Raw genomic sequence first — 273,902 nt, forward strand, 5'->3', positions numbered from 1 at the left:
AGAGGGAATAGGAAAAAAATGTGAGCAAATGGTCGCAGTAAGCTTCACGAAAGTTAATGACGGAGTGCTGGCGAGGTTGTCCAAACACACATGGTTGATGTGTATCGGCAGTAATTTATTCTTATGAAACGTCTGTTTAGTATCGTTTTCGTCATAAAGTGCCATTTAAAGCAGCAATCCAAGCAATATTCTACGTGTGTTTAAATAAATCCGCTCTGTAGTATTAGATAATACTTACAATTATTATTATGTTGTATTCGATTTTTAATGTTTTAATATAATGAGCATCCTGTGATTCCTATAGCCGGCTTTAGCCCACCTCCCGAGTAGTGTCAGGTCTTTGTAACACTTTCCTGTTTGGGATAATTTGTTGCCAAATTTCCCAGCAGTTTGAGCTGTAAACTGAAATAATAAATAATGTTACCTTAGTAATATAAGAATACATTGTAGCTGCTGAGTTACACTGACAGAAGGATTGATTTGAAACAGAAAGGCAGCCATTTAGTGAACCTTGGGAAACAGGATTTTGCTTATCGATTACAGGAGAAACAATCGATCTGCAGCTTAGGTAATTAGTTTTCAATAAAGGTCATCAAAAACTATATATTAAAACAAAAAAAAATGTGAGCTACTTGGATTGCCTCTTTAACATTATAGTGGACAGCTATTAGTATGCAAGTACAGTATGCTTTTTTTTTTTATACGGTCATTATTGTAGGTTATCAACCCGGTGCAAAAATTAGCATCGTATTTAACAATGAAAACTACCCATCGAAAGCCCTGGAATACGTGTGAGATTAGTTTATGAATTAATCACAAATTCCTGTTATAACTGAAGCCACAAATTGGGCAGCAGAAGAGCAACACCTGGAGCAGAAACCGCTGTGTGGCAGAATATCATGAAACAACTTCCAACCACAGTGCCATAGCACGTAATGCCATTATATCCCGCCAGGGTCACCTGCGTCTCAGGAACGTGGAAAATATCAACACGAGAAACGGCACATCCCTAAATAGAAACAGCGTCTCATGCCGGGCGTCATATAGTCTGCTATAGGCTAGCAAATCCTAAACAAAACAGGAGAGCTGAAACCTTTCAGTAGCCAGAAACTAATGCACAGCATGCAGTGGTGTAGGGCAGGGGTGCTCAACTGCAGTCCCAAGACCCCCCCCAACGGGGCAGGTTTTCAGGATATCCCAGCTTCAGCACAGGTGGCTCCATCTAATACTGAGCCTCTGAGCCACCTGTGCTGAAGCAGAGACTGATTGAACCACCTGTGCTGAAGCAGGGATATCCTGAAAAACTGACCTGTTGGGGGAGGCTAGAGGACTGGAGTTGCGCACCCCTGGTGTAGGGACAGCAGGCGTGCTAGGATGACTGGGCTGTTGTAACAGTATTACGCTGTGTGAATCCAATTTGAGATGTGCAATGTCTATTTTGTTCTCATAGACATAGTACAGCTCAGATTATGGTTCCTTTTTATGTTGCATTGAGTTATTTTAATTCTAAAGTTTGAGGGCCTAATTTATTAAGCAGTGCTACACCATGAGACAGATTCTGGCATCAGAAGACATGGTATGGCCCATGCAATCCATGCACACTAATGATTTTTTACTAGATAGTTTTGGTTATTATTTGTGTAAAATGTATAAATAAAATTGTTCAATTTAGAAGTACTGTTAAAATTAAAATATTTTGCCCTTCCAGCTGGGAAGACCCTAAAACTCATTGATGAAAGAATGACAGAGTGATAGAAAATGTTTAGTTCTTCTTGCAACCCAAAGAAAACGCAAATAAAGTAACTGACGTTTTGATGTACCTAAAGAAAATATTTAACTGGGGGGACAATATGTCCTCTCCAAACAAGAAGTGCATGACCTGCCTGCTAGTCAAGAAAAGGGTACCAAGCTGCTGCCTAATGGGTTTGCTATACATGAAACAACATGACCGGTTCCTGCCAGTAAGACTGTGGGCAAGAAATGATCTGCTCAGTGTCCTTCCTGGGAGGAAGATTCCGGTGGCAGGAACACTTGCAAACCAGACACACCAGTTTGCGAGCCTTCACACGTAGGGGCGCGCGACATTCCCTGAACAAAAACAGGAGGCAGAAGAAACGAAACGCGCAAAATATAGTGTCGTATGTTCTCAAGCTTCAGGTGTGGATGGAATTAGTAGGATCTACACACTGACATTTCTCAAATGGGATTTCCGCATTCTTGGACTGTGGCAATAACGATCCCTAAGTGTGTGTGTGTGTGTGTGTGTGTCTATCACAGGCGTAAAGATACGATGGTGCGGATCGTTATTTATTTATATATCTCTCAAAAGAAGAGAAATTCAGCGCTAAAAGATGTGCAGCGATATATTGCTAAACAATAAAAATGTGTAGCAACAAAACAAAAATAGCAGTATTCCAAAAGGATGTATGGTATGGGATAGATGGCCCAGATGAATCTTTGTCTGAGCTGCTTCTGTGGAATGAACCAGTTCCAAACAAATCTAAAAAAAAAAATCACGGCAGTGCATGCCCCATAGTGTATTACCGTATTTAATACATAATGCTAGGTTGGAGTAACCTTAAAAATGCGCGCTCACAAATAATCGTGATAAAATGGCAGTAGGAATGAACTGATCTCAGGTAGGGGTCTCTCCTCAGCTGTAATCGGGAAGCCACGCCAGCTCTGATTGTATCACTGATGTCCCCTCTGATCGGGATAGCCTCCGTCCGGACCAGTTATGGTGTTAAAGAAGCTGTCCCTAGAGAGCAGCAACGGAGGGGATTCCACACCAGACGTTTCAGTGGCAGATCTTAAGCCAGCAGAATGTTTTGGGAGACAGCAGGGCTCCGGCGGGGGGGTGGGGGGGGGGGTTTGGAGGGGTCAGGCGCAGGGTGTCAGAGTGACGTGACTGCTATGAACCACCAATGCCACCGCCCCTCCTGTATTAAAGGGATTAAAGAAAACCCAATCGGAAAAAAAAGCAAAAACAGTGTTTACAGAAATCGCATTCATATTGCACAATACCAATCGCAAATAAATAACACTATGAACCTAGTGTTCTGAAAACTGTTCCCCAGGATATACACGTAAGGCCGCGTCCATACTCTGCGCCACGCGAACAAAAGGGCGAAACTCTGAGGCAGACCATAGAGCGTGCGATTCTGGAGCAGACAAACAGTTTTGTGTTTGTCGTGCGACGGCCAGGTCACGTGCGCTGTTCAGCCAATGAGGGCGAACCTCTCATGTAACCACGGCCACGCATCCTCGTCGCTGTGGATCACAGGCCACAGATCGCTTGGCCAACTTGCACGCGTGACACCATGCGCTCCGTCGCGGGCCTATTATATCCGTGGCCTAACTCCTCAATACCACAGACACAGCCAGATTAATTCAGCGGTTTGCCTTAAGGAAACTGCAGCTGAAATGCAACCTGACCAGGACCAGATTGCGGCAGAGCCCCACAGCTAAAAACTCACTAGGCTAATTGCCCCGTTAGGATTAACACAGCAGGGAATCCCACTCAGAAGCAGGGGCCCCCGCAGTGTTAATCCTGATGGGCAATTCCCCGCTGTGATCCGGCCACACTTGGGCCATGGTTCACCCGCAGCATTTGCAGGGCAGGGTGGAGATGGATCTGGCTGCAGCTGTATATCCATTCAATTTACTGCTTTAGGGTCTCACTATTTGCAATCTGTATCCGTTGTTTCGGGGAACCATTCCTGAGAGTGAGAACTCAAGCCCATTTTATACCCTGCCAAAAACACACAGGAAGCATTTAAGTAATAGTGTTCTGAGTGTTCTTCCCCAGGGAACAAAAGTGACTTCCCAAGACTATTTCAGTAGTCATTCCTAGGCGTTATAATTCACTATAATTTACCACTAAGCTGAGAACACATGAAGAACAAATGGGCGGCAGTGTTCAGAGTACCCTGCCCCAGGATATAACCGTGATTCCTCAACACTAATTCTATTCCTTTCACTCGACTAGGATCTCATGGTTTGTAATCTGTACAATGAGAATTCACTCATTTACCACTATATCGGATATAGTGAGGAGCTCAAGCAAGCGCAGGATTTAAATAGCCAACGCGAGTATCCCTCTCCCCCCCCCCCCCTGTTGGCACGCGAGAATCCTACAACCCTCCTGGTGAGGGGGAGGGGGGAAGAGAGACAGCTCGCACCCCCTGGAGGCAGCAGTCCTTATGTGGGTGACACACACACACATACTCTTACATCACTAACATTCAGGGACCATTTAACACCTTAAGTCATAAATCACATGCAGCACAGGGAGGAGGGATAGGTTTCAGTCACAGAAACATTACAAGAAACACTGTTTTTAAGTTAAATCTTTCTTGCATTATCCATTGTAACACCGCCGAGATATATATATATACACACACACACACACACAAACTACATTGAGAATGACCTCTCGTTTTCAACTGTCATGGTCACTAGTGTTCCCAGTATCCTGCCTCACTATATAAAAATGACTCTCCGAAACGTATTGTGTTCCTTTTTAACTACCTTTTAGGTTCTCATTTTCTGTAATCCGTGTCATTGCTGGAAGTGAGAAATCAAACCCGCCTTACTGAACAGACATATAAAGCACTTGGGCAATAGTGCCCCGATACTGTGGCTCGGGATATGAAAAGTGACTCCCCAAGACTATATATATTTCTGTTACTGTTGTAGTGTCCTAGCTTTTATTTTGCCTTGGTTCCCAATTTGATATGTTACCAGTAAACATGTTCTGTATAAGGTTTAGTCCTCACAAAAGGTACTGACTGAAAAGTATGAGACGTCACGTATCTTGCTGATGTCAGATGCTCCCTTGGTTGAAATCTAATTCATAGGTAGGGCTTTATATTCTAAATTCCTTTCATTGAGAAACACATATACCCATCCCTTTCATCTATCCGCTCTGGCTGACATTTTTACAACTAAGAAAAGAAAAAAACCTCTCTTGTGACGTTTAAACTTTCCCTCTATATATAGTGTCAGGAAAACCACATTTCATTCCCCCAATTATAAAACCCGATATCCTTCATCTTTAGATCAGCACATACAACTAGTCATGGACAGAAAGCCTGTCCTGTCATTAAACAATTCATGTATTTTTAAGACCATTTGTAACCAATGCTGACCTCTCATTTGCTAGGTTAATTAAAATACTTCATCATTTCTGCCATATTCACTACAGCCGGTATGAGAGAAATGATATCTTGAGTTTCAGTCAATTCTTGATGTGTTTTCGATTGTTCCTCTTATGTTTATCTCATGACACTACTTTTAAGCTGGGAGACATCTACATTTCTGTGCAACTGTTTCGACATATTGCGTTCCAAGAAGCTCCTGTACTGCTCTTAGTATTTATGTTGCATCAAAGGAAAACCGTTTACACATCAGCTGTTCTGTAAAATAATACATGTTTACATACCAGAACTGTAAACGCAACATGTTGGTATATGCACCAATCAAGTCACTGTTCCAAATTATACAGCTGTAAACTGCTGGAATTTATATTCTAAAGGATATACGTTTCTGGGTTGCAAAGCGTGGAGACTCTGATATTGCATTGTATGTAACCCACATTGTAAGACTTTTGGAGAGGTAGATTAAATAATGATTGCATTATTTGTTTCAAACAGATCTCTATGAAATTGAGCCAGTCTTCTCATACTATAAGGAATTTCATAAAGATTCAATTCTAAGCAGGAGTGTCTTCTTGATGGCCTGGGTTGTGTACTGCCCTAAAGTGGTGCTACTAAAAATATAATCTCTGATTTTTGATGTTGTATTGAAATGATTATCTGGCTGGAAGGAGATCAGAGCAGATTCTGTGATCTTATCACTCTTACATTCAGAATTTTTTCCTTTGTAAAAAAAAATAGATAAATCCTAGAGGTACATGTTTTATTGGAAACTATAACTTCACTAAAACATGCAATGGTTTTCATATGAATTTAGAAGAGGTAAACGTTACAGATGTCCTCAATCCAGAACAGATAATAGACACGGTACGGAGTGGGGAGACGCCATATATGCAAAACGGGATAGATTTTGTGATGGATGCTCAAGAAACGAAGCAATGGCAAAACTCCTCTCCCGGGTGCAGAATACACTTTCTCTGGATACTGTGCAACAATGGTTTACAATCACTAGATTAAAAAAATACACAGTGAATTTATTCCTAAAATAAGCCTGTTCATGCAACAGCTCTACTGAGTACTACCACATTCTGCTGAACAGTCTTTGGGATTAGAAAGTTCAAAGACAAAAAGACACTTGAGCCTCACCGGCTAAAAAAGAAAAAAAGAGGTAATGTACGATCTGGACAGAAAAAAACAAGAACAAAAGATAATATGGAAATTACTGCTGCCCCAGATTCTTAAGAAAGCCTTGGTATGAGCAGTCATGCAGGATGAAATGTTACCACTACAGTATCTGCATTTGATGCAACAGACGCCCGAGCATCTACACTAGCAAAATGCCAAGCCAAGGTTTGCATGAGTAATCTGAGGCTGTGTCCAGACAGGGGCAGACCGTGCGCCATAAGGCAGTGATCGGGTCTATACAGCGTGCGCGCGGGATGCGCGTGAAATCAGTAAAAAGTGATTTCTCTCGCGATAGGGAGGTCACGTGAGCGGTTCACCCAATGAGGCGGCGCGCGTACTAAGGCCAGGGAAAGCACCTGCTTTCCCTCAGCCTCCACACGGCTGTACCCTCTATGGACGCAGCCTTAGTGCCACAACTGAACCATATGAGAAACACTCATTCAGTTATCCACCCTGCCATAATGTGTGCCATTTAAAAGTGATTAGACCTTTTGCTAAATTTATGAAAAAACAGGACAGTCACAAACATGCCTTGCAGAGCTTAAAGGGACACAATTGGCTACAAGATAACATTTGAGGCTGATTTGTTTTCTGCACTGGTTATGGCATAATTGAGCATGCTTTTAATTACTCCTCAAGAACAATCTACTTTCCTAAGATCTATGACTAATTCCTACAAATATCAATGACATTTCTTGTTGCTGTTACAGTCATGGATTCTGTATGCTAGAGTGAGGTGTAGTATGTGTGCTTTCCAGCATACAGGCAGTTAAACTCTTTTTGGAGAGGCTAGCTGCATGTGCAGTTGATGAAGGCAGACTAAATCCTGACTGCCAAGGGGGTTAAAAGGCAGGCAGTAAGCTGCCAGGGAAGAGTGACTTTCCCCAACCAGGACGGACACTGGTTGGTACGGTTCCCCAGGCCTGCCAGATGCAGGGCCTGCTGGGACCACCTGGCAACCACACCCAGGAACCTTAACCACAACCCTGCTGAGGGAGCAGAACTGTCAAGTCTGAAGCTGTTATGTTCCAGAGGGATTTCCTGTAGCCTCCTGGGTTGGATCAAACCACCACACTGCACCACAGCTAAGGACAATTCATTGTTTTATACAGTATTTTTTATATGTTTTATATAGAATTTCACCTGTAGCTAGCCTCCCTATTGTGGAGTAGGCTTTTATTTTTATGGTTCATGTTTTGCCTTAAAGGGACAGTATAAATAACTTGTGATGTGGGAAAATAAACCACTAAAGAGTTTAAGGCCAAAAATACACTGTCTGGGCTCTTACAAGCCGTCCTGCCACAATGCTTACAACAGTATATATAGAGGTGTCCTTAACTTGGACCCTGCATGGCATGAATTCTTTCACCTATGTCTGCTACACAACTTCATTAGTACCATACATGAGACAGAGTGGGTACCCAATAAACTGGAACAACCAGACTCCTTATGCACCAACAGACTTACTTCTTCAAGAGAGCTTCATGTTTGTGACATCCATGTCTGCCTTTACGCTTTTTAAAAACTTGTTCAGTATTATTTCCTGAATTCTCTAAAGGTGAGAAGTCTAAAATAAGGTCATGGATCTGGCAGGAAATCTTAACCTAAGATGTTGAGATAGAAAGACCGACATTTAATATAGCTGGTACATGTGATGAGCTAAACACTAAACCACAATCACTGCAAAAGCTGAACATGTCCAGGCAACTACCTAGTGGAAGCAAGAGCTGTGTGTGTTGCCTACAGCAGATCTTTACATTTGCAGTTGGTCGCTGTGCATCATGGGAATCCGTTGCACAAGACCATGTGAGCCTGAGCTTTGTAAAGACTGATACCACGTGCTTAAAACAAGGAAGGTAGAAGTTACCTGAACACAGAAAGCCATGAACATTTTAGAAAAATAAACAAAATCGATAATTCAATCATTTGCCCCATTTTGTTTGTCATACAGCCTGTTTACGGTAAACAATCACTAATAAAGTCATTGTGTTTAAACTTTAAAAAAAATATATACATTTTGTCATAGTGTTTTTTTTCTGGTTCTCTGTTTCATTTTAGAAAACGGGTATCTTAAAGCAGAAGAGGATAACAAAATATATCAGACCTAGTAGATCTTATTTTACATTAAGAAAAATGGGTTAAACAGTGGTCGCCCCTTATGCAGAAATCAGTCCATTTATTCTCTTACATTTAAACCATATGCACAAGACACATGCCCAAATGTATGCCAGACTTGCACCACAACCATATCCACCACCAGTATAATTACACGGAGCATTACAGGTTTAGCCCTATGGGAGCAAGGACTAACATCCCACTCACCGACAGCCGATTTGCATCTTTTTGGTGCTTTGCCAAGGTATCTGGGGACTCCGATACGGTGCATTTTGTTTAAAAAATATAGAATTGACTAGCCCTCCCCCTGTCTACTATAATTCGGATGGAGGTGCTAGCATCCTGTATCTATACCGCTGGATGTATACATGTATAAAAAAAAAAACATACTGGATCAGCAATCAAAAAGTAAATGGAAGAAAATTAAGGACTTACATTTTCCTTTGGTCTCACCAAGTTTCTTTAATGTATCAAAAAAAAAAAAGTACTACAGAAACAATTGGCACACACAGGGAGAGGAAATGTTAGCAGACACGCGTTGATATATGTGCACAATAGAGCCACGTTTCAAGGCGTCCTGGCCCTTTCGTCATGGCAATGCGGTCACGTGATGTCCCGGCAGGAAGGTAAGGGAGCGAGAGCACCGCGGGAGTAGAAGCAGGGGGTGCGCAGCAACAGATGTTTGCGCACCCCTGCGGTAGAGTTTAAATGGAGGTGGAATTCTCAATTCCAGGAATTACACCGTAGATCGAAGTCGCGTGAAAAGAATAGAAATAGTTCTGGGGAGTCACTTTAATATTCTGGGGCAGGGTACGCTGGACTCTTGTGCCTGTGTGTTCTCGGTATAGTGGTAAATGAGTGAATTCTCCCTTCCAGGAATGATTCCCCAAATAAATGATATAGACGATACCCTAAATTTAGTCAATGGAATAGACATGGTTTGGGGAGTTCTATCCTGAGGAGAAGTCCTCGCACGGTCAGATTTGCAGGTGGTATTAATGTGTTTTTGGTATTGTGCAAGAAGGATGGGATTTCACACTCCCAAGTATAATATCCCAAAACAAGTACTACAAGTTAGAAATGATGCCACCCTAGTCTTGTAAAAGGAATAAAAAATTGTATTGGGGAGTCGGCGTTCTCAATACTGTATTTCTTCTGTTTTTTATTATGTATTTATTGTTGCAATATGAGTGATACGAGCACTACGCCCCAATACTTTATTCACAAACACTGTTTGCTTTGTTCCATTTGAATTTGTATTTAAAGAATATGATGTTTTTCCCATTTCTCTTCTGTTTTGCCGTTCTGAGTTTTACCCAGTAAAGTGGAAACCAGACACATGTTACCAGCCTGACGGGTACACTATAGCCCCCACCATGGAAAGGCACCGGTCTATGATGCCGTTCCAAGTGCATCATGCCAGCCTGACGGGCAGGAGACCAAAAATAAATGAAAAAATAAGCTGGTTTGTTTATAACACTTCTTTTTTTAACTTGAGAAAATCTCCACTTTATAGTTTAGATGTTCAGCTAAGCGTGACAAGGACATGGCTGAAAAGTACACATCAGCCTTTTTCTTTTACATGAGTAAGTGTTAAAACAAAATCCTAGTTTCAAAGATGGTGTCAAGAACCCAGCTTCTTCCCAAATAAATTAAACCTGAACATTTGCAGAAGGGAATAAAACACACACACCACCCTCCCAGCCCCCCTCAGCTTCTTCACGAATGCAGCACAATTTGCCACTTTTGTTCAAACTGACTACCCCGCATACCCAGTAAAGACTGACTGGCTGCCCAGCCATACCCAATACAGACCGTCTCACCGGGAAAACACAGTAGAGACTGACTGCTTGGTATATTTTATTTATTTATAAAATGTTTTACCAGGAAGTAATACAGCAAGGCCCCGCTTCTCGGCGATCTGCTGATAAGGAGGCCGCCATGTCTGCTCAGAGGTCGCGTATGCGCAGAACAGGCTGTTGCCACCGGCGCGCATGCACAGAACGTAGGTTCCGTGCGCCGAACGGAGGTCGCGCATGCGCACAGCTGAAAATCGCTGGTTCCGCTTTCCGGCGATTTTCACTATACGGCGGGCCCTTAGAATGGAACCAACTGTATGCCCGGGGCCTTGCTGTACATTGAGAGTTACCCTTGTTTTCAAGTATGTCCTGGGCATAGCGTTGCGAGGACATAATACATGGTTACAAATACATAGTTACATAAGTGAACAGGGTATATATTATACAGTATACATTGCAGACTGAAGACTTGCTGTCTAATATACCCACTGCCGACTGGAATCTGAGTTACCATTATACTGACTGAAGACTTTGTGCCTTGCATACCCACTATGCACCCCAAGCTACACTACCTACCCCCCATGGCTACCTAAGTGGCTAGTAAAGCATTGCCATGCAATGCTTTACTAACCACTAAGGCAAACATGGGGTTAAACCCTCCCACCACCCCTTACCGGGGCCTGACCCCTTTGTAAACACCGGCATTACAGGGGTTAATGTAATTTGTACCATAGGGTTATGTAATCATTTATATTCCACAGCCTTATGGTAGAAATATTACCTTGCCCATCCTCATGTAATTGCAATATGGTAATTAGCAATTGAGCTAATTATCGCGTGGCGATTAGGCTAAAAAAAATAGGAAAATATTCTCGCAATCTTGACGACTTGGGGGTTAAATTTGCGGTAATGCCCCAAGCCGTATTTTGTGTTTTTCAGGGTGTGACAATCTCGGTTGTAATGGCTTTTCACAATTCCCGGCCTGTGTATGTTGGGGTGTATTATTTGCAGGGGGTACATTTCAGAGTGATATCACAAGGTGTGTCAGGGTGTATTTCCTTGCAAGAGGGTGTATGTCTAAAGGGTGTTGTCACATGCAGTGGGAAGTTGCAGGGTGTCTGTTTGGGGGGTATTGTTGCATGGGGTGTGTGCGATCTAGGAGTGGTTTCCCAGGGTGTGTCTGTGAGACAAGCTATTGTTACACACACAAGATGTGCTATGTGTGTATTCTCACACAGCAGATTCCATTGGCAGTTCCCGTGAATGATAGAGTTTTAGCTGTCCGGGGATGGAGACTCTGCGATGTTTAGGGGAGTGGTTGAGTTCTTTTTCCTGTCACAGGAAATATTCATGCAACTCTTTTCTTTCAGCATTGCCACTGCTCCGCTTCATCTGTAACTTCTGTCATACATGAAACACCAAAGCATCAGCAGCATGTGAAGAACCCAGTGGGAAGGGGTAAGCGCAGGACTGTTTCTATTTTGTATTTCTCAATGGACTTTACATACTTTACAAGCTGCATTTCCAGTTTACACTATAAATATTGGCACGATCTTGTTAAATTAACAAAAATATATATACAATTATTTCCTTTCTGGGCATAAAAGAACCAGTAAAATATTTGTATTTTATTTTAAAATAGTGTTATGACCCTAACATGTTACTATAATAGGACCATGTTTGAGATAGCATTTTCCTATGTTCTACGACATCCACTGGAAATCACGGGGGCCACCAGTTGGAACTCTAAAGGTTAACTTCCTGTTGGAAATAATTTAGTTACAAAATTGTTGTTGATCAGGGAACTGTGTGCATCAGTTTATTGGAATTACAAATTCTAACATCGTTACGTTTCAATGAAAAGGGAGACTAAAAACAACAGACTTCTCCTTCCCGGTCTCTGCCAGTACAGTATGCTGTGCACCAATATTTCCCATGCTGAGGAAGGATTCCAGCTCCATTCCTTTATCTTACATTTGTATGTATATTTATGTTTTTATTTATATAGCGCCATTAATGTACATACCGCTTTATAGCAGTAATACACGTGACAATCATATAAATAACAAATAGTACAAAAAGCAGATCATGGGCATAAGTGATTCAGACATAAAAGTAACATTTAGGAAAAGGAGTTCCTGCTCTGAAGAGCTTACAATCTAAGTAGGTAGGAATAACATACAGAGACAGTAGGAGGGCGTTTGATCTCTGATCTCCAGCATATTGATTTTCCATGATTATGCGTTTACTTTGTTTGCTTTATTTTCTCCATGTTATTAATAGCTGCTTAAATTCCTATATTGATTTCAGCCCCATCATTTATTTAAAGCCAAGAGATGCACGGAAGAATGCAATTTAGATCAAACTAATGCTTCATTATTAATGAGGCTATGAAAGTGTGACCACACCACACTGCAATATTATGCTGTGAACACGGTCTGCATTAAAGGTACCGTCCTGCCTACTATGTATATTTATAAAGTGGATCACTCGGAATCGTTTGTCAGTGAGATGCAGCTGGTTATCTGGGATAGAAGAAGATTGCTGCCAGCTAAGGCACGTTCTATAGTGCCGCGCGCGCGCGCGAATTTTTAGTTGGCTGACGTTAGTCAGCCTTTCTATAGAAGGGTCGCGCACGGCAGGGAGAGGGGAGCCGACAGAGGGCGGCGAAGATGAGGAAATTCATCTTTTCACGCCGCTGCCTGCGCTAAAATGTGTGTGTGTGTGTGTGTGTGTGTGTGTGTGTGTGTGTGTGTGTGTGTGTGTGTGTATTTGCGCTAATCTAATACATTTTTTATTTTTAACAATGCTTTTTTTTAATAAATAATAAATTACACATAAACATATATACACATATACACACATACACACATACACACACACAAACACTGTATACTCACACAGTATACTCACGAAAAGCATGCGGCACGTGCACGCGCTTTCGCATAGGCACGCGCGGCCGCGTGCTGTATAGAACGGCCCTAATAGAATACTTTAAATGCCAAATTGGAACACTTAGACATAGAGTTCTGAATAGCATTTTGTGTTGCAATGCAACCAAGCCAGAAATAGTCCCGTGGTAAAATTAAGTACTTTTTTTAAAAAGTATTTGGGGGGTTCTCTAGAGCTGAACACTATTTACAGCTCAGGGGACGCCCTGGTTCCAACGATACTTACCGGTATTATTTCCTGTTTTTTAAGGGGGATTTAAATGACGATCAAGTAGAAAGGCGGAACTGATGATGTGTCGTCTTTCTATTGGCCGATATTTGGTTGCTATTTAGTGTCCCTTGGAGGGAGTTCTAAATCCGGTAACTTCACCAGTCCATCGCTCAGGAACTGGAGGGTCCCTGGTTCAGCTCCGGAGGACACCCCTGTTCCATCCTGTGAAAAAAAAATTAATGGGGGTTGGGGTAAAACAAACCAAAAAAGTATGGGGGATTGCTAATAAACCAGCAAATAAAACATTATTATTAATAATAAATGAAATAGAAAACTTCGGGGGGCTGAGGTTGGTCCCCTCTATCAAATTCTGGAGCAAAATAAAGGGAATGTAGAAAGAGTGCACACAAGTGACATCCAATGTCAATGTAACAATCTTGACTAACAAGTTTCTAACAGATTATGCAGTCACAAGCAGAAAATGATGGTGCCTTTATTTGCATTAACATATACTCCTCCCTCTCATTTGCTACCAGGTGCTTTAAAGCAGCAGTCCTGTGCTGGTCAGTATTGGTCACGAGCGAATGCGGAGCTATTTGTATACCACCGGAAGCGTTTGTCAGTGTACAGTTACATCAGGCGGCTGTATGTAGACCGGGCTGTGTTTACCCCCAGGTAGATCATTACACAGATCACTGGGGCTCTTCATATATCCGGACTACATTGAGCGTATGGGTGCAGGCAACAGTGCCATATGATATACACAGGCACAGTCTGATTACTTTGCTACACCTTAGGAATCAGCTAGTGTTACCTGATAGTAACACTTTTCCCCAGGTAGATCATTACACAGATCACTGGGGCTTTCTATATTCCGGAATTCACTAAGCTTATATGTGCAGGCAACAGTGCCATGTGAAATACACAGGCACATTCTGACGATATTGCTACACATTGGTAATTAAGCTAGTGTCACCTGATACTATTGTATCTTGTCGCTCCACAGGATCTATGTATATTCATGCCATAACCCTATAGGAATCTATCTCAGCAGCTGCATACAGTGTAATTATGTGAAGGCGTTATATGTCACATTTTACATCTATTGCAAGTTACATCAAGCATGAATGGCTACTTTAAGGTCTAAAACTACCTATGCCATTTGACAACAATAGAAACCCATACACAGGATTTCCTTAGCACATCCCTTTAGGTTTGAACTTTTTTCTGTGTTTACTGAATTTATACCAATAAACAATTTATTATTTTGATTTAGTAGAGTTGAGTGCATCATTTAGGGATCCTTTCTCTTCCCCTTCTATACATATGTATTATCCCTGGTAGCACCTCTCTAGAAAGTAATTTATTCTTAGCTGAGCAGGATTCCCCCCCCCCCCCCCTCTCTAACATTGTATTTCCCACTGCTGGACACAGTTAGTTTATTGCAAACTGCTACGCATTTCATGAAAGGATTGAGGTTATTGGGACTACTTGGGCCAGGGCCATAATATAATGACCCTTTGCAGCCTCTCTGGCAGCATAAGCGTTTATTTCCTAGCAGAGAAATTGGGATAATTCCCCCAAAACTCCCTGTGGCCAGAATCCCGCTGGCAGGGGGTTAAGGCAAATATTTAGTAAACACAAATATTCAGTGTCAGATTTCCCGGGCCTAAGGCGGCAACATTTAAATTCACATATAATTTTGCTGCGCTGTAGGGCCTGTCCACGGACCCAATGGGAAGCTAGTTGCCTGTGTCGGCCGCCTCCTTTCTGCCTCCCTCCTGCTCCTTTGGAATCCCGGCGTAAAATGACGCTGAGGACGCCCGTCATGACATCGCGTTGCCATACAATGTCACATTGGTGACGTCGCGGCGTCATTTGACGCTGGTATTCCAAAGAAGCAGGAGGGAGGCAGAAAGGAGGCGGCCGACAGAGGCAAGTGTCTAGGGGCGGCAAATATGGAAATCCGCCGCTGCAAATATTAATGATGCACTCAGCCATTTATAGCTGCAACTCCTAATGACACCACTGATTTGTATTTATTTATCAAAATGTTTTACCAGGAAGTAATACATTGAGCGTTACCTCTCGTTTTCAAGTATGTCCTGAGCATAGAGTTCAGACAAATAATATGTAGCCCTCTTTCCTGCTGATATAGAAAGACTACTAGTGCTGTATGTACCTGCTGGCTCAGCGAGATCTGGGCCTCCGCTAACTGGGGTCACAATATGTACTTGGCAGCGCCTCCACTTACCCAGGATCCCCAATAAGTAAGATTCCCCTAGGCAAGAATAATGATAATAAGCAACAACGTTGTAACCTTTTACTAGCAAGTGAATGCAAAACCTAAATATACACTTATCACACTTATCACACATATAATCGCAGTGCATGAATGGCTGGAACTTAGCAATCAGACACCTGTGGCCTTGCCACACTTCAACTGGAGCAATGTCCCCGTTTCCCACCACCGCGTGTACCCCACACCGTGTCCAATGTACTGGACCAGTCCCTTGGTCACTCAACCCAGTGTCCCCAAAGAACCCTCCCCCAAGGCGGGATCAGCGCCTGCAGTTACCGGTGTTGGTGCACTTATTTATAATACCTTCCGACCGCGTCCGCAGTCGGTAAATGAGCTTCACAAAGGATCCGCCGATCCAGCGTAGTCTCCTACAAGTAGTTGCTTGTCTCCAGCAGCTTGCTCCCAAACCCCTGACTGCACAGCAGCGCAGAAAGAATACTGTGTCGCTGTCTGCTAGTACAGTAAAAGGTATGCTGTCCCTATATATATGGCTGTTCCTTGCAGTACCACAAGCTGGTGGTGACTCCGGGTCTGCACGGGGGCCTAAGGGAAATCTCTGGCCTATGCAGGTGGGTCACTGACCCCCTGCAACACACACCTCCTCTCCCCTTGCTTCCCCGGGGCGCACTGCTAGCGTGGTCTCTTCCCCACGCTTCCCTTTCCTGCCTGATCACAATCCTCTCCTATTCGCTCTCCGGCATCACGTGTCCCTGCTGAGGCTCATGGGAATTGTAGTCCCAGCTCAGGGCCTCTCTTCTATTGGCCAGCCTTCGCGCGCTATTCACTGCGCATGCTCCCGTCGCGCATTGGTACTGCGCATGTGCAAGACACACCATGGCGGCGCCCTGTACTATCGGGCCGCCGCGAAATGCTCCCTGCTCAGCCCCCACCTTCCTAAAGTGCCGGCAGGTCTGCCGCTCATCCCTGACAGCGCCCGCGATCACCCTCTGCAGCGGAGGTACAGAGGGAGGGCCAGGGAATACCACTACAAATACATGGTTACATAAATGAACAGGGTATACATTATATACAAGAGATAGCATGCACAGTTAGAGATAATATATATTATAGGCGTATGTAACAGTTACAGACCAGATTAAAATGTGAGACAGCTTTAGTTTTGAAAGAACTGGTGGTGGCTGTGAGAGTCTCTGGTAGATTGTTCCAGGTGTGAGGTGCACGGTAGGAGAAGGAGGAACGGCCGGATACTTTGTTGAGCCTTGGGACCATGAACAGTCTTTTGGAGTCAGATCTCAGATAAGTGCTGTATCCATACTACACACATTCACTACATCAGGTTGATACACTTACCAAGGCAATGATTCAAACACTTTAACACACACATAAAAAGACAGATACATACTTTCAGGAGGCAATCCAAGTGGCCCTTAAAAATAAAAAATATATATACATTTATTTATTTTAAATATATGCAGTCTTTGATTACATTGAATGAAAACTCATTACTTAAGCTGCCGATCGATTTGTTCCCCTGTAATCGATCAGCAAAATCCTGCTTCCCAGAGTTCAGTAAATGTCCGCCTTTCAGTTTCACTCAATCCTTCCGTCAGTGTAACTCCGCAGCTACTGTACAATGTATCCGTATATCACTAAGGTAACATTATCTATTGTTACAGTTTGCAGCTCAAACTGCTGGGAATATTTGCAACAACTTATCACACACAGGAAGGTGTGTAAAAGATCTTGCACAGCTGGGGAGGTGGGCTAAAGCCTGCTATAGAAATCACAGGATACACATTATTTTAAAACTAATGAAAAATGGCATTAAGAGTTAAAACATTTTTAAAAATCAGTAAGTATTATCTAATACTACAGAACTAATTTATTAAGAAAAAACACATGTACGATATTGCTTGGATTGCCTCTTTAAGCACACACACGTTTATACAATGATATACTGTACACTGACTTGTACATGCATTATCACAGATGTAGAAAGAAACACACAAACACAAACACATACATACAGTGATATGCTAATGAAAATGTAAGCCTGTGTGCTTTGCTTTTGTGGGTGCTACAGCTAGAAACATGACAGGCGAGAATCAGTGGGGGGCCCCAGTTTAGGCGCCGTGCACTCGCACTTCTCCTCTCCCATTGTTTCCACAAACCAAACATTTGCAAAAAAATTAATGTTTTATATCGGATGTTCTGGACTTGTGCAGGGATAATTGGCAGGTTATCCCCCCTTACTCCACGTTGGCAGCCCCTTAGCAGTATGACGTTGATGTATCTGCAGCTACTATCACTTTGCAGACATGCCAGTTGGCTTCAAGAGCTCTGAAAAGTCATCTTCCAGAATCATGTAAAATGCCACAGCAAACCCGCCCAGGATAAAAATGCTTCCATTCATCTTGTTAATGCAGTGTATATAACATAGACTACAAGACTACCAAGAAACAGTGGTCTTTGTAGGTGTATCTTCCTTAAAAACTTTTGGGACAGAACTCCGTTGTACCCCATCGCTCTCATGGTCCCCCCACCCATATGCGGGGGATTCCGAGGGTAATTTGTTAGACTGCGAGACTTTGGAGCGGTTAAGGGAAATATCCATTGAATAGAGATCTTACCATGTTCATTAAACTGTTCTTGCATGTAGAAAGTACGCTAAGTGTTTGTTAGGCACAGATTTCATTTAGGCTTTTTAAATATGTGCAATGGGCACCTTAGGTATATAATTTGGCAAATCTTAGAAGATAGTATTCACGTGCTATTCAATAAACCGAGCAATAGGAATTGACAGAAAATCTCACACGTTTTCATCACCTATGTGAGGCATTGAGGATTGGTAATTTGCCTATATACTGTATGTAGTGGGAGGAGATTGCTCACAATATTGAAAAATACACCAATACCAATAGAGGTGCAATATCACATATAGGCACGTTGGACTGATATCAGGGATATATTTTATAAGGTAAAGCTAGCTTACTGATGACTTTGTAAAATCATTTTTGATCTTTTTAATTGTTTGTTATTTTAATTCAGACTTTGGCCTCTGTTGAAATTAACTTGAAAATTAATTTTTTTAACAATATTTACAGGGTAAACAATGAAAAAGGAATGTAACAATAATTATGCAGATTGTTTGTTTGTACTTTGAGCATCAGTCGTTTAGTTTGTACTCTTTAAACATTATCACTGCCATCGGTAAGTCTGCCCCTTTCATTTGAAGGCCGCGGATATAGTAGGAGCGCGCGCAGCACCACACACTCCTGTCAGCTGCGCAATTTGTGGCCTGTGAGCCACAGCGACGGGGGGGGGGTAGCGATGGCGTCACGTGAGCGGGTCGCCCTCATTAGCTGAACCGCATATGTAACCCTGCCGTCGCGCGACCCAATCAAATTTTTTTGTCTCCTCTAAAATCGCAAGCGCGGTCGCGCGCTCTATGTCCTTCCTCATTGAGGTATGGCCTTTTGTTCGTGCGTGCGGTCGCGGGGAGTATGGACGCAAAAAATATATATTTTTTTTATTTGTGATGTTTTCCCAAATACATTATTCATATTGAATAAAGTGGAGAGTATAGATTTTGAGTGATGCGAACAGTGCACTTTCTTTTTATCTGGCAATTTTGCACCAAACTTTTAGTAGTGTGATGAATCTGCGCCTCTGACGGAGATTTGGGGGAGCTGCACCAAGCATACCATACTGCTTTCAATGTCTCCGATCTATAGAGACCCGCGAGTTTATTCTGGCCTTAAAAACATAGCTGTTTCTTTCTCGCAAGCGCCTCTTGCGAAGCAGAATGCTGAGCCCCGACAAAGGGTTTTTATGCAAGAAAGTATCAGATTAGGTCTGATGGGTCTTTTTCATGACTCAATTTATGTTCTGACAAGTAGGATAATACGGGAGAATTGCAATTGGCCAGTTGAACAGTTTTGGTTGTCATCATACAGAATTGACCATGCAGCTATTTTATTGGTAAGCGAAAAAGCTAAACTAGCATAGTAGTATGTGATTGTGTGTCTGCACAGCCAGTTTTAAGGCAGCACGCCCGGCTGCTCGCATTTGTTTTATTCTTTCATCTTGCCTGATCCGGGCACTCCCCGGTTCCCAACCGCTGGGTGAGTTTGTCCACCATGTGAGCCTACTTCCCCAGGGGATATAAAATAGCAGTGAGGATCGGCCAACAGAAAGTCATACTGTGATTGATGTTAAAGAATCAGTTACAAGAAAACTTGACACATAGGCAGCTGATATGCATGCCTGATATTAATTTATATCTGAAACAATTGTAGCTGTATTTAATAATGGCATAAGGACTATTCACTGTGCATCTTACTGCACTTGAAATAATAAAATACCCTAGAAATACTAATTAGGAGAATAATTGTAGTAGAAACTCTGCCACATTAAAACTTGGTGCTACAGTACTTACTGTGGCTTATAAAGTGGAACAAAAGCCAAGTTATACCTTTCCTTTTTTTTTTTTTTTAAACCAGATAGAAAACAGCAAGGATCCTGAGATTCTTGTAGCATAGTTGTACATGAGAAAATTATTACACGTCATATGTACCACTGATGAAGTTCAATAGACCCTGTTATACATGTGTCTTATTCCAGCTACGGTAACTATTCTTTGGAATATGAATTCTTAACATAGTGAGAATCTAAAGACATTATTCAAAGAGGATGTGCTTTAGCCATAGATGCAAGTTCTCCAGGGGAATGTGACAGAATTGACTGGTGCAGTAGATCAGATGAGGGGCTGTTTTACTGTCCTTAGATGGGAAACATGTGGACGTAAAATATTAATAATTTAACACCGTTTTGATGGAAGAGATGTTTATGTTTATGAAGTTGGTTGCTCGTTTTTTTTTTTTTTTTAAATGGTGACACAAAAGAGTATATTAATGTTTATGATATAGGATTATCTGGAACTTTTTACAATGTGGGGATCTGGGGAACCGGTTTGCAGAAGATCAGCAGGAAGATCCAGTCTGGCTAAAGTGTTAGAGGCAAGGAGCATCTGTCAGGCCGGTGTGTATTACGGCAATGTCTACAAACTGCGATAGCTCCGATCCACCACTATCGTGATTACAGAATCAGGGCCAAGAAGTTATGATGGAAAAGTTAAGGTTTTCAAGTGGATGGAAAAATATGTTACCCAAGTTGCAGCCGTATACATACTTGGAGTGTGTGGTGTAATTTCTTCTTAATTACACAGGGGCAAAGTTCAGAGACAACACGTATTGTATTGTATGTCTTTATTTATATCTCCAAAAGTGTACACAGCGCTTCACAAATAATACAGTACAGGGAATTATAATTATACAATAAGTGCAGCAAAATCAGACAATAGGAAAGGAAATCCCTGTCCCGAAGAGCTTGCAATCTAAGAGGTTCAATGGGAAACTTACAGAGACCGTGGGTGAGGGAGTAAGTGCTGCACAGGGAGGGGCAGACTTTTACGCACTTCCTGGGTATGGTCTCTTTGTCTTGTCAGAACTCCACCACTGGGAAGATAGCCACATAACTTATTTAATGCCACTGGGGAATCAAAGAATTAAAAATATTAATACGAACAATTCTATAACTTTTCGTTTATTTTATGGGGCAGCAGGATTGCTACCTCAAGAAAATGTTTTGTTTGTTTAAAGCTGCAGTTCAGTCTTTTTTTTTTTTTTTTAATTAATTTTTTTACTTCAATAGTTTTATGTGTGCAATCTCTAATTACCTAAAGAACTGTATAGCTGCAGGTCAATTCGTTCTCCATGTATTGATAGGTCGAAATTTGGTGACATAATTAGTGAAGGGATCTGTTTATATTCTGCTTGTCTGTCAGTGGAAGCTCATGAATATTCATGAGCAATCCTGCACTCTCTCTGCTAGAGGGAGGGCAGGGCTGACAAAGGGGTGTGCCAGGGCTTGTGACAGGACATGAAGGGGCAGTGCCTTAGCAAATGGCTGTTAAAATAGAATACAAGAAAATTGGTCTTTCAAAGTTGTTTTTTTAAAAACAGAAAATGCTAAAAGTATTTTTTCTTACAACAGAACTGATTTATTAAAAAAAAACACACATGCAGGATATTTACTGAATTGCAGCTTTAAGATTAACACATTCCTAATGGACATGGCCACCTGAATACTTCTGAAATTGACCATGTTTGATGACATGGGGATATTGAATAAGCCTATACATTCTATGCCGGACTCCACAAAGAATTCAGGTGGCCATGTTGTTCTATCCCTGGGCGCCAGCAATGTTGCATTGCACTTTAAACTAAAGTAAACATGTTTGTTAATAGTCGAGCATTTCAGTCGTTGCTTTTCTTCATTTTCCATCAGGCCAGTCTGAGCCCTCTACTTCATTTCAAAGAAGTGAACAAATAATAGTGGAAGTGCCATGGGTAGCCCTACCGACCCAGAAGATGTTTATTTGGCTGTGATTCGACCAAAGAATGCTACCAGCTTCAACTCACGAGAATATCGAGCAAAACTATATGAAGTAAGGAGAAACGTGCATTTCTTTTCCTGGTGTTCAGAATTCCAGTGACGTATGCTTGCTGCCCCCACTTGGGAGGGAGAGCCAATGCATTGTGAGGATGAGAATGCACAGGATTCTGGGAGAGAGAAAAATAACCATTGAGTCTTCAAGATACATTGTACTTAAAATAATATCTTAACATCTAAAGACTTAGTTTTATCTTAAAATATGATGTGTGTAGGAATGTTCTATGCTCTAGTTAATGGCCCCTCTTTCATATAATCTGGTAAAATCCGTGCATTTTTGGTGGGATTGTGATACCTTTTTTATTTGGACTAACAATTTAGGTCATAGGACAAGCTTTCGAGAGTCCTGCTCTCTTCTTCAGGTCGGCAATACTGGTTTACAGAGGCATCAATGCTAAAACAGGTAGAAGGCAGGGGGGGGGGAAAGCAGATTTAAATAAGGATGGGTGAGAAATGCATGTCTGTAGATATTTGTAGGGTAATAAAAAGGTGATAAGTAACAGCATGGAGGGGGAAAGGGATGCTGAGGGGGGCGAGGACGGGCTGGTGGGGAAAGGTGTGGATAAGAACATTTGCAGAGAGGCAGGCAGGATAATTGCAAACCATTGTGATGGTGTGTGAGAAACCCCATATCCACATTAAGTCCTCTTGTTTTGGTGTCAAAGAGTCTTTTCATTCTGAGGTCAAATGTTTTCCGATCTTGGGTGCGTTTAAACATTCCATTGAGGATTTAGATTTTTAAATCATTTATGGAATGATCTGGTTGTGAGAAATTATGTCCCACTGGAGAGCAGTATCTTTCTTCTTTGTGGTGGAGTATAGGAGGTCTGTGCTTTCCCCCCCCCCCTGCCTTCTAGACCTGTTTTAGCATTGATTCTTCTGTAAACGAGTATTGCAGACCTGAAGAAGAGAGCAGGACTCTCGAAAGCTTATCCTATGACATACCTTTTTTATTTAGACTAACAAATGATCACCTAATACTGAAGAACTCATTTATTCTGCATTATCGCAACTGGACTAACACGGCTATTTCCGTTATATATATATATATATATATATCCCTTGCTGCAGTGGAAGTGCTGTATGCTGGGTGATAATGGGGAAAGGTGGGGTTGCACACCTGCCTAAGACATGCAGATGAGCATACAGCTATATTTGCATATATATATATATATATATATATAACGTTATAAGTGGATCGTGTTAGAAATAATGTACAATTGTATGCATTGTACAATAAAGTATTTAAGATACCAATAAATTGTGTTGTAAAGTATTCATATATACGAAAATTGGGAGCCACGCTTGCATCGCGTTTTTATATATATATATATATATATATATATATATATATATATGCTATCGGCTCTGCATTAACGGATTCCTTTACATGTATGGAGGAGACATCAGCTGCTACCTGTGAGTAGAATCAGTTGAGTTTTGGCGCGATTTTACTAATTAATGTGTTTATATAGAGTCTGTGTACTATCATGCTAACCATATGAAATATATCGCTCACTAATGAATATGTTAAACACTTGTGTGAATATGAATTTAGCCTGAGGTATCAAGATAGATACTGGGTGCTACCTATGTGCTGATTGAAATGTATTTTCAAAAAAGGGAAAGAGGCCTTATGTTATAAAGCCTTTCCCCAGCAAGAAGCACATTAATGGTGCACACCAAGGCTAGGTGTGCACCATTAATGTGCTTCTTGCTGGGGAAAGGCTTTATAACATAAGGCCTCTTTCCCTTTTTTGAAAATACTCCTATCATGCCAGCACTCCCAGTTGAAGGCCAGTTCAGGCCGAAACACGTAGGAGTGGGAGCTTGGCAGGGGGACTCATATCCCTTTCATCTGGTATTAGGGACCACCCGCAGGATATACTTCTACCTCTGCTTATTGGTGATGTATTTGGAACTTGCTAAATTTTTGGACTGTTTTTTTCCTAGTAATTGAATAAAACAAGTCATGCAGAGATATTAATGATTAGGTGGAAGATTGCTCTTGTGAATAATAATATATAGTGATCAACCTTTCAAAAACTAAGAATAAATAACCAAAGAAGGTATCTGGGATTGTCATACAATGAAACAGATCACACATAAAGTTCCAAAGATAAAGAGTCCTCCAGAGTAGAGTGCCAGATCCAATAGGATCCTGGGATGGAGTCTCAGCACCTTCATTTTGGATTAACCAAGTCCAACAAGAGAATCTAGAAAACAAAAGATGGAAGCGCATGCTCCATAGTGTAAGTCAGTGTAATAAAATGATTAAAAGTTAGGGCTGTGTAGAATAACACTCACAAACAAGATCTGATCTGAGCCCGGTGTCAGCTGCTAGCGGTAACAATCCCCAATACTTGTAGTTCACGCACAGGATGGCTGGCGGATCAGAGATGAAATCACGATGATGATGATGGTGATTTGGATAATTTTGATCAGACGAAAACATCTACAGAGTATCTGTCCCCGTCCAGATTATTTTCCTACGTAGGTAATGAGAAAAGATCACGCTGACACACGTTCAGTATGATAATGTCTGACTTTATTCCTACACAGCCTGCGTTCATATACAGGGGCTGTATGGGAGGGGGTTTGTATGCAAAAGAGCTGTCTCAGTGGTTCTTTGTTAGGTCTTGTCCTTGTATGGTCTTGTTGTTATGATTTATGGTCTTGTTATTGTAGGTTTTCTTGGACACATCAGCATTTGAGGGGAATTCCTCGGTGCCATCTTCCTTACTTGAAGGGAGGGGTAACTGCGGTAGCCATTTTGAGTAAGGAATCATAGCAAAGTATTACAGATGAAGAAATAGGCATTTTATCCAATCCATCACAATGGTGCAATTCCTAATCACAGCGTGTGTGTGTGTATATAGATTTATATCTATATATATAATTTCTATATAAATCTAAATATATATATATATTCTTTCATTTTTTTTTTAAATCTTTCCATAAATTAGCTGAATTTTTTTTGTGTTACATAATCACTGAAACACTGTAATGTAGAAAATAGAAATATATATAATCCCATTATGACTGTCGCCTGCTGTCAGACCTGTTTTATAACTTCCGTGCCCTTTCACTCCGCACTCAGACTGTTTACATAAGCACATTAGTGTCCACATTACAACTACTGTATGTGTCCATGTAAGACAAAGAGTACCGGCGAATACTTTGAAATGTTTGCTAAGGCTTAAACAATGACTCTTTGCATCACTAAAACTACGAAAATCAATAGTTGGTAGTCATATTGTTCGTTATTCCTCACAGATTTTAATGATTGAGGTTCCTGTTGAAGGCCAGAAGAAAAAACGAAGGAAAATGTTGCTGGAAACAAAACTGCAGAGTGAAAAAGATACAGCGCAGGAAATCTTGGACTATATTTTAGAATCCACCAAACTAATTTCTCCCTCTAACCATGGGGTCAAAGGTGAGCATGATGAGTAATGTCTTTGCATATCACGTCAATATTGGTCATGGGTTTAGATTTTGCATATGTTAAGGTAGCAAACAGTGTGTTAAGATGAATTAGTAATTCCATTATGTTTCTGAAATGCTGTACTCCCAGTTAAGGTTTACAACACAAGTAATTATGACATTTGCAGTAGTAATAATAGGGAGTCCGTGTGAATTTGAATAGGAAGATGTCAAGCTCATTTTCATGTTGCTACTCACAGTCCTTAGCTGCAGCTTAACCACTGGTGACTGGTATGAATAATGGTTTGGGGAAACATTGGATGATATTGTTTCTAATCTTGCGTATGAATGCATTTATGTTTTCTCTGTCTGGCGCTAATCTAATGTAATTTCAAATTAAAACAGTAATTGTAATTGAACACAGGAAACTCGGTAGTCTAAATTCAGCTCTGTTTTTTTTCTTTCCTAATATTTGGGAGTTTCTGGGTGTGCACTAAAGAATTTTGATTGATACAATGCTTCAAGTTCTTATGCCTCTAAACCCACCCTGGGCATTTATCATGATTCTCTAGCAACACAAACCAGGAAGTTATTTGTCACTAAAAATGTGATTGGTCAGTCAGTATCAAACAACCATGCCTGAAAATGTTTTGACAGGCAGTGGATGCATCAGTGGACACAAGTCTACAGCAAGGCAGTTCTGGTTGATGATATCACAATGTCTAATCTTGCTCAGGGAACCTGAACATCAAGCTAACATCCACCCCTGGTGGAGGATGAAAAAGATCCTGTCACTATAACCCTTATGCTGCCAGAGGGAACTGCAACGCTTTGCACTGAACACAACTTTCACTTAGGTCCATATTCAGGTCATAAGATGCACAATGTACCTTATAACCTATTCAACTGAATTGGCCCTTAGTCTGTAATGATTAAGTAAAAAAATCTTTAAAGCACTTTCAGACCACACAGGGTCAAAACTGAACACAGCTTCAGAGCTCGCCAACACTGAATCGAGGGGCCCTGTGACCCCCTGGATCCCCCTCACCAGGCAGAGTATGTGCCCACTGGACACAAAATGGCGACGAGATCAGGGGTCAGCCCTGTGGCCAATAGGAAAGGCTTTCTATCGATGACCCCGCGGCCATATTTATAGTCCGGTAGCCATCAATGTAGGTTTTTTTTGTGTCAAAACTGGCATAAAAAAAACGACACGTATGAGGGAATCGGGGGGTTCCATGGTTCAGGTAAGGTTAAAAATATATATAAATCCATTTGGGAGGAACTCGGGAGATCGGGTACTGGATCTGGCACACAGGGACACGGAGGACGCCTCTCTTCCATTTCAGATTAGTGATCACGTGACTATAAACATCATAGTGCACTTCAGGGTGTGTGCCATTTAATGCTTATGTATACTTTATGTGCTGGATGCTGCTACTATTTTCCTGTTACATTGGAACACACATATGCATGTTATTTCCTATTATAGAAAGAAAGTAGTCTTCTCTTTATGTGCCTCTACGTAGCTATATCGACTTTATTATGATTTTTTGACCTGTCCCCCTGATTTCGCATATAGGAAAGCGAGTTGTATTAATGAAAAAGTTTGCCCTGGATGGAGAAAAGGCTGACAGAGAAGCAACTCTATTTCTGGTACCAACAGCTGTTAAAGGTAAAGCTGAACCACTGTTCCAATGGTTGTCACTCTCACATTGCAGTTCAGAATCGTATTGGCCTCGTTGTTCCTGTAGAAAAGTAGATCTTGTTGCAGGCAGCAATGAAACGAGCAGAGTAATAGTACTTCTAACACGTTGATACAGTAGAGGTTGTCCGATAGGCATTCATGTGCGAGTATAATCTCTGAAGTATGTTCATGCAGACTCTTTATTGGATGTCACATGCAAATATTCAAAATAACAATAAAAGTTCTAACGCTCATTTACAAATGAGACCGAATAAAATGAGTATTTTTGTTTTATCACATTTCAGATAATGCAAAGAACACTTACAACCTGGGCAGTCCAGTCTTCTACTGTTTCCAAGACATCATGAGGGTTTGCAGTGAATCCAGCACTCATTTTTCCACCATCACAGCCCGGATGTTGATTGCTGTGGATAAGTAAGATTTTAAATGAAGGGGCCTCTTTATTCGGAAGCCACACATTTTGGAGGGTCAAAATTGTCGTGAAAAGGAATCATCCAAATAATTGCCAGGAAACATCATTACGAGTGGATAAGGAGAACGCTGTGTGTGTGTGTGTGTGTGTGTGTGTGTGTGTGTGTGTGTGTGTGTGTGTGTGTGTGTGTGTGTGTGTGTGTGTGTGTGTGTGTGCAAAAATGAGTGAATGTTTCTTACTATAGCTGGAGATCTGTGAAAATGTACTTTTTCCCCCCCATATATACTGTATAAAACGCTTTGATGAATTGGGAAAAGAAAATAATACATACAGAGCATATGAGTGACACAGCCGTCATTCCAATACACATCCAACTAGGCTGATGGTAAAATGGACTACTACAAAATATAGTAGTCATGTCTTCTTATTTTTCTAGTTCCTCTATGATAAAAGTTTTTCTGGGCATGTATACAGTAGATGCATCAGAGAGATCACTGGCTTCTCAATCTCCATGATGAGGAGTTTTTACATGTTGGCAAATACAAGTGCAAGTGGTTCTGAGAGCTTCACAAAGTAATTTAGTGTAGCAGCACATTGTGACTTGCAATAAATTGACAGCACTTATTTTGTTTTTCTTTCCATCATGCAGACAGTATATGCAGCATTATACCATTTTTCAGGCCCATTGAGTTGTTTGCCTACAGAGCTTACAATCTAATGTTTCCAGGCAAACTAAGTTCACCCACTTCAAAGGCAGTGACAATGCAGTGACTTTTCGACTGAGCTACTCGTTCAGCTCTTCTTATTCATCTAGCCAGACATTCTCTACGACATTTACATGCGGTTTGTACTTCAAATGCTTTATACGGCAGCTTTTTAAATGTAGCCCTGATTTGCCTATCTGTGGACAACACAAGTGTTGCAGAATATAGAATAAAGCACTGTGCTTTCATTAGTTGGCCAGTAATGGCCACATACCTATGTGAGAAAAGAATGTGATCAGGCTCCGTCCTAGAACAGTCCCAAGAACATTCCGAGTTAAAACCTTTGCAAGTTTACCAAGCCGTCTTCTGCCATTAGACTCCTTCCAGCTCGTTAAGACTCTTTACAGACCATTCAGTTGGCAGTAAGATCTCTTCCAGCCCCAGAAGGTGCCTTATGGCACAAGACTGTTGAGTAGATATGGCCCTAAATATAGGAATATAATACATGTAAATATTGATATCTGTATTTCTCCAAAACGGCCCTTGTACACGGTCTGTGTTTCCCTGTGCAGGTGGCTGGACGAGCAGCACACACAGTCCCATGCCATCTCCGCATTATTCAGGCCATCTCCCCTGGAGCGGATAAAAACCAATGTCACAAACCCTGCATACGCCACAGAAACTGGACAGTCGGAGACCTCGCTGCACATGGGTTACACTGCTCTAGAGATAAAGAGCAAAATGATGGCACTGGAAAAAGCCGACGTGTGTGTCTACAACCCGTTGTTTGGATCAGATCTTCAGTACACCAACAGGGTAACAATGCGCTACTCCAGTGTGTATAATGCCTAGGACGGGAGTCTAACATTCCTGTCAATCACTCGCAGTCAGACATGTATGTTTATATACATCTATATAGAATAGGTATGACCAGGGTTGGTGGAGTAAGACTGCAAATATGCCATTGTTCACCATGTTTGGATATGGACAAACAACTGCAGACTTTGTTCTTATTCTCTCATCTGTGCACGAGTTGGATACACACTTTACAGCTGAAAGGCAAGAAGAGCAAACGTGAAACGGATCATCTATTACTTTTGCTTGTGTGTTTATATATATATATATATATATATATATATATATATATATATATATATATACAGCCTGTTTAATATATATATTATACTGTGAGCCTAACATTTTCTTCTACCCATACATTTTGCATGCAAATGTGTACGAGGAGGCATGCCTCCAATGAATGAAGAGTTGATCATTCTTTGTTACTCAATATTTAAATTACATTGACGTAGTAGGATTTTGGTTGCAATTCTGCTCTAGATTACACTGAGAGGTGTGACTCCGCTAAAATATAGCTGCTTTTTCTCATAATAGGTTGATAAGGTGGTAATAAACCCATACTTTGGACTTGGAGCCCCAGACTATTCGAAGATACAGATCCCGAAACGAGAAAAATGGCAGAGAAGCATGAGCAGTGTCACGGAAGACAAGTACTTTCAATTTTCTTCTATGGGGGGCATTTCATGATCTACAGTAAAATGCAGAAACAAAGTATAGTGCAATATTTAATTTGAACATTGTGTGTAATGGCACGTGTCCCATCTGATCCACAGTACTAGCCTCTTATTCTCCGAGGTGGACATTGCTATTCCCGTGCATTCCATTAATAATAGATGTACTGTATGTGTAATTGGAGCAAAGGATGAGAAATGAATCTCTGTATGGTGCTTCTAATTCCCAGAATAGTGCAATGAAGGCAATATAGCCCAGGAGTCAAGGGTTGAGTCAAATCAATGAAAAAATGTATATATGTGACAGGGTATATAGCTCACCAAATAAAGCCTGATATGGACAGAAAGCATATAACCACCCTCAAAATGAAATCACAAAACAGCCCCTATATAGAAGGACTCCCAGTGCATTCACTATAGAGAGGGATGGTGTCCTGAACCAAAGGCTGGAGCCATGCAAATACCCTATAGTCACAGTCACAATGTAAGAAATACAGATAAATGACTCACATGATAGACCCCTTATGCTCCATATACGCGTGCATCCGTCCGTTGTGGAGAGAAGGTAGAGCACTGCTGAAAAAAGTAGGGCTGGAGGCTGAGTAGTGAAAATTGAAAATGCTTTAATAGAGATGCATGGTAGCAAAAGCTACATAAAAAGGGTCCTCTAATGCATTTCGCGCTAAATAGCGCTTTATCAAAGGCTTTTACTCAGCCTCCAGCCCTACTTTTTTCAGCAGTGCTCTACCTTCTCTCAAAGCATGTATGTGTAATTGAACAAACTGATTCTAACGCCACTCTTCTTATCCCGTAATGTGACGGAGCACTCAGAGTTTGTACTACAGTCCTTTACTCAATCTCTCCTGGATCAGAATTATCTGGGATTGAATATTTGCTTAATAATAAGTCTCCCAGAGTTTGACCAATCACCAACGGATAATGTAATAAGACATCCAGAGGTTTAGTAGCCATCATGTAAATATATCCTCACGTGTAGTACAACCAGTTGAATAATATAATATTATTACTCCATCCCTGCATAACTAGTGAATATGAAGATGTGAGAATCTTTAATACTATTGTTATATGTTGTTTGCCCAATGCTATAATTGATGTGACCCTGTTTTGTAATTGCTTTGCTAATTCTTTCTAGGGAACGTCAGTGGGTTGACGACTTCCCTCTGCACCGCAGTGCCTGTGAAGGGGACGCCACTCTGCTAAGCCGCCTACTGGACGAGGGCTTGTCCGTTAACCAACTAGACAATGATCAGTGGGCACCAATCCACTATGCATGCTGGTGAGTATGCATAAAATGACATTTTGATAGTTAAGAGACTATTTGTTTTAATTGCCACCTAAATAATACGTTTCATCATGTCTCTAGTTACTATGAACCAAGAATATAAATGTTGTAATTTACTATTCAGGTTAGTTTGAGTTGTTTGCGAAAAACGTATGCTCAGAATTTGCACAGGATCATCTCGGTGTTGAAGGAGAAGTGAGGTTTTGCAGTTGCCATTCTTATTATATGCATCAGCAATTGTATACTTATGTTCGCACATTATTGTTCCGGGGCTTCGAATTCTTTATGCAAAGGAAGCTTAAATAGAACATCAGGTTAATTATAATCTATTTCTATGTTGGTTTACAAATGTATATATCTTAATCTGGGGAGAAAAGCACAGGATTGCATATACCTTGATGAGAGGGCTGTGAGCCATTGCAAGTTAATGCATAGCAGGCCAATCTATCAATGAAGGGAATAATGACAGACTTATTGAAAGTTACTGTATGTATCCAATTCTCCTGACTGCAAAACTGAAGCAAAATCAGCATCCGATTTATCAAAGTAAATAACCCCATTGCTTTTAATAGAATTTCTCGATACATTCGGTGCAGTTTATTGCAGTTTTAGCTGGGAGACTTTCATAAATAGACTTCATTACCTCTATGAAGTTTTAAAATCTGTGTTGTGAATGAGCAGAGAGGGAGAGAAACATCATGGGGCAGAGGGTGTGGGATGAGAGCCTTGATTATCTATGAGCTGCAGTTATGAACATCCCGGTAGGGTGTCCCGTATGGTGTAATGTTTCTGGAAAGAGACGGTGCCATATAAGGCAACCAACACCCTATGAGGTCATTGTTAGTTTGGGTTGCCCCAAATCTTTTATTTGACGTTCTGCGTATGAACAGGTCGAGCTTTAATATGAGATACACTAATTCCACACTTCTAGACTCTTCATATGGGCTGCTAATTAAAAGGTTCCTGTTCATGGTTTGATAGTCATTACCAAAAGAACGAGGACATTGTATTTAATGTTGTTCCAAGACCTTGGGAAACCCAGTGTATGGAATATATACATCTTTTACTCCCAATTTGAATTAGAAATGGCCAGCATTGTTAGCCTGCTCTAAGAATACTCAAACCTGACTTGGAAAGGCTTTCAACAGCCGAACAATCCCACAGTCAACGATGAAAGCTCTCATTCTGTCAGATGTGAAATAATAATGGATTCTGCCAACCGAGTATGGAATTCAGGGCATTGCCATTATAAATGTCTGGGGCCTGCATATTTTTCAGATAATTCACATTTTATCAATACTGCCGGTTTCATCAGTTCAGTGCTAGTGGGACTGCCGTTCATATACTATGCTGGTCTCCTTGTCATGAAGGCCGTTATCCTAGCACAAGAAACTCACCTTGTACTAGTGCGCAGTGCCTTGGGTATCGAGTTTAATTCTACCTGTGACGTGGACTCCCAGTGACTGGCTATTGTGTTTTTATGTTGCACAAGGTACGGAAAGGTTGAAGCCACGAGCATGTTGTTGGAGAAAGGAAAGTGTAACCCTAACTTGTTAAACGGGCAGCTAAGCTCCCCTCTTCATTTTGCTGCTGGAGGAGGACATTCGGAAATTGTGCAGCTTCTTCTGAACCTTCCAGAGACAGACAGGGTAAGTTCTTGTGTGTTCCTGCTTGTTTTAGTTCTGATTATGAAAGGGTTGGGCAAGTGGAACAACTGCCTCAGACCAACATATATAGGACCCCCAGTTGGGTTTGATTATTAGTGCATTGTGTATGTTCATCAAATATATATTTGATCTGGTCAATGCTGTAGGGTTAAAAAATACCGTGTAGAGCAATGTTTCACTAGTCCATCCAGCATGCTGGCCCATAATAATAAAGCAGTGCTATTCTGTAAGACACTGGTTCCCAACGCCAGTCCTGAAGAACCCCCAGCAGGTCAGCTTTTTAGGCTATCCCAGCATCACCACAGGCGACTCGGTCAGCGGCTCAGTCACTTTGACTGAACACATGTGCTTAATAAGGGATATCCCTAAAACCTGACATGTTGGGGTTTGTTGAGAACTGGAGTTGGGAACCACTGCTTAGCACCTCTTTAGATGCATAAAGAGACGGCCCATTCACTTGAAGTGGGTCTTCTATGTCTTATGGAATAGCCCGCTCAGTAAACGGGGACCTCCATGTTTGCAACATGGCTTGGAAGAGTGGGTGAGGTTGTTTTTACACAACTAGTTTCCTAATGCCACTTAATGGGACAGTCCCACAGAGCAGGCAAATAACGAATTTTTTTAAACTCCTATCAATATTGGGGGGAAGGAGTGGCGCAGTGAGTAAAGATACTGACTGGCATAGGGAGCCTGGTTCAATTCCCGGTGTCAGCTCCTTGTGACCTTGGGCAAATCACTTTATCTCCCTTTGCCTCAGGCACCAAAAAATAGATTGTAAGCTCTACGGGGAAGGGAGTGTGCCTGCAAAATGTCTCTGTAAAGCGCTACATAAAACTAGCAGCACTATACAAGAACATACTATTATTATTATTAATATAGTTATCTCCCGCAGAAAGATGCCATCTCCTTTAATGTAACTATTTACTTATTTACTTTCAGTGCACAAATGCATATTTTTCTATTCACTTTGCGTCACTGTAATTCTAATCTTATCTGACAATTCTTATCTTTTATGTCTTTAAACTAATTATGCTGTCATCATTAGCCAAACAAAACAACTAAACAAAAACAGCCTGGATCACGTATGTACATATGCACGTATGTACATATGTGTACATACATATATACAACAGTCTACATACCGTCTCAGTACAAAGGAGATTAGGTAAAAATTGTAAAACACTCCCAAGCATTTAGTTATTATAGAGAAAGTTTTAAAATTATTTTAACATACTTATACTTCTCTGGGGTTTTTTAATGATGTCAATGTTCTATATTTAACCCAGTGTTTCTCAACCTTTTTTTCCACAGGGCACCCCTATCGAGATAATTCGAGTGTTGGGGTACCCCATAATTGTATCAATTGTCACATTTTATTTAAATTCCAATAAAACTGGGTAGAAACGGAAATGAAGTATCTAATTAAAATATAATGTCACACTTCCATTTACAGACATCGCGATAACATTGTCAATGTAATGGTGTCACACGGCAGGCATCAGTTTATAGGGGTCCATGTTAATATGGACAAGAAGCAATAAGTGACACACCGAGTGCTCATTTTCATGTCATGGTCCAGAATCCCTGGCTGCAGGGGAAGCATTGTATGCTAAGAGATGATGGCCAAAAGCCGGGTTACAGACCTGTCTGGGACATTGTCAATATGCTCTCAAATGGTATTTGCATTTACTGTAAATAATTCTAAAATGTGGGTTTTCTGTTATTTTAAATGTAATGCAAAATCTTTCATCAGCAATAAATTCAGGAAGCATTGCAGCATTTGGGTTGATAGAATAAAAGCACACATCATTTGTTTCTCCCAGGAGGCACCCTTGATGTTAGTCTGAGGCACCCCTGGGAGACATGGTACCCTGGTTGAGAAACACCGATTTAATCCCATTAACCACAAAGAAACAACCCCATCTGGCAGCCAAGAAGTTAACCATGCCACTGCCATCCGTTCACTTGGTCCTAGGAGGGACTACTGTAAAGACTACACATTTTCCATGCTCACCGTCATTATTTTCATCTGGTTATATGTTGAAAGGAGTGGGGAGTCCTACTCCACAGAATAGAAAATACATAAATGATTACAGATAAAAAGGTAGATGGAATGATATTATTTCAAACTAAGCAGAAAAATACATGGAGATGAATAAATGAAAGTCAGATGATACCGAGCTCACCCAGTCCAACATTACAATGTGCTTTACTAAAATGGAGCACACATATACACATGGCGAGGTGCCTGTATGTAGAAATTGGTGCTGTAACCCCTTTCTGTCTCCTGTGTTCTTGCAGCACATTACTGACCAGCAAGGACGGTCCCCGCTGGACATCTGTGAAGAGAACAAGCAGAACAAGTGGGAAGAAACAGACGCGCTGCTGAAGGATGCAATGAATAAGCCTGTATGTGTTTTTCTGTTCTGTATTCAAGGAGAAAAATGTAATCTGGCATGTGACGAATCCTGTTGCTGTTTTTAAACGTTGTCACGAGGATCTCTAACCCGCAGCCTGAGATCTTTCTATTCCCTTGTCAAAGCCGCAGTCCATGTGGAGGACCCTAAGCAGTAAAACTGTGCACTCCTACTGTATTTGCCGAAACCTTTTTGTACTTCAAGACCGAACAACAAACCAACCAACCAACACTGGTCCTAGCACCAGTTGCAAACTGGAACTGGAATTATATTCAACAGTTATGACATATTCCAATTTATGTTTCTGTTTTTTCTTTCTATTCCACAGTATGAAAAAGTGCGTATATACCGAATGGATGGGTCGTACCGGTCAGTTGAGTTGAAGCATGGGAATAACACCTCTGTGCAGCAGATTATGGAGGGAATGCGCCTGTCACAGGAGACTCAGCAATACTTTACTATATGGATCTGTTCAGAGAATATCAGTAAGGAAGCTTGTAGTGTGTTTGTCACTGTTCTCACTGACGTCACTTCCTCCGGCATGGAACAAGAAATATTACAGATCAGGTCTTTCCTTTATTATTTCTATTGCAGAGACATGACAGAGCACGAATCCAGAAGGCATTTTGTAATTACTTCTATTATGTGATCTTTAATTACTTGTTACGTCACAAACCAAATCAGTGGACTGACAAGTTATTTACATGTTCATATGTGGGAATCTTACAGAACGCATAGCGTGTTTATCTGTTAAAAGGTATCGCGCTCTGTACGAGCCTAGTTTTCTCTCTGGCCAGTTATGGATATGACAACTCTTTGCTACCAAATCTTATCCTACACTCCTGATCCCATTGTTAAACAGAAGAGAGCGTCATTCCAATGGTATAATTTGAAGCTGCATTAATACTTAAGGGGTTAAATGGCACCAGTGACTTAGAAAACAAAAAGGGACTTGGTGCTCGAGGTGTAAACGTGAAAAAAGTACACTAATGTGGGGGCTACGGGATGACCTATATCCCACTTACAAAGGTATACAAATATAAGATAAAGACAGCAGCACTCCAAAATAAGTGAATCAACGTCAAAATGGATTACTCCCATTTGTATAACCAACGTTGTGACCCTCGCACTTTTAGCGGTTCACAAAACGTTGTTGTGTTTTCTCAGGTCTCCAGCTGAAGCCATTTCACAAGCCCCTGCAGCATGTCCGGGACTGGGCAGAAATCATTTCCGAGCTGACCAACCTGGATCCTCAGAGGGAAACCCCGCAGCTCTTCCTCAGGAGGGACGTGAGGCTGCCACTAGATATAGAGCAAAAGGTAAGAAGGGGCCCAAAGAAATCAGCATGAATTCCTTCTCCCCTTTTTTGGTTGACTAATCTAATACAGAAGAGAGACATTGAATCATACAATTAAGATATCCGTTCTGTAATCGATTACAAAGCAATAACACAAGCAGCCTACACAATTCACCTTGTGGTTTCATTCGTGGGTGGTGTTCTTGTTATAAAAAGGTGCTTATTTCGTAGGACAGTGAAGTGGATCACAGCGTAGAAAGGATTTTAGGAAGGGAGAATAAGTTGCGTTGAAGCAGTGTTCTGTTTTGTAATTTCCACTGTGCTATACAGTGACATGTAATAATGACAACCCACCGTGGGCTTCTAGCCCAGATTGGTTAAAAGTCTCCACGTATATAGATATCGCTCGCACTGGCTGTTATTCATTAAACTGCGATAGTGCAGAATGGGACAATATCACGGAAACGCTCATTGAAGTCAATAGGCACTTCAGTGCGATAGTGTCCTGATCGGCACTATTTCCCCTGTGCGTGTGTGTGTTTACAACCTTACATGCTAGTACATAAAAGTATTATGGTTACCACAGTGATTTTCATGCTTTTTTTCTTTTGTTGTATGATGATGTATTTATTCCAATTTATTTTTCTTTAAAAGATTGAGGAACCTCTGGCCATACTTATTCTTTTCGACGAAGCCAGGTACAACCTACTAAAAGGTTTCTATCCATCACCAGATGCGAAGCTGATCACACTGGCAAGTCTGCTTCTGCACATAGTCTATGGGAGCTACGAAAGCAAGAAACACAAGCAGGGCTTCCTAAAGTGAGTGCAAATCTTACTGCTCACCTACAGTGTCTCTCTCTCTCTCTCTCTCTGTGATCTCTCCTCCCCCCTCTCTGTGCCGATCTCTCTCCTCCCCCCACTCTGTGCCGATCTCTCTCCTCCCCCCTCTCTGTGCCGATCTCTACTCCCCCTCTCTGTGCCGATCTCTTTGCTCCCCCCTCTCTGTGCCGATCTCTTTGCTCCCCCCTTTCTGTGACGATCTCTCTCCTCCCCCCTCTCTGTGACGATCTCTCTCCTCCCCCCTCTCTGTGACGATCTCTCTCCTCCCCCCTCTCTGTGACGATCTCTCTCCTTCCCCCTCTCTGTGCCAATCTCTTTCCTCCCCCTCTCTGTGACGATCTCTCTCCTCCCCCCTCTCTGTGACGATCTCTCTCCTCCCCCCTCTCTGTGACGATCTCTCTCCTCCCCCCTCTCTGTGACATCTCTTTCCTCCCCCCTCTCTGTGACGATCTTTCCTCCCCCCTCTCTGTGTCGATCTCTTCCCTCCTCTGTTTGCCGATCTCTCCTCCACCTCTCTTTGCTGATCTCTCTCCTCCCCCACTCTGTGCCGATCTCTCTCCTCCCCCCACTCTGTGCCGATCTCTCTCCTCCCCCCACTCTGTGACGATCTCTCTCCTCCCCCCACTCTGTGCCGATCTCTCTCCCCCCACTCTGTGCCGATCTCTCTCCTCCCCCCACTCTGTGCCGATCTCTCTCCTCCCCCCACTCTGTGCCGATCTCTCTCCTCCCCCCACTCTGTGCCGATCACTCTTCTCCCCCCACTCTGTGCCGATCTCTCTCCTCCCCCCACTCTGTGCCGATCTCTCTCCTCCCCCCACTCTGTGCCGATCTCTCTCCTCCTCCCACTCTGTGCCGATCTCTCTCCTCCCCCCACTCTGTGCCGATCTCTCTCCTCCCCCCACTCTGTGCCGATCTCTCTCCTCCCCCCACTCTGTGCCGATCTCTCTCCTCCCCCCACTCTGTGCCGATCTCTCTCCTCCCCCCACTCTGTGCCGATCTCTCTCCTCCCCCCACTCTGTGCCGATCTCTCTCCTCCCCCCACTCTGTGCCGATCTCTTTCCTCCCCCCTCTCTGTGCCGATCTCTCTCCTCCCCCCTTTCTGTGCCGATCTCTCTCCTCCCCCCTTTCTGTGCCGATCTCTCTCCTCCCCCCTCTCTGTGCCGATCTCTTTCCTCCCCCTCTCTGTGCCGATCTCTTTCCTCCCCCTCTCTGTGCCGATCTCTTTCCTCCCCCCTCTCTGTGACGATCTCTCTCCTCCCCCCTCTCTGTGACGATCTCTCTCCTCCCCCCACTCTGTGCCGATCTCTCTCCTCCCCCCACTCTGTGCCGATCTCTCTCCTCCCCCCACTCTGTGCCGATCTCTCTCCTCCCCCCACTCTGTGCCGATCTCTCTCCTCCCCCCACTCTGTGCCGATCTCTCTCCTCCCCCCACTCTGTGCCGATCTCTCTCCTCCCCCCACTCTGTGCCGATCTCTCTCCTCCCCCCACTCTGTGCCGATCTCTCTCCTCCCCCCACTCTGTGCCGATCTCTCTCCTCCCCCCACTCTGTGCCGATCTCTCTCCTCCCCCCACTCTGTGCCGATCTCTTTCCTCCCCCCTCTCTGTGCCGATCTCTCTCCTCCCCCCTCTCTGTGCCGATCTCTCTCCTCCCCCCACTCTGTGCCGATCTCTCTCCTCCCCCCACTCTGTGCCGATCTCTCTCCTCCCCCCACTCTGTGCCGATCTCTCTCCTCCCCCCACTCTGTGCCGATCTCTCTCCTCCCCCCACTCTGTGCCGATCTCTCTCCTCCCCCCACTCTGTGCCGATCTCTCTCCTCCCCCCACTCTGTGCCGATCTCTCTCCTCCCCCCACTCTGTGCCGATCTCTCTCCTCCCCCCACTCTGTGCCGATCTCTCTCCTCCCCCCACTCTGTGCCGATCTCTCTCCTCCCCCCACTCTGTGCCGATCTCTCTCCTCCCCCCACTCTGTGCCGATCTCTCTCCTCCCCCCACTCTGTGCCGATCTCTCTCCTCCCCCCTCTCTGTGCCGATCTCTCTCCTCCCCCCTTTCTGTGCCGATCTCTCTCCTCCCCCCTTTCTGTGCCGATCTCTTTCCTCCCCCTCTCTGTGCCGATCTCTTTCCTCCCCCTCTCTGTGACGATCTCTCTCCTCCCCCCTCTCTGTGACGATCTCTCTCCTCCCCCCACTCTGTGCCGATCTCTCTCCTCCCCCCACTCTGTGCCGATCTCTCTCCTCCCCCCACTCTGTGCCGATCTCTCTCCTCCCCCCACTCTGTGCCGATCTCTCTCCTCCCCCCACTCTGTGCCGATCTCTCTCCTCCCCCCACTCTGTGCCGATCTCTCTCCTCCCCCCACTCTGTGCCGATCTCTCTCCTCCCCCCACTCTGTGCCGATCTCTCTCCTCCCCCCACTCTGTGCCGATCTCTCTCCTCCCCCCACTCTGTGCCGATCTCTCTCCTCCCCCCACTCTGTGCCGATCTCTCTCCTCCCCCCACTCTGTGCCGATCTCTCTCCTCCCCCCACTCTGTGCCGATCTCTTTCCTCCCCCCTCTCTGTGCCGATCTCTCTCCTCCCCCCTTTCTGTGCCGATCTCTCTCCTCCCCCCACTCTGTGCCGATCTCTCTCCTCCCCCCACTCTGTGCCGATCTCTCTCCTCCCCCCACTCTGTGCCGATCTTTCTCCTCCCCCCACTCTGTGCCGATCTCTCTCCTCCCCCCACTCTGTGCCGATCTCTCTCCTCCCCCCACTCTGTGCCGATCTCTCTCCTCCCCCCACTCTGTGCCGATCTCTCTCCTCCCCCCACTCTGTGCCGATCTCTCTCCTCCCCCCACTCTGTGCCGATCTCTCTCCTCCCCCCACTCTGTGCCGATCTCTCTCCTCCCCCCACTCTGTGCCGATCTCTCTCCTCCCCCCACTCTGTGCCGATCTCTCTCCTCCCCCCACTCTGTGCCGATCTCTCTCCTCCCCCCACTCTGTGCCGATCTCTCTCCTCCCCCCACTCTGTGCCGATCTCTCTCCTCCCCCCACTCTGTGCCGATCTCTCTCCTCCCCCCTCTCTGTGCCGATCTCTCTCCTCCCCCCTTTCTGTGCCGATCTCTCTCCTCCCCCCTTTCTGTGCCGATCTCTTTCCTCCCCCTCTCTGTGCCGATCTCTTTCCTCCCCCTCTCTGTGACGATCTCTCTCCTCCCCCCTCTCTGTGACGATCTCTCTCCTCCCCCCTCTCTGTGACGATCTCTCTCCTCCCCCCACTCTGTGCCGATCTCTCTCCTCCCCCCACTCTGTGCCGATCTCTCTCCTCCCCCCACTCTGTGCCGATCTCTCTCCTCCCCCCTCTCTGTGCCGATCTCTCTCCTCCCCCCTTTCTGTGCCGATCTCTCTCCTCCCCCCTTTCTGTGCCGATCTCTTTCCTCCCCCTCTCTGTGCCGATCTCTTTCCTCCCCCTCTCTGTGACGATCTCTCTCCTCCCCCCTCTCTGTGACGATCTCTCTCCTCCCCCCTCTCTGTGACGATCTCTCTCCTCCCCCCACTCTGTGCCGATCTCTCTCCTCCCCCCACTCTGTGCCGATCTCTCTCCTCCCCCCACTCTGTGCCGATCTCTCTCCTCCCCCCACTCTGTGCCGATCTCTCTCCTCCCCCCCTCTGTGCAGCTCTCCTCCCCCCCTCTGTGCCGCTCTCCTCCCCCCCTCTGTGCCGATCTCCTCCCCCCTCTGTGCCGCTCTCCTCCCCCCCTCTGTGCCGATCTCCTCCCCCCCTCTGTGCCGATCTCTCCCCCCCCTCTGTGCCGATCTCTCCTCCCCTTTTTCTGTGCCGATCTCTCTCCTCCCCCCACCCCGTGCCGATCTCTCTCCTCCCCCCTCTCTGTGCCGATCTCTCTCCTGTCCCTGACAGTGTTCTCTCTCTCCCCTCTCTGTGACGATCTCTCTCCTCCCCCCTCTCTGTGACGATCTCTCTCCTCCCCCCTCTGTGACGATCTCTCTCCTGTCCCTGACAGTGTTCTCTCTCTCCCCTCTCTGTGCTGATCTCTCTCTCTCCCGTTCTCTCTCTCCATCTGTCTTGATTAATTGAAATCCTTTGCCTTTCTTACAGTGAAGAAAATCTAAAATCCATAGTGCCAATGACTAAAGTGAAAAGCAAAGCACCTCACTGGACGAATCGAATTCTACACGAGTACAAGGTACGCCATTTAATTATGCCCATCAATTACACCAGAAACATATAACATGCTGTTAGCTACAACGACAAATAACTGATACCGTTCTGTGGCCGCTGCGCCCTCAGCAGGTCAGTCTGTGCTATAGAGCAGCGTTTCCCAAATGGAGGGCCACGGCACCAAAATTGCCGGGTCGCAGCCAGGCTGGCCGGCGGTGTCTCCCGTCCCCCCCGCTCAAATTAAAAAACAATGGCGGCGATTCCCCCCCGCGGTCCCGCGCGCTTGCGCAGGGCAAGCAGGGCCCGCTCCTTTCCTCCCCCCCGCTCCCAACGTGGGACGGAGGAGGAAGTACCAGCTCCTCTGCGGCCCGCACGTTACGTGGGACGGAGGGGGAAGTACAAGCTCCTACTGCGGCCCGCTTCCCCCCGCGGCCAGCTTCCCGAGCTCACCTCCCGTGGCACCCCCTCCCGAGCCCACCTCCCGTGCCCCCAAGCCCACCTCCCGTCCCGGGCAGCAGGGGATATCGGGGGCAGCAGGGGATATCGGGGGCAGCAGGGGAAAGCGTCCGGCGGCAAGGTAAGTCACCCCACCCAGTCACTGCCTCCCACCCAAGTGTCCCTGGCCCCCACCCACCCACCCACCCAATTGACTTCAGTGGGAAATTTCGGCCAAAACGACCCGATCAACCACTTCGGCAGATATAGAATAAGCCCCAAAGGCTGTAGTATAGTATCAATTTAGAGTGCATATGATAAAGACATATAGAAACAATAATACATGTACTTACACAAATTGTGTGTGTGTAATATATAATATTACAATATGTGTGTGTGAAAAATATAATAATATTACATCCACCCACCATCTTATAAGTGTTATTTCACTTTGTGTGTGTAAATAATGCACTTTACTGGCCTTTGCATGTGCATTTTTTAAAAAAAAAATTTAAAAAGCACTACTACAGACAAAATGATTTGTGTATTCAGCCCGATTAAATATAAGATGCGAATATATTAGCCCAGTAATCGCTTCATGCGTTTGAGGCCTATGTACTTTGCCATCTTTAGTTTGGATCAATGGACTTTTGTGTATTCTGTTGTTTGCTCTCAGAGTTTAAGTGCGAGTGAGGGTGTGAGCAAGGAGATGCACCATCTGCAGCGCATGTTCCTTCAGACCTGCTGGGACATTCCTACCTACGGAGCAGCATTCTTCACGGGCCAGATTTTCACAAAGGCGAGCTCCAGCAACCACAAAGTCATCCGAGTGTATGTTGGAGTCAACATAAAGGGACTCCATCTCCTCAACTTGGAAACCAAGGTATACCTGAGGAAACTGGGGCTAGAGAAGCCACCACTTGGAAAGATCGCACCTTGCACATGTAGTCTTCACAGTTTCTACAGGACAGCAGGGACAGTGTGATATTACACATTTTATTTTACAGTATTATATAGTATTAGTAATGGCATAATTATACATTGATATGTATTGTACGTTATGTACCATGTACCTGGAAACTGATGTATTTTGGTAATTCTCCTGTGTATTTTGATATTTTTAACTGCGCCTGAACAGAGGGCTCTCCTGGAGCTGACCCGTCACACTAGACATTTGTAGGTGTTGAGGCTGGTATTTGCCACGAATAATTACACATACTGTACAGCCTTGTGGTCACCAATAGTAAGTTGTGACGTCATCTACCAATGATGTTGCAGCTTTCTATTGGCAGCCAGACGAAGGGTGACACTGGAAGCCATTTTGTTTGCATTAAGCAAGTATTCTTGCCCGATGGAGAAAACTGCCGTTCTCTTAGGGGGGGCCACGGAGGTCAGGGCATTGTGGATCGACTCCGAGGGACCCCTCGGTTCAGGCAATATAAATAAATATTCCCCTCTCCCCAAAAGAAAAACAGCAAAGCTACGGACCATATTTACTTAGTCACTTTGTTAATAAGGTTATATATTATAGTATATGTCTATACTGTAAAGAGCTTTAAACAAGGGAGACATTAAAAAATGTAATAATATTACATCCACTCACCATCTTATAAGTGTTAGTTCACTTTTAGTGTTATTCAGCATTATTTCACGATGGTACAATACTGCAATGGTTATACACTTCACTAATGTACAAGCCTTAGTTATAGAATATATCACTTTTTTACATCAGGAAGGCTCCAAGTGTGCAGATGTGGCAGCCGTCATTGCGCCCGCCGGGCCGCTGTAGCGCGACAAACGCACCAGCGGGAGAAACACTGTGTCTGCATGCGCCGCGCGCGATAAAGGGGTGAATGCGTTATTGCTCCCGCTGGCACGTTCGTGAGTGCAATAACGTCTGCTACATCTGTGCGTGTTTTACTCATACAGCGCTTCATGTTTGTGTTGCAGGCCTTGCTCATCAGTTTAAAGTTTGGCTGCTTCACGTGGCAGCTGGGAGACGCAGATACCTGTTTCCAAATCCATAGTTTGGAAAACAAAATGAGTTTCATCGTTCACACCAAGCAGGTAAATGTCCTGTGATTATTGACGATCGGGAGATATCGCAGCACTCATTTTAGCACAAAAAACATTTGTATAAATACTAGTGCTCCTAACCCAGGGGTGGGCAACTCCTAGTCCTCAAGGGCCACAAACAGGATAGGTTTCCAGGATATCCCTGCTTCAGCCCAGGTGGTTCAATCAGTCTCTGCTTCAGCACAGGTGGCTCAATCACAGACTCAGTCGATTGAGCCACCTGTGCTGAAGCAGGGATAGCCGGAAAACCTGACCTGTTGGTGGCCCTTGAGGATTGGAGTTGCCCACCCCTATCCTAACCAATGGTCAGACCTGCTGCTGCACAGAACATCAAGATTACATGCAAGAAAGGCGGCCGGACACTTTCGGATTTCCAAGCAAAAACCGCTTAATCTGCTATATTTGACCAACGTTTTGGCTCACACTGTCTTGCGAGAGGTTGCTGTGACAGTCGAAACGTCGGTAAAATATGGCTGATTTTTGCTTGGAGATCCAAAAGTGCCTGGCCATTTTTCTTACATGTAATGCTGTTATTATTGAAGCCTCCCATAATCCTAACCAACAGGCTCACCGTCAGTTCACAGACTTATCCATACGGCCTCTTAACACTTTTGCTGCCAGCAACACATTGCAAAAGGGTTAAATAGCATTTCTTAGTACAGCCTTCTTATGTATACACATATATACATTTTAATTGCTCAGCCTCTGATCCTGTGATGTCCCTTTGGAGAAGGGAGAGAATAGAAGTACTGTAGTTATAGACCATAGAGAAAAAGTAGGACCTCAGCCTCAAGGCCGAATCTTGGCAATCCAAGCATGAGCCCCACTCATTCCCACTCCGGGGGACCCCCGCACCGGTCTCCGCTCAGCTACCAGGGTTCACGTAATGGCACAGTTCCAAACTTTGCCGGCACCCCCTTTTGGAGGTCAGCATCTCTAGAAGCAATGAGTCCCCGGAGCGGAATGTAATGGGGGTCAGATCCGGAGACCCCCTGCTTCAAACCTATGTTAAACAAATTATAAATTAAAAAAAGCATATGAATTGCTCCTTTAAACTAAAACATTGTGACATTAAACTCATTTGTGGTCCGCGCCATTTCGGCCATCTCTCCCATCTCTCCCTATTTCTCAGTGAAACTATGACCCTTGGCTAAAAAAAAAAAAAAGACTTTTTTCTGTTTTCTCCCTTATAAAAGTTCTCTCTTCCCAAGGCATGTCCATTGTTTTTTATTTCCCGAATCCCAATGATAGGATGCTTTAGATGCTGGACATCGTAGGCCAGTGTTTTTCACCCTCTGCTCGGCACATCCCAGCCAGATCATGGCCTCGTTGATTCATTCATGTGCCCTTAGTAATGAATGAGGTATAACTGAAGCCTGGCTGGGGTTCCATGAGAAGGGGTTTGAGAAACAAAGCTATACTGTAGTTGACACACAGTGCAGCAGAATTGTGTGTTTGCGTGCACCCCTATGTGCGAGGATGTATGTGTAAAGGCTTTTTTAGCAAACATAGACACAGCCCAGCGCACAATGCTGCTGACATTTTACTATTGATAATCTCGGGATAAATGAGATGATATGAGCAGTTATAGCTCCTTTTAACTACAGTAGCTGTTTGTTTGATCCAGTTTACCCCACAGTGAAGATGCAGTTTCAGCTTCCTACAGGCTGATGCAATCAAACATTTTAACCCTGAACTGTTCAAGTATTGAGGGTGAATTTATACCTCATTTACAATACAAATGTGAGTTCTCTAAAAAGTGATATTTCTTCCTTTCCAACAAACAGGCAGGTCTCGTTATAAAGCTGCTGATGAAGTTAAGTGGCCAGTTTACACCCAGCGACAGAACTGTGACTGAGCGATATGGCTATGGATAACTTAAAGGAGACAAATTCAACCCGCCTCTACAAATACACACTGCATAAGAACTCCATGCCTGGAGACTGGATTGTATTAGTGGTTGTATTCTTTTATCAAATGTGTTTTTCTATAGACAAGATGGCAGAGTTTCTGAAAACCATTCCTGATAAATACTGCTTTGTTACTTTTCTATATTTGGTTAGTGTGAGCTGTCCATGAAAATAATCATGCTATGATTGTATAGCCCAATATAGCTATAACTATAAGTGCTGCTCAGTGTGTTGCAGTCCTGTGTAATGGCAAATGCGTTAACATTTGTTATTTTAAAAAAAAGAAAATAACCCTCATTCTGAATAATCAAGCTGGTATTTTTTAACGCTGAATGAATACAACTGTATTAGAGTTCATTGTCATTTGTAATAACCTCTCCTCTGTTGCCCACGAAGTGTGTGATTGATCATGATATTGACATTGTCTCGTAGACCTACTCGTTTCGCTTCTGCTCTAAGAGCATTTTTTGGTTCTGACTTTGCAATATTGAGAACGTTTTCTTTGGTAAGATCGTTTGTGCACAGTACACATCAAAAGTGGTGTGCAAAGTTTATTGGAAATAAGATCATTTGTGACTTTGGTCTGACCCCGAGCTTTTCGACTGGCGGCCTTTCTGCCAACTTGTGGCCTTTTGGAGGGTCCTTCATCTGGCCCTTGAACTCTGTGCTCCTGATAATTTCATACCAGTTGCTTAGGCTGCCAAGTGCAGCTTTTCACACTGAAACGCACTTGTAAATTAGAGTAATGTAAATAGATATGGTACAGATGTTTTTATGAATGCTTGCAAAATGTTAAAATATAGTAATTTTTAAGTCTTTAAATGTATCTAAAATAGCATTACAATACGCTTGCGGCCCTTCTACTCCTACTCCTAAATGTTTTTGACCTAACCCCTTTGGAGAAAGAGTTGGAAGAGCCCTGGTCTAAAGCTTTGCAAACAGCAGCGCCACCTACTGACACCTTTCTGTTTTATTATTATTATTATTATTATTGCAGGTGTGTGCGGTGCCATAAAAGGGCTCCCCAACTGCTGCACTCTGAATCCCCAGATTTAGCATTCAATAATTCAATATTTAAAGGGGGCAGTTCTAGTAGAAAGGTCTGATTAGTGCAGTTGCTAAACTCCTGCTTGATCCCCTCCTGTCATCAGACAGTGCTGGTATTCGTCATTGTTTTAGTACCGGAGAGGATTGTCTTGTAATTCTCTACTATAATCCATGTGGTGGCAGCAACGATTTTGTATTTTTACTTTGCTGACAGTAACCAGCTTTGGTCAGTACTTTCCTTCAAATGGTCAAAAGTTTGGTTGCAATAAATGGTACGGAGCATCACTATTGTTTTTTTAACAAATTTGATTTCCTTTTTTGTTTTTGTTTTTAAAGAAAATGTATTTTTGAAATGAGCCTCTCCTTCTTCTTTATTGTTATAATGTGTATATAGCACCTTTTTGTTTACAAGGATTATGCTCTATTGCAGACATATATTGCTGTATTGCATACTACATGTCCCCTTCACCACAGAAGGTGTGTGACATATATGGCTATGCAGGAAAGTAGGTCAGAGTTATGCTCCAGGGTTCACCAAAGATAAAACCATTCCATGAAGGTATTATCTGTATTATTGTTACATACTTCTATACAGTACATATCTACTCCTCTGCTTTTATTGGGCTCAGACAAACGTGTCTTTATAAAATGCATGCAGGCTGCTCTGGTAACAGAGACGCTAACGGGAGAAAAATGTGACTCACATTTCTTAGTTTATTAGACAGCTTTTTTGCCCCCAGCATGTTTGTATTTCAACCCGGGGTTCCACAAGCTCCCCTCGGGTACCGCGGGCGCCAGGGGGGGAGAGATGGGACAACTCCCACAGCTGTCCCAGGCCCGGCGGAGCGGGTGACACCGCACTCAGCAGCAACACTGCGATCCATCCTCTCCCTTCTCCTGCTGATGCCGGAAGACGCGTTCAATTTCCGGCTAAGGGCTGGGACCCGCTGCGGCCGGCGGTGCGGGCGGCCGCACGAGCGTTCCCCACCAGCAGGGGAATCCTTCTGAGCAGGTCCCAGTCCCCTCTCGCTGCACGGCTCACTACGCGCTGTGACGCGTCAGCCGCATAGGGATGCAAGAAAATTGTGATCCCGAGCGGTGACGCGTCACGTGGTGCGCTGAGCCGATCAGCGGCGGGAGCGGGAGCTGTCACACAGCTTCCTACACAAGGTAGGGGGTGGTGTGTGTGTGTGTGTCTGTGTCAGCGTGTGTGAGGGCATTTGTGTGGGAAGGGGGAGGGAGCTGCTTACCTTCCAGCAGCCCGCAGCAGCTCCCTCCTGTCCTGCAGACCGAGCCTGTGGAGGGAGGGGGGGAGTAGTGGGTCCCTCCACTCAAACCACGCCCCCGCTCCCTACAGACCGCATATTGCGGTCTGTGCCTGACTGAGGGAGCGGGGCCTTAGCCTAACAGAAGGAGGGAGCTTCGGATCGGCGCTGCACCGCAGGCTCAAAGGTGTGTGCGCGCGCTGGGGAAAGGCGGAGAGTGTAATGGGGCAAGAGAGGGGGTGAGAATAAGGGGGAAAGGAGTGTAGAGCGCGATGGGGGAACAGAGAGGAGGGAGTGTGAAACGGGGGATGAGAGACGGGCGGGGTGGGGTGAGGGCAATGGTTGGGGTTCCCTAGAATTTCACAATTTAATTCTAGGGTTCCTTAACCAAAAAAAAGGTTGAAACCCACTGTTTTAGAGTATGGCCACCATAGAAAGTAGATTTTAAAAGCCAGGTACAGTATTATTGTGGTGTTACCTCTTATACAATAGTTGTTACTTTCTTTGAGTATCAGCCTGCGCTCTGTAGTGTGACTGGGGACAACTCAGTGTTGTAAGTTAGACAGCGGCTACTAAACAGCGTTAGGCTTTGTGTGCAGTCAGCCAGGGCATGAGGAAAATTAATACTATGGTGGTATTTCTTGAGCTTCATTTAAAGAAGCAATCCAATGAATATCCTACATGTGGGGTTTTGTGTTTCATTAAATCAGTTCTGTAGTATTAGATATTTACTGAATTTTTTTATTATTCAACTCTTAATGCCATCTTTAATGAGCTGTAATATACTGAGCATCCTGTGATTTCTATAGCAGGTATTTAGCCCACCTCCCCAGCAGTGCAAGATCTTTGTAACACTTTCCTGTTTGAGATAATTTGTTGCCAATATTCCCAGCAGTTTGAGCTACAAACTGTAACAATAGATAATGTTACCATAGTAATATAAGAATACATTGTAGCTGCTGAGTTAGGCCGCGCTTGTAGAGCGCGTGACGGGTGACGTCACCCGTCTCTGTCGCCACCCGCGAAAGTTATAATTTAACTTTCGGCGACGTCGCTGGCAACCTGGCCATTGATTGGTTCAGAGACTGTCACATGTGGCGACAGCCTCTGAAAAATCAAATTTTATCGGCTCAAGAATTCGCGTCGCTCCGTCACATCGCGCTTACTATAAGCGCATGCGACAGCGGCAATGCTTTTGTTTTCAGGCGACATCGCCGTCGCCGGCACTATAAGCGCAGCCTTACATTTACTGGACACCTAACAAGCTCCAATTAAACCCCCAAAATACCCACAACATATATATAAGCATATGAGTGTCAGAAGAGTGCTACTGAGCTGGCAATTGCATTAAAACCAGAGACATAACATAAAACACAGACAGAGCTCAGTTTTTAGCACATCTAGTGAGACTCATACACGGTACAGTGCCTAAATATATATGGAATAACTAATAAGTAAATGGTCTTTTAGTTTGACATTTTTGGCCAAAATTGTTGTAAGCCCCTGAGCCAACGCCAAGGCAGACCACATATCAGGGGTCCCTAACGCTAATATAAATTCTTAATAACCTGTTTAATAACAGGAAGAATGATTTATAGTAAATCTGTCAATATTAGCTGTAAAGTTCTGTCTGACTGAAGCTTTTATTAACCTGTACATTACCAGGAAAAGCACTCTGTATTAGAGATGTCTCAGCCAAACTGCAAGCCAAAGTTCTGTCTGACTGAAGCTTTTATTAACCTGTACATTACCAGGAAAAGCACTCTGTATTAGAGATGTCACAGCCAAACTGCAAGCAGGCAAGTTCCCCTGAGTGGAAGATGCTATGGAGTGAGCCCATAACCATTTAAATGTGGGAGGGGGTGAGCTTAAATTAAGTAGGAGGTTGCCAACCTCCAATCAGCTATGACTAGCTGGACAAGATTTGTAAAACTTACTGGACACCTAACAAGCTCCAATTAAACCCCCAAAATACCCACAACATATATATAAGCATATGAGTGTCAGAAGAGTGCTACTGAGCTGGCAATTGCATTAAAACCAGAGACATAACATAAAACACAGACAGAGCTCAGTTTTTAGCACATCTAGTGAGACTCATACACGGTACAGTGCCTAAATATATATGGAATAACTAATAAGTAAATGGTCTTTTAGTTTGACATTTTTGGCCAAAATTGTTGTAAGCCCCTGAGCCAACGCCAAGGCAGACCACATATCAGGGGTCCCTAACGCTAATATAAATTCTTAATAACCTGTTTAATAACAGGAAGAATGATTTATAGTAAATCTGTCAATATTAGCTGTAAAGTTCTGTCTGACTGAAGCTTTTATTAACCTGTACATTACCAGGAAAAGCACTCTGTATTAGAGATGTCTCAGCCAAACTGCAAGCCAAAGTTCTGTCTGACTGAAGCTTTTATTAACCTGTACATTACCAGGAAAAGCACTCTGTATTAGAGATGTCACAGCCAAACTGCAAGCAGGCAAGTTCCCCTGAGTGGAAGATGCTATGGAGTGAGCCCATAACCATTTAAATGTGGGAGGGGGTGAGCTTAAATTAAGTAGGAGGTTGCCAACCTCCAATCAGCTATGACTAGCTGGACAAGATTTGTAAAACTTACTGGACACCTAACAAGCTCCAATTAAACCCCCAAAATACCCACAACATATATATAAGCATATGAGTGTCAGAAGAGTGCTACTGAGCTGGCAATTGCATTAAAACCAGAGACATAACATAAAACACAGACAGAGCTCAGTTTTTAGCACATCTAGTGAGACTCATACACGGTACAGTGCCTAAATATATATGGAATAACTAATAAGTAAATGGTCTTTTAGTTTGACATTTTTGGCCAAAATTGTTGTAAGCCCCTGAGCCAACGCCAAGGCAGACCACATATCAGGGGTCCCTAACGCTAATATAAATTCTTAATAACCTGTTTAATAACAGGAAGAATGATTTATAGTAAATCTGTCAATATTAGCTGTAAAGTTCTGTCTGACTGAAGCTTTTATTAACCTGTACATTACCAGGAAAAGCACTCTGTATTAGAGATGTCTCAGCCAAACTGCAAGCCAAAGTTCTGTCTGACTGAAGCTTTTATTAACCTGTACATTACCAGGAAAAGCACTCTGTAATAGAGATGTCACAGCCAAACTGCAAGCAGGCAAGTTCCCCTGAGTGGACCTATTTTGATCTGGTTTGAAACTGATTGGCCGGCGAAGCCGGCCAATTCAGTTAAACAACAATTCTACTTGTTACCAAGTAGAACAAAGAAAAAACCAGTCAAACAAAAAAAGTAAATGAATCCAACAAATACACTGCTAAAGTGCACTTAAAACAGAAGGGTTAATTCTGAAGAACCCTTGATGGGGGGTACCGAGCAAAGCACCCCGCCTAACGCCCACTGGGAGGCAAACTCTGAAACCGTCCCAGTGGACTCGGCGTACGAGTACTCTGCCCGAATACGGGAGTGCACCAGCGCCCGGAACATGGCCACGATGTTTGTTGGGACCCTCCCCTCCAAACACTGCTTCCTGGTTTTACAAATGGCTACCTTAGCCAATGCCAGGAGCAGGTTGACCAGGAGATCCCTAGGCTTATCGTTCCGGGACACTGGGCACCCAAAAATAAAAAGTTGAGGGGAAAAACCCAGCCAGAACTGCAGGAGAAGGCTCCTCAAGAAGGACACGAGGGGCTGCAGTCTAGCGCAACTCGAATAAATGTGATATACGGACTCCCGCTCGCCACAGAAGGGACAGGCGGCGGGGGAGTCCGTGAAGTGTGCCAAATACTCTCCTGTGCTCAGTGCACCGTGGAGGACCCTCCAACCCAAATCCCCGGCGGGACCGGGAACCAAAGATGAATAGAGTTCCCTCCACCGGGGTCTCTCGCCCTCGTTCGCAGGGAATACCCGCCTCCAGATGGTGTCTGGGCGGGTGACAAGGGCGAGGTAATGCACTATATGGAGCACAAGAGAATACAGGACTTTCCTCGGCATGCCGCGGAAACACGCCGGGGACATATCCCCCAACTTGCTGAGGTTGGGGGAAAGAAGAGCCCGAGGGGGCTGCCGCGGCTTTGGTTTCACGCAAAAATCCAGAGAGCTGAAGTTGATAGGCTGACAAGGCTCTCCGGTCTGCAATAACCCCTCAATGAAGGTGCGTGAGTCGGGGTGGATGGCATCCGTAATCTCCTGGATCAAGCGACGAGGGACGCGGGCAGTACGCAGACCCATACGGGGCGCGAGCACCTCTGCTCTTACCCAGTATCGCCGCCCATAGTCCAGGAGATCCCCGACTCTGGTCACCTGCGCCAGGATTAGCCGGCGGCAAATAGAGGGTGAATCCAACATCCGAGCCCCCACTGCCGGATTATACAGCAGGGGCTCGGCGAGGAAATCAACCCCCACCGCCTGTTCCTTCCTGGTCGCGGAGACCAGTTTCCAGGCCTTAAGTAAGTCCCGATAGTATGCCGGCAGCACCGAGAGGTCTCTACCTAAACCCTCGGGCCTGATGATAAACAGTTGCCGATCATACCTCATATTGCGCAGCTGGCGAAAGAAACTGGTTGCCAGCTGGCACCACTGCGGAGACGGATCTGCGAATAGGTATCTCTGCAGGTATTGGAGGCGGAAAGTGTGTAACTGGGAGCGGACACACACCACTCCCTGTCCACCCTCCTCCAAAGGGAGACACGCAACTCCCGCAGAGACCCAATGCTTCCCTATCCAAAGAAAATCCATCAACTTCCTCTGGATCTTGTTGATAAATTCGGGGGTCGGACCCATGGCTATCAGCCGGTGCCAAAGCTGACTGGCCACCAGCTGATTAATCACCAGGGTTCTTCCCCTGAGGGAAAGCATTCTCGACAGATACACCCATGACCCCAGACGAGCAACGACCCGTTCTTCAAGATCACTGAAGTTTTCCGGGGCCGGGACCTCCGCAGCAGACAGGTAGACTCCCAGATACTTGAGAGTATCGCCCTCCCACGAGACATTCCGAAACGCGGGGGGCAAGGAGTCCACCTGTAAGGGACCCACCAGAATGCCAGAGCACTTGGACCAGTTGATCCGAGCAGAAGAGGCCGCGGTATAGACCTCTTGGCACGCTTGTGCCTGCTCTAGATCATCTAGGTCCTGGGCCACGAGGAGCACGTCATCGGCATAAGCCGACAGGACTACCCTCATGTCAGGTTCCCGCAGCACCAGCCCGGTGAGCCTCCTCAGTAGGCAGAGGAAGGGCTCAATGGCCAGCGCGTACAGTTGCCCAGACAGGGGGCACCCTTGACGTACTCCCCGACCAAACACAAAAGGTGCCGTTAGGGACCAGTTGATCTTCACCAGACACTCTGCAGAGGTGTACAGCATCTGGAGAAAGCCCACAAATTGTGGGCCGAAGCCAAACGCCTGCAGGGTCTGCATAAGGTAACGGTGATCCACTCTGTCAAACGCCTTCTCTTGATCTAGGGACAGGAAGGCGAGTGATAGACCAGTCTTTTGTGCGTAATGCATCAGGTCCCGGACCAGAAAGATGTTGTCATGAATACTCCGGCCCGGGACAGTATAGGACTGGTCGGGGTGAATCACCTCTGCCAGCACGGACTTGAGCCTCAGCGAAAGCGCTTTGGCTACGATCTTATAGTCCGTGCTGAGCAGTGATACCGGTCGCCAGTTGGAAATCTGGCGGAGATCCCCCTTCTTCGGCAGCAGAGACAGTATTGCCCGCCGACACGAAAGGGGCATCTCACCGGTCTCCAGGGCTTCGGCTAGGACCTCGGTGAAATCAGGTCCCAGCATCTCCCAGAAAAACCGGAAGAACTCCACAGTCAGCCCGTCTAGACCCGGCGTTTTTCCGCGGGACATGAGATTGAGGGCTTCAGAGAGCTCGGCCATGGTCAAAGGTAACTCAAGCAGCTCCCTTCCATCCTCACTGACCGTGGGAAGCCCCTCCCATAAGACCCTGCATTTATCTGGCTGGATTAACTCCGGAGAGAAAAGATCTACATAGAATCTCCGGGTTCTGTCCCGGATGCTCTCCGGGTCAGTCAAAGGAGTACCGTCCTCTGCCAACAAGCAGGTGATATGTCTACGGTTTCCCCTCTTTTTCTCCAGCGCGTAGAAGAGTCGCGACCCGCGATCCATCTCGCGAAGGAAGTGGATGCGGGATCGCACATACGCCCCCCGAGCTCTCCGATCTTCCAAGTCCCGGAGAGCGTACTTCCTCTCCACGTACATACTCTGCAGGTATTGGTCTCCTTCCACAGACAGCCTCTTCTCGAGATCGAGCACCTCCTCCCTGAGGGCCTCGATCTCAGCATCGCGCTGCCTGCTGGCACCTCTGGTATACTCCTGACACACGAGGCGCAGATGAACCTTGCCCACGTCCCACCACTGCTCTAACGTGGCAAAGTCTGACCTGCAACCTCTCCAGGCCATCCAAAAGTCTCGGACCGACGTCTCAAACCCCTTGTCCTCCAACAAAGTATTGTTGAAGTGCCAATATGCGGCTGAAGGTGCTGCAGGTAGCAGCGTCACCATCACGGACGCACAATTGTGGTCCGAAAACGGCGCCAGCCTAATGGCACTGGACTGGGCTCGCGACAGGCTGTGGCTGGAAATATACAGCCTGTCTATCCGGGACCAGGACATCCTTTCGCCCCTAAACACCCTAACATGTGTGAACTCAGTGGATGCCTCAGGATGTTGTTCTCGCCAGACGTCTACCAAGGAGTAGCGGGTGATGACCTCCCGCAAGGCCGACGCAGAACACGGGTGTGGCTCCGGACCATTACGGTCTTTCCGAGCCTCGAGGGTACAGTTAAAATCACCCCCGAGCACCACGTATTCGTTCGTGTCGACTGTCTCCAGGTATTCAGACATTCTGACGAAGAACTGCCTTCTCAGGGGTCCGGTGGCAGGAGCATACACGTTCAGGAAATTAAACGTGTAGTCCTCATGTCGGACCCTGATATGCAACAGGCGACCTGGAACAACCGTTTTGGCAAGCAGCAGCTCAGGTTGAAAGGATTCAGAGAACAGGGTCACCACCCCACAAGATGTCGAAGTGAGGTGGCTGAAAAAGACCTTGCCTCGCCACTCCAGATGCCAGCTGGCTTCAGCCTCTGGAGTGGTATGGGTTTCCTGCAGGAAACTCACAGAATACTTTCCCTTCTGTAAAAAGGAGAGTACCTGGAACCTGCGCAACCCGTCCTTACAGCTGTTTACGTTAAGCGTACCGATGCTCAAAGCCATTGGTAGTCAAAGAGTTTTTCCGTCCCACAGGCGCTCAGGGTGCTATACCCCGAGAAGCCTTTACGTGCTCTCGCATCAATTTGTAGAACTTTAGGGCACGAACATGTTCATTAGACCCTGAGATTCTGGCCTTGCGGTTGGCCCTGGTGTATACAAAAAGAGAGTGGAGAATGACCGAAGCATCCTTCCACTTCTTGAGGGCCAACTTCACCTTCTTTTTTCCTTGCTTGTGAAGGGTATCTCCTAGGAACTCATCTATCTCCTGGGCAGGGATAACGGGGCTCAAGGAGCCCACCGACTCTGCGGTGCCAGAGGATGCCTCACTGAGCCCCAACTCCCCAAGCTCCTCTTGGCTGAAAAACTCAAGACCCCCGCCCCTCTCTGTGGGAGCCTTTCTCAGCCCTAGAGTGGGTCCCCTCTTCGGTGTTTCCACGAGGGGGTCCACTATATCCTCCACATCCAACCCCTGGGTAGAATCTTCAGGGGTATCTGGAGGCGGTATGATGGAGGCAGCGGTCTCCCGAGTGTCCTCGGGGGCCACAGAGGCACCCAGTGCCCTCCTAATCTCCTCTATCGCCGTGTGGATAAATGGGATGCCACAGGTGTTCTCACCAACCGCGGGAGGGCACTCGCCAACCGCGGGAGGGCACTCGCCAACCGCGGGAGGGCACTCGCCAACCGCTGGAGGGCACTCGCCAACCGCTGGAGGGCACTCCTCAGCATGCACCCCAAGGAGAGAGTCCAGCTTGGCAGTCATCTCTGACAAAGACCAAAACTCTCTGCGAAGAGGGCTCACGTCAGACACCCTCCAAGTGTATCCTGAATTGCTCGCTAAAGCCTCCTCTCCTACACCTGCCTTCCCCGCTCCATCCTCTAAATCCTCAACCATGGGGGTCAGCCCTAGCCAATCCCCTCCTTCCGGTGACATAAAACCTGACTCGGCCTCAGGCGCTTCACCCAAAGGTGGTACAGCCGGAGGGAGATTCTGGTCGACCCCCGAGTCTCCGAAGACAGCTACTTTCGGTGTGATAGGTTCACCGAAGCACAAGTCCCCGGGGGATGTTCTCCAACTGGGAGGAGTGTTGGAAGGTTTCCCAACGTCCATTTCTAGGGGCAAAGCCTCATGTTGTTGAGCACTTTGACCTTCCACCCCAGGGACGCCGGGTACCTCCTCTTCCCCTTGTATTCCCTCCAGATCTTCGAGGGGGGGGGGGCTGCATATTTATGGATTCCGGCTCACACTGGCTAATCCTAACCAGTGGGCCGGACAGGGCCACCCTGTGCGGAATTGCTGTTACATTCCGCTTCGGAGACTTCTGAGGGTGAACGTAATACGGTTCACCCTCCTCGCCCTCCTCAATCACCCTCTTGTTTTTGTTTTTAAAAGGCTTCTTCCTGGGGGGTGCTTCCCCAGAAGAGGGTGCCACTGTCTCTCCAGCCGGAGCTTCCTCCTGCTCCCCCGCACCCTGTACGGTGCTTACATTGGGGGTAAGGTGTTCTTGGGCGGGGACAGTGACAACAGAGGGTGACTGTTCTGGGGTGACTCTTTTCTTCTCCCTCTTTTTTGGGGGGAGAGGTTCAGATGTCACTGTTTGAGATGGAGCAGTGACATCTTCTGTGGTCCCAGGGGGGACCTGGGCTCTCAAGGGCTTTTCCTTCTCCCTCTGTTCTTTGGGGAGAGGTACAGACGTCACTGTTCCAGATGGGACAGCGACATCTCTTGTGGTCCCAGGACGGACCTGGGCCCCTGAGGGCCCCGCTGTGGTGGGCACAGCGGTACGGGGTGTCTTGGCAGAGGGAGGGGTGGGTGTAGGAGTTGGGATAGGTACTCTGTTCCCTTTGAGGCAACTCCTGCGAGTATGCCCCAGCTCCTTGCACAAATAGCACCTTACCCCCTCCGTGCCATAGTACACGGTGTATGTTATGCCCTCGTAGCGCACCCCAAAAGAACCCTCCACAGATTCAGTGCTCCCCGGCAGCAGCAGTTGTACCTGCCGCCTAAATGAGAGCACATGCCTCAGCGCCCTATCTCTACAGCCCAAAGATAATTTTATTATGGGGGACTTAATGTCTCCCAGGGCTTGCAGGTATGGCTTCATGAGGCTATCTGGGATGAAGGGGGGCACATTTGACAGAATGACCTTTGTGCCTAACCCCTCCATTGGCTCTATAGGGATGTATTTCCCCCCTACACTGATGCCTTTCTGCACCAGGGTGTGAGTGGCAGCCAGCGTACGGAGGAAGAAAATGCCCCTCCCATACATTTTGCTGGCCGCCACCACAGCAGAGGGACCCACCACATCAGCCACAGCCCTCACATATATCTCCATGTTTAGGCCAGGAGACATTGGGCACCTCACCCCAAGCTTCCTGCTCAGACAGGGCGTGGCCCCAACATTGTTGTTGATGGGGCCATCGCCTGCAACTGCCACATGCGCCCATGTTGGAACTGGGACTGCAGGGGTTACGCTGCTAACAGGTGCTGGGGGAGGCGTGGCCAGGGCACTGGAAGGACCAGGCCTAGGGCTGTGACTAAGAGTGTTGCTCCTAGGGGCCACAGTTTTTGGTGTTTTATATCCGGGCGTCGCCCCCGTTGCTGCACTTGTCCTATTCCCCTTTCCAGGCATGATAACAAATAAGCCTCTAAGTCAGGGGAGGGTATTGCTTAGGGAGAGAGGTACAGAGAGGAAACTGTCTCTTTAAGAAGAGATCTCTCTGCAAGGGGAAAAAACAGCAGCTTTTAAAAAACCTGCTGCAGTTTTAAATCTTTTTCCCCTTATTGGTTACTCTCTCTCTGTTGTAATAAGCAATCACCACAATTTTACAAGTCTTTATAGAAAAGACACAGAGCTCTCAATTGCAAGTGAGAAAGGAATCAGGCTTAAGAAAACAAAAGAGTGAAATTGGAAGTTTAAACAACCAGTAAAAACCTCCAGTAGTGAGGGAGGAGAGAGGGGGTAAGACTGCAGTTTTCCAGCCAGCTAAACTGCAGCTATGCTGGGTTAAAACACTGCAGCCCCTGGGTGAAAACCAAAAACGGGTTTTAATCCTGAAAAAGCACCCAAAACCCTCTATAAAACTCCCAGTATACTCACAGTATACTCCCCCACAGATCCACAACAAAATATAACAAATAAAGAAAGAATAAAGCCGATTCCTTACCAAATGCCTGGGAGCTCTGCACATACGCTTCTGAATGGAAGGAGAAGCAGGATCCAGCCAGGAAAAAACACTCACAGCCAAACTGCAAGCAGGCAAGTTCCCCTGAGTGGACCTATTTTGATCTGGTTTGAAACTGATTGGCCGGCGAAGCCGGCCAATTCAGTTAAACAACAATTCTACTTGTTACCAAGTAGAACAAAGAAAAAACCAGTCAAACAAAAAAGTAAATGAATCCAACAAGTACACTGCTAAAGTGCACTTAAAACAGAAGGGTTAATTCTGAAGAACCCTTGATGGGGGGTACCGAGCAAAGCACCCCGCCTAACGCCCACTGGGAGGCAAACTCTGAAACCGTCCCAGTGGACTCGGCGTACGAGTACTCTGCCCGAATACGGGAGTGCACCAGCGCCCGGAACATGGCCACAATGTTTGTTGGGACCCTCCCCTCCAAACACTGCTTCCTGGTTTTACAAATGGCTACCTTAGCCAATGCCAGGAGCAGGTTGACCAGGAGATCCCTAGGCTTATCGTTCCGGGACACTGGGCACCCAAAAATAAAAAGTTGAGGGGAAAAACCCAGCCAGAACTGCAGGAGAAGGCTCCTCAAGAAGGACATGAGGGGCTGCAGTCTAGCGCAACTGGAATAAATGTGATATACGGACTCCCGCTCGCCACAGAAGGGACAGGCGGCGGGGGAGTCCGTGAAGTGTGCCAAATACTCTCCTGTGCTCAGTGCACCGTGGAGGACCCTCCAACCCAAATCCCCGGCGGGACCGGGAACCAAAGATGAATAGAGTTCCCTCCACCAGGGTCTCTCGCCCTCGTTCGCAGGGAATACCCGCCTCCAGATGGTGTCTGGGCGGGTGACAAGGGCGAGGTAATGCACTATATGGAGCACAAGAGAATACAGGACTTTCCTCGGCATGCCGCGGAAACACGCCGGGGACATATCCCCCAACTTGCTGAGGTTGGGGGAAAGAAGAGCCCGAGGGGGTTGCCGTGGCTTCGGTTCCACGCAAAAATCCGGAGAGCTGAAGTTGATAGGCTGACAAGGCTCTCCGGTCTGCAATAACCCCTCAATGAAGGTGCGTGAGTCGGGGTGGATGGCATCCGTAATCTCCTGGATCAAGCGACGAGGGACGCGGGCAGTACGCAGACCCATACGGGGCGCGAGCACCTCTGCTCTTACCCAGTATCGCCGCCCATAGTCCAGGAGATCCCCGACTCTGGTCACCTGCGCCAGGATTAGCCGGCGGCAAATAGAGGGTGAATCCAACATCCGAGCCCCCACTGCCGGATTATACAGCAGGGGCTCGGCGAGGAAATCAACCCCCACCGCCTGCCCCTTCCTGGTCGCGGAGACCAGTTTCCAGGCCTTAAGTAAGTCCCGATAGTATGCCGGCAGCACCGAGAGGTCTCTACCTAAACCCTCGGGCCTGATGATAAACAGTTGCCGATCATACCTCATATTGCGCAGCTGGCGAAAGAAACTGGTTGCCAGCTGGCACCACTGCGGAGACGGATCTGCGAATAGGTATCTCTGCAGGTATTGGAGGCGGAAAGTGTGTAACTGGGAGCGAACACACACCACTCCCTGTCCACCCTCCTCCAAAGGGAGACACGCAACTCCCGCAGAGACCCAATGCTTCCCTATCCAAAGAAAATCCATCAACTTCCTCTGGATCTTGTTGATAAATTCGGGGGTCGGACCCATGGCTATCAGCCGGTGCCAAAGCTGACTGGCCACCAGCTGATTAATCACCAGGGTTCTTCCCCTGAGGGAAAGCATTCTCGACAGATACACCCATGACCCCAGACGAGCAACGACCCGTTCTTCAAGATCACTGAAGTTTTCCGGGGCCGGGACCTCCGCAGCAGACAGGTAGACTCCCAGATACTTGAGAGTATCGCCCTCCCACGAGACATTCCGAAACGCGGGGGGCAAGGAGTCCACCTGTAAGGGACCCACCAGAATGCCAGAGCACTTGGACCAGTTGATCCGAGCAGAAGAGGCCGCGGTATAGACCTCTTGGCACGCTTGTGCCCGCTCTAGATCATCTAGGTCCTGGGCCACGAGGAGCACGTCATCGGCATAAGCCGACAGGACTACCCGCATGTCAGGTTCCCGCAGCACCAGCCCGGTGAGCCTCCTCCTCAGTAGGCAGAGGAAGGGCTCAATGGCCAGCGCGTACAGTTGCCCAGACAGGGGGCACCCTTGACGTACTCCCCGACCAAACACAAAAGGTGCCGTCAGGGACCAGTTGATCTTCACCAGACACTCTGCAGAGGCGTACAGCATCTGGAGAAAGCCCACCAATTGTGGGCCGAAGCCAAACGCCTGCAGGGTCTGCATAAGGTAACGGTGATCCACTCTGTCAAACGCCTTCTCTTGATCTAGGGACAGGAAGGCGAGTGATAGACCAGTCTTCTGTGCGTAATGCATCAGGTCCCGGACCAGAAAGATGTTGTCATGAATACTCCGGCCCGGGACAGTATAGGACTGGTCGGGGTGAATCACCTCTGCCAGCACGGACTTGAGCCTCAGCGAAAGCGCTTTGGCTACGATCTTATAGTCCGTGCTGAGCAGTGATACCGGTCGCCAGTTGGAAATCTGGCGGAGATCCCCCTTCTTCGGCAGCAGAGACAGTATTGCCCGCCGACACGAAAGGGGCATCTCACCGGTCTCCAGGGCTTCGGCTAGGACTTCGGTGAAATCAGGTCCCAGCATCTCCCAGAAAAACCGGAAGAACTCCACAGTCAGCCCGTCTAGACCCGGCGTTTTTCCGCGGGACATGAGATTGAGGGCTTTAGAGAGCTCGGCCATGGTCAAAGGTAACTCAAGCAGCTCCCTTCCATCCTCACTGACCGTGGGAAGCCCCTCCCATAAGACCCTGCATTTATCTGGCTGGATTGACTCCGGAGAGAAAAGATCTACATAGAATCTCCGGGTTCTGTCCCGGATGCTCTCCGGGTCAGTCAAAGGAGTACCGTCCTCTGCCAACAAGCAGGTGATATGTCTACGGTTTCCCCTCTTTTTCTCCAGCGCGTAGAAGAGTCGCGACCCGCGATCCATCTCGCGAAGGAAGTGGATGCGGGATCGCACATACGCCCCCCGAGCTCTCCGATCTTCCAAGTCCCGGAGAGCGTACTTCCTCTCCACGTACATACTCTGCAGGTATTGGTCTCCTTCCACAGACAGCCTCTTCTCGAGATCGAGCACCTCCTCCCTGAGGGCCTTGATCTCAGCATCGCGCTGCCTGCTGGCACCTCTGGTATACTCCTGACACACGAGGCGCAGATGAACCTTGCCCACGTCCCACCACTGCTCTAACGTGGCAAAGTCTGACCTGCAACCTCTCCAGGCCATCCAAAAGTCTCGGACCGACGTCTCAAACCCCTTGTCCTCCAACAAAGTATTGTTGAAGTGCCAATATGCGGCTGAAGGTGCTGCAGGTAGCAGCGTCACCGTCACGGACGCACAATTGTGGTCCGAAAACGGCGCCAGCCTAATGGCACTGGACTGGGCTCGCGACAGGCTGTGGCTGGAAATATACAGCCTGTCTATCCGGGACCAGGACATCCGTTCACCCCTAAACACCCTAACATGTGTGAACTCAGTGGATGCCTCAGGATGTTGTTCTCGCCAGACGTCTACCAAGGAGTAGCGGGTGATGACCTCCCGCAAGGCCGACGCAGAACACGGGTGTGGCTCCGGACCATTCCGGTCTTTCCGAGCCTCGAGGGTACAGTTAAAATCACCCCCGAGCACCACGTATTCGTTCGTGTCGACTGTCTCCAGGTATTCAGACATTCTGACGAAGAACTGCCTTCTCAGGGGTCCGGTGGCAGGAGCATACACGTTCAGGAAATTAAACGTGTAGTCCTCATGTCGGACCCTGATATGCAACAGGCGACCTGGAACAACCGTTTTGGCAAGCAGCAGCTCAGGTTGAAAGGATTCAGAGAACAGGGTCACCACCCCACAAGATGTCGAAGTGAGGTGGCTGAAAAAGACCTTGCCTCGCCACTCCAGATGCCAGCTGGCTTCAGCCTCTGGAGTGGTATGGGTTTCCTGCAGGAAACTCACAGAATACTTTCCCTTCTGTAAAAAGGAGAGTACCTGGAACCTGCGCAACCCGTCCTTACAGCTGTTTACGTTAAGCGTACCGATGCTCAAAGCCATTGGTAGTCAAAGAGTTTTTCCGTCCCACAGGCGCTCAGGGTGCTATACCCCGAGAAGCCTTTACGTGCTCTCGCATCAATTTGTAGAACTTTAGGGCACGAACATGTTCATTAGACCCTGAGATTCTGGCCTTGCGGTTGGCCCTGGTGTATACAAAAAGAGAGTGGAGAATGAACGAAGCATCCTTCCACTTCTTGAGGGCCAACTTCACCTTCTTTTTTCCTTGCTTGTGAAGGGTATCTCCTAGGAACTCATCTATCTCCTGGGCAGGGATAACGGGGCCCAAGGAGCCCACCGACTCTGCGGTGCCAGAGGATGCCTCACTGAGCCCCAACTCCCCAAGCTCCTCTTGGCTGAAAAACTCAAGACCCCCGCCCCTCTCTGTGGGAGCCTTTCTCAGCCCTAGAGTGGGTCCCCTCTTCGGTGTTTCCACGAGGGGGTCCACTATATCCTCCACATCCAACCCCTGGGTAGAATCTTCAGGGGTATCTGGAGGCGGTATGATGGAGGCAGCGGTCTCCCGAGTGTCCTCGGGGGCCACAGAGGCACCCAGTGCCCTCCTAATCTCCTCTATCGCCGTGTGGATAAATGGGATGCCACAGGTGTTCTCACCAACCGCGGGAGGGCACTCGCCAACCGCGGGAGGGCACTCGCCAACCGCGGGAGGGCACTCGCCAACCGCGGGAGGGCACTCGCCAACCGCGGGAGGGCACTCGCCAACCGCTGGAGGGCACTCCTCAGCATGCACCCCAAGGAGAGAGTCCAGCTTGGCAGTCATCTCTGACAAAGACCAAAACTCTCTGCGAAGAGGGCTCACGTCAGACACCCTCCAAGTGTATCCTGAATTGCTCGCTAAAGCCTCCTCTCCTACACCTGCCTTCCCCGCTCCATCCTCTAAATCCTCAACCATGGGGGTCAGCCCTAGCCAATCCCCTCCTTCCGGTGACATAAAACCTGACTCGGCCTCAGGCGCTTCACCCAAAGGTGGTACAGCCGGAGGGAGATTCTGGTCGACCCCCGAGTCTCCGAAGACAGCTACTTTCGGTGTGATAGGTTCACCGAAGCACAAGTCCCCGGGGGATGTTCTCCAACTGGGAGGAGTGTTGGAAGGTTTCCCAACGTCCATTTCTAGGGGCAAAGCCTCATGTTGTTGAGCACTTTGACCTTCCACCCCAGGGACGCCGGGTACCTCCTCTTCCCCTTGTATTCCCTCCAGATCTTCGAGGGGGGGGGGCTGCATATTTATGGATTCCGGCTCACACTGGCTAATCCTAACCAGTGGGCCGGACAGGGCCACCCTGTGCGGAATTGCTGTTACATTCCGCTTCGGAGACTTCTGAGGGTGAACGTAATACGGTTCACCCTCCTCGCCCTCCTCAATCACCCTCTTGTTTTTGTTTTTAAAAGGCTTCTTCCTGGGGGGTGCTTCCCCAGAAGAGGGTGCCACTGTCTCTCCAGCCGGAGCTTCCTCCTGCTCCCCCGCACCCTGTACGGTGCTTACATTGGGGGTAAGGTGTTCTTGGGGGGGGACAGTGACAACAGAGGGTGACTGTTCTGGGGTGACTCTTTTCTTCTCCCTCTTTTTTGGGGGGAGAGGTTCAGATGTCACTGTTTGAGATGGAGCAGTGACATCTTCTGTGGTCCCAGGGGGGACCTGGGCTCTCAAGGGCTTTTCCTTCTCCCTCTGTTCTTTGGGGAGAGGTACAGACGTCACTGTTCCAGATGGGACAGCGACATCTCTTGTGGTCCCAGGACGGACCTGGGCCCCTGAGGGCCCCGCTGTGGTGGGCACAGCGGTACGGGGTGTCTTGGCAGAGGGAGGGGTGGGTGTAGGAGTTGGGATAGGTACTCTGTTCCCTTTGAGGCAACTCCTGCGAGTATGCCCCAGCTCCTTGCACAAATAGCACCTTACCCCCTCCGTGCCATAGTACACGGTGTATGTTATGCCCTCGTAGCGCACCCCAAAAGAACCCTCCACAGATTCAGTGCTCCCCGGCAGCAGCAGTTGTACCTGCCGCCTAAATGAGAGCACATGCCTCAGCGCCCTATCTCTACAGCCCAAAGATAATTTTATTATGGGGGACTTAATGTCTCCCAGGGCTTGCAGGTATGGCTTCATGAGGCTATCTGGGATGAAGGGGGGCACATTTGACAGAATGACCTTTGTGCCTAACCCCTCCATTGGCTCTATAGGGACGTATTTCCCCCCTACACTGATGCCTTTCTGCACCAGGGTGTGAGTGGCAGCCAGCGTACGGAGGAAGAAAATGCCCCTCCCATACATTTTGCTGGCCGCCACCACAGCAGAGGGACCCACCACATCAGCCACAGCCCTCACATATATCTCCATGTTTAGGCCAGGAGACATTGGGCACCTCACCCCAAGCTTCCTGCTCAGACAGGGCGTGGCCCCAACATTGTTGTTGCTGGGGCCATTGCCTGCAACTGCCACATGCGCCCATGTTGGAACTGGGACTGCAGGGGTTACGCTGCTAACAGGTGCTGGGGGAGGCGTGGCCAGGGCACTGGAAGGACCAGGCCTAGGGCTGTGACTAAGAGTGTTGCTCCTAGGGGCCACAGTTTTTGGTGTTTTATATCCGGGCGTCGCCCCCGTTGCCGCACTTGTCCTATTCCCCTTTCCAGGCATGATAACAAATAAGCCTCTAAGTCAGGGGAGGGTATTGCTTAGGGAGAGAGGTACAGAGAGGAAAATTTTCTCTTTAAGAAGAGATCTCTCTGCAAGGGGAAAAAACAGCAGCTTTTAAAAACCTGCTGCAGTTTTAAATCTTTTTCCCCTTATTGGTTACTCTCTCTCTGTTGTAATAAGCAATCACCACAATTGTACAAGTCTTTAAAGAAAAGACACAGAGCTCTCAATTGCAAGTGAGAAAGGAATCAGGCTTAAGAAAACAAAAGAGTGAAATTGGAAGTTTAAACAACCAGTAAAAACCTCCAGTAGTGAGGGAGGAGAGAGGGGGTAAGACTGCAGTTTTCCAGCCAGCTAAACTGCAGCTATGCTGGGTTAAAACACTGCAGCCCCTGGGTGAAAACCAAAAACGGTTTTTAATCCTGTAAATGCACCCAAAAAACTCTCTATAAAACTCCCAGTATACTCATAGTATACTCCCCCACAGATCCACAACAAAATATAACAAATAAAGAAAGAATAAAGCCGATTCCTTACCAAATGCTTGGGAGCTCTGCACATACGCTTCTGAATGGAAGGAGAAGCAGGATCCAGCCAGGAAAAAACACTCACAGCCAAACTGCAAGCAGGCAAGTTCCCCTGAGTGGAAGATGCTATGGAGTGAGCCCATAACCATTTAAATGTGGGAGGGGGTGAGCTTAAATTAAGTAGGAGGTTGCCAACCTCCAATCAGCTATGACTAGCTGGACAAGATTTGTAAAACTTACTGGACACCTAACAAGCTCCAATTAAACCCCCAAAATACCCACAACATATATATAAGCATATGAGTGTCAGAAGAGTGCTACTGAGCTGGCAATTGCATTAAAACCAGAGACATAACATAAAACACAGACAGAGCTCAGTTTTTAGCACATCTAGTGAGACTCATACACGGTACAGTGCCTAAATATATATGGAATAACTAATAAGTAAATGGTCTTTTAGTTTGACATTTTTGGCCAAAATTGTTGTAAGCCCCTGAGCCAACGCCAAGGCAGACCACATATCAGGGGTCCCTAACGCTAATATAAATTCTTAATAACCTGTTTAATAACAGGAAGAATGATTTATAGTAAATCTGTCAATATTAGCTGTAAAGTTCTGTCTGACTGAAGCTTTTATTAACCTGTACATTACCAGGAAAAGCACTCTGTATTAGAGATGTCTCAGCCAAACTGCAAGCCAAAGTTCTGTCTGACTGAAGCTTTTATTAACCTGTACATTACCAGGAAAAGCACTCTGTATTAGAGATGTCACAGCCAAACTGCAAGCAGGCAAGTTCCCCTGAGTGGAAGATGCTATGGAGTGAGCCCATAACCATTTAAATGTGGGAGGGGGTGAGCTTAAATTAAGTAGGAGGTTGCCAACCTCCAATCAGCTATGACTAGCTGGACAAGATTTGTAAAACTTACTGGACACCTAACAAGCTCCAATTAAACCCCCAAAATACCCACAACATATATATAAGCATATGAGTGTCAGAAGAGTGCTACTGAGCTGGCAATTGCATTAAAACCAGAGACATAACATAAAACACAGACAGAGCTCAGTTTTTAGCACATCTAGTGAGACTCATACACGGTACAGTGCCTAAATATATATGGAATAACTAATAAGTAAATGGTCTTTTAGTTTGACATTTTTGGCCAAAATTGTTGTAAGCCCCTGAGCCAACGCCAAGGCAGACCACATATCAGGGGTCCCTAACGCTAATATAAATTCTTAATAACCTGTTTAATAACAGGAAGAATGATTTATAGTAAATCTGTCAATATTAGCTGTAAAGTTCTGTCTGACTGAAGCTTTTATTAACCTGTACATTACCAGGAAAAGCACTCTGTATTAGAGATGTCTCAGCCAAACTGCAAGCCAAAGTTCTGTCTGACTGAAGCTTTTATTAACCTGTACATTACCAGGAAAAGCACTCTGTATTAGAGATGTCACAGCCAAACTGCAAGCAGGCAAGTTCCCCTGAGTGGAAGATGCTATGGAGTGAGCCCATAACCATTTAAATGTGGGAGGGGGTGAGCTTAAATTAAGTAGGAGGTTGCCAACCTCCAATCAGCTATGACTAGCTGGACAAGATTTGTAAAACTTACTGGACACCTAACAAGCTCCAATTAAACCCCCAAAATACCCACAACATATATATAAGCATATGAGTGTCAGAAGAGTGCTACTGAGCTGGCAATTGCATTAAAACCAGAGACATAACATAAAACACAGACAGAGCTCAGTTTTTAGCACATCTAGTGAGACTCATACACGGTACAGTGCCTAAATATATATGGAATAACTAATAAGTAAATGGTCTTTTAGTTTGACATTTTTGGCCAAAATTGTTGTAAGCCCCTGAGCCAACGCCAAGGCAGACCACATATCAGGGGTCCCTAACGCTAATATAAATTCTTAATAACCTGTTTAATAACAGGAAGAATGATTTATAGTAAATCTGTCAATATTAGCTGTAAAGTTCTGTCTGACTGAAGCTTTTATTAACCTGTACATTACCAGGAAAAGCACTCTGTATTAGAGATGTCTCAGCCAAACTGCAAGCCAAAGTTCTGTCTGACTGAAGCTTTTATTAACCTGTACATTACCAGGAAAAGCACTCTGTATTAGAGATGTCACAGCCAAACTGCAAGCAGGCAAGTTCCCCTGAGTGGACCTATTTTGATCTGGTTTGAAACTGATTGGCCGGCGAAGCCGGCCAATTCAGTTAAACAACAATTCTACTTGTTACCAAGTAGAACAAAGAAAAAACCAGTCAAACAAAAACGTAAATGAATCCAACAAGTACACTGCTAAAGTGCACTTAAAACAGAAGGGTTAATTCTGAAGAACCCTTGATGGGGGGTACCGAGCAAAGCACCCCGCCTAACGCCCACTGGGAGGCAAACTCTGAAACCGTCCCAGTGGACTCGGCGTACGAGTACTCTGCCCGAATACGGGAGTGCACCAGCGCCCGGAACATGGCCACGATGTTTGTTGGGACCCTCCCCTCCAAACACTGCTTCCTGGTTTTACAAATGGCTACCTTAGCCAATGCCAGGAGCAGGTTGACCAGGAGATCCCTAGGCTTATCGTTCCGGGACACTGGGCACCCAAAAATAAAAAGTTGAGGGGAAAAACCCAGCCAGAACTGCAGGAGAAGGCTCCTCAAGAAGGACATGAGGGGCTGCAGTCTAGCGCAACTCGAATAAATGTGATATACGGACTCCCGCTCGCCACAGAAGGGACAGGCGGCGGGGGAGTCCGTGAAGTGTGCCAAATACTCTCCTGTGCTCAGTGCACCGTGGAGGACCCTCCAACCCAAATCCCCGGCGGGACCGGGAACCAAAGATGAATAGAGTTCCCTCCACCGGGGTCTCTCGCCCTCGTTCGCAGGGAATACCCGCCTCCAGATGGTGTCTGGGCGGGTGACAAGGGCGAGGTAATGCACTATATGGAGCACAAGAGAATACAGGACTTTCCTCGGCATGCCGCGGAAACACGCCGGGGACATATCCCCCAACTTGCTGAGGTTGGGGGAAAGAAGAGCCTGAGGGGGTTGCCGTGGCTTCGGTTCCACGCAAAAATCCGGAGAGCTGAAGTTGATAGGCTGACAAGGCTCTCCGGTCTGCAATAACCCCTCAATGAAGGTGCGTGAGTCGGGGTGGATGGCATCCGTAATCTCCTGGATCAAGCGACGAGGGACGCGGGCAGTACGCAGACCCATACGGGGCGCGAGCACCCCTGCTCTTACCCAGTATCGCCGCCCATAGTCCAAGAGATCCCCGACTCTGGTCACCTGCGCCAGGATTAGCCGGCGGCAAATAGAGGGTGAATCCAACATCCGAGCCCCCACTGCCAGATTATACAGCAGGGGCTCGGCGAGGAAATCAACCCCCACCGCCTGTTCCTTCCTGGTCGCGGAGACCAGTTTCCAGGCCTTAAGTAAGTCCCGATAGTATGCCGGCAGCACCGAGAGGTCTCTACCTAAACCCTCGGGCCTGATGATAAACAGTTGCCGATCATACCTCATATTGCGCAGCTGGCGAAAGAAACTGGTTGCCAGCTGGCACCACTGCGGAGACGGATCTGCGAATAGGTATCTCTGCAGGTATTGGAGGCGGAAAGTGTGTAACTGGGAGCGAACACACACCACTCCCTGTCCACCCTCCTCCAAAGGGAGACACGCAACTCCCGCAGAGACCCAATGCTTCCCTATCCAAAGAAAATCCATCAACTTCCTCTGGATCTTGTTGATAAATTCGGGGGTCGGACCCATGGCTATCAGCCGGTGCCAAAGCTGACTGGCCACCAGCTGATTAATCACCAGGGTTCTTCCCCTGAGGGAAAGCATTCTCGACAGATACACCCATGACCCCAGACGAGCAACGACCCGTTCTTCAAGATCACTGAAGTTTTCCGGGGCCGGGACCTCCGCAGCAGACAGGTAGACTCCCAGATACTTGAGAGTATCGCCCTCCCACGAGACATTCCGAAACGCGGGGGGCAAGGAGTCCACCTGTAAGGGACCCACCAGAATGCCAGAGCACTTGGACCAGTTGATCCGAGCAGAAGAGGCCGCGGTATAGACCTCTTGGCACGCTTGTGCCCGCTCTAGATCATCTAGGTCCTGGGCCACGAGGAGCACGTCATCGGCATAAGCCGACAGGACTACCCGCATGTCAGGTTCCCGCAGCACCAGCCCGGTGAGCCTCCTCCTCAGTAGGCAGAGGAAGGGCTCAATGGCCAGCGCGTACAGTTGCCCAGACAGGGGGCACCCTTGACGTACTCCCCGACCAAACACAAAAGGTGCCGTCAGGGACCAGTTGATCTTCACCAGACACTCTGCAGAGGCGTACAGCATCTGGAGAAAGCCCACAAATTGTGGGCCGAAGCCAAACGCCTGCAGGGTCTGCATAAGGTAACGGTGATCCACTCTGTCAAACGCCTTCTCTTGATCTAGGGACAGGAAGGCGAGTGATAGACCAGTCCTTTGTGCGTAATGCATCAGGTCCCGGACCAGAAAGATGTTGTCATGAATACTCCGGCCCGGGACAGTATAGGACTGGTCGGGGTGAATCACCTCTGCCAGCACGGACTTGAGCCTCAGCGAAAGCGCTTTGGCTACAATCTTATAGTCCGTGCTGAGCAGTGATACCGGTCGCCAGTTGGAAATCTGGCGGAGATCCCCCTTCTTCGGCAGCAGAGACAGTATTGCCCGCCGACACGAAAGGGGCATCTCACCGGTCTCCAGGGCTTCGGCTAGGACCTCGGTGAAATCAGGTCCCAGCATCTCCCAGAAAAACCTGAAGAACTCCACAGTCAGCCCGTCCAGACCCGGCGTCTTTCCGCGGGACATGAGATTGAGGGCTTCAGAGAGCTCGGCCATGGTCAAAGGTAACTCAAGCAGCTCCCTTCCATCCTCACTGACCGTGGGAAGCCCCTCCCATAAGACCCTGCATTTATCTGGCTGGATTGACTCCGGAGAGAAAAGATCTACATAGAATCTCCGGGTTCTGTCCCGGATGCTCTCCGGGTCAGTCAAAGGAGTACCGTCCTCTGCCAACAAGCAGGTGATATGTCTACGGTTTCCCCTCTTTTTCTCCAGCGCGTAGAAGAGTCGCGACCCGCGATCCATCTCGCGAAGGAAGTGGATGCGGGATCGCACATACGCCCCCCGAGCTCTCCGATCTTCCAAGTCCCGGAGAGCGTACTTCCTCTCCACGTACATACTCTGCAGGTATTGGTCTCCTTCCACAGACAGCCTCTTCTCGAGATCGAGCACCTCCTCCCTGAGGGCCTTGATCTCAGCATCGCGCTGCCTGCTGGCACCTCTGGTATACTCCTGACACACGAGGCGCAGATGAACCTTGCCCACGTCCCACCACTGCTCTAACGTGGCAAAGTCTGACCTGCAACCTCTCCAGGCCATCCAAAAGTCTCGGACCGACGTCTCAAACCCCTTGTCCTCCAACAAAGTATTGTTGAAGTGCCAATATGCGGCTGAAGGTGCTGCAGGTAGCAGCGTCACCGTCACGGACGCACAATTGTGGTCCGAAAACGGCGCCAGCCTAATGGCACTGGACTGGGCTCGCGACAGGCTGTGGCTGGAAATATACAGCCTGTCTATCCGGGACCAGGACATCCGTTCACCCCTAAACACCCTAACATGTGTGAACTCAGTGGATGCCTCAGGATGTTGTTCTCGCCAGACGTCTACCAAGGAGTAGCGGGTGATGACCTCCCGCAAGGCCGACGCAGAACACGGGTGTGGCTCCGGACCATTCCGGTCTTTCCGAGCCTCGAGGGTACAGTTAAAATCACCCCCGAGCACCACGTATTCGTTCGTGTCGACTGTCTCCAGGTATTCAGACATTCTGACGAAGAACTGCCTTCTCAGGGGTCCGGTGGCAGGAGCATACACGTTCAGGAAATTAAACGTGAAGTCCTCGTGTCGGACCCTGATATGCAACAGGCGACCTGGAACAACCGTTTTGGCAAGCAGCAGCTCAGGTTGAAAGGATTCAGAGAACAGGGTCACCACCCCACAAGATGTCGAAGTGAGGTGGCTGAAAAAGACCTTGCCTCGCCACTCCAGATGCCAGCTGGCTTCAGCCTCTGGAGTGGTATGGGTTTCCTGCAGGAAACTCACAGAATACTTTCCCTTCTGTAAAAAGGAGAGTACCTGGAACCTGCGCAACCCGTCCTTACAGCTGTTTACGTTAAGCGTACCGATGCTCAAAGCCATTGGTAGTCAAAGAGTTTTTCCGTCCCACAGGCGCTCAGGGTGCTATACCCCGAGAAGCCTTTACGTGCTCTCGCATCAATTTGTAGAACTTTAGGGCACGAACATGTTCATTAGACCCTGAGATTCTGGCCTTGCGGTTGGCCCTGGTGTATACAAAAAGAGAGTGGAGAATGAACGAAGCATCCTTCCACTTCTTGAGGGCCAACTTCACCTTCTTTTTTCCTTGCTTGTGAAGGGTATCTCCTAGGAACTCATCTATCTCCTGGGCAGGGATAACGGGGCTCAAGGAGCCCACCGACTCTGCGGTGCCAGAGGATGCCTCACTGAGCCCCAACTCCCCAAGCTCCTCTTGGCTGAAAAACTCAAGACCCCCGCCCCTCTCTGTGGGAGCCTTTCTCAGCCCTAGAGTGGGTCCCCTCTTTGGTGTTTCCACGAGGGGGTCCACTATATCCTCCACATCCAACCCCTGGGTAGAATCTTCAGGGGTATCTGGAGGCGGTATGATGGAGGCAGCGGTCTCCCGAGTGTCCTCGGGGGCCACAGAGGCACCTAGTGCCCTCCTAATCTCCTCTATCGCCGTGTGGATAAATGGGATGCCACAGGTGTTCTCACCAACCGCGGGAGGGCACTCGCCAACCGCGGGAGGGCACTCGCCAACCGCGGGAGGGCACTCGCCAACCGCGGGAGGGCACTCGCCAACCGCTGGAGGGCACTCGCCAACCGCGGGAGGGCACTCCTCAGCATGCACCTCAAGGAGAGAGTCCAGCTTGGCAGTCATCTCTGACAAAGACCAAAACTCTCTGCGAAGAGGGCTCACGTCAGACACCCTCCAAGTGTATCCTGAATTGCTCGCTAAAGCCTCCTCTCCTACACCTGCCTTCCCCGCTCCATCCTCTAAATCCTCAACCATGGGGGTCAGCCCTAGCCAATCCCCTCCTTCCGGTGACATAAAACCTGACTCGGCCTCAGGCGCTTTACCCAAAGGTGGTACAGCCGGAGGGAGATTCTGGTCGACCCCCGAGTCTCCGAAGACAGCTACTTTCGGTGTGATAGGTTCACCGAAGCACAAGTCCCCGGGGGATGTTCTCCAACTGGGAGGAGTGTTGGAAGGCTTCCCAACGTCCATTTCTAGGGGCAAAGCCTCATGTTGTTGAGCACTTTGACCTTCCACCCCAGGGACGCCGGGTACCTCCTCTTCCCCTTGTATTCCCTCCAGATCTTCGAGGGGGGGGGGCTGCATATTTATGGATTCCGGCTCACACTGGCTAATCCTAACCAGTGGGCCAGACAGGGCCACCCTGTGCGGAATTGCTGTTACATTCCGCTTCGGAGACTTCTGAGGGTGAACGTAATACGGTTCACCCTCCTCGCCCTCCTCAATCACTCTCTTGTTTTTGTTTTTAAAAGGCTTCTTCCTGGGGGGTGCTTCCCCAGAAGAGGGTGCCACTGTCTCTCCAGCCGGAGCTTCCTCCTGCTCCCCCGCACCCTGTATGGTGCTTACATTGGGGGTAAGGTGTTCTTGGGGGGGGACAGTGACAACAGAGGGTGACTGTTCTGGGGTGACTCTTTTCTTCTCCCTCTTTTTTGGGGGGAGAGGTTCAGATGCCACTGTTTGAGATGGAGCAGTGACATCTTCTGTGGTCCCAGGGGGGACCTGGGCTCTCAAGGGCTTTTCCTTCTCCCTCTGTTCTTTGGGGAGAGGTACAGACGTCACTGTTCCAGGTGGGACAGCGACATCTCTTGTGGTCCCAGGATGGACCTGGGCCCCTGAGGGCCCCGCTGTGGTGGGCACAGCGGTACGGGGTGTCTTGGCAGAGGGAGGGGTGGGTGTAGGAGTTGGGATAGGTCCTCTGTTCCCTTTGAGGCAACTCCTGCGAGTATGCCCCAGCTCCTTGCACAAATAGCACCTTACCCCCTCCGTGCCATAGTACACGGTGTATGTTATGCCCTCGTAGCGCACCCCAAAAGAACCCTCCACAGATTCAGTGCTCCCCGGCAGCAGCAGTTGTACCTGCCGCCTAAATGAGAGCACATGCCTCAGCGCCCTATCTCTACAGCCCAAAGATAATTTTATTATGGGGGACTTAATGTCTCCCAGGGCTTGCAGGTATGGCTTCATGAGGCTATCTGGGATGAAGGGGGGCACATTTGACAGAATGACCTTTGTGCCTAACCCCTCCATGGGCTCTATAGGGATGTATTTCCCCCCTACACTGATGCCTTTCTGCACCAGGGTGTGAGTGGCAGCCAGCGTACGGAGGAAGAAAATGCCCCTCCCATACATTTTGCTGGCCGCCACCACAGCAGAGGGACCCACCACATCAGCCACAGCCCTCACATATATCTCCATGTTTAGGCCAGGAGACATTGGGCACCTCACCCCAAGCTTCCTGCTCAGACAGGGCGTGGCCCCAACATTGTTGTTGCTGGGGCCATCGCCTGCAACTGCCACATGCGCCCATGTTGGAACTGGGACTGCAGGGGTTACGCTGCTAACAGGTGCTGGGGGAGGCGTGGCCAGGGCACTGGAAGGACCAGGCCTAGGGCTGTGACTAAGAGTGTTGCTCCTAGGGGCAACAGTTTTTGGTGTTTTATATCCGGGCGTCGCCCCCGTTGCCGCACTTGTCCTATTCCCCTTTCCAGGCATGATAACAAATAAGCCTCTAAGTCAGGGGAGGGTATTGCTTAGGGAGAGAGGTACAGAGAGGAAACTGTCTCTTTAAGAAGAGATCTCTCTGCAAGGGGAAAAAACAGCAGCTTTTAAAAAACCTGCTGCAGTTTTAAATCTTTTTCCCCTTATTGGTTACTCTCTCTCTGTTGTAATAAGCAATCACCACAATTTTACAAGTCTTTATAGAAAAGACACAGAGCTCTCAATTGCAAGTGAGAAAGGAATCAGGCTTAAGAAAACAAAAGAGTGAAATTGGAAGTTTAAACAACCAGTAAAAACCTCCAGTAGTGAGGGAGGAGAGAGGGGGTAAGACTGCAGTTTTCCAGCCAGCTAAAACTCCAGCTATGCTGGGTTAAAACACTGCAGCCCCTGGGTGAAAACCAAAAACGGGTTTTAATCCTGAAAAAGCACCCAAAACCCTCTATAAAACTCCCAGTATACTCACAGTATACTCCCCCACAGATCCACAACAAAATATAACAAATAAAGAAAGAATAAAGCCGATTCCTTACCAAATGCCTGGGAGCTCTGCACATACGCTTCTGAATGGAAGGAGAAGCAGGATCCAGCCAGGAAAAAACACTCACAGCCAAACTGCAAGCAGGCAAGTTCCCCTGAGTGGAAGATGCTATGGAGTGAGCCCATAACCATTTAAATGTGGGAGGGGGTGAGCTTAAATTAAGTAGGAGGTTGCCAACCTCCAATCAGCTATGACTAGCTGGACAAGATTTGTAAAACTTACTGGACACCTAACAAGCTCCAATTAAACCCCCAAAATACCCACAACATATATATAAGCATATGAGTGTCAGAAGAGTGCTACTGAGCTGGCAATTGCATTAAAACCAGAGACATAACATAAAACACAGACAGAGCTCAGTTTTTAGCACATCTAGTGAGACTCATACACGGTACAGTGCCTAAATATATATGGAATAACTAATAAGTAAATGGTCTTTTAGTTTGACATTTTTGGCCAAAATTGTTGTAAGCCCCTGAGCCAACGCCAAGGCAGACCACATATGTGATATCTGATATGTGGTCTGCCTTGGCGTTGGCTCAGGGGCTTACAACAATTTTGGCCAAAAATGTCAAACTAAAAGACCATTTACTTATTAGTTATTCCATATATATTTAGGCACTGTACCGTGTATGAGTCTCACTAGATGTGCTAAAAACTGAGCTCTGTCTGTGTTTTATGTTATGTCTCTGGTTTTAATGCAGCCTTACATTGACTGAAGGATTGATTGAAACAGAAAGGCAGCTGTTTAGTGAACCCTGGGAAGCAGGAAATTTGTTGATCGATCACGGGATAATTAACCGATCGGCAGCTTAGGTAATTAGTTTTCAATAAAGGTCATCAAAGGCTGCATATATTAAAACAGAAAAAAATGTATTTGTTTTTTAAGTGCCGCTTGGATTGTCTCTTTAACCCTTTCACGTCCCGAGTAGCCTGCTACTCATTGCTTTGCAATGGGTTTCAGACCTTTCTGGCAGTGGGGAGGATAATTAATTCCTCAATATGTGGTGACAACGGCTGTAGAATGAACGCCACCTGGGCTCCGTGTCACATTTCCAATGAGGATTATAGGTGTATATAAAACTCATACGTTTCTTCTCCAAGTGTTTCAAAGAAGAACCCTGGGAGGTTTCAAAGGTTCTATACATTATAGGGCTATTCAGCACGTGGCCTGTGGGCGGAGAGGTAAAGGACCTTGGAAATGGCCTTTGGACTATATGCTCCTGCTAATTTCATTGCCGTTGCTGAGGCAGCTAAGTGCAAATTTCTTCACACTGAAACTCACTTTAAAACTTGGTTAATATAAATATATATGGTACTTACTGATCCGGCCCCTTTGGAAAACTGGGTGAAGAGCCCTGCACTATAGTTTCATTTATGAAGACCTCTTCATGTTGCTCCCTTAAAAGGTATCACAACAAACCTACAATTCTCCATTTACTGTATGGCTACTAGAACTACAACTATATGCAAAACTGTATGTAAATAAATGATTTTCAGCAATTAACAGAGCAAGTCATACTTGGAAACGGTAAGGCAGACATGCAGGAGAAACCTGATGTTAATGTTGGTGACGGGCGTGACGCATTTAGTGGCCTTATTACTTAAACGCATTATGTAAATAAGTGTTGTTTTTGAGAATTTCAATATATTTTGTTTGACAAAACGTGTCTTCTGTTGTTTGTTTTTTTACTACTCTTTCACTTAGTTTATTGCATCATTACACAAGGCTTGACATAAGTCTGAGTGCTCACAATTCTACTTCATGGAATTCGCTTATCCAAAAGGGGTCGTGTACTGTAGGTTACATCTTTACACTCCTTTTGTCATTGTACATGGGATAAGATGCCTTTGTTAACCTTAGCTATAGAAAAAAACATGAATGAACGGGAAAAAACTAATATAGTAGAAACTGTGTATGTGTACATTTAAAACGGTAAAGGTAAAGAGTATCAGTTTCAATGATTACACATGATGAAAAGGGGGCTTTCCCCTTGTAGCCTTTGTGTACAGTAGGACACACACCCTCCCCACAGCCAATTCTCCAACAGTACATTTAATTAAAAAGAAATTCACACAGAGGTGCACCGGAGGTAAGTAAACAATGTATTACAGTAAAATGTTAAATAAAGTCAACAGCAAGTCAGAAGCTCTGAATATTAACTTACCCCAGGACGTGGCCAAGCTTCTCGCTCTCATTCACATGGCAGAAGGAGAACCTGACTTATCTGGGGGTCTAACTTACAAGGGCGTTCCACACCCTTTACCAGACCAACTTCTCTTACATGTACAACAAGACCTTGAAAAAAAGACTTGGAAAGTGGTCTAGGTATTCGATCTCCTGGTTGGGGTGACTAGCTGCAGTTGAAATTACCCTTCTACCCAAGATTCTTTATATAGGGCCCTCCCAATACCAGACAATCCTAAAGACGTAGATCTTTAACATCTGTAACATGATTCATCTGGAACAAACAGAACCCCAGAATCAGCCTTCATGTTTTAATGAGACCCAAATTCAGCAGTTCCACACATTAATAGTTATCACCAAGCGGCGCAGACGTTACAATTAACATTGTGGCATACCTCCCCCAACTTAATCAGATGGGTTGAGATTGCTTACTCCAACCACAACCGATCTGCTCCCTTCCCTGGCTCCCCAACCATCACTGAGAAACAAACAATAGACTTCTACCTACAAGCCATCAATCTCTAATAATATGGGACAAGGTGAGTCTTAAGTAATTGTCTGACAACCTCTAATTCCAACATGCTACCATTATTCCACAACCCTCTATTTAAACCGGGTTGTGAGATTGGTAACTTTAGCTGGTTGACCGCAAGGGAATTCTAGGGTCAGAGACCTCCTTATCAATTCCGAAATTAAACCTTTTACATCCACTTTAAAGAACTAAATCAGACCCCTCAACTCCAAATAGTTTCAATACATGCAGATGAGACCCTTTACCAATAAGCTATCCAGCAACAAAACTCCCTTTGAGGAGACTTGTTTGTCTACACCGCTGGGTAAAGGACTCGTCTGTACTATATCAATCCCTTTCCCCACCATGTCTTGAAAAAGATTTGAACAACATTAATAGATGTGGAAGTCATTTGGGGGACCTCTCTGAGCTGTCAGATTGGGAAGAGATTTGGAAAGCAGAGGCATCAGTTTCCATCAACTCGGCCACTGAAGAAAATAGCGATAAAGTTCTGTACTGCTGGAACTTGACCCCTGATCTGCTCAATAAGATGTTCAAACACTCTTCCTGTGACGGTGAAGGGCTTAACCAGGCGTATAATAAAGGTTAAGCCCACTTGGTTAACCCTGACCCGTGTGTTAGGGTCTTAGAGTGTCAGCTCTGGGACCCAGATGTCAAAAATGTATTGCTGCAACTATAATAATTTTGCGACATTAAAGAATTATGTGATTTTTGCCTTTGCTGGGATCGGGAGATTTTTAGGCTGTAAATTTCAGGGTGGGTTTGGCAGAGAAAGTCTTTGCAGAATGTGTCTATGTAGCGGGGTTCCGGAGTTATGGGATACCCCAACAGTTGTATCTGGAGATTGAGTGATATCTTTGGATACAGCTAAGCACATTACTCCGCCAACCTCGGACCCTGGAAACGTTCTTACGACTCACTGCCAGAGTCCCTGCTGCAGCATCTTCCAGACAAGTAAATGGGTATGAAGGTGTTAAAAGATATCTGCAGGTATACATAGAGTCCTTAGTATAGCAGAGGCTCCCCAGTATAGCAGAGGTACCCACATACAGGGGTTATGGGGCTGCTCCAGCTAGGTTATAAGGCTGAGCAGGTTTTTAAAGTGGCTAAAAGTTTTAAAGTTATTTTCTCATGTGTGCCAGAAAAAAGGCTCGTGATTGTAGGGAATATACACTCCCCCCATTCCTGACACCATAACAGGAACCCATAACTTTCAGCACACAGAAAACAAGACACAATATATTTTATTAAATGGGTATAGTTTAATATGTATATATATATATTGAGCGCTTTCTAAGTCCTGGATTCCGGAAAACCCAGCTGGCGACCAAGCTTGGTGCCTCTGTGTCTGTCCAAAGTTCGTACTTGAAAGGCTCAGGGATGCCGATGTGTTAGAACAGGAGGGGCACTGCAGTTATACTTGAGTACCCGCATCCTGGCCTGACACAAGGCAAGCAAACACCTTTTCCCAAAATCCAGACTGGAGCCTGAGCAGAGAGTGGACTCAGTATGTAAAGAGGTGGAGGGGCCATGTTAATCCATGCCCCCTTGCTACCTGAGAAAAGGTGCCCGCCCTGCTTTACAATACTGCAAATTGGTGATTGGCTGGCAGGAGAAGTCCCACACTCTGATATGCTGTCCAGGTTAGTGTATGAGGGCTTGAATGCTTAGTAGGGCCTGCAGCCAAGGGGGAGCACAGATTCCATGGAGATTCCAAGCGCCACACCAACAGCAGCGAAGTAACAGATGTCCAGGACTTTTTGTGAGTAACTACCGGTCATTGGAAAGTGCTCTAAAAAGGTGATCTGAAGGAATTTCTTTTCGGTCACGGATTTATTCGTTAGCCCCATCCCCAGTAAGTGTGTTAATCTTGAGTTGTGTGTCTTTTATAAGAAATAAATTACCATTTATTTTACCATCTTGTTTTGCTCAATCAAATGATCCCAGTTATAAAAAGGTGTTGTAGAACCTGCTCTCCCGTGACACTTCCCCAAACTGTTTTTGGGATTGTGGCCAAAGGGGACGATGCTACGCATTTGATGGAACTGCCCTCTCATTAGCACTCTGGTCGGAGGTGTTCAGTCCCATAAACAGGATTTTGGAAACAATTAGAGCTCTCCTCTGTCAGCTCTGTCCCCGCTCCTCTGCCTGCTCTGCCCCCGCTCATCTGCCGGCTCTGCCCCCACTCCCCTGCCAGCTCCGTCTCTGCTCTTCTGCCAGCTCTTATTTATTTATAAAATATTTTACCAGGAAGTAATACATTGAGAGTTACCCCTCGTTTTCAAGTATGCCCTGGGGATAGAGTTAAGATGACAAATAATACATGGTTACAAATACAGTTACATAAGTGAACAGGGTATACATTATATACAAGACATAGCATGCACAGTTAGAGATAATATATATTATAGGCGTATGTAGCAGTTACAGACCAGATTAAAATGTGAGACAGCTTTAGTTTTGAAAGAACTTAAACTGGTGGTGGCAGTGAGAGTCTCCGGTAGACTGTTCCAGTTTTGGGGTGCACAGTAAGAGGAGGAGGAGGAGGGGCCAGCTTCTTTGTTGAGCCTTGGGATCATGAACAGTCTTTTGGAGTCAGATCTCTGATGATAAGTGCTGCGTGTGGTTAGGGTGAGGAGCTTGTTCAGATAGGCGGGTAGCTTGCCCAGAAAGTATTTGAAGGCAAGACAGGAGAGATGTATGTGATGGTAGGGTTAGGGGATGGGGATGGGCTCTTAGCACGCCCTCTGGCTGTTGTGGCACCAATCTAATCCATGCTATGATTGTTCAGCAGCACCCTGCCATGTAAAGGATAGCCACAGAGGGCTATATAAGGGGTGCTGCTGATCAGAGAATGAGATCTACCTTCAGAGAGCATCTGAGAGACACTCTGGGAAGGAGTATGGAGATTCCCTCAGAGGACCGACTGAGAGACACTCTGGGAAGGAGTGTGGAGATTCCCTGAGAGGACTATCTGAGAGACAGAGTGACTGAGAGACATTCTGTAAAGGAGTTTGGATCTTTATAGTGACCAGCTGCAGATACGTCAGAGGCTCTGCTTTGTGATCAGCCCTCTGATATGCTGGATGAGAAGCGAACAGGGCAAGCCTTCTTGAAGCAGGCCCCTGCACCTAGTGAGGCTAAAGTCTACTCCCCGAGCCTCCAGTTGGTATTGTATTTTGTTTTGTCTGCTGGCGTGCCAGAGTAAATCCCATTTTATTCAACAACTTTGTCCTGTTTTGTGCTGGTGATCCCAGTGGTTTCGGTGACAATGTACTTTGCGCCTAGACTGAAGTTATGACCAATCTAGTACTTTGAGCATTTCTCAGTGATGTGTGTTGTAGTTGCATTGGAGAACAAAACGGAATATTGAATTGTAGAGGGTGTCAAGTTTGCTAAGGTGGGTTTGAGGTGCCAAGCTGTATACTATGTCCCCATAGTCGATAATTGGCATTAGCATCTGCTGTGTGATACGCTTTCTGACCAGCAGACTTAGGGAGGATTTGTTCCTGTAAAGTACCCCTAGTTTGGCATAGGTTTTGGATGTCAGGGTATCAATGTGCATCCCGAATGTTAAGTGGGAGTCAAACCATATGCCCAAGTATTTAAAACTAGTAACAGAAGTTAAGGTGGTGTTATCGTTGGTTCTGATCTGGAGCTCAGTCACTGGAAGCTTTAAAAATGTAGTCTTGGTCCCAAATACCATTGTTAGTCTTGTCAGTGTTTAAAAACAGTTTGTTTTGGGAAATCCAATTTTCGAGACTAAAAGTCAGATTGAAGTATGTTTTCAAGGTCGGAGAGGATATGGCTGTGTGCATATAAGATTGTGTCACCTGCATACATGTGTATTGAAGCTCCCTTACAAACTGTAGGAAGATCATTGATGAACACTGAGAAGAGTAGGGGCCACAGAACAGAGCCTTGCGTGACACCACAGATGATATCCAAGGGGTTGGAGTTAGAGCCTGAGATGGACACATGTTGGGATCTATCTGATAGGTAGGAATGAAACCAGTTTAAAGCATGTTTCCCTATTCCAGAGCACTGGAGTTTGTTAAGCGGGATAGCATGATCAACAGTATCCAAAGCCTTTGCAAAATATAGGAATATTGCACCAGTGAGTTGTCCCCGTTCCATTCCACACTGGATTTCATTGCAAACTTTTAGCAGGGTAGTTACAGTGGAGTGTATGGGGCGAAAGCCAGATTGGAATTGGCTAGGGAAATTTGTCTTGGTATAGTAATTGCTTAATTGGGAGTGAACACATTTTCCCATGACTTTGGATAGTATTGGGAGAAGAGAGATTGGCCTGTAGTTTGAGACAGTGTTTTTTTCCCCACTTTTGAAGATTGGGACAACTCTGGCAGTTTTCCAGGTCTTAGGGATATGGCTTGCAGACAGAATAGAGTTGACTATGGAAGCAATTGGTTTGGCAATGGCTGGGGCACCAAGTCTTAGGAACTTAGATTGCAGTAAGTCAGGTCCACATTGGCTGCTTAGTTTTAATTTGAGGAGCGCTTGTTTAATCTCCTCTTCGGATACTGGGACAAATTTAAAATTGTGGGCAATGTTGGGAGGGGGTGGGGCTATAGAGGTACTCCCAGGATGATATAAATATTGGTGATTTGTGTTGCGTTTCGCTAATAGGTTAGTAACACACCCCACAAAGTAATCATTGAATGCATTTGCAATGTCAGTGGGGTTTGTCAGAGTAATATCCCCCTTAGTGATATTACTTGGCTGTTGATGATTAGAAGGCTGGAATATGTTGTTGATAACCTTCCAGAATTTAGCTGGGTTTGATGTATTCTGGAGGAGATTGTCAGAGGAATATTGTGCTTTTGCATGTCTTGTTTGCCTTGTGCACATGTTCCGCAGGCATCTGTAGTGATTGAGATCCTTGGTAGTGCCAGTTACTTTGTAGCTTTTCCACATGGCATCCCTGAAGTGGTAGAGTGCTATAAGGTCAGTTATAACCCACGGAAGGTGGGCCCCCGTACTCTTATACTGTGTAGTGGAGCATCGGTATCACAGAGTTTTAAGAACTCTGATTGAAAATACCGGTAGTCGAGCGCAGAATCAGGGATGGGAATTAAGTTGATTCTGTGCCAAGGGTAGTTGGTAAGGTCAGCCAGAACTGTTGTGGGTTAAAGTTTCTAAATGTTCTAGTGAGGAGGACATTAGGGCTTGATTGGGGTGGTTTAATTTTCCTTTCACAGTACACTATTGCATGGTCACTGAAAATGTCAGGAAGAATGCCAGAGGATTGGATTCTGCTGGGATTTGAGGAGAGAATCCAGTCTAGCAAGGAATGGTTGCGCGATTTCAGGTTTGTCCGTGTGGGTTGGGAAATTAGTTGCTTTAGGTTAAGCGACTTGAGTTGTATCTAGATTTTGTGGTTTTTAGGGTCGAGCCAATTGAAGTTGAACTCCCTAAGAACTAGCAGCTCACTCTTCTCATTCAGAGAGGAAATGGAACCAAGAAACTGGGTGATATCAGCCAGGGATTGTAGAGGGGCTTTAGGAGGGCGGTAGATGCCAGCAACCAAGACGGGCTTAGAAAAGGGGAGGCAGATTCTGCCAACCAGGATTTCAAAAGAGGGTGGGATTGGGGGGCAATTTAACAGTGTAAATTGTAAGGTGTCTGCAATATAAAATAACCCCCCTCCTCCTCTCTTTGACTTATCTCAACTAGAAATGGAATATCCCTGAATGGCGATATTTGCATCGGGAGTTTTAGGGGTTAGCCATGTTTCTGTGAGAACTATGGCTTTGGGTTTATGCATAAGGCACCATGCTCTTAGTTCATCCAGTTTGGGCAGCAGGCTCCGGATATTTATATGGGCGACAGATAGACCTTTTTGGAATTTAAAGGGGGAATTCTCAGGGGTATGGGATAGAGTTGAAAAGGGAGGGCCTGGGTTAGGTTCAATATCACCTGCTAAAGAGAGTAATAGTATGAGTAGACATTTGAGTAGTTGTTTGCAAGTTGTAAATTTGTGATGTTTGCCATTAGAGTGAGCGGTGGTTGGTGTGCTGGTTTTTAGAGTTCTCCACCAACATTCAGTAGATAGTGCAAGGCGTTTGAGTAATCCAGGGTGTATGGTGATATTGGGTGTAGGCCAGGAGGGAGGAGTTTTTAGTGGATAGAGGGAGTAACATTCCCATGAGGCCACGAGAAAAAACAAAGTTAAGGTACTTACCAGGTTCATTATCACAGAGGCTGGTATGCTGCATGGAGCTGTTGAGAGCCAAGTGAGTGTGTGGAGACTAAACAGCAGGAGTGTGCCTTTTCCTTGACAAATGTTTTGCTGCATTACAATGCTAGGGTCTATTCAGGGTTTGCTGTGGGTTGAGTGGGTGAGGGTTGATGGGGGGGGGGCAGTTGTCTGCAGTCAGTGTTGGGAGAGGCTTCAGTAAAATAAGTTGTAAAGGGGTGGGGGTTAAGTGTGCAGGCTAATAAGCATGGGGTCATAGTGTGGTCAGAGAAGCTCACCGTTTGTTGCCTTGTGTAGAAGAGTTTGCAGTCACTCCAGTCCCCAGTCGCCTCTAGTCAAACTACAGTCTATATATTCTCACTTAAAAGACACAATTTAAAATGCCAATCCAGACCCTGCCAATGCAGGGGGTGGTGTTACTTGTATACATCTAAGCAGTCACATGACCCTCCCCCCTCCCCAACAAATCAGCCTGTTACAAATTGGTCAATTAGCAGCACACAGTTAAAAAACAAACAAAAACCTTTTGATATTCAAACATACCAAAGATCAATAATAAAGTCCTGGTATTTGTTTTAAAACAGGGGTTGCAGTTCAGAAACATACTCTAAAATGCCAGTGCAGACCTATGCCCCCGCTCCTCTGTCAGCTCTGCCCCCGCTCCTCTGCTGCTCCGCCCCCGCTCCTCTGCTGCTCCGCCCCCGCTCCTCTGCTGCTCCGCCCCAGCTACTCTGCCAGCTCCGCCCCCACTCCTCTGTGCCAGGTCCGCCCCCACTCCTCTTCCAGCTCCACCTCCACTCCTTTTCCTGCTCCACCCCCACCCCCACTCCTCTGCTGGCTCCACCCCCACTCCTCTGCTGGCTCCACCCCCACTCCTCTGTGCCAGGTCCGCCCCCACTCCTCTTCCAGCTCCACGCCCACTCCTCTGCTGGCTCCACCCCCACTCCTCTGCTGGCTCCACCCCCACTCCTTTTCCAGCTCCACCCCACTCCTCTGCTGGCTCCACCCCCACTCCTCTGCTGGCTCCACCCCCACTCCTTTTCCAGCTCCACCCCACTCCTCTGCTGGCTCCACCCCCACTCCTCTGTGCCAGGTCCGCCCCCACTCCTCTTCCAGCTCCACGCCCACTCCTCTGCTGGCTCCACCCCCACTCCTCTGCTGGCTCCACCCCCATTCCTCTGCTGGCTCCACCCCACTCCTTTTCCAGCTCCACCCCACTCCTCTGCTGGCTCCACCCCCACTCCTCTGCTGGCTCCACCCCCACTCCTCTGCTGGCTCTGCCCCCACTCTGCTAGCTCTGCCCCCACTCTGCTAGCTCTGCCCCCACTCCTCTTCCAGCTCCACCCCCACTCCTCTGCATGCTCCGTCCCACTCCTCTGATGGCTCTGCCCCCACTCTGCTAGCTCTGCCCCCACTCTGCTAGCTCCATCCCCGCTCCTCTGCAGAAGTGAACAGAATTGAGGGGGCGTGTGACTAGAAACTCTGTGACATGCTGCAGCTTCACACACCTGTGACCCCAGCACACAGTAATACCGCGGTAATAAAAAATGGGAAGTATCAAATTATCGTCCATATTTATCACTGTGGCATTACTATACCCTCTCTATATTGCCCAACCCTACACCGTTCATATCAGAGTCGGCTTGGTGCCACTTACCTGCCCAGGTATCTCCTCATTTTAGCAACGTCGCGGCATCATATGAAGTCGCGGCATCACGTTGTCATGACAACGTGACGCTGAGACGTCGCAAAGATGAGGTGATGCCAGAGAGAAGCCAGATGGAGGCCCCGCGCTCGCAATCAATGTAACTGTTGTGTGGCAGAGCGCGGGGCCTCTGTCAGAGCGGGACTGCCTTCAAGCCGGCCCAATATCACTCTTTCCATCTGTCCTCTCCTCATGCATTTCTCCCTTTTACCCCTGATGTCTTTTTCCTTCCTCCCAAAGCTTTTCTTTCCCCGTCTGTTTTCTCAACGCTCCCATGTCTCAGTATATCTTATTATTCCATTCATGCCATTCTCTTTATTTAATCCCAAATGTATCCCTCTCTCCACCTGTCTTTTTCTTATTTTCCTCTTCCTGTCTTCATTCTCTCTTTAACTATCATAATGATCTCCCCAGTATCGTTTTTTCCTTCCCCTTCACATCTTTCTCACTCTCTTGACCTGTTTTGTCTGCTTACCCCCTCATGTCCCTCTCTCGTCACCCCCTCCTATGTCTCTCTATCCACCCCCCTCATGTCTCTCTTCCCCCCTCCCCAACCCCCCCCGCATGACTCTCTTCCACCCATGTCTCTCTTTCACCTCAGGTGTGCTCCTTTTTCAGCACAACCATCTCTCCCTAACTTATTTGGAGGGAGGTTTAAGGGGATATACAGTATATGCAACTGGAGATACTACTAACAAGGAACTACTCCTCCCAAGTTTTGATTCTTAAAAATCCGACCACGGATTACAAGTGATCGCTCGGATTTTTAGTGATATAAAAAAAAAAAAAACAGCGGACTTGGCTTTTGAGACTGATCCACAGCTGCAAGGAACGGACTACCCATCTCCGATTCAAACGCGAAGAAAAAATGCGCCCATTTCTACACTGACATATCCCTTGTGTGTGTGTTTGTGTGTTGTGTCTAGTATGTGTGTGCAAATGGATCTGTGTTCATTTAAGTAACGTCATTTAAAAATAAATAAATCAATATTTGCATAAAATCTGTCAGCATTAAAAGCAGCTCCACGAAAAAACAAAGATAATGTCATACGTTTCCGTGGCAGGCACGGAAAGAGCTTCAGCATTTTCTTTTCAATAGCACGGAGTTGCTAGGCGAAGGCTTTGAATACGTTTTGGTTTATTCTCATACCAGAGGAGAGTGTTTCAGGGGAAACCAGCATGGAATACAGTACATCAGGATTAACTACACAAGATCTATATCAGGTAAAGCTGACACATTGAAACTAGCCAGAATTTTGCTTGGCAGACAATCATACCAAACATAAATTAATTAACCACTCCTAGCACATTCTTTTGACTGCCAATCTTGTTTATGTGTATTTGGATCAATAGGACTGTGTGTTCTCTGAGAAAGGAACAATAAAAGTAAATACATGCTCAGTGCTTTCGACAGACTATATACAGCATGTGACCCTGCACCTCTCCCTGCTTATTATGACCTATGTGTTTATGTACAGGTGAGTCACCATAGTGCCTGGTCAGTCACTACTTGTGCCTGAAATCATTGCTTGCAGTCACTTCGATAGTTGAGAAACAACCTTGAAAAGCTCAAGATCTCTTGCTGGGAATTTCAGTCTCCTGATCACATCATCTAATCTTCTCTAAATGGTACAGTAAGTAATCCGGGGTTCTTAACGCTGCTAGTATTACATTCCCAGACTGCCTTTGGATTCCTTTGCCTGCGCATGCACAGTAAACAGCCCAGGTAAGCCAGAGGGGTCTTAAAAAGTGATGAAAGGTCCGTACGGGACCTGAAACGTTGTCTTTCCACTGTTCTTGGCTGTCACGTTAAATGGAGAAACTTCATTATGAACTTGTGAGTAGAGCTCTGCTTTCTATCTCTGTTTTAGAGGAGACCTGTACTTCGAATAACTTGTTTGTCTATGTTGTGTTGGCTGCAGGAGAGGATTTTCCTCGCCTGAAACTGTTTCCCCCGCACTGTGGAATTATGCTATATATAATTCTAGTCATTAAACAACCCAAGCATTTTAACAAATGTACCTACCATTTACTAAAGCCTTCATTGTCATATGAACCTACAAGGATTTAATTTTGAGGGTTTAATAAAAATAAGATGACTTGTTCTTGATCCTTCAATAATTTCACATTTCAAATATGTTTGTATTTTGCAGATTGTGGAGAAATGGTAAATTTGCCAAATTAAATCCATGAACCCCTATTGTGTGTGACTACATCAATGACAATGTTATCTGATACAGATAGTATTACATCCATCAACCTGAATGCTAAAGAGCTCATTGAAATACCAGGAGATGTTTTCAAATGCAGTGATGTCAAATGTTTGCAATTAAACAACAATGCGATAAAAAAGCTTCCAAAAGATGTGGGACGTCTCTCAAAGCTAGAAATATTGTTAATGGAAGGAAATGCGCTGACATCTTTACCACCTGAAATTGGCCAACTTTCTCAACTCAGAGCAATAAACATAAGCAATAACCACATAGCATGTCTACCTGATGAAATATCACGCCTTGGAAACATCAGGCAACTCTTGGCCAATGACAATAACCTTACACAATTACCTTCCTGCCTGGGAGACCTTGTCACTTTGCAGATACTGGGATTAAGTGGGAACTCTCTCAAAACTCTGCCAGAGTCAATGAGCTCCATGAAGAACCTGCATGTGTTGGACCTGGATTGCAATCAGATTTCCACACTGCCAAAAGCCCTGTTCAAACTTCCACAGCTGGTCAAACTCTGCCTGGCTGGAAACCAGATTAGAAGTTTGCCGAAAGAAATAGGGGATCTCAAGAGCCTGCGAGAGCTTTCATTGAATAACAACCACATCACATTTTTACCAGTGCAGCTCTACAATCTGAGAAATTTGGAAGAGCTCAGGGTGGATGACAACAAGCTGGTTGTATTATCGGACAAGGTCAAGCACTTGCAACAACTTAAGGTCCTCACCATTGCCAATAATTTACTCACATGCATCACAGAAAATGTTTGCCACTGTGGCTCTATAGAAATTTTGACTGTGAGTGGCAATCAAATACATGAACTTCCTACAAAGATTCACAAGCTCGAAAACTTAAGGGAACTACACATTGGCAGAAATGCATTGGAAACATTACCAGAGCAACTGGCTCACCTGACGTATCTCTCAGTGATAGAATGTGCAGACAATGCTCTGCTATATGTTCCAATTGAATTAAAAGACTGTGTACACATAACTAAACTGGATCTCAGCGGTAACAAACTTCCAGAAGTGCCCCAAGCACTGTGCTCCATGACTGCTCTGTTGAATTTAAATCTGAGTCAGAATGATATTTCGGAAATACCTGAAAGTCTTATTTACAATAATAAACTAAAACACCTGGAATTAAGTGGAAACAAACTAGAAGTATTCTCTGTGCATATCTGCAATCTTCACAATCTTATGTACTTAAATCTCAGTAAAAATGGGATAAGCAGTGTTCCATCAGATGTGGCCAATATGGAGTCTCTTTACGAGCTCTTGCTACATTGCAATAAGTTTACATGTTTTCCACTCGAACTGTGCACTTTAAAAAGTCTTCAGAAAGTTGATCTTTCAGAAAATCACATAGAAACTGTACCTTCAAAAATCAGTGAGCTACAGGGGCTTAAAGAGCTGAATCTTTCCAACAACCATTTTAAAGCCTTCCCAAGTGAAGTATGTTATGTTACATCACTGGAAACTCTGAAGGTCAGACAGGAACATGGAATTAAGGTAAAAACACCATTTTACAAATTGCCCTAACTTTCCTACAGTCATAGCATTAATGTCAAAACATTTTTATAACACTGATATTTTAGAAGTGATGTTAAATTCGTTCCTCAGCAGGATGTTATCCCCTTCTTCCCACAAAAGCAGTATGTATGTATAATATTACATGTCATTATATTATCTAAACCCATTAAAGAATTGCTGGAGGTTAGAAAAGAAGTTACACTGTGTACTACATGTATTGTATTACAACTCCAGCCTTTGTTGTTAAGTGGGACTGTAGATATGCAGCCTTAGGCCTCGGCCAAGCTCCTTGCTGGCGTGCAGAGGCGCGCTGAGGCTCAGGGAAAGCGGGTGCTTTCCCTGGCCTTAGAGAGCGCCATCCGGGGGCATGTCGGGGGCGTGTCGTGGGCGGGCCAGTGACGTCACGGAGCTGGTTCGCCCTCATTGGGCGAACCGCTGCGCTCCGGCAAGCAGGAAAATTTTAAATTTTCCTAAGACCTACGCTTCCACGCGCTTGCGGAAGCGTAGGTGAGCCCCTACTAAAGCCGCTCTAATTGCGGCTGTAGGGGCTCAGTGCCGAGGGGAAGCGCGCCTCAGAGCGCCTCCGCCAGCAAGCAGTAACCCTGGACGAGGCCTTACTCACCATGCACACAATAATATCAGGGAGACCGGGTTGCAGAGATGGGGGAGTCATTACTGTAGCACAGAGCCACTCTTCTGCCATTAAGAGATACAAGTGGAATACTAACAAACGACCTATGTCTGGGTGTTCCATACTTACAGTAGCTCAGAAAGGATATATTTCCTACTTCTTGATACAAGCTCTCTCATTTCCATCTCATGTTTATCAGATATGACTTTCCACATTTGGCCAGTGTGGCAAGTGGTATATTACATTGAATATACAATATAACAGTTCTTTCTTGATGTCTTTACTGATTTCCAAGCTAACAATCCTTTCTGATCCCAGTAGAGAAACCCCACTTTTAATGTTAGACCGATTTGCCCAAAGTTCTGAAGATCTTGTCACATTGCAGTTGTACTCAGATAATTTATTGCTGTGTTCTTGTCATGTTTTTAATCTGCCTTTCACATTAAACTGGGTGGCTGTTTGTGTTATTTTGTCTTTCATGACATGATAGGGTTAGGTGCTACTCGGCAAAGTAGGGACTGAAGATCTGCCTCTCAAAATGTGTCCAGTACACTTTAACAGTAATTCTAAGTATAGATTGTGGTTGTATTGAAGTTATAGTCATATATTATAATAATACTAGTACTACTACTAATAATAATAATAGAGTCTGTCAGAGCCATGGCTCCAAGACCATGAAAGCTAGATATGTGAAACTTTGCATGCATACCAAGGGGATTTAAATGCATTCATTCAATGTGAGATTCAAAGGTCTCTGACAAGCAAGTCATCCAGTGGGTTTTGTACCTGGTAGGCTATGTATCTGGCACCTGACATCAAAATGCACATAGCCTGGTGGCAAATAAGGAGAGTTAGACAGCTATAAAGTTTAAACAGAAAGCAGACGAAGAAAGAAAGAGAGGAAGTCCTTTGACACACGAGGAAAAAGCAAGAATGATGGAGGAGAGAGAGGCGGAAATAAATAGGAACATCATAAGTTATTAAAGGAAAGCAATAGGCGGGAGAGAGACAAGAGGGGGAGAAAGAGACACCAATTATTATTAGTCATTTTAATTACTTATAGAACAGAAGGGTAGCTGAGCACACCAAAAGAAATGCAATAATTTATAAAAAGGAGGCATACCTGAAGAAGGTGTTTGTACGGATGGTTTGTGACTGTAATCAGTCAATAAAATTAACTTTTTTTTATAAATTATTCAATTTCTTTTGGTGTGCTCAGCTACCCTTCTGTTCTACATGCAGTTACCCTGACTAGGTTTTTCTGCTTGCAGCACCCTCTACCATTCCTGTTTGTTGCTCTTGTTCCCATAGAGTTGGGACATCCCAAGATGCATTTATCTTGACTCTTGTGTGTTTAGCTTTCATTTTAATTACTGCAACCTGTGCGAAGCTTTGACCACCTAGTATCAAATAAACATTCAGACTGATATTTAAACCTAATGGAGTTAAAGAGATTAGTAAAAAGTGACAAGTAGAATCAAAGCAGAATAAGCATCAAGAGATGTATTGCCCTTTAAGCTGATCAGCATGAAAAATCGCCCATAACTGCGGTAAGTGCAGTTTCAGTGAAAAGAGCCACGTGGAAATCTGATTGCAGAGAGTCTTCAAACAAGTGGAAATTGAGAAATAAAGCAGCAAAGCATTTAAAAAAGGGTTGAAAGCAAATGTCAGGAGGGAGACATAGCAATCGATAGTGAGACAACAAATATCATGAGTATTGTAGTATGATTTGTGCATACTTGAAATAGGTGGGGAAATGTTAGAGGAGAGAAAAGAGTTGAATATAAATATGTGAATTTATACAATCAAAGACCAGAGAGTATTGAATGGGCCTATTAATTAGGCGTGGTAGACATTGGATATAACTGCACATTTTCTTTCAGTTAACTACAATTCCAGAAGAGTTATGTAAACTGGATAATCTCAAGGACCTTGACATATCAGACAATGCTTTGAAAACCCTTCCAAACAACATCGGGGAAACCAAGAACTTGATCCAAATAACAGCATCTAACAATCGGCTTGGTCATCTCCCTGCATCCATTACATCTGCACCATGTCTGCAACAAATCAGCCTGCAAGGCAAGTCCAATTACACGCTAGGTTTGTTTCTCAAGTAATAAATAACACTTACGCTAAATTCAACCTTAATGACTGAATACAGTTATAACCCACTCCTTGATTAGACTAGTGGTAATATATAGTAACATGTATTTGGGATCTACAATTTAGGAAAGGGTACAGAAAGAATACAAAAACAAGGGGGTGGGCACAACATACAGTATTTGTTCATTGTCATGAGAATCGAAAATGTCTCTGTTAAACAATAGTTAACGTATATTTAAAGAATGCTACCCTACTTTATTCTTTAAAACCGTGTTACCTTTGTACTAACATTTATGCATGTGGTGTATTCGTGTATCAGTAATGTCTAATGAATCCAAGGAGTTTTTGGAAACTAATCGTTGCACACCAGCATGCAAACATTTTCTTTGGGTATCTGTAATATAGCTTTGGGTATCTGTAAAATATCCTTATTACATCCCGTAATAACTGCATCATTTGATTGATATTGTACGATTCAGGGGAGTTTCAGCACTAGCTATTGTGCCTCTAGCAGTCAATAATATTTGGAAAAACACATGCTATTTTTAGTTGGGCAGATGTTGGTTTGCTACCCACATGGAATTTAAGTGCTGACTTACCCCAGTCACTTGACATATCAAGGCCCAGACCTTTCTCCCTTTCTCACCGCAACATTTCCAGCATAAAACAGATGCCGGGATGCACTAAGCTCGGCTACAGATTATCTCAGCGCGATACGGCAATAACACACATGAACTTAGATAGCCAGAGGGCGCAGCAACACATTGCTTTCTAAGGCTAAGGCCCCGCTCCCAGAGTCAGCGCGCCCGCACTGCAGACAGGCGGGGCGCTGACATACACAGACCGCGATATGCACTGTAGGGAGCGGGAGCCGGAGCGGGAGGTGGGCGGGAGTGGGAGGGAGTGGGAGGTTTGACAGGGAGGGGGGGCGTGGCTTGAGCGGAGGGACCCGCTACTTTCCCCCCCCTCCCTCCACGGACTCGGGCTGGAGCTGCTGATTGAAGGTAAGCAACACACACACACGCAGGCACACACACACGCAGGCACTCATACACACACACACAGACAGACAGAGGCAGGCACTCACGCACTCAGGCACACACATACACACACACACACAGACAGGCACTCACGCACTCAGACACACACACAGACAGGCACGCTGCTTTCACTCCACACTCCTCCCCGCTCCCCGAAGCCTCTCCTCCTCCCGAAGCCTCCCCTCCCCATTGGCTCACAGCCACACCACGTGACACGTCAACGCTAGGGATCACCATTTTCTTGTGTCCCATAGCGGCTGACGCGCCACAGCGTGTAGTGCGCTGTGCCGCCAGGGAGGACCGGGACCGGCTCCGCAGGATTCCCCTGCTGGTGGGGAACTCGCGTGTGGCCGCCCGCGCCAACAAGCGCAGCGGGACCGAGGCCTAATGAGCTCCAGGCTTCTCTGGGAGTGAAGGAAATAAACATTAAAAGAACTAAGGCTCATCCCATGCGCGCTTTGCGTGTGTCACGTTGTGCTCACCACAAACAAGACGAGACCCCGGTACTGAGATGGGAGTAGTAACAAACACCAGCCACAGGCACGGGGGCCACGTCCGGAGTGTAGGTTTGTCTTGACAGCCGGGTCAGGGATATAGATATCAGAGTAGTCTTATACTTGCCGAGTTCAACGTAGGAGATATCCGGAGCGTAGAAGGTACAATGCCGAGTTCAGGATTAGAGAGGAGCGAGGAGTCAGAGATAGCCAAGATCAGGAGCCAGAGGTTGGGGTAGTCAAAGCAAGCCGGTTCGGTAGACAGATCAAACTGGAATAAAGCAATAGGACAGGAACAAGGCAGGACCAGCAAGGGAAAACACAGAGTAACAAGAATCAATGCTCAGCCAATGTTTCTGTGACATTGGTGAGCATATATAGGCAGGATCAGCCAGCCCCTAAGGGGGTGGAGCGGGGGCGCGGCCCCCACGGCGGCCGTGATAGGTCTAAGGCTTCCAAGAACAGGTGTAGCTGTAGTGCAGCTAATGAATGCTTCAATGAGCAGGTGTAGCTGTTTGGCAGCTAGTGGATCTTGACATGGAGCTTGGGAGCGTGGCGCATGTGTCACGTGCGAGCTCCGCGCGCAGTAAGTGTGCGGCACAATCCGGGGGCGGAGCCTGAGTCGGCGGCGCGGATGACGCCATTTTGATGCGCGTGCATGTTGCGCGCGTTTGGTAAGGAATGCGGTCCGTTGGCACCCTGCGCGTGCGCGGTGGTGCTCGGGAGGATGCGCGAGACGGTTGCTAGTCCATAGACCTTACAGCGTGCCAACCCGACCTTTTTTCTTTCCCCACCTCTCTCTCCTTCCTCCTCCTCTCTCCCCCCCCATTCCTATCTCTCCCCCCCATTCCTATCTCTCCATCCCTGCTCTCTCTCCACCACATCTCTTTGATTTAATACCTTGTCATGTCATCAATTCTATCTGCCGCTCACTCCTCCAGCAATTTTGCTTTCTCCTCACATGTCAACTGACACTCTCTTTCTTCGTTTGCTTTCTCCCTAAATTTTATAGCTATCTGACTCTCCAAATCTGCCACCAGGCTATGTGCATTATAATGTCACTGATGAGCTTTATCTCACAGAGGGGCAGACCAAGGAATTTTATAATATAGTAAGAACTGTGGAATTTGGAGGAAGAAGACAAACTTGGTACAAGGGAGAACATTATTTTCTTTAAATGTAGTAAACATTTTTAAAACTCACTTTTCATACAAATTTTCCAGATACTGTAGGTAATCTTCTTGTGAGCCCACATAATCACCTCCCTTACATGCATTAGCCTTAGGAAAATTAGTTTAAAAAACTGGGGTCACCGGGGAGGGGAAAGAGGAATGGTTTGCTTTTGGAGCGGTCTTGTCCCATGGTTAGGTCTAGAGTTTGGTTATTTCAAAGCTAATAGTCTTGACAGCCACATCTACTGGAAAGGTTGAATGGATGTGCTTACGAGTCCACACTACCCCTAGAAAAGGTGCAACGCTAAAAAAAACAAAAATACGGTTGGCTTGTAGGTGATCTATCAAACCTTCATCTTTTGCATGTTTTAAGTTATATTTACCAGGTCTATTTGAGAGTTCAAATTAGGCTTGGATTAGTGGGAAACATCTAACCTATCAACACCAGCAGGTTATGTTAGATTTGTGACTGTGCATATGGGATGCATGCACCCTTTATAGGCACAGAGTAAATGTGGATTATATGTTGTTCTTTTAAAAGGTAAATAAATAACCAAGGTTGGCACTGTTCTTTTTTTAATGAAGGTGCCAAACCAATGTGTCCTGTCCTTAGAACAATAAATACTGCTTGTTTCCAATGAAACTGACAGTTTCTGCATGCTGTCCTGACAAATCCATTGGATACCCAACTGCCTACCACATGCACTATTAGCCATTTACCTTTATCAGTGGGCAGCTCTGTGTATTCTATGAGATTGTTCAACTCCTGGACCTTCAGTGATATTTGGCCAAATACCAACAAACATCTTTGGAGACCCTGATATACTGTAGGCACCCAACCACTCACATATGTTTGCCCATGTACAGTACATGCTCACTCATTTGCATTCACCCATAAACACAGTCCCTCAAATGTATTAACAATGCACACAGTCCCTCAGATGTATTAACTATGCACATAGCCACTAACAGGAACAAGGCACTCATTAACCTACACACCTATGAAACTACCCCTATCCCTATATTGGCACTTACCTATGAACACACACACAAGCACTTACACACTCTTACTCACGGACCATGCTTAACCTTACCCATTGTACACATGGCACCCACTCCCAGACACCCACTCATGCACACAGTCACTTAAACAGGCAGGCATACATTAGGGAGAATTGTTTTCTTTTGTCCCTCAAATGAACGTAGCTCACTTACAGTCTATTTCCCTGTGTATAACTAATAAGCCAGTAACACTACAACGCTACTAACTAACAAATGCTATTCTTTCCTAGGAAACAAGCTGACATCTTTGCCCAGTGACTTCTATCGTCTTGTGAAGCTGAGGGAGATAAATCTTGATAGTAACCCCTTGGGTAGACCTCCTAGTCTTGTGTGTGAAGGAAAACAACTCTATCCTATTGGACGCTATCTACAGAGTGCTAACATAAGGGATGGTATGTAAGAAAAGGGCTTTCCTGCCAACTAACTCCAGGATAATAGTCCGGTACATTAAGGCCAGTCTTTCCTTATATTTTACTCTATTATACAAAAGCTGTTAACAGACCGCTAACTGGAAATACAAGATACTTACTGGACCATTACTGCACTACTACCTGGCGTTAAACTGTAAGGGGTCATTGAATAATTTTACACAAGTAAATTGTTTCAAGCAGAAATTGTTACTTGGGACTTCCTTTTCAAGAACGGTATTAAAGGTGTAGAGTAGAAATGTTTTACATTATTGGAACCCCAATGTATGTTGTTAAGTGGAACTTCATCTTTATACAGCTTAAAAACAGAACTCACTCCCTAGTATATCTTGCTTTTTGTCTAATGATTCTAATCCCATATTATTAAACCAGCTATTCACTATATTAAGTGGCGACTATTTTGATTGCTATATTATGACATTGTATCTGAAGGATGTTATGAATGCATCTCTAGTTGTAGTTTAATTGCAAGCACAGACATATTTTATGAACACTGTGTGCATATGAAAATATGATTAACAATGATAGCAGTTACTAATTGCAATGTTTATGGTCATTAGCGATAGTAGTGATTAATTGCAATGGTTATTTCTGTTTACTGAGTATTGATGATGTCAAATATCATATGCTAAAGGCTTGTTATGTATGAAAAATCAGTGTTGGGTTTGAATTCTGTGAACACACTGTACAGCGATAAATGTGTCTGACCATTTCCATCGTGCGTTCAGTTTTCGCTCTACTGTAGGGTTGCCAACTGTCCCAGAGTTGGTGGGAATGTCCTCAATGTTTAAGGCATGTCCCAGCTGGAGATGGTTGAGGAATCTTTCATTTCTAGAGTGAGACTAGTGTTTGCGATTGGAATTGGTGTGGGCTAGAGATGTGCAAAGGGGTGGCATTAGCAGGAACAGACAGAGAGGGGGAGACGGGCTACCCAGTCAGCTCTAGAGGACGTAGGGAAAACATGTGCTAGTCAACTGACACCGGTGTGTCCTGCAGTGGAGCCAGATGCTGTTTTACAGTAGATTGCATGAATAGCCACGTGTAGGTGTTCTTACTTGCTTGAAACTTGGTAGCCCCAACGTGCTGGCCGCCCATACTCTTCTTGTATATTTATGCTGCCCACTGAAGGCTCCATCACATATATCATTATGTTCCTACTCTAGAGAGAATTATGCAGAAGATTTTCAAAATAGTCTCCTGCAATATCCCAGTGACAGCTTTCATATTTTTCTGCAAGAAACTGAGACTCAAAGATGAAGACATCAACGTAATTGCAAAGACCAAGTAAGTTACAGTTGTCATATTTGGTTACCTGTTGTGTCCGTGTGCAGTTAGCCTCATGCCCGCATTTACTCAACTTTGATAAATGATATGGATAGCTGCATTCATCAAAATTACTTTTCTCACGTGATAAGCCCTGTGATCATGTTATTTTTCTTATCTCTGGAATGTGGCAGTGATATTTGTATAGCTCAGCATGTAAATAAGCTTACACATAACTTTCCATGACAACATTAGATTTTGGTTTAAACTAGGCTCTGCTCACATTATACACTTGCATACTCTTATCACAAATGTATTACACATGCTGGGCTTGAATATAAAAAGCAGCTTTTTGTGAAGAAACTTTTACAACTGAAATTCTGGTAGAGAGAAAGCCACAGAGAGCTACGTTGAAGTCAACTTTTATGGGCTTTGTGAACCACTAAAGTTTATGGGGACTACCAGTGGTGCACAGAACAAATGGAGAGAAGAAGGCGGTGCAGCTGCCTATGTCAGTGAAACAGACCAGAGTCCCGGTCTGTTTTACTGACGTAGGCAGCTGCACCGCCTTCTTCTCTCCATTTGTTCTTTGCCAGCACCTCGGTAGGAGCACGCCGACAGCGCCAGGATCCCACACACCAACAGTGAGTCATGCATTGATTTGTTCCGGTTTCTTCTTGCAAAGTGTTCCTCAGTGAAGAGGTTATATAGGGGCCGGATACCACTGTGTTATAGAGTGTGGCTACGTGGGATTTCTCTTACATTGCGTTGTATATAAGGCTCAATATTGCATTTGTGCCTGATCTAGTCTGAGTAGCGTCGCTGAGGGAAGTAAATACCAGTGGTGCACAGCCTGTAGGGAGACCTGCTGCTGGGCGTTATCCAGTGCTCAAATCCATCTCTGTTTTATCAAATTTGACTGGAGATTTTTATGGCCAAAAACATTCCGAACAGCCCTTTGGACTATATAAAATCCGCCCCTTATAGAATAACTTCCTGTCCTATATTGAAGGAGAATTCAGATGAACTTGATAACATGCTAAATCTTTTGATTATTCCAGAATTTACAGCTTCGCTCAAGTTAATGTTAGTTCTTTTGGGTGAAAATAAATTAAAACATATTTTAAATAATTATATATATATATATATATATATATATATATATATATATACATACACAATAATAATTATTTTTGTATATAGTAAGTTGCAGTACTAATGCATATGCATTAGTGGTTGGGTACTCCTATTTATTATTATTTAATATTATTCTTAATTAGAATGTTTAGAAATAAATTAGAAACCGCTAAGCTTCGTTTGGCAAAAAACACACAAATATTATTCAGTGCTGATCTGAGTTTGTCATAAATTGTAGTGGCAAACTACTGTGTATATTATTATTAGTTAGTTTGTGCAGGTTTGTTATACATACATATGTTGACATGCAAACAAAGGAAACATGAGCATAAGGCGTAAGTAACAAGGTACGAAAGAACTGAAAAACTGGTCACAGATTTTTATAGAAACCACAACAAGCCAAAAAATAATGTTCAATTAACAACAATTGTATTTGGAAAAGAATTGTTACTTTAACCTGTCACATGCATTTCATCTCGAAGCTGCCAATGAATACTTTGCTATATGTCTGTACATATTGATTGAAGCAGGCAGCACAGGTAAACTACTTATTTTATACATAGGCAAAATATTCCTTAAACATGACAGCCTTTCTGGTTTTTTTATTAGTGATGCAATACAAATGATCTAAATATCTGATAAGTTGGTATACAGAACTTTGTCTTTTAGCGGTTTCTGTTAGCTAATGTAACCCTCCCTTTCGGCTCCTAGAGACTTTACATGAAATGCCTCTTAACTTGGCTTGCACAGAGTTGATTACCTTGTCAGGGTGCTGGATCCGTGCAGGCAGGGTGTTGGTAATGCAATGATGGGCACCAGGAACTTTATTCATACGGACAGCATATTTATTATTCACCATCGATAAAGTCTCATATGCACGGTACACATCACTTTGTGTATAGCATCATCCCTGTTCTCTGTATCCTCTTCCCGCTAGGAAGGTGCTGAGGCGTGACTAACTCCTGTTACCTAAAGGATCCCTCTGCTTTGTAGCATTGATAGTGCTCCATCTCCTTTGGGCCAGTGCCAGGGCTTGTACTACTCTCTCTGTCTGTAATCAGTATCCCCATCTTGGGTACTGAATGCCATCACGTGGCCTTCTGGGTGAGAGTCAGCTATGGACCCTCTGATGGGGCTGGTCCAACTATGCCTTGTGACTGCAGATTGGGGAGCCCCCTATGGGCATAGGCTACCTCTCTGCGAACCTTTAGAATAGTGTGTAGCCATTTCTGGGAACACTATCTAATCAAAGCACTCTCCTTAACTAGAAAACAATAAAGGGAATCCTTGCCCTATCGTAGACGTATCTACAGTATAAACCTATCTACACTATTCACAGTGCGATCTCTCTTCTTCAACTCCTCCTGGAACCTGACTTTCTAGAACGCTCTCCCTCCTATATATATCCAGCAATGACATCATTATCACTGGGCAGAAGAGGGCGGGGCTATGATTCTGCCTAGTCACCCAGCACCAAGGGTATTACTCGGTGTGGGCCCACACAGATAATCCCTTAAAGCCATAGTAATCCCAAAGGGGGGTTGGTTACACTAAGGTTAAGACCAATTTGAATTGATTTCTCAACCCTCCCTACCCCCTGAGAACTTGATCAGGGAGTGCTCCAGAGCTGAACCTCACTTATTTTAGTTCAGGGGAACCCCCCTTTTCCTGAGACACTGACTAGTTTTTATAACTAGGGTTCCTTCCTGAATTTTCAAAGATGGCAGCCTCTATCATCCAATAGGGAGCCGCAACACAAAACAGGGGTCCCCGGAGCTAACGATAGTCTGGTTCAGCTCATAATGGGGAGGGGGCGGGACACAAGTAGCGAAGATTACTGCTTTAAAGCCATGCAGTTGCAATAACTAGCATCCAATCACACGCTATTTAAGGCTTGTCGTGCTTTATGATGTCATCAGAAGCTAGGAGCCAATCGTGCCATGAGTGATAATCAATACAGATATAGCAAGACTTGCTGTCCCCGGTGCTGCGGATGAACCAGCAAAGGTCCGTGGTGCTGGGGACCTTGTCTGCCGCGATATAGCCCGGGTGTTGTCCATGTTTCTGTATAATACCCTCCGCATTATTAATCCTTTGGTGGCTGCAACCACCATGGGCGCGTGACCGTGCGTGTCTGTGGCACTGAAGACACTTCGGCTGGCTACATCTGTAAGTCTTTTTACAATCCAACATGACAAAAAAGGTGACCAATACTTAAATAGAGATGAGAAGAGTAGAGCACCGTCAAGAACAGGAGTCAGGAGAGGATCCAAATACAAAAAATCTTTCATGGAGTTTAACCCAGCATAGGGAAAGGTTTTCCCTATGCTGGGTTAAACTCCATTAAATATTTTTTGTATTTGGATCCTCTCCTGACTCCTGTTCTTGATGGTGCTCTACTGTACTCTTCTCATCTTTACTTGGACTCTATTATCAGCAGCAGCAGCAGCAGCACGGCTTCCCTACAAGGAGGTGTCCAAGTTCTAGCCTCACTGCCCCCAATGAAATTGAGTGTGGTGAGTTTTCTCATTCACTCTCGGTTTTCAGGGATTTATGGCTATATCTGGTTATATGGACTGACTCACTGATATATTATACACCTACCTATGTTTGGGATTTATTATTTACTGTGTAGCTGGGTATTTGAGCATTCTGACAACGCTCTTTACCAATACTTAAATACAAATATAACTGGATGTGTTGCATGTGCTGCTGTATGTTTCCAATGTCTGTAAGCTTCCAGTTACAGTATAACCACATTAACATGTACATAGTTAATACTCAATCTACATAATAATGTATACTTCTATTTTAGATCACTTGAACTGCCAGACAAAATCCTGCAAGCCCTGAATCTCTGGAAAACAGAAAACCAAGCCAAGTGTACCCCGGCAGCCATCACTGATCAATTGATTCTAGTATTAGTTAGGTCTGATTTATACGACGCTGCACTAAAAGCTAAAATTGTAAGAATTAATGCAAGGGCAATACAGTTCTGAACAGCTACTATCCATATTGCGTTTGTGTGTGCTGGAGATGTGTGTGTGTGTATACACTGTTCAGAAAAAATAGGACTTTTTAAATTTTTCGGCATATCTTGCAGAAAAATCACAAAATTGTCATGAAAATTTGAGCAATAATAGGTCTGTCACAGTAGATAATTAAATTTAAGAATTATTTGTTAATCTAATAAATATTATTTGGCATTGGGGACGGAATAATGACCTCATCAAGTGCACAGGTACTAAATGGTGTTTTGTGAAGAAGATAGGCACGTTATAAAGTGTTTGAGACAGAGCAAGAATTATGGTCCCCAAACCCTGACATAAAATGTTTCCTGATAAAGGATGGTCGCTGGAAGGTCTGACAAAACGAATGAGTAAAACAACGTATCGTTCAGGAGTGGGAGCAGCTGGATCAATACGTTATCGATGATGCAATCAGACAGTGGTGTTCTTGTCTTTGGGCGTGCATTGCAGCAGGAGGACGACTTTTTGAACATACACTTTGAACTCACATGTTATAGTAATTTTAGTTTTTCAGATTAGATTACAACAGTTTAACACATTAACGAGCTACAGTACAAAGGAGAAACTATTTCTCGTGTAATGAACATGAACCTCCCGCAGTGTACCTAGTACTTGTTGTCATAATACAGTGACATCAATTTAGTTAACATCAGTTAATTGTCTACATTGTGCTTGTTATCTAGTGTTAATCTACATAGCTGCTCTACAATTGTACATATTTTTATGGGAATTGAGCGAGAAATATATAAAATATACTGAAAAACAAAAGGGGACCCTTTTTTCCTGAACACCATGTATATATATATATATATGATATATTACATATATTGTTTATAAATGTGTAATACATATACACATATATAAAAGAAAATACTAAATATCAGAGCAAATAAATATACTCTTAATTAATGAGTTCATTATGAGTCTAGGTGTGTAAACATAATATTAACATATATTAACATAGAAACTATGTCAGTGCATACGTCAAAACAGTGATATAATTAAACATATAAAGTTGCAATTTAGATACTATAAATCATATGCAAAAACTCAGTTTAAAGACGATAAATAGTCCCATTAAGTGAAAAAATAACACACACACACACACGATAATCAGAGGAGTCAAAACAGCTTCTAAAAGGGATCAACCAGAAAAAAATGTTTATAAAAAGAACAAAGGAGCACATTCTCCATAGATAATGCACATATTTTAATGCAGCAAAAATATATATATACCCCTTATTAATGAATAAAAACACACTCGTATATAGAGCTAGCCTAGCTCTATATATGAGTGTTTTCATTAACTAATAAGCGTTATATATATTTTTGCTGTATTAAAATATGTGCATTATCTATGGATCAGTTTTTTATACTCTTGCCAGTGGTCCCAATGTGTAAGGGAAATGTTTTCATGCATTTGATTTGAATATATGTGTAGATTAGCGGTTACATAGTACAGGTAATCTCTATGTAGCCTTGTGTATGTAACAGTGGTTCCACCCCACCCAGTCGCATATATATATATATGTATATATATTTATATATATGAATGTAAGGGGGGACCTATATGTTACCAGGTGTGGTGCGTTATACCTGTCAGGCTCACAGGAGGTCTGAGCCTCCGCCCGTGAGAGCCTGGGGTGAATCCTCTGGATCGTTCTTGGTTTCAGCGCCTCCACCTGTGTAGGGTTCTAGAGATATATAGAAGTTTGGCTACACAGGACCCACATATACAATAACCACGTACTCAGGAATATATATAACCAGTTTACTGTAACGCAGAATATATATGCAGGCAACAACACACTCTTATAACATACATTAATAACACTCCCCCGCTAGGGGTTATCTCCCCCCAGGTAACTCAGTCCTCTCAGTGTCTCTTACTCCACTAGGAGTATACCCGCCCACCACCGTGTATCCCCACACCGTGTCCACAGCCTATCCCTTGGTTCCCCGTGGTCAGGGCTGCCACTATGTGAATATATAATGTTAGGATGGTATAGGTTGGTGCACTTATGAGGTACCTGCCGAGCGCTCCTGCGCTCGGGTCAGCAAACAACTCCGCAAAGGATCAGTCGCTTGTTGATGCTTCCTGATCACGGGTCTCCTCGCACGGGGTCCGCCAGGGGCGATCCCACCCTGGATATAGTCTCTGTCTTTGTGGCGTAGGCCAGAGCCCAAGCCTCCGTTCCGGGAGCGCAGCGTCCGCTGTGTCCCTATCTACCACTAACACATAAAGGGATAGATACTAACTTAGGGCCAGTCCCTATGCACCACAAGCTGGGAGAGGTCAGGACCTATCTGGGGCCTAGGGGTTTTCTGGCCTATTGCAGCGGGTCACAGACCCCTGCACTCACCTCCTTCCCCTAGCTCTCCCGGTCCTGCACTGACTAACGTGGCTCAGCGCGTGAAAAATATCAATTCCCTGCAAGCAGGGAGCTCCTGCAGCCCTATTGGCTCCCTGGCGTCATGGGGCCGCTCCCGAGGCTCATGGGACTTGTAGTCCCTTCCAAGAGCCTTCCCTGGTAGGCTAGCGTTCGCGCGCTTGTTCTGCGCATGCGCGAACTTCACTGCCGGTCCTCTGCGCCGAAATTCCCACTGCGCATGCGTGCGCAATCTGCTATGGCGGCGCCCTGCACCGGAACTTGCCGGAGCCCTAGCAACACTACCGCACGCTTCCCTGGCAACCTGCAGTCCTTGAGAACGGCGCGCTATGCTATCTCCCGCTCCCACACCTCTCCACGAGCAGCGGCTAACCTCCTAACCACCGCGGTGAGTGCCCAGAGGGGGAGCCGGCAATGCAGAGGGGGACCTGGCTACATCCTCCCCCTGGAAAAAAAATCAACGTCCTCGCTTGGGACACAACTGAATATAACTATGTACAGAAGTTATATAATGAAAATGGCATCACATCGTTATATAATAAAAATGCAACAATCAAACGTGACCTTACACTTATCAGCTCTAAATCAGATTGCACATTTCACTGAACATCACAATGACGGACTGCACTCTGCTGCGAGCTCACTGCTGAGCCTCATAATGGGGTGCCCCAATTTGATCATAGGTTACCCGATTTGGAGGGTACCTTACTCTCTGGCTCCGGCGAAGCTGTTCTTCGGCAACTCCCTCGGGGGAGTAATAACCACAGTCCTGACGCTCAGCCTCGTCCCTTGAGGGGAAAATTGTCTCTGAACAGTCTCTGTAAGGCACAAAGCACGGGCTCTGCATATCCAAAGGCTGGCCTGTTGGTGCTACTTTAATAGGCATTGGCCCACGGGGCCCTTTACCCGTAGCTCCTCCGGGAGATGCCCCATCCGCAGGGTAGTCCCTTTGAGAGGGTCCCTCCATAGGGTCTTCATGCGTTTCAGAGTGGGTCTCATTATTGACAGTCTCTTGACCCACTTCTGATAATTCGGGTTTACCGTTGAGCGGTGTGGCCAGTATCTCTGTCTCTTCATCTCCCACTTGTGGAATGGGGAGAAGATGATTACGGTGCCATACCTTTACCCGGCCTTCAGTGTCTTTGATGCAATAGACCGGGAGGCCAGGCATCTGAGACTCTATTTCATATACCCCGTCCCTCCATCAGTCAGCTAATTTGTGTTTTCCTGGGACTCCCAGATTTCTAAGTAACACAGCGTCCCCAGGACAAAGTTCCCAATACTTGACCTTATGATCGTATCGCCTTTTATTTCCAGCGTTTAACTTAGCTGTAGCCTTCTCAGCCTGTTGATAGGCCTGCTGTAAACTGTCTTTAAGTCTTTGCACATATTTGAAATGGGTAGCATTGTGTATTCCATCCATCGAAACTCTAAGATGTACATCCACTGGTAGCCTCGCCTCTCGCCCAAACATGAGGAAGTAGGGGGAGAATCCCGTTGACTCGTGTCGGGTGCAATTGTACGCATGCACCAGGGCCTCCACTTGTCGACTCCATTCAATTTTCTGAGCACTCTGTAGCGTTCCGAGCATATCCAGAAAGGTTCGATGAAATCGCTCGGGCAGTGCATCTCCTTCAGGGTGATACGGGGTCGTGCGTGACTTGGTGATGTTCAGCATTTTGAGGAGTTCTCTGATCAAATTGCTCTCAAAGTCCCGCCCTTGGTCGGAGTGAAGGCGGTTGGGAAGACCGTAGTGCACGAAGTACTTCTCCCATAATATTTTCGCCACTGTGATGGCTTTCTGATCTTTTGTGGGGAAGGCCTGGGTATACCGGGTGTAATGGTCCGTGATGACCAACATGTTGCATATTCCCCGGCTATCAGGCTCAATGCACAGAAAGTCCATACACACAAGGTCCATGGGGCCAGAACTTTTCAGATGGCCCATGAAGGCTGCTCGGGTAGGCAGGGTCTTGCGCTGTATACACCTGGTACAGTGGCGACAGTGGCGTTCAACGGCCTCCCGCATTTTGGGCCAGAAAAAGCGATCTCGAACCAACCCAAAGGTCTTTTCTATCCCAAGATGTCCATGATCATCATGTAGGGACCTCAACACTAGGTATTGTAAGTTCTTAGGGAGGACTAGTTGCCGCCTATCCGGATGGTTGTGATATTGCACCACCCGATAGAGTAAACAATTGTCTATTTCAAATTTGTCCCATTCCCACATGAGCAAAGCCACTAAGTCATCTGGAGCACGCTTCAGAAGGGCTGGGTTCTTCCTTACAACGGCTTGTCGGATGATGCTGACAACAGGATCTCGTATTTGATAGTCTACCAAATCTTTCCACCGTAACACCTTGTCATGCGTGATGTGCATCCCTTTTGGGTCGCAGTAGGCGGCTGGGACAGCCTGCGACTGGCATCCCAATGAATCGGCCACTCGTAATTCTGAGAAGGCCACTTGGTCGTTGACGATGGCGGCAGTTCTACACATAGCCCGCACTCCGGGTCCTGGAAGTTCTTCCCATTCCTCATCATCTGGAGTAGCAAGTAGTCCTGGCCTTCGGGAGAGGGCGTCCCGGCTTATACTTCAAGGAGAAGCTGTAGTTGCTGAAGGCGGACTGCCATCTGTGGCCTGCTGCATCTAATTTGGCCGACGTATTGATGTACGTGAGAGGATTATTATCCGTCCTGACCTCAAACGTAACCCCGTAAAGGTAATCATGGAGCTTCTCAGTGATCGCCCACTTGAGAGCCAGGAACTCCAACTTGTGGACGGGGTATCGCTGCTCACTGGGTGTCAGACTGCGGCTGATGTAGGCGACAGGCCGGAGGCCCTCAGGGTGCTTCTGGTGTAGGATGGCACCCAACCCATTGAGGCTGGCATCCACATGCAGAACGTATGGTTGTTCGGGGTCAGCATACGCAAGCACCGGCGCTTCAGTCAGACATTTCTTCAATTTCATGAATGCCTGTTCACACTCGGACGTCCATTTATCACCAAATGGTTGGCGAGCCGATACAGCCTTTTTCCCGGTTTCTGCGGGGTATATCTTCAGCAGATTATTCAGGGGTTTAGCTCTACTGGAGTACCCTTCCACAAAGCGACGGTAGTACCCACAGAACCCCAGGAAGGATCGTAGTTCTGTGACATTTTCGGGATGCGGCCAATTCACGACTGCTTCTACCTTGGCTGGGTCAGTGGTGATCCCTTGAGCCGATACGATGTGCCCCACGTAGGTCACCGAGGTGTGACAAAACCGGCACTTGTCTAGGGACAACTTCAGCCCTTCCTTCCCAAGACGGTCTATTACTTTGAGCAACCTGTCTTCATGCTCCTCCAGAGTTCTCCCGAAGACAATGATGTCATCCAGGTATACCAGACACTCTCGAGGGCTCATGTCCCTGATAGTCTTCTCCATCAGTCTCTGGAAGGTAGCAGGGGCCCCGCATATACCTTGGGGCATACGTGTAAATTGGTAGAATCCCAAGGGGCAGACGAAAGCTGTTTTCTCCTGATCTTCCGCATTCATAGGCACCTGATAGTACCCGGATCGGAGGTCGAGCACGCTAAACCGTTGACTTCCATTAGCGCATTCAGGAACTCTTCAATGCGCGGAAGGTTGTACTGGTCCGATATCGTACGATTGTTCAGAGTTCGATAGTCGACACACAGTCGTACGGACCCGTTCTTTTTCCGCACCACCACTATGGGAGACGCGTAGGGTCCCTGAGACTCCGTCACAATCCCAGCGGTTGCCATGTCTTGGATGGCGTCCCTCACATCGTCCACATCCCGCGGGGCGATGCGACGAGAGCGTTCCCGGAACAGGGTGGCATCACTGAGTCGAATGATATGTTGGGCGCTGCGACTGCACCCCACATCCATCTCACTCGTGGAGAACACATTCCGCCGTTTATTCAACTGAGTTGTCAACCGTGTTTTCCATTCAGGGGACAACGTCGACTCGCCGAAGTTGAAGTCCAGGTCGGCTAACCGTCCAGCCACGGTCGCCGCCTTCACTTTGGGCGTGGTGTTCACAGGGCTGACTGGATATATGCAACCCAAGTTCTGATCGGCATCAAATTCCATCGGGAAAGGGGAGAGATTCTGCACATACACGTGGGTTCATAGAGGGATTTTAGTCGTCCACTCTCTCACTTCGGGTAGTACCCTATACCCTCGCTGAACTTCGTCCTCGGGGGTACTCTCCAGAGAGAAGAACTGATCTTTCTCCTGCCTATCGGGGTAACAATACCAGACGGCCATTCTTTGTACTCCCCCTGGTAATATGGTCGTCAATCCGCGTTGACGATTGTAGAGGTCCCCATGACGCTCCAGAACATATACCCGGTGGCACTCTTCTCGTAAGACGGGGTCTAGAAGCGAATTGGCCAACGGCAACTCGTTGGTCTCTTTCAAGTAGGCTCTGATTACAGCTTGTACTATATCAGCATTGGTTCCCAAGATTATTGGATACTTGCACTGGTCTTGGGGCTCCGGGCATACCATTGCCGCTACATGCATGGGGTGTTTCTTGCCGGTGTTCAGTTGGAGTATTTCCAGCTGAACCCTTACAATCCCATCGATGGGGTAGTCTTCATTACTTAATCCCCTAACCTTCATATGTTCGGTCGGCCTCAGGGGGCAATGTTGGAGGTGCTGGTCATAGAACTTGCGGTATATTATGGTTACTTGTGACCCTGTGTCTAGTAGGGCCGATGCGTAGATCCCTTCCAGTACAACGGGTACGATGGCCGAGGGGCCCACTTGACTGTAATCTCCACTGGGTGAGACGTCAGAAGGGGCATCCTGGGTTCCCGAATGAGGGAGTTCTGGGTCAGATTCTGCCACTGGTACACTGCAGACCATTGATTGGGCTGATTTCCCCATATCGGGAGGGTGTTCTTCTGGAGGGTCCTCTCTCTCCGGACAGTTACGAAGGACGTGGCCCTTCTTACCGCAGTTATAGCACACAACCTTGCGTCGTTCCGGACGAACCTTGGACGGGGAAGGTGGTCTATCGGTGGGTCTTGGCTTGTACCCCTTGGACGAGGCAGCAGACTCTTCCTTCTTTTCCATAGAGCCCTTTCCCTTTGAGGTGGAGGGACTCTTAGGTTTAGCGGTAGAGTGTAGCATAACATGTGCCTCCTGCATTTTCACTTGGCGCAGCAACTCTGTGAACGGAGAGGGACCCCCGTCCATTATTTTGCGGCGGAGCATGTTGGCTATGGGGTGAGTGGGGCTTGATCCCCGCAAGTACTGCTTATGTAGCGCTTCATCCATCCCAGAGGCGAGAATCAGTTTACGATTGAGTAGGATTCCCAAGACTAGCTGCAGATGGTGAATAAAGGCCGACAAGTCTTCTCCCTCCTTCTGATAAAGATTGATGTATTTCTTCCAGATCGCTCCTTCGTCTTCGGCTAGTCCGTACGCTTCCAACAGGAACGCCACCATTTCTAATGCCGTCAACTCTGGGTGTTGGTCCCTGTGGATGGTCACAATGGTAGAGGCGGGAGGCCTGAGACATTCCATGATACGCTGCAGCTTTACAGTGTCAGTGCACGACCATTCCTCTACGACTTTTACTGCATTCTCCCTCCAAAGGTCTATTCCTTCCTCCCCCTGGGGTATTGGAAGTACTCCCAAGAAGGCCTTAAGTTTCCGGTAGCCTTGAGACTGGGAGGCCATGGTGAAGGCTTCTACGAATTGGGGTAGCGTCACTCCCATTATGGAACCTTCGTTCGTTACCTTCTCTCTGATATGCCTGGAGTGTACCTCGCGGGGTACGGGGTCGGTTGGAGAGGGCGGACTGTCAGCCCAACTATTGGCTTCCGTGAGGGCGCTTGGGGTAAAGGAGACTTTGGGTTGGGGACGGTCAACCCGGTTTGGGGTACTTGACACGGGTGCAAGTGGTGTCCAAGTACTGGTGGACGGTTCGTCTGGATCTTGCGGAGGGGCTCTTAGTGAAAACATTTCCCTTATTACTGGTAAGTCCGAGTATATAAGCGGGTATCCTTCTGGCGGGCACTCGGGGGCTACTAGAGTGTTCGGGGCCACTTCAGGGCATATGTCCCGCCCCACGGTGAATAGTAGGGCGCTCCAATGACAAGTAGAGTCGAACACCCTGCCACGGTAAAATACTTTATCTGGACCTAAGAGCTTTTTCAGTGAGTCCCGGATGTCAGTTTCCGCCACTAACGCCGGGACGTTCCCTACGGCAACAACGTGTCTAGGTGGTTCACGGACGGTGGTAGCCCACGCGTGGACCTCTTGACGTGAGGGAATTACCATGATGCTGATCTTTGGTGATACTGTTTTGAATAGGGCACCCCAGGTCTGAATCTCAGCAGCGCCTCCAAATGTAACGGTGGTTCCACCCCACCCAGTCGCATATATATATATATATATATATATATATGAATGTAAGGGGGGACCTATATGTTACCAGGTGTGGTGCGTTATACCTGTCAGGCTCACAGGAGGTCTGAGCCTCCGCCAGTGAGAGCCTGGGGTGAATCCTCTGGATCGTTCTTGGTTTCAGCGCCTCCACCTGTGTAGGGTTCTAGGGATATATAGAAGTTTGGCTACACAGGACCCACATATACAATAACCACGTACTCAGGAATATATATAACCAGTTTACTGTAACGCAGAATATATATGCAGGCAACAACACACTCTTATAACATACATTAATAACACTCCCCCGCTAGGGGTTATCTCCCCCCAGGTAACTCAGTCCTCTCAGTGTCTCTTACTCCACTAGGAGTATACCCGCCCACCACCGTGTATCCCCACACTGTGTCCACAGCCTATCCCTTGGTTCCCCGTGGTCAGCGCTGCCACTATGTGAATATATAATGTTAGGATGGTATAGGTTGGTGCACTTATGAGGTACCTGCCGAGCGCTCCTGCGCTCGGGTCAGCAAACAACTCCGCAAAGGATCAGTCGCTTGTTGATGCTTCCTGATCACGGGTCTCCTCGCACGGGGTCCGCCAGGGGCGATCCCACCCTGGATATAGTCTCTGTCTTTGTGGCGTAGGCCTGAGCCCAAGCCTCCGTTCCGGGAGCGCAGCGTCCACTGTGTCCCTATCTACCACTAACACATAAAGGGATAGATACTAACTTAGGGCCAGTCCCTATGCACCAGAAGCTGGGAGAGGTCAGGACCTATCTGGGGCCTAGGGGTTTTCTGGCCTATTGCTGCGGGTCACAGACCCCTGCACTCACCTCCTTCCCCTAGCTCTCCCGGTCCTGCACTGACTAACGTGGCTCAGCGCGCAAAAAATATCAATTCCCTGCAAGCAGGGAGCTCCTGCAGCCCTATTGGCTCCCTGGCGTCATGGGGCCGCTCCCGAGGCTCATGGGACTTGTAGTCCCTTCCAAGAGCCTTCCCTGGTAGGCTAGCGTTCGCGCGCTTGTTCTGCGCATGCGCGAACTTCACTGCCGGTCCTCTGCGCCGAAATTCCCACTGCGCATGCGTGCGCAATCTGCTATGGCGGCGCCCTGCACCGGGACCCGCCGGAGCCCTAGCAACACTACCGCACGCTTCCCTGGCAACCTGCAGTCCTTGAGAACGGCGTGCTATGCTATCTCCCGCTCCCACACCTCTCCACAAGCAGCGTCTAACCTCCTAACCACCGCGGTGAGTGTCCAGAGGGGGGGCCGGCAATGCAGAGGGGGACCTGGCTACATGTAGTTTTGGGGTTACATGTCTTTCTCCTCCTGTGCAATAATCCCTGTTAAGGGCAGGTTTGCCAGGAGTAATCATGAGATTTGCCCTCACACTCCTGTGCTGTGTAGTATCTGGTGAAGGTAGTGTCATCAGCCTCTGTGTCCAATTATAGTGACACAGGGGTGGTCCCTATTGGAGCTATTTAGTGCACAGCATTTCCTGTATTTAGTTAGTGTCTCACCCACCTTAGTGAGACTGGTTTGACCCAGCAAACTGTCAAGGCTTTGGCAGCTTTTGTGGCACTCCCTTAGGGGAGAGGTGTGGGCAGGCTATTCCTCTTACTCCATCAGGGTGTAAGGGAAGAGCAAGGACAGCTTCTAGGGCCCTGACTAGGAGTGGTGTCCACGGACTTCCTTTGGGTTGGCAACCTGAGATGAGCGGCTAGAAGACCGGCCGCTATGATGGGCGGCTGTCCATGTCTGATGATAATAAAGGATGCCAAAGATAAAGAACGCTTCTGACCTGAGTGTGGAGTCATTTGGGAAGAAGGTGCACAAAGAGGTTCTCTTACAGAGACTCCTCCCTACTACGCTGGAGGTCTGGAAGAGATGGAGGCGCTGTACCATGAGTGAGTATAACTCAGCACTACCTCATAAGACAGTCCTGATGCCATCCCCCACACCATCGCGGGAGACTCAGGGATTATGTAAGCCAGCAGGTGCACCACACTACACTTCATGTAACAGGGGTTAGTGACCACAGAAGGGGGTCAATATGAGATGGGCCCGGGCAAACACCGTTACACCTATAAGATCATTATTTGCTGCTAGGGGGCCTGCAAAACATTGCACAGCAGTGTCCACACAGACCCTAAAGAATCCTCTTACTGTCCTGCATGGGTCCCAGGAAGAATCTATACATGAATCCCCTTACAGCCGCATGGTAGATGGTAGGCTAAGAGTTCTAGTTTTGCTCCTGATAGCATTAGATAAGTAAGACCATACATAGTTCTAAAATTCCCTGGTGTTGAGGTGATGATGTTCTGTGAGAGGAAAGGTTTGTGGCCTAAAAGTTTTGGCCATTGTATTTCAAACAGTTTTTTTTTTGTAACAAATCCATAACATTATGAATATAGAGACTAAAGAATCCCATATACAAGACGTCTGGGAACCACTATTGCAGAGCAATCAAATGTCAGGTTCTTTAATAAAAATTTTTACTTAACATTACTTGGTGTTGGAAGTCTAAAGATACCATCTCAATCAATAGGGACAAAGCACTTATAATACACATAAGGACAGGATCGATTGTATGTAGTTCATTATGACAAAGAATAGACAGACTCTGACTTATAACTTGTGGGGTTTTATTAATTACTCAGCTGTGTGTTGGCTGAAATTGTTCCATTAACCTTCAATTATATAACAAATCATAAGCTTGTAAAACAAATTTATTGCAGTCTGTGAAATCGTTTTGTTGGACCGACATCAACATTTGATATAAATATTTTTCTACTGCTACCCCTATTATGGAGCTCATCAAAGAATGGGACATGGTTATTACATATTTCATCATTATAGGCTTGCATTGCCATACAATTGTAATGAAATGATTTGGTGCCCTCTGAATGATATGTTTATAATGCAATACATTGAATGCTTGGTTGCTCAAGTCCAGTCCTCATGTCCCACCCACCCCAACAGGTCAGGTTTACGGATATCCCTGCTTCTGCACAGGAGGCTCAATAAGTCCCTGTTTCAGGACAGTCTTTCACTGAGACTCCGATTGAGCCACCTGTGCTGAAGCTGGATATCCTGGACACCTGACCTGTTGGTGGGGCATGAGGACTGAAGTTGAGCAGCCCTGGAATAGTATAATTAGAGTGCGATTAGTGATTCCTTTACATTACATGGTGGCTTTAAAGTAGCAATTCACCTACCTAACACCCCTTTCCCCTGCAGGATGTGACCCAGGGGTTACATAGTTACATATAATTACATAGTAGATGAGGTTGAAAAAAGACGTAGGTCCATCAAGTTCAACCTATGCTAAATTTAGACAACAGATACTTTATCCTATATCTATACTTACTTATTGATCCAGAGGAAGGCAAACAAAAAACCCCATTAAGGGGAAAAATTAATTCCTTCCTGACTCCAAGAATTGGCAATCGGATTAATCCCTGGATCAACATCCTTCCCATGTATACTTATTTGGTATATCCCTGCATACCTTTCCCATCTAAAAAGATGTCCAACCTTTTTTTGAACAAATCTATTGTATCTGCCATCACAGTCTCCATGGGTAATGAATTCCACATTTTAACTGCCCTTACTGTAAAGAACTATTTCCTTTGTTGCTGGTGAAATTTCCTTTCCTCCAAGGTTATAGAGCTGAACCACGTTATTTTCAGCTCCAGGCCCCTCCATGTTCCTCAGATACTTATGAATTCCATGGTTTTACATATCAGGACATAATAACAATCAACTGTTCCTTAGCAGGTCTAAAAATTAGGTAAATACAACCTCAGATGAACAACAACACATGACATATTCACTGTCATGATTTATTTAACAAAAATAAAGCCAAAATGGAGAAGCTATGTGTGAAAAACTAAGAACACCCTTACTGCTTCCATAAGAATTAAGATGCTAAGTAGCAGACAGGTGCTGCTAATCAAATGCCCTTGATTAATTGATCATCAGCAAGTGTGACCACCTCTATAAAAGCCGAAGTTTTAGCAGTTTGCTGGTCTGGAGCATTCAGGTGTGTGTTAACACAATGCCAAGGAGGAAAGACGTGAACAATGATCTTAGAGAAGCAATTGTTGCTGCCCATCAATCTGGGAAGGGTTATAAGGCCATTTCCAAACAATTTAAAGTCCATCATTCTATAATGAGAAAGATTATTCAAAAGTGGAAAACATTCAAGACAGTTGCCAATCTTCCCAGGAGTGTCTGTCCCAGCAAATTCACCCCAAGGTCAGACCGTGCAATGCTCAGAAAATTGCAAAAAAACAAGAATTACATCTCAGACTCTACAGGCCTCAGTTAGCATGTTAAATGTTAAAGTTCATGACAGTACAATTAGAAAAAGACTGAACAAGTATGGTTTGTTTGGAAGGGTTGCCAGGAGAAAGTCTCTTCTCTCTAAAAAGAACATGGCAGCACGGCTTAGGTTTGCAAAGTTGCATCTGAACAAACAACAAGACTTTTGGAACAATGTCCTTTGGACAGACGAGACCAAAGTGGAGATGTTTGGCCATAATGCACAAAAAACAAACAAAGCATATCAGCACAAACACCTCATACCAACTGTCAAGCACGGTGGTGGAGGGGTGATGATTTGGGCTTGTTTTGCAGCCACAGGACCTGGGAATCATGCAGTCATTGAGGCAACCATGAACTCCTCTGTATACCAAAGTATTCTAGAGTCAAATGTGAGGTCATCTGTCCGACAGCTAAAGCTTGGCCAAAATTGGGTCATACAACAGGACAATGATCCCAAGCACACCAGCAAATCTACAACAGAATGGCTGAAACAGAAAAGAATCAAGGTGTTGCAATGGCCCAGTCAAAGTCCAGACCTCAACCCGATTGAAATGCTGTGGCGGGACCTTAAGGCTAAGGCCCCGCTCCCAGAGTCAGCGCGCCCGCACTGCAGACAGGCGGGGCACTGACATACACAGACCGCGATATGCGGTCTGTAGGGAGCCGGAGCGGGAGGTGGGCGGGAGTGGGAGGCTTGAGCGGGAGGGGGGGCGTGGCTTGAGCAGAGGGACGCGCTACTCTCCCCCCCCTCCCTCCACGGCTCGGGCTGCTGATTGAAGGTAAGTAAAGCAACACACACACATACACACACACAGACAGAGGCAGGCACTCACGCACTCAGACACACACATACACACACACACACAGACAGGCACACACGCACTCAGACACACACACAGACAGGCACTCACGCTGTTTTCACTCCACACTCATCCCCGCTCCCCGAAGCCTCTCCTCCTCCCGAAGCCTCCCCTCCCCATTGGCTCACAGCCACACCACGTGACGCGTCAACGCTAGGGATCACCATTCTTTTGTATCCCATAGCGGCTGACGCGCCACAGCGTGTAGTAAGCTGTGCAGCCAGGGGGGACCGGGACCGGCTCCGCAGGATTCCCCTGCTGGTGGGGAACTCGCATGTGGCCGCCCGCGCCACCGAGCGCAGCGGGACCGAAGCCTAAGAGAGCTGTGCATAAACAAATGCCCGCAAACCTCAATGAACTGAAGCAACGTTGTAAAGAAGAGTGGGCCAAAATTCCACCACAACGATGTGAGAGACTGATGAAGTAATCATTTTCTGTATGACTTTAAGTTATTGCTGCTAAAGGTGGTTCAACAAGCTATTGAATCATAAGGTGTACTTAGTTTTTCACACATGGCTTCTCCATTTTGGCTTTATTTTTGTTAAATCATGGCACGGTGTAATATGTCATGTGTTGTTGTTCATCTGAGGTTGTATTTACCTAATTTTAAGACCGGCTAAGGAATGATTGTTATTATGTCCTGATATGTAAAACCATAGAATTCAAAGAGGGTGTACTTTCTTTTTCACACCACTGTATATTTAGATGGTAAATGACCAGTTGTAAATCATGTGACTCGTGTACTTATACTCTCTACAGATACGCAGACATCTTTACATCCTTGGAAAAAGTAAACGTACTTCGGGCCTCTGCCCCACGTGGCTGATGTCTCATGCATTCTACGCACTTGTGTCCTTATTTTTATAACAACTTTTACTGGATAAACCTTATACTTTAAAGTTATATCTTGCTGCACCTTGAACATTGAACACTTTTTGAGTGTCACAAAGGGGAAATCGCTCCTGAGCTCTCATGAATGATCAACGTCAACATGCAGCTTGTTTAATGTATCTGGGTGACTACTGGAGGCGACTCATTGGAACATGGTATGAAAAAGCCTTCCTTTTAAACTCCTGATAAAAGGCGAATCCTCAAACCTGTCTGGCTCATAGACGGAAGCAGATGGTTCCAGAGTCCCTGGTAAATAATAAGCTACATGGATTTTGTCTGACCTTATTTTATTTTGATGATTTTGAGATTAACTTTCTCCAACTCCTATACTTGAATGGGCAAAAAAAAAATGGAAGCTTCCTTGAGCCCTTAAAGCATATGAACCCATATTCACCAACGGGTGCTATGGTTTCGCACTGCAAATGGATGAATGCAGTATATGCAATGGGATGAATGCAGGGTATGCAATGGGATGAATGCAGGGTATGCAATGGGATGAATGCAGGGTATGAAATGGGATGAATGCAGGGTATGAAATGGGATGAATGCACGGTATGCAAGGGGATGAATGCACGGTATGCAAGGGGACGAATGCACGGTATGCAAGGGGATGAATGCAATATGCAAGGGGATGAATGCAATATGCAAGGGGATGAATGCAGGGGCAGGGTATGTAATGGGATGAATGCACGGTATGCAATGGGATGAATGCACGGTATGTAATGGGATGAATGCACGGTATGCAATGGGATGAATGCAGGGTATGCAATGGGATGAATGCACGGTATGTAATGGGATGAATGCACGGTATGCAATGGGATGAATGCAGGGTATGCAATGGGATGAATGCACGGTATGCAAGGGGATGAATGCAATATGCAAGGGGATGAATGCAGGGGCAGGGTATGTAATGGGATGAATGCACGGTATGCAAGGGGATGAATGCAGTATGCAAGGGGATGAATGCAATATGCAAGGGGATGAATGCAGGGGCAGGGTATGCAATGGGATGAATGCAGGGTATGCAATGGGATGAATGCAGGGTATGGAATTAATGCAGTATGCTGTGCGTGAGCATTGGGATTAATGCAGTGCGCAGCGGGTGAGCACAGAGCTATGAATTCAGCGGGTGAGCATTGAGCTATGAATTCAGCGGGTGAGCACTGAGCTATGAGCCGGGGTATGATGACAGATAATCTACCCTATCACAGCTCACGCGCCTGTGACGTCTCCACCTCAGAACCCCCGGCCTTTGCAGCGGATTCGACCGGCCGCTCCTGACGTCAGATAGGCAGACATCAGTTCAGCCGGCCCTAGCCACTCAGCGCGCGGCGCCCTGGAACAGCACACCTGACAGCTGGCGCAGGCAGGGAAGGAAAGCCGCCCATTTTCTAGCGGATCCCTCCGCCCATTCACAGAATGCCCCAATACGGATCCCTCCGCCCATTCACAGAACGCCCCCACACGGATCCCTCCGCCCATTCACAGAACGCCTCCACACGGATCCCTCCGCCCGGCCGCTGTGCACGTGAATCCTTCTGCTTCCCGGGAGCTGCACGGGTGAGACCGAGCAGGGCCGGGATAACTACCGGTTGTGACTGAGGCAGGTCCAGGGTTTGCCCGCAGGTCTCGGGGCGCTGCGGTAAGGAGGCGGGTTTGTTTTGCAGAAGACTCCGCCCCCTCCCGGACAGCAGCAAAAGCGGCCAGAGGAGGGAATAGCATCACCCCATAGTGACTGCAGGAGACCTCCGAGCACACACAGGAGCACACACAGGAGCATCACCCCATAGTGACTGCAGGAGACCTCCGAGCACACAGGACCACACACGGGCATCACCCCATAGTGACTGCAGGAGACCTCCGAGCACACACAGGAGCACACACAGGAGCATCACCCCATAGTGACTGCAGGAGACCTCCGAGCACACACAGGAGCACACACAGGAGCATCACCCCATAGTGACTGCAGGAGACCTCCGAGCACACACAGGAGCATACACAGGAGCATCACCCCATAGTGACTGCTGCAGGAGACCTCCGAGCACACACAGGAGCACACACAGGAGCATCACCCCATAGTGACTGCAGGAGACCTCCGAGCGCACACAGGACCACACACAGGGGCATCACCCCATAGTGACTGCAGGAGACCTCCGAGCACACACAGGGCCACACACAGGGGCATCACCCCATAGTGACTGCAGGAGACCTCCGAGCACACACAGGGCCACACACAGGAGCATCACCCCATAGTGACTGCAGGAGACCTCCGAGCACACACAGGAGCATCACCCCATAGTGACTGCAGGAGACCTCCGAGCACACACAGGACCATACACAGGGGCATCACCCCATAGTGACTGCAGGAGACCTCCGAGCACACACAGGAGCATCACCCCATAGTGACTGCTGCAGGAGACCTCCGAGCACACACAGGACCATACACAGGTATCTAACATTTTCTTTCTCTCTCTTTCCCCTCATGGGAGGATGCGATCATCACGTACACAATGACTAGAAATCTACATATACGGAATATAAACATAATTTACAGGCACATGTAATACACACAGACTGCAGACTCAATGTATACGCCTGTAATATATATATATAGATATATATATATATATATATAAATATATATATATATATATATATCTATATATATATATCTATATATATATCCTAGATACAATTATACTGCACCAATAATATGCACCATAAGACAAATTGTTGTATACCCTTTATATAGAGACATGGTTTATATGCAGATACATTTTAAATGCACATACTAAATGTTAGTTCTGTCTGCACATACTGCATTTCTATATAGTGTAGATATGTATATAATCACTAACCCTATTTCTGATTAGACCTGTAACATAGACGTGTTTATATGTATACACTTATAGACATGGGAGGGGGGTGTATCAAGGCAAATTTGGAGTAAAAATGACACACTTTGCGTCTGTTCGTTAGTGTATTAAGCTCTGCTCCAAGCTTTGCAGTGTGTGTATCAGTTTGTGAGTAGGAGGAGATAGGCAGGCGTTACATGACACACAGATTGTTAGAGACGTATAAATGCTGCGTCTCCGTGTGTCACTTTTTTCATCTTGTGTCTGTGGCAAAATCGCCCAGTCTGAAGTGGCGTAAACATATTTGGTTAACAATTTGCATCATACAGTATGTAGCAAATAAAAAAACCACTTATGTGCACATTCACATGTCTCAGACAGGCCACAACCCTGCGTTTCCCATTATCTCTTAGTGTACAATGCAGCCAGGGATTCTGGGTAATGACATACAAATGAACACTGTGTGTCACTTTTTGCTTCTTATCCATTTTAACATTGGAAACGCTCTTATATTTAAAACACAGAAAATAGAGCAGTGCATCAAATTAAACCTCTATTTGCACTTTCTTTACGTTAATATATCATCTCTCCCCCCCCCCCTCCCGATGTGTTGGCATCAGAGAGGACTTATATGGACATATATAGGGTCTATAGAACTAGTATTTATGACATGTAATGTATGGTTATAAAGGCACATTATTTAAAAGCATAGGATATAGACTTGTAGCTGGTACATAATATGTATCGTTATAGGCATGGCTGCACACATTGTGTATAGCTACAAATATCTTGTTTTACACAATTTCTTCACTAGGAGACCGTGAAGGCTGATCATGCTGGTGAGCCTGTGGCAAGCAGGGGGATCCCTGCTGGAGGAGGCTGTGGGTGGCAGCCTGGCATCCCGAGTGCTGCTTCCTTGCACTTTCCTTCTGAGCCTGGCATACCTGTCCAAACTGGCCTTCAAACACCTGCAAGCTGCTGACTCCAACAATGTGGTGAGTATCACACGTGTTTGAAGACATAAACAATTGTATATTTGCATTGCTGGAGGTTCATGGAAAGCAAAGAATTGAAAGCCCGAAGCAGAAACATGTATTGAAAGAATAATTGCATGAATTTGGGTTACTGTTGCAGGATGCGAACACACACTAAACACTTATTGCTATTCTGCATCTCTGATTAATATTGCTCTATGGTAATACAGGTCAAGTGTACCTTTAATACTATACCTCAGTTTGATATTATTTTATGGAGACTCGGCTCTGGCTTACTTAAAGCAAAAACCAGGGGAAGCTGTCATGAAGAGTTTGAAAAAGAAGAGAGGGTAATTGCTCCTTTGTTCCATGTTGTTATGGAACAAAGGAGGGAGTAGGTACAGATGTACAGTAGGTGATGTTATTAGTCCCGTTAAATAAAATAACACACAAAATAAGGTGCAAAATAATGTATGCATTAATGCATTGCGTTAACCGGGGTAATACCATCTGCCACATCTGTAGTATGATACCTTTTTATTGGACCAACAGATAAGAGCTGCGCTTTTGAACCTCACATGATATTACTTCAGCTTTCTGACCTGGTAAAGCTTGTAACGTGTCAACTATTTTTTGGTCCAATAAAGTATATGAGTTCCTACTTCTTTTGCCCCGTTGTTACTTTATTTGACGGTGAGGTGTAACATTTCCGAACTCTAATTTCAACCAACCTGTGCAATATTTAGTGGGTTAAATATTTGATTCCTTGTAACATGCTGAGAACTCCCCAAGGTATTCATAGAAGCAGACAAAGGGCCATTTTAGGTCAGTTTTAAATTCCCTCTGCCATATATGAAAAGGTTCATTATTCCCAGTCCCTTGAACCATTGAGATATGTTTGCATAAGTGGTCATACAGATGGCCTGGAAATCAACAGACACAGGTTGCAGTATAATTTGAGTGGAAGCTTCTGACTAATTACATATAGAGTGCAGTGGCTGAGAAATTCCACTCGTATACACAGGAATATAGGCCAATAAAGCAGTTGGATATGTAGTAAGTAGTCCTTTTTTATATGGGCCTTTCGTCATCGGATATTTGGATATTCTGTATGTAACTCCACTTTATTTCCTTAGATATGCAACTACTAGGGTGGGGGCCTGAGTCGACCTCCCCTAGATATGAATGAGACTAGTTAGCCAGGAGTGAGACTTGCTGAGGTCAGACAATACAAGGTGACACGTGTCTTTTGGGGCAACAGTACTTTGTGTGTGTTCGTACACAATAAACCTATTCAGTGGCCCTCCGATTAGGGGACCCCAAACCACACTGGTGATAACGTATATGTATTGCTGCTCTAGTGTTCCACAATGTCATTAATCCCAGTGCTGGGACAGAATTGGAGCTCGATGACTTTATTCGGACGGTTATAGATGCAGGCCTGTTATTTCGCAAAGGTGAACATGGTGTGTATTCGTGCACACACACACAATACTGCAGGGTAGCAGGGTGATTCCCCAAACACCTCTCCTAGCACTCTACTCACTGACTGACCATCACTGGCTAGGTAGGGTTGCTTCGCTGCTGGTAAAGAAGATTAGTCTTGCTTGGACTCGCCAAATGAAGATTTTCTTAATTACATGGGTGCAAATAAATGTCCCACGTTTCAATAAGTACAGTATCAAATAGTCCACGGCACGGTTCTTTTCTTCATTTAAACAGAGACATATAGAAAACATCTGTTACAGCATAAGTTCAGTCATCAGGTTTCATCATTCAGGCATATAGAATGTAGTTAGAGTGGAGAATCTGTAGCGTGGTGATGTTAAAGGATTCGGAATTCCATAAACTAAAATGCAATCTTTATACATTTCTCTCAAACAGTCTAAACATAGCACTCACTTGTTTTTCTCACTCAGCTCAAAATATTCTGTGTCAATCATCAATGTCTAAACCAATATTCCTTTATTTACTTTGATGTAGAAGAAACTCTTTGTTCTGTACTAAATAACTATATAGTTAATCCTGTTTTTAATACCTCTCTCCAATGTATTCTTACTAACCATCTATTTAATTAACCTTAGACTTCAAACTCTTACAACTTCAGCAAACCTTTCTACACCTGCTGTCTTCAGACTGATTGATTGTATCTTATCATTGCAGAGTAGCTAATCATTTTCCAATATAAATTCTAACTTTAATACTAAATGAACTAGTTACATGCTGAATATATCATAATTTATATTTAGGATGATTTCAAGCCTATGTTCACCTGGGTTACACCCTTCTGCGGTCGAGATGGGATGGTACTGCTACCACGCTACCCTTGGTCGCCTCTGCTCTTCCTGGGTAGGGACTCCTCTCGGCAGCAGCTCTGACCCCTCAACTCACATCCTGCCCCTTGTCTCCTCCTCCTGTGCATCTTTCTGATACCCAATCACATGAATTCCTTCCTTGGTTGAGTCATTGGCCGGAGGCCGCGTCCATGCAGATCACGAGAGCTGTGCGATCAATCACATTAGGGTTGTGTGTGTGTGTGTTTGTGTGTGTGTGTGTGTGTGTTTTTGGCCGGAGAGCGGCTTGAGGAGACAAACTTTTTGTCTTTGCTGCGCGATGGCCGGGTCATGTGTACGGTTCGCCCAATGAGGGTGAACCAGCTCCGTAATGTCACAGCCACACCCCCAACACGCTTCCCTGTCACGTCTACCTACAAGAAAAGAATCGCCCCAGCTACACGCGAGCGTGACGTCACGGTGCTCAGTTGCGCACGCAAGCAGCATAGACGTGGCCTTAGATATCCATTTGAAAGTGGAGAGGGCGGGGGGGGGGAGAAGGGTGTTGCATGTATTATGTTAGTATAAACTGTACAACTCTCCCAGGCTGGTCAGATATCGGTTTCTTACAAAGCCTATTTATGTACTTATTCACTTGCCCATTGCAAAAATAACTTCGTCTGGAGCAAAAGTTGTAACAGATAATACAATACTGTTATACTTAATATCTGGTAATCAGGTAGTGTAATAACATTTTGTGCTGAATCAAATTATTTTAAACTGTCAGGAGAAAAGAGAGCTCTATGATAGTGATGAGACCAATGAACGGATGTAATAGCACAGTCTATGGTGGCTAAAAAAAACAATATGCCACTTTTGCCCATAATTGACATTTCACCAAATAGTTGTTTTTTTATTGTTATATGGTGACTGTACCAGCTGAATTTTTTTTGACATACTGTTTATACCTAGTGTGTATCATGTTAAACCTCCCTAACAGAAGGTGTGTAATATTACCTTCAGGGTAGGTGTGATGGGATTAAGAGGAAGGGGGCAAACGCACAGCAAAGCGATCTCCTTGCGGTTGGGGTGGAAGAGGAGTAGCGAGAGCCCATTGAAATTGGCAGGTCTGCCTTCTTCAAAGCTTATGTCTAAACGGCCTGTCACTAGCGGTCCCAAAAATGGTAATGACATCCAAGGCTCGCTGACCATTTTCAATACTGATATATGATTTTTTTTTATATATTATCTTATATTATGCCATTACTATCATATGACCCAAACATTAGAGTTGTATTTTTGTCTCCCTTGTAATTTTATTTCTTCTGTATACATATTTCAGGACACACTTTACTGAGGATAGTGAGACGAGGGTTTTGTGAAACGCTGGTTGAGAATAATTGTTTTGTGTTCTCAGCACAGATTATGTGGAAATTGTTCTATGAATGTTGCTTTCTTGGTTAAAGGGAAATGCTAGACTTCTGTAGGTTAGGTGTACTATGTAAAACTGTAAAGCTGCTGCTTTTTTTATTTCTTATTAACCCTTTTTTCCCCAGCTTGGGAACAGTCTTCTGGAGCAGAACTGTGCTATTTTCAGCTCTGGGGGAACCACTGTTTCAATGCTGTATAAAATAAGCTCGGCAGGATTGCTGCTTTTAACCTTGTTCCCTCCCCCCCCCCCCTTTTCTCTCTACAGAAATACCCTCCGTACATTTCTTCTTCTATACCTTTTCTGGGACACGCAATAGCCTTTGGGAAAAGCCCAATCGAATTTCTGGAAAATGCATATGACAAGGTGAGTGTTTGATAACTTCTCTCAAAACTGTTAACACATACTGCCGTTCCCTGAATTGGTGGCTGGATAAAATAATGGTGGGGCTATAGTTTCCAAAGCAGACAAAATACGTAAAGAACTGAGTATTTTCATTATTAAAACTTGCTATTCTGCTCTTGCCAGAAGGAACAGAGACGGTATGCATGCTTTTATTACATTGAAACAGTGCGGCATGTTTTGTATTTGTTATGGTTTGTTGATTTGATGTATACTCAGAACTATGTGTGTATATACTCGCACTATATACAGCATGAAAAATATATAAAGGCAATCTTGACCATCTGTAGGTAAGAGTGCTGTATATTGTTTCCATCAGAAAGCAACACGTCTGACTTGATGCAGAGATATCAGATGCTTAGACATTGATTTGAAAATGTTATGGTTTGTCAGTAATGTTCTTCCTTTTTTTTCTTCTCCCCAGTATGGACCAGTCTTCAGTTTTACTATGGTGGGCAAGACCTTTACTTATTTGATAGGTTCTGATGCAGCCGCTTTGCTCTTCAATAGCAAAAATGAGGACCTGAATGCAGAGGATGTTTATTCTAGGCTGACGACTCCAGTCTTTGGCAAGGGAGTTGCTTACGATGTCCCTCACCAGGTATTAAAACCTCCACGTGACCTCACGGTTACGAGCTTACAGCTTTACTTTGTGGTCATGCTTTAGGACACAAGTTGGTGTGTTTAATAAAAAGATAAAGTTGAGCTGCAATAAAACAGTATATATATTTTTGTTGTAGTATTTTATGGATCCTCGGCTGAAAGACTTGCTGTTTGCTTCAGTGTAAAAAGGACACATACTGTAGCTAATGAAGAATAAAGCCTGGTACAGTAGCGGCAATTCTTCCCTTTTTGAAGGAACACAACTACAGTATATCTTGGCTCATCAATCGGGAAGGCACAACATGCATAAGCAGCTCTGAAAAAGATGATTTGACAGGAAAACTTTAAGTATATTTAGTATTAGAGATGTGCAAACTTTAAAAAATACAAATCGGGAGGCGCGCGTGGCGTCAGCGCATGCGCGTCTGCTGAAGATCTCCGTGCGTGACGCTGCCTGTTTGTAATTGGAGCCTCCGATCGGCACCTCGTAACGCGGCCACAATAGAGGCAGAGGACGGGGCGACATGCCTCTCCGGAAGGACAAGAAGGATGAGCGCCCCGGATTTGTTTTACTTTGGGCATACAGCCCGCGACCCCAGCGGCGAAAAAACAAGATGGCGGCGCAGAGGACGGACGGGAGCGCGCATCACTGAGCCCTGGGAAGGAGCAGGGTGAAGAAACAAGAGGTACAATTATTACAAGGCAAGATTTAAAGGAGATTCTCCAGGAGATGCAGTCTATGTTCCAGTCTGCTTTGGACAAAGCAGTGCAGGAATTTAAATCTGAAATATCTGCCCTGTGTAAAAGAACCATGGATCTGGAAGGTAAAATGGACGCCTCACTGCAAATTCATGTGAACACAGACGACGAAGTCCTGAGGCTCAACGAGTAAGCCTGGATAATTTAGAAAACGGGTAGTGAAGGCAAAATTTGTGAATCTGCCATATCCCAGAGTCGGTGACTGCGGAGACACTGCAGCCTTATCTTAAAAGTTCTGAGAACAGTTCTGAAGTTAATAAAAAATGTAACGAATGTTGAGATTCCATTAGATCTAATTTTAATTGTTTTGGCTAAGCCCATGGAAGATATGAACTACTATACTTTTAAATTGATCCTGCATATTCTAACGACGGCTAGATGCGCTGTAGCAGCAGCGTGGAAAACAACACTCCCGCCCCCCAGAAGAGAGGTTATTAGAAGGGTTAATGATGCCCAATTAATGGCGAAACTTACCTCGTTTCTTAACTATACTACTGAGAAGTATGCTAGCGTCTGGGGTGCCGGATAGGGGGGTGTCCCCGGAGGAAGAGTTGATTTGGGAGTGTCTTGTGAGAAATGTATTGTTTATAAGATACTGTATAATATGTAATGTGATTGTTGATGCTTGTAAAAAATTGATGCAAAATGGTTGTTCACCCCTCCCCCTCCCTCCCTTTTTTCTTTTCTGTATCCTTTTCCCTTCCATTTATGTTTGAAAAATGTACTAAAAATAGGTTAAAAAAAAAAAAAAAAAAAGATTCTTATTTTAAATGTCACCAGTGAAGAATCTACCCTAAAATATGGTGGTGGTTGGAGGAGACTGTGTGAGGTCCAATTTATTAGTACAACATGTGGAGAGATACCTGGGATTTTATTTATTTATTTTTTTCAAATGATTTAAATGAGCAAAGACTCCCATTTTCCCAGGTCTATTCACAGGCATCTCTCCACGTGCTGTATAGATCCGTATGGTAAGAGATCATTAATGGGTTCTCTAATACATAGGCCTGTCTCTCCCGCTGCTCTCAAACTTGTATTTCAGGCTTTGCAAGCAGTTAGCCAAGTAAAAGTCTACAAGGTTTGCACATATATCTATTCAATATGCTAAATAATAATTTACTGGGTCTTCCACACGTGTTACATTTTCAAAGCCGCAGTCTATGTACAGGAGGAATAACATTTTCTCTAGCCGCACTAACACTTGAGGCTTTAAGTGGTCTCTAGAAAACACTGATCAGTTTGATCAGCCATGGCCAAATCGCTGCCGCCTGGACCACTGACCGCAGGGCACGTCGCCACTGAATATCACGCCACCGCCATCTTTTAAAGGTCACCTGGCAGCTGATTCGATGCCATTTGTGGGCGTGCCTGCCAGTAACCAGGACACTTGGATTTCCAGTGGGGAAATGTCAAAATGTGTTCTTGCTGCTGGCACGCGCACCGTGTCCTGCGGCGCACACGCATGGGCTCACAAGTGGCGTCAGAGCGGCAGCCGACTGACTACCTTTTAAAGATGGTGGTGGTCAGCGGGTAGATGTTCAGCGGCGAGATGCCCTTTGGTCAGGAGTCCCGGTGGTGACTTGCATTGTGGCGGAGCACGGCCGGCGATTTTGGTCGCTGCCAAACGTCCTAGACTGAACACTGTCTAGCTGCTGGTTGCTGTTCTCTTGTCCCCTATATGTGATTTTACGTGTGTGTGTGTTCAAAATTAGTTTTTAATTCTGTTGCTCCTGCAGCCGATCATTGTGTTTTTCTTATTAATATTTTCCTTTTGAAAGTAAATGAGAAACTAAACTGTAATTGTTTTACGTGCGTGTGTGCGTGTGTGTGCGTGCGACCGTGCGTGCGTGTGTGCATGAATGTTATCTACTTATTTGTATTGTCATGTAAATTTGTAATTCTTGCAGATCTTTTTGGAACAGAAAAAAATGCTGAAAACCGGACTGAACATAGCTCAGTTTAAAACCCATGTGCAATTGATTGAAGAGGAGACAAAGGAATACTTAACACGCTGGGGAGATGGCGGAGTAACAAGTACGTACTATTGTAGTTGTCAGACTTGCTGAACCCCTGTCATCCCACAGGAGCAATCCAGTAGTGAACACAAAATACATTAATGCATTCTCCGCTCTCACTGCACCCAAAACCAGCTCTATTCCTCCTGTCTTCTTACGGTTTAAATTTGCAAATGTGAATTTATGGGGTTGTCATGAAAAGGAGTCCAGTGCAGGCTAAACTCATTAGTGGGATAGCAATCATATATAAAAAGAGTAGCTAGCTAATCTTGTTCAAGCATTTTGCTGAAAAACATGCTGAACTAAACCTTAAAATATACTGACTTTGGGGAAATGAGTTCCAAAAATATAATTGAATCTAACCAATTGGAGCAGCTGCTGGCAAGCCACCGCCTCTACAGGATATTTTATCTTATCCAAACATCATTCAAGAAACCAATACAGAGGCATTTTACTGTGGTTTAGAGGGCATTCAGTTGTGTGTTTTTTTTTTTTTTTTTGTTTGTTTTTAAATCTGAAAAAAGAAAAATGCGGAGTAAATATCTGCAATTTTTTTGCACAGATCCAAATTCATCGCGGATTGGCCTGTTTCATCCGCGGAATTCAGCGAATCAGTCTGAAAAAGGCAGTTTTGTTCATTTTAAATTTTTTCCCCTATTAACGTCTGACCGGCTGATTCGGAATCAGAATCCGTCAACAGAAGTATTATGGGGAAAGGAGTATATAAATAGAGGTGCAGCCTCAATTTTGAGCCAGTGCTGTGGGTTGCTTGAGCTGCTGCTGGATTCAGTACTATAGGTCCTACATTTATACGTTATTTACTATTTAGGCAGGAAGTGGGAAAGGCAGTATTTCTATCTTCTGTTTCTAATTATTTGGAATCCACAGAAAATATTAAAGTTGAATCAGTCGAAGGATTCAATGTAAAGCGTTCAGCGGATTCAGAATTAAGTTGAATGCGTCAATGGATTCCTTTAAAATCCAATGCGGCTGAGACCCAATGACGGATTTTGGCAAATCCAGGCGGCTTTAAAATTAAGCAATCCGATGGTGGATTTTATTCTGCGGCTCGGGTTTGGCAAGGAAGGCCTGGGAAAACGCGCAGAATGGATTCAGACAAGTCTGCCGATCTCTATTTAGGAGGTTGGAAGTATATTAAAATACCCAGTAATTGTCATCAGACTCATGATGCAGCAGATTCATTTTTAAAGGATGAATGAAATGTTTTCTCTTGAAGTGCTCCTACAAATGTTATATTCCTATTTATTAGACTTGTTTGAGGCTCTCTCAGAACTAATCATCCTGACTGCTAGTCGGTGTTTACATGGGAAGGAGATTCGGAGCCTGTTGGATGAAAAAGTGGCTCAACTGTACGCTGATCTGGATGGAGGTTTCACACACGAGGCGTGGCTTCTGCCTGGCTGGCTTCCATTGCCAAGTTTCAGGTATTGATTAAAAATGAAGCTGCCTAACTGGTCAGTACTATGCATTTAAGCTCAGTAGTGGTCTGTTTTACATATTTATCATTTTTCATTAATAGTGGGTGGGAACTGTTTGTTTTGAGCGATTCTCAGTATTTATGTACATATGCCTAATTATATCCTAGCAACATTTTAATTCTTTAAAAAGTGGCCATATCATTTTGTAACACTGTCTTTTCTTGTTTTGGTTTACAGACGCAGAGACAGGGCACACAGAGAGATCAAGAATATCTTCTACAAGGTGATAAAGAAGCGCAGACAATCTAATGAGCGAGAAGATGACATGCTGCAAACACTGTTGGATGCCACCTACAAGTATGTTCAGAAACAAAAATGCCGTTTTTAGCCCATCACTTAAGGGACATCTGTATGAATGCGAATTGAGATAAGCAGACACTTGTTCATGTAGAAATTTGTTTCATGATTTCCCAATTATTATTTCACACCTGTATGCTATTAGAGAAGCTGAATAGTGACTTGCTTACTGTTCCATACATTTGTTCAACCATATTAAAAAAAAAGGAAATGTACAGTACCTACCAATATTAAGGTTTCTAAATGTCCTTTATGGCCGCTCAGGTCGATGGGATAACTCCTCCTACCAGCTGGTGTAGGACAATAACTTCCATGATCAGTATAAAGGATCCCTGGTCTGTTCTTGTCCTACCCTGGCCTATCCTGGGGGATCGACTCTGGCAGCTCCGCATGCTGAAAGATTTATATATGGTTAGTTTTTGTTCTCAGGGTGCCCTAAGGAAGGATCCCGTCCCCTTCCCTCTCTGTTATGGCACTGTACTCTGACTTCATGTGTTGACTGCAGCTTCCTGAACAGCGTGATTGCACGTGCGGCCTGGAAGGGATATTCGGACTGATCAGTGTGACAACGTTTTAGCATGATGTGGCGCCGACGTCACTTTTGGTAGGAGAGGCAATGGGAACGCTTTTTTCCTTCGGAAAGGTTCCACTTTGTGTATGCCGCACCAGTTAACAAAAAACATCCAGATTAGATCATTTCGTTGTAACCTGATTTCTTCACCACATCAAGGTAGTTCTTACCTGGTCTGAGAGACTTTTTTTTTAGCTTTCAGCGATCTGCTCTCAATTTCTATGCTGTGAAGTTTAGGAATTGAGTGTTTTGGATGATTAGGACCCCAACTTAGCAACATTGGAATTGGAAATAGAATCAATAGCAGCTCTGCAGATGGGCTCATGAGATCCACAAACTAGTACTGGTCCAGTAAGGGGCTATTACTATCACTTGTGCCCTGCCCTTCCTGATCTTTTTCATTACTGCTTGCAGTACTGGAAAGGGAGGGAATATGTAACCTGGGTGAGCACTCCAGCTGATCCCAGATCCTGCCATCTCAATACATATGTCAAGGGGAGCGTCTGCGGGGCTGGAGTCTAGTAGCAGGGACAGGCTAGCTGGTAGCAGTGGTCAGGCAGCAGGCTGGTAGCGGTGGTCAAGGACAACAAAGGAGCAATTAGTAAAGGTCCAAATATGGTCTGGTACACAGAGAGCAAACTGTGGCAGAGAGCTTGATCAGAGGCACCTCAATAATCAGGCCAGGAATGGGAGCTTGCTGAAGGCAATTAGCAGTCAGGTAGGATCTTAGAGGAAAAAGCAACACAGTCAATCAACAGTCCTGGGGGAGGACAGGCAGAACTCCAGGCTTAAGATACAGAGACCAGGGCTCAAGACCCACCAGGGACATCCCTGACACTGTATCAGAACTTTCCGGTTTGCTGATGCCATCAGATCCTTCACTGGTCTGGCCCCACTTCTGTACTATATGATCAAACACCTGTTGATTTTTAGTTCCCGCTCTCCTGGCGGAAACAGATGTCTGATTCACAATTTCGCCTGAAACGTACGTCACTGAGATGCATGGAACCGCCTGTCCTGCCCAGGCCAAGATCCTTGAAGCTTCTTTGAGAATATTTTGGGTCCTTGTCCCGCTTTGGCAATTGATATGCTACTGCTGTAATTGTCAGCCAGGATTCTTAACGGGGAAAACCATGTAACTTGCCCTGCAGACTTTGAATGGCATAAAATATGGCTCAGGACCTTCAGCAGATTGATGGGGTAATGACTTCTCCGGACTTGACCAAGACCTTTTGGTCCAATGTGTCCCATCCTTTTGAGATTTGCAGGTTTGACCTTCCTTTAAACAAACTCTGCTGCTTGGTCCACCAGTGGGGACTGCACTTTGTGCCCCACAACAACGGCATTCTGCGATTCATAATTTCATGTCTCAATCTAATACAGCAAGGACACTAGCCTATTCTTGGAAGGGGCGTCTGCTGCCTCAGAGCCTTTCTCTCGGCTACAGAATATGCAGACGATCTGGCTGTAAACCAAATGATATCCACCGAGGCATGGCATTAAAAAAAAAAAATTATGCATTCATTTATTTAAAAAAAAAATATTTAATTTAAATTTTATTGAAAATTCCTGCTTTATACAATATTCCAAAACGTAGCAAACATTGTAGACACAATATTCAAATTTGGAGATCACCTGTACATTGTATATTGCAGTTCTCCCAACGTAATGAGATTGCATATAAAGGTAAAAGGAAAACCAATTAAAAAAAAGTTTGCTTTCAAGGGAGTTTGATACATTTTACAATTTACTGGGGTACTGATGGATTGATTAGCATCATACAGTTCTAGTTTAATCTTATTCAACTAACTTCAAATTTAACCTTATTCGGTATATGAAGGACCCTGGCATTATGGCCCAAAAACCTAATTCCAAAATCTGTCATTTGGACTCTCCGTGATGGGGAATCCATATTTTGTGGTATTTTGGTGTTTGATATTTTAGGGAATTGCACTCGGTCCTACCATTCTTCCATGGCTGGGGTGGAGGGTCTTTTCCACGTTCTAGCTAGTATATTTTTGGCGGCATATTTGAGGCGTTTAATTAGGGTTTTCGTATCGATGAGCCAGAGCAACGCATTCTCAGGCTGGAAGGGGACATCTACCTCTGTGATAATTCTTTTTACAAAAAGGTTTTTAGGGAAAGAGAATAACTTTAGGGCAACTCCGCCATTTGTGCAGATCTGCTCTCTGCCCACATACTGTCCAGCACACGTCTGTTTGGCCGGGTTCCATACGGGCTAATTTAACAAGAGTCTGGTACGATCTACAAGAACATTTTATACCTTGTTTCCGTTAGTGAGGCAGAAACTGGTCTTGCATAACTCTCCCCAAATGTCCTGCCGCTCATCTAAACTTCTCCATATGTTAGAGTGCCAGGCTTCAAGTGTAGGTGTTATGTCTTCTGTATAGAGATAGGACAGCTCTCTGTGAATCCTAGATAAGACATGCCTAGGCTCCCCACTATATATAATCTAAAGTGGATGGGTCTCTTAGGAAACTTGTTTTGGAGGTTTGTTAACGCATGCTGTATCTGAAAGTATAGGTAAAAGGGAATTGGTTGTTCTATTTTGTCTTGCATTGAGATCATAGCACCGTGCTGGTATAAATGTATAAATCTAGATATACCCAGTTTTTAATGCAGTGACAAGTGGTTTGAATTCTATGCCATTAAAGGGTTTAATCCTATTCATTTTAGTAAATGGTGAAAGCCTACTGGAAAGCTGCAGTTTAGAGAGACTCGCAGTGCTCCAGTTATGGAGAGCGTTTGGGATAAATGGATGTGCTTCCACCCTGATTGTGTCTATACTTGAGGGGTCAAAGTAGCATAGCTATAGGCCTTGCTTCTGTAATTTCCTCCAATTCACTGTCTGGTACTCCTATCAAAAGGGCATCAATCAATATGTTGGTGTTCTGAGCGATGCTGCAGAGTGGTACAATTTAATGTTAGTGCAGGTTAATCATTCTTCTTTGGGGAGCATAAAATCTTTCACCTAATACACGGTTTTATCCCCCATTCCAAATAAATTGCAGAATGTTTTCCTATTTAAAAAAATCCATGATGGGCAGCAAAGTGAATAAACACATTTTGGCAATATTGTCATTTTAATAGCCATCATTCTACCCCACCAGGTCGGCAATAATCCTTTCCATGAGTCTAGCAACACCCTTAGATCAGTCAGTGCTTTACTATAATTTTAACTTACACAATCGTTGTAAATTAGCTGGGATTTGTACGCCAAGGTAAGCAATCTATTCCTGACTGGAATTTCATTTCTGTTGATACATTTTGGGAAGGCGAGTTCAACCACGTTAGTTTAGATTTTGTATGATTAATCTTGGAGCATGCTTCTTCTAGATATATTCGGGACGGAAATCTTAAGCTCCCTTAAAAAATAAAGACTATGCAGATGATAGAGTATAACTTTGTGAGGGACCCAGGTCAGCGGCTCCAATTATTTTAGGATTGTTCCTAATGCCCTGTGCTAATGGTTCAATAGCCAAGGCAAATAGAAGTGGGTAGAGGGGGCATCCCTGTCTCGTTCCTCATGTTAAGGTGAAATATGGGGTCTTATGCCCCTTAAGAGTGCAGATTTGGTTATTTTGTTATAAGGGGCCTGGATCATTGAGCAGAATTTAGGGCCAAATCCGAACTCCCCCAAAGTGGTCCATAGAAGGTTTAAATACACTCTGTGATAAGTGCATCATGTTTAGTTGCCTTTCTTCGTGCCACTCGGTCACTATGCCTCAAATTAACTTGTGTACTGGGAATGCCCTACTTGATCAGTAAAAACCAGATACCCAAGACTGGACCTAGTGCAACTCCTCTATTGCCACAGTGTTGCCACGTGCTGTGGCGGAGCTAGAGTCCTTTCTCCCTTTGTGCGCCGTAATTGGACCCCTTGAATAAAATTACACGAGACGTGTATATATTTTTACTGGTGTTTTGAAACCCCTCACCCCCCCCCCTGCCATGGCAGTCTTTGCCCAGCAGCCACACATTCCACGCTATTGTCCATTTTTATTAGTTCCAGTGTCAGATGTAGAAGCCACTTAGGTCAATATTATTGCCAGCATTGTGGTGGAGCGCTTATCTCACATATTGGCATGTAGTTGCGTTGCAAACCTGTAATGGGTTAAACATTTGGACCAACTATCTGGATCGCTCTAACTGTGGACTCGGCTGCAGAAACACCTCCTAAAAGAGAAGTAAGTCTCCTCTTTCACCATCTGAGTGTCAAGCTGTCTCTTAAGCCCCTCTCACTGTCATCTGGGTTGTCTCGGTGTGCCTCTCAGACTAGCAGTTGTACTTCCTGTCTCTCTTGAACTGAACGTTTGTTTCAACATTCGGTTTTCTTCTTATCCAACCCCATATCTCCTGTCGTGTTGCCAGGCAGATCGTTCGCACGCTACACTAGTCAAATGACCGAAGAAGCAAAGTTTTCATCCACAAAATAAAGTTGTTTAAATGAGAAGGGCCTTCCTCATCTGTCATTTTCTTAAGGCAGTCTGCACAAAATCTCTTAGGATAAGTTGCTGCAAGTTTCACGTCCTATTCAGCACAATATTTTGAAATCGCCTTTTTTAGGCTTGGTGACCTGATGCGGAGGTTTTTGTTCCCTGATACAGCTGATGGTGTTGACATTTTAACAAACACCAGTATTCAAGCTCCCTCGCAACACTGCATAGGGGAACTTAAATACTGAGATTCAGACCCAGCGTTCTTACCTCTCCAACCGAAAGTGACGACACCACATCGTGCTAAAATTACGTCACATTGACCGGTCCTAATATCCCCTGCAGGCTGTATTGGAACACATGCTGAAGGCAGAGCACAGAGCTATAATGGGGCCTGCTAACCTAAACGCTGGATTCTCTTGCCAAACAGCAGCTAGATAGGAAGGAGATAGGGAATCCTTCTCCAGGGCAGCCTGAGAACAGTCCAACGATAGAAAAACCTTATGACATGAGGAACTGCCTGCATCCATCCTCCAGCTAGGGCAGGACAAGAATAACTGACAAGGAATGGACAACGCCACCTTTTATACTGGTCACGGAAGTTCTTGTCCTACCCCAGCTGGAAGGAATTATCCCATCGATCACGGCTGCCATAGAAGACGTGTAATAATAAAATGCTTCTCATTTGCCATCATGGTCACGTGCATTATTATGAAAGCATTTTCACGATTGATAAAAATAAGTCCTGGAGAAAATGTTTTTTTCTATAAGAAATTCCTGAATGTTTAATTTTCCTTTCTTCTCGTAGGGATGACACCCCCCTGACTGATGATGAGATAGCTGGAATGCTGATTGGGTTGCTGTTAGCTGGACAACATACATCTTCCACTACTAGTGCTTGGATGGGCTTCTACATAGCCAAAATAAAGTCTCTTCAAGACCAGTGCTATGCAGAACAGAAAGCTGTCTGTGGGGAGGACTTGCCACCTCTGAACTATGACCAGGTTAGTGGACAAATGTTTTTATGATTTTGTCCTCTAAACTAAGCACTATAGATCATTACAAGATTCTACATTAATGGAACCGATCAGTTTGTAAGGCATGTGGTACCACACAAGCGCTGTGCACAAACAAAATGGAGGTTGTGGTGCAATTTCTGGCTCGAAACCAGTGACCAAACAATTGCAGTTGTAATCTTGCATAAATCTGCCTCCCATTTCAGTTTTCTTAGGCAGGTGTCATAAATAAAAATTGCAGTTCATGAAAGTCGCACTGACTGAACTGAATATAGTTGGTGCAGCTTGCTTTTTAATGGAGCGGTCTCTCAGCGCTGCTGTTTTTTGTACCACTTCTAACATACCAGAGCAGAACCATTTGAAGACAGCAGGTTGTCTGCATTACAGGTGTTTTTTTTGTTTTTTTTAAAGGTTTAAATATGTGATTTGAGACTGGCATGTGTACATACTGTAGTTGCAATACATCTCCATACTTTCCCAATAATACTGCATCTGAAGCAATGTCTAACTTCACCTTCACCACAGATAATCTGTTGTTTTTTTTTGCTTTTCACTTGTCTGTATTTGAGCATAGGAAGCAGTGACGTAATGCTACAAAAGGTAAAGTGGTTTTTGTTAACATTTGCAGTTAAAAGATATGGAATTCCTGGACCGGTGCATAAAGGAGACCTTAAGGCTGAGACCTCCCATCATGACAATGATGAGACTGGCCAAATCACCACAGGTCAGTATCCGTTACTTAGAGGTTGCCCCATTTTAGAATAAGTTGCAACTACAGTACATAAGTTTGGAAATGTGGTGTTACTTATTTTTATGTTACATTTAAGAATAATTAGCTCTTTCTTTTACACCTAAACTCCACAAAGGCAAAGTTCTTTATCCTCTACAATTAATTAACACCTTTAAAGTACTGTGCTATATAAGCCTTTTTGAAAATACCAGGCCTCATATGAGGGGGAGTGAATCCTGGTAAAATAAATGTACATGTCTGTCGCTGGTGGTGATTATTATTTTTTATATGTATAGACTGCCGGAGGTTACACTATTCCTCCTGGACATCAGGTGTGTGTGTCTCCCACTGTCAATCATCGTCTCAGGGACACTTGGGTACAGAATACAGACTTCAATCCTGACAGATACCTTCAGGAAAACCCAGCAGCGGGAGAAAAATTTGCATATGTTCCTTTTGGAGCAGGTAAATTAATTAGACTTCATTTTAACACTCAGTGATAATAGATTTTATATCCTGCTCTATAAAATGTTGTTTGATGGTTACAGGCTGTTCCTAATTGTGCTTTTCATTTACTTTTTCATCCTTGTTACCATATCCTTTTTTTGACCTTATGGGTTATTGCAAAAGTCCAAACTTTCTGGACTGAAATGTTGGTGTTTTGCAATTTAAAGACAAAATATACTATATAAAATACTATAAAATTGCTGTCCATGAACCGTATACTTCAACCAGTGTTTATAACAATATATTTTGTATTTGGTTTAAAAAGTTCTAAAGACAATATTTTGTCATTGCTACGGTTTTAGATTAATTTATTTCTAAACCGCATGATGTAGAGAAAATAAAAAGGGAACGCTCATGCACAAATTCACACAATAAAAGAACATGGGGACACATACTGAAACTATAATCTGCTATACATTAAACAAATAAAAATAAATGTTTAAGTGAGCGCAGTTGGAGCTTGCTACTATTGGAGATTGTGACAGTAAATTGCTAGCAGTCTAGATATATTCCAGGAGAGCGGTCAGACAGATGAGTGCCACGGAGATGTTTGGGGGGGGGGGGGGGGGGGAGAAAGAGCAGGGAGTGAGTGATCTCAGTCAGCTTTCAATGCTAGTGAAAAACTGTGTAATGGGTTTGGAGCATTTAGTCTGCTCCTGTATAGGCAGTTCATAAAATCTCTAATTCCTTTAGGGGTTTCCATACTTTATTTTACTGGACCTGCAAAAAAATGTTTCAGACATGTAGGTTGCATGAAATGTTTATACTTCTCTTGTTTTTTCAGGTCGGCATCGTTGTATTGGTGAAAACTTTGCTTACGTTCAGATTAAGACTATTTGGTCTACTATGCTTCGCATGTATGAATTTGATCTTGTTAATGGATATTTCCCTACCATTAATTATACAACTATGATTCATACACCAAACAACCCAGTTATCAGATACAAAAGCCGAACACATTAAATTGTGAACAAAAGCTAACTTACTTGGAAAATTGTATATGTAAAGGCTTGGAAATGAATTACTACTGTACATGTTATGTATTTTATAAAATTGGTGTGAAATGATAATGTTCAAAAATCACTATGCATTTTGTTTTTCCTGTTTTTAAATGGACCAGTTGTACATAAGTAAAGTTGCATTAAACAAATGCTGTTTGCTGTGTCTTTTGTGCAAAGTCCTATTGAGTAATGATGTAAAGTCAACAATATGCATACAAACATTTTGGGGGTCAAATCATATCATTAAACAATCCCATGAACTAGTAATTTAATTACTGAAAAAAGGAGCTTTTATATTTGTTTAATGTGCTGGATCTCAGACATAGTTGAAATCATTTTTCAGTACAACCGAACAAGCCGACGTAGCTGTATTGACAATAGCTTCTAAATATTACTATAGTGGGGATGATGTATAAAGTCAACTCTAGAGCAAAATGTGCCATGTTCCTCTCTTTTCAGCAATGGGGCACATGAAATCGCACATTCAAGTTACTCTCCATCCACCCCTCTCCCCCCAAAAGCAAACAATTTGATGCAAACAGAAAATGGAGCAATGCATCAAAACAAACTTCTATCTGTAGTCTCTATGACACATCTCCCTTTTGTGTATTCAACCCTGCATTTGGGTTTGTATAATATAAACATAGTATAAATTAAATATTCTTGCCCTGCACTCCAGTTGGGGGATTATATGATGAACTTGCTTTTTGGTGGTGCAGGATAGCCTCAGAACTGTCACAATTGCAAACGTTCAGCAGAAGAAAAAACATTCCAGAGAAAGACACACAACACTTCGGGATATATAAAATGAAAACATGTTTATCCTGCCACGTGTGTCTTTTGGCCTCAAGTGCTTTATCTTTTACTCAACATCTATATTATAGCAGTTAGTGTGGAGCTGTTGTACCATCATGTATTACTTAATACAATCAATGCAAAGGTTTTATCTTAAATGTAAATAGATAGTACAACAATTGAAATTGTTAAAATGATGAAATTTATTTCAGTACCTTGACAAAATACCCATAAAATTCAAAACTACCATTACAAAAATAGGTCTCTACAAATGATATGTTCAATTCGTGATGCCGGTAGCAAATATCAGGACAAGACAGTAACTTCCGCCTCCAAACAAGGCTCCCTGTTCCGCAATACGGAAAAGTTCCTTTCACCCGTTTTATAAATATTTATGTTAAATCATTTAAATTAGAACGCCACAAAATGTACAAGTAATTTAACGGTTGATTTTTAAAACAAAACACAAAAGCTCATATACAGAAATTCCAGACTGCTCGAGATGGGTGTGTGACATTGTGTCCGATTGTTGTACTGGGTTGATGTTGGTCCCACAATATGCACAATACGGAAATACAGAAGCAGAACAGATTTACACAAGGCAATTCAAGTATTGCAAGGAGATTATCGTCTTGTACCATGGTGTGTCTGGGTATGTGTGCTTGATCCTGTATGGAGGAAGAAAAAAAGTAAAATACATGACAGGCTTGTTCTAAGATACCAGTCTATTAGATCAACAAGTTCTTTAGAGGAGACACTGCATATATGGTCTAGGTAAGACATCTGGTCGCTACCAAATGACCGCCCGTGCTTAACCCATACCATTAAAACCCAAAATACGAACGCTACCCCCATACCTTAACCGCTAAAACTTACCTTATAAAAGCGGCAGAGGGTCCCTCTGCGGCCAAACGCCAGCGTTCATTTGGGCTCGTTCTGTTGCATATAGGCTAGTTTGTTTTATGTTTCCATTATTGCTGATCAAAATATACATTTTGTTTAAGATGATATTTATACTATATTATATTATATAATATGCCATACGTTTATTTTTCAAATGCAATCAAAGGTGTAAGCATTAATGCCGTCTACCAAACAAACACTAAGGAATTATGATAATGGAGGTATTTAACATTAGTTACATAAACTACAGGCTGTCATATTTGGACCTTTGTCCATAATACCAAGAAAAAAATATATATATATATATATATCTCTCATATATATAGATTCTCAAAGAATCTACACCATCCTGCTTTCTAGAAGGAAACTTAGACTTTTGAAAGGTTTACTAAACTTCCCCACAACAAAACTCAGTTTAGTTTTAATTTAGATGTGTATCTCCACTTGTTATTTATTTTCACAAAATGTCACTTTTCTCTGTACTGACGCATTGGTTGACAAACATCTTCCCTGGTAAAATATTTTCAACATGAAAAAAAGATCAGCCCGTAGCAATGTGAGAATTGCTCAAAGACATCATCTCACAGCTGCAACGTATTCATATTAGGAATGTAAATGTTAAAATGAAACTTCCTTGAGCTTGCAAGCAGCATCCCAACCCCTTCAACGTACTGAACACAAACAGTGTCACCATAACAAAAAATGCACTACTTAAAAACAAATTCGCTGTCGCAGTGTGATGAAGCGCAAAGCTCATTCACCTGTACATTAGGAATGCAGTGCGCCTAAACCACCGTACCACCTCAGTCCCAGGAGGAAGGAATAGTCCCTGATGTCACAGCTTCATGTGCTTCCATGCTGCGAGTGAGCAACACTAATATAGAGGTTTCCAACTCCAGTCCTCAGGGACAACTAACAGTGCAGGTTTTAAGTATACAACTGCTAGACTAAATCATTCTGGTTCAGTCAGAATGATTGGGCCACCCATAGGACACATACTCTGATTGTATATTAGTTGTTTCTCTCGCTGTACTATACTGCTAGCTTCTCCTGGGGGCAAGGTGCAGATTTAAACAAAATCGAATGCCAAATACACATTGGAAGTATTACTATCTGTGCCCTTTAGGATACATATCTTTCTTTCTTTGATGTTCATTCTACACATGTTGAAGATATGCGAGCTCTCAAAGTACAACTTTTAAGAACACTCGATAAGTTATCACAATCGCACATCTGAATTACTTCAATATAGTGTCACTACAATGACAAAAAAATAATAAGTAATATTACTGTACTACTGATTCTCTTCTAAATCTTTAATTATGGTACAAAAGCATTAAAAAAGGCTAATGACTGAATTCGGGAAACGTAGGCCTTCTTTTTTTATTCTTTAATAGCTACTAATACAGAAATTAATGTCTTGTTAAGTGATTCTGTTTATACAACCGTGCATCTGAGTAACGTGGTGTTATTCACCTATGTGACGTTCTTTGTCACACCATGTTCTTTAACAACTATCTTGACCCTTTGCATAGTGAGATACTGTGGAGTAACACTGCCTTGTTGCTGCTGATTACCTGACTGGACACTTCCTAGCCTCTTCTGCAGTGCCTCCAGACGACTGATGTAATCCGTTAATGCCCTGTCAGGATCATAGTGCTGGAGATGGGAGCATGGATTTAGATCGGCGGAAACAGCAATATACCTGGGGGGAAAAGTATTAGATTAAATGTGAAAAGCAGAATGATACCATATTATTTACACAAAGGGCAAACAGAGGCTCTAGATAATATTTGCTTCTAACACGTGGAAGTTGTATTCTCCGCTTGTGAGTAGGGTTACAGGCTATGCACTTAATTAACCCAGGCTGTGCTAAATAGATCTGTGTAATATGGCAGGCATAAGTTTCAATTTCATTCAGACTGAATATAATTAACCCTTCCTTGTCTAATAGGTTATCGATATATTACATGGGGCAACTCACTAAATGGAAAACAGATATTAGCAGCCATTCAACTAAATTGGTATTACCATGTACTAATCACAAACCCTTAAAAAAATTGTTTTATTTATTAATTGATTATATTAAAACACTGAACAAGTTAAATTCATGGACTATAGCCCTATTTTTCAATAGTAATTATGTCACTGCCTCTAAAAAAGTGCACAGGGCAAAATAATCATTGTGCGCGAGATTACTTCAGATGAAAGATGGGGATAGCCAACTATCAGCTATATAGTTTAGTCGCAGTCAGATATATACCTATGTTGAGAATTCACAGTGGACCGTGGAGATTCAAAACCCGATCTGGATCGGCATGATGAATGCCTCTGTTCCCCATACAGCTCCAGACTGCCAGTGGGAAGGTACGGGGAGTCTGTCCTCATGTCATTGCCTAGAAGACATTATTAATTTTAAAAATATATAATTTACTTGCAGATTAACACATTTCTGCTTCAGTTCAATTTCCAGAAAAGAGATAAAATTGTGTTTGAGCACTTTTCTGGAGATTTATATAACCTTTAAACACATTACAACCAGGGTCCCTCTATCAGAAAATGCATCAAATTATACATAATTATAATACATTGTGTGGAGTAGCCCAGTAATTAAGACCTGACCTCTGAGGCGAGTCTGCCGCAAACATATGTAAATATATTCCTCTATATCTCAAAAAGGAACCGCACATTGTAAAGCTTGTGTGAGGATTTATTATTATTGTATTGTTCTGTACAATACACACAGTTCTGACAACACAATATCAGCAGGCACTCCTGTATTTATGTTTAGTTTCATCTTACTGACTGTACCTTGATAAAGATCAGGGCTTGGACCAAAACTTTGATAAATGTAAACATGCACTAAAGAAAAATAGGATTGCTATCTTGTTTATTTATGTATTCATATTGGTCAGCCATACGGAATGACCCACTGATTTTATCCATAATTATCATAGTAATCTGTGTACAGATCTGTAAAATATATACACCTTATATAAACCTTACACATTTAAAAGGGCACAATTAAAAGACTGGGGGGATTGTATGCAATTGGAAAGCGGAGTCTAACCGGTATCATATTTCTTTCAAGTGTGATACTCAAATTAAATGAACAGGTCATTTTCAGGAGGAACCAAAGTGCACGGTACAGTAGATCATTTCTGCTTTAAGCCATCTCTGTAAAATTAACTAGTTATAGTATCTGGACATACAGTGTATCTTTATAGAAGTTAAACTCCATGGCATGTACTCTTATTCCCCTTTGGTGCTAGAGGGGCCTGTAATAATAGTACGAAGGGGTAAAACAAAGCAAACAGGTGGCTGTGCTGCTGTCTTTTACTCACACTGACATATAACACGGCCTAAGGCAAGTGTGGCTAGCTAATTCTGTACTTCAAAGTTCTAGTAGCTGTATTGGTCCAGGAGAAATGTTATAGGTTGTGATGCCGTTTAGGGGACCAACATTCCAGTTCTTCATCAATAAAAAGGATATTGTACAGAGCTTTGGAAACCCTATAGTTTTTCGTCAAATGTAACCAGTTCTGTAACCCCTCTGCTATTAATTGGTGCAGTGCCTCCTGTCTCTGAATAAACTGCCCCAAGTCTATAATCTTACAAAAGCCTTCAAAAGTTAGGCTGCGTCTATACTTACTCAGACGGAACGGAGGGGAGGCGCACACACGCTGCAATACTCTTGCTAAAGCCTGAGCTTTTTCATGGCTTTGCAGGGTATGCAGCGGGTGCGATTTGGGGGCGTGGCAATGAAAATTTGCAGGCGTGTCAATGACGTTCCGGTGGGGACGTCACTTCCCTACCTCACATGCCGATGCCATCGCGCAAAAAATCACTTGTCTCTATCTTCTTGAATTTCGCGCCGTTGTGAGCTCTGTCTGATGTGCGCGCTGGCGCCATCTATAGGCATCCTCAAAGAGTACAATAGATGTGATCGCGCAGCGTGGGTGCGCCTCCCCTCCGTCTGAGTAAGTATAGACGCAGCCTTAGGTGGCTGATGTCAGTGCAGTAGTCATTGTTACTCCTTAGCAATGAACACTGGCCACCATAGTTTGGTAGTCTTTCGGTTTCCTAGGCAGGGATCATTAGGATTATGAACTGCTAAATAATGGTCCTCTCACCTGTGCTTTGTCCAAATCCATTCCTGTTCACACTATTTGGGCTGGATCCAGTTACCCGCTGCCACCTGCGAACTAAGAACTTCATCCTACGTAGAAACAAGCAACAATATTGCAAATATTTACTTTTTAAACCAGTTAACAAGAGAAATAACACAAACATTTGAATAAAATTTAAAAAAGAAGCTCTGAAGGATTTACAGTTAAGAACCAGTGAAAAACACGGATTGGTTTGAGGTTTTCTGATGGCACAGAATAGTGTAAGATTGGCCGTGAGGTGGTCCGTACCCTTCATAATGCTGAGCAAACATAAATATTCAGTAGAAAAACTTAACATTTCCAGGGAAATGTTACCTGTGCAATGCTGCAAACCAGAAATAAATGTAATTATTCTTATTTTGTATTATTTAATGAATAACAAGCATATTTATTATTTCGCACTGGAACATGCTGAATCCTGTGTGCATTTCCATGTGCATCATGAAGGCCTCCCTCTTCTCCTTTCGTTGCCAGTAATGCTCAGCAGGAAATGTGATACGGGCCCCTCTGTCTGCAAAGGAACAATGCATCTGGGCTAATAATGTGCATCCATACCACCTACCTTGAAATGGCTATTGACACTCGGACAGCAGAACGAAACCGCGTGAAGGCTCTTGAATGATTTGTGATGACTTCCAGATCTGTGTAGCTGGGCTGCCCACCCATTCTTGCAATCAGAGCTAAAGTGGCTTCTTCACATTCATGAAATCCCCCTAGTAACAGCAGCAGGTATTTTTTCTGGTAAACCAGGGCTTTTCTAAAGCTTTCTGACCGGAGGTATTTACCATAAATTCTCTAGAAAGGAAACAAAATGAACAGTAAGCATTCCTACATATCTCCAGTGTAAATTTCGTCTTCGGAATATAATTTCCCTTTGTGATGTGACCAAGCCTTCCCACTGTGTAATCTACAGCACTAATATTTCATTTAACCCAGAGATTTCTGTAACATTGCGTTGTCAGCACTTATGGCAGCAAAGGTAATACAACCGCAGCAGTTAATTTAGAGGGTATAGAAGAGGTGGTGGCGTATGTGTATATATTAAACTGGATTTAAAATCTATTATAAGGGACAATGTTTCTGAGGGGAATGATCACTGGTAATTTTGATCCACAAGGTCTCTACTTTTTGGAGTTAAAAGTACAAAGAAAATGTTTGCTAGAAATATATACTATAAACCACCAATCTGTGAGATTGAGATTGGCAAAATACTTTTGCAAACGGTAAAGCCTGCAAAATTAGGTCATGTTTGCATAATGGGTTATTTTAACTATATGGACAGAGACTGGGGCAATGAGATTAGCATTACAATGAAAGGAAACCGTTTTTTGGGGGTACTAAAAGACATTTGCATGACCCAAATTATTGAGGAACCAACCAGGAGAGGGGCAATACTAGATTTGGTAATATCAAACAATGTAGAAGTAATACCCAAATGTTCCCGCACTTGAATATTGGTTACAGTGATCATAACATAGTCTCTTTTGAAATAAATTATCAAAAGCCATATTACATGGGTTCAACAAAGACTTTACATTTTAGAAAGGCAGAGTTTACTAAACGGAGTAATAATCTACAAGGAATACATTGGGATGATGCTTTTGCAGGGAAAAAAGTGGAAGATAAATGGGCAGCCTTTATAACATTGTTAGAAAAGCACACTCATCAGTGTATACCCTTAGGTAATAAATATTAAAGAAACAAGTCTAAACCAATGTGGCTAAATAAACAGATAGGGGAGGAAATGGACACGAAAAGATAGGATTTTAGATTAATAAAGTCAGAAGGGACAGAGACATCGTATCAGAATTATAAGGAATGTAACAAAAGTTGCAAAATGACAATCAAATTGGCAAAAATGTAAAATTAAAAAAGCATTGTAATAGAAAGCAAGATCAACCCTAAAAGGTTCTTTAAGTGCCTTAATTACAAAAAGATTAAAAAAGAAAATATAGGACCCTTTCCGTGTGAGATGGGCAGGAAAATTCTCTGAGATAAGGAAAAAGCAGAGGTATAAATTCTTTGCCTCTGTATTTACCATGGAGGAATAAATTGCAAAAATAGTGACAAAGGAGGAAGCCATAATCTCTATATTAACTAACAATTGGTTAACTGAGGAAGTGTATAGGCGGCTTGATAACATTCACGTAAATAAGGTTCTTAAGGAGCCAAGTTCAATAGCCAAACCATTCCATTTAATATTCAAGGACTCCATTTCCACAGGCTCAGTACCACACGATTGGCGTAAAACAGATGTGATGCCTACATTTAAAAAGGGAGCTAGATCACAACCAGGGAATTACAGACTTGCAATCCTGATTTCAATAGTGGGGAAGCTACTTGAAGGTTTAGTATGGGATAATATTAAGGAATACCTACAGTAACGCATAACAAAATTATTAGTAATAGTCAGCATGGCTTTATGAAGGATAGGTTGTGCCAAACTAACCTTTATAGTTTCTTTCAGGAGGTAAGTAGGAATTTAGAACAGGGTAATGCAGTTGATGTGGTCTACTTAGATTTTGCCAAGGCTTTTGATACTTTACCACACAAGAGGTTAGCATACAAAATAAAGGAAATTGGACTTGGTAAAAATATTTGCACCTGGAGTGAAAACTGGTTGAAGGATCGACAACAGATTGTTGTAATAAATGGAACCTTTTCAGCTTGGGCTAAAGTTGTGAGTGGAGTACCACAGGGATCGGTACTGGGACCCCTGCTTTTTAACTTGTTAATTAATTACTTTGAGGTTGGCATAGAGAGCAAAGTCTCCATCTCTGCTGAAGACACAGAATTGTGTAAGGTAGTAGAATCAGATAATTTATTATTGGATAAACTGGAAACTTGGTCAGGTAAATGAGGTTTAATACAGATACATGTAAGGTTATGTATTTGAGAAACAAAAATAAACAGGCAATTTACAAATATAATGAGGCACAATTAGGTGACTCATTGAACAAGAAGGATTTAAGAGTGCTTGTAGACAGCAGACAAAGCAATAGTGCCCAATGTAATGCAGTAGCTGTAAAGGCAAATAAGATCTTATCTTGCATTAAAGGAGGAATAGATGGAAGGGAAGTAAGCCCTGCTTTACGGGATCTATGACCTAAACTATCCTGGCTGTAAATCTATGATGAAACCAATGCCTAGGTATTTACACAAGTCTTAGGAAAGTATGCTTTGTTTGGGAAACTCACTTTTAAAGCAACATTTTCAGACTCGTGTCCCAGATCCCTCTGCATGGCTTCATTCCTCAGTTCAGCTCTCACTTTAGACAGCTCAGCTTCTGTTTGCTTCAAAGATTTCTGGAGATTAAGCTTTTCTTTGTTCCACAGCTCTCTCTCTGACACAATGAGCATATCGATATTAGCTGCGTTGTCCAATGAAGATCTATAAGACTGTGAAAAGAACAAAAGCTATGGGCACAGGAGCATCATTATAAATTTGCTACACCAAGCAGCACAACACAAATGGAAGTTGGCAACAGATTTTCATTTTAAAAGAGCAGACGTGGCCCTACTCCAAATCTGCTAATTTCTGTAATAAAATCACTTGGAGAAGTCCCAACCATACAATCTCTGTAATTCAGTTCAAAAACAGGGAACATGTAAATAGTCATATACAGTAGTCCCTTGGCTAATAACTCTACTATTAATGAAGTGTTATAAATAAAACAGCAAAACAGAAATACCCTTTGTGAGCACATTCTCAGACGGGTCTGCAAATCTGCCGTTCCCCATTACCTCTTCACATACAAAGCTTGCACTGCAGCCAGGGGTTCTGGGTCGTGACATTCAAATAAACACTCACAGTGCGTCGTCACTTTTTGCTTCTGATCCATTTCAACATGGACTACTATAAACTTATGCCTGCCGTTTTACACAGCTTTTCAGCACAGCCTGGGTTAAATAAGTGCTTAAATAAAATAGAATGTGGATGGGCAACGCAGCCCGGTGTGATTGAGGCCTCTTCATTAACCCTCAACAATCAGGTACTTACATGGTCACCTGACGGTCCTCTCAATCGGTGCCGGCAGGCTTCCTCCTCCAGTTTAAGTAGCGTGTTCCGCAGATCATTCTTTTCCTCTGTTAACCTGCTGACGTAACCTGTAAGCTCAGCATTCTGCGTCAGCAATCTCTCTGTAAGAGAGCTCGTCGATATCCCAGGTGGCAACACCAGGTTCTGGAGTAAAGAAAAGGACGTCCTTTGGCACATACCAAAAACTAAACATATCATTATATATTTTACCTCCTACAGTATCAGAGGGCCTGTGATGTATTTGCAATGTCTAGGAATAGTCTGGGCATTCAATATTCCAGCTTTGCTTTTTCTCTCCAAATTGACATGGATTCAAAATCATTGCTTTTCACAAAATCCAGATTAGTAGTTAAAACTAGTACAGTATATCTTAACTTTAAATGAGTTATTAAGGCAAATAATAATAATAATAATGGAGAACTGGCAATGTTCACTGAATAAGGTTCAATTTCTGCTCAACATCAATATGTTTATCAGTGATCTGTAGTGTGACAGTGTTTACAGGACACACTATGCACAATGTTACCATGTCGATCCTTACCTCAGGGGCCACCACAAAATTGCTAAGCAGTGCATTGCTACGTTTCTCTGGCTCTCAAGTGGTTAACGGCCTACATTGGCCTTTACTTTATAGCTGTAAAGCACTGTGAAACGGAGAGGTCTGAATTCAGGTTCTTTCCAAACCCGCAACATGGCAATAAGGCCCTACCGAAATGGCTGAATTTAATTTCTACATTGTTATGTGTAATAACAATTTGGAGGGGTACTACATCACGGAATGCTGCTTACTAGTTGTGTCCATCGTACAATGTCCCCATGTCATGCCTTCTGTTGTGTGAATGGCCTTACCTCTCCTTGAAGTGACAAAACCGCTACTCGTTGAAGCTGGGAGACAACCTCTTGAATGCTGTTCTGTGACCAGGCAAAGTCTTCATCATCTGCAGCCTCAAACAGTATCCTTCAACGAAAGGAAGTAAAATATCTAAGAGACACACCTTAAACTGTAAAAAAAACATTACCCTCAAGATGTATCAGTTTAAAAACAAACAAACAAACAAACAAACAAACAAACAAACAACACACACACACACACACACACACACACACACACACACACACACACACACACACACACACACACACACACACACACACACACACACACTACTGAAAAAGGACAAGAAGGTATCGCATACACACCGTGAAAAAGTAAAAGGTACCCCAAACTAAACCGGCATATAAACGTAAATTAGGTTAGCCAGCCGGTGGTGCTCCTGGGACATGGATACATAATAATAATAATCGTTTGTTCTTGTATAGCTCTGCTAGTTTTACGTAGCGCTTTACAGAGACATTTTGCAGACACAGTTCCCTGCCCTGTAGAGCTTACAATCTATGTTTTTGGTGCTCGAGGAACAGGGAGATAAAGTGACTTGCCCAAGGGATTTATTATCTATGTTCATGGACTTGTGCTCATTTTGATTGTAATATGAACTTACCTGTTTCATTATGCACACATTTGGATTATGGGACAGTTTTTCTGTGGTGATTAAGGATCATGCACATGAGATATCTAATCTCTTACTGTCATATAGCTTACAGTTAATGGATTTCTAATGATCAACTTTGGATCCAGTGCTGTCTCTTCACGGACAATTAATGTCATATTATAACAGTGAGAGGGTTTTTCTGCGACATACAATTAGGAAGGGAGATGTTTTTCATGCCAGGACACTGCTCCATGCTTTTTTCTCTCCTGTATGCTGTAGGGAGTTTTTTTAATAGCAGTGTGGTTTCATCTGATTTAGCTGGACAATATTATCCACATATGCAGGCTTTCTCCCTTTCCATATGTAAATTATATGCCTTTCCCCTCTCACATATGTGTATTTACACTTTTTTTATCCATCTGATCCGTTGCTGTGTGCACAGAGCTACCTTATACCACAGCCATTCAGCCATCTTATCTTGGTTGTGATTGAGTTTTGTGGTGCATAGTATAGAATATTTTTCAATCCATTATTCCACAACATTGGACAATTATAGTTCTAGGAATATTCGTTAATGCACTTTATTTTGAGGATTCGTGTTGGGTGTCCAAGTGATTTGTTTTAATCCCCTTTTGCACTTGTTTTTATTATACGTGCACTTAAATAAAATTGTATGTGTGTATATATATGTGTGTGTGTGTATATATATATATTTGTGTGTGTGTGTGTTATGGTGGGTAAAAAAAGTGACAAAAGCCCTGCACAGTAAAGCATATAGCAACTGTAAATATTACTGTATATTCATCTGCATGTCTTAGGCAGGTCTGCAACCCCGCCTTTCCCCATTATCACCCAGCACACAGCACTTCCACTGCAGCAAGGGATTCTGGGAAATGACATGCAAATGAGCACACAGTGCCACTTTTTGCTTCAAAAACTATTTTTTATATATATATATATATATATATATAACACACAAAATTGGTGCCGCAGTCAAATCAGCTCAAGATAGTCAAATAATACACAAAACCAGACGTCAGGGTGAATAATACCCTCTGGCGGTGCTGCCGACCCAAAGACAATGAAAACACAGGAAGAGAAAAGAGGGTCAAAAAGGAGCACTCAAAAAATATGTGGTGAAAATAGAAAAATGGATTTTATTAGTAATGCCAAGATAAAATAACTAAAACATACCACATAATAAATATCTGTTGTAAATGATGGAACTATAATATCTAAACAAAAAAAACCCAAATTGGAAAAACCATATAATAAGGGTCCCAATGAGATAAAACAAAACCAGGGGAAAAGAAAATCCCCTAGGATTGTAGTAACGATCGGCCGATCATGAGGTAAATAGGGACTCAAATAATAAATAGAAAAACCAAATGACACAGTACTAAATAAAGAATAAGGTAATAAATCAAAAAAATATCACACTATTTGCCAAAAACCTACATGCAAAGCAACTAGAAAATAACTAAATGCTGCAAAGTATAACACATGAGATAGAAAGCAAAAAAGGTACTAACATGGGGAAAAATTGAAAGAAAAACAGCAGTAACCTAAGTAGTTGGGATAATGAGGGTTATATGTGTTTAGGTATGTTTTAGTTATTTTATCTTGGCATTACTAATAAAATCCATTTTTCTATTTTCACCACATATTTTTTGAGTGCTCCTTTTTAACCCTCTTTTCTCTTCCGGCGTATATATATGTATATGTATACACACACACACACACACACACACACACACACACACACACACACACACACACACGGTCCCCACTTTCTTGCACATAGGGGTGCCTGTCCCTTTTTTCCTTTTTCTGTATCTTTTTGGACAGTATGCACCCTCCCGTTACCCTTATTTTTTATTTTGTTTTGTGCGTGCCATTTCTGATATATATATATATATATTTGCAAGTTTTGCAAAAGATATATTTTCTGCCCCTTTTTGTCTTTTGCAAATCTTGACATTATTCTTCGACACAGACATGTTATTATCAGCTGATCAAAAAACGATTTAAATACTAATGAATGTCCTTTTCTTCTCCTGTCTGGACATATGTAACCTTTCTCTTAATGAGCGCCATAAACTCCTACCTTGTTCCCATGTAATTTAATGATGACTTTGAGAGAATGGGAATCTTACACGTGAAATTTAACAGGAAATCATCAGACTCCATATACCAGTCTCCCTTACTTATGTTCCAGACCAATTGCTATAACTCTTAATAGTCTCTAATGGCTAAAGCAGGAGCGGGCAACTCCAGTCCTCAAGGGCCATCAACAGGTCAGGTTTCAGGATATTCCTGCGTCAGCACAGGTGGCTAAATCAGTGTCTCAGTTTAAGACTGAGCCACCTGTACTAAAGCATGGATATCCTGAAAACCTGACATGTTGGTGGCCCTAGAGGACTGGAGTTGCCCACCCCTGGCCTACAGCCTTCTCATTTACTGTCACTTTATGCTTCCATTATTACTAATTAAGCACATTCCCTCCCCATCTTTAAGCACATACTGAAACGTAATAATGTGGAAAACACTAGGACTTATAACATCACCAGACTCACTCATGTTACTCATCAATACACACACACATCCCAAGTAGAGCTACTCCTAAAATCTCTGCATGTTTTCATGTATTACTCGGACTAAAAACTCTTCAGGGGCATGAGAATTCCCTATTCCCAATGATACTTTCTAAGCCTGTTGTTGACACCTGTGTATGGTCTCTGTATTACCCTGCTTCTTAAATGTTTGAAATGCTTGGAATGTGAGGTGCTGCATAAACGGTGAACACTGACATTACATTAATAATTATTACATGTTCTGTGTAGTCTTAAGACAAATATCTGATTTTAAAAGGTGCATCTTACCTTTGGCTGGCTTTAGTTCCCAGCTGCTTAAGTTTAGTAGATACCTGCTGCAACCTTATCCTAATGTTATCTAAATTGAAAGGACCCCCATCTGCAACACCATCATCATTCAATGCGCTCAAAGGGGCAGAACTGGATCCTTTCACAGCACGTTCTGCTTTTTGCTGTTGGACGCCCTTCGTTGTTGGGGCAATGGCTGCCTTCCATCCAGCCTAAAAACACAATCAATTAATAATTGTGACAGGTAGATCAAGTAAAGTTTAATGACAACCTGGCAACCTCCTTCGGATCATTGGTATAGTTTATTACATACAGATATTCTACATTTGGATAAGTTTGCAGGTTTATTAGTGCACATTGTAATAGCTACTAAGTGTATAATAGCAAGTAATAATTCAGGCCTAGGATGTCAATGGAGCAGGGTTCACTCTGTATATGTGCTATACAAGACATGAGAGAGACATACTGTACAGTATACAGAGATATCTGTTCTGGAGATTTAGTAGCCTCTGGATGGATTGCTATACTAGATCCCAGTCTGGGACCTCTATTTTGCTTATCCGAGTTCTTATCCTCCCCCTTGAAACTTTCTATCCTATTTCTCAGCTTCTGCCACCTGTATACGAATTATGGGAAAATGTTCCCCATTGCATTGTAAACCTATTACCCTCCGTAGGAAATTACTACATTATTTCACTGCTACTTTGGATAATGTATAAGGTGATGTTTGTTTTTTGTTTGGAGCTTGTTATTGCCTACCCCACCTTTCCTTATTCTCTTGCTTTCTGTCCATTTTATCTTTGGAAACATTGTTTTCACTGACAATAAATAAGGAGTTTATGTTCTGTAATTCCAGGGTACAATATGGGCTTGCTTACAGTTCTCTGAAGATGACATATACAATGAAACCCTACACATTTATGTGATTATGCTGGTATTATCATCATTAGCATGTTTTAAACAATTTGGATATGAATTTTGAAGTGCTATTCACCAAGTATATTTGGTTTATTAGGTACTGAAGACTCCCTGCAACTTACAATTTGACCCGGCTCTCTCCTTTCAGTTCCACATTCACCAACGCTCCCTTGATGAAGGTTGTGGAGCTCCTGAATGGTTTCCTTCAAACACAACTCGTCTGCCTGTAGTTTCTGGACCTCTACCATTCTCTCCTTTAGCTTCTGGTGAAGCTCAACCACCTTGGACTTCAGTTCCTCTGCCTGTTCCTGTGCGACTTTGCCAGCGTCTTGCTCTGCTTGCAGCTCCTTCCTGTGACTCTGCCTGTCCTCTTCAATATGTTGCTTCAGCTGTATACATTCTAATTTGTATCTCTCCATCTCGCTCACCAACTCTACTATACGGTTATGTTTAATATCCAACTGACTCTGTAGCTGCTTCAGCAACTGCTCAGCTGGGCTGTTTCCCCCAGTCTGCCCATTTCCTTCGCTGTCCTGCATCTGTGCATCCAATCCTCTACTGCACTCTAGGGCATTTACCAGATCAGTAGACCGAGCTTTCTCTGCTTCGAGGAAAGCCTGAAGCTCTGAGACTTTGCTTCTTTCTTGTGACAACTCTGTACCATAGATCATTGCCCCTGATGTAATTCTTTCCTGCAGTTCTTTTACAAGTTGTTTTTCTACTTCCAAAAGTTTACTTATCTCTATATTCTTCAGCCTTTGGTCCTCAACTATCATTTTCAAGTCCTGTCCAAATAAAACAGAAGGTGCTTAATTAGAAGTCTATGTAATATATATGAGCAAGTGCTTTTCTGGTTTCCTATCAAATATTTCTGAATCATTAGATACTGCATTTGTTTTCATTATTAATAACTTTAAAAAGTAGAATGATAATTTACAAATTATTCCTACATTGTAGAAAATAGAGCAGTCAAGACAATGCTTCGAACACTATTCATGGGCTTTATCTCTATAGCAAGGTTTTAAACATATACATTTGTTCTAATTGCATTTGAAAACAAACCCAGATTTGATTTATTACTCTAAGTACAGGTGTATCTACAATCTGCAAAAGGGAACGATTACTGTAAACATGTTACAGGGATCATTTAAAGTTAAAATATGTAATAACATTTATAAAATAATTTACTTGTAAATATCACATTTTAAGAAATAGCGATTCTTCCCTCCTTCTGTGCGTGCTCAGTATTTTAAAGAGGTCTTTCAACTCCGCAAACACAGTAGTAACAGGAAACTCTGAGGCATAATGGTGTTCTGCATTTGCAACGCTGAAGGCTGCTCAGAACTCGGAATTAATACGAAATTAGCCAAATCTGAAGCGACATTGTGTACTGAATGTCTTACCTCGAGCTCCTCCTTTCCCCTTTCCTCATTTCGTTCTAGTTTGGCTTTTTCTTTCTCCAAGGCCCATTGTAACTCCCTTGTCTTTCTCTGCTCATTTGCTAAAATGTCATTAACCCCATCCATTTCATCTGTTTTCTGCTTAACTTCCATCCTGTTATGAAAAACTTCAGGTGTTAATTTAGAAAAAGGAAGAGCAATCAAAGTGCACATTTCCCCCCCACAGTCCTAAATTAAGTATTTTCTTTTCCTTTTATGCACCAGGGGAACCTGAACTGAAGCACTCAAACCCCTGGAGACCCCTTGAATGCAGAGCTACAGGTATTTTTTTTAGGTTTGCCAGTACTTGTAAGAAAATACAAAGATGGCCATGGGGTCACCCAATTAGAATGTCATCTCAAGATGTCACGGCTTTTTATGGCGTGCCAAAGGGATGCCCACTTCAGTGACCATATTATTTATCCAAGACACGAATTGTAGTAGAATTTTAAAATGAAATATTTCTTAAACCAGGGGGCGGGGGAATATACACATCTCCTGGGCACCCCTTATTCAATTGAGGTAAAAAATATATGATTATAGATATAAAAAATAGTTGATAGACACACATACATATTTATATAACAGCGCATATTGCTGCTTTAAATGAGCATTGTAGATATCTTTCAAAACTGCCATTGCGCCTGAACAAAATATGACATGTACAAGCATATACATCATTCTGATGGAGAACAACTTATTCTGAACTATAGGCCTACATCTTAAAATTTGGCGCTGTAATCTACAACGTTTTTAGAGGACACATTTTGGATCTTTCCAACAAATTGTGCCTGCAACACTCCTAATAAAAGAGTTTGAAAAGTAAAACCACTCATGACAAGGGTTTGGTACAACTGAAAAGCTGCAATCTGGACTCATCGAGACAACCCGAGCCATTTAAACTAAAATGTTCTACAAATAACATTGATGATGATAATAAAAACTAGACTGTTCTGATGGCATACACCTGTAATAATAATATATTGTAAATGTACGCAGTCCCACTTTCTCTAAATCTTCTAGTTTCCTGTGAGAGGTGTAACAAAGCTAAATTATCAGTGCCTACATTGTAAATGCTGTATTCCTAGGACTTCCCTGCCATCTTTGTTAACCACAACTGTTATTTGCTGTGATGTTTAGTATCAAACCAGCAACATATTTCAAAGCAGAAAAATGCTGTGTTCTCACAGCAACGTAATTCAATGCAGAAAAAAAACTGTGTTCTCATATGATTAACAATTGGCAATGTAGCCAATTGTAGTTGTGCATTGTGTACAGTAACTGCACACCTGAGAGACTCCAGCTCTTTAAAGTGCTTGTGCTGTATTTTGAGCGTAGATTCAAGTTCCAGCTTTGCTTGTGCAAGTTCATTCTTTATTTCTGCGACCAACAGTCTCTCAGAGCTGAGCTGATCCTGCAGTTCAGTGGCTTTTGCTTGTACACTGCAGAGCTTCAGGTGAATCTCCTGAGTTTGAGGCAGCGGATCCTGATGCAGATTGTAATTTATCACATCTGGTGAGGAAAAAAGATAAAACCACTTTTCAGAGAGCTATATTCGTTTCTATCTATACAGTAGGACTACAAATATGGATACCACCGTTACATTAGAGTAAAGTAACTATTGAATTAGCTTTGTATTATAAATAATATCAATTGTATTCCACTACTCAATCGCCCATCAATTTGATTTCAGTCACAATTTGAGGTGTAATTTCTTACATAAATATATTTGAAAGATTAACAATACAATTCATTTAAAATCACTGAGATACCAAAGATTTGGGATTGTTCATGACGGTAGCAACAAAGTGTTAATCTTGTCCTCACAATCATGGACCGTTCTAGGAGGGACTCAAATGCTGTTAATAACGGATCTTTGTTAATTGCTATGTAAATCATCAAGGCTCAAGTTGGAGTGAATCATGAAGACCCGCTCTATATTCTATCCCAGGGACAAGCGCTGTAATGGGGCAGTGTCATTAAGTGCCATTAAGCACACGCGATGTGGCATTAACTCCCACGGATTTGGCATATACCTTTTAAAAAGCAAAATGACTCTATACCATTCAATAACAGCTCTTTAGACACTTTTAACTATTTGGTTAGCATGGATGTTAAATTATGCGATGTAAAAAAAATCCAAGAAATGTAACGAAAGCAGAACACCAGGCACATTTTTTTTTAATATTAATTAAAAAAGCAGACAAGGCAGGTGCAATCGTGTTAATGGACAAGGAACTATATGTGGCAGAAGCCAATTATCCAATCTAGACCACCATTGTCATCTCCTAAACAATCTAATATGGAATTTTAAAAAATAAATTGATTTAAACCTTGAAAATTCTTAGGCATAGGGGATTATCAGTACAGAAAACAAACTCTTTCTCAGTACAGAGCACCGGATCACACCAATACTGGCATTTGCTTCCTAAAATCCACAAGAATTTGACTAAACCACAAAACTATTGATGACCAATAGTCTCTGAAATGGGGTCCCTCTCATAACCCGTAGCCAAATATTTAAACCATTTCCTTAAACCTTGCTAAATTATTTTGCTGTGATTTTTCTTTTGTCTTTTTACTCTAGAGAGGGAGGTTTACCGGAGGATTTATAGGGACGTACCACAGATTTCTTTTAAATCTTGTGGGAATGGGCCAGAAGGGGCTCATCCCCCAAAACTTTGCCCCCTGTTTACCCTTTGTGTTACATTCCCTCTCCTGTTTTCGATTTATGTTCACTTTTGGGTCCCATCCCTCCCGAATTTTTCTGTTATTTATGATTTTTTAAAATTTTATTAGTGTCTGTTTTTTCACTGTGCTTGTCTCCATCCATATAGTACCACTTATTCTGTATACACACTGTGTTTATTTTTTATATATGTACTGTATGCATATTTGACCTTTTGGAATTCAGTAAAATATTTCTCTGACCTATTGTGGTGGACTTTTCTCTTTTCTTGAGTGCTGGGAACGCTGTCTGTCTTGCATATGTCTTCAGAGGGCTTTTGGGTTCTCTCTTTTTGTTCCCACGCACCTTCACTTTATCTATTGCTATTTGTTTAGGAGTGCGGTCTATACCTTCTAATTTTTGTATACAATATATCAAAGTACTTTGCTCCAAATTTGCCATGTCTGTCCCAGCTTGCGATTTGGGGAGGAGTTACATGACAGATTATAATAGATTCATTCCATTTTGCGCCTGGAAGTCATGCTTTGTCCCCTTTACATGTGGAAAAAAGTCACCAGATCTGAAGTGGAGCAAGTCTAACATTTGGCATTGGACGTAAGAAACCCCCTGTTCTTACATATAACTCAACAACTGCGAGAGAAAAACAAACTTTTTGCTGTGTTTTATCAAAATGCAGATTTACAGAAATCAGACATATACCTTGAAGCTGCAGTTCAGTCTTTTTTTTTTTTTTTTTAATTTATTTTTTTACTTCAATAGTTTTGTGTGTGCAATCTCTAATTACCTAAAGAACTGTATAGCTGCAGGTCAATTCATTCTCCATGTATTGATAGGTCGAAATTTGGTGACATACTGTATTAAAAGCTGGGATTTGTTTATAATCTGCTTGTCTGTCAGTGGAAGCTCATGAATATTCATGAGCATTCCTGCACTGACATGTGCTAGAGGGAGGGCAGGGCTGACAAAGGGATGTGCCAGGGCTTGTGACAGGACATGAAGGGGCAGTGCCTTAGCAAATGGCTGCTAAAATAGAATACAAGAAAATTGGTCTTTCAAAGTTGTTTTTTTTAAAACAGAAAATGCTAAAAGTATTTTTTCTTACTACAGAACTGATTTATTAAAAAAAAAAACACACATGCAGGATATTGACTGAACTGCAGCTTTAAGTACTAAAATATTCTTCACATCAGCAGAATGTGATTTTTGGCAAAGCCAATTACAACATCAATATTCTGTGATGTTTGTAAATATTAAAATAACAATGTTAAAATTAAAATACAGATAACCCCCCCGCACTCCCTAAAAAAAACAACTACCAAACCAAAATGTGCTCAAATATGGACAAAAGAAATTTAATTTAGAATGATTGAAAATATTTTTGTTTTTGCGATTTAAAATACAGATTACAGAACATGAATGTATAACACTTAAAAATAAATGAATAAAGTTCCTTTTGCAAAAAGATACCTTCAACTTTTGAAAGAAACGGTGGATTCACTGCTCCATCATTCTGCAAAGTAATAAGCTGAGCACGGAGCTCCTGAATCTCCAGTAACAAACTCCTCCGGTCTGCATTTTCTACACAGTCCATGGAATTTATCTGTTCCATACCCTATTAGGGGAATCAAAAAGACAACCAGCTGTCAGAATCAACTTACTTTCACCTTCTAGGGCAATACACTGTTAAGTGGCAAACTTGCAGCTGGTTTGTAGTATCCATCACCTGATGATTGAGGAATATTATATCAGTAGTTTGTCACATAAAACAATATAACTTAATATAATAACTATCTCCTATAGCGCTTTTCTCTTAATGGGACTCAAAGTGCTTCAGAATTGCAGTATAGTGCACGGTAAGCAGCATTGTACATAGGATTTGTACAGACACAGTCCCTGCCCTTTAGATCTTACAATGTCTGAGGCACAGGGTAGTAAAGTGACTTGCCCAAGGTCACAAGGAGCTGACACCAGGATCTGAACCAGTGCTTCAAACTCAGTGTCGTTGTTATCAGTCTGTGTCTTTACTCACTGAGCCACTCCTTCACAATTTCTCATGAAAGTCGATACTCCGTCACTTCCTTTTATACTTATTGTGCTTCTCTGACTATCACTCCAAAGGTCAGTTGCAATATAAGGTAATGTTAATGTAAGGTATTTCATTCAAGTAGCTAGTGTGATGTACATGTACTGTATCAGAAAACAAATGTACAGTACGGTCAACATTTATTGAGTACCCTTGTACAAATAGCCATAGGACCAAGGCTTTCTACACCATACATGTAATATTTACATGAATTATAGCACATAAGGTAATATCTCCAATAATATAATTCCATAAATTACATCTTATAAAAAGAACAAATCTGAAACACAACAATTAAGCGTTTAAACCCCGAGATTATCACATAATATATTTTGCTTAACAAACAGTCCTAGAATTACTCCATTGTTATCGCTGCGATGTAATGGTCTATATAAGGGGTTATTTTTGACTGCTGTATTTACTCTGGGTTTAACCCTTTAATAACACTGCAATAACTCATTTTTTTTCAGTGATAAGTGTGGGCTAAAGTTTACACAAGGATTGCGAATTAGCATGCACCATCTAATTACACATGCAAGAGCACTTCACTTAAGTACAGTATTGCAAAAGAGACTGCAAATGTCTACAAATGAAGAATTAATGGATAATTACCTATTCACATGCTAGTCACTGAACTCCGATACCTGGCAATATCAGGCTAACACCAAATATGGCCAATTTCCCTCACCTACCCCAGACTGGTATTAGGCCAATCATTCACGTGTATATCATTTTCACTATAGGCATAAGCAAGATAAAACTAGCCAATCTACAATGCATGATCCAAATAGATGCTCTTAATGTTGAACTTGTTAATATATCACCCGTAAGAAACATAAGTGACCGATTACTTGACCGTTATTTAACGCTGCGTTACTGATTTTTTAATGTATGCAAATGAGATTGAATATCACAAACCAGTTATGAATATACGTAATTATTAGTAAATATAGCAGAATTTCAAAAAGGTATCGCTGCAATACCAATTTTTGATAACATTATTTTTTAAAGCAGGAATATGGAATTTAAGGAAATCTAGGCCTTAGTACAACCCTTGAATAAATGTATAAATATGACTGGGCCATGGAATGGTATAGCTCATTTGTTAAAACGGAAATACAGTACAGGTAGTCCTCGTTATCCAACGTTTCACTTTACAACGAATGGCGTATCCAACGCTTTACAATGCAACCCTACGGGCAGTTTTAAGACGCTGGAGTGCGTTATTCGACGTCTGAATGCGTTATCCGACGCTCACCGTCACTGATTAACATGGGATTCACTTTACAACGGTTTAACTATCCAACGCTACTTCCAGAACGGATTCCGTTGGATAACCGAGGACTGCCTGTACTGGTAGGAGAATCTAGAAAATGTTTGTGGAATGGGTTGAATTGCTACTTTACACACAATAGATTTGTATCTGACTTCCACTACATTTAATGTGATTTTTATTTGCGCGTGAATTTCCCCACTTCATCTAACCAAGCTACTAAAAAGAATAAAAAATAAGATATCTGATTAGACATGCATAATATAGATTATAATGATTGGCTAATTATAGGAGTACAATTTGGGTTTCTTATCAAATATTTTCTTTTAAAACAAGAAATGCCAACAATGTTATTTGCAAATGAGTCAAATGAGCATGCTTTTTAGTGCGGATGTACGTAGCGTACATGTACCCCTCCCTTATCTCAACCATCCCAATATGATGACCAAACAGGAGAAAAAGGGCAGATCTCCATAGGTGACAGGGCAGCTCAAGCACAACACAAAGTGACCTTGTGCCAAAGGATGTGGCTAAGAAAAGTCAAACTCCTTATCAGTTTACCAAGTACAAAAACGGAATAACTTATTGTGCTGCAACATTGAAATACTGTAAATAGGTATATTTCAAATCACCTGTTCCTGCAGTCTGTGTTGCATTTGGGTCACTAGTGCAGATGCATCACAAGTGCTCAAGGTAGCCAGCTGAGTGTGAAAAGCAGCCAGCAAAACATCTTGCTCCCTGCAGAACACTTCCCGAATTGCCCTCAGGAGCTCACCTCGCCAGTCTGGGGCACGCTCATGAAGATCAGAGCTTTCAGAAATCTAGTGCGGGGGGGAAAAATAAATATCGCAAAGGTTCTCTCAGAACAGGTTCATGCAAATGAATCAGTCGCTTCTACGTTCTGCTCAATTTAGTAGTAGATATTTATCGGAATCACGCTTGCAATTTGTACAAAGACAAATAACCATTATAAATTGTTAATCCAAATAAAAAAAAGATATCACCAATATCTCCATGAACTTTAATGTTCATCACCCAAGTTGCCAGCTGAAGTAAATCCAGCCTAACACAACACAGGCAGATTTAAGGTAGAATATGCAAGGGGGGGGGGGGGGGGGGAGGGTCAGGGCTTTTCATTTGAGTTGCCCAATTCTAAGTTATCTGTGAAATGCTTCATTTGGGAATAATAAGAGAAGTCTCACATGGAAAAATAGTGCAGAGCCAAAACAGACATGGGAAACATTTTGACAGGTATTGTCTATTTGTGGTTTAAAGCAGCAACAAACAATGATACAACCAGACACGACTTATACTTTCTGAAAGTAGACAATCAGAGGTATCCTGAGGTGGGTCTCTTTAAATGGTTATACAAAGGACGACAATAAACATTTCCCTTTATGACAGATACAATAAAAATGATTATTTTCATCTGCTTCAGAGTAAATCCATATGTATTGTAACATGCGTTTAAGGATTGATTTTTCCCAATGCCCATCAGAAACAATTGTATGTACATATAGTATAAGTAAAAAAAAAACCTTGGCTCCTCTCACACTAAACGTCCAATCCCCCCTTGCCCCTCTGACAGGGGGGGCATGGGGTGTGAAAACAAAACAGAACTCATTGGTAGTCGGGGGGGGGGGGGGGGTAAGAAGGGCCTCTCCCCAACATAACTACCCCCGATCAACCCCCACACGGTCCTCTACTCGTACTGACTACCTGGGGGGACGGGGGGTGGAGGGGAGTGATAAATACTGCGCTCCATTAGCAGGAGGCTTCATGCTCTCCTGCGGTCCCCTTTCCTGTATATCTGAATGATCATCCAGAGACAGGGGAGCCTGGAGAATACAGCATGGAGCCCTCTGCTAAGAAACAAATGCATCTGGTGAGACTCAGAACTCTCCCTGCTGCGGGAGAGAGGCGGAAGCAGGAGGACGTTTTAAAACATCCAAAGGGCCATGCATTTGCAACATTTGTAACATCTATATATGTCCTAAGGGCAGTGATGGGGTTAAAGTAAAAAACAAAATGCAAAACCAAATGGTGATCAGCACAAACTGCTGCTTTAATCTCAGAGCTGTATAAAATGAGTAGAACGCAGAGAATTGTGGAACGTATGTGGCAGGTAACATGGTATATGGCAAGGACCGTGAGCCCCCAAAGGGGCCACACATTCTCTTTCTGTACATAGATGTGGCAGCCGTGGGCAGAAGCTTCTGCCCTCCCCCTCCGGTCAGCGGCATAATGCTGGTGTGCTGATTAATACTGTCCTGCTCCTCTACTTAAACTGGAAACTAGTGAGTAGCAGTTTACTGTCATTTAGCACTGATGCTCGAACATTAAAATAACCCCATGAAAGTATATATTTTCTGAAAGTCCATGCAGCAAGGAACTAAAAAATGGCCAGCATGTCTTTCCGCAGAGAACTTTCTGGCTGGGAATGTTTATTGATAACCATGTACATTTATGAGAAAAAATATCAAGATCACTGACATATGTGCATCAACCTTTCTCATACCAGCTCAACATAATCTTGGAAACAAATCCAAAATGGTATTGGGCTGGGTCTCCTTCAGTACATTGATACCAAATATGTACCGTAGAGGTTTACATACGGCTTGGTCAATACTGGCCCCAAAGTAGTAAGACTGCGTTAGGCTGTTTGCGTCTGGACTTGTTAGTACTGCATTTATAAGGTCCGTGCTTATGGGCTACAAAGTCATCTGGTTTCTCAATCAAAGCAGAAAATAGCGTCACATTTTATTCAGTTGGTATTTAGAAAAAGGATAAAAGTTTTTTTGTGTTTCGCAATACTTAACATTAGATACTCTTTGGGGCAGGGTCTCCCTTTGCCTTATGTTGTCAGTTACCTGTTGCACATATCGCCATCGTTAGTACTTTATATTGTCATTTTGTAAAGCACTGGGCACATTGTTGGCGCTATGTATGGTAAATAAAATTATATATACATAGAGCAGACTACGGGCTATATGCTCTGTCGCTAGAGTATGCAGGAAGTAAGGTACAAGGGCAAAAAGCTGGTGTATTTGTTCAAAGACTAAAGCTGTGAGTCTACACAAGATCAAATAAAACATGAATAAAGATGTAAATATGCAGCATTCTCCTCACAGCCTTCTCTGGCTTCAGAGCTGCAAGCAAGGTTCCTCTTAGGCTTTGTTCATAGTGAAAGCGAGCGAGAACGCTACAGTGCTACTTGCCTCGCGCGAGATTTCCTCTCCGGCGATGTGCGGTGCGGACTGTAGGTTCTTGGAAAGCGAGCGAGGGGGTGGGAGCGGTCATTACGCGGGGGTGGGGGGTGTCAAGGAAGTGTCATGCATGAGAACACGCTTTTAGCAAATAATAAAATGCATAATGCCACGCAATTTACAGAAGTATTCTGCAAATATATATATATTATGTCATGCATGAAAACATGCCTTGTAAAATTTTTTTTAATAAAATGTGATGCATTGAAATAAGTATTGTACACGACAAAAAAATAAACAAATAAATAAACAATTATATACAAGTAATGGACAATACATGAGAAATTTCTCTCCATAAATTAGCATTGATATTTCTGTCATGGAATGAATTAAAGGTTCACGTTTGTAAACCTCAGAAACCAAATTTTCAATAGTTGAGTTCTCCATATTCTCACAACAAGCACAACTCAACTGACAAAAAGTAATTTGAACAGTATCCAGGAGGAATAGCTAACTACATTTTCATTGGCTGTTAGCCGCTGATATGACCAGGCTGTCTCGCTGCAATAGCAAACTCCTCTGCTTTTGGTATCCTTGTATCTCACGTGCAAGCTCGCGCTCACTATGGCCATGCGCTTTGGAATACACACGTTTGTTTGTTGTAGCGCGAGCAATGTAGCTCGCTCCGTATCTTGCACTGTGGACGAGGCCTTACTGTCTGGCATTGCTGCCCCACAAATAACTCGTATAAAAGCAGTGCTGCTCGTGTTTCAAGGACATATCAAAACTGCTTCCTTATGTCTAAGAATTTCTCATAAACCATTGTTATTGTTGTGCAATCTTACCAAAAGCATCTATAAATTACCAACATTGGGTGGTAGCAGCAGGTACTGTGCATTACTGAGGAATTCCAGAAACATACAGATGTAGCTGATGTTATTGCACCTATAAAGGTGTCGCATTAACGCTGTTCAAGGAGATCACGTGTTATTTAACGCATTATTTTGTGCATTAACAGGGCTAATAACGTCTGCTACACCTGTGCTTTAACAGTTTTACCCTGTGCCTCTCCTCCAGTCTGTTATCTTAATCTAAACCCAGGTTATTATTGTCCATTTAGGTGTATTTGTGCACATCTTACTTCAGATCTTTCGTGAACTTGCATTTTGCCAATCAAGTCTTTAAGGGACACAATGGTTTCAAGATAAGACTTTCTTTCCTTGAGCCAAGTTTCAGCATTCACAGTGAAAGATTGTGACTGTGTGTCCTTTTCAGCGCCGGGTACCTCTGTCAGTGATAAAACCTGAATTCCTTCGTGATGAACTGCCCGTAGCAAATTCTGTACAAAAATAAGAATTCGTCAAATGATATATACATACAGATAGAGTATATGTATAATGAACAATAAATAAAATCCATGTTTAGAAAACAGTTACCCCTTACTTGATGGGTTAAGCTTACAGTATTTCCTTTCACATTTCTCCTTTTGTTTATATGGTATATCTTCTTGGCAGCTAGTTATTACCCATCACATTTTTTGCACCCATCAAATGCGGCCAATAAAAATGTGTACTGCTTAACGCTTTCACTGGCCGTACGCTTTCTGTGCACTGGCCGTATGCTTTCTGTGCACTGGCCGTACGCTTTCTGTGCACTGGCCGTACGCTTTCTGTGCACTGGCCGTACGCTTTCTGTGCACTGGCCGTACGCTTTCTGTGCACTGGCCGTACGCTTTCTGTGCACTGGCCGTACGCTTTCTGTGCACTGGCCGTACGCTTTCTGTGCACTGGCCGTATGCTTTCTGTGCACTGGCCGTACGCTTTCTGTGCACTGGCCGTACGCTTTCTGTGCACTGGCCGTATGCTTTCTGTGCACTGGCCGTACGCTTTCTGTGCACTGGCCGTACGCTTTCTGTGCACTGGCCGTACGCTTTCTGTGCACTGGCCGTACGCTTTCTGTGCACTGGCCGTACGCTTTCTGTGCACTGGCCGTACGCTTTCTGTGCACTGGCCGTACGCTTTCTGTGCACTGGCCGTACGCTTTCTGTGCACTGGCCGTACGCTTTCTGTGCACTGGCCGTACGCTTTCTGTGCACTGGCCGTACGCTTTCTGTGCACTGGCCGTACGCTTTCTGTGCACTGGCCGTACGCTTTCTGTGCACTGGCCGTACGCTTTCTGTGCACTGGCCGTACGCTTTCTGTGCACTGGCCGTACGCTTTCTGTGCACTGGCCGTACGCTTTCTGTGCACTGGCCGTACGCTTTCTGTGCACTGGCCGTATGCTTTCTGTGCACTGGCCGTACGCTTTCTGTGCACTGGCCGTATGCTTTCTGTGCACTGGCCGTACGCTTTCTGTGCACTGGCCGTACGCTTTCTGTGCACTGGCCGTACGCTTTCTGTGCACTGGCCGTACGCTTTCTGTGCACTGGCCGTACGCTTTCTGTGCACTGGCCGTACGCTTTCTGTGCACTGGCCGTATGCTTTCTGTGCACTGGCCGTACGCTTTCTGTGCACTGGCCGTATGCTTTCTGTGCACTGGCCGTACGCTTTCTGTGCACTGGCCGTATGCTTTCTGTGCACTGGCCGTATGCTTTCACCTACTGTTAATTTTTATATTTCAACCATTTCTCTGAACCATATTGTACCACTTCAAATATTTTCCCATTACCTCTTGCTGTATCCAATAAAACCATATTATACTGAGGAATAATATTGTTTTAGATTCATTTTCTAGATATATTTGCTAATCTACTATTTGGGGATTAGTTGAATTAAAAAAAAAACACCTGCAGTATACAGGTAGAAACATAAAACGCCCGTTGTCTGCAGAAATGTGTTAAAAATAAAACTGCAATTGTAAAGTGAGCGCTAAATAACCCCAGGAGTATGATCAATTGTACACATTTTTCAAAACGCCCCCTTTTCTTGCCCTGCCCAGGTCCCGTTATTGCTGTTACCTTTATCTTGTTTGGAAGTAAATCGGTTGTAACTTCATCACCACCCCTTAGTACTCCTGAGGCTGGGTCAAAACTCTGACCTTGAACAACATAGGTTCCTTGGCTCCAATCAGAGCTTGTGTCTAAGGAAGAAAGTAAAAAAAAAAAGTAAAGCTGGATCCAAAACAGGAGAGTCCTTTAAATGACGTGCTGTTTAGCTTGCAGAAGACGACAATATCACCCATATTTTCTATATTGCAAGACACCTTATAGCTCATTTACCATGTGGTGCTATGGCATAAGACTTTAATTGGCTGTAAAGTGACTTTTGGTGCAGGAAAGTGTCTTATGGCACAGCATACAGTCAATGACCCAACATTATTATTATTATTTTTTTTTTTAAACATGTTTAAATTTAACATCAATGGTAATGAAAGATTGTCCTCACCACTAGAGGTTGCATCTGTGAACTGGTATGAAGCGGAGAGTGCCGACTCTGAAATAACCGCACCCTAAAATACAACAAAATACAAAAATAAGAGAGGTGTTTTTGCATATATCGTACTAAAAATGAACTGGAAGCCATTAACATCTGTGGCAGTCAAGTATTTAGAACAATGTAGGGTGAGAAGTGTAAAGAAAGTGCGAATAAAAGTTTGTTTTGATGGATTGTTCCATTATCTGTTTGCATTAAATGTATAATAATGTTCCTTGGATTTGACATAAATTGTTAGCCTGGCGGATTTTTTTAACACAATTTTTTTTTTTTTTAACACAATCTGTGTGTCATGTAAATCCTCCCTTACCAGTACCCCTCATATTTACACACCCCAAATTTCAAGCTGTTACACAGAACATTAAACATTATTCAAAACAAAACCTCGCTTCTGCTTCAAAACACAGAATTATACTAAAAAATGAGGGGGTACATAAATACAAAAAAATTATTTGGTGGTGCTACAACTCCCACAGACATACTGAATATATAAATAGAGAAAAACAGAACAGAGACAGGAAGCACTCTTTGTACCTCACACAAAATTAGTAGTCCTAAAAGAAATTAATAAGCAATCCTTCATTCCACACATCACCACATTAAAAAACAAAACACAGACAGACACATACCAGTTACCCTCAAAAGACATCGGAAAATAGTTTAACACACATCTAATTGCAGAACATGTTGCACATAAGAAAAAAGGTCCTTAACTTCTTCTATTTCAATTCACATCCCAAAACAGATTTAGAGTGCTACATCTTTCACCAGACATAACGCATGGCTTGTCATCATTCTCTGCAACAAACATCTTGCCAGTAGTCCGTCTCTCCAATAAATAAGTAAAAACACACACAACTTTTTTTATGTAAAAAAACGTGGGGATACGGAGCGCGCACATGCGCAGACGGCTACTGTGTTAATAGCTTATACAGTAGCCATATAAAAAGGGTGGGGATACAGCGCATCCCTGCGTACCCTCAGAAAAAAGCCGTCTGTGTGTGTACAGTACGTGTGTGTATCTACACATCCCCATTAATAGGTAATGTAAGTTTTCTCCCATACAGGACTACATCTTTATGTAATACTTTATACTGACTGCTTTGTTTTGGCTCCATGTCACATCTGGGACAGGCGGTCCATTCACTATATTATATATTACTTCCCGTCGCTGTGCCTCTGCATTGTAGGACATTTGTGTTTTCTCCTATGATCGTCAATTTATTAGATGGTCTTTTTTTTAACCTTAATAATAGGGGGAATTTTTTTTCACAGACTTTTTGTTTAACCTCTGCTGGTTCCTCAGAGGCTACGTTTAAGTATAGACCACCACACGTTTCTGGCGCCATCTTGTAGTACCAATTCCCCTTTTCTGCATAAGGGTCATACATATTAACCCTGCTTTAAATAAAAAGAGCACTAACCAGAAGGGCTTTGGCGAACTCAAATTACACCAACCAAAAAACATTCTGTACATATTTTAAAAACATTAAAAAGGGCATTTCCTCATTCAGCCCTCTCAGCCCATTTGGTTTCTTTGTTTGATAATCATTTGTCTAGATCAGATTAGGAGACGAGACGGAGCGGCTCAGTGAGTAAAGCACTGAGTTTTAAGCAGGGGAATTCCCGGGCACAAAAAACATAGATTGTAAGCTCCATTGTGCAGGGACCTGTGTCTGCAAACTACGTAAAACTAGCAGCGCTATACAGCACAAGAACATGCTATTATTATTATCATTATCAGCAAACGTTTAGTCCTAAGACATCACCATTATGAACTTTATTGAAATGTTAACCAATGAACTAGTTATTTTGTTCTGTTTAAGATCTCCTGTCCTGAATGTTCAATAATTATTTTACGCAGTTCACATCTGGATTCCCTACGTAAAACATAGAGCACGTACACGAAAGAAAATTCCCCCTCTTATTGAGGTTTAAAAAAACCCCAACAACAATCTGATAAGCTGACGATCATAGGAGAAAACACAAAAGTCCTACAAAGCTGCGAGACGCACAGTGACGTGTAGTAATAAGTAATATAGTGAATGCAACACCTGTCCCAGATGTGACATGGAGCCAAAACAAAGCACAGAGTATAAAGTATTGGGACTGTACTACTGTTTGTGAGAAAACTCCTACAATAACTATTAACGGGGATCCAGATGTGAGCAGGAGGCGTCTCGAAGGAAAATTCAAACCTAAACGCAATATATCACCATTTGCTTGGAGAGACGGACTAATGGGGGAAGCATAACTATTATGTCACGTGCATTACTGTACTGCGGTGAAGTGCTAGGTACAGGCAGTCCTCGTTTTACAACGAATGGCTTATCCCAGGGGGGCGCAAACTTTTTTCCCTGCGCCACCCTGCCGGCGGTCCCCTCACTCCCGCGCCCCCCCCTAACCCCCACTTACCTGCGCTCTGGCGTCATTTTGACGCCGCGTTGCCATGGCGACGCAGGAAGGAAGCCGCCGGAGCCTAGGTAAGTAAAGGTTTACAGAGGCCCTGCAGCTCCCCCGGCACTTAATTTAAGTGCCTTCGGGAAGCGCGTGGTGCCTCTGTAAACCCCGCACACCCCTGCCGGCAGTCTCGCGCCCCCCCTAGGGGTCGCGCCCCGCAGTTTGCGCACCGCTGGCTTATCCAACGCTATGCAATGCATACCTATGTTTATTTTTACAACGCCAAAACGGCTTATCCAACGCTCTTACGACGCTTTGCAACGTTGTTTGTGTATATAATATATATATTATATAATATTATATTATACTATATAATATATTTTATATATATATATATATATATATAACAAGGTATATACACTAAATAATTTATGTGTGTGCTGCATATCTTATTGCCTGCGTAAAATATTTGGTGTATTTTAGTGTTAAAAATGCCTTCAGGAACGGAACATTTCATTTAAACAGTGTTCCTATGGGAAAACGTGTTTCGCTTTAAGACGTTTCGCTATCCAACGCCATTTTGAGTAACGCATTGTGTCGGATAACCGAGGACTGCCTGTACATGGATGGCGCTGTATAAATAAAGATATACATGCATACCCTCTATGATTAATAATATTTTTAAGGAGTTATGAAAAAAGTCTTAGGAAGTCATGGTTCATAGAAGAAAAGAACAAGAACTATTACAACTAAGAAATTGACATATAAATCACAGCCTATGCATTGACAGAATTATCTCTATATTTCGATTGTTTTGCGGACTGTTCATTTAAAAAAAAAAAAAAAAAAAAAGTGTTTTACAACTAAACATTTTGTGGGAGGTACAAAGAGTGCTCTCTAGCTCTGTTCTTTCTCTATTTATGATGAAAATTATGCAATTTGCGTCAATTTTGCTCCATATTGGACTAGATACATCACCCCCCTTAACAGTTAAACTTTGTGATTATGATTTAGGGTCACATATACTATGAAGTCTTATACCTAAGGCACCTTACAGCTCATTCAATTAAATATAATACTGTATACTGCAAAGGACTTGAAGGTATTTTATGAAGTAGGACAACTTAATATACATGGCACATAATACCCTCCAAATCTTTTTACTAAGGAACCAGGAGTATTTGAAGCTTAGATCAAAACCAAGACTATTTCCAATGTACCCCATCTATTCTAACCCGTTAGCAGTTGAAATATTTAGAAAACCTCTACTCGGAAATATCAAAGGAACAATGGTACCTGGGAGTAAAAGTTCTCAATTGCATTCCTGGCCTGTACCTTTTAATATAAATTTGGCACTGGGAGTACTAGTTAGTTTAGTGAGTCAGCTAGCTCATTCATTTTCCATTTTGTATTACAAAAATGTGAGTTAATCCTTACTGCCGGAGTTCTCAAAGCTTCTATAACTGCTTTCAATGCTTCACACTCCTCCGTTAGGGCCTGGACAGCAAGATACTGCTCTCTTCTCAACAAGTCTGCTTCAGAAATGTGCCTTGCTTCCATATCAAGGATTTCAGCAGCATGGAGATCTTGCATTTGGCCAATCTTTTCAGTGTACTGCTCCATTATTTCTGTAACTTCATAAGAAGTTCTGCTCCCTCGTGCAGGTTCCAACTCATTCTGGACACCTTTCTCTATGAGATGGACACGGGGTGTCTGATTGCCGTTATTGACACTTGTGGCTCTCTCAGTCTGTGAGGATGATGTTTTTCTGTCGAAAGGAGTCTCCCCTTGGCCATCCACACTGTCTGGGACGTCAACAGGTGATGTCTTCTTTTGTTCTGCTTGCTGTTCTTCCCTCTTCATGTAACATGCAAGCTTTTCTTCTGCTTGAGCGAGACATTTCCTCATATAGAGTAGGTCTTCCTGTAAGTGGGCTATACTCGTTTCCTTTGCCTGTGAAATGAGGAAATATTAATGACTGCATATTAATATTATTTAACATTATTTAATTTACAGGTAAAATTGCCAATGTGTTATTTTTGTATCCGATACTAGTAATTCATCTTTCCCAATTTGTCCAAGGTATTTTTTAAGAACTAAAGAAAACCCTGTATTTAACCTCTTGCTATTACCAACTATAAAAGTCTGTAAAAGTCCTCAGAATAAATTTCTTTTGCAACTGGTTTAAAACTTGTCAGAACTTGTCAAAACGTCTTGAATATTCACATTTTCTAACATCAAAAATAATGTGCACAAGCTATTTATATGTACATAGGCAACATACAGTACTTAGAACATAAGATTTTTCTCACATGAATAAATGGCTAAAAAGGCAACTACTGTACACTGATCTCAATTAAATATTTTTTTTTTTTTTAAAGAAAGAGGATTTTAACTCAAATTTACCATCTTTCCGCTGCCCCACTAAATTATAGGCTATCAAATTATTATGTGCTACTGGTAAGATACAGTAGAATATTGAATTCTCCTATAGAACACCACCTAGATGGAAATAAAGCAAGGGGAAAAAAGAAACGACTATGTGTAAAAGTCTGAACTCTTGAAGTCTAAAGCACATTCAATCGCAATATATCTGTGGATCAAAAAAACCTTTAATTTTTGTAACAGTGCAAGTCAGGGAATAGTATATACAAGGACATGATGGATCTGATCCCAATATAGAAATTATTGTCATGAAAAAAAAAAAAAACCAGTAGCAATGACTAAAAAAAACATAAATCAAATTGCAGTATACAAAGGAAGGCAAACAAATGATTTGTCCAGAATGGCAGAAAAAACAAAATCTATGTAAAGGAAGTGATTACAGCTCCGTTCCATACCATGAATTCATCTTCCAGCTTTTCTGCCAGCTCTCTGTAATGAGACAGCTCTTCTTTGGTAGCTGTTGCTTCTGCTTTAATCATTTTGAGCTCATGTTTCATGTCATCGGCAACATTGCTTTGAGATGGTTCTGAAAATGTCTGCATAAAGGTACAAAACATACAAAAAACTGCTTCAAGCACTGCCGTTTCAAATTCATCAATGCTACTAAGTGCCTTCAGCTACTCTGAATTCTCCACCCACAGATTCAAACCATTCACTTTCTTTCCCCATATCAGTAAGCGATATGCGACACTCAACATAGCCATAGCTTATGTACATATTGGGGGAGTGAAAGTTAAAAATACCAGCAATCGAGGCAGTACATGTACAGCTGAACTACACAGACTAGATCAGGGGTAGTCAACTCCAGTCCTTAAGAGCTATCCAAAAGGTCAGGTTTTCAGGATATCCCTGCTTCAGCAAAGGTGGCTCGTTCAGTGGCTCAGTAAAAGACAGCCACATGTGCTGAAGCAGGGATATCATGAAAACCTGACCTGTTGATGGCCCTTGAGGACTGGAGTTGGCTACCCCTGAGTTAGATAAAGTCATTTTACATTCAAGTTGCATGTGTACAGTATCAATGCACAGGCCTTTAAAAATTATATTTGTGATTTGTTTCTACAAAGATTCGTCATTTTATATTTGTGCTCGTTAAACGTAGAACTTTTTTTTCTGTATTGCCCTTTAGATACATTTCTGCTATGTGAGCATGCAGTGATCATTGAAGTGAACATATTAATAAAAGACAGACTTTCCGAAAATAGTATATGCACCCTAGAGACAAGCCAATTTTGAGCTATCTTTTAATTGTAACCAATATGCTTTGAATACATTCATTTCTGGAAGTAAACTCAGTAGGCAATTACCTGTAAAGTAGTAGACTCCCCGGTTTCTGATTTCTCTCCCACACAGTTTTCCTCATGGCTCTTTTTCGTGTTTTCTAGAACCCGCTGCAGCTCACACAGTTTGGTTTCTTTCTCAGCAGCCTGTTGGTTTGCAATTCTGACATGCTCCCTTTCCACCTGCTGCTGTTCGTGGAGGTCAGCCAGCTGCTTCTCCAGCTGTAAAAGCCTCAAAGATAACACTGATAACTTTGACTCTGCTTCTTCCTCTTCCCTCGGGTTTGAGATGTGTGTCTGTGTTCCTTTACATTCTACCTCCAGAATGGGCGAGCTATCAGTCTTCTGCATCAGTTTAGTGTGAACTTGAATGGCTTTCATTTGGGCTTCACTCACCAGAGCGGCAGCTACTTTCTGCCTGAGGGTCTCTTCCATGGCCAATATCATTTGATCGTGTTGATCTCTTTCAGACCTTGCCTGTTCGCCGACCAACTCTGTTTGATTTGAAAACTGCAGTAGTTCTGAATCCTTTTCTTTAATAACTTTCTGAAGTTCTTGCAGCTGAGACTCCATGTTGCTTATGGTACCCTGCATAGTGTCTTGCACAGATGTAAGCAACGCCTGATTTACTAAGAGCTGTGCTGTCTTTTCTCGTAAGGCTTCCTCCACCTTTTCAATATTTCCTTTGCGCTTTGTATTGAATATCACATCACCCCCAGCTTTACTTTCACGTGCATCTTCTATTTTAATGTTTTCCTGAGTCCTTTTAAGTTTTTCAAACTCTTCTTTCAACAGGTCTAGCGCCACTTTTGTCTCTTCGAGCTGAGTTTTTGCAAGAGTCACTTCTTCACCGTTTAATTCTAGCTGCTGCTCCAATAACGCTTTTTCTGCCACCGCGGCTTTGAGCTGGCGATCGCCACTTTCTGCATCCTCTGTCCTGCTGGCAAAATCTAGAGAGACATTTGGCTCTCTATTTGCCAAATCTTGTTGAAGTGTTTCCATCACTTCATTCAGCTGTTTTATTTCCTGGGCCTGCTTTTTCAACAACTCCGTTTGATTTGAATACTGCAGTAGCTGCAAATCTTTTTCTTTAACAACGTTCTGAAGTTCTTGCAACTGAGACTCCATGTTGTGTGCAGTACTCTGCATTGTGTCTTGCGCAGATGTAAGAAATGCTTGATTTGCCAAGAGCTGAGCGGTCTTTTCTGCTAACGCTTCCATCTCAACGTTGGCTCTGTTACCTGCATCCATAGTCTGATCACCATCATATTTACTATCACACACTTTTCCTATCGTAATATTTTCCTGGGTTCTTTTCCATTTTTCCAGCTCTCCTTTTAGCAGTTTCACCTCGGCTTTTGTTTCCTCAAGCTCGCTCTTTGCAAGAATCACTTCCTCACCATTTAATGCCACCGTCTTCTGCAATAACTCTTTTTCTGCCATCATGGCTTTGTGCTGGTGTTTGCCACTTTCTGCATCCTCTGTCTGGCTGGCAAAATCCACAGAGACCTTCAGCTCTACACTTGCCAAATTCTGTTGAAGTGTTTGGATCCTATCATTCAGCTGCTCTATTTCCTGGGTCTGCTTTTTCAGGGCCTCTGTTTGATTTGAATACTGCAGTAGCTGTGAATCTTGGTCTTTAACAACTTTCTGAAGTTCTTGTAACTGAGACTCTGTGTTGTGTATCGTACTCTGCATGGTCTCTTGCACAGATGTAAGCAATGCTTGATTTGCTAAAAGCTGTGAAGTCTTTTCTCTCAATGCTTCCTCCATCGTCTCAACGTTCGCTCTGTTATCTGTATCACCATCATATTTACTATAAAACACTTTTCCTATCGTAGTATTTTCCGGATTACTTTTCAGTTTTTCCAACTCTCCTTTTAGCAGTTTCACCTCGGCTCTCGTTTCCTCAAGCTCAGTCTTTGCAATAATCACTTCCTCACCATCTAATGCCACTGTCTTCTGCAATAACTCTTTTTCTGCCATCATGGCTTTGTGCTGGTGTTTGCCACTTTCTGCATCCTCTGTCTGGCTGGCAAAATCCACAGAGACCTTCAGCTCTACACTTGCCAAATTCTGTTGAAGTGTTTGGATCCTATCATTCAGCTGCTCTATTTCCTGGGTCTGCTTTTTCAGGGCCTCTGTTTGATTTGAATACTGCAGTAGCTGTGAATCTTTGTCTTTAACAACTTTCTGAAGTTCTTGTAATTGGGACTCCATGTGTATACTACCTTGTACTAGTAGCGCTTCCTCAACGTTCGCTCTGTTATCTGTATCCACTGTGCCATTACCATCATATTTACTTTTGCACACCTTTCCCATTGTAGTACTTTCTGGAGTACTCTTCAGTTTTTCCAACTCTTCTTTTAACAGCTTCAATTCTTCTTTTGTTGTCTCAAGTTCAGTCTTTGCAAGAATCACGTCTGCATCATTTAATTCAATCTTCTGATGCAACATTTTTTTTCCTGCCATCATGGCTTCAAGATGGTGCTTCGAACTTTCTGCATTCTCTGTTCTGCTGGCAAAATCTGCGGAAATCTTCTGATCTTTGCCTGCCAGTTCCAGTTGAAGTTTCTTTAGCACTTCATTTAGCTGTTCTATCTCCTGGGTTCGCTCTGTAAGCAACTGTGTTTGATTTGAATGCTGTAGTAGTTCTGAATCCCTTTCTTTAATAACTTTCTGAAGTTCTTGTAACTCGGACTCCATCTTGTGTATCGTACTCTGCATGGTCTCTTGCATAGATGTAAACAATTGATTTGATAATAGCTGTGCTGTCTCTTCTCTTAAGACTTCTTCTGTCTTTTCCTCATGGGCTCTGTTCCCTAAATCTACTGTTATATTACCATCATATTGACTTTCACACACCTGTTGTGTGTGATCCTGAATCTCTCTCAAGTTTTCTAATTCTTCTTTCAACAGTTTCACATCTGCTTTTGTTTCCTCGAGCTTAGTCTTTGCAAGAGTCCCCTCCGTATCATTCAGTTCAACCTTCTGCTGCAATAACTCTTTTTCTGCCATCACAAGTTCAAGATGGTGTTTGCCACTTTCTCCATCCTCCGTCCTGCTGGCAAAATCCACAGAAACCTTTTGCTCTATACTTGCCAATTCCTGTTGAAGTTTCTCAATGACTTCATTCAGCTTTTCAATCTCCTCCTCGCTATTCCTCTTCAAACATTCTTGGTCACTCTTTAAGCATTTCAACTGACTCTTGTACTCTTTCATTTGTTCATTTTTTTCTTCAATTAACTAAAAGGTGAAGTAAAAAAAAAAAAAGGTTAAAAATGGGACATTTGTTTCCTTTTATCTCGTCTGATGAAGATTCCTTAATTAACAAAATGAAAATTGTTGAATGTAAGAAATGATTAAAATAATAAAACTGCGCTATTTTACAGAACCAAATCTCCTTTCAAACAAGGATTACAAAAATAGTAAATTCTATTAAATGGTAGAAGACAAATTCATTTTACTAGCATTAATATTTACTTTGTTATCAGTTGCAACCTCAAGTTGTGTCTGCAGTTTTCCAATATGTTCATTCAGCTGATCTATTTCCTGATCTTTCCCTAGCAGTATCTCCTCAAACTTCTCAGCTTTGAAGTGATGATATTTTAAAGGAATGTCATCTTGAGTTTCAGTTTGTACATTTTCTGATTCATCCTATAGTGAATAAATAACAAAAAACCGTGCATGTCAGTTAGATTCTTATAAGAAGTTATGAATACTGTTGCTGTAGCTCCTGTGTGGGGCACCCATCACCTCTAGCATCTATTGTGTTGGTGTAGTATTTTCCTGAGAGGAAGCTTTTGCAGACCCCGAGAGGGTATAATGGTCTTCTATAGGACAATCAAATTATGGTAGCATTATTACTGGAACGAAAGATACCTGCCCAAACCTCTAGTGCATTAACTAATTAAAGGGGTGCTGTGAAGGATAAATTGATGCCAAACTATCCCTGACCGAGCTAGTCACACTTAATGTGTGTGGTTTCCTGCATTCTTATTTTATTTATACCCAATAAATGTTACGTTTTATTTAGAGGCATCTTGCGTGCTATATAGGGATCTCTGTACATAGTTTAGCATTATTACTGGCTCTTACAGGTGCTATTTGACACACGGAATTGATTAGAATGTTTTGAAACGTCAGGATATTATTTTACGGTGTCCCAATGTCATTGTCCTGTCATCCTACCGAGACATCGTACGAGGGCAGTGTTGCCCCTCAATTGAGAGGTACAGTATCTCTGCAATATAGATTTCAACCTTCATTTTAAAAAAGGGTCATATAAAACCAAAACACTATTTCAATATCAAACGTTTTCCTGCTTTGGTGTGTGATTACCATCAAGGAACTCATCAGCATCTGTTACACAGAGCATTAGCTGACATTAAGAAAACTGATTTTTTTTCCCTTTTGAATTTCTGGATTCAGAAACAAGTAAAAGCAGAAGTCTGAAAGTAACCCCTTTCAGTGCTAAAAGACAAAGAGAGCCAAAAACAATCATCCAACCCACCCAAGTCTTGTCTGTGAAAAAGCAACTTTAGAAAGCAACTGTAAAACAGGTCTCTAAAACTGTTAAAATCACCTTTAACCCTTTATTTTCCTGTTCAAGCTCTTGTAGGCGCGTAGCGGATTCCTTTCTCTGGATTTCTAGCTGCATATGAAGCTGCTGAACTTCTTCATTTTTATTTTCCAGCTCTTCTCTGAACTGTTCTAACTGTTCTTCTAGGTTTGTGATCTGTGAATCAAAAACACATTACAAGTCAATGGATGGACATACAAATGATCAAAGGTCCGTTAAGCATAGCGGTGGAACAGATTTTGGAATACCCTCAGTTTGATCATTATACTCGAAGTGATATCATCAGTCCCAATTCATTTACAACAAAAAATGATTAAGACAATGTTTTAAGGTATGTGCTGCCAATATAATTGGACCCCTTAAGCAAATGTAATCATTCTGAGACATTTTCCTTTATTTTTTAGAAAAAGTTTTTCTTTACAATGGAGTACCCCAAAAACTAACAGGCTAAGGGTCAGCTGATTGAAAACCAGTCAATCACCCCGCTAAACAGACCCATGATTTTCTAATAATCATGCAAGTCTCTCCTCTTCGTCAGTAACACTGGAGAGAGAAAAGAGGAGTACATTTGATACAATAAGCAACATATCAATCACATATTTTGCCTCTAAAAGCCATCGACCCCGTTTAGTTTTTAGAGGCGCTGCAATTTTAATAAGGGTTTGTGGTAGACTGCTGACATTTAGAATGTTGTGGACACGTTGCTGGGTAAAATCCTCTTTGCTCTTCCAACTTAAATTCATCATCTAGCATGACCTACGGTCGTGCAGTAGCTTCTCCCATGAGCGCGACCATTATCTGATTGATAGTAACCATGAGGGTGACATTTGCTGGATAAGGTCAATCAAAATATATTCATAAAACGGGAGCTAATCAAATTCTTGTACAAGTACATTTTTGTTTTTCTTCATAAATTGTTTTTGCGGTTTAAGGGGCTTTGGGTACAAATAAAAAGGGAGAGAGTTGCCATAAAGTATACAAAAGTCACCGTTATCACAGTACTACACTAGTAACACTGAACAGCACATTTAAACCAAACACAACCCTACTATTTAGTATCCCCAAGGGACACTAGCAAAAGGTTCTCAAATCTCTTATTTTATTTCCTTTGTGTTTTTTTTATTGGGGAGGGGGGGGGGGGGAATTATCCATTGATCTAGGGGTTCCCAATGTTATGAAATATTTTAACACTATGGTTCAAGAAAGCTGTAAGCCCCTCCATCCCCATTATCTCATCTACTCTCCGGACTCCCAGGAGGCGTGCCTTCAAGACGGCTGCTTAACACCAGAGGTCTCTGCCTGACCGTTCTTAATTCACAGATAACATCCTTTTACCAACTGGAATCGTTGGTTTGATCTATTGTGGATTGTAGACCAAGTTAAGGGTTCTCTTTTGAGACCCATATTACTACGAATCTTCTCATGAAAGTCAGATAATATATATATATTAAAGCTGCTTGCCTTTCTCTGTGGTGGGTTGTTTACCGAGACTGCAACGTCTGCATCAGCCTGAAGGGGGAGCTCTGTGTTCACATATCGCACAAACTGTGTTCTTCTAGATACTTCCTTATACGCTGGGATAGGGTCTCAGACCGCTTAATCTCAGCCAGTGGCGGAAGTGCCCCATGGCACTTAGTTGTGTCAGATGCCTTCTTGCTACCGCCCTCATTTGGAATCCCAGGGTCAAATGACGCCGTGGATGTCACCAACGTTTATGTTGTGTTGCCATGGAAACAACGTTGGTGACGTCGTGCAGCGTCATTTGACGGTGGAATTCCAAAGGACAAGGGGGCGGCAGCAAGGAGGCGGTCCCAAGACTCAACAAAATATCCGGACGTTCCTCCTTCTTTTACCGTGCACCCCAAAACTGGAACAACCTACCAGAGACTCTCACTTCCACCCCCAGTTTAAGTTCTTTCAAATCTAAGGCTGTCACACATTTTAATCTGGTCTGTAACTGTTTCATACTCCCATAATATATATTATCTTTGACTGTGCATGCAATGTCTTGTATATAATGTATACCCTGTTCATTTATGTAACTGTATTTGTAACCATGTATTATTTGTCCTAACTCTGTGCCCAGGACATACTTGAAAACGAGAGGTAACTCTCAATGTATTACCGGTACTTCCTGGTAAAATATTTTATAAATAAATAAATCTACTGTATTCCTGCTCTTCCACAGATCATACATTCTTGAATTGAGTCTTGTGGTGAAATTTGGGTTGGTCCAGAGAGGTACTAACTTAGAGGGGGACTCTGTTAGTCTAAATTTAGATTTGGTCAAGTACCAAATACTTAATGTGAAGTCTATTATGCTAGCTGCTAAGGTCTGGATAGATCTCTTGGCTTTTTCCGTATCCAGCCAAATTATAGCTGGAAGTGACAGAGTCATAACAGATGATTCTATGTCCACCCAACAGTTCGTCTTTGGGGGACAATGCCAGTATGTTATTTGTTTTAAGTGATAAGCCAAATAATATTCTTTATATCTGGAACTGCAATGTCCCTTCCTGTCTTTGGTGTAAGCAGGACTGATCTAGAATTTCTGTTTTTTCTCCCAGATGAAATACAGTATAGCATTTTGTATCTCCTTAAAATATTTGTGTGGAAGTGGTAAAAAAAAAGATATTCATCTCAACCAAGGTAATGTTACCAACCAGAATATTTGGTGTTTATTCCATTTCTGAAGGTCTTTCTTAATCTGAGAGAACAACCCTAGAAAATTCCATTCAAACAACTCCTTGTAGTTTTTGGTAAGGAAAATACTTGGGTATGTTATCTGCGTATCTCTTCATTTATAATTTAAATTCAACTGTACTAATTTCACCTCATGATTTGTGTGGGTCAAATTCAGGGCCTCATATTTATCAGAGTTTATCTTATGAACTGATAAATTTCCGAATTCTGAGAACCGCCTTTTCGTCAGCGAAAAGGCACACTTTGTAGGATTCAGATCCAATTTGTATACTCTGTATATTTGAGTTCCCTCGTATGGTGCAAACCAATGGTTTGATAGTTAAGACAAAAAGGAGCAGAGCGAGGGGCATCCTTGTCTGGTGCCATTAGAAATCTTAATATTGTTTAAATTAACGACCATTTTAAGGTTGCCGACGGGTGGTTATATATCACCTAAATCCCCATCAGGTAAGGGCTCGTGAACACAAAGGACATTAAGGTCTTATTTAAAAATCACCAGCTGATTCTATTAAATGCCTTTTCCACACCCAGACTCAATAGGATCACTTTGTGTTTGGAAGAATTAATATGGTCAATAATTTTGATAATCTTTCTAGTGTTTTCTGAAGCCTGTCTTTCACTCACAAATCCCACTTGATCGATATGGATGAGTTTTGGTAAAATCAGGTTTCATCTGTACACTAGAATTTTGCTATATAATTTGAGATCCGAATTTTGAGGGGTAATTGGCTGGAAGTTCCTGCAGGTTAGAGGGTCTCTGCCCTTCTTTATGAACAGCAGCAATATTTGCACTTGCCATCTGCTCAGGGATTGGCTTGCCTTTTAGAAAGGAATGAAAAAGATCAAGTAGATATGGAGATAATATTTAGATATATTTTTACAGTAGATATTGGAGAAGGGACAGCAAAAATGTCTCAAACCTCCAGGTGGAGGGTAAGACACCATGAAGTCCTCAAATTGGATGCACTCAACACACCTATATCAGTGATCTAGAATATAATGGTATAAAAATCCATAATGGTACAGTATATACTAGTATACAAAAATACTGGGGGCAGGTGCTGAGTGAATGAATGCTTTTCTGGAAGCAAATGCCCAAAACGTAGGCTTGGTCTCTAATACTAGTAAGTGCAAGAGCCGGCTGCCTATAGTGTGAAACAGGGTAATTACTCAATGTCCAATATGTCATTGGATTACAGATCTCTGCAGTGCTCAGTATAGCAACAATAGCATCAATAGTGGGTGTGTCTGATTAAGGTATGTAACAATTCTAAATAGAAGGGCAATATTATGCCATATCCCTTGATACAGCACATAACAGTGAATCGGCCCGCCAGGATGCACGCCCCCATTAAGAAGCATTCACAGCTGTGAGCAGCACTTCGCTTCTCCCGGTTCCACGGGACTCTGGCAGTGCTCAGTCTGGCACTCTATTCCACTATAGCACAGCTGCGAAAAGGGGAGTTTCCCTAAACTCCCTTCCTTTCATTTGGCTTACCTCTTCATGGTTTCTCTCTGGTTATCCATCCCCTTCACTCCTCCTCTCTCTCCCCCCCCCCCCCTCTTGGTATCCCTGGTATATCCAGCCAGGGTGGCGGAAGATTCATTTCAGCTATAGGGATCAGGTTACTACCCATTGAACATTAGTGTCTCCTTGTTATCCATCCCTCCCCTCCCCTGGTACCCCATGTTATAGGGATCTACCCAGTTTCTACAATAGTAGGTGGGATTACTTACTAGTACTGACCAGCAGACACCACCTATACTGCTGATCGCCTATGCTGCTATTTTTGCTATTTGAGCGCTGCAGGGACTCATGACTCAATCACAGATTGGACATATTGACAATTATCTTGTTACAGACTGCAGGTAACAAGGCAGCAGGCTCTTGCACTTATTATCAACATCTGAGCAATAAGACTGGTTGGTATTTCTGGCATAATATTGCCCTTATATTTAAAATTGTTACATACCCTAATCAGACACACCCACTATTGCGGCTATTTTTGCTATACTGAGCGCCACAGGGATCTGTGACCCAATTACGTATTGGACATTGAGTAATTACCCTGTTACACACTATAGGCAGCAGTCTCTTGCACTTATTATTAGTAATAGAGACCACGCCTGTCATACTGGCTCAAGTGTTTATTACACACCCATGACCCACATTTAAGCAGGCCGGCTGATATCTCTGGTACAAATATTGCCTTCATACGAAGACCTATAACATGTACTAATTAGAGACCTCCATTGTCATAATTTTAAGCAATTTTCTGTCGACCACTACCAACTGCTACGTAACCGCATTACGGATTCACTTTCAATTGCTGCTCACCAGCAGGTCCATTGTGTTTGTTCGATATACAGTAGCCCTCTTATTTTATTGTGTTGAGCATTAATAAATTTGTCTTTTTCACCCCTCACAATTATCCACCCTCTGTTACGTTTTGGGGTATTTGCTTCCAGAAAAGCATTCTTTCACTCAGCTCTTGCCCCCAGTGTTTTTCTATACTAGTGTATACTGTGCCATTATGGATTCTTAGACCATTACACACTAGATCACTGATATAGGTGTGTTGAGTGCATCCAATTTGGGGACTTGGTGTCTTACCCCCCACCTGGAGGTTTGAGACATTTTTGCTTCCCATTATACCCCCTATATCCCATATCCCCTAGTGTACCCACCCTATAATCAATCAATCACAGGAGTGTGAATATCTTCTATGGAGATATTGGAGAAGCCATCAGGGCTTGACACTTTATTGGATTTTTATTATTTTATAACAGCCATCAGTTCCAAAAGTGTTATTTTGACGAGTATATAATATTTTTTACTTTGGGTAAATTGCTGGCATCTAGGAATTTCTCTATCTTTTCCTTTAAAACTTCTGAATGCCGGGATTTATCTTTTAAATTGTACAGATAAATATAGAAGCCTGGAACTCTTTGGCAATAAGAGGGGCAATATACGAGATGTCCGCAACACATTTTGTTGAAGGAAAACAAGCACCTTCACCCACCCAGTTTACAAATGGAAAGCCCCACTCCTGATAACACCTACAGACCTCATTCCAATATGCCCCTCCAGTACCCCTCTGGATAATCCTCCCATCTGCCCCACCAGATAATCTCCCACACGACCTCCCTACTGCCCACCTGTCCCCTGTTCCTCAGGTTGATCTCTTTATTACCCTCTGTTCCAGTGGATTATCTCCCCACCCTGGATGATTTGCCCCCGCCCCCTCCCCAGGTAATATCTCCGGTAACTGCTCCTTCATTTATTTGATTCCCCTGCCCCCCCCTCTCCCTGAATGCTCTCCTTAACGCTCCTGACTCCTCCATTTAAATCTCTCAACCAGATGCCCTGTCCCCGTTCCTTCACATGATCTCCGTATAGACCCCTGCTGCTCCAGATAATCTCCCGGCTGTTCCTCCCTCGGGAGCTCCCAACCCCCCCGCCACGTACCAGTAAAGGAAGTAAAGAAATCACTGCTCTCTGACTTGGCAAGGTGCCAAAAATAATGTCTGGAATTTACATGCATTTAGCCTAGAATCAAATATACTGTTCCGAGTAATCTGCTTCTAGCAAAAACAGATCTCATGCTGTGTTAAGTACAAATAGTCTAATTATATCAGTAACTAAGCATCCTAGAACAGTATTACCTTTGGATTAGATTAGGTAAAGCCATCAAAAGAGATTATCCCATAATGTACTTTCATGATGAAAATCAAGTAATCAGTCTGATTTTCAGGAGTGCCAAGAACACTTGCTAAACTGTACATATAATAATTAAAAATAACCCCATCGAATATCAAGAAATAACCAATATTAGAGCTAGGATATGCCAGGTTTAAAATGAATCCTATATATAAAATATATAAATGTGCACTACAATATCTATACAATAAAATTAGATCATTCCTTTTTTTCCCTTCCAGTAGTGCATTATCTTTAAATTGTAATGTCACTTTGAACATTGGTAGCATAACTGAAGTACTGAAATTAATTACTAATCCTTTTCATTTGTTTCTTCACACACAGTATGGCACGATCCTTTTCCGCGCTTCTTCAAATATAAAAACAATGGAGGAAGAAGAGGAGACGAAATTAACAGGTTTGGGCCAAAATTATTAGTAATGAATCTCAATGCACTTTAACATTTATGATGTTTCCACTGTTCTAAGTGACATCATGCATTCAAGATGGACTCCTTATGCTTATGAGAAGAAAGCCCATATCTAATGTCTTCTTATCTCAGACTTTATTTTATATAGCTCCTCTGCTTTGTTTGCACACTTTAAGGGAGTTGCCAGATGCTCCCTTCTTTCCTCTCTGCAGCGAGAAGCACGTCCAAGAGAGGCGAGGAGTGAGAGGTGCGTGTCTGACAGCTCCGTGAGAGATGGCTCCACTTGCGTCAGCTTCAAAGCACCTGCGTTATTATTATTGTACCACTATATTGTTCGACCCCAAGCCTAATGAGTTTGGGCCTACAATTCAGTAACTGTGTCAGTGGTTCCCAACCTTTTTTTACATTATGCACCCCCTGCTAGATAATATTTTTTCTTAGCACCTCTAATTAATAAACCTTATTACCTACACATTAGGCTATTGCTAACAAAACTGTTTGACCGATCCCAAGCAGTATAGTGTCCCGAGCTTGTGGAGGTGAACAAACGGTTAATAAGGCACTAAACTGCACCAGTATGTGCAGACCGCATAGGTGGTATAACTGTCAATTATATTTCCAAAGACCCGCACCGCAAGGCCTTGCCACTGTGGTTGCAAAGTATTGTGGGAAACAATTTTGGAAGCCTCTGTTGTAAATGACAGCTACTGTGTACTACTCACGGTTAGGTGCAATTTAGGGTCTAAGTGTGAAGTCCCCACACTGGCTCAGGAACCCACTATACTGCCCAGGATAAGCCATTAAATATTTTTTGGGCGGTATCCCATGGAGACAACTCACAAATGTTTTGCAAACTCCCAGTTAGGGTGTTAGGCAACGCCCATTGTGGAGTAATCAAGTAAAAATGAAAAAAAGTTTTAAGTGGTAAATGTAAAAATTGTTCATATGTTTTCTCAGTCCAGTGGCTCACAAAACAAGTACACGCACCTCCTTTTCTTTTCTGTCTATTGCTTCCCGCTCAACCTGGAGTTGTGCTTCAAGAGGCATTTCTCCTGTAACTGCCATGACCGTGGGCTGCTTTCTGTCCTCCACCTTCAGGTAAGAAACACATTGTCTGTTATTGTGTTTATGGCGAACCTGCTAAAAGTCCATTTTTATGTCATTTAGGAGTGATTTTTTTTTTTACCCAATATCGTAAATACATTTTTTCTTGATGTATGATGTAGGAGGTTGACAGTTTTCCCTGATGTGCTACATGTGTAAGAATGACAAAGTTTATCCAAATACATGATGTGTGAGGATTACAAAGTTTTTCAGATGATTAATGCTGCATGAGTGATAATGTCCTAATATGGACACTGTACAGACATTACCTTTTGTAGATTATCAGCACTGATAAGCAGGGCCTGCTCTACTTCCTGGATTCTGCACTCCATCTTCTCAATCTCTTCATTTCTTTCCTGAACATCCCTATGAAGCTGCTCTTTGCAGAGTAGAAGTTCACTGCATTTATCGGTCTTTTCCTTAAGATGGTTTGCTAGTTTTTCGAGCTGCACAAAACAACAATCAAAACATTTGACAAAGGCAATTATACAGGATTTCAAATACAAAAAGTTCAACAATACTTAGGCGTTAACAGCTACGCAAATTGTCATTTATTAACAATATATTTTTTACATTTAATTTGATATAACTTTTATAAAGTTTAAAACCATTTACTAACACGAGTTTCATCTTGAATTGGGGTAAAGGAAAGTAAATATTCACTTGTATGGCCTTTATAAAATATAGATCATTTGTTTATTTTTCAGTGTTGCAAATTGCAAATTGGATAAACTAGTGAAAGCAGCATCACTGGAGATAAACTTAATGTAGGTACCTATACATTAAATAAGTGTCTAAGTGGTATTATACGCGACCATAAAACAACCCCTTTATGTACTGCATGGTATGGCTGTTCACTTTTTAACCAACCCCAAACCCTAAAGTGTAACTTATAGGTTGACATCATAAGAGAGCGTCACAAGACCGTAAGGTGAAGCCATGGTAAAAGACAGTGAGGTCAGTGTTTTGGTTACGTACTTGCCATTAAAACGTAGAAATCACTGAAGGGAAGTAAATTCATTCTGAGAGTACTGAACCACAGACGTCACAGAGCTGGTTCATCGTGATTGGCTGAACCGCTCATGTGACGCGGCCGCCGCTTGAAGAGACAATGTTTTTGTCTTCTCAAAACGCAGTCGCGCCAGCGCCCTCTGTCGTGCGCGCGTGCTCTAGGAACAGCTTCAACGGATCCTGCACTATGTGCTTGGCGCGTGTGCGTACCATCGCACACAGTATAAGCTCAGCCAGGTTGCAGCACCTGGACTGATCTGCAAAAAACTACTGTAGTTACATGAAAATGTAACATGGATGGGTCAGTGCCATTACTCTACGGCAGGGGGGCGCAAACTTTTTTCCCTGCGACCCCTTGCCAGCGGTTCCCCTCTCTCCGCCCATCCTACCCCGCTTACCTCGGCTCAGGCGGCATGACGTCACGTTTCCATAGCAACATGAAGTCACATGACCTCGCAGCGTCATTTGACGCTGCACTGCCATGGCGACGCGTCTAAGAAGCTGCTGGAGCCAAGGTAAATGAGGTTTACAGAAGCCTTCGCCGCCTCCCTGTCACTTAATTTAAGTGAAAAAACAAAAATAAACTGTGCGCTATTATCTAACTTAGAAAAACAATTATATATGGGTACAGTGCAGTGACTAAACCATATAAATAGTGGAAGAAATAAACCACAATAACCACAGTGAAAATATGTGAATAAATAATTAAATTATATCACATAACCGTGTAACTGATAAGGGCGTCTGCTGCTATAAACACTGGGGGTGGCTCAGCACCCCACACACTCTAAGAAATGGAAACAAAAAGAAAACAGCACACAACGCCAAATAGTGAAGCAAGTATTGAAATATATTAATAATTAAGAGGTAATAAATCTGCATACATCAAATTGATAAAATAGGTGCATTTAGTGTATATCACACTAGTTACCACTCAGTAGCTGTTAACAGGAAAGTCTGGTGCTTGTCTTTCTCTGTAGGAGCCTCTATGATGGTTCTGGGGCTGATTTCTTTCCTGCACTCCTCATCTGGCAGGACGTCACTCCCAAGGGGGTTCCCTTTAAGCAGCCAAGCTCCGCTGCAGATATTGGTGCTCGGTGGGACCGCTCCTCATCCGGCAGTATGCCGCCTCCGGGGGAATTTCCCTTTGAGCAACACGTCTCTACTGCAGGTATTCGCTGCTCGGTAAGGCCGCTCAGACTTTCACGCAGTCTGGAGCCGTTCTTCCCTGAAGAAGTAGTTAGATTTACGAAACGCGTTGGATGATACTTCCTGATACTTCCTGATACTTCCCTGAAGAAGTAGTTAGATCTACGAAACGCGTTGGATGATACTTGTCTATGCCATATATCTGCTAATTTCTATTTATTGGATCCGGCCTGTTATTATTATTTTCTATGCTATTTTGGTGCTATTTTGGGCCAGTGAGAGACTCTAAGGGACTTTATTACACCCGCCTGCCGATTCCATCACCGCTGCGGAGACTGTGACGTCATCACGCATTACCATGTGACGGAGCGGCATCGTGGCACGCTGAGTGTGCCCCTGCAAGTTGCGGTTTGGCGTCCGCACAGTGGAACTGCTTGCCGAGCCACTCGAACGGCTCCAGACTGCGTGAAAGTCTGAGCGGCCGGATGAGGAGCGGTCCCACCGAGCACCAATATCTGCAGCGGAGCTTGGCTGCTTAAAGGGAACCCCCTTGGGAGTGACGTCCTGCCAGATGAGGAGTGCAGGAAAGAAATCAGCCCCAGAACCATCATAGAGGCTCCTACAGAGAAAGACAAGCACCAGACTTTCCTGTTAACAGCTACTGAGTGGTAACTAGTGTGGTATACACTAAATGCACCTATTTTATCAATTTGATGTACGCAGATTTATTACCTCGTAATTATTAATATATTTCAATACTTGCTTCACTATTTGGTGTTGTGCGCTGTTTTCTTTTTGTTTCCACTTAATTTAAGTGCCTTCGGGATGCACGCGGGGCCCCTGTAAACCCCGCGCCACCCGCTGTCAGTCTTGTGCCACCCCTGGGTGGCACGCCCCCCAGTTTTGGCAACGCTGCTCTACGGCACTGTCAAACCCTGAACCAAAAGTTTGCCAAGAAAACAAGACATTAGAAAAGTTTTATTCCCCCTGCTGTTTCCACTGCAGCCAGGGATTCTGGGCAATGATATGCATATGAGCACTCAGGGAGTCATTCTTTACTTCTTATTCATTTTAACATGGACCCTATAAGCCTATGCCTGCCATAGTACACAGAATTTCAGCGCAGCCTGGCTTAAAGAAGTGCATAGCCAGTAAACCTACTCACAGACAGCTACTTTGACCTCATCAGTGCGAGGTTTGTTGCCGACTATGCAATGTGAAGCTGGTAAGTGGGTATAACCAGACACGGAAAAAAAATGATGGTAGGTATAATAATAAAAAAATTTTTTTTAAAAAAGAGACAAAAACCGTCCACCATACAGTGTACAGAAAATAAAAATACCACCTGTGGTGCATTTCCAGGTTTCAAACAGGTCTGTTTTTCCCCATTATCACTCACTGTAGCAAACAGTGTTTCCACTGCAGCCAGGGATTCTGGGTAATGACATGCAAATGCCATGCAAGAAAACAAAAAAGTAATTTACAACAGGTAACTTTGACTACATGTTGGACCTGAAATCCCTGGACTTTACCCCTTGGGTAAGAAGAAAGATTGTGTTTGTCTGAGATTTGGCCAGTGTGAACCAGCTAAGGATGGGTTAATGTTCCAGAGGCAGCAAGATAGGAGAGCAATTACCCAAAACTGCTGCACACATGCGATTGATCTCTGCAAATGACCTTGCCAGAACTGGAACAACTGCTAACACGGGACAAAGATACTCATCCCACACACACATACTAGGCCCAAGAAAAGGAGAACATTATGTTTGGGAAACAAAGAGAAAAGTTACATAAGTATTAAAGAAGATAAGAAAACAGGGCGGGGGTGGAGCACGCTAGAATGTGAGATGATACGAGCGACATAGTGTAACTGCTTTTTGCAAGATATTAGTCCTGAATAGGATTTCCTTTGTCTGGAACAGGATTGCTCGATTGTTTTGTAAGTGAATGCAACACTGTACAGTTTACACAGTTTCGTTTATTCACTTACTGTGTTTTCATGAGCCCAGACCTTTGTACTATCAGTGACAATATATGCAGCATTTCTCTATGTCTCATGTGTGTGTTTTTACACAGTCGCAGCTATCAATTTAATTTATTTTTAATATACTAGTTCTCGCCTGGATATTATTTCATACTTATCCATTAAGGGTTATATTTTAATCTATATTATTATGTGAGGGTTTAGTGCATTACTATGGGATCCTTCTGTAAATATATCTATAAAAAAATAAGTTTACTTTTAAAGCTGCAGTTCAAGAAATATCCTACGTGTTTAAAAAAATAAAATAAAAAATCAGCTCTGTATTGTGAGAAAATTCTTTTTGAATGGATGAAAAACCGCGCTCAAACTCAATGTTATATATTTGGTGCTGTGTGCTACCTGGGAGGTAGACAGAATGTACAGTAAGGTTGATGGATTGTGTCAAAGGGACACAGTCCACAGAGAATCCCTTTGGTAGGTGCACTACAGACCAGAATTTTTATATATACTTGATTCTATATGGTCAGTACGCAGCTGTAAACAAACAGTCTAAAAGAAACTTTAATAATTTACATACGGTAGGATTTGTAGTTTTAATATTTTTTTAATTTTTAGGTTTTTGCGTGGGATTTTAATCCCTAGGCAGGAAATGTGCAAACTCCTTTAACACTTCTATATTTTCCTTCTGGCACATATAGTTCTGTACACAAGTGTATATATCTATATATTTTCGCACATTTATTGCAAGCTTCGCAGAGCGCTGTATCAATTGCAACCACAACATAGCTTAATATATAAACCACTTCCTAACTAAGCATATTTAGTATACTGAGGTGTGTGAATGCGTGTGAAAGTTGCGTACCCCACCCGAGAAGAGGAGTGGAGCATGCTAGGATGCGAGATGGAATGCATGAGTGACGTAGTGGAACTGCTTTTTGCAAAATGTATAAGTATTGCGCCCTGAATGTGATTCCCTTTGTCTTGACCAGGGAGGAACGCTCTTGATTGTTTTATCCTGTGCACACTGGCTATTTTACTTGTATGGATGCAGTGCTCATAATAAACTATTTCTACTCTGGAAAACACCCTCCATATCAGAATCACCTTTTTATACAACAGCAGTACATTACAGATCAAACACGGATAAAAAGAACTAATGACTTCACACTCTAGAGAGTAGTACTTTAACAATTAAGGTTTATTTATTTTTCCAATCTTACCTCATTGCTTTGTTGGTCTTTTACAGGTTGGTACCTTTGTGGCATTTTAAGTTGCTGCTCAAGTTTGTGTATCTCCTGTTGAAATACATCTCTTTCATGCTCTCGATCAACTGCCTGCTCCTATGGCACAAGAATGAAAAATACAATGTCGATTTGCAACTACCATCACATGTTTTAGAGACCAAAAGCTGAACATTCCCAAGGCTTCTTAAAAAGACAATGAAGAAATCCATTATAGACTTGGAAATAAGATCACTTCTGGCATAACATACTTATAGCTATAGCCCCAATGTATGTGTTTGTAGGTTATACTTGATAATATGATTCAATAACTTTTCTTGCTCAAAGAAAATGCTTCAAGCTTCTGAAAACATCAAGCACAAGATCCTACTGAGAACTCCCCTGGTTCTCCTCTTATCTTTCTAGCTGTTCCTTCAGCATCTCCATTGTTAGCTCTTCCTCTGCACGTATCAGATTGGATGACCCTCCATCACCTGAAATGTAAAATGTCTAAAGCAGAGCTCCTCATCATCCCACTTAATCCAGGTCCAATTGGACCCCTTTCTTTTACAGTCAATAATACCAGCATGTATCTTATCTATCAAGTACCCTGCCTAACTGTAATATTTGACTTACCCCTCTCCATCTGCACTCACTTTCATGCTGTTGCTAAAGCTTGCCAATTTTTCATTTGCAACATGGCTAAAATCTGCCGTTTTCTATGTCACTCCACAAAAACTCATACATGCCCTATGCATTATCTCCCGACTTGACTATAGCACCCTTCTACTCTCTGGCCTTTCTGTCTCCCAACTCCATTCAATCAATCCAAAATGCTGCTGCCGACATCTCTTTTCTAGGCCTGTCCCTGCCCCTCTCCTCCTGAAACTCCTTCAATGGCTCTCCATCAAGCTCTGCATCAACTATAAAATTAAACTCCTCTCTTTCTACGTTCTATATTCTTCCACCCCTGCTCACAGCTCAGCTGTAATGTCCCGCTATACCCCTTCTTGTTTTGCTGAAGGCTGTCTCCTCTCTGCTTCACTTGTCTACAGCACGGTCATGTCTGAAACCCTTTTGGCTACCAACAATTGCCAATTCCCATCCCTCTCCATCTTCAAGCCTGAAATCTCACTTCTTAGTGAATCACTTGGTTATTTTAGGCCTGATGCTACTTCTCACACTCTTGATGCACTTACTTGTCCTCCCAAAAATGTCCTATACAGCACTTGTAGCAAAAATAAAAGACCAAACTCGAATATCAGTGGTAACTTAGGATAAACAATAAATTACTTCTTCAATATATCTAAATCCAACATGTATTTGGGATGAAAGTATGCAGAGTTCCTACTTAGATGGCTGGTTGTCAACATGTGATATAGTAGTGAGCGGTAGACCTCCACAGGTCTGGTGGGCAAGTATATGCTCAAGATGTCAAACACCAATGGTGAGCTGGGGAAGGTCGGTACGAATGCCAGTCGATTGAAACTCTGATAGCGTCCTCCCTGCCACGATGGTATAACGGAGCAAAGAAAATAGAAAAAATGGCGGTGCGCAACAGAAAGGGCTCGAGTGCCAAAAGCACTAATAAAAATCTATTTATTTAGCAGCACATGGCAGGCAATAAAAGTAGGGCTAGTAGGTAGGATACCGCCTGCATTGGCGCTTTATCAAAGAGTAATCAACGATTACTTTGATTACGCTTTGATAAAGCGCCAATGCAGGCGCGAAACAAGTTAGAGGTATCCTACCCTCTAGCTCTACTTTTATTGTGTGCCATGTGCTGCCAAATACATTGATTTTGATTAGAATTTGTTGCGCTTTAGTCCTTCATCACTTTTCTGCTGCGTACCGCCATTATCTCTATTTTCTTTGATCCACTATACTGCACTTGGCCAATTGTATTCTGTAAGTCTCCCTTTATTCCATTTACATTGCAATGTGTGTAGACACAGGGACGTCCTCATTCCTATTAATTACCATTTTAATACACTTGTGAAACTTTGTACAGGATCTCCCTTTACCGCCTGTATTATAATGCTGTAAAGCGCTGCGTACATGGATGACGCGATATAACTGTATGGATGTTTATATAGCACCACCAATGTACGCAGTGGTTTACCAGAGACACTAAATTGAACCAGGTATAAACAGATTATAAAAAAGGGAACATAACCATTTACAAGGAACGAAAAAACGGAGCACCATCCAATAGAATAAAGATCCAGAGGGGGCTACCTTATTAAAAAAAAAAAAAGACTTTATTTGGTCATACAAAAAATGAAACCCTACAGAGGTGGGGGAACAACGCGTTTCACGCCTAAAGCAATTCATCATGGTGTCATGGCGGACTCACCTTAAACATAACCATTTAGCATGTATTACCAGAATACAGCAGTGGTAGACCGCGACATGTTGCCTTATTTATAACAAAAAGCTTTAAGAGTTTCTGTATCTGGTTGCGAAAATAAACCTGAAGTCCTATGTACTAGAGCATAACATAGGAGACTTCACAAATATATCATTTATACTGGATGATGTGAAGTTCATCACTGATTTACTGTAAGTATTTAGAAAAAGTTAGACATGCACAGACAACATACAGCAGAAAGACAACCCGCACAACAAGTCGCTCTAATTTAATAGTGGGGAATGTTGCCCATAAACGTTGCATACAGAGATACAATCAGAAATGTATATATTTTTTTCTAAATGCTTGCAAATAATAAGTGATAAACCAACATGAATATAATTGATATGATTTAAACTTTGTTAGCTACAAGCCGGGTCATTGCACTAGCATAGCATTTTAGTTCCACACAGTATACTACTGAGATTGCACTGCTAACACTTGGATCTATTGTGAATGGAGGGATAATTTGTTCTCTCCATGACATAATTGTACTTTTAATTACTACTGCTAAAAGGGAAAAGGAGTCTTGAACGTGGGTATCTAACAGAGTGTTGTACCAATACGTTTTCAAATCCAATATTTTATTCATGTAGCTTGTACTTTGCCCAACTGGAGATGCCTTTATGATTCTGGACAGTACAACCAGGGCCGCCGACAGGGGGGGACAGAAGGGACAGGTGTCCCGGGCCGGTAGCTGGTGGGGCCCGGCCGGCGCTGCATGTCGGGCCCGGCTGCCGTTCCTCTCGCGGACGGGCCCCAGGCTCTCCCTCAGCTGCAGGCGTCTATCCCTCTGTCCCACGCCGAGCTTCCGATGCTGTTGTGCGACAGGCCTCTCTGACATCAGCGCACCGGAAGTAGCCCAGCTTCCGGCGCGCGCTGACGTTGGAAGCTCGGCGTGGGACAGAGGGATAGAGGGATAGAAGCCTGCAACTGAGGGAGACCCGGGTGCCCTGCCGCGAGAGGACAGGCAGCCGGCCCTGGTCAGGGGTCGGGCCTAACTTGCAGCGCCGGCCTGATCCAAAATGTTAGTCTATTTTTTATATATGTATTTGGTGGGGGGGTCTTTTTTTTATATGTATGGGGGGGTCTTCTTTTATATGCATTGGGTGGGTGGGGGTATTTTTTATATGCATTGGGGAAGTGGGGGTGCATTTTTTAATATGCATTGAGTTGGTGGGAGGTGTATTTTCTAATATGTATTTGGGGTGGGGGGTGTATTTATTATGTGTGGGTGTATTTTTAATATGTATTGGGGGGTGGGGTTATATGTATTTAGGGTGGTGGGGGTTTTGGGATCTATTTTGTGGGAGGGGGTTGAGAGAGTGGGTAATTGACAGAAGGCGAGGGCGAGTGAGAGGAGAGAGGGGGTAGGGAGTGAGGAAGAGAGGGATTAAAAGTGAGACGCAGGGGAGAGAAATTCATGCGAGGTGAGAGAGGATGAATGAGGGAGTGAGACGTAGGGGAGAGAAATACATAGTAAGAGGGTAGGAAAGCAATACTGCCGAGAGGGGGGAGGGGGGGGAGTTGGACATAACTCTAGTCTTGGGCCCTGGGAAATCTGTCAGCGGCCCGGAGTACAACTGCTGCATATGAAATTTGAAAAGCTCTTGAAAGATGTTTGGGCTATATAATGCATTATTGTGAACTACATCACTAATGGAGATCCAATTCATTCGTTTATAGTAGGAATTAGAATTCCAAGTATACCGCATATTGCTAAAGGCATAAGTCAAACAAAGAAATTTCCTAATACATACTTGTTACTCCCTTATTAGAAAGGGACTTCTTTGCTTGCACCATGCATTATTATTAATGTGTTTAAAGTATTTGCAAAAGGATGCATAAATGCATTTTTCAAAGTGCCTGCACTCTGTTTTGTGTCACTCTCACAACTGATAAAATGCTGTGATTAAAATAATTGTTTGAAGTAGATGAATACATATAAACGATGGATGAATATATATGCAAAGCATGGTATTGTAAGCAGCTGGAGACGTAAGTGCACGTATACAAGAAGGTCTGTTATTTTTTTGTCTTGCACCTAAACACTTCCGTGTTCTGTTAAGATGCTCTTCCAGGGCAAACTTTCTCTGACAGAAATGGTGTAATAATTGTTAATAATTTTCTATTGGCGGCAAAAGATTATGTGATGTGACAAGAATCTCTCTTATATAAGCTTAATTAGGGTTATTTCTTATAGTTTAAAGCCCCAGTCTGTCCTGTTCGATTCTTTTTTTAAAACATTTTTTAGACTTCCTGAACTGGTGGATCCCCACAGAGGGGATCTGCAGACCCCTGACCTCTAAGAATTCCCATACGTCTTCCCGAGATACTCGTTTTGTCCATGGACACCAACGATTGCGGGGGTTGGGCTTGCTCCGGTGGCCAATTGAAAGCCTCAGAATATGATCTTGAAGCTTTTTATTGGTGAACACGTGGCTATATTAGTTGATTTGTTTAAGTTCTTGCAAAAAAAAAAAAAAAAAAAACATATCTCAGGAACCAAGGGGGCCCTGTAGGTTGGCGGATTACAGATCAGCTCCAGCAAACCCCACCAGTTTAAGTAAGTATACATAACCAAATGGGGAATGTTGCATAAACATGATCTTGCCAAAGCCCTAGAGGGAGAAATGTGTTCATTATTTTTTCTGTTCTATCCATATTTTATATACCGTTATGTCAGTTTTCATTGTCCCATTCTATTTTTTGTATGCTATTTGTTTTTTTGGGCACATTATGTCAGCCCACGTCTGTTTAAAACCCTGTTTTTAAACGTTTATGACTTTTGATAATGCATGTGCATTTTCTTGACAAGTCCTGGAACAATGACAACTTAGTGTGGGTTTTTTTGTCGGTTACTTTTCCACCCTTTTACTTACATCTAAAAATTTGCGTGTTTTCTCAAGCTGCTTTTCCAGGGCCAGGTTTTTCTGGCGCAGATCTTCCAGATCCGTGTTCTTCTCCTGCTCCAGTTCCATGTAATGATTCAGCTGCTCCTCCAGCTCCGTTTCCAGCACCTTCACATGTTTGTGGAAGTCACCCGACTCCTTTTCAGCTTGCCGCTGCACCTCGATTCTCTCATTCAACAGCTTCTCGGTCTCCTCCAGCAGTTCTGTTCATGAGAAAGGTCGCAAGAGATTGCGTTAGTGAAATGTGTTATGGTGTCTGCTAAACTTGCTGAATAACTCTATACAAGCAGAGTGCGCACAATACTGTAGGTTGGGAAAATATTGGATCTGATTGTGACATCAGAACCACTGGCTATTTTTTGTTTTATGTAGAAACATTATTAAAATATGATTTATTTGCCATAGCTTCTTAAAGTTTGACGTGTTTTATTGGGTGTATAGTCCACTGCACGGCAGGGTCCTGCTTTATGGTCCTAAAACAGAACAACCTTTGTATTTCAAAACTTAAATGTTTTACATAAAGGCCAAAATAGTAACAATATAAGAGTACTTACTATGAGAGTGTGAATAGTTAGACCTTTTATTTAATTCAATAACGATGTAGTATATTATGATTTTATTTTAGTAGGTCTGAATTTAATTTCAACCATGAAACACACAACTGTATAATTCAACATTTAATATTAGTATGGTGCTATTTTACAATGGTTATATATTTATAATATATGACCTGCGATATGGTCATTCCAATACTGTAGAGAACCATGACAAATGTAATCATATTTAACCATAAAAATGTATATTATGAGTTGGGGAAAAAAATATTGTTAAATATCAATAATAAAAATCCAATGTTCTCCCTAACTATTTTGTGATCATAAAGGTCCACAGTGTATACAGAAATGTACATTACATTTCAAGGCTTTAACATAGCTTGTAATGAACAGCAAACTTTCACCTGGTGCAGTTATAAAAGAAAAGAACCGTCACAAAGATGATTAATATGAAATAGATACATGAAAGAAAATCACCCGGCGTTAAACGCAATTTTCTTATCACTATTTCAAAGACTCCTGCCTCATACCATCATCTTACAAGAGTCATCAACGTTGCTAACATTTATGTTAAAGGATCAATTAATCAATGTATAAAATATCTCAGTTTGTGCAACGGATTATTATTTGAAGTTCGATTTCTTCATTAATAAAGGGAAGAGAAACTATCTGTAATTATACAGTAACCTTCATTCATTCTTTTTCTGGATGGATAAGATGATGGTTATATATGAATCAGTGTGTTAGTTACAGTGCACAGAAAAGAACAAGCCGCCCCACATTAACCCCTTGGTTGCTGAAGGAGATGTTTAAGAAAAGTGTGAAAACGGATGATTGAAAGCTGGGAAGTCAGTAAATGTTAGAGCAGGAATCAGAAGCCCAAAAAGCCATTGATTAATTCATTCCCAATCTGTGCAATTAGCCACCCGATTAAGATTGGCCATGCAGGATACAAACACACCTTCTGTGGGAGCTGCATCGACTGCAGCCTCTACTACGCCTAGGAGAACAGAAAACAAAACAGAACAAGAGCAGAGTAATTCACATGCCTTCTACGGTGGTTTTGCAATGTGACAACGTGGGAGAGGAGAGAGCAGCAGAAGTAAGAATGTGGGGGGAATGATGACAAAAAAAAAGAAGCAACATAATGGATGGTGAACCAAGCAAAGAATATTTTGATAAAGTACAACCAATGCTACAGATCCAGACAAAAATCAAGAAAGTTAATTACCCCACCTTCATTAGTATCTTCATCAGGGCTTGGCACATTTGCCTGTGACCTTGTTGATATGTGCCTGAACCTTTTATATTGATTGTCTTACCTGTTGTGGATGATGTGACCAGATTATTGCTTACATTTGGCTAAAGTGCTTGCTAACACATTTTGACATACCAAGAACAAGCCAGACTTCCATGGCCTCATACTAAAATAAAAGAAGACTCGCATAGGGATTATAATCCTTAACCTTGTGTGATGATTAGCAGAAATTAGGTCAATTATTTCTAATCTAGTCAGCAGCTGGAGCCCCTTTAAACCAAGAGACACAAAACACGCTGTACCCCATTTCCAAAATGCTTACAGTAAAAGTATAACATAAGAACAGAAATGAAAGTTTTTAACACATGGGAGTCATTCTTTAAAACAAAAAAGAAGAAGATGTGGACGGTAAAGTTAGTTACAAATGAAATACTTAAGCATCTGAACTCCATATTACGAGGGAATAAATTACCTCTGCCAATGGAAATGAACATGTTTTACTGCATAATGATACAGCCGTCAGACTCATTAACAGTGTTACTGTGCATTACAGTCGATGGTATTTGTCAATTTAACAGTTTCACAGATACTCAACATATTTTCCACAAATATATATATATGGCCCAGGCCAACATCAATACCTTTGAGTAACCAGCAGTAGAGAGCCTACTTCGGGTAACCTCACACTTCACTCACTACTATAATTGATTAATCATTGATAATAGGACAGAATTCCATGTGATGGCTTCAAAAGGACGAGGGGCAGTGATCCACCAATAGGTGATACACCAAAATAACGAGGTGGCAGCGATCGAACCATAATGACAACATTAAATATATAATATCATATTGCAGTTTGCAGGAGATATTGTGCTCAAACTATCAAATGATCAAGAATATTTTTTGTTCGCTACTGTAATTGGACTTTTATTTTCTTGTGGTTAACAAATAACAGGGCTAATGGCTGGAGATAGATGCGGCGGCCATTATTCGACAATTTCTTGGGTTGAATCACGCACTTAGTGTGTGGTGGTCTGAGATAATCCGCTGCAGACTAAATGGCCCATCGGATTAACACAGCAGGGGTCCCTGCTGTGCTAATCCTACCGGGGTTTGCCTGTCTGTAAGAGACGCACAGCAAGAGAGAGGCGGAATCAGTTATTCTACCTGCGCGCCTCTAACAGGCGATCACAGGGGTTTTATTTAATTTGAACAGTACAGTATTGTAGCAGGGGGTCTCCGGAGCTGAACCACATTGATTTCAGGTCCAGGGACACCCTACTTCCTGTGTCGCAGGCCTCGTTATGGGGTGCCGGTATCTCCGCCATGTTAAAATCCTGTTGGTCACGTGACCGTGGGATTTTAACATTGCAGGAGATACCGGCACCCCGTAACGGGCCCTGTATCTCGGGAAGTAGGTGTTCCCAGAGGCTGAAATAAACCTTGTTCAGCTCAGAAGACCTTGCTCCCGCACACGAGTGTCAAACACCCTCCACCCCCCAAAGAAAAACCATTACCGTAGCGGATAGCTGCTAAGGTAATGAAGCTGCTTATATTTCATTTTTATTCATAGTGTGCGTGAGCAGGGGGTCTCCTGAGCTGAACAAAGTTGATTTCAGCCTCGGGGACCCCCTACTTCCCGGCATACGGGCCCCGTTATGCCCGCCATGTTAAAATCCCACGGTCACGTGACCCACAGGATTTTAACATGGCGGGGATACCAGCACCCCATAACGGGGCCCGTAACTCAGGAAATAAGGGATCCCCGGACCTGAAATCAATGCGGTTCAGCTTCGGAGACCCCCTGCTACATTACTGTAATGTTAAAATTAAGTAAAATCCCTGTGATCGCCTGTTTGGGGAGCGCAGTTAGAGTGACCGATTCAGCCTCTCTCTTACTGCGCGTCTCTTACAGACAGGTAGACCCTGGTAGGATTAACACAGCAGGGACCCCAGCTGTGCTAATCAGATGGGCCATTAGTCTGTCGTGGCAAATGTTGAAAGGATCTCGGGGAGATCTCGAAAACCAATTCGAGAAATGGTTGGATAACGGCCGCTGCATCTGTACAATCATCACAGCCTCTGTGCATCTGCATCTGCCACTACATGTGCATTCCCTGTCCAAGTTACTACTATCCACAGGGAGGGGACCTCTAGAAAATGCATGTAGGCTACCATACTTTATGCATTAAATCATTATTCAAAAGTCCCCAAACCATGTCTGCAACAAAAGCTATACAAGCAAATCAAATGATAGTAATATGTTGCTAAGGGTTATGTACAATGCCAACATGTCAATGTTACACTTAAATATTGAAATTGCATTGTGTGTCAAATCGTGGCCTTCTACCTAATCCCGTAACCCAAGCATATGAGGATCTCTTAAATGTTCTTTACATTTCCCATATTTCTTATAGCTGCCAAGGTTAAATTATTTGGTACGGACTGGTTTAGGATAAATGGCTTTATAATAATTCAAGAATGTCGCCATTTTGTGTTGTTACTTTTAAGGACTTAATCAGGGGTGGCTAACTCCAGTCCTCAAGTGCCACCAAGTGCATTAGGGATATGCCTGCTTCAGCACAGGTGGCTGAATCAGAATGACTGAGTCACTGATTGAGTCACCTGTGCTGAAGCACGGATATTCTTAAAACCTGACCTGTTAGCCCTTGAGGACTGGAGTTGGCCACCCCTCGTCTAAATTATCCTTATATGAATGGGCTAAAAAAGGTCTTCTGGCTCCAGAAGGTAGCTTGCAGAATAGCACCGCTAGGTAAACATGGGCCACAATCTGTGGTAATGTAGTTTTACACAAGACATACAACCATTAGATAAAGGTTAGTATAAGAATACATACGTTGCTCAGCGGGTGCTGCACCAGACTTCAATGCATTTTTCTGTCGGGAGAGCAACTCCCTTTCCTCTTGGATCTGCTGTCGCTCCTGCTCAAATTCCTGCAATCTGTTACCTGTACTTTGTAGTTCCTGCTCAAGATGCCGGATAAGCTCTATTTTTTCCTGCATTTGCTTTTCAAGAAAGACTCTCTCTTCTGCATATCCATCGAGGAGGCCTGCAGAATACAAAGGAACATAGATGTAACATTCAACATTCAACTGTAAGGCATTGTTATAATTAGTCTGTTTCAAACGCACATGCACCAGCAAATTAACGTGTTTGCATTGTTCTGCTGGACACTTTACTGAATTGCACCTGAGGAAGGGATAACACCCTGAAATGTTGTGCTCTGTTGATCTTTTGTATATTGAATAAATGCTCTAAAACAGGGATGCACAAACTTTTGTTGCCGGCTCTCCCACAATGCTGCCCCCCCCTAACCTTAGTGCGGTGTCAAATGACGCCGCAGGGTCATGTGACATTTCACACCACATTGCTATGGCGAAGGGCTTTAAATGACGCCGCGGGATGACGTCACATGATCCCCACAGCGTCATTTGACACCATGGCAACGCGTCCCGATGCCGGCTGAATCTCCGTAAGTTGAGTTGCAGAGGTCTTGCGCGGTCCCCCGGCATTTAAATGAAATGAAGAGTGCGGGCCTCAATAACCACCACGAACCCCCCCCCCCCAAAGAAAAATCACACGCCCGCCTGCTCTAAAAGATCCCCTTTTCACCTAAGCAAGTGTGTCTAAATTTAACATACGTTGAACTTGATGGACATATGTATTTTTTCAACCTCATTGTCACGAGAGCTTGCGACAGGCTGTAATTGTACACCAAAAACTATATATATAAATATATATATATACCTGGGTTTGAACTGGGACGAGACTTAGATATGATAAATAGAATTTATTCCTTGATAAAGGTGAACACAACAGATTATACAATAACAGGCAAAATATAGACACTTACGTAAAAGGAAAATGATGAAGCAGTCACAGCTGGACTGGCAGTTCATACAGCACTCTTCATAGTCATAAAGACACCCAAAGGCATGAAAAGACCTCGGGCAGGAAGACAGTGCATAGCGTTTCTCTCAGCAATCAGGTGGTATCAGGTAACCATATCAGCAAACGAAGACAAAGGATAGATGGGAAACAGCAGGTTATAAACCCTTTGTCCCTCTATCTGTAACATTAAGACCCTGGGATTGGTTTGCAATTATCTCCAGCCAATCTTTGGTGGGGGAACACATTTTAGGACAGGCCCCCCTGCTAGCTGGCACATCTGCAGTAGAACTCTGGGGGTTCTCAGACTTAACCAAAAGTTCATATTTACTGCAAATCATTGCATAACTTCCGCTCCGTAATACATACAGTCAGGTGAGATATATTACTGCATTCTGGGACACCTGACGCTCGTAGGAAGACCAAAAATTACATTGTAATATGAACATTAATAGAGATATTAATATCTGGCATTTAGCAGCAGTTACATATTCAATGTTTAGACTTCCCAAGATCGGCTTACTCTCGCCAATACACTTATGTAATTCTTAGCCGGTTCAGCCAAGGACATCTCATAGTATCCTTATATTTAATAAAGTTACTCACTTTTGATATCCTGTTGGGGAATACCTTTTGCTGGAAGGTGTGAATAACAAACCCTTCCCTTCCTTTTGCCTGCTTCCCGCATAAACAATTCCCCTGGGAAGCCAGGCTCAAATCTAGCAGGATATCCTATTTAGCATCCTACTGGCCACGTCAATAAACCTTTTGAAGTGGGCTTTTGCTTTTCGCATAACCAATTAGGTCAGTTACCTATTGATCAGGGCGATGTATCACACCTCTCTGTTGATATACACTTCCAGTGAATACTCATATGAGGCACCATTTGGCTCCTTACGCATTACAAAGACAGGCCTTCTGCCTGTACATTAGCACACCATTATTAGCATTCTGCCTGTGTATTTCAAAAACTGCAAAAAGTCACTTTATCAAAAATATATGTTTCTCTTATGACAACGTTATATTTTTAATATGTGTGTACTTGGGGGGGTGACCCGGAGGCTGTACCCCAAGGCTCAGGGTCCTGGCTTACTCAGTTACCAAATTACCAGTTTTCAGGTAACTGTTTATTCAGCACTGCATATAAGATTAACCCCTTAAGTCCCAGTGGGTGGGTTATGCAGACCCTGATCCAGCAACAACATCATTTACACAGGGGAATAAGCATTTTCATGTTATTTAACAAGGGTTAAGTCACAGTTCTGGGCCTCAGCCCAGTTAACCCCTTGTCTCCCTGGCGAGGTTAGAGGGGGGGCCCTTGGGGGGTAACCCCGTTAATCCCGGGCCAAACCCTCCCTACCGCCACACCTCCCCTGCTCAAGGGCCCCTGGTACCCCAGCGGCCTCCCCATGGCCCTGGGATACCACTGGCGCTCTTGACGCACTCAATACGTCCTGAGGGATTGGCCTGGCAAAATTGTCCTCCGGCATTGACCAGTACACAGTGGATTGTAAAGTCCAGTTCCTGCAAAGCCGGGCATTCTCCTTTGCCTCCCTCTGCCCCCCACCCAGTGCCTTGGGAACCAAGTCCGTGGTGAAGGGGCCCCGGTGCAGTCCAGGCTGCACACTGCCCAGAGACTGGCATGTCTCTGCATCTGCAGGAGACCAGCTATCCAGCACAGACCGTCGCTTTCCTGTCAACCAAGTCTGGGACAGGGTTATGTCACTATTCTGTAGGGACTCTACCTGCCCTGGCTCTGTGCCACCCTGTAGCTGCTTCGCCATACTCCTGACTCTCCTCCCTGGCTGCCTATCTACCCACAGCCCTTCCTTTGGGGACCCGGGGGAATCTGTCAGGGGGGTCACTCCTGGCCTGTCATAGCAAGGGACTTTCTGCCTACCTAGCCCATCCCTAGCTTCTGCCAGCTGCCTGACACCCCTCTGACCTCCTATCTCCTCCTGCTCCACGGTGCCTCCATGCCTAGCCTCCCCTAGGCCCAGCACCTCAGCCGGCTGCTTACCTCCCTGCAGCCCACCTGCACTCCTCTCCTCCCTGGGCAATCCTACCCCAGACCCTGGAACTACCTGAGTGCACCTACCTCCCTGACCTTGTCTCCCCCTTACCAGGGATGAGCTCAGGGGCACCTCTCCAGATGCAACCGCCTTAGCGCTTGGCTGGCAGGTATCCCTGGGGTGGCACAAGCCTGCCACTGCCCCGGATACCTCCAGCCCATAGCCAGGCTGCAACAGGGGGTTGCTGATCTGAGAAACCCCCTGGGGCTCTGCCAGGGCAACGGGAAACTCTAGCGTCACTACCTGATGCTTTCCCTCCCTGGCTACCACTAGCCCTCCTTCTCTCACTGAGATCTGCTGCGGGCTACCTACCTGCAGCCTCCCCTCACTCCGCTTCTCCCTAGCTAATCCTAGCCTGGACCCTAGGGACACCTGAGTGAGGCCCTCTCCCTGACACTGTCCCCCCATTACCGGGGATGAGCCCAGGGGCATCTCTCCAGATGCAACCGCCTCAGCTCTTGGCTGGCAGGTATCTCTGGGGTGGCGCAAACTGGCCCCTGCCCATGATACCCCCAGCCCATAGCTAGGCTGCAACAGGGGGTTGCTGATCTGAGACACCCCCTGAGGCTTTGCCAGGGTAATGGGGACAACTGGCTGGCTCACTTGCTGCCTTCCCTCCCCGGTTCCCACTGGCCCACCCAACCCTCTCCCAGGTGATTCTACCATAGAGCTGGGTGCTAACGGGGCTAGCCCCTCTCCCTGAAGCTGTGCCCCCATTACCAGAGGTGAGCTCAGGGTTGCTGGTGCAGATGCACCCACCTTAGCTCCTGGCTGGCAGGTAATCTGGGGGTGGTCTAACTGTGCCACAACCCCTGGTACCTCCAGCCCATAGCAAGGCTGCAACAGTGGGGCTCTTAACTGAGAGTCCCCTTGCTGCTCTGCCCAGGTAATGGGGAAGCCTGGCGGCCCTACAAGCTGCCCTTCCTTCCCCTCCCCTGGTAACTGATGCGGGCTACCTACCTGCAGCCTCCCCTCACTCCGTTTCTCCCTAACTAATCCTAACCTGGATCCTAGGGACACCTGAGTGAGGCCATCTCCCTGACACTGTCTCCCCATTACCGGGGATGAGCTCAGGGTTGCTGGTGCAGATGCACCCACCTTAGCTCCTGGCTGGCAGGTAATCCGGGGGTGGTCTAACTTTGCCACAACCCCTGATACCTCCAGCCCAGAGCAAGGCTGCAACAGTGGGGCTCTTAACTGAGAGTCCCCTTGCTGCCCCGCCAGGGTAATGGGGAATCCTGACTGCCCTACCAGCTGCCCTTCCTTCCCCTCCCCTGGTGCCCCTATCTCCTGCCACCCCCCAGTCACCCCTAGAGTGAAACAACAGGGTACAGTCATAGGGAAACATAAGTCAGAGTCAGTCTGCGACTTGGTCTGGCTTACCTTGCTGGTCCCCGCAGAGACCGCCGCCTTCGTTGGTCCCAATTGCAGGGGGACTGGAGCGGCGGCCGCCGGCCCCATCTGGGCTGGGCAGCGCCGGGCCGCTGCCGCAACAGCACCCGGGTTGGGTACAGGTAAAACGGTGCAGGACAAGGGTCCCAGGTCTTTGTGGAGGAACTCAGCTCCATGCAAACTTGGTAAAATAACCCCCTCCCGCAACCCCTGTCCCTCCCCCCGAATAAAACTGCCGCCGGCAGGATGCCGGAGTGGCGGCGTCTTCTCTGCCGCCGCCGCTGGTTCTCCGCCGGGATCAGGTGGATGGCCGCTGCTCTCCGCCACTGTTGCTGATGCAGCCCGTCCAGGTTCTCCAGGAGACGTCCCGAGGAGGGTTGTCGCCCCGGCTGGGCGGGAGCCATCAGAGGATGCCGCTAACTGGGTCATCTTTTCCGCAGCTCGTGAGCGTTGGCCCTGAGGGGCTTCTTCGCCTGACCGCGCACGGTCAGGGCACTGGGCATTATTGTGGCCCATTTGTTGGCAGTGCCGCAGCAGCTGCCGGTGCTTCTCCGCCACCGGTGGACTAACCCCAGCAAGGGGCAACGGAGTCCAGAGCGGAGAGGCTTGAGCGCCGGGCTCTGGGAGGGGATAAGTGGGTCGGATCATCGCCAGCTTCAGCTGCTCGAGCCGCTCAGCCGGGGACATCTCTCCCTGCGCAAACATCAGGGCCAGCAATTCTGGGTAAAATGGACTGGCCGCCGCAACGGCCAATACCTCTCCTGGTGCAAGACCACCCGCTCCCTCCACATGTCTGATGGTTACAGCAGCTGCAGCTGTGGATCTTTGCTCAGCCTGCCGGGTTTCATGCTCACCGATTGCTGTCTCTCTCTCAGCCTTGCTGGCTGCTGCTCCCCGCGCCGACTTGATGCACTCCTCTGGTCTCAGTGCCTGGCTCCAGTCAGACGGATGGCCGGCACTTTGGTTCTGGAGGAAATGCTTCTCACAAGTAGGGGAACAGTGAGGAGGTGCCATATCTTGTGTTATATGTTGTACACTGTGTGTTCAATATCTTTAGTCCCAGGAACTTGCAATTACCATCAAGTTCCCACTGGATCACAGTACCCCGCAGAATACTGTAATCCAGGTCCAGTTCAGTCCCGCCGCTGCCACCAGTTAATTACAAGCCTGTCACGAGAGCTTGCGACAGGCTGTAATTGTACACCAAAACCTATATATATATATAAATATATATATATACCTGGGTTTGAACTGGGACGAGACTTAAGATATAATAAATAGAATTTATTCCTTGATAAAGGTGAACACAACAGATTATACAATAACAGGCAAAATATAGACACTTACGTAAAAGGAAAATGATGAAGCAGTCACAGCTGGACTGGCAGTTCATACAGCACTCTTCATAGTCATAAAGACACCCAAAGGCATGAAAAGACCTCGGGCAGGAAGACAGTGCATAGCGTTTCTCTCAGCAATCAGGTGGTATCAGGTAACCATATAAGCAAACGAAGACAAAGGATAGATGGGAAACAGCAGGTTATAAACCCTTTGTCCCTCTATCTGTAACATTAAGACCCTGGGATTGGTTTGCAATTATCTCCAGCCAATCTTTGGTGGGGGAACACATTTTAGGACAGGCCCCCCTGCTAGCTGGCACATCTGCAGTAGAACTCTGGGGGGTCTCAGACTTAACCAAAAGTTCATATTTACTGCAAATCATTGCATAACTTCCGCTCCGTAATACATACAGTCAGGTGAGATATATTACTGCATTCTGGGACACCTGACGCTCGTAGGAAGACCAAAAATTACATTGTAATATGAACATTAATAGAGATATTAATATCTGGCATTTAGCAGCAGTTACATATTCAATGTTTAGACTTCCCAAGATCGGCTTACTCTCGCCAATACACTTATGTAATTCTTAGCCGGTTCAGCCAAGGACATCTCATAGTATCCTTATATTTAATAAAGTTACTCACTTTTGATATCCTGTTGGGGAATACCTTTTGCTGGAAGGTGTGAATAACAAACCCTTCCCTTCCTTTTGCCTGCTTCCCGCATAAACAATTCCCCTGGGAAGCCAGGCTCAAATCTAGCAGGATATCCTATTTAGCATCCTACTGGCCACGTCAATAAACCTTTTGAAGTGGGCTTTTGCTTTTCGCATAACCAATTAGGTCAGTTATCTATTGATCAGGGCGATGTATCACACCTCTCTGTTGATATACACTTCCAGTGAATACTCATATGAGGCACCATTTGGCTCCTTACGCATTACAAAGACAGGCCTTCTGCCTGTACATTAGCACACCATTATTAGCATTCTGCCTGTGTATTTCAAAAACTGCAAAAAGTCACTTTATCAAAAATATATGTTTCTCTTATGACAACGTTATATTTTTAATATGTGTGTACTTGGGGGGTGACCCGGAGGCTGTACCCCAAGGCTCAGGGTCCTGGCTTACTCAGTTACCAAATTACCAGTTTTCAGGTAACTGTTTATTCAGCACTGCATATAAGATTAACCCCTTAAGTCCCAGTGGGTGGGTTATGCAGACCCTGATCCAGCAACAACATCATTTACACAGGGGAATAAGCATTTTCATGTTATTTAACAAGGGTTAAGTCACAGTTCTGGGCCTCAGCCCAGTTAACCCCTTGTCTCCCTGGCGAGGTTAGAGGGGGGGCCCTTGGGGGGTAACCCCGTTAATCCCGGGCCAAACCCTCCCTACCGCCACACTCATCTACTATGTATATCTATTTCTGGATGGAAAACTTGATTCAGCGACGGTCCGTGGGAGATCCCGTCACACAGATACTCAGCACAGTGAAAAATACTTTTGAAAATCTTTCCACTTCACAAAAAATCATATGGGCATGCAGGGCAAGTACATCATTTTCTGCGCACATTACTAGCCTGGGAGTTTGCATCTTTTATATAGGTTTTAAAGTACATGAATTTAGTTAATGCATTACAAAAGGAAGTTAAATAAACATTTCAGTAGCTGTATGAACCTCAATTTGCTATGGTTATTTGATATACATTCTGTGGTTTATGATATTTAAATACACAGTATGGGTGTTATGTACCAGCCTTGAGCACACCTCGACATACAAACACTCCTTTACTGCTTGCATCTGTATTAAATACAACATACTGTATTTGTTTATCAAGTCTTTTGTATTTGAAATAGATTCGTTTAGCCAAAGAGTTTTATGCAGACGTGTCACGTCCTACCCATTTCCATATAGTCTTATTTATCTATATCATCCTTAGTTTCGTAGACTTCAATGGAGTCTCACTCATATGTCACCTGCGATTTGTTGACACTAAAAAGTGGGAGAAAAATGAAGGCAGAGAGCTTGATACTTTATACCATGCAGGGAATTCACAAAGCTCCCCTCGATCAGCATCAACTCCCACTGACTTCAATAGCAGTTAACACTGATAATGCGTCAATACCAGTCAGCTGAGCTTTGCGAGTTCCCCCTTATGTTATATTGTAGCTCCCTGACTTGACTGCTTGCTCCATATATCCTCTCCCCAAATTGTTCACTATTGTGAATGAGGCTAAAAGTTGAAATGCCTCAACAGCTTCACTGCCATAGGTCATATTAACCCATCTGGCAGTCATGGACTTAATACACTGAAACAGTTGTACATTGCACATTTGTTTTTAGGGTTATAGAAGAGACACATATGGCTAACATTGAATACAGCCATCTCCTGTATACTGTACACATTGCTCATATATATATTTCCAGGCTATTTTCCACACCTATAAAGATTGTGATAGTTACTATGGAAAAATGTGCATATATGCCAAACAAACACAATATGTTGTACTGTATATTGTCTTACATTTATCTTATATTTTTAGACACACAGAGGTGACACTGTAGCATGAACTCAACTAGTCGTTTACCCCTTTGCTGAAAGAGGAGCTGCAACCCATTGTGACAACTCTTCAGCGCGCCTCCTCCAGTCCACACATCGTTTGCAGCAGCTACCAGTCTATTGGTCTGTACAGCTTTATCCTGTTATTTAGACTCATTTATCCAGGCTGTTGTTCTCCCCACCCCCCTGCATAGCAGTAAGTAGTAGCACTTTAACATTATTTAGGTGTTTTTTCTGGATCCTCTGGAACCTTTGTACCTTGAGACTACAGGACTATTTTGGTACTCTTCTTGGGTCATTGACTTTGTGCTCGCTGGTTGGATTGGGACTGTTTGCTGCGTCCCCTGTGAGGATACAGGTTACTCTTTTGGCCCACCATTATTGTGCATTTTTTCTATAGTGAGATTAGTACAGGATATAGGGAAGTACCAAGAGATACTCTGTGCCTCCTTGGGAACGGGCCTGAAAAGGGGTCTCTCACCCCGAACCGTTGCCGCCCCCCTTTCCCTGTACTTTTACTTTATTTTTTCTTACCCCATCCCATCCTTCCCTCCCTTGTTTTTTCTCCCTTTTTCTTTATGTGTTTTAGCTTTGGTTTTTTACTTACATCCCATGTGGATTTGTGCTTTTTTTGCTCATTAAAACTTTTTTGGTTTATACCTCCCTTTTTGGTTTTTGTGTGCTGGGAACATTTGACTTGTTTGGTTTTCATTCATACCTATCAGGTAGATCCCAACATGTTGGAAGAAAAAGAATGGCGCACAAACAAATAATACTTAATGTAACTAAACTACTATACTTTCCCTGCAGCTTGGTTTGGATCTCTCACCCAGAGAGAAAACAGGCAAAACACCCAAGAGAACCAACCACTAGTGCAAGGGAAAAGGGGAGAAAAAGAACCATAGTGTAAATCCCAACATGTGTCGATCTCAGGTTCTAGCTCCAACCCCCTGGATATCACCTGCGGTGTTCTGCACGGCTCTGATCTGGGCCTCTACTCTTTTCAGTCTTGAGCACTGATCTACCTACAGCTTGTATGGGTGCTTCAATGCACATGTATGCAGATCACACAAACATATATGCACACAGACCTAGCCTCTCTGACTTTGAACACATACTTTAATCTGATTTTTTTTTTTTGAGACTTGGAAACTGGATTTCCCAAAACAAACTGTTTTTACACACTGACAAGACTGTAACAATAGAAATTTAACCTTGGTTCCGAATACCAAACTACCAATGACAGAGGTACAGATCAGAACCAACTCTAATTCCATCCTAGCACCTGTCACTGGTTTCAAATATCTGGGCATATGTTTTGACTCATTTAACATTTGGGTTGCACATTGATACCCCGACATCCAAAACCTATGCCAAACTAGGTGTACTTTATAGGAACAAATCCTCCCTAAGACTACTGGCCAGAAAGCGCATTGCACAGCAGATGCGAATACCAATTAGAGACTATGGGGACATAGTATATGGCACAGCACCCCATACACACTTAGCAAACCCTCTACAATTCAATATGCCGCTTTGTCCTTCAATGTAACTACAGCACACATCACTGCGAAATGCTCAAAGAACTAGATTGGCCATCACTTGAGTCTAGGCGCAAAGTTAATCTCTCCTGTCTTGCTTACAAATACTTCTTGGGCAATCTACCCCCGTATAAGAACAAGCTCCTCACCCCTACCACACGCAGCACTTATCTGAGATCTGACTCCAATGGACTGTTCATGGTCCCAAAATTCAACAATGTATCCGGCCGCTCCGTCTTACCGTGCACCCCATAACTGGAACAATCTGAGACTCTCAACCATCACCAATCTCAGTACTTTCAAATCTAAAGCTGTCTCACATTTTAATGTAGTCTGTAACTGTTACATTCGCCTATAACTTTTTTTTATCTTTAACTGTTCATGCAATGTCTTCATATACAATGTATAACCCTTTCACCTAATGTAATGCAATGTCTTTATATATAATGTATAACACTATCCAACTACTGTATACCTAAAGTATGTATTTCTAACCATGTATCTGTCATCATAATTCGAAAAAGAGAGGTAACTCTAAATGTATTATTTCAGCTCCACCGGTTCACAATCTAACAATTAAACTTAAATTATTACAAATATTTAAAGGTGTTGGATTTTTGCAACAAGATTTAAATCTTTAAAACATGTCACTTACATTGCTTGGTCCTATATAGGACTGCTTCTTTAATATAATTCAGGACCACACGCCTGCCGTTTTGAGAACTGACACACACTATGGGCCATATTTACTAAGTGGTGCTCTGCCATAATTCCCTTAAATGGGCCGTACAGAGTCTTCCAGTCTTTTGGTAAAGCACTGCTTACTAAAAACATGGGTCAATGGGTGTAGGTTTGAAATGAAGACGAAGAATAAACTGCCCTATGAATAGTGGATAAACAGACCAGTCTAATGAGAGGTGGTGGCAGTTTTAGAAAACTCATGACAAAAGTCTAAATCCCCCAATGTGTTACTTGTGCTTGTATACTCCAGTCAGGTATTAAAGAGGTAGTTACTTTCCTCACAACTTGATTAGACAAAAATACCTTTTAGTGTATTCTTTCCATCATACGTGAGGGTTTCTATCATGATTCCCTTCACTCTTTAATATTAGAGTCCTGCCAGAATAAAACTACATTTCTACTATTCCCACTTATAAAATCAAGATTATTTAAACCGTTATCTTGTGTTTTGAAGGCTTATCTTTTTAATTTGATTGCTATGCAACAATACAAAACAACTTGGATTGTCAATGAGTCCTGCCACATATACTTAAATTGCAAAAGAACTACAGTACACCCAGATGGCTAAAAATAAACATTTAACAATGGCATTTTTAGATGCAATGACAGCTTAAAATTATGCATGGTATCCAAGTTATTAATAACTAGTCTCGGTTAAATATTTACTGAACAAGTCTCAACAGGTTCATTGCATTATCTTTGTAAATTGCAGCTGTCAAAAATAAACGATCCACATCATAATTATCCTTTTGCAAATCTGATCAAAGTACTACAATACTAGATATGATACCAATGATTCCACAATAAGAAAACCATATAGCTTCACCACGGATTGTGTTTCCATGGGTAAAATTCGCAGTTATGGGCAAAATACATCATGCAGACTTTCCGATAAAAAACTGCTCTGACAAACTCCCTCCCCCTCTGTAGGACTAATTACTTGTGCAGACCATTCAAAATATTTTGGAAAATTCAGATAATCAACCATTTGAAATATTTTTTTTTATTATTTTCAAATTCGCATGAAAAACAATTAAATAATCTCAGATACGACTTTTGGAATTTCCATTTTAAAATGGTTAGATAGATAACTTCACAGGCAAGCATGTCTCCCCTGACTAATGTGGCATGTAAAATGAATAGGTATGATTGCAGGAAACACGCACTGACGTGCTAAATGGCTTCATAAGAATGTGAATCTTAATTCCTGGTTACACGTGGCAGCTATATATTTCAATGTTTTAATGGAGGTGATTGAGGTCACTTGCATATTAAAAAAAGATATAGTCCAGCAGAAGTACTTTAAAACTTTTGATATTTTTCTGTTCAATGTCAACAGCCCGGAAAATACTACAGACTACACTACATCACAGTCACAAAATCACAGTTAATGAACCAGATCAGAAATACATCACATCCCTTAATCCACCTATATCTGCTATTACCATGTTGTATGTTTTCCAACATAGGACCCTACTCAATATGCTGTAACAGATGTGAAGAAGCGTGTCTCCAGGCGCATTGGATCCATGGATTTTCTCCCTATAGGAACTAGTAGATCCCTGGGAGCCGCTCTACTGACGGCAGTCAGATATTGGGACGGCAGTCAGTACAGAGGCTCCCAGGGATATACTAGTTCCTATAGGCAGAAAATCCACAGATCCATGCATCAGGAGAGTCTTCTTCACATCTATTTCACCAAAAAGGGGAGAATTTATACTCTGTGGAGTTGGATGTATTTTCACATGGACTTTATTTTTGGGACATTGAACAGTGACTATATATAATAATTTTCACTACTTGGTGATCAATCTGAGTATTGTCCTCTAATCGTTTTTCTCTCTCTCTTTTTCTCAGTATGCTCTAAAGCTGCTTCCCAGTCCTGGAGAAAAGTTCAGCTCCATTCAAATGAATGAAAACCTTCTCCAGCAGAGATGTCACAGAAGTATATTGTATAAGCGCTGATGAGTCTAAGACTTTCATGTTACAAATTCCTTCCTCCTAATGGCTTACTGCAACTTTTTTTCAGCCTTCCTGTATGTTAAATTGTATGCATCATTATACTCTTAACATTATGTACCGGCCCATTCACATTTTCTGGGAAACATAACCCAATGCTGAGCTGGTAAATGTTGGCACTTTCTACTCCCTGTTACTAGGAATTTGTGGTATGACTCTTTCAAAAGTACACAAATGTTTACAATGATATCATTGGGAACATATCCAATAGACATTGTGTTTTGTGGGAATTCTCCTGGTAAGGGTTAATACATTGAAATAAAAAGCAGACGTGAAAAATGCCCAGTGCAGCTATACTTTTGTGATCTTTTTGCAGTACAGCAAGGAAATGAATAATTCAACAGGACTGCTATAATCGTGCCGGAGACCGTTGTTAGATGGCACTGAACAGTTTAGGAGTAATTTAGGGTTCGAGAGAACTGTACAGAGACTGATGAAGCGCTGTAATAAGCGTGAAACGCGTTAGAGTATTCTTACCTTGCCTGTGCCATGTTGTTACTTTCATATTAAAGCTATTATATTTAGTCTTCAAATTGCAGCCTGCACCTTTTTGCTGCTGTGCTCTGTTTTTTCTCACTGAATTCCCTATACTGACTGAATGTTTGATTAAAAGTGAATGGTGGCAATGACGTGAAACCAGGATTCTGGCTGATCGATCACGGGAGAACAAATTGATCGGCAGCTAAGGTAATTAGTTTACAATTAAGGTCATCCAATGCTAGATATATTATTTTTTTTGTGCCGCACCAAGTGCCTCTGCACAGTTCCTTGAAGGACCCTCACCAGCATGGTTTAAAGATGAATTTAACACTGTGTGGGACTTGTGAAGGTCTGTAAATAACCTTTTTTTCCTCTCCTGCCTGGTTGAGTCTGCAATTGGGTCGTTAGTTGATTGCTTACCTAACACACCTTGTTGGTCTGTGTGTCCCTCTTTAAAACAGAGGCTTGTAACGAATCCTGACATTGTAATAAATTCTGAACTTGTGTGTCCTGATCCGTGTGATTTCAAATGCTTTTTGTATCGAGTGTGGAGTTAGAACCAGAAGGAGTTGTAAATAGGAAGGTGGGAAACAAGGTATAGTATATAGAACAAAAATAAATTGTTAGTACTTGATACTCCATAGTGCAACAATGATCAGGATTGAGAATGCCACTCAATTCACATCTTGCCACATGTATGTGCACTTGGAGCAGCTGTTCCAGAGAGCATAGCGCTGTGAGAAGTGTGAGCAAGTGGTCTCTTTAGAGTCTAAGGCCTCGGCCGGGGTGGCACTGAGTGGGTGGGCGTGATGGCACCGATGAAACACATTGCGGCAAATGTGTGTGGCCAGCGTGATCAAGCGCCTGCTTGGCGCTTAGAGCAAGCAAATTTGATTTTGCTGCTCGCAAGCATATCACGTGAGCCAAGTCCGTGACATCGTGGCTGCGCCCCCAGGCGAGCGCGCGCCTAGCCCGGCTGGAAATAGTTAGGGGTCATGGAGGAAGAATGGGGGCAAGTGGAAGTTTGGCAAGCAGGGGGACACATTAAATACAGATAATAATATGAAACTTCTAAAGACTAAATACAAGTGGAGAAGATCGGCAGGAGCAGATAATAGTAGAGACTGAAAAAAAACCTTAAATGCATGCTTTCTAATGCAAGAAGCCTGACAGATAAAATGGGCGAGCTTGAATTAATGGCTACAAGGGAGCAGTATGATATCATAGGCATTACTGAAACATGCTGGGATGAAACTCATGACTGGACAGTTAATTTAGAGGGTTATTCCCTATCTTGGAAGGATCGAGCAAATAGAAGAGGAGGTGGAGTATGTTTATATGTTAAACCGGATCAAAAACCTATTATAAGGGAAGATGTTATCCTTGTGGATAGAAATTAGCAGTGGAGGTAAAAGTAAAAAGAAAATGTTTGTAGATATATGTTATAAACCACCAAATATCTGTGAGATTGGGGAAGCCAAAATACTTTTGCAAATGGAGAAGGCATCAAAACTAGGTCATATTTGCATAATGGATGATTTGAATTATCCAGAAAGACTGGGGCAATGAGATTAGCGTTACAACAAAAGGAAACAGGTTTTTGGGGGTGCTTAAGGACAATTATATGACCCAAATTATTGAGGAACCAACCAGGAGAGGGGCTATATTGGATTTGGTAATATCAAACAATGTAGAACTAATAACAAATGTTCAAGTCTGGGAACATTTAGGAAACCGTGATCATAACATGGGCTCATTTGAAATAAAATATTAAAAACCATATTACATAGTTCAACAAAGGCTTAACATTTTAGAAACGCAGATTTTAATAAATTGAGGAATAATCTAAAAGGAATAAATTGGAATGATGTTCTTGCAGGGAAGATAAATGGGCAGTCTTTAAAACATTGTTAGAAAAGCACACTCATCAGTGTATACCCTAGCGTAATAAATATCAAAGAAACAAGTCTAAACCAATGGGTTATAAACAGGTAAATACACAGGTAAATAAACAGGTAGGAAATGGAAAGGAAGATAAAGTCAAAAGGGATAGAGGCATCAATCAGAATTAAAAGGAATGTAAAAAAAAGTTGCAAAAGGGCAATCAAATTAGAAAAAATTGAAAATGAAAAAAGTAAGATGAACCCTAAAAAGTTCTTTAAGTACCTTAATAACTAAAACATTAGAAAATAAAATATAGGACCCTTTTAGTGTGAGGGCAAGTAAATTATTGGAGATAGGGGAAAAAAACAGCGGTATTACAAATTCTTTCCCTCTGTATTTACCAGGGAAGAATCAATTGTAATAATAGTGCCACAGGAGGAAGCGACAACCTCTATATTAATGAACAGTTGGTGAAAAGAGTTAGAAGTTCCGGGCGGCTTGATAAAATGAAAGTAAATAAGGCACCTGGCCCCGATGGCATACATCCAATAGTTCTTAAGAAGCCAAGTTCAGTAATTGCCAAACCATTATATTTAATATTCAAGGACTCCATTTCCACAGGCTTAGCACCACAAGATTGGTATAAAGCAGATGTGGTACCTATATTTTAAAAGGGAGCTAGATCACAACCAGTGAATTACAGACCTGTAAGCCTGACATCAATAGTGAGGTAGCTACTTGAATGTTTAGTACGTGATAATATTCAAGAATATCTAATAGATAACAAAATTATTAGTAATAGTCAGCATGGATTTATGGATAGGTTGTGTCAAACTAATCTTATTAGTTTCTTTGAGCAAGTAAGTAGGAATTTAGACAAAAGTAATGCAGTTGATGTGGTCTACTTAGATTTTGCAAAGGCTTTTGATACGGTTCCACACAAGAGGCTGGTGTACAAAATAAAGCAAATTGGACTCTGTAAAAATATTTGCACCTGGATTGAAAACTGGTTGAAGGATAGACAGAGAGTTGTCGTAAATTGAACTTTTTCAGGTTGGGCTATTGTTGCGAGTGGAGTATCTCAAGGATCCGTGCTGGGACCACTGCTTTTTAACTTGTTTATTAATGACCTTGAGGTTGGCATAGAGAGCAAAGTCTTCATCTTTGCTCATGACACTAAATTATGTAAGCTAGAGCAGAGAAGGATGTAATTTCTCTCCAGAAGGACTTGGATAGACTGGAAACTTGGGCAGGTAAATGGAAGATGAGGTTTAATAAAGATAAATGTATGGTTATGCATTTGGGAAACAAGAATACACAGGCAACACAAAATAAATGGGGATAAATTAGGAGACTCCTTGATGGAGAAGGAATGTTTGTAGACAGCCGACTTAGCAATAGTGTCCAAAGTCATGCAGTAGCTGCAAATGGATGGAAGCGGAGTAAATATAATTATGCCCCTCTATAAAGCATTAGTAAGAGCACACCTTGAATATGGAGTACAGTTTTGGGAACCACTCCATAAAAAAAATACATTATGGAACTAGAAAAATTACAGAGAAGAGCCACCAAATGAATAATGGTGATGGAAAAGCCGACTGTGAGGAGGCTAAATTAGGCACCTCTTTTCTAATGTAAACAAATCTAAGAGGGGATATGAAAACCATATATAAATATATTCGGGGACAATACAAAGAGCTTTCAAAAGAACTATTCATCCCCAGGGCAGTACAAATGACACAGGGCCATACCTTAAGGTTGGAGGAAAGGAGATTTCACAAGCAGGAAAGGGTTCTTTATAGTACGGGTAGTTAAAATGTGGAATTCATTACCAATGGAGACTGTGATGGCAGATACAATGGATATCTTCAAAAAATAGATTAGACAGCTTTAACATGGGAAGGATCCAGGGAGAAATCTGATTTCCAATATTTGAAGTCAGGAAGGAATTTATTTTCGTCTTATGAGATCATTAGATGATATTTCACTGGGGTTTTTTGTTTGCCTTCCTCTGGATCAATATACTGTAAGTACGGATATAGGATAAAGTATCTGTCGTCTAAATTTAGCATAGGTTTAAATTGAAGGACATAGCTCTTTTTTCAACCTCATCTATGTAACTATGTAACGATCACTGCTTCTGGCAGTAATGGACGTAAAGATTTCTTACTTTAATAAGCCTTGCAATCGAGTAAGCTATGCTTTCTGCTGGTCACTACATACTGGGAGGCTGATCTGGATAATCCTGAAATATCACACATATATTGGAGTGCTAAAATCTAATATTTGGTTTAAATCAGACAAAGAACGATCCACTTGATATATTAAAAATTATGTAATAGTGTAAAAAAAAAAAAAAGGATTCTCAAATGACAAATAATTGCATTCAGTATGAAACACAGTACATAGTCTTATAACCAACAGAAAATAATGGTTACCTAGGGCTGTGGGCGCACTTGCTGCGCCGTGCACGGCAGTTATAGTTGGCTGTGGTTAGTCAGCCTTTCGATAATAGGGCCGCGCACACACACGGCAGTGAGCGTGGACCCGGGCGATAGCGGGGAAGACTCGAAAAGTAAGTAAGTATGTGTGTGTGTGTGTGTGTGTGTGTGTGTGTACAATGTTAATAAATAATTTATTCTAATTACCAATGTGTCTTGTTTTTTTTTATTTGAAAAATATATAATAAATTAATAACTCACACAATACACACACACACAATACACACACACACACACACACACAATACACACACACAATACACACAATACACACACACACACAATACACACACACAATACACACACACAATACACACACACCCTTCCAAGACTGTCGCTCACTGCATACACACAAAAAGTGTGCGTCACATGCGTGCGCGTTCACACAGGGCACGCGCGTTCACACAGGGCACGCGCGTTCACACAGGGCACGCGCGTTCACACAGGGCACGCGCGTTCACACAGGGCACGCGCGTTCACACAGGGCACGCGCGTTCACACAGGGCACGCGCGTTCACACAGGGCACGCGCGTTCACACAGGGCACGCGCGTTCACACAGGGCACGCGCGTTCACACAGGGCACGCGCGTTCACACAGGGCACGCGCGTTCACACAGGGCACGCGCGTTCACACAGGGCACGCGCGTTCACACAGGGCACGCGCGTTCACACAGGGCACGCGCGTTCACACAGGGCACGCGCGTTCACACAGGGCACGCGCGTTCACACAGGGCACGCGCGTTCACACAGGGCACGCGCGTTCACACAGGGCACGCGCGTTCACACAGGGCACGCGCGTTCACACAGGGCACGCGCGCACACACTATATTACGGGCCTTACAAGTAAGATTGTAGATATCCTTCCTGCTCATGGGTACCAGAGTACAAATACTCCACATATATAATTACCTTCAAAAGAGTACAGCTAATCTCTGCTCTAATGTATATGTAGTGCTTTGGACACGATTTACCTTTAAGGCATGCTCACAATTCTAAATGATTATAAAAGATGCAAGCAATGAAGGTGAATAATGCCAATCTGGTCATAGGAAAGGAACTCTTAATAGAAAAGGAACCTAGTTAGATGGCCAAAAAGAGAACATTGTATAGCTCCAAACAAAGACATCAACATGTATTTAAAGCTCAAACATATGCATTGCACTGTGCTTCTAAATAATCTATGTAAGTGAACAGTAAAATATTTGGCTATACATGTGGAAAAACTTAAAGGGGCAAGAAACTTTGTATGTTGGAAAACTAAGTGGAACAGTAGCAAAAGGTTTATTTTTTTTTTTTTTTTTTTTTTTTTTACAAGAATGCCAAGTGTAAAGTAGTGGTCTGCAAATAGATATTTTATTGAAAAAATAAGTTCTAAATTATTCTCAAGTATTCACTTGAGATGGCAATTAGAAGTCACAGTAGTATGGCTATTTGATTTTTTTATACTAACTGTTGCACTACGGCCAAGAATGGTAACTTTTCTTGGAGATTTCTGATACACAGCACGACTTACTCTATTGTAACATGCATTATTCCCTCGCCTGCTGTCTCTGTATGTCTCCCAAGATACACTTTAGATGGTAAGCTCTCCAAAGCAGGGATTTCCTATACTATACTGTTGTTTGATTTTGTTTCTTACACTGATTATATTATTATTCCCTGTATTGTATTGTTAATTTTGTAAAGCGCAGAGTACACTGTCGGTGCTATATAAATCAAGATACAAATACACACACTTATTATTGCATTATTTTACATTAGGGTGGTGCAAGCTCAGTCCTAAGGAGCTACATGAACAGGCCAGATTTTCAAGAATACTGTCATTAACACATAAGTAACCAATTAACTTAGTTACAATTATAACAAAACAACTTACTTGGTAATATATTGAAACAAACAAAAGACGGGGGTGCCCAATGCTACATCCAATTGACAAAACATATAAAGTAATAAGTATAAAGTTTAAATACTTCAATAATAATAATATTTACTTGGTTATTTAGTTAAACCCTTTGGCCAAAGCGTCATAAGCCAGCATACCAACGTCAAGGTATAACCAAAATTAATGCAGGTCCTAACACTACACTGTGAACCCTTCCTTTTACCTTTGTATGAGGGGAAGCAACCACAGTGAGTCATGTCCATTCAGCAAAATACTAGAGCCTCCCAAGTTAAAAAGGTGGGGAGGGGTGAGCTCTGGGTTAATTTAGTAATATATTGCCCTGAAAAAAAAAAACCTGGACTGTTGGTGGCACTTGAGGACTAAGGCTGCGGCCATGGTCGGGCAGACGTCACGGAGGCGTGATCACAATGCCTTAAGACTATGATCGCAGCCATAGACCACATGTGTGCACGCGTGCAACAGCGCAAGGGGGCAAGGAATCAGTTAAATTTGATTCCACGGTGTGACGGCCAGGTCATGTGAGCGGTTCGCCCAATGAGGGCGAACCAGCTCTGTGATGTCACGGCCATGCCCCCCGACACGCCTCCCCATCGCGTCTACCCTGGCCACAGATATGCTGGAGCTAAAAAGCGAGGGACGTGACGCGTACGGACGCGAGAGCGCGGTCACCATGGACCCAGCCTAATATTGGACCACCGTGCTTTACACAAAGACTAAAAAAGCATTTGTTATTCATTTTATATTGGTTGCATGTAAAGTCATTGAAGACATACTACAGTACAAGGAAAACAATTAAGCTCAAGGTATGATGTAGTAAAGCATGTGTGCTTCAGAGATCTGTAAAAAGGGTGGCTGGGCAAAAACATGAATAAAAGTGCTTTGTAAAAAATGTCTGTGTTGACGACCTTCACTTTAAAAAAAAAAAAAAAAAGTTCCACTCTACTTTGCAGGTATATACACCATTCCCTGTCTGCAGTTGGTAAAACTGCCTTAACTGCATCGAATGCAAAATATGTCATCCAATGCAAGACAATATATACAATATATGGAAAAGCTCTTTCTTGTAGCTTGAGTATGATATTATTCTTAGTGTTGTCATATTATCAGAAGCAGCGTTCTGTTTTGTTCTGTTTTGTTTACAGTTTCCATAAACTCTCCTCCCTCTGGGCTTTACTGGATGTTCTATTGACACCACTGTGAATTAACTGTACATTTAAAAAAAATGCTCATGAAGAAAACAAATGAGGCGTTCTGTTCCTTATGAGAGGAAATCATTTAAATGAAAAATACAAAGTTAGTGCAGAGTAAATGAGTCCTTCAGTATTAGGTGATACCTTTTTTATTTGAACGAACAATTAATATTTAGGACAAGCTTTTCAGAGTGCCCTTCCTTCCTCAGGTAGTTAAGTTACTTATAGACACTCCTAAGTATTCAAAATACTGGAATTAGTCTATACAGGGGCCCCAAGTTTTAGGAATAAACAGAAGATAATAAATAAGGAATACTGCACCTAGTTAACCTGCAGATTAACCAGTCTACAGTAGTTTAAAAAATAACTGATAATATGAAATAAGGAGAATAAACAAAATAAATCATATCACGAGAGGGTCAGTTAGCAGCTTCAAGCAATGACTTCACGTCAGGACCCTCTTTGATATGTGCCAACATGAGTCTCCCCAAAGGTGGCTCCCCAAATAGGTATCCCCACCATGCTTCCCCTTCAATGCCCCATGCCACTAAAACAACATGGACAGGGTTTATTTCATCAAGGACAGAGCTTGAAAAACCTAGTATTTGACTGACACCCTCTCTGCGCCCCCTACATTTTTGCTGGGTGGGCCTGTTAACAGCTTGGAGCAATCACTTCACTCAGGGTCTCTTTGATATCCGACCACAAGTCTCCCCAAAAGTGGTAGCCAAAGGGTGTCAGCCGTTTGCTGATGTTTGAAATGCTCCGTTACAATTCCCAAAATCCTATATCATCTCTAACTGTCCATGAAACGTCTGTAAATTGAATGTGGAACTTCTGATCATTTAACCAAACCATGTATTGTCATTACAACTCTGTGGCCAGGACATACTTGAAAACAAGATGTACAGTAACTCTCAATGTATTATTTCCTGGTAAAACATTTTATAAATAAAAATAATCGAAGTGGAGATTCAAATTCTATAACTATTTGCGCCCTGCATTACAAAGTCACCTACTGAAATAATCTAGTTCACAGTTTTATGCACATGCACCTACCTTCTGCTTTACTGAGTTCCAGAGCCAAGTGTTCTCTAGCTTTGGCCTCCTCGTTGAGTCTTTCTTGTAGCTCCTCCTGGCATCTGACCAGTTCAGTAGTCTCCTGCTTCCTTTTCATGGATTCACGCACCAGCTCTGTCTGTGCAGCCTTGGCATGTTCTAGCTGAGTGGTGAAGAGGGGGGACAAACAAACATTAGAGACAGCACAGTAATACAAAGCCTGTGTCGTGAAACAGGTTGCTTTTTCAAGAAAGCAAAATGCTTAATACTGAAGAAGGTACCAAGATTTCTGAAGAGCGTGAATGAGCAGAAGAAGCCACCACTGTTATAAATCAGCCTTGCAGGAACCGGCCATGGATACAATGCTATTTCCCCCACAGGTGCAATAACGTTAGCTACATTTGTGTATTACAGGGGCCATTATGTCCCCACAGTGTACATACAGTAGGATTGCATTATTACAGGTGCGAAGAGGGCATCAATATCATTTTGGACTTCTATTTTAAGCACAGACTATGGCACATATTCATGCAAACTATCACTTATTCCTACAATTCTACTAAAAAAACAAAATGAAAAAAAGACAGGTCCCCAATAATTCGTTTTATTGTTATTTTTTCTTCTTAAAGATTGTCTCCTCAGAGAGCATACGGTATCTGACATAGTACTAATGGAGGAATCCTTGTATGCTATTATATCTACCAATTAAGGGATTCTACTGTATACAGCCACCGAACAACGATTAATATTGTGGAGTGGGTCATTTAACACCCAGGAACCCTCCTAAAAGAATCAATAAAATCATAATAATAAAAACAGGCATCGGCAATTCCAAAGATTGTCGAAGTGAAGTCACATATTTAATAACTGTGGTCCAACTTTAAGATTAAGGTGCGTGAGAGGGGGAGAGAGGGAGAGAGAGAAATCCAGCTTTTCTGATAGCTTACTGTGGCTTTTACACAATAATATATAGTGTTAATATGCTGTCTCTCCTCAGCCCAATTCTAACAGATAAGCATGCTGATGAGAAAGGCAGGACTTTGGAATCATAACACTAGTACAGCTTTCTTTTTCGAGAAACAGAATAACCACATAGGTCGATACACGTGAATACAGACTCCATTTGCCGATTTACTTGCATTGCATTTAGTTGCATTGCTCGATTACCGATAGTTATGCTTGTACCAAGGAACACCGCCAACAACAGCAGAAGATACCTAAAAACTCTGGTTTTCATCATTCTAATATATTTACTAAGCCCAGAGTGTAAACGTTTGCACATTTTTGCCACTTAATACTATATATGAATACTTTGTAATCCTTAATGCTTTCACTAATAGCAAAAACTGGAACACATTTCTCTACCCACCAGCAGCAAATAAGTGCTTTTGCTCATAAGAATGTTTAATAAGTGAGATTATATAGGTACTCCGTACCTGCTGTATAACTATAGCAACATGATGGGGGTCATTATCTTTCCAATACAGGGGGAAAGCCTGGAAGAGCTGCGGATTGTAACCTAGCCAAACAGCATTCAATGAAAGATCCATTAGGAAAAAGGTACACACGACTTAAACTACCTTTCTTTGAAAATGATGTGTCCTTCCGTTTGTGTGGTCACTGTAGAGCACAGCAATGACAGGACTCTTCCAACTAATACCATTAATTCTTATTGCATATGCTGTAAAATTATGCAAGAAAACACAAAACAATACTTTTGACAAATGTAGCCAAGATATTGACGCATACACCTTCCCAGGTCATAGTCCCCTTTACTGGACCCTGGAGCATATCAAAATGTGCATACAGCAATTTATAAAATGATCCGGATGAAAGAGAACCTGTATAAGCCACCTGTCCGACTGCTTCTGAATCCATTATATGGCTTACTGTAAATAATATGCAGTTTGAAATGATGTTTGCACATCATAAAAAGGTTGTGTGGTAGACTCCCTAGTTCTTATTAACCTCCTCTAAGCCTGAGGCAGTTCAGGTGCTGAGGAATCTTCTATCTCCACATACACCATGATTCACCAAATATCTTAAAATATGTACAATAAGAATGAAAAGATAAAAGAACCATACTTGGCAAGAGACAATTAGGAAATTTGACAATAATTGTATATATTTCTTTGCAGCTAAAATAAGTAAATATCATTGTGCCTTAATTTGTAGAATATGGGAGTTGGACACTATAATATCAGGACTGGCAATTTATATAGTGCATACCAGTGATAAAGTGACAATTACTGTGACTGGGAGAAATCAACATGCAACAGTAACTACATCATTCCCCTCAGAAGTCATGAGTTTGTCTACTGTGTGATTTGACAAATATAGCTTATCCAAAAATGTCCCCATAGTCCCTTTACAGTTACCTACTCCTATGGTAGTAAAGGGTTAAATCAAAAGACAACTTTTTAAAATTAGTAAACAAAAGCTTAAAGCACCAAATTTGTGGTGCTTGTAAGAGGCTTCCCGGAGCTGAACCGTGGCATTACAAGTAACCACGATCCCCATGCGCAAAAGAGATTTCATTTTGAAACTCCCTTACAAGGGATGAGAGCACTGGGGTCAGCATCATTCTGGCAACCAATAGAAATCAGTGACATTATCAGGAGTTAAAATAGCAAATCCAATTGGGAGACCCCTAATCCACCTTTGTTTCTCCTTGCAAGTACAGGCAAAAGTTACACAAAAATATTTTATTGGGAAGTGCCAAGAGCTTGAGTGCTGCGGTTCAACTGCTGAGGACCCATGTTGATCATGTAAGGTAAAAAAATAAAATAATAAAAATAGATATTTTTTTGGGGGGGAGGAAATGCTACTTTAAAAGTGTGAACAGCGACAGGCCAACTTGGCTTATTGCAAGTAAGATTTGCAATACAGAACAAAGCGTAACCAGAATAATATAAAACGCTCCAACACTGAGCGAGATGGACCAGCTGATTGGCTTAGCAACATTAGAAAGCACAACAAACAAAACCTAAAGATTGACAGTGACATGTATGGACTTGGCGTGACTCAACCAGTGCGTGTATGCAAAAGAATCATTCCTATCTCAAATATTTAAAACCAGAGACAGAACATGAAACACAGACAGAGCTCAGTGCTACATCCATTGACACAAATACACGGTACAGTGCCTATCTATATATATAGATATATATCTATATATATATCTTTTGAATAAAATGGTCTTTTAGTTTAACTCTTTGTCCAAAGTGTCGTAAGCCCTTGAGCCCCTCCAAGGCAGACCACGTCTCAAGGGTCCTAACACTAATATAAATTCTTAATAACCTGTATATTACCAGGAAGAATGATTTATAATAAATCTGTCAAAATTAGTTGCATAGTTCATGCTCAGTAGCACTCCTCTTTGACACTTATACGCATATATATGTTGTGGTTATTTTGGGGGTTCAATATGAGCTTATAGGGGTTCTGTATGTTTTCCATCTCAAATATGTTAAACAACTCAGAAGTTTATTTGCCTCTGTTACAATATTACCATGATACACTACATGCCATACAGAAATTAAGAGGACCATGTAATTGGATTTCTAATTGGAGAATCAACTCTGTGATAAGAATCAAATGATGTGTGGATTTCTATGTAAATTACAGCAATAGCAGAGTTTTGTGTAAGAGCTGAAAAACTGGTTAGAACAAGAAACAGACTAACCCACTACATAAACAGCGATGTTCCCACCAAGCCAGCCCTTCTCCCTCCTGTATTACCAATGCAGATACTTGCCAGGTCTTCCAGGTTACATTTTGTATGATGACATAGAACCTGAGGTACAATAATAACTAACAGGCGAGTCCTTCCACACAGAAGATAATTCTTTTTTTGTATCTGGTGCGGGTGACTGGTTGGGTCTAGAGCTGCTGAAATTGGATAAGGTCTTGCATAATGTATCCCTTTCCAGAAGAATAATCTCTGTATAATTGAAAATGTACAGTCATACTTAATGTTGCTTAATCTCCGAGTTCTAAATATAATATACTGCATTACTTTGGAAGCTCTACTGATAAGATTAGGTATTTATATAGTATGAGTCTAAACTACTCCAATGAGTGACATCCTTAACCTTTCTATTTGCATAGGTCATTAAATTAATTAGTATGTCTTGTCCTGAGAAATGGAATAAGTTGGAGCCTGATAAATAAGATCTACCCTGCCGTATTCCATTACCGTCTCACATTTTAGTCCATTGTTATGCACAAAGATAGTGAAGTACAGAAATAGCTGTACCCACCTTATTTATGTTTAAGGTATCCTTTGAGGAGGGGATTTAAACTTCCAACACAATTTGAAAAGTAGAGTAGCTTTCAAGTATAGAGCACAATATATTAAGTTTAATGCCACCATCACAACAAAACAAATTATACATATAGATAGATAGATAGATAGATAGATAGATAGGTCACTACAGCAAGCTTAAGCCTATAGGGAACCATGTTAAAAATGTTTTTGAAGCAATAAGTGGCACTGTGTGCTCATTTGCATGTCATTTCCCAGAATCCCTTGCTGCAGTGGAAGTGCTGTGTGATAATGGTGAAAGGCGGGGTTGCAGACCTATCTAAGACATGCAAATGAGCATACAGTAATTTTTCCATTTGTTATATGCCTATACCTTTGCCAAGGATTTTCCCAGCACGTTATGCATACATTCCCATTTAGGAAATTCCACAATGATAGTAGAATTCTGTGTGGTACAGTGATAATAAATACACTTTCCTAAGATCACAAGGAACTGAAACAGGAATCCGAGTCAACTTCCAAGCCTAGTGAAGACATATATAGCAACGTTTTTTGTGGGATGTGTTGCTATATCTGTAACAAGGCAAAAGTGAAGACATTCTGGGGCAAACAAAACATAACTGCATTATATATGTCAAAGGAAATAATCCTATTGAAAGCAAAAGGATTTTTTGTCCCATAATTACAACCCTTTTGCCTTGATACCTACTGTACACCTTTAGGCTTTGCCTATAGTGCCGCCGACGGTTAAGTTATGTTTCGCTGGTCGGCGGCATCGCGGGATTCCCGCAATTTGATTTGTTAAAGGGCTGTCACGTGACGCGACGGCCCTTGAAAAATCAAATTTTGCCGGCGGCGGGTTTTCGCGATGGCTCCGTCGCCGTCGCGTGCACTGTAAGCTCACGCGGCGGTGACAATGCTTTTGTTTTTGGGCGAATTCGCGTCGCCGGCACTATATGCACGGCCTTATGACATCACCACAACCAGGAACCTAACAGGCATCATAATCCCAAGTAATTAAATGATGGTGCTTTCACTATGCAAATATTACAAATGGATACTCTTAAAATAATAAATTCATTAATACAAAACTAGTTGGCTTCAATTTGTGAGATTGTTGCTTCTTTACATTTTCCGGTCTGTTTGTGGAAGACTGTACATATTACTGCACTCCTCCCTATAGAAGTTTGCTGCTGGTAAAAAGATAGGTCTTGCATATAGAAAAACAAAAAGACGTGGCTTGCAGGCTTATAACGCTTTGGCCAAATGGTTTAACTAAATAACCCTTATTAATGAGATCACTATTTTATTTTAGCCTAATTGGTAGGAACGCAGGAATCGTTCTTTATGTTTGTCCAGTCTGTTTGCACTGATCTAAATGCCAAGACTCCAAACGCTAATCTTACCAAAGTGATAAGAATTCAAAGTCTTTGAAGTTGCAGGCTGGAAATACAGCAGGGCCCCGGTTATATGGCGGGTTCTGGTTTTCGCCGTTCTGCGCATGCGCGGCCTATGGTCTGCGCGCGCAAACTATGTTATGCGCGCGCAGACAGAGGTCTGCGCATGCGCGCCGGGTGCACCCGCCCGTTCTGCGCATGCGCGACTGCAATTTAAAGATGGCGGCCCCCTTCTCGGCGCCGCTGGATAAGCGGAACGCCGGTTAACGAAGCCTTCCTGTATATGTATACAAGTTACATTCTGTGTGGCACCTACTAGTTGTTAGGCTGCGGTGACGCGATGTCGCGTCAAAACAAATGCATTGTCGCCGCGACCAAGCGACAGCGCAACCAAACATCTGGTAGTCACTGTTTGATTTTTTTCGGCAACGGTCTCTCCTTGTGGCCAATTGGAGAGCTTCTCCGTCCCTCTGCCTTCCCGTTTTATGATGTCACTGGCCTTGTAGCCAGCGACGTCGCCTAAATTTGAATTGTAACTATCGCAATGGCGACGGGTGACGTCATCGGTCGCATCGCCGACACTATAAGCACAGCCTTAAACAGTACTTCAGAGACTTACACCCCGGACTGGACTGAATATGGGGACTTTCAATGGTGTTAGGTTGACTCGTTTGTAGAAATGCCCTTTTAAAAGTTGCAGTGCCACTAAAGAAACTAAGGGCAGAGATATGTTTAATATGTTAAATCTTTGTGGGTGATGCTTAAAAAATATAAATAAATAATAAATAAAATAAAAAAACAGACCATAAGTATTTTAATTACATTATAGGACTCTGGGAAGGGGGAATTTGCTCATCTTGTTGCACTCACACAACAATAATGTAATGTAATTCTTTTCAGAGGAACAACTAGAAGAGTGTTGGGGTATTTTTCATGCGCTAAAATAAACATAAAGCAGGTGAGAAGGGACAACTCCCACATCTCTACTATTATTTGCAGTATATCACTGACCATCGCTCTTTTCAGACGTAGAAAGTACTGCACCTTTAACATGTTTAGGATGTTTATTCTCTTATTTTCAGCTGGCATCACGGTTTCATCACTCGTTTTGAAACTAAAAATCAAAGTGAAGTGATCTTAAGGCTAGAAATGGACCTTCTCCTCTTGATCCTTTGTAGTACTGTTCATTGTTAAGACAATGAGACAGGTGGTTTCTTTACTTATTGGAGAGCAAACACAGTGAAGTCACATCCGTGTTTTTATAGAACGGGTCCTGGCAGATATCTCCTAGTGTTCCTTTTTTGTGTTTACAAATGGAATGTATTATTTGATAATGGTTAAGTACTATACAAACTTGTTAACTAGACACAATTGTACACATTGGGGTACTATATCTTCAAAAGTTTTTTTTAATCCTCCTACAAAGCCTCAAAATGTGTTCACCCAAAAGAGACAAAAAGAAATATTACAAGAAATAAATATGCAAGTGTAATATTTCTAATGAAAGACTAGTAGTTATTTTTTACAATACTTGCTCTATGTTCCTACTGTTAGGGCTTCCCCAGACCCTGTGAGTCAGGGACCCTGGGCCCACGACCAGTAGACCTGCCGTCACAGGCCCACGTGTCTCTGCTTCACCCTCCAGCCCTCCATACCAAGGTCCATATACCTTTTTCCCCTCCCCGAGAGCCTGTTTTTATCCTCCCATCCTCAGGCCCATAACATGTTGGAGAGCTAGAAGTACTTAGATCTATTTCTCTCAGTATTACAGTACAAAGAACGAAACAATGAAACAGATGATGGGTATTTTAAGGAACAGTACAACATATTTACAGGCGAATAGAAGTCTCCTAAGTATGTTTTTGCAACTGAAGTTCCTACAATTAGACTTGCTAATGGACGTCAATATTTATGTAGCCAGGTCCCCAGGTTCACCCTTATCTCCGCTGTCTAGGGAGAGTAAGGGAAGGTTGCAGCGAGTGCAGGGAGCGCTCCAGTGCACCGGAGGCTCCGCGGCGGCCCGAGTGTTCAGGGTGCCGCCATTTTGGTATTCGCGCCTGCGCCGTGAGCCCTGTAGACGACGGCAACAGAGGAGAGGTTGCGCACGCGCAGCCAGTGGTTGCGGTAGCGCGAAACACGGACCAATCGGAGGAGGCTTAGAGCAGGGGACTACAAGTCCCAGAAGCCTCAGCCAGACCAGGTGATGCCAGGGAGCAAATAGGGCGACAGGATCGTGGCAGGAGGATATAGGAGGTTGCGCAGGGGAGCACGCTGGTCAGAGAAGACCGGGAAGGGGAAGACGTAAGAGCTCTGCGTGTAGAGAGGCAAGTAGCCTCTACACTAGGCCCGAATGCCCCCAGGCCCACATACGCCCTGAGTCACAGTCAGTTAGAGATAATGCAGGGACAGGCCCTAGAATAGGAACCTGTCACATTAGTGAGAGAAGTGTCAAGACCCAGAGACTGTCGCGTCACCATCCCAGAGGTTTGGGACCAGACCTCTTCAAGCACATGATCAGCCAACCGGATGGGATCGCCCCGGAAGGTACCACAGGCAGATCTGCGTCGTCAGATCCTTTGCGAAGTCTTTTTGCAGGCCCGAGCGCTGCAGGTAACATCCATTAAGTGCACCAACTATAATATCATTTATACAAGTGGCTGCGCAGTCACACACACACATACACTTACTTTGGGGGTTTGTGGTGTGGGGTATTGGACACGGTGTGGGAACACGGTGAAGGGTCGCGTCCTGCGAGACGCGTTAGCTATTGTGTCTCCTAGAAGAGTGACATTTACTGAAAGACATGCATGGTTATGGTTACCGCTAGTAACGCTACTGTTTCTTTTATATGCTGTGTGCGTAGTATTGTATTATTGTCCTGTGAGGAACAACTCCCGCTCTGCTGGGAGCCATCACAGGTGGAGGCGCTGCACTTGGTAAGAGATCATCTATACACATACATATTGCCCCAAGCTCTCCGTGGCGGAGGCTTAGGCTAAGGTCCCGTTGCACGCGTCCGCACGGCTGGCTTGCTTGCCGGCAGCGCGTGCAACTCACTGTACCGCGATCTGCGGTCTACAGGAAACTTCAGTAGTAGCGGGGGGGCGTGGCCAAACGGGTCGGAGGGGGTGCGGCCATGACGTGAGGGGGCGCGGCCATGACGTGGGGGGCCGGAGCGGGAGGTGGGAGGATTGACAGGGAGGGGGGGGCGTGGCTTGAGCGGAGGGACCCGCTACTCTTCCCCCCCCTCCCTCCACGGGCTGCAGGTAAGTAAAAAAAACACACACACGCAGGCACTCATACATACACACACACACACACACACACACACACACACACACACGCACTCAGGCACACACATACACACACACAGACAGGCACTCACGCTGCTGTCACTCCACACTCCTCCCCGCTCCCGAAGCCTCTCCTCCTCCCGAAGCCTCCCCTCCCCATTGGCTCACAGCCACACCACGTGACGCGTCGAAGCTAGGAAACACCATTCTCTTGTGTCTCCTAGCGGCTGACGCGCCACAGCGTGTAGTCAGCTGTGCAGCCAGTGGGGACCGGGACCGGCTCGCGAGGATTCCCCTGCTGGTGGGGAACTCGCTACATTGCCGCCCGCGCCAACGAGCGCAGCGGGTCCCAGGCCTTAGGCCCTGCAAGCCAACAGGTTAGACAGCATTGGTAGCATAGTGTATTCAGCAGGAAACAGGGCTACATTTAAAACAGAAAACACTCGTCCTGTAGCTTCCTCTCTGCAGCACAACGGGTTAAAGGAGAAATCCCATCCCTCAACCTCCTCTGGGCCATTCCAGCATTGAAAACCCTCTCTTGGGGGAGAGAGTATTTGCTGTAAGCCAGCAGTGCTAGGTCCCCTCCATTCGGGGTACAAAAATAATTGGGGAAGTAACACTTTAAAAAAAGAAAGGGGGTTGCAGTTTTAAAACCAATAGAAAGGAACTTTATCCCTCTGCTGTCTGCACGTACATAATCGTTCTTCCCACGCTATTTTTTTTATATAACTTTTGCATATATTGTTTTAGATGCTAATAATTGTCATGTTCCTTTTATGGAACAGTTTTTAGAGTTGTATTTTATGCATCACTACACATTGTTTCTTGAGACGTACATTTTTGTGACAATTTTCATGAGGGTTGTGACATACCAGCGTGTCAAGCATCCTAGGTGCAAAATTACTGTAATAGATGTATGCATGATTTGCCATTTGCCATAAACAAATGTGTCACTAAACTCACTTATAAGGTTTAACTGTGGCGGATCTCCTTAACTAATTATAGGGCATGCATGTGACTCCCATATACCCATGTGGACCATATTTAGCCCACTGTCAAATTCATCACTCAAAATCCTACATTTCAATTCGAAATTCATTCTATCAAAAATACATATATAATACACATTTCTGCAACGGTGGAAGAGTTAAGCTAAATGTTTTCTATAATTGGATTAAATAGTCAAGATCTGATTCTCAGATTCTCCAATGCACAGGGCTTGGGCTTGTACTGCATCATGCCACCTCAGCAGTTACGACACTTCTATATCCTGTACTTGAGCATAAACCAGCTTCAGTGCCTCTTCCAACAATGGAACAACTTAAAGGTGCAATTTGACCCAAAGTCCCATTTGAGCTAAACACATCATATGAAAGAGTAACCAATTAGAAGTACAAGCCTACATTTTTTAGGAATGTTTAAGGGTTGCCACTATATCAGGGAGACTCTATGGTTGCTATTCTCCATCCTCATGGTTTATTGGCTCTCCCTCTCAAGTGATGACAGTGACATCACCAGACTGAAATTAAAGTTTCATCAGATTCTACCATTATGTTCTATGCTTACAGCTGGTGTTTTCAAAGCTTCATTCTGAGCAACATTTGTGTACTCACGTACTGGTACTTTATCAATATCTCGTATGGGGATAGAGTTATTAATCAGTGAGTACAAATTCTCTCTTTTTTAAAAGTAAGAATCCTCAAGTGGATCTACACTTAGAAAAGTCTATGAAAGTTTAAGAGGGGTTTGCAGAATGTGCAGAGATGTAATGTCAAAATATAGGGACTTTACACACACACACACACGCACGCGCACGCACGCAGAGAGGATGCAGAATTTGCGCATGAAAATGCACATCCTGAAACATTGAACGTACTTCATTGATGTATACACATTGACATAGATCTAACCAAGGTGGTTCAATTAGAATATGTTCATTTAAGATAGAAATCTAAGAGGCTTACATTTGGATATTTTTACCTCTGGCCGTACTTGTTTAACTGGTAATGTAAATCACAGAAGATTACTTACAGTATTTTACCCTGCAGGGCTGGGACAGGTGTGTTTGCGGTCTAATTTTAGAGTTTCAGAAAAGATAGAGCAGTCTATGAACCGCAATAAAATGACGACATATTATACAAGGTTGCCTGTATTTTATCGACAGGACTTTAAATAACAGTCATGGTATATCCTGAATAGTCTTAAAAATACATTAATGGATTATATTAAAATGAAATAATGCAAGGAACAGGTCTTTCATTATCCTGAGCAGGCAAAGCAGATAAATACCAACTGACTATATGATGTATTGTGGTTAAAATATACTGAATATTTTTACTCTGCAGACCGGTCCATACTAATTTTGCAGTCACAATAAGTCTCTAACAAAAATAGCTTATAATCAAATGTTGGTACTTGAGGCAGAGGTGGGCAAGTGGCTTATTTAAGGTCACAAGGATCTACAGTGTTGGAACCATTCCAAAGACTCTGTCAGAATCACCAGGTCACAACTGTTTCCATGTGTCATTTTCCTAACTAAAATATTGAAAGTTCTGGATCTCACTCAGAGGAGCAGACGAAACATACAGATGTAGCCAGCCTTACGGTCCCCAGCGCCCTAGATTAAATGCAGAAAAAAGCCGGAGCGCTGTGGGAGATGGCTGCCACTACGGTGCTGCAGGGGTCCATTCTTTTCAATGGGACCTCCTCCAGCGTTAATCCTTCCAGGGCACGAACTATGTGGTCGAGAGAACAGTAAGTTTGGCTACATCTGTATGGGTCATAGAGCATTTAGAAATTCATTTTAGGTCATGTCACCTTGAACCCCCTTGTGTCATTTCATCCCTTCACTGCCTACCTCAATTACGATTTATGACTTTCATAATTCACCTGTTTCATGGTACTTGCTACCCATCTCTTAATAGCTATGATTCATCAAGTTCTCATGCTGGGTATCACACCCCAATGAAGTGGTAACTACTATTGACTTGAATGGCAGTTATCGCTGGATCAGTGCAAGATACCCCACATCACATATTTCCGTGTTTCAATGTGAGATAGAATGGAGGAGGCAGCAACATGAAAGCACACTCCATCTCTTTATTCCTTTCCCCTATCTGGCACCACTGTCACAGTCTGATCTCCAGGAGATAGTCAGGGATCCCAGTTCACAGAAACCATCACAGCACAGTGTCTATAGAATATATAGCACATGAGTAATAGTAAGGAGAGCTCTAGTGTCAGTCACTGCTAATATACAGTAGGTCACTGCTGCCTCACCTTATATACCTTGCATATTTCTACTAAAATGTAAGACTGCACTGGGATCTACAGGACAAAATATGTTCGTATTCCTGGGGGAGATCTTGCTGAGAGCGTGAGAGAAACATTTCTAAATAAACACAAACTTTCACGATTTATCCTCTCTTGCAAAGCTGCAATATAACAATGTGCTGTGTCATACAGCTGGAAACTAAGTAATCGGGGGTAACTTTACCATACAGATGTTTATTGGTTGAGCAACACTGCAGCAGTATTCTTTATTACTTTTTAGAATACGCTAATTAACATATCTATATTGATAAATGCAAAACAATGTGTGTATTTCAATATATATATATATTTTTTTTGCACGACCGACAAAAGCTAAAAATGCCTTTGATAAAGAACGATAATATAGTAAAAAGTCAGCAAGTAAAAATTATCTGACGTATTTAAGGTGTATTTATACTTACAGAGTATGGTGGTGTAGGCAAGGATATTGTGGAGACTACTTTTAATAAGTGCCCATTTTTTTGGTGCTTGAAATGGGAAATTGAAGTGTTCACCACTATGGCATTTTTATCATTCAAATTCCAGGTAAAAGGATAAGGGTCTGGCAAAGGAACATGAGATTCCACTTCGTATGTGTCCTCCTCTTGGCCTGTAGGCCATAACCCGCTCATTACATCAGATGCCCAAGAGGACCTGTGAGAATCCATCTCACGTGATATGGCTGCAGGGCTCCCTCCCCTACTTCTTGTGGGGTGCAGGACGAGCAAAGTCCTCTTCACTTGTGGAAACACACGGCACGATTTGATATTGAAGGTCAAGGTGGAGCATGGTGCTGCTAGGGACTGTCACTACGGGCGTGTGATGAACCGTGAGCAAACAACTTGCAATCACCAGGTGCGGAAAGGTCCCGGGTAAACATTAAACAGCAGCAGAGTAAAAGTTTACGTGAAAGCAAGATCTTTTAACAAGGTAAAATATTCCCCTGGGGCTTTCCTTGGAGCATTCACACGTGCAAAAAAGAAGAATTCCTCAAGGAGCAGAAATCGCATATTGCAAAGAAGGGGATACTAAAACAGCAATGACTTCTTCTGTGACTGAGCAGATCCACTGCATTTGTACCCAACACAGCAGTGGGGAATCAGGTAGAACAGAACCTTCTGTCAACAGGATGGCATCTCTATGACAGCAAGGCAATAAGAGAACTCCACTGGCAAGGCATAAACTCCCCATACACCGTGCCTGCACTTTGTAAAACCAGAAGGCAGGAACATTTTCTGCTGTGCCTTACAAATACATTGCCTCCCCCTAAGCAAAACTGTTTCGTTCCCTGCCTTCCGTGAGAAAGAGGCCTAGGCAGAGGGAGTGGTTTAATACCTTCAGGCAGGTACTGTACAAGTTAACTCCTTACAGGCTAGAGGTGCATGCGATGAATTGCAAAACAATGCGTTGCTGGACCCTCTAGCACAGAAGGTGTTAACGGAATACACCCACGATTACCACTATTTGGCATAGCATAAAACACATGTCACACTTTGCAGAAATAGAATGCTCAGGCAGGTTTATAAAGCTAACCACAATTCACCAAGGCCTATAGTTATTTATTTTAAGCTAAACTCATATGATGTACTGTATTTACTGTGTATATATACAGACATGCATGTGTATATATACTGAGTGTGTGTGTGTGTGTGTGTGTGTGTGTGTGTGTGTGTGTGTGTGTGTGTGTGTGTGTGTGTGTATATATATATACACCTATACATATACATACACACACACAGTATATATACACACATACACATGCACATATATGCACCTTAACCCTGGCTGTGCTCAAAGCTGTGACCATGCAGCAACCTTAAGCCTATAGGGAACCATGTAAAAATGGTTTTTGAAGCAAAAAGTGGCACTGCGTGCTCATTTGCATGTCATTTCCCAGAATCCCTTGCTGCAGTGGAAGTGCTGTATGCTGGGTGATAATGGTGAACGGTGGGGTTGCAGACCTGCCTAAGACATGCAGATGAGCATACAGTTGTATTTGCATATATATATATATATATATATATATATATATATATATATATATATATATATATATATATATGTGTGTGTGTGTGTGTAGGTGTGTGTGTGTGTTTTCTACTCAAACTTGCTATAATTACATAATTGCAAACAATGTATTTTCAGGGGAATATTAAAATAATTTGTTCTTTTTTTTTTTTTACTTTAAAAATGCAATGCATTGCTGGTACCTGAAAGTTTACTGTCCTCATCTAATTGTAAGATTAAAAAACCTGAAAATTGCTCTCAGGTGAATAAAGGCAAGTGTCTTAAATAAGGTAAAAGGCCTATTACATTTTATCCAAACAAAGAAGTAAAAAGTTAAACATGTGTTGAGTAGTTTACCTCAATGTGAAACTTGGCTACAATTAAACATGGCTACCTATATAGAATTCATGCATAACAAATGACTGCAATATGGAAAGTAGGCTAAAGCGCTCAAATGCAGGTGCAATGAATAAAATAAGCCAAACCACTAAACCAGGGTACTAATGAGAATAATATAGTACTTATTGTGCAATAGTATGGGTACTATCCTCCTGAAGACAGGTGGTAGATGGTACAAGCCCACTCACTCTCAGTCTCATCGGCAGGTTCCCCTGAAAATCAGCAATACTCACATCCTGGTAGTAGGTAGGCTGTGCAGCTACAGATATGCAATAACAGGAAAAGGGAGACCAAAAAGCGCACCAGCAAAAACGGAGCAGGAAGGACCCAAAACGAAAAAAATGATTAAAATGGCACTTTAATGTGACAAGAGACCCATCGGATGGGTCTCTTGTCACATTAAAGTGCCCTTTTAATCATTTTTTTCGTTTTGGGTCCTTCCTGCTCCGTTTTTGCTGGTGCGCTTTTTGGTCTCCCTTTTCCTGTTATAACAAATGACTGAGCAGATTTGTCACACGTAGAACTTTGCTTTTGATGTACACATTTTAATATAACGGTTTGGGAAATAACCACAGTTGGTGTCAATATTGAACTGCCATGTGTCACAAAAATAGTAGAAAAATTGTCTTTACATATTGAATACCCTATATAGGTGTATTTCTATAACGGATGCACTTGACACAATGGATACATGTCAGACCCATAGGCCGCGTCCATGCGACGGAGCGCTGTAACGTTGCGCTCGCATGTAGCTGGGGTGATTCTGGTCCTGTAGGTAGATGCGACAGGGAGGCGTTTCGGGGGGCGTGGCCGTGACATCACGGAGCTGGTTAGCCCTCATCGGACGAACTGCTCATGTGACCGGGCTGTCGCATGGCAAAGACAAAAAAGTGTGTCTCGTATCGCTCTTCCCATGCTCACGTGCGCAGTATGGACGCTACAATTCCCTTACATTGTTTTGATCGCACCGTGGGCGCGATCACGGTAAGCATGGACGCGGCCTTAATCACCTATTTATTACAAAATGCATGGAGTGAGGCACCCGTTCTGATTTTAATCCCTTTGCGGTCAGTGGGGCCATCAAATTATAGCTTTGCACGCCTCTTCCAATTAAGTAAATAAATTAGCGCGACGAGTGATCCAGTTTGGACATCCACTGGAAACGGATACATGTAGCATGATCAACCTCTAATATGCGATTACTTATGCACTACAATTGAAATGCTTGAAATGTTTTGGCCAACGGATTAAACTATATGACCCATATTTATGAAAATAAAAAACATAGGAAAAACATATAGTAATTAACTTAATAATTTGTCACATTGTATGTGCACTGGGACTTCTTTGGTTACTGTTGTATATTTCAGGTTAATCCCTCAGTAGCACTCAAATTGACAATTAAATATACAGGCATACCCCGGTTTAAGGACACTCACTTTAAGTACACTCACGAGTAAGTACATATCGCCCAATAGGCAAACGGCAGCTCGCGCATGCGCCTGTCAGCACGTCCTGAACAGCAATACCGGCTCCCTACCTGTACTGAAGCTGTGGGCAAGCGGGGAGACTATAGAGCCTGTTACAAATGCGTTATTTACATCAGTTATGCACGTATATAACGATTACAGTACAGTACATGCATCGATAAGTGGGAAAAGGGAGTGCTTCACTTTAAGTACATTTTCGCTTTACATACATGCTCCGGTCCCATTGCGTACGTTAATGCGGGGTAAGCCTGTATACAAATATAATATTGTGGGTCTGAGTTTTGAGATTGCTAAGATTGTACATGTCTAACTGAAAAATTTATTCTATATGGCACTTCAGCAGATTTAGGTTTAATATCCCAAATAAGCTCTTCGGGGTAGGGACTCCTTTTCCTATTGTTTTGTCTGAAGTGCTTATTCCCATTGTGTAATATTATGTCACGTGTATTGTAAAGCACTATGTACCTGGATGGCGCTATGTAAATAAAGATATACAGTACATACATACAAACATTCCACCAACGAGGTGAATGTTTTTATGGTTGCATAGGACAACCGTCGCAATGACATCGCATTAGCAATGACAACACAGTGCGCATTAAGGGATTTCAGTGCATTTCTTAAGGGCGTTTAGTGACACGAGGCTGAAGGCTTACTTCTTTAATCCTTCTAAAAACCTTAAATGTGCTCTCTGAAGTGTTACGGCATTTAAACAATGGCCTAAGAGCAAACGAAAATGATGGTTTTAAACAATAACTAATGATGTGTTGGCTTCTTTTTGTTGAACTGCCTTACTGTTCTCATTCAGCGCAATGCAGGGATGTCCCCCAGGCATTGCCACAGCTGCCTTGCATATCATTGGTATCTTAAGATACTGACTGAACAACCACGATGCTTTATCTTCAACAACTATACAAATAACTTCTTTTTTTTTATCCCCATCAACGCTTCCACTACATTTCAGGTCTTACCAATGCTCTATGGCAGGGGCGCGCAAACTTTATTTGCGGCGCCCCCCCTGCCTGCTCGCCTCAGTTAGAGCGCCCCCCTACCTTACCTCGCGCTGCGTCATATGGTGATGTCACGTTACCGTGGCAACCATGATGTCACATGACACCGCGGCGTTATTTGATGCCGCGTTGCCATGCCGACGCCTGACCCCAAGCTTCTAAGCCACAGTAAGTGTAGTTGCAGAGGCCTTGCGCGGTCCCCCGGCATTTAATTTAAATGCCTTGGGGAAGAGCGCAGGACCTCTACAACCACCCGCGCCCCCCCCAAAAAATCTAGCGCCCCCCACTTTATGCATCGCTGCTCTATAGAAGCATACGGGTTCACATTATGATCGCCAGAAACATGTAATCACTATAGCTCAGAGAGTACTGTAACTCAGGGGTGCGCAAACGTCCCCCTGTCTGCACTTCCCCCTCCTTACCTTGTCTCCGGCATCAAATGACGGAACAGGGTCACGTGATGTCACGTTGCATCGCAACGTGACATCACGTGACCCCGGTGTTGCCATGGCAACGCGTCGTTGAAGACAAAGTAAGGGAAGTTGCAGAGGCCCCGCGCTTTCCCGCGCACACATGGCTTGCACCTTTATAGAAATGCAGATGCGTTTGTAAAGATACTCCAACACTTCTGGGAAAGCCTGTCGCTACACATTAACATTGTCAAGAAAGACCTTATCAAGATAATTATTAGCCTGGCAGGACAAAATATTATTCTAAGACTGTGCCAACAAAAAAACAACAGAGAATTGTACACGTTATACTGTATGACAGAAGATTAAAAAAAAGTCGCCGCAACAAATCTACTTCAAAAGATGAATTTGTGCTAGTGCTAAAATGGTTTCCACTGTATTCCTGTAAAATGTGTTAAATCATGTCACTGAAAGGATTAAAGTGCAGCTGCAGAAGGTATGCAGCTCACGCTAATCAGAGCACCACATACGCCACTTATTATTTGAAACAGCATGGAAGAAAACACCTTACATTCAAACTAAATCTTCGAATGGCTTGGGGAAATGGTTTATATGCTGCTGTTATACACAGAGAATGAGCCCAAGGTAATGTTCCTCTAGCATGTCAAAGATAACACTTGGTATGCTCATCTGCGAGCCCATACTGGAAGTTATTCGAGTCCGTACTTACAAAGTGTGACGTTTCAGTGTCTAGAACCATGCAAGCATGCAAGGCTTTAGTGTGCACAGAACATTACTATACCTTCTGAAGGCTTCATGACACATATCCCTCCTAAACGTGTGTATCACATCTACATGTTGGTGCCCCCAATATATACCACCTATAACCAACTAAGCTGTTCTTACATGCAGAATTCGAAAAAGCTAATTGGTAGAACATGCAAAATGGAGCCAGATCGGCTAACAGCCAAGACTTCAAAATAACCCCCTCTAAAGCAAGTCTGCAAGTCTGCAATTGCACAATCTTTACCTGATTGCTAGTTTCATTGATGGCTTCCAGGAGTTTTTCCACTGCCGCTTGGAGTCGGGTGCTAATATTAAGTACTTGGGCTTCATCTTCAGGATTTATATTTATTCCTGCAAATCCACCGACTGTCAGCTGCAGGGGCAAATCCAATCCTTCCTCTGTTGCTCTTGACCAGATACGTGCATCCTTCTCCTCAACATATTTATCCACAGCAGTAAGACCTGCTATAGAGCAAATATAGATTAAGTTAATGATATACAGTATACACCATATTTTGCAGGATTTATGTCAGCATTACTGTCAATGTTTGAGATATCAAATTAGTTACATGTTTCAGTCTTGAGGCTCAATATACATTTTATTGGAATAATAGGATTATTGACTCCAGGAATGAGCACGTCTTCTTTTGAGGAAGTGATACCTGACAGGCCTATCCAGCTCATTAAGAAATAAATCTATCAAAAAGAGACACCGCCGCTGGGTGCTCGTCTACATGTCACTACCCGAAACCCTGGTTTGCTGCTTAAAAGCTCCTTCATATGAATGGGCTGTAAGGCACCTAATTGCCAAGTACCACTTACTAAATAGGGCCCCCTCAATGCATACGAATGACCAGCGGTAGACATGCACATACACTCATAGATATTCTATATTTACAGTGATCTATAGAATAACATGAAATAACGTGATAAAATAAATAGTATACTAATTCCGTCGCTTGTAAACAAATCAGAGATATATGGCCAAGGAGCAGAAAGATTTGATCAGACAGCATACATTTTATTTTAACATAACTTTTTTAAATACAAGGAGGTTTTTAATTTACAAACGTCTGGAACAGCAATGGGGACACAATTCGTACCCAGCTATGGGTAGAAGTAATCCCTTTTTCCAATAGATATCTGTGTGTAAAAGATTAATAGATTACAAACTGTAATATTAATTTGGAAAGGCGACATTCCCATGCTAGAACATTTTTTTTAGAGCCCCTCAATAACAATGACATGGGTCTCATCTTTACATCTACCATAAGTGGAGCAATAAAGACATCCCTATCCAGATGCAACAACAGGCACCCACTGAGACTGACTGCTACTAACCCGACTGTGCAACTCAATACGGATAGAATCCTTGTTCTTGCCCTCTCAGGACTCCCTGACATGTCTATTTCTTAATTGTGTTCTATACAGACTCTTATTCTTCATATTTTTTACATAGATTTTAATTTATTATTTCCATAATTAATAATAATAGTTTGTTCTTGTATAGCGCTGCTAGTTTTACAGAGTACTTTACAGAGACATTTTGCAGACAGTCCCTGCAGAGCTTACAATCGGTTTTGGGGGGGGGAGGAGGGGAGAGGTGGGGTTGGTGCCTGAGGCACAGGGAGATAAAGTGACTTGCCCAAAGTCACAAGGAGCCGACACAGGGAATTGAACCAGGTTCTGTTTCAAACTCAATGCCAGAGTCGGTGCCTTTACTCACTGAGCCGCTCCTTCTCCCATTTTTAGCTTTTCCTATCTAGCTTTTTGTATTTAACTTTTTATACCTGCAGCTATTATATTAATATATTGTTCATCTCCCCAGTACACCAATATGCACCATGTTCTAAATTCTGATCTCTATATAAAAGTGTGTATGTATGCGTGTAATAAAAATGGCGGGGAATATCAAGTATTTTAATCAATCTGGTACTTCAATGGTTAACGCTGGTTAGAAATTGTGTTAAAAATACAATAATTGTTTTGGACCGGTCAAAACCCTTTCTAGGTCTGTGCTGATCTACAGAGAAGGCTTAATTAGGGGGCTATCACTGATAGGCTACTAAAAGTGAAATGTGTATAGTTTAAAAGGCTGTAGACGATAGCCAGATTCTGGGCTGTCAGCCTCAAAGAAATCCCTACCTTCTTGAAATATCCGTGCCAGGTCACCACTTATTTGCAGGGCTATATTAAATATAAGAAATGATGGGCCTGACAACAATTCATAAGACTAACAAATAGATATCTGTCACCGTTGCTATTAGACAAATTAAATTATACCACACACTGAATGAGTAAGAGGTGCAAAAGACAGATAACTGTTTCTCCTGCAAAAATAGACGTTAGCCTAAGTATTAGGGAAATGAAGTTATGAGTGTTTCTACATTCAGTCAGACTTTTAAAATGTCACAAAATTAGTTTTTTCTTTTAAGTTGTAAAACTGTCACCTCAGTGGCTTTGTAACAGGGACTTATCCCTGTTTAAATAAAGCTGCCTCTAGTGGTCTGAAAATCCAGCAGAGAGCTGGTTAATTGCAACTAGTCAATTAACTAGCTCCACCTGGGTAGTTAGAGGAGGGAAAAAAACCCTACGGGAGACAGACCAGAGAGACTCCATAGCACAGTGCTTACATAGGGAGATGAAGTCTTGAGTACACAGAAGAGCTGTGCTGATAAGACACCAGACCTCTTTTCCTGGACCCACCTAGACTCAGAGACTGCCACAAAGAGCCCCTGCATACAGGTACCTTTTGAGACTTTGGGGTGATAGGCTGGTAATGGGCTTTCCCACCCAGTCTTGCAGATAGGGACTGGGGAAGTAAGTAAGCCTTACACAGAAATAGGTGTTTGTTTGTTTTGTATTATGTTTTGCTTTAAAATGCTGTTTAAATTGACAGACTAAATAAAGCCATGGTTAATTTCCCCCAATTCGGTCTCCCTGAGTATACCTCTGCACAGGTCTACTACAGGCTGATTGATGACAGGGATGGGCTTATGGTGTTCACAATGAAGAAGAGTTGGCATTACTTTTAATTATGAGTCAGAATTCAAAGAGAGGTGTGTTTTTGGATCAGACTCGAGAGTTCTCTGCTTTACTCCGCCAGTCACCTCTGTAGGAAAAACCCATGACATATGGTAACATACTGTATAGGGATCTTTTTTATGTTTTATCCTTTCATTTTAAGAAACTGGTCTGCATTTATTATAATGATACAGGCATACCCCGCATTAACATACACAATGGGACCAGAGCATGTATGTAAAGCGAAAATGTACTTAAAGTGAAGCACTTCATTTTTTCCACTTATCGATGCATGTACTGTACTGCAATCGTCATATACGTGCATAACTGATGTAAATAACGCATTTGTAACAGGCTGTATAGTCTCCCCGCTTGCACACAGCTTCGGTACAGGTATGGAGCTGTTATTGCTGTTCAGGACGTGCTGACAGGCGCATGCGTGAGCTGTCGTTTGCCTATTGGGCGATATGTACTTACTCGCGAGTGTAGTTAAAGTGAGTGTCCTTAAACCGGAGTATGCCTGTATGTTATTGTAAAAACGGTTTACACACTTTGTATAAAGTACATTTTCGGACACATTTTGCTACAGATGTGTGTGTTCGGTTCATAGTTTTTCTGCATAGAGACCGTAGACCCTGGCAGATATATATATTTTATTTGCATATTTTTTGGGTGGTGATAGTGGATATGATTGCAATCGATTAAGCGGTAAATATTAACTAATTTGAAGTATATTGAGGAGGGAGGGGGAAGGTGAATTGGCTAGTTTAGCTGTGTGTATTAAACCTGGTTGCAAATACAAGTCACATGCTTACAAGTGTGCTGTCCGTGACAGATGGTATATTGGGATGGCTTGAGGGGAGAAATTATTCATTTGAAGGACCTTTTGCGGAAGGTGAAAAGTGAGTCACCTAGATAGTTGTGTATTAACCCTAGTCATATATGCAGGTCACGAGGGGGCGGCACAATTATTGATGGTGCATAATTATGCTCCTCATGCGGGGTCATGAGGAGGATTTTCACCAGAGGGAGGATGTAGCCAAGTGCCCCTGGCTATAGCCTTCTACTGGCCTCAACTCTAAGTCCTGATAGGAACAGGCAGTGTTGGGGTTAAACTCCTGCGCAGGGTTTAGCCTGCAGTTGTAGCCTTGATGAGTACTATGTTGCTTATCCAGGGGCAGGCCTAAACCGGCAGTTGGAGTCTCATAACTAGGAATGGTACAGACTGGGTCACATGTATATGGTGTGATGCCTGTCAGTACCTAGACCTGCCCTGTTATGGGGCGGGGTTACAAGCCCTTCCCCCCGGGTATAAAAGATGACACTCCACCAAATTGAGGTTGTCTATGCGACAGTGTGATACCCTTTTCCCTACAAGTGGGTCAAGGAGATTGGGAGGGGTTCTTGGGGCCTCAAGCCCCTGGGGTCTGGTCCAGGGCTGGAGAGGTATCATGCTGTTATGCAATAAACCTGCCGTTGGACCAACTAGGGTGTGTGCCTATGGGGACCATCCTGCATTCAGCAGGATCCTTCACAGTAAGAGATGGAGAAAGCCAGCCCTGTTGCTGCTCCCAAACTACAACTGTGGAGCTACTCAGACCTCCTGAACCAGCAGGTGAGCTACAGCACCGGGGACAATAACCATGTAGTGGCCAGATCTTCCGTGGCAGGGGGGTGGGGAGGAGGGGGGGGAACAGGTGCTACAAATACATAAACAAACTCAAATTTTGAAAGAAGTTGGGCAAGTAGAACAAATCCTTGCAAAACTCTATACATGTTGCTTGAAAAACAGGAACATTTCGGAGCAATGGAGTAATGCCATACTGTAGTTATCCTCATTCTTAGGAAAAGTGACACAGAAGACCTAAAGAACTACAGATCAATCAGTCTACTTTCAATCACATAAGATTTTTACGAAGATACGCACTAATCGGTTACAAAAGACCCTGGACTTTGTCCAGCCTAGAGTGCAAGCAGAATTTTGCAGTTGATACAACACAATGGACCACATCCAATTCGTTAAGAAGTGATTTCCCAAAGTAACGCATACAATCTACCACTTAGAATTCATAGATTACAGAAAAGCATTTGGTTTCTGTCTACACCTCAGCGGTCCGAGATGCTTTACGACACCATGTTGAAGAAGCGTACATTGATATTATTCAAGAATATTTACAAGAATGCTATAACATATAAATTACATGAAGAAACAAACAAGATAATTATCAGCATGGGAGTGGGACAGGGAGACACCATGTCACCACAGCTTTTCACTGCAACACTTGAATAAAGGAATAAAGAATCAAATGGTGAATATTTGAGTCACCTACAATTTGCAGATGACATTGTTATTTTTGCCACATGTCCAGAAGACCTACAGCAACAAACTGGAGAATTCGCTGAAGCAAGTAAGAATGTGGGTCTCAGCAAGACCAAAGTGTCAAGTCTGTGAAGACTGAAATAAATGGAATAGAACTCAAAGACTATGTCTACTTTGGCCAGCAAATAATAATGGATGGGAACCTTTTGAATGAAATCAATAGGAGGATTAAGATGGGATGGAGCGCATTTGGAAGAAACAAGACAATATTTCAAGGGTGTTTTAAGAATAAAGTTTTCAAACAGTGTATTCTGCCCGTGCTCACTTTTGGATGTGAAACTTGGACCCTCAATGCAAAAATAATTCAGCCGCTTCAGACAACGCAAATAAGTATAGAGATGTATGCTGGGTATTACACGAAGAGATAGGAAAAAGAATGAATGAATTTGAAACCAAACAAAAATCTGTGATATCATCACAAGGGTGAAGAAATTAAAATGGCAGTGGGCCCAGACATATCGCAAGATTAAATAACAATCGTTGGGTAAAGACGATTATCAACTTGATTCCAAGAGATATTAAAAGATAGGGTGACCAGATGTTCCGGTTTAGCCAGTTTTTAGCAGTTTGTCAAGGGTCCCAAATTTTCTGGCCACTCTCCCGCCTTTTCTCTGAGCCGATCGCGCATGCACACGAGCGGCCAGCAAGCACAGATGACGCATACGCAGCAGGCAAGCGCTCATTGTGCAGTTAGCGCAATGGCGCACATGTGACATTTGCCCCGGTTTTTGCCGGGACAAATACGGTCACCCTATTAAAAGACCAAGACAACGACCAAAATTAAGATGGGAGGTTGAAATCAGAAAATTTGTTAGAGCAACGTGGAGGAGAGGCTTGCAACCACAGTACCTGGAAGATCATTGGGGAGGCCTTCATCAAGCAGTGGATTGACAAGGGATAGTGATGGTGTGTGGTGTGGTGCCTGATATTAAGAAATGACTTCATTAATATTCAAAAAAGCTTACACTGGCTTTCACAGTCCCACTAAACAGAATACCAGATACTGTATAGATCTGCTCCACTATAGAAAGTCGATATTTAGTACAAAGTAAAGTGTTAACGTTATAAACATAGGGGCTCATTGTAATTTCCTTTACAGTAAAAGATTAAAAAAATATATATAGACAGGATTTAATACAGTACATGTAAAGCTAGGATTAGGGGACAGAGGGGGAAAAAATATTGCAAATGATATAATATAGAGCGGTTAATATGTAAAAGCTAAAAGCAGCTTTGTACAAAAAGTAATTTCCATTACAGTATGTCCGTTTTTAACAAAAATAGATGAAGGTGTAGTACCTTACATGTATTCGCCTGTACAGTACATCAGCTAGAAGATTTGTATGTGGCCTGTTCTTTAACTTCACTTTGTAGCTTCCGAATGTTTACAATATGGGGCTTTACTGACACCTACAGATGGGTTTAACTGTGCAGTCAGTGCTTCTGTATTGCTGCAACAGCTGTTATGTTCATGATGACAAAATCTACATTATTTTACACAGGGTGATATCTTTAAAAAAATTAAATGCCCACTTACTGTAGATAGGAAGGAAGGAAGATCCTCCCACAGGAGGTATAGACGCAGCACAGCCGAAATAGAAGGACGATGGAAGGCTGATGAAGTGACCGAAAAATACTTTATTGGCACAGTGTGCTAACGGATCCTCAGACGCGTTTCAGCCCGTCAGGCCTTTGTCAATCTACTGTAGATAGGCCCAAATTCTTTTTTTACCCTCTCTACAATCTGTTTAACACAATAACCTTTACTTTGGATTTTCCACCCTGATTAGTTGTCTTCTGAAATTTCACATTAACATTTACCTTTAGTCGTGCTTGCGCTTCAATTTTTTTTTGCAATCAATCTATTAAGAGCCATTATGATAGACCATTAAAATATTTTACAATCTGTAGAAGTAATAATCTAGGACAATGAGTTTATAAAGCAACCTTCAAAACAAGTACCATATCGCCTTGATAAATACGTCGCATTCACTCAACCTTTCGTTTTCTTGTTTGCTTTTCCTGTGTGACGCAGATTGTGTTTACTTACTATACCAATGTGTCATTGTCTATTTACAATAAGATAAGCGTAGTCTTGGGAAACTGTTCGTAAACAGGTTTTTTTTTTTTTTTAGTTATTTTTTTGCAGATGCTGGAGAGATATTGCTTAAAAAATAATCTCTAGAAAAAAATATTGCAGGACTGCATTTATTGAAACACAATTTAGGGAAGCATGAATATATAAAACTCAAATTTTATGCGAATTAGTAACCTACATATATTAACAAGTAAGTTCTTATTAATAAGAATTTGTTGACACCCAAAAGAGTGAACTCCCCAAGTAGAATACACACACACACACACACACACACACACACACACACACACACACACACACACACACACACTGCGACTGGCTGCTTTGGCGTATGCAAAATCAGCCTCTGGGATGGAATTCAAAAGAAATAAAGGAACTTATTTTAAAGAACCTCATCTCCATGCTGTGATGTAAAGGCACGTATGATATATTATATATTTTCATTATCCTAGTAACCACGCATTATGATTATAATTTTTTATGATTCATGTTACTCTGCATCCAATACATACTATATATCACCTCTTGCTGTCCCCAACGTCAAAAACTCTGATACCAAAACTGCTTCCAACTTACTAACCGTCAAAAGGGAACATCACACGTCATATTTAACCCAGGTTTCCTTCCCTGATGTCATACTACTATACTTATATGGTCTCTTTTCATAGAGAGAGAGAGAGAGGAAAATGTTCCCGGCAAATTTCACTTTGCAGATACTTTCACTTACTATGCATGTGAATCATTTGGCCACATTGGTGTTACATACGGTATACAGTTTGATTGACTAACCCCAGCAGGGTTCAACACATTGCAAATCGATGAACTGGATACAGATGTCTACAGTATGTCAGCATGAAGCCATGCAAAACAAAGCATGGAACAAAGAAATACCATTTCCCATGGATTCATTTGCTTGGCATTATCCTGTAATGAGTATATAATTTTATTCCATGGTCTCCCACAGTGGTATCCACCAAGCTAGACCGGCTCGTGACTGGCAAGTAGTAATTTGACACAAATGTCTATTATGATCAGACTTGTTTTGTACAGTAGATATTAGAAGTCCTAATGGTAATTTAAAAAAGATACAGTGACCAATATACCAGACTTGTAACCTTGGGATTGTTTTGTTATCAAACGCAGTTTATTGGTAAACACCGCTTTATAACCAAGCCACATGTGTGTATTAGGCCAAGTCCCCGGTGGAGGCTGCTGCACGTGTGCCTGGCGTCGTGTGCACAGCTTAAAGCCGCGATCGGAGGCACAGGGGGCATGGCCAAACCGGAGGTTGTGTGCCCAAAACAGGAGGGGTGGGCGCGGCAATCACTTTCTGTCTCTGACCTGGATCTTGGGAGTCTGAGGTCTGCAGTGTTGCAGAGATAATTCTGAGTACAGTATTAACTCTGTATGACTCTCGCTATGATTCCACATTCCTGCCCATTAGCGACACTGTCAGCACAAAGGATATTCAACCCACTGGCGCTGGCTGCTGTGTGACCCTCTTATCTCTCCCCTGTTATAGGGAGGCTCTGGGGATATATAAGGAGCCCATACCCGCTCTCCGTCCTTTCTGCGGAGGCTGGCACCCTTCTGGGATGGCAGAGTGTAGCTGTATTATAGTGTGCAATGTTATAAATACTAGAATACCAGTTGTTCATTAGCACACTTTGTATATGTAATGTCATATGAAATATAATATGAAGTACAGGTAAGCATCATCTGCCCTACCTGTTAATGTAATCACTTTGATTAACCCCCCTAAGTAAACTAATAAGTAACCAGGAGCGTTTACTACCCATTATTTTATGGGTAATTAGTGGTGTATTGGAGATGATGCTGAAATTATCAGGTGAGCTATAAAAAAAATAAAAAAGACAGCACTGATCACCCAACACTCCTGGTTTTGAAAAAGCTGTGCTCCCATTGGTGAACAGTAGCTGCGCTCCCATTGGCCAATGCGATCTGCCCTCCTATTGGCTCCCGGCACACCACGTGACCGCGTCAGCGCACGGGAACACAATCGAGTTGTATCCCCTGATGGCTGACGCGCCACAGCACAAAGAGGACCAACAAGCAAGGAGACACCATGGCCTGCTAGTAAGGAGGTGAGGGATTGGTGTGAGGCGCGCACGCCGCCACCAGTGGGCACCTAGCTGCGGACAGGCAAGGAGCGAGCGCGCTGGTGCGCGTGCACTGCACTCTGCTGGGCGATTCGTTACCGGCTAGGTGCACACTCGTCTTGTGGCGCGGCCACGACATCACGGAGCTCGTTCGCCCTCATTGGGCGAATTGCTCACATGACGCGCTTGCGAGCGGCAAAATCAAATTTGCTTGCTCTGCAAGCATCTAAGCGCCGAGCATGCGCAGGTGCTCGCTCACGCTGGCCACACACATTGCCTCAATGTGTTTCATAGTGGCCAGCGTGAGCACGCCCGCCCACTCAGCACCACCCTGGCTAAGGCCTAAGAGTGCTGTGAGGGAAAAAAGGGGGAAAGTTTGCGCCAAAAAAGAAAGAATTAGCCTACTGTTCAATTTGTGGTTCCAGTCCTTTCCACAGAGTGATTTCGCTGCCTGAGTCTTTCAGAGGTTATTCACCAACCTCTGTATGGATTTGAATGGAAAAAAGGGGTTGAATGTCCTCGGGCGCGTCACTCTGCTTGCGGCTCCACAGCGTGTATTATATGCAAGGCAAAAGAGAGAGAGAAGGGCCACAGTGAAAAAAGACAGCTCAAAGTTTTGCACACTTTTTCATCAGGGTGGAGGGAAGGGGGGGGGGTGGTTGCGAGGGGTGAGAAATAAAGACAAGGGATGGCTATTGTTAATTCAAATTTGTTGACTGGGGACACACTCACATTAAAACTCTCAAAACTTGAATTGGTATTTCCTTCTCTTTTTGTAGTAGGTGTCTTCAACAGATGTCTTCTCTTCTATGTGCAGGTAGATGGGTTGAGGCCGAGGAGATGCCTTCTAAAATCTTCCTTACTGTCAGTCCTTATCTTTATCACGCGCGTGCGTGAAACATGCACTGCAGGCTGGATGCCTCCAGCCTGCAGTGCATGTTTCACGCACGCGCGACATCACACGGTCGTGAAGAGAGAGAGGAAGTGAAAGTTCCCCCAGCCAGGGAGACTCTGGCTGAATTGGACACTAGGACTGAAAAAAGCAGGCCTGCAGAGTCCAGCTGGGAATCATACTCAGGATAAAGATAAGGACTGACAGTAAGGAAGATTTTAGAAGGCATCTCCTCGGCCTCAACCCATCTACCTGCACATAGAAGAGAAGACATCTGTTGAAGACACCTACTACAAAAAGAGAAGGAAATACCAATTCAAGTTTTGAGAGTTTTAATGTGAGTGTGTCCCCAGTCAACAAATTTGAATTAACAATAGCCATCCCTTGTCTTTATTTCTCACCCCTCGCAACCACCCCCCCCCCTTCCCTCCACCCTGATGAAAAAGTGTGCAAAACTTTGAGCTGTCTTTTTTCACTGTGGCCCTTCTCTCTCTCTTTTGCCTTGCATATAATACACGCTGTGGAGCCACTTAAGAGTGCTGTGAAAAACATTTACATTGTCTTGTATTTTATCATTGTTAAATGTGGGTGCAGTGGGAACATCTGATCACAACACAATGCTATGAAAATGCTTCAGTGTAACTGACTTTTCCGACATGTCTTGATGAGGAGATTGTGACCTTAATGAGGAAAGAGTTCCAAAGTTAAAAGGTTGTGATGGCCAATGACAATATGCATGCTGTTATTTGAAAGCAAAAACATAAAATACTAAATAACAAAAAAAAACAAAACATTTTTCATGTATTATTAAAAAAAAATATACAGCTTTATTTTTGTAAAAGTCAAGAACAGCAACACCGTCCAAATCAAACTGTGTTCAGAGGGGGTCTCGTTAGAACTGTTATTATCAAGATTCAACCATGTTCAGGCATAAGTAGTTAATGAGTAATAATTCCCATCAATGTATGAAGAAATACACAAGCTTAATGTGTTTTACTTATACATGCCACTGCTTGATGAAAAGACGGAACATGTTGGGTCTTGTTGGATAATGAGAAAGTAACACAATGACATTCTTTAACTAGGCCTGTCCAGAAAAAGGCCAGTACCTTTTGTACCCAATGTTTTAAAGTCCCAGTATCACTAATCAATGTACTTTAGAGACCCATTATAGTGAAAGCATTCAACCCTGTACCACTTTTTCATCCCTTTTGCGGTCAAGTAGTTCCCACATGCATAGCCAAAAGAAAATGTTCACATTTGTTGCTTAAAAAATTTCAAACAGATTTCTGTCAGTTTTGTGTTTTTTTTCTAGTAACCCATACAGTGGTGTATTTTTGTTTTTTAGTAGTTTTTTTTAAAGAAAAAGTTAAACTTTTATATTGTGTTGATACATAGTGAATATGTAGTCATGTGACCTTCTAAATCTCGTTGACATGAAGAAAAAAAAAGTGATTTTTTTCTTCTTCTAAGGCTGCGGACATGGAGCCGCAGCCTGTGCGGAGGCGGAGGGAAAGCAGGTGCTTTCCCTGGCCATATTAGACGGGCCGTGGGGGGGCGTTCCTGGGGGCTTTCCTAGTGACATCATTGAGCTGGTTCGCCCTCATTGGGCGAACCGCTCACGTGACATGTCTGTCGCTTTGAGAAATCAGTTTAACTGATTTCTCACGCAACGCGCACCCCCTCCCGCACGCACGCTGCATGGAAGCGAACACTGCCTTAAGGCAGTCTGTTCGCTGGACACGTCCGCGCGGTCTGCCATACCATGTCCGAGGCCTTACCTTGAAAAACAATATGTAGTGTGGCTATCCACATTTTCTCTGGATAAGGAGTATCACACACAATATAAACCATAATTGTGTCTACTTTCAGAAAACTTCATATTTAATACATTTCCTTTATGTTGAGTTAATGTATTTGTGGTTCTTACCACTGAGCATTTGCAGTCACAAAGAAGATTTTTGTATTCGTATTGTTTTAAGTTTTGTTTGTGTGCTGTTTTGAGAAATTCTGAACTATTCATTCAGCCACCAGTCTCTCATTAAGGTCGGTAACTATCCCCTCTCCCATTAAGGTTGGTAACTATCCCCTCTCCCATTAAGGTTGGTAACTATCCCCTCTCCCATTAAGGTCGGTAACTATCCCCTCTCCCATTAAGGTCGGTAACTATCCCCTCTCCCATTAAGGTTGGTAACTATCCCCTCTCCCATTAAGGTCGGTAACTATCCCCTCTCCCATTAAGGTTGGTAACTATCCCCTCTCCCATTAAGGTTGGTAACTATCCCCTCCCATTAAGGTTGGTAACTATCCCCTCTCCCATTAAGGTTGGTAACTATCCCCTCTCCCATTAAGGTTGGTATCTATCCCCTCTCCCATTAAGGTCGGTAACTATCCCCTCTCCCATTAAGGTCGGTAACTATCCCCTCTCCCATTAAGGTCGGTAACTATCCCCTCTCCCATTAAGGTTGGTAATTATCCCCTCTCCCATTAAGGTCGGTAACTATCCCCTCTCCCATTAAGGTCGGTAACTATCCCCTCTCCCATTAAGGTCGGTAACTATCCCCTCTCCCATTAAGGTTGGTAACTATCCCCTCTCCCATTAAGGTTGGTAACTATCCCCTATCCCATTAAAGTTGGTAACTATCCCCTCTCCCACTAAAGTTGGTAACTATCCCCTCTCCCATTAAGGTTGGTAACTATCCCCTCTCCCATTAAGGTCGGTAACTATCCCCTCTCCCATTAAGGTCGGTAACTATCCCCTCTCCCATTAAGGTTGGTAACTATCTTTTCGTTCATGAAGATTGGTAACTATCCCCTCTCCCATTAAGATTGGTAACTATCCCCTCTCCCATTAAGGTTGGTAACTATCCCCTCTCCCATTAAGGTTGGTAACTATCCTGAATTTAGAGGGAATGGGGCTGAATTTGAAGGGCATATCTCAAGACAAGCTAACTAGGACAGCTAAATGTCACAAATATGTGCACAGATCTTCTATTTGTGTTAATTACTGAATTTTGAAGCCGGCCAGTATGGACCAGCAAAGCACATGGTGAGCATGGAGGTGACAGCGGTAATTAGTGTTTAGTTCTTTTTCAAGAGACAAGTTTCTTTAAAAAGTGTCCACTCGCCAGTGAATGTAATCATTAGGAGTGTCCCTACTTCCTCTCTTTTAAAGGTTTCTCATCTAATTTTCCTTTATGTTCACTAGGATCCATCTTTTTAATATTTATACCTTCAAAACGAATCCTTTCTATGGAGTCTTTTCTTCACTGGTAAATATGAATTAATGAAGTAAATGCATTTAGTGAAATTCTAGTAGATTAGCAAACCCACCTGGGAACACTTATTTTTAATATTGATGTCTGGGGATACCCGAATTCCATTTGTCAGGTTTTTTCGGCCGGTATTGCCACAGAAAGAATTACAAACATGACCACCGGTCAACAACAGAAAACAGCTAAGTTCGCTTTGGTGGCATTGTGGCTTTTCTATTGGCTGCTGGAGAGAGTCCTGACAGCCACGGGCATTTTGGGTCTACCAGTTTGCCTGGACTGCCAACTCCCTGGCACAGAAAGCGCCCCCCCCCCCCCCAGATGAGAGTATATATATATATTTTTTTTTTTTTCTTCTTAAAACATCCCTTTTCAGGGGATTCCTTTCAACAAATATTGCACTAATCTTTCTACTACTGTCGTGGCATCACATTGGCCTGCGTGACGCAGAAGACTTAGAACCCAGGAATTAATGCTGGTACCTTTACTTCCAAGAATCTCGGGAACTAGGGGTTTCCAGAGTTTAAAGTAATGCAGTTAAGCTCCGGGGATCCGCTAGTTTCCATCCTGTAAAAAAACACGACTGCTTCAACTTTGAACTCCTACTTCATTGATACAACTTTTCTCTTGTGCAGAATAGTTTTACATTTCACCGTTTTATAGAATGTAAAACAGTGGGGTGTCCCTGGGACAGGATTGTACTGGTCATTACTCCGGCAGGTCCCTAGTTCTCGATATTGAACTTCTGTGCTTGCTTCCTTAATGGAAGACAGCAATATTTGAAAGTTGTGTGCGTTATGACCTCTGGCTCTGTGCAAAGTAATGTGTGGATTAAAGGATATGAAGAATCTCTCAAAGTGAGATTGTATAATCAAATCACTACAGCATATACAGGCATTCTGTCATCTCTTTGCTTTACAACCATTAGGACGCACTACTATTTAGCTACAGTGTTCAGGGATTTTGTGTATGACCATAATTAAGTTCCAGTACCTTGAAATGCTACATGTAGCGCAATTTACAATTATAACTTAACTTACTAATATTTTGAGCTGTAAGTATGGCAAATAACTACTCAGGGTCCCAGTGATGAATGTGTGAATGTTTAGCACAGCAGTGCTCACTTATAGCAGGACATGAGCTGGTTTATTGTACACTGATGGGGCAGCAACAGACATGACAAAAATTAAACATATAAGAAAGAATGTATTCCCGAAAAGACTTTAATGTACACCAACTATTTCCAAAAAATTTTTCTTTCATTATTACCATTGACGGAATTAATTATAGGCTAAAGATGCTAGGTAGCCATTAATAGAATGTTCTGTTGCTCTAATAATCTGTTGAGTCATTTATATTGTATGCTGACGTAGGCCATGAGAACAGAGCAATGAATCATTTGTAGTTCAAGTAACAAATTCTATAAACAAGTGCTACTAAAAAGTACTTTAAATATATAAATACCATAATCTATGCAGAATAATAATAATGCAAATAAATCTCTATTCAGAAATACGTAAATGTATTTGTAATTTTTACTGTCCAACATGGAAATGACTCATGGATGTTATTATTCTGATATGACTTATCATTATGTAAAATAGCATTGTGGAAATCACAACCTGCAAATATCTAGTTTTTCGTGAGACCAATCCAGCTTGTAGACTCACATTATACAGATAGATCATATGTTGTAAATTATAGGCAGCATTTGTCAATGACAAATTAAATGGTACTGTATGTGTTCAAAAAAGGATCTGTACGTGCAAAGGCACTTTTCTGCTTTCAGCAAACACCAGCAGGAACAGGAACCCTTTTCACTTTAGTTAATAATTAAATCTCAGTCACACTCATATCTTCTCTAAAGAATACATTTTTAACATGTAATGTAATATTTTTATTTGCAATGGGTGCAACTGTTGATGGGACAAAATGTTGCTGCCCCATTTATTCCAAATCATAATGCTAAAAATATTTACCATCTACTGAAAAGTTATTCGCAGTTTGAGTTGAAGTCTGTTAATCCAACAGTTATCAGAATGTAATTTTACTGGCAAACGTTTTGCCCTCTATGCAAATCCCACACTATACTTGCCCAGTGAGTTTAGTGAATTGGAATAAGCCTCAAAAGCCCCTTGAGATTTTTTTTCTCTATTTGGTGGGAAAAGGGAAATTGTAGGCTTACGAAATTGAATATGTAAATGTAATTGTAAAACCCAGGCCAGCAGTAGGAGAGAAGTGAAGTCAAGGCTTGGAACACAAGTGATCAGAAAAGGGTTGGTCTAGGCACAATCAATCATAAATCACATTAAATAAATTTCACCCACTATAGGTTTAAATAAGGTTCTTACTTCGGTACACCATCATTAGTCAGAACTTTTCTTCCCAGTGTTCATCTTTCCAACGCCAAACAGAACATGATATCTCCTCGGAGAATGCCCCCTTTGCAGAATAAGGTTACCAACGCAAGGAATGAGAGCACTCTCTGTCCATTCTGGTACATACTTTGCTTTCAAACATACCGTTATTATGCCCATTCAACTGCCAACAAACTACTGCAATATCTTATTGCTCCAATTGTATCTACGTTTTACCTATTCTACCAATTCTCGAACTGAATTCTTTGTACTCGTTGGCTTGCACACTATCCTTTCTATTGAGATTGCACTATGACTTCTGTAGCACATTTAACGTAAGACGCACAGAATCAAATTATGAACTAATACACCATCTCAAATGTATGAATGCCGCAAACGAGTACACTGTCTGAAATACATGAATTCTGCACAAAACACAGCCAGTAATAAATAAATACTGCAGTGAAATGCATGGTCCTTTTATTGGCAGGTTATGTATTCAAATATCCTATTAACCATACTCAAGTAGCCACAACTAAATTACGTTTGACGCATTACACAGTTTTATTTATACACAAACACTGCAAAGATTAATAAGAAAAGCAACCATTCTCTCTCTTGCGAGTGAAATTGCAGAAGCAATAGAAAGGTGTGAAACGTTGGCCTTGTAAGAAACATTAGAAATCAGAAGACAACATTATTTGTCAGAATTAGGAGTTCAGAATAAAATAATCTGTGGTGGTAGATTAAAATTAGAAGCAGACGAAGATTTAATACACCTTAAATCCCTTGGCACAGTTTAACAATGTTATTATGTTGGGCCTTAGTGCACAATAACAACCACTTATTCTGAATGTTTACTTCACCACAGCTTGAATTTACTTTGCAAAAACAAAAACATTGCCGCCGCCGCGTGCGCTTATAGTGCGCGAGACGGCGACAAGCAACGCCCGCCGTCGCGAAAACCCGCCACGGCAAAATTTGATTTTTCAAGGGCCGTCGCGTCACGTGACAGCCCTTTAACAAATCAAATTGCGGGAATCCCGCGATGCGGCCGACCGCCGAAACATAACTTTCGCCGGTTGCGACGGTGATGTCAACCATCGTTTCGCCGTCACTATAGGCAAAGCCTTAGAATGGCCCTGCGATGTTAAAAGGTGTAATGAATTATGCGGAGACTTTTGTAGTCGGTGGGTGCCACTCTTTTTAAACTCGGCACTCCAAAAATATTTGCTTTGCCTGTGAGCCCCCAATTCTATATTTCGTGTACAACGATGTGCACGATGTGGGTCCCCAACAATTCTTACAGCAATAAGACTGCAATACATTTGGGAAATTGATGCAGTACAAATACTGTACCATTCTTTCTATATTTTTCTCTTTCACTGTTTGTTACTATGTTCTTGCTTTTCTTTACCACTTCCTGCATTTACCGATGTATGGGGGTGGGGGGTGTTATTCATTAAACTGCGATAGTGCCAATCTGGGCACTATCGTACAGAATCTCCCATTGCCTCCATGGACTTCATTCCCCCCCATGTCACGCTACACTCCCCTTGCATAATCCTGGGCCCAGGGTGGGAAACACTGATCTAAGAAAACAAACAAAGCCGCAGGATGCTCACCCTCTTGCTCGAGTATATCACTGTTGGATAACTGGAAAACTGGTAAACAGTTGATATTCACCGGGCTGCATATTCTGCTGCATTTAATTTGAATGTATCCACAATTCTATACAGTACATGTCCTACAGTAGCTCCTGTCTCCTCTGACACATTTCGTGGAGTTTATAATTTGATAAACTGGCCTGTGTGAAATAGTATTGAAGTCAAACAGGTGGTCTCTCTGTCTGGAATTTGGCCCAATCTTAAAAAAGTCCAGATTACTTTTGGAAAGGAATAAAATACATGTTTAACTCCAGCCTGGAGCTTGCTAGAATACATCTTTAAGAATAGCTATGAGCTAATGGTTTCTATTTTAGACAGCTACTGCAGTTATCTAAAGATAAAAGCAGTATTAGAGTTGTGATAAAAAAGTGCATTTCAAAGTACGATACTGTACCAGTATGATCAGGCACAAAATGTTTTCCTTTGAAATATACAGTAGAAGAATACAAAAGCGTACAGGGGCCCTTAAGGTAATCTATATAAAGTATGCTTTTATCCTTAAAATACTAAAATATGAACAGGTTTATAGTGATTGCTTTCGCTTGCATCAAAGTAGACTTATTGCTTAGTTAAACTAAAAGACTATGATAGCGTTGATCTGTTTTGCTCCATTTTTATCAGACGTACAATACACTTTCTGCAACATAAATGTATGTAGTCCAGGCACTCAAGTACATGGTCACCTCCTCCCTTCAATCCCGTGCTGAGCTGTGGGACAGAGCGGGTAAGGCACAGGAAGAGCTTTCAGGGACTACTCTGGGGTCCAAGCAAAGTGGAATCAATGTCTGTAAACGGTGGACTGTGATCCAGAGCTGTTTCAAAGTCTTTTTTTTTTTTTTTTTTAATAAATAGTTTGTCGTCTGACGCTTAGATAAATATACAAACTGATTATATTTCAATACAATACATCTACTGTGTTTCTTGAAGGCCTACCATACGGAGGTTTTGGGTAAAGGCAAGCAAGATTAAACGCTGATTTCATATTAGTACTAAAATGAGCAATATTTGCTTCAACACTTTTTGGTGCCTTTTTCCTACTCCTTAAAAACAAATAAACTAGATGTTTATTGTTCTTCACTCAAGTTCTGTTCACATTGATAAGAGTAGGGGGAAAAAAAGACATTACTTGGGGATTTCCAACTAAAAATGTTATTAAGTTAAATACTCCAATTACTGTACATGAAAGAATTTTGTTTCTTCTGTATCTTGATCTTACTGTGCAGCTAGAAGAAAACACCATGACACAACAGAACATCCAATCTTTCCCTAGACTGAATATTTTAACCTAGGCATCCAGTATAATGGTGATATTTCTAAACATCCCACACAAACGCATCCATATGAAACGTACCTGCTTCAGGGACCTCCATTGCAAGTGCGGTCTCTGGAGCTTCAGCTTCAGGCTTCCAAACAAGGACTTTGGAAGACGACAGATTTCTTCCTGTTTGGTCGAGCAGTCCAAGAACATGTCGTCCTATTGTTTCCTCCACTGCACCAGTTGTCTTCACTATTTCAAACAGGATCTTTAGCAGCCGAAGATTTGCCCTATTCTGGCTATACCTTCATGCAAAAGATTAAGTAGACATCTCAAGTCAGACATGTATAACTACATCAACGGAGATAAGGAAATGCCATACACAGAACAAAAATATATAGGTACTAAAAATATAGCAAATCAAAATAAAAATTAGAGTTACACCGAATGCTTCTGTCTATTTTGACTGTCAGTAAATTGTTCATTGCATTCTGCTTAAACATTGATTGGGTGCTAGTTTTAGAAGCCCTTTGACAAAGCGCTTTGACAGCGCGAAACGCGTTAGAGAACCTCCTTTTTCTGTAGCCCGGTCTACATATGCAATAGATTAAAGCATTTTTAACTTGCCACAAGCCTCCAGCCCTTCATTTTTTCTAGCAGTGCTCCACCATTCTTCTCTACTTGGATTGACCATTACCGGAAGGAGGCACGCTGTATTTCTCCAGGACATTTATGATCCGCGAGTTAACTGTTTGTTTCTAACATTATGCAGTTTATATATTGTAAGGCGATTTACCTGCTCATGCCTAGGGATTAAGGTGTTTTACTCACATTAGTGGGTGTGGGGTGTGCTCTCTTCATTGAGTGCTCATTTCACACACTCACTGTGGGGCTTTTTCACCCTTCAATTGGTTATCCCACACTATGGCTACAAAGTGAGCATCTAAGCCTGTATACTGCACATGCATTCTACTGAAGATATACTCTCTCCTTGACTATATGCTATATTGCAATCATTATCCAGATATTAGAAGCACCTATCGGGGATTCATTTCCCAAATCCACTGCATTCTGGTTAAACATTGATTGGGTGCTAGTTTTAGAAGCCCCATATTATCAATTTACAAAATTAATCTATAGCACATTGATTGTACAATGCCTCACTCACATTTATTAAGCACATTTTGGTAATTAAGCAATGGGTTTAAACAAGACATAATACACAACATGAGTATGTAAAACAAATACTAGTAGCAATAATAACATGGTACTTTTTAGAATAAAAATATATTTTGTACAGTTTGATGTGCACAACACTAAGTAGGGTAAATTCTCAATCCATAAGGCAGGTTTCTGGTGGTCTTATTAGTTTCATGATCATTAGGCAGACATATGGCCTGCCAGGATCATGTAAGTGAAATTGTCTAACAAGCTGTACACAATGTGTGACGATTTTTTTCTAAGTCACAATATAAAACACATTGTTGAAAATTTTACACCGAAACTATTTTAAGCTTTTTGCAATGCAAATATCTGCAGCTGTAAAATGTAAACTGCAAGCTATTTAGGTGAAAAGTCCGTAGCCACGTTTGTGGGAAAAAAAGGTTTGTTTTTGATTAAAAGGGCTGCTGATTGATGTGACATTTACTCATGTAAGCACAAGTAACGCTTTCAAGTTCATACAGTACTTGCTTGCCAGAAAAATTAAGTCATATCAATTGTACTTCACAAATGTTCAATGCCCCATACCTGAAAAAGAGAGGTAACTCTCAATGTATTAATTCCTTGTAAAACATGTTATAAATAAACATTAAGCTCCTACTTAACAGGCTGTAACGCCGTTGTCTCCTTGCTTGGGAAGATTTAGGGGCCATTTATTTAAATGGAAATGGAATCTTCCCAAACAAGGAGAAGACCGCTTCATAGCACATTGTATAAGGGTCTCAGTCTTTGAACAACCTTCAGCAAAATGGTTTTCAGCATTGATGGGGTTAAAATAGAATCACTAATGAAATTTAAAAAAAATGAGTCAGAATGACATTTTGTAGCCTCTGACAACATGTTATCTATATAATTGAAAACGTATGTTTGCTGTTCTTATGGGCAATCTGATTGGTCAGTCGGTCTGTCACTCAGCCTCTGACCAATCATATTCGTCCTTGGCCCGGCCACCGCGCACCTCTCATTGGCTTGCTTAGCTGGGGGGGAGGGACACACGCACAAAAACCCGGCTACTCTCCTCTTCTCCTCCTCACACCGCGGCCTGGGCTGCTGGATCCCCCCGCCATCACCCAAAGCTCACCTCCCCGCCGGCTCTCCCCTTCCCCCTCCATTACCCCCCCTCCCCTCCATCACCCCTCTCACCTGCAGGTCACCTCCCCGCTACCTTCCCTCGCGGCGCCCTTAACCCTGCTTGGCTGCGCCGGGGTGGTTTGCGCCGCCCCTGCTCCTATCACCTCACAACCCATCAGGGGCGACGCCGCAGCTGCACCACCCTCTCCCGCCTCCTTCCCTCACTTCTCACAGCCGCCTCCCCAAAGGTTCCTCTCCGTGTGAGGAGTGAGGGGGGGGATGCCGACCCGCCCGCCCGCTATCTACATAGAGCCCCGCCCGCCCGCTATCTACATGCCGTCGCAGCCTAAGGTATGGGGAGTGCAGGTGGGAGAGGCCGGGCCGCTAGATATTTGCATGCCTCCGCGTGAGGTATGGGGGGTGTGGGGGGATGCCGGCCTGCCCACTATCTTCATGCCGCCGCATGAGATATGGGGGGTACGAGGGGGAAGATGCAGGGGGGAATGCAGGCCTGCCCGCCCGCTATCTTCAGGCCTCCGTCGCTGCCTGAGGTATGGGGGCGAAGTGCGGGGGGGGGGGAGAGATGTCACCAACCCAGTCACTAACTCAGCCACCCACCCAGTCACTAACACACCCACCCACCAACTCAACCAACTCACCCACCCACCAACTCAACCACCCACCAACTCAACCACCCACCAACTCAACCAACTCACCCACCAACTCAACCAACTCACCCACCCACACCAACTCACCCACCCACCAACCAACTCAACCAACTCACCCAGTCACTAACACACCCACCCACCCACCAAATCACCCACCCACCAACTCAACCAATTCACCCACCCACCAACTCAACCAACTCACCCACCAACTCGACCAACTCACCCACCCACCCACCAACTCAACCAACTCACCCACCCACCCAGTCACTAACGCACACACCAACCCAGTCACTCACCCACCCACAGTCACTAACTCAGTTACTAACCCACCCACCAACGCACACACTCACCCACCAATGCACCCAGTAACTCTCCCACCCACCCAGTCATGTGAAGGGGGGGCTGGGACATAGGTGTGAATGGGGGGGGGGAGGGGGGGCTTATGATGTGAAGGAGGGGGATTACATTCATGTGCAGGGGGGGGGGGCAGATTGCTGTCAGCGAGGGACAAACAGACAGGGGAGGAGAAAGGAGAAGGGGAGAGAGAGAGGGCAATGGGGAGCAGAGATAGGGGGTGAGCGGAGAGAGAGGGGGAGCGGGACCATTCAATCCCAGGCAACGCCGGGTATATCAGTTAGTTTTATAATAATATTTAACTATTTAGCACTCTACAGACCGTGCCATACAGTATACTGAGAAGGAAAGACTTTAATTTCTGGCTAAAATCTATACGATTTAACCTGGATAGTGATAGAATAGTGAAAAAAAAAAGCTGTGTGTGCTGTGCACGCGCATAGTAAGTGAAACTTCTTTGACTTTTGTCACAGAAATTGACTTATAACGCGCGTGCTCGGCACACATGTCAGTCAGTGTATGTGTCAGTCAGTGTGTGCATGTGTGTCGGTCAGTGTGTGCATGTGTGTCGGTCAGTGTGTGCATGTGTGTCGGTCAGTGTGTGCATGTGTGTCGGTCAGTGTGTGCTTGTGTGTCAGTCAGTGTGTGCATGTGTGTCGGTCAGTGTGTGCATGTGTGTCGGTCAGTGTGTGCATGTGTGTCGGTCAGTGTGTGCATGTGTGTCGGTCAGTGTGTGCATGTGTGTCGGTCAGTGTGTGCATGTGTGTCGGTCAGTGTGTGCATGTGTGTCAGTCAGTGTGTGCATGTGTGTCAGTCAGTGTGTGCATGTGTGTCAGTCAGTGTGTGCATGTGTGTCAGTCAGTGTGTGCATGTGTGTCAGTCAGTGTGTGCATGTGTGTCAGTCAGTGTGTGCATGTGTGTCAGTCAGTGTGTGAGTGAATGTGTGAGTGAGTGAGTGAGTGTCAGTCAGTGTGTGTGTGTGTGTGTGTGTGTGTGTGTGTGTGTGTGTGTGTGTGTGTCAGTCAATGTGTGTGTGTGTGTCCGTCAATGTGTGTGTGTGTCAGTCAATGTGTGTGTGTGTCAGTCAATGTGTGTGTCTCTCTCTCTCTGTGTCGGTCAGTGAGTGTATGTGTGTCAGTCAGTGTGCGTGTGTATGTGTCAGTCAGTGTGCGTGTGTATGTGTGTCAGTCAGTGTGCGTGTGTGTGTCAATGTGTGTGTGTGTGTATCAGTCAGTGTGTGTGTGTCAGTCAGGGTGTGTGTGTGTGTGTGTCAGTCAGTGTGTGTGTGTCAGTCAGTGTGTGTGTCAGTCAGTGTGTGTGTGTCAGTCAGTGTGTGTGTGTCAGTCAGTGTGTATGTGTGTGTGTGTTTGTCAGTCAGTGTGTGTATGTGTGTCAGTGTATCTGTGTCTCTCTTTCTGTGTCCTGCCCCCTCCCTCCTGACTCCCCCCACCCCAGGCAGAGCTGCGGACCCGCGGCGGCTCTGTCTCAGACTCTCCTCCCCCCCCCCAAAAACGCAGGCAGAGCTGCGGACCCGCGGCGGCTCTGTCTGAGACTCTCCTCCCCCCCCCCAAAAAAAAACGCAGGCAGAGCTGCAGACCCGCGGCGGCTCTGTCTGAGTCTCTCCTCCCCCGCACCCCCACCCCCAGGGAGACGCGGCCGCACCGGGCCCGGCGTATGTGAGGGGCAGATACCCTGATTGAGAGCCCCCCCTCGGCAGTGCTGCGTTGGAAGCGGCGCACTCAGACCCCCGCTTCCCGCGTTACCGGAGCAGTGAGAGGCGAGCACCCCCCCCGTGCTGTGCTGTCCTCGTTCAATCGCGTGGATCGGGGAGGGATGGGGACAGCTGCATCTCCACTCTCGGCGCCGCTTCAGCTTCAGCCTCCGACGCTGCTACGAGGGGTGGGCGACTCTGCGCATGCGCTGCCTCGCATCAACGGATGCAGATAGCTTCCTGGCCTGCGGGACCCGGCGGTCAAATCTGCGCATGCGCCTCAACCTCCCATGTCTGTGTGGACGTGTGGGGGGAATGGCGGCTCTCCTCCGGCCCCGGCGGCGCTCAGTCAGCGGGACACATGGAAGGGGAAGCGTAGTTAGGGAGGAGAGAGGCTGAACAGCCGGAGGACTTGCGGGGCTTCCGCCATCTAACTACACCCACACCCGCAGCACCGGAAGCTCTGCGCCAGCCATATTTGAACACCCATGGCAGCGGACGTGTGGGGTTAACGGCGGCCGTTAGGAGCGGCGGCGGCCGCCGCATGTCACAGCAGGCATGTGGGGGGGAGGGATGGGGGAGCCGTGACGTCACTTCCGTTTCACATTTGTCCCCCATCTCTCCCGTTTTAACCCATCAGAATAGGTGCCACTAAAGAAGTTTCACTTCAAAAACCTGCGCCACTGATTGTAGTGTGGAATATAAAAAAAACAATAAATAAAATATTAACCTTCAACCAAGTGAATACGTATGTATTAATAGGATGGAAATATAAATGCAAATTACTAAAGTGCCTCAATTAACCGTGTAATACATAAGTGAATATATAATACAATATTATTAAATTAAGTGAAGCAATAAAAAACCTTAATAACTTAAGATAGAGTCTGCTGCTGTGTCACTTCAGATGGCTCAACATCCAATAGAACTAATAGGGAAAAAAGAACAAACAGCGCACAACTCTCAGTGTAATAAATGCAATTATACTGAAAATGAAGTGAAGGTGATAATCGTCGGATTCCATCTGCTGCTGCTGCCAGGTTAACCTCTTGATGTCCGTCGGATGAGGGGCCATGCTGACGGCGGAATGCTGTTTGGTAACATGTGCCTAAATACATGTATTGCCTGATTTTGTCAATATTGATGTACGTGCGATTATCACCTTCACTTCGTTTTCAGTATAATTGCATTTATTACACTATGAGAGTTGTGCGCTGTTTGTTCTTTTTTCCCTATTAACCTGGATTGATCTGGTCTTCCTCATTAACTAGGACAGATTTATATTGGTCCGGTAGAAGCAGATTCAAAGATTTGAGATATATATATATATATATATACACACATATATATGTACATATATACATGTACACATATATACACACACACACACACATTATAAATATATATATATATATATTCAGTACTTTTGATCACTGTTGGGTGCTCTTGCATACTACATTTTTAAAACCAGAGACATAACATAAAACACAGACAAAGATCAGTGCACATCCAGAAAAACTTATATACGGTACAATGCCTAAATATACATGTATAAATCTTAATATATAAAATCGAATTGTTAGTGAGGTTAGTGCTATCTGCGGTGAATCTGATTGGTCCTCAGCCTCTGTCCAATCAGATTGCTGTGTGTGACGTCACCCAACTGCCACTCTCTTCCCCCTCGGCTCGCCGCTCGCCAGACACACACACACACACACACACACACACACACACACACACACAGACACACACAGACACACAGACACACAGACACACACACACACACACAGACACACACACAGACACACACACAGACACACACACACACACACACACCAAATCACCCCTCCCCGCTCCAAATCACCCCTCCCCAGCGGCATCACCTCTCCCCCTCCCCCCTCCAAATCACCTCTCCCCCCTCCCTGCTCCAAATCACCTCTCCCCGCTCCAAATCACCCCTCCCCGTTCCAAATCACCTCTCCCCGCTCCAACTCACCTCTCCCTAGTGGCATCACCTCTCCCCCTCCCCGCTCCAAATCACCTCTCCCCCCTCCCCGCTCCAACTCACCTCTCCCTCTCCCCAGCGGCATCACCTTTCCCCCTCCCCGCTCCAAATCACCTCTCCCCCTCCCCGCTCCAAATCACCTCTCCCCCTCCCCAGCGGCATCACCTCTCCCCCCTCCCCAGCGCCATCATCTCTCCCCCTCCCCAGCGGCATCACCTCTCCCCTCTCACCGCTCCAAATCACCCCTCCCCAGCGGCATCACCTCTCCCCCCTCCAAATCACCTCTCCCCCTCCCCCCTCCAAATCACCTCTCCCCCCTCCCCGCTCCAAATCACCTCTCCCCGCTCCAAATCACCCCTCCCCGCTCCAAATCACCCCTCCCCGCTCCAAATCACCCCTCCCCGCTCCAAATCACCTCTCCCCCCTCCCCGCTCCAACTCACCTCTCCCTCTCCCCAGCGGCATCACCTCTCCCCCCTCCCCCCTCCAAATCACCTCTCCCCCTCCCCCCTCCAAATCACCTCTCCCCCCTCCCCGCTCCAAATCACCTCTCCCCGCTCCAAATCACCCCTCCCCGCTCCAAATCACCCCTCCCCGCTCCAAATCACCTCTCCCCCCTCCCCGCTCCAACTCACCTCTCCCTCTCCCCAGCGGCATCACCTCTCCCCCTCCCCGCTCCAAATCACCTCTCCCCCCTCCCCGCTCCAACTCACCTCTCCCTCTCCCCAGCGGCATCACCTCTCCCCCTCCCCGCTCCAAATCACCTCTCCCCCTCCCCGCTCCAAATCACCTCTCCCCCTCCCCAGCGGCATCACCTCTCCCCCCTCCCCAGCGCCATCATCTCTCCCCCTCCCCAGCGGCATCACCTCTCCCCTCTCACCGCTCCAAATCACCTCTCCCCGCTCCAAATAACCTCTCCCCCCCCCCCGGCGGGGGAACAGGCAGCTGCCACGCGGCGCGTAAGATGGCGGACCCCCTTCCTCCCTCGCGGCGCCGAGTCAGAAGATGGCGGCGGCCGGAAGTACAGGTAGGTGTCGCTCCCCCACCTCCGGCGCCAAACGGAAGTAAGAAAGGGCGCATCAACTGAGACATGTGTGTGTGTGTGTGTGTGTGTGTGTGTGTGTGTGTGTGTCCCTGTCCACTGCCCCCCCCTCCTGTCCACTGCCCCCCCCTCCTGTCCACTGCCCCCCCCTCCTGTCCACTGCCCCCCCCTCCTGTCCACTGCCCCCCCCCCTCCTGTCCACTGCCCCCCCCTCCTGTCCACTGCCCCCCCCTCCTGTCCACTGCCCCCCCCCTCCTGTCCACTGCCCCCCCCCTCCTGTCCACTGCCCCCCCCTCCTGTCCACTGCCGCCCCCCTCCTGTCCACCGCCCCTCCTGTCCTCTGCCCCCCCCTCCTGTCCTCTGCCCCCCCCTCCTGTCCTCTGCCCCCCCCCTCCTGTCCTCTGCCCCCCCCTCCTGTCCACCTCCCCCCCCCTCCTGTCCACCCCCCCCTCTCCTGTCCACTGCCCCCCCTCCCTGTCCACTGCCCCCTCCTCTCCACTTTCCCCTCCTGTCCACCGCCCCCCCCCTCCTGTCCACCTCCCCCATCTCCTGTCCACCTCCCCCCCTCTCCTGTCCACTGCCCCCCTCTCCTGTCCACCCTCCCCCCCTCCTGTCCACCTCCCCCCCTCTCCTGTCCACTGTCCGTCCCTCCTGTCCACTGTCCGTCCCCCCCCCCTCCTGCCCCCCCTCCTGTCCACTGTCCGTCCCTCCTGTCCACTGTCCCCCCATCCTGTCCACTGTCCCCCCCCCCTCCTGTCCACTGTCCGTCCCCACCCCCTCCTGTCCACTGTTCATCCCCCCCCTCCTGTCCACTGTTCGTCCCTCCCCTCTGGGGAACACGGAGAAAGAGGGAGAGAGAAGGGAGCGGGAAATTTTACTCATGGCCAACGCCAGGTCTCTCTCCCCCTCGCCGCTACAACTCACCTCTCTCCCTCCCCGCCGCCGCTCCAACTGGAACAGATGGCGGCGCCCGGAAGGACCCCCTTCCTCCCTCGCGGCACCCAGTGAGAAGATGGCGGCGCCCGGAAGTACAGGTAGGTGTCGCGTGTGTCGCTCCCCCACTTCCCCACCCCCCCACTTATCCCCCCCCCACCTCCCAGAGCATGCTCTCTACGGCTCAACATCCCCGAAGAGCAGGAGGAGGGCGGCAGGGACTTAATGCTGCTAGGTGAGGAAATGCAGGGGGAGGAATCCATGCCTTTGAGGCGCCCCCCCCCCCCTGCCTTTGACGCCCCCCCTGCCTTTGACGCCCCCCCCTCCCTTTGACGCCCCCCCCCTGCCTCCGGGCAACGCTGGGTATACACACACCTCTCCTCCCCCCCATCACACTCACCTCCCTCTCCGGCGCTGACTCACCTCCCCTCCCCGGCGCTCACTCCCCCTGCCTTTCACGCCCCCCCTCCCTGCCTCCGGCCAACGCCGGGTATACACACACACCTCCTACACCCCCATCACACTCACCTCCCTCCCCGCCGCTCATTCACCTCCCTGGCGCTGACCCACCTCCCCTCCCCGCCGCTGACTCACGTCCCCTCCCCGCCGCTGACTCACCTCCCCTCCCCTGACTCCCCTCCCCGGCGCTCCACTCACATCACCTCCCACACACTGACTGACACACACACACGCTGACTGACGCACACACACACGCACACTAACTGACGCGCGCACATACACTGACTGACACACACACACTGACTGATACACACACACTGACTGACACACACACACACACACACACTGACTGACACACACACACTAACTGACGCGCGCACACACACACACACACACACACTGACTGACACACACACACACACACTGACTGACACACACACCGACTGACACACACACAGCACCACACACACTGACTGCCGCACGCGCACACACACCCCCACACACACACACACTGACTGACTGCCGCACGCACGCACACACTGACTGACGCGCTAACAAACCCTGACTGACGCACGCACGCACACACTGACTGAGGCACACACACACACACGCACACACTGACTGTGTGTGCGTCAGTCAGTCTGTGTGTGTTTGTGTTTCTGCCTCAGACTCACTGACGCGCGCGCAAACACACAGTGACTGACGCACACACGCTACATGAAGCTGTAAAGGAGGGAGGGGGGGGACTGGATTGATGTGAATGGGGGACAAACAGAGAGAGGGGGGAGGAGAGAGAGAGGAACGGGAACATTACATCCCGGGCAACGCCGGGTCTCTCAGCTAGTAACTAATAAATAAAATGGTCAACAATTTGGCCAAAATGTTAAACTAAAAGACCATTTTATTTATTAGTTATTTATACATGTATATTTAGGCATTGTACCGTATATAAGTTTTTCTGGATGTGCACTGAGCTTTGTCTGTGTTTTATGTTATGTCTCTGGTTTTAAATATATATATTGCCATGCTCAGTAGCACTCCTATGTGAAACTTATATGCTTATATATATGCTGTGAATATTTTGGGGGTTCAATATGAGCTTGTAGGTGTTCTGTATGTTTTATAATTCTTGTTCAGCTAGTCTTGGCTGATTGGAGGGTGGCAACCTCCTATCCAATTGAAGCTCACTCCCTCCCACATTTAAATGGTTAAAAGCTCACTCCATGGCATCTCCAACTATCAGGGGAACTTGCCTGCATGCAGTGTGATTGTGACAAATCTATTACAGAGTGCTTTTTCTGGTAATGTACAGGTTAATAAAAGCTTCAATCAGACTTAGAACCTTTGCAACTTATATTGACAGATTTATTATAAATCATTCTTCCTGGCAATGCACAGGTTATTAAGAATCTATATTAGTGTTAGGGACCCTTGAAACATGGTCTGCCGTGTAGTTGGCTCAAGGGCTTACAACAATTTGGCCAAAATGTTAAACTAAAAGACCATTTTATTTATTAGTTATTTTTACATGTATATTTAGGCACTGTATCGTATATAAGTTTTTCTGGATGTGCACTGAGCTTTCTCTGTGTTTTCTGTTATGTCTCTGGTTTTAAATATATATATTGCCATGCTCACTAGCACTCCTCTGTGAAACTTATATGCTTATATATGTTGTGGGTATTTTGGGGGTTCAATATGAGCTTGTAGGTGTTCTGTATGTTTTACTACATTTTTAGCAGGAATACAAAAATAGAGAAAGCAGGCACTCCCATACGCAAAGGCAACATGTTTAATGTTAACGTTTCAGTCCTCATTTGGTCTTAAGAAAGGTCCCAATGGAGACCGAAATGTGTGTGTGTACACGCACGTACACACAGCACTGGAACTCCTAACATGTGGTTAACTTATGGGAGCTTTTCATATACCCGTTTACTGCAGAGTTATGTTTCAGGCCTCTGTCACAGTAAAGCGGCAAAGTAGTGGAAGCTGTGATGATTGAGCATAGTAATAAGCAGTGGAAGTTGGGACGGGTGGGCACGGTTATAAGGAGATGAAGTTGGGACGGGTGGGCACGGTTATAAGGAGTGGAAGTTGGGACGGGTGGGCACGTTTATAGGAGTGGAAGTTGGGACGGGTGGGCACGGTTATAAGGAGGGGAAGTTGGGACGGGTGGGCACGGTTATAATGAGTGGAAGTTGGGACGGGTGGGCACGGTTATAAGGAGTGGAAGTTGGGACAGGTGGGCACGGTTATAAGGAGTGGAAGTTGGGACGGGTGGGCACGGTTATAAGGAGTGGAAGTTGGGACGGGTGGGCACGGTTATAAGGAGTGGAAGTTGGGACGGGTGGGCACGGTTATAGGAGTGGAAGTTGGGACGGGTGGGCACGGTTATAGGAGTGGAAGTTGGGACGGGTGGGCACGGTTATAAGGAGTGGAAGTTGGGACGGGTGGGCACGGTTATAAGGAGTGGAAGTTGGGACGGGTGGGCACGGTTATAAGGAGTGGAAGTTGGGACGGGTGGGCACGGTTATAAGGAGTGGAAGTTGGGACGGGTGGGCACGGTTATAAGGAGTGGAAGTTGGGACGGGTGGGCACGGTTATAAGGAGTGGAAGTTGGGACGGGTGGGCACGGTTATAAGGAGTGGAAGTTGGGACAGGTGGGCACGGTTATAAGGAGTGGAAGTTGGGACGGGTGGGCACGGTTATAAGGAGTGGAAGTTGGGACGGGTGGGCACGGTTATAAGGAGTGGAAGTTGGGACGGGTGGGCACGGTTATAAGGAGTGGAAGTTGGGACGGGTGGGCACGGTTATAGGAGTGGAAGTTGGGACGGGTGGGCACGGTTATAAGGAGTGGAAGTTGGGACGGGTGGGCACGGTTATAAGGAGTGGAAGTTGGGAAGGGTGGGCACGGTTATAAGGAGTGGAAGTTGGGATGGGTGGGCACGGTTATAAGGAGTGGAAGTTGGGACGGGTGGGCACGGTTATAAGGAGTGGAAGTTGGGACGGGTGGGCACGGTTATAAGGAGTGGAAGTTGGGACGGGTGGGCACGGTTATAAGGAGTGGAAGTTGGGACGGGTGGGCACGGTTATAAGGAGTGGAAGTTGGGACAGGTGGGCACGGTTATAAGGAGTGGAAGTTGGGACGGGTGGGCACGGTTATAGGAGTGGAAGTTGGGACGGGTGGGCACGGTTATAAGGAGTGGAAGTTGGGACGGGTGGGCACGGTTATAAGGAGTGGAAGTTGGGACGGGTGGGCACGGTTATAAGGAGTGGAAGTTGGGACGGGTGGGCACGGTTATAAGGAGTGGAAGTTGGGACGGGTGGG

The 273,902-nt window shown here is 43.8% G+C and overlaps 4 protein-coding genes across 15 annotated transcripts in view; 3 read left to right on the plus strand and 1 right to left on the minus strand.

Moving 5' to 3' along the window:
- Positions 1-48,608, plus strand: part of KRIT1 (KRIT1 ankyrin repeat containing) — a 71,148-nt gene extending 22,540 nt beyond the window's left edge. For 2 of the 5 annotated variants that reach the window (XM_075587371.1, XM_075587372.1), the window contains exons 3-19: positions 11,626-11,713; positions 22,029-22,188; positions 25,470-25,629; positions 27,199-27,291; positions 27,609-27,738; positions 29,013-29,256; positions 29,833-29,948; positions 31,123-31,266; positions 32,765-32,921; positions 35,241-35,348; positions 35,685-35,841; positions 36,524-36,675; positions 37,308-37,474; positions 41,581-41,668; positions 42,755-42,961; positions 44,029-44,145; positions 45,942-48,608. In XM_075587371.1, coding sequence (XP_075443486.1) covers positions 22,087-22,188; positions 25,470-25,629; positions 27,199-27,291; positions 27,609-27,738; positions 29,013-29,256; positions 29,833-29,948; positions 31,123-31,266; positions 32,765-32,921; positions 35,241-35,348; positions 35,685-35,841; positions 36,524-36,675; positions 37,308-37,474; positions 41,581-41,668; positions 42,755-42,961; positions 44,029-44,145; positions 45,942-46,031 — 2,232 coding nt within the window. In that variant the 5' untranslated portion in view covers positions 11,626-11,713; positions 22,029-22,086 and the 3' untranslated portion in view covers positions 46,032-48,608. Of the gene's footprint in view, positions 1-11,625; positions 11,714-12,565; positions 12,705-20,608; positions 20,721-22,028; positions 22,189-25,469; positions 25,630-27,198; positions 27,292-27,608; positions 27,739-29,012; positions 29,257-29,832; positions 29,949-31,122; positions 31,267-32,764; positions 32,922-35,240; positions 35,349-35,684; positions 35,842-36,523; positions 36,676-37,307; positions 37,475-41,580; positions 41,669-42,754; positions 42,962-44,028; positions 44,146-45,941 lie in introns of all 5 variants that reach the window. The other 3 variants (XM_075587373.1, XM_075587374.1, XM_075587375.1) reach the window with 3 other exon arrangements.
- Positions 48,609-87,573: 38,965 nt separating this feature from the next.
- LRRD1 (leucine rich repeats and death domain containing 1) lies at positions 87,574-103,158 on the plus strand. 5 transcript variants are annotated; one of them, XM_075587379.1, is made up of 6 exons: positions 87,574-87,722; positions 88,398-89,977; positions 92,513-92,711; positions 96,734-96,895; positions 98,095-98,215; positions 102,147-103,158. In XM_075587379.1, exons 2-6 carry the CDS (start codon positions 88,463-88,465, stop codon positions 102,328-102,330), a joined length of 2,181 nt encoding a protein of 726 aa, XP_075443494.1. In that variant the 5' UTR covers positions 87,574-87,722; positions 88,398-88,462; the 3' UTR covers positions 102,331-103,158. The 5 variants fall into 5 exon arrangements, with proteins under 5 accessions (XP_075443494.1, XP_075443495.1, XP_075443492.1 ...); XM_075587380.1 differs by lacking the exon at positions 87,574-87,722 and adding an exon at positions 87,737-87,970; XM_075587377.1 differs by lacking the exon at positions 87,574-87,722 and adding an exon at positions 87,737-87,878.
- Positions 103,159-118,581: 15,423 nt separating this feature from the next.
- CYP51A1 (cytochrome P450 family 51 subfamily A member 1) lies at positions 118,582-138,771 on the plus strand. 3 transcript variants are annotated; one of them, XM_075587384.1, is made up of 11 exons: positions 118,582-119,682; positions 120,904-121,084; positions 125,033-125,131; positions 125,592-125,768; positions 128,437-128,563; positions 129,815-129,989; positions 130,221-130,340; positions 136,177-136,372; positions 137,013-137,108; positions 137,411-137,579; positions 138,406-138,771. In XM_075587384.1, the coding sequence occupies exons 2-11, from the start codon at positions 120,923-120,925 to the stop codon at positions 138,582-138,584; spliced, it is 1,500 nt and encodes a 499-aa protein (XP_075443499.1). In that variant the 5' UTR covers positions 118,582-119,682; positions 120,904-120,922; the 3' UTR covers positions 138,585-138,771. The 3 variants fall into 3 exon arrangements, with proteins under 3 accessions (XP_075443499.1, XP_075443500.1, XP_075443501.1); XM_075587385.1 differs by having other exon boundaries at positions 118,582-118,876; XM_075587386.1 differs by having other exon boundaries at positions 118,582-118,794.
- Positions 138,772-139,596: 825 nt separating this feature from the next.
- Positions 139,597-237,203, minus strand: AKAP9 (A-kinase anchoring protein 9). Of its 2 annotated transcripts, XM_075587381.1 has the most exons (30): positions 236,367-237,203; positions 223,676-223,838; positions 201,935-202,147; positions 198,781-198,819; positions 197,236-197,468; positions 191,944-192,063; positions 186,849-187,025; positions 186,463-186,567; positions 178,646-178,798; positions 177,544-177,717; positions 174,088-177,306; positions 173,179-173,319; positions 171,776-172,291; positions 167,891-167,954; positions 167,464-167,585; positions 165,649-165,846; positions 161,934-162,122; positions 159,413-159,557; positions 156,546-156,768; positions 155,221-155,371; positions 153,940-154,602; positions 152,900-153,111; positions 149,377-149,485; positions 148,489-148,671; positions 147,687-147,887; positions 145,052-145,284; positions 144,454-144,539; positions 142,584-142,716; positions 141,898-142,025; positions 139,597-140,085 (listed from the first exon to the last, which is right to left on the minus strand). In XM_075587381.1, the coding sequence occupies exons 1-30, from the start codon at positions 236,610-236,612 to the stop codon at positions 140,042-140,044; spliced, it is 8,583 nt and encodes a 2,860-aa protein (XP_075443496.1). In that variant the 5' UTR covers positions 236,613-237,203; the 3' UTR covers positions 139,597-140,041. The 2 variants fall into 2 exon arrangements, with proteins under 2 accessions (XP_075443496.1, XP_075443497.1); XM_075587382.1 differs by lacking the exon at positions 198,781-198,819.
- Positions 237,204-273,902: the final 36,699 nt, after the last annotated feature.

Source organism: Ascaphus truei, chromosome 2 (assembly GCF_040206685.1).
Source record: "Ascaphus truei isolate aAscTru1 chromosome 2, aAscTru1.hap1, whole genome shotgun sequence".
Classification (NCBI taxonomy): Eukaryota; Metazoa; Chordata; class Amphibia; order Anura; family Ascaphidae; genus Ascaphus; species Ascaphus truei.

Bases quoted from the DNA above. Each gene is read 5' to 3' on its own strand.
- LRRD1 (XM_075587379.1), top strand. From the start codon at position 88,463: ATGACAATGTTATCTGATACAGATAGTATTACATCCATCAACCTGAAT. The intron at 92,712-96,733 runs GCAAGTCCAATT...ATTCTTTCCTAG, and splicing joins GCAACAAATCAGCCTGCAAG to GAAACAAGCTGACATCTTTG. The intron at 96,896-98,094 runs GTATGTAAGAAA...TTCCTACTCTAG, and splicing joins GAGTGCTAACATAAGGGATG to AGAGAATTATGCAGAAGATT.
- CYP51A1 (XM_075587384.1), top strand. From the start codon at position 120,923: ATGCTGGTGAGCCTGTGGCAAGCAGGGGGATCCCTGCTGGAGGAGGCT. The intron at 121,085-125,032 runs GTGAGTATCACA...TTCTCTCTACAG, and splicing joins CTGCTGACTCCAACAATGTG to AAATACCCTCCGTACATTTC. The intron at 129,990-130,220 runs GTATTGATTAAA...TTTGGTTTACAG, and splicing joins CTTCCATTGCCAAGTTTCAG to ACGCAGAGACAGGGCACACA.
- AKAP9 (XM_075587381.1), bottom strand. From the start codon at position 236,612: ATGGATTCTCACAGGTCCTCTTGGGCATCTGATGTAATGAGCGGGTTA. The intron at 173,320-174,087 runs GTAATTGCCTAC...ACCTTTATGCAG, and splicing joins GGGAGTCTACTACTTTACAG to ACATTTTCAGAACCATCTCA. The intron at 165,847-167,463 runs GTAACAGCAATA...ATTTTTGTACAG, and splicing joins TACTTCCAAACAAGATAAAG to AATTTGCTACGGGCAGTTCA.